Genomic DNA, 286,970 nt, shown 5'->3' with positions numbered 1-286,970 from the left:
TTGGATGTGTGGGGTGAATGAGAGAGTGGAGGCAAGGATGACACTGAAGTTGTGGGCTTGTGAGATGGGAAGGATGGTAGTGCCGTCCACAGTGACAGGAAAGTCAGGGAGAGGACAGGGTTTGGGAGGGAAGATAAAGACTTCAGTCTTGGACATGTTGAGTTTTAGATGGCGGGCAGACATCCAGGTGGAGATGTCTTGAAGGTAGGAGGAGACGCGAGCCTGAAGGGAGGGAGAGAGAGCAGGGGCAGAGATGTAGATTTGGGTGTCATCAGCACAGAGATGATAGTTGAAGCCATGGGAGCAAATGAGTTCAACAAGGGAGTGAGTATAGATGGAGAACAGAAGGGGGCCAAGAACTGACCCTTGAGGAACCCCTACAGTAAGGGGATGGGAGGGGGGGAGGAACAAGCGAAGGAGACTGAGAATGAAAGGCAAGAGAGATAAGAGGAGAACCAGGAGAGGACAGTCTGTGAAGCCAAGTTTGGATAGCTTGTTGAGGAGAAGGGGATGGTCCACAGTGTTGAAGGCAGCTGAGAGGTCGAGGAGGATTAGGATAGAGTAGGAGCCATTTGATTTGGCAAGAAGAAGGTCATTGGTGACCTTTGAGAGGGCAGTTTCGGTGCAGTGTAGGGGACGGAAGCCAGATTGGAGGGGGTCTAGGAGAGAGTTGGAGTTGACTTAGGGAAGGCCTCTTGGAGGCTTTGAATAAGGCTTTGAACGGGGAGAGGGTAATTTTCTGTTGGATTTGAGGAGGGAGGGCTTTCCAGGAAGGAGGCAGAATGTAGGCAAGGGGTCGGTGGCGAGATAGACGAGATCGAGGTACAGTGAGAAGGCTGGCATTAGAGAAGAGAAGTGTGAGGACTAGTTGTAGTAAGAGAATAGGCAGGTGAGGCAATGGTGGTGGGGACAAGGTGATTGAGTGCTTTAAAGCCAATGGTGAGGAGTTTTTGTTTGTTATGGAGGTGGGTGGGCAATCACTGGAGTTTCTTGAGGAATGGGGAAACGTATCCTGAAGGTTTTTGTAGAAAAATGATGCAGGCAGCAGAATGAAGTACGGACTGGACAGGGGAGAGACAGGAGGCTGGGAGTTCAGCAAGGAGGCTGATACAGTAATCAAGATGGGATAGGATAAGAGATTGTATTAACGTGGTAGCAGTTTGGATGGAGAGGAAATGGCAGATTTTAATAATAATAATAATAATAATGATGGCATTTGTTAAGCACTTACTATGTGCCAAGCACCGTTCTAAGCGCTGGGGGAGATAGAAGGTAATCAGGTTGTCCCACGTGGGGCTCACGGTCTTAATCCCCATTTTACAGATGAAGGAACTGAGGCACGGAGAAGTTAAGTGACTTACCCAAATTCACACAGCTGGCAAGTGACAGAGCCGGGATTAGAACCCACGATCTCTGACTTCCAAGCCCGTGCTCTTTCCACTGAGCCACACTGCTTCTCTGAGGGTGGAACCATCAGGATTTAGTGATGGATTGAATATGTGGGTTGAATGAGAGAGAGGAATCAAGGATAACGCCAAGGTTAAAGGCTTTTGAGACAGGTAGGATGGTGGTGCCATCTACAGTGATGGGAAAGTGAGGGGGAGGCCAGGGTTTGGGTGGGAAGTTCCGCCAACACCTCAAACGTAATATGTCTGAACTAGAACTCCTCATCTTCACAACCAAACCCTATCCTCTCCCAGTCTTTCCCACCAATGTAGACAATACCACTATCCGCCCATCTCACAAGCCCTTAACTGCAGCATTATCCTCAACTCATCTCTTTCATTCAACCCACATATTCATCTGTTATGAAATCCTGTCTTTTTCTATCTTCACAACATCGCTAAAATCCGTCTGTTCTATCTTCACAACATTGCTAAAATCCGCCCTTCCCTCTCCATCTAAAACTGCTACTACACTGATCCAAGCACTTACCATATCCTGCCTTGATTACTGCATCAGCTGCCTTACTGATCACTCTGTCTCCTGACTCTCCCCACTCCAATCCAAAATTAACTTTGCCATCCAGACATTTTTCTAAAAAAACATTCTGCTCACAAATTCCCATTCCTCAAGAACCTCCAGTGGTTACCCATCCACCTCTGCACCAAACAGAAACTCCTCACCATTGGCTTTAAAGCTCTTAATCACCTTGTCCCCTCCTATCTCACCTCCCTGATTTCTTACTGCAGCCCAGCCCACACACTTCACTCCTCTAATGCCAACTTACTCACTGAACCACCCTCTCGTCTATCTCACCCCTGACCCCTCGCCCACCTCCTGCCCCCAGCCTAGGACTCCTTTCCCCTTCATATCCGACAGACCATCACTTTCCCCATCTTCAGAGCTTTATTAAAATCATATCTCCCCAAAGAGGTCTATTACTAAGCCCTCATGTCTTCTACTCCCTCTCCCTTCTGTGTCATCATTACACATGGATTTGTACCCTTTATTTGCCCCACTCTCAGCCCCAAAACAGTTATGAGAAGCAGCGTGGCTCAGTGGAAAGAGCCCGGGCTTTGGAGTCAGAGGTCATGGGTTCAAATCCCGGCTCCGCCACTTGTCAGCTGTGTGACTTTGGGCAAGCCACTTCACTTCTCTGTGCCTCAGTTCCCTCATCTGTTAAATGGGGATTAAGACTGTGAGCCCCCCATGGGACAACCTGAACACCTTGTAACCTCCCCAGTGCTTTGTACATAGTAAGCGCTTAATAAATGCCATCATTATTATTATTATGATATGTAATGTATCCATTTATATCCATGTCTGTTTCCCCCTCTTGACTGTAAGCTCTTCTGGGCAGGGAACGTGTCTACGAGTTCTATTGTATTGTACTTTCCTAAGAGCTTAGTACAGTGCTCTGCACACAGTAAGTCCTCAATAAATATGACTGATTGATGCAGAAGGGAGGGCGGATAGGGGAAATAAAGGGCTTAGTCTGGGAATGATGGCCCAGTTTCCTCATCTGTTAAAAATGGGAATAAGATAATGGTAATGATAATAAAATAATTGAGGCTTTTGTGAAGCACTTACTATGTGCCAAACACCATGCAAAGCACCAGAGTAGATAGGAGATACGCAGATTTGGCCCAGATGGTGGATTCCTGCTGGGCACAGAGCAAGGCAAGTAGGGAGGTGCGCATGGGGCAACATCAGGAGGCCGGCATCTTTACCAAGGCCCTGGTGGGAACTAATCTACGTGGAGATCATGAAGCCCACGGTACTTCTAGACTGAGTGAGGCTGCTCACACACTTCGTCAAAGAAAGGGGTAAAAGTCTAAACGGGATCAATCCATGAAGAGATGGCATTTCACAAGCAGGCTGAAATTCATTACAAAAAACTGGGTGGGGCCAATTCCAGAAGAACAAGACCTCACCTCAGTACACTCCTACTACAATCCAGCCCCCACACTTCGCTCCTCTAATACCAACCTATTCACTGAACCTCCATGTCATCTATCTCATCGTCGACCTCTCGCCCACATTCTGTTTCTGTCCTGAAACACCCTCCCTTTTCTTCTCCAACAATGACTCTCCCGACCTTCAAAGCCTTATTGAAAGGCACATCTCCTCCGAGAGGCCTTCCCTGACTAAGCCCTCATTTCCTCTTTTCCCACTCCCTTCTGTGTCACCCCGACTTACTCCTTTAATTCACCATCCCTTCCCCCAGCCCCACAGCACTTATGTACATATCCTTAATTAATTAATTTATTTATTAATGTCTGTCTCCCCCTCTAGACTATAAGCCTGCTGTGGGCAGGAAATGTGTCTGTTATATTGTGTTGTACTCTTCCAAGTGCTTGGTAGAGTGCCCTGCACACAGTAAGCACTCAATAAATATGACTGATTGATGGATTGATTGAGGACCAGAGTAGACCACAAGTGGGATGGGTGTCTTCTGGAAAAGGACAACAAAACTCTCGAGGTATTAGAAAAAATTTTTCTCACAGATATCAGCCCACTCTGTTCAGCCTCTGAACTCCTCTGAGTATAATAATAACAATAATAATAATAATAATAATAATAATAATAATAATTGTGGCATTTTTAAGCACTTACTATGTGTTATGCACTGTATTAAGTGCTAGGATAGATACAAGTCTATGACTACCATCCCCCTATCTGAGTCTGCTAGGGTCTCTGACCCTAGATTCCCCTACAATCAATCAGTTACTAACATTTACTGAGAGGCTGCTGTGGGCTGAGAGCACTGTACTAAGCACGGAGAGAATACAGTAAGAGGTAGGAAACAAGGGCTCTGTCTTCAATGGGCTTACGGTCTAATGGAGAATCTATTGCTCCATTACTGAGTATGTACTGAGCATCTGCTGTATGCAGAGAGCATTGTACTGAGTCCTGGAGAGAACAGGATGGTTGGTTGGAGGACATGATCTCTGCCTTCAAGGGGCTTCCAGTCCTTATCCATCCAGTCTTGGGGTGTCCCAGTCCCACTTGGGACCTCAAGACCCCACTCAGACCCCTACCCCCACCCCAAAATAAGATTTTGAAAAGGGGAGTCTGCTCTCTGCCCTTGGACCCAAAGCATCGGCTGGCTGGAGAGTCTCCCCACCGGCCCCCCTTCACCAGATCCCCTATGGGCAGCCCCCCACTTTCGCCCCCCACCCCCACCCGGGGTCTTCGGAGGGCTGAACCGTCTGGAGAGTCTCCCTCCAAACCAGATCCGCCCCCCCACTCTGTGGTCCTGGGAGATCAACAGGTTCTGTGGTGGTCAATACCCTCCTACCCTCTGTTCTGGGGCTCCCGATTGTGGGGTGCGGGGGTCGCCCTGGGTGGGGACCGGCTGGGGGGTGGGGGGTAAGGTGGGGTTCCCGATCCTCCCGGGGAACGTGGGGGCAATCAATCAATCAATCGTATTTATTGAGCGCTTACTGGGTGCAGAGCACTGGACTAAGCGCTTGGGAAGTACAAGCTGGCAACATAGAGAGACAGTCCCTCCCCAACGGTGGGCTCCCGGTGTGGAAGGCTCGGAGGAGGCCCAGCCCCGCCTCTCCGGCCACCCGGCCTCCCCTCCGGGGCCCCCTCCCCGCCCTCCCGCTCGGTACCTGCCCTCGGTGATGCTACGGCAACAGCTGCCGCTCCGCCGCCGCCCGGTCCTGCGGGGTCCCCAAGGCTCAGGGCGGCCGGACTCCCGGGACCGACCCGGCCTGAAGAAATCGGTCAACTTCCCAAACGCGGCCATCGCGGCCCGGTGGGGAGGAGGGGGCGGGGGGAGGCCGGGCTCGGGGGGCACCTGGACCGACCCTGGCACGGCTCGTTCCCTGCCACGGTCGGCCGGAGCCTCCGCGGGGGGCCCCGGGCCGGGGGCCTGGAGGGGGAGACCACCGCCCCACCGCCAGGGAAAGAGCAAAGCAGAAGGGGGTTTCACTGGGGCGTCCTCTCTCTCTCTCTCTCTCTCTCTCTCTCTCTCTCTCTCTCTCTTTCTCTCTCTTTCTCTCTCTGTCTCTCTCTCTCTCCACCACCAGGCTAGTGGCTGGGGGTTAAGGACTCGGGTGCTGGTGGCCGGGAGGGAGGAGAGGCCTGGGGCTGGGGGCTAGTGGCTGGGGGCTGGGGGCTAGTGGCTGGGGGTTAAGGACTCGGGTGCTGGTGGCTGGGAGGGAGGAGAGGCCTGGGGCTGGGGGCTAGTGGCTGGGGGCTGCGGGCTAGTAGCTGGGGGTTAAGGACTCGGGTGCTGGTGGCTGGGAGGGAGGAGAGGCCTGGGGCTGGGGGCTAGTGGCTGGGGGCTGCGGGCTAGTAGCTGGGGGTTAAGGACTCGGGTGCTGGTGGCCGGGAGGGAGGAGAGGCCTGGGGCTGGGGGCTGGGGGCTAGTGGCTGGGGGTTAAGGACTCGGGTGCTGGTGGCCGGGAGGGAGGAGAGGCCTGGGACTGGGGGCTAGTGGCTGGGGGCTGAGGGCTAGTGGCTGGGGGTTAAGGACTCGGGTGCTGGTGGCCGGGAGGGAGGAGAGGCCTGGGGCTGGGGGCTGGGGGCTGGGGGCTAAGGATTCGGGGTGCTGGTGGCCGGGGCCGGGGGATGGGAGCTGGAAGGTGGGGGGAGGCCAGGGGCCTGGGGGCCTGAGGATCCCGGCGGGGTCATTTTTTTCCTGTTGATCAGTGAAGAGGTCGGCACCTGAGGACAGGGGACAGTCCCTGGATTGCTGCTGCTGCTGCTGCTGCTCTGGGGTCCGGGGGCGGGGCAGGAGCCCCCAGGCAGGGCTGCAGCCGGGCAGGCCCGGGGGTCAGCAGATTTGGGCAAGGGGAGAGCCGGCAGGGCCCCCGGATGGAGGCATCCGGGAGGGTCACTGCTCGGGAGGTTAGGAGGAAGGGGGAGCGGCTGGGGACCCCCAGCCCCAGCCCCGCCCCCCGCTCCCAGCCGGCTCAGCTGACAGCTGCCGAACCCTGCCCGGCCCCCGCTTCTTCCTGCAGGCGGTGACCCCCCGCGCCCTCCCCACTCTCCCACGACCTCGGGGTCGTCCCCCTCTCCGCCCTCCGGCCCCTCCCCCAAAGCCCTCCCAAACCAGCCCGGGACCCCAGGGGACACGCACACACACACACAGACACACACAGAGTAGCACGGCTATAATAATAATAATAATAATAATGATAGCATTTATTAAGCGCTTACTACGTGCAAAGCAGTGTTCTAAGCGCTGGGGAGGTTACAAGGTGATCAGGTTGTCCCACGGGCGGGGGGGCTCACAGTCTTAATCCCCATTTTACAGATGAGGTCATTGAGGCACAGAGAAGTGAAGTGATTTGCCCAAAGTCACACAGCTGACAGTTGGCAGAGTCGGGATTTGAACTCATGGCCCCAGACACGAAAGCCCGGGCTCTTTCCACTGAGCCACGCTGCTTTTCATAGCCACTATGCTTCTCATAAAAGGTGATTGGGTTGTCCCACTGGGGGCTCACAGTCTTAATCCCCATTTTGCAGATGAGGTAACTGAGGCACAGAGAAGTGAAGTGACTTGCCCAAAGTCACACAGATGACAATTGGCGGAGCCGGGATTTGAACCCATGACCACTGACTCCAAAGCCCGTGCTCTTTCCACTGAGCAACGCTACTTCTCTATATACACGCTGCTTGGCTATATACACAATGACACACATACACATTCCACATCACGTACCATTCCATTTATTTTGTTAAGGATGTGCATCTAGCTTTAATTCTATTTGTTCTGACGATTTTGACAGCTGTATCCATGTTTGGTTTTGTTGTCCGTCTCCCCCTTCTAGACTGTGAGCACGCTGTTGGGTAGGGGCCGTCTCTGTTGCCGACTTGGACTTCCCAGGCGCTTAGTACAGTGCTCTGCACACAGTAAGCGCTCAATGAATACGATTGAATGAATGAATGAATCACTGGCCCTATTTACTATTCCTTGTGCATATTTACTGTTCTATTTATTTTATCTCGTACATATTTACTATTTACTATTCTATTTATTTTATTTTGTTAATATGTTTTGTTTTGTTGTCTGTCTCCCCCTTCTAGACTGTGGGCCCGCTGTTGGGTTGGGACCGTCTCTATATGTTGCCAACTTGTACTTCCCAGGCGCTCAGTACAATGCTCTGCACACAGTAAGCGCTCAATGAATACGATTGAATGAATGAATGAATCACTGGCCCTATTTACTATTCCTTGTGCATATTTACTGTTCTATTTATTTTATCTCGTACATATTTACTATTTACTATTCTATTTATTTTATTTTGTTAATATGTTTTGTTTTGTTGTCTGTCTCCCCCTTCTAGACTGTGAGCCCGCTGTTGGGTTGGGACCGTCTCTATATGTTGCCAACTTGTACTTCCCAGGCGCTTAGTACAGTGCTCTGCACACAGTAAGCGCTCTATAAATATGATTGAATGAATGAATGCCCCCCCCCAGATCAAAGGACTCGCCCCCGCCCCCTCACCCTCACCCCCCTTCCCCCTCCCCAGGCAGGTGAGGGGTTTTCCGAATTAATTCTCCCCAGACTGAGCCCCCTCCTTCCTCTCCCCCTACTCCCCCTCCCCATCCCCCCCCACCTTACCTCCTTCCCCTCCCCACCGCACCTGTATATATGTATATATGTTTGTACATATTTATTACTCTATTTATTTTACTTGTACATATTTATTCTATTTATTTTATTTGGTTTATATGTTTAGTTTTGTTGTCTGCCTCCCCCTTCTAGACTGTGAGCCCACTGTTGGGTAGGGACCATCTCTAGATGTTGCCAACTTGTACTTCCCAAGCACTTAGTCCACTGCTCTGCACACAGTAAGCGCTCAATAAATACGATTGAATGAATGAATTTGGTTCCCGGAAGCCGGGTGGAGCCTGTCACTGTGCCCCTCTCCTTCCCTCCCCCATTTCGCTGTCACCAAGTCTTATCAATGCAATGGGCCTGAGCACAGGCCAGCGCAATCTCTGACCTCCGTGTGTCTGTGACCTGTATCTAACTCTGGGTGTGTGTGTGTGTGTGTGTGACACACACACAGTCTCTGACCTCCGTGTGTCTGTGACCTGTATCTAACTCTTGGTGGGGGGGGGGGGGGTGACACACACACAGTCTCTGACCTCTGTGTGTCTGTGACCTGTATCTAACTCTGGGCGTGTGTGTGTGTGACTCACACACAGTCTCTGACCTCCATGTGTCTGTGACCAGTATCTAACTCTGGGTGGATGTGTGTGTGACACACACACAGTCTCTGACCTCCGTGTGTCTGTGACCTGTATCTAACTCTGGGTGTGTGTGTGACCCACACACAGTCTCTGACCTCCGTGTGTCTGTGACCTGTATCTAACTCTGGGTGGATGTGTGTGTGACCCACACACAGTCTCTGACCTTCGTGTGTCTGTGACCTGTATCTAACTCTGGGTGGGTGTGTGTGACACACACACAGTCTCTGACCTCCGCGTGTCTGTGACCTGTATCTAACTCTGGGCGGGTGTGTGTGTGACACACACACAGTCTCTGACCTCTGTGTGTCTGTGACCTGTATCTAACTCTGGGCGGTGTGTGTGTGACACACACACAGTCTCTGACCTCCGTGTGTCTGTGACCTGTATCTAACTCTGGGCGGGTGTGTGTGTGACACACACACAGTCTCTGACCTCCGTGTGTCTGTGACCTGTATCTAGCTCTGGGCAGGTGTGTGTGTGACACACACACAGTCTCTGACCTCCGTGTATCTGTGACCTGTATCTAAGTCTGGGTTGGGGGGGTGGGGTGTCCACAGCACTTGTATATGTCTGTACAGATTTATTACTCTATTTATCTTACTTGTACACATTTACTATTCCATTTATTTTGTCAGTGATGTGCATAGAGCTATAATTCATTCATTCAATCGTATTTATTGAGCGCTTACTGTGTGCAGAGCACTGTACTAAGCACTTGGGAAGTACAAGTCGGCAACATATAGAGACGGTCCCTACCCAACAGCGGGCTCACAGTCTAGAAGGGGGAGACAGACAACAGAACAAAACATATTAACAAAATAAAATAAATAGAATAAATATGTCCAAATAAAATAGAGTAATAAATACATACAAACATATATACATATATACAGGTGCTGTGGGGAGGGGAAGGAGGTAAGATGGGATGGAGGGGGGAGGAGGGGGAGAGGAAGGAAGGGGCTCAGTCTGGGAAGGCCTATCCTATTTGTTCTGTTGATTTGGACACCCGTCTACATGTTTTGTTGTCTGTCTCCCCCTTCTAGACTGTGAGCCCGTTGTTGGGTACAGACTGTCTCTATGGGTTGCTGACTTGTACTTCCCAAGTGCTTAATACAGTGCTCTGCACACAGTAAGTGCTCAATAAATACGATTGAATGAATGAATGAATGAATGTGTGGGGGGGTCTATTTTCGTGTGGGGTTCTGTGTGCTCGTGTTTGTGCATATGCTTGTAGTCCAATACTCTACACACGGTAAGCACTCAATAAATATCATTGATGATAATGATGATGATGAAGCAGCATGGCTCAGTAGAAAGAGCACGGGCTTCGGAGTCAGAGGTCATGGGTTCAAATCCCAGCCAATTAGCTGTGTGACCTTGGGCAAGTCACTTAACTTCTCTGGGCCTCAGTTAACTCATCTGTAAAATGGGGATGAAGACTGTGAGCCCCCATGGGACAACCTGATCACCTTGTAACCTCCCCAGCGCTTAGAACAGTGCTTTGCACATACTAAGCGCTTAATAAATACCATTATTATTATTATTATTATTATTATGAACTATCTCTCCATTGCTTCCAAATCACTTTACCTTGGGTACTCCCCTTTCCCCCGCCCCCACCTTGGACGAATGTCCATAAACTTTATTCTCTATGGCTTCCTCCTGCACTTAACGTATTTCACTGTCTGTCTCCCCCATTAGATTGTAAGCTCCCTAAGGGCAGGGATCATGTCTGTTTGCTCTCTTGCACTCCCCCAAGTAATAATAATAATAATAATGGCATTTGTTAAGCACTTGCTATGTGTCAGGTACTGTACTAAGCACCGGGGTGGATGCAAGCAAATCAGCTAGACACAGTCCCTGTCCCACATAGGGCTCACACTCTGCACCCCCATTTTGCAGATGAGGTAACTGGGCCACAGAGAAGTGCCCAAGGCCATGCAGCAGACAAGGGGTGGAGCCAGAATTAGAACCCAAGACCTTCCGACTCCCAGGCCCAGGCTCTATCCACTTCGCCATGCTACTCCTCATGTACAGTATTCTACCCACAGTAAGTGCTCAATTAATACCAACTATTGATCGGCTGATTGACTGATTGACCAGATCAGTGATCTACCGGAGGTTGTGTCCTGTGGAGCCCTATTGACTAATTTCCTTCTTGGCCCTGACTCCTGCCCCTCCTCCATCCACTGCACTCCCCTTTCACCTCTCCCCGTCCAAGACCCAGCCCCCACCACTGGGCTCCCCTTCCGAGGCCCCAGGCCCCACCATTCATTCAACCATTTTTATTGGGCACTTACTGTGTCCAAAGCACTGTACTTGGTGCTTGGGACAGGACAATATAACAATAAACAGACACATTCCCTGCCCACAGTGAGCGGGACTCCCCTACAAGGCCCCAGCCCCCAACACTGATTCATTTATTCAATCGTATTTATTGAGCGCTTACTGTGTGCAGAGCACTGTACTAAGCGCTTGGGAAGTACAAGTTGGCAACATAGAGAGACGGTCGCTATCCAACAACAGGCTCACAATCTTCCCTTCCAAGGCCCCAGCTTCCACCATTGGACCCCCCCCTCAAAGACTCCAGCCCCCCCACCAACACTGGACTCCCCTTCCAAGACCCCAGCTCCCCCCACCACTGGACTCCCCTTCCAAGACCCCAACCCCTTTCCCAGAAAACCTAACACCATTCCCAGCCCTCATCCCTTTGGCTAAAGCTCAGGGAAAGCTTCCCTCTGCCCGAGTGAGTGCATGGTGCCCGAGTTCCCAGGGACCGGGGGAGAGGATTCAGTGGCCCTGGAGTGAGGAGGGGGTCAGAGATTTCCTGGGATTCGGATTCTAGATTCGGGAGTCTAAATGGACCAAATGGCACCACGGGACATAATGACATCAGACAGAAAGGGACAGAGGACAGGGCAGTGATGAGAGGATTGAGAAGCAGCGTGACTCAGTGGAAAGAGCCCGGGCTTGGGAGTCAGAGGTCATGGGTTCTAATCCCGGCTCCGCCACTTGTCAGCTGCGTGACTTTGGGCAAGTCATTTCATTTCTCTGGGCCTCAGTTACCTCATCTGGAAAATGGGGATTAAGACTGTGAGCCCCCTGTGGGACAACCTGATTACCTTGTATCCTCCCAGCGCTTAGAACAGTGCTTGGCACATAGTAAGGGCTTAACAGATGCCATTATTATTATCATTATCCTGTTGGGAGCCTGTGTCTGAAGGGCTTGCTTGGTCCAGGTCAGATCCCAGACCTGGGTATGGACTGGCTCAGGCCATGGCTCTGGACAGCTCCAGACCCCACCGTGCTCCTTTCATTCATTCGTTCGTTCAATCGTATTTATTGAGCGCTTACTGTGTGCAGAGCACTGTACTAAGCGTTTGGGAAGTACAAGTTGACAACATATAGAGACGGTCCCTACCCAACAGCGGGCTCACAGTCTAGAAGGGGGAGACAGACAACAAAACAAAACATATTAACAAGATAAAATAGAGTAAATTTGTACAAATAAAATAGAGTAATAAATACGTACAAACATATATACATATATACAGGTGCTGTGGGGAGGGGAAGGAGGTAAGGCGGGGGGATGGGGAGGGGGAGGAGAGGTAGAGGAAGGAGGGGGCTCAGCCTGGGAAGGCCTCCTGGAAGAGGTGAGCTCTCAGTAGGGTTTTATAGGGAGGAAGAGAGCTAGCTTGGCGGATCAATCAATCAATCAATCGTATTTATTGAGCGCTTACTATGTGCAGAGCACTGTACTAAGCGCTTGGGAAGTACAAATTGGCAACACATAGAGACAGTCCCTATCCAACAGTGGGCTCACAGTCTAAAAGGGGGAGACAGAGAACAAAACCAAACATACCAACAAAATAAAATAAATAGGATAGAAACGTACAAGTAGAGGAAGGGCATTCCAGGCCAGGGGGAGGACGTGGGCCGGGGGTCGACGGCGGGACGGGCGAGAACGAGGCACAGTGAGGAGGTTAGCGGTAGAGGAGTGGAGGGTGTGGGCTGGGTTGGAGAGGGAGAGAAGGGAGGTGAGGTAGGGGGAGGCAAGGTGATGGACAGCCTTGAAGCCGAGGGTGAGGAGTTTCTGCCTGATGCGTAGGTTGATTGGCAGCCACTGGAGATTTTTGAGGAGGGGAGTAACATGCCCAGAGCGTTTCTGCACAGAGACGATCCGGGCAGCGGCGTGAAGTATGGATTGAAGTGGGGAGAGACAGGAGGATGGGAGATGGGAGAGGGGGCTGATGCAGTCATCCAGGGGGCGCGCCTTGCACCAGCAGGGGGCGGAAAGAGAACTGAGCCTGCGATGCACCTGCGGACAGCTACGGGGCCGGCTCCCCACCGGGCTCCCCCGCCAGCACAGGGAAGAAAAACACTGGAGCCCATGACGGACTGTACTGTCTCCCCCTTCTAGACTGTGAGCCCACTGTTGGGTAGGGCCCGTCTCTCTATGTTGCCAACTTGGACTTCCCAAGCGCTTAGTACAGTGCTCTGCACACAGTAAGCGCTCAATAAATACGATTGATTGATTGATTGATGTACTGCGGACAACTGCCAGGCCAGACTCCACTGTGTTTCCCACCCAGCAAGAGGTGGAAAGAGACCAAAGCCCATGATGCACCTGTGGACACTTACTGGGCCAGACCCCCACCGTGCGTGCCTCCACCCCCCAAGAAGAGGGCAGAAAGAGACCAGAGCCCATAATGCACTACAGACAGTGCATTTCCACTCAGCAAGGGGTGGAAAGAAACCAGACCCCCCAAACCATGTTCTCCTAGACTGTGAGCCCGTTGCTGGGTAGGGACCGTCTCTATATGTTGCCAACTTGTACTTCCTAAGCGCTTAGTACAGTGCTCTGCACACAGTAAGCGCTCAATAAATATGAATGAATGAATGAATGAATGATGCACCTGTGGACAGCTATGGGGTCAGACCCCCATCTGTTCTGGAATCACTCTCAGACCACAAACATACAATAATAATAATGATGATGATGATGATGGCATTTGTTAAGCGCTTACTATGCCAAGCACTGCTCTGAACCCATCCACCCACCATACCCGTATACCCATTCAGACATTCACAAACCCATGCCCTCCCACAAACACACATATACCCACACACACCCCCACACAGGGACACATACACATAGTCACTCTCTGGCTGTTAAAGCAGAGACAAGGCAGTCGGATGGGTCTCCCTCCAAATTCCCGGCACCCCATCCTAAGGAAACAACTGGGCTGGGGGCAGGCTCACAGCTGCTCCTCCACCCTCCCTTCGAAGATGGGGACCAAAAGAGACAGAGACCGCGATAGAGAAGGATATACATAAACACACACACCCCGACGGAGTCAGAGAGCCAGGAAGACAGAGAGACAGTGAGAGACCAAGGGCAGAAGGAGAGGGAGACAGAGGGGTACTAAATCAATCAATCAATCAATCGTATTTATTGAGCGCTTACTGTGTGTACTAAGCGCTTGGGAAGTACAAGATGGCAACATATAGAGACAGTCCCTACCCAACAGTGGGCTCACAGTCTAAAAGCGGTGGGCTCACAGTCTAAAAGGGCTCACAGTCTAAAGAAGAGGTTGCTTGGGATCCAGGACTCATCTTCCAGCTAGAAAAAGAGACAGGACTCTTGGCGCCAGAGCAACCATCTCGTTTGCATACATTTGCATACATTTGCGTCCTGCATTAGAGGAGCCTGGGTTCTGGGAATATTCATTCATTCAATCGTATTTATTGAGCGCTTACTGCGTGCAGAGCACCGTACTAAGCGCTTGGGAAGTACAGGTTGGCAACATATAGAGACGGTCCCTACCCAACAGTGGGCTCACAGTCTAGAATGGGGAGACAGACAACAAAACAAAACATATTAACAAAATAAAATGAATAGAATAGGTATGTACAAGTAAAATAAATAAATAGAGTAATAAATACGTACAAACATATATGCATATATACAGGTGCTGTGGGGAAGGGAAGGAGGTAAGGCGGGAGGGATGGAGAGGGGGAGGAGGGGAATATGAGATGGATCGGATGGAGCCTGCTTCAGGGTGAGCCGAGGTCCAGTGTCTCTCTCCCTCCTCTCTTGTCCAGCTCGGGCCCTCTGGACAAGAGGCATTTCTGAGATCCTGGCACAGCCAACATTGGGGGCTCCCAACACCCTCTGACCCCCACACTGTGCACCACCCCCCTTCCCAAATACATATCTTCCCTGCCATTCCCCCTCTAGACTGTAAATTCCTTGTGATGATGCTGATGCTGGTATTTGTTAAGCGCTTACTATGTGCAAAGCACTGTTCTAAACACTGGGGATGTTACAAGGTGATCAGGTTGTCCCACGGGAGGCTCACAGTCTTAATCCCCATTTAATCCCCAGATGCGGTAACTGAGGCCCAGAGAAGTGAAGTGACTTGCCCAAAATCGCACAGCTGACAGTTGGCGGAGCTGGGATTTGAACCCATGACCTCTGACTCTAAAGCCCATGCTCTTTCCACTGAGCCACGCTGCAGGGAATGTGTTTGTTTTTTGTTGTATTGTATTCTCCCAAGTGCTTTGTACAGCGCTCTGCACACAGTAAGCGCTGAATAAATATGATTGACTGATTCCAGCTTCTCAACCAGGCCCCCAACCCCCACAGGCTCCCGCACTTCTTCCCATTAACCCCCTCCCAGATTCCCACAGATGTCCCCTTCCTGGGGCTCAGGGGGTGTGGTTGGGGGATCCTCCCTACGGAGCCAAGTCCAGGAGAGCAGGACAGTGGGCTGGGAGGGTCACTGCGCCTTGCCCCCCACCCCACCCCACTGGGAGAAACTGAGCTCAGGGTGAACCAGGAGGAGTCCTGGCAAACCACCTCCCTGGGGGGCAACTTCCCCCACAGGGCCAACAGCCTCCCCACCGACACGGGGAATTGAGGAACAGATATGTGACTTCCTCCTTCCCCAATGCCACCTCAAAATTCCACCTGTTATTGGGGGATCCAGGGAGAGTCACAACTTGGTCACTCCTCCAGCATTCCTCCAGCCCTCTCTGTCTCAATTCCCCCACCGAGGTCCTCTCCCAGCTCCTGTCCCTCTCTCCACGGGCACAGGGGCTCGGGGTGGCAGCCCCCCCCCCCCCCCACCTCCTCTGGGAATGATGGAAGTTGTCACCCCAGGAAGGAGGCAGGGACTAGAGCTGGGGAACAAGGGATCCATCCCAAACGCCTAGCACAGTGCTTCTGATGGGGATGACCTGTCTCTCCAGATCCTGAACACCCCTCATTCACTTGCTGCACTAACAGCTCCTCAAGGGCACGGAAAGTGTCTTCAAACTCGAACTCTCCCAAGTGCTCAGAACATTGCTGTGCCCACAGTAGGTGCTTAATCCATATCACTGATGGATTGATTGATGGGTTGAGTGATTGAGGCTCTCCGCATGTCTCTGGGAAAGGCTTAGTTGGGTCCTGTTGCCCAGAAATTCCTTCCTACTCGCCGGGAACCTGGTCAAGGCCAGGATTGGGGTGAGGCCCAGGGTCAGCGTCAAGATCTGGGGTTTGGGAGCCCCCCAGGGATGAAGATCAGGAATGGAAGTTGGGTTGTGGGGGAATTCAGGGATGGGGGAGGGGCCTTAAGAGGTGGAGCAGGGTCACCGGAGCAGATGTTGCCAAGTAAATAAATAAGCCAGATTGCTTCTCCTTAAAGGGAAATGAGGTGGAAGGGTGTGAGTTTAAAGCTAAAAAAGGAGTAAAGGCCTCCCCCGATCTGAGCCTCCCCCACGCGAGCTTCTCCCGATCCGAGCCTCCCCCACGCCAAGCCTCTCCCACCGGGACCTTTCCCCATCATCATCAATCGTATTTATTGAGGGCTTACTGTCTGCAGAGCACTGTACTAAGCGCTTGGGCAGTACAAGTTGGCAACATATAGAGACAGTCCCTACCCAACAGTGGTCACAGTCCATCTGAGCCTTCCCCCACGCGGAGCCTTCCCCGATCTAAATATCTACCCCAGCGCTTACCACAGTGTTTGGCACATAGTAAGCGCTTAACAAGTACCATCATTATTATTATCCTCCCATCCGGGCCTCTCCCGATCCGAGCGTCCCCGGCCCGTGGCGTCCACCATCCGAACCTCTCCCACTTGGAGCCGCCCCCGGTCCCGGCCCTCCAATGCATCCCCTGGGTCGGGGCGATGCCAGCCTCCTCTGTGGCCGGGCCTCCTCCCGAGCTCGTGGCCCCCGTGGCCTTCCCCTCCCGCCCCCCGGACCGGGGCCGCCTGGTCCTCTCTCCCGGGGGAGCCCAGAGGGGGAAGTTACCTGGGGGCGAGGGGGGGTCCGGGCGCGACCTCCGGGCCTGTCTTCCGCACGGACGGGGCTGGGGGACCCGCAGGGGCCCCAGGGCAGGTGCGCTGACCCTGGGCACCGCCACCCCGGACGCTCCCCTCGTCCCCCCGCCGGCTCGGTCCCGTTCCTCCTCTGCCTTCTTCCCTCCTCCTCCTCCTCCTCGCCCTCCTCCTCGCCCTCCTCGCCCTCCTCCTCCTGGTCCTGCTCCTCCTCCTCGTCCCTCCTCGCAGCCGTCCATCCGTCCTGGCACCGGGGCGCCCTTCCTTCCCCGCCCGGGGCTGGACGGGTCCAAATGGGGGTCCCCCGGCCCCCCCTCCCGCCCCCCACCCGCCCTGTCCGGGCGCGGGGGGGCTGGAGGCTGGGGGCTAAGGCTGGGGGCTGGAGCCCACTGTTGGGTAGGGACCGTCTCTATATGTTGCCAACTTGTACTTCCCAAGCGCTTAGTGCAGTGCTCTGCACACCGTAAGCGCTCAATAAATGCGATTGATTGATTGATTGATTGATTGGAGGCTGGGGGCTGGGGGCTGGATCTGGGGGCTACGGCTGGGGGCTACGGCTGGGGCTGGAGGCTGGGTGTTGGGGGCTGGGGCTGGAGACAGACGGGGCGGAGGCTTGGAGGCTGCGGGGTGAGGGCTGGAGGCTGGGGAGCTGAGGGCTGGGGGGCTGAGGGCTGGAGGCTGGAGGCTGGGGGCGGGAGGTTGGGGGCTGGAGGCAGGGAGGCTGGGGGCTGGGGGCTGGGGGCTGGGGGCTGGAGACTGGGAGCTGGAGGCTGGGGGCTGGGGGGCTGAGGGCTGGAGGCTGGAGACTGGGGGCTGAGGGCGGGAGGGTGGGGGCTGGAGGCTGGGGGGCTGAGGACTGGGGGCTGGAGAAAGACTGTGGGCGGGAGGTTGGGAGCTGGAAGATGGGGGGCTGAGGGCTGAGGATTGGGGGCTGGAGACTGGGAGTGGAGGCTGGGGGCTGGGGGGCTGAGGGCTGGAGGCTGGGGACTGGGGGCTGGAGACTAGGGGCTAGGGGGCTGGGGGTTGGGGGCTGGAGGCTGGGGCTAGGGGGCTGGATCTGGGGGCTACGGCCGGGGGCTGGAGGCTGGGTGTTGGGGCTGGAGAAAGACTGGGGGCGGGGGCTTGGAGGCTGGGGGGCTGAGGGCGGGAGGCTGAGGGCTGGGGGGCTGAAGGCTGGAGGCTGGGGGGCTGGGGGCAGGAGGTTGGGGGGCTGGAGGCTGGGGGGCTGAGGGCTGGGGGCTGGGGGCTGGAGACTAGGGGCTAGGGGGCTGGGGGGCTGGGAGCTAGGGACTGGGGGATGGAGACTGGGGGCTAGGGGCGGGAGGCTGGGGCCCGCCGCCCCAAAGGTCCAGGGACAGAACCCGTTGTTGGGTAGGGATTGTCTCTATCTGTTGACGAATTGTATTTTCCAAGCGCTCAGTCCAGTGCTCTGCACACAGTAAGCGCTCATTAAATTGAGCAATTGAATGAATGAGGATCCACAGGACAGGTCATACGCTCACACACACACACTACCTCTCTCTCTCACACACACATACAGGTCCTCGTCATAGCTCAAGCGTGGCTTAGTGGAAAGAACCCGGGTTTGGGAGTCAGAGGACGTGGGTTCTAATCCCGGCTCTGCCACTTCGCTCCTCTGGGCCTCAGTTACCTCAACTGGAGAATGGGGATTAAAACAGTGAGCCCCACGTGGGACAACCTGATTACCCTGTATCTACTCCAGCGCTTAGAACAGTGCTTGGCACATAATAAAAGCTTAACAAGTACCAAAATAATGATAATAATAATGATAATAATAATAATAATCAACATACCTACACACACACACCGAGGTCCTCACACCAGATTTCTCTCTCTTTCTCTCTCTTTTTCTCTCTCTCTTTTGCTCTCTCACACCCCCCCCCCACAAACACACCCACACCCACACTCACGGAGAAAAGGTCATCAGCATAGCTCACACATACCCATAGCACCTGTATAGATGTATATATGTTTGTACGTATTTATTACTCTATTTATTTATGTATTTATTTTATTCGGACATATTTATTCTATTTATTTTATTTTCTTAGTATGTTTTGTCTTGTTGCCTGTCTCCCCCCTTCTAGACTGTGAGCCCTCTGTTGGGTAGGGACCGTCTCTAGATGTTGCCAACTTGGACTTCCCAAGCGCTTAGTCCAGTGCTCGGCACACAGTAAGCGCTCAATAAATACGATTGAATGAATGAATACCCCTGGAACAGCACACACACGCGCGCGCGCACACACACACACACACACACACACACTCACAGCAACAGCTGGCCTGTCCCTCCAGAGGCCTCAGGCATCCAGTGGGGTCAGAGGGTCGGAGATTCTTGCAGCAGGGGCGGGGCAGAAAAGTGTTGGGGTTCAGTGGGGGCACCCCCTGCTTGGTCGTCACGCCCTCCCGCCTTGGCCACGATTGTGCCAGCCCGGGTAGTGAGTTGGGCAGCTGGACAGGGACCGGACGGAAACCCCTCAGCTTCCCTGGACGCAGGCGGCAGCCTCTTCGGGCCTGTACCTTCCCCACTGACCCCTGCATACGGGATGCTCAGAAGCAGGGTGGCTCAGTGGAAAGAGCCCGGGCTTGGGAGTCAGAGGTCAGGGGTTCTAATCCCGGCTCCACCACATGTCTGCTGTGTGACCTCGGGCAAGTCAGTTCACTTCTCTGTGCCTCAGTGACCTCACCTGTAAAATGGGGATTAAGACTGTGAGCCCCACTTGGGACAACCTGATGGCCTTGTATCCTCCCCAGCGCTTAGAACAGTGCCTTGCACATAGTAAGCACTTAATAAATTCCATTATTATTATTATTATTATTATTATTATTATTATTATTATTGTGCTCGCCAGACCGCCTCCTTCCATCCATCCATCTCCATCCCTGCAGCCCGGAGCCCCAGGTGACCCTGGGGTGCTGACCCTGAGGCCAGGAGGGGAAAGACCAGGAAGCAGCCGCAGGGGCAGGGTTCCCTCAGGGACGTGGGGGTGGGGAAGGGGAAAGGAGGAGGAGGAGGAGGAGGAAAAGGAGAGGACAGCCAAGGGAGGGAATCAGAGGTAGGAGCCGAGATTGGGATTAGGGGGAGGGGCGACCACCCCCTTCTCCTCAACACGCTATCCAACCTTGGCTTCACAGACTCTGTCCTCTCCTGGTTCTCCGCTTATCTCTCCGGCCGTTCATTCTCAGTCTCTTTTGCGAGCTCCTCCTCCCCCTCCCATCCCCTTACTGTAGGGGTTCCTCAAGGGTCAGTTCTTGGTCCCCTTCTGTTCTCTTATCTACACTCATTCACTCCCACGGCTTCAACTACCATCTCTATGCTGATGACACCCAAATCTACATCTCTGCCCCTGCTCTCTCTCCATCCCATCAGGCTCGTGTCTCCTCCTGCCTTCAAGACATCTCCATCTGGATGTCTGCCCGCCATCTAAAACTCAGTATGTCCAAGACTGAACTCCTTATCTTCCCTCCCAAACCCTGCCCTCTCCCTGACTTTCCCATTACTGTTGACTGTTCCCCATCACTGCTGTTCCTCCCCCTTTTAGACTGTGAGCCCACTGTTGGGTAGGGACTGTCTCTATATGTTGCCAACTTGTACTTCCCAAGCGCTTAGTACAGTGCTCTGCACACAGTAAGTGCTCAATAAGTACGATTGATTGATTGATTGATTGTTGACAGCACTACCATCCTTCCCGTCTCACAAACCCGCAACCTTGGTGTCATCCTCGACTCCGCTCTCTCATTCACCCCTCACATCCAATCTGTCACCAAAAACTGCCAGTCTCACCTCCGCAACATCGCCAAGATCCGCCCTTTCCTCTCCATCCAAATCGCTACCCTGCTGGTTCAATCTCTCATCCTATCCCGACTGGATGACTGCATCAGCCTCCTCTCTGATCTCCCATCCTCCTGTCTCTCCCCACTTCAATCTATACTTCATGCTGCTGCCCGGATCATCTTTGTGCAGAAACGCTCTGGGCATTTTGCTCCCCTCCTCAAAAATCTCCAGTGGCTACCAGTCAACCTATGCATCAGGCAAAAACTCCTCACTCTCAGCTTCAACGCTCTCCATCACCTCGCCCCCTAATAATAATAATGGTATTTATTCAGCCCTTACTATGTGCAAAGCACTGTTCTAAGCGCTGGGGAGTTTACAAGGTGATCAAGTTGTCCCACGTGGGGTTCACAGTTTTAATCCCCATTTTCCAGATGAGGTAACTGAGGCACAGAGAAGTTAATTGACTTGCCCGAGGTCACACAGCTGACAAGGGACAGAGCTGGGATCTGAACCGATGGCCTCTGACTCCAAAGTCCGTGCTCTTTCCACTGAGCCACGCTGCTTCCCCTCCTACCTCACCTCCTTTCTCTCCTTCTCCAGCCCAGCCCACACCTTCCACTCCTCTGCTGCTAACCTCCTCATTGTGCCTCGTTCTCGCCTGTCCCACCGTCGACCCCTGGCCCACGTCCTCCCCATGGCCTGGACTGCCCTCCCTCCGCACATCCGCCAAACTAGCTCTCTTCCTCCCTTCAAGGCCCTACTGAGAGCTCACCTCCTCCAGGCGGCCTTCCCAGACTGAGCCCCCTCCTTCCTCTCCCCATCCCCATCCCCCCTGCCCTACCTCCTTCCCCTCTCCACAGCACCTGTATATATGTTTGTACAGATTTATTACTCTATTTTACTTGTACATATTTACTATTCTATTTATTTTATTTTGTTAATATATTTTGTTTTGTTGTCTGTCTCCCCCTTCTAGACTGTGAGCCTGCTGTTGGATAGGGACCGTCTATATATGTTGCCAACTTGTACTTCCCAAGTGCTTAATACAGTGCTCTGCATACAGTAAGTGCTCAATAAATACGATTGAATGAATGAATTAATGAATACAGCTAGAAAGTGGGACAGGTGGAGTCGGGAGTTGGGAGTGGGATAGAGAGGGGAGGAAAGGGGAGAAGGAGACAGGGAGGAAGGGAAAAGGGGAAATGGAGAGTGGCAGGAGCAACGTGTACTATTGGAAAGAGCTGGGGTTTGGGAGTCCGGGGATCTGAGTTCTAATCCCAGCGCCACCATTTGTCTGTTGTGTGACCTTGGACAAGTCACTTAACTTCTCTGTGCCTCAATTCACTCATCTATAAAAAGGGGATTTAATTCTTGTTCCCCTCCCGCTGCAACTGCAAGTCCCATGTGGGCCAGGGAGTGTCTGATCTGATTACCTTGCCTCTCCCCGAGCACTTAGTACAACAGTGTCTGGCACATATCAATCAGTCAATGGTATTTACTGAGCAGTTACCATGTAGAGAGCACAGAGTTGATAGCCACGTTCCCTGCCCACAGTGAGTTTATGATCTACAGGGTGAGACACACCAAAAAGGGAAAGGGCAGGTTGTAAAGTTATAATAATAATAATAACTGTGGAATTTGTTAAGCACTTACTATATGTCGGGCACTGTACTAAGCACTGGAGTACTAAGTACTGGAGTGGATATAAGCAAATCTAGTTGGACACAATCCCTGTCCCTAATGGGGCTCACAGTCTTCATCCCCATTTTAGAGATAAGGGAACTGAGGTACGAAGAAGTGAAGTGACTTGTCCAAGGTCACACGGCAGACAAGTGGCGGAGTCAGGACTAGAACCCAGGTCCTTCTGACTCTCAGGCTCATGCTGTATCCTCTAGGCCATGCTGGACTGCTGTGGAACTGAGGGTGGGGTGAATATGTAGTGCTTAAGCGGTACCCATTCATTCATTCATTCATTCATTCATTCATTCTCAATCATATTTATGGAGCACATACGGTATGCACAGCACTGTACTAAATGCTTGGGAGAGTACAATATAACAATAAACAGACACATTTGCTGCTCACAACGAGCTTACAGTCTAGAGGGGAAGACAGACATTAATAAAAATAAATATATTACAGATTTGCACTATAAGTGGGGCTGGGAGGTTGGGATGAATGAAAGGAGCAAAGCAAGTCTGAGTGCATACACAACACAGAAGATAGGGCTTGGTAAGGGCACATCTTTTGGAAGAGATGTGATTTTATGAGGGTTTGGAAAGCAGGTAGAGTGGTGGTTTGTCGGATATAAAGGGGGAAGCAGTTCCAGGATAAAGGGAAGATGCAAGTGAGGGGTTGGCAGAGAGACAGATGAGATGGAAGTACAGTGAGCAGGTTAGTTAGAGGAGCAAAGTGTTACATATGCTGGGTTGTAGTAGGAGATAACAGGTAAGGCAGGAGGGGGTGAGCTGGTTGAGTGCCAGAGTAAGTGCCGTTTTTTAATAGTATTTGTTAAGCACTTACTACAGCAGTGTCCTCTAGACTGTAAGCTCATTGTGGGCGGGGGATGTGTCTGTTTCTTGTTATATTGTATAATAATAATGATGGCATTTATTAAGCGCTTACTATGTGCAAAGCACTGTTCTAAGCGCTGGGGAGGTTACAAGGTGATCAGGTTGTCCCGCGGGGGGCTGTCAGTCTTCATCTCCATATTACAGATGAGGTAACTGAGGTACAGAGAAGTGAAGTGACTTGCCCAAAGTCACACAGATGACAATTGGCAGAGCTGGCGTTTGAACCCATGACCTCTGACTCCAAAGCCCGGGCTCTTTCCACTGAGCCACGCTGCTTCCCTGTATTGTATTCTCCCAAGCGCTTAGTACAGTGCTCTGCACACAGTAAGCACTCAATAAATATGATTGAATAAATGAAACGCTGGGGAAGAGACAGGTTTATCAGGTTGGATGAAGTCCCTGCCGCACCCGGAGGTCATAGTCTAAGCAGGAGGGGGCTCAGGCATTGAATCTCCATTTTACACAGAGAAGGCAGAGAGAAGTTAAGTAGTAACAATATCTATTAAGTGCTTACTGTGGGCAGAACACTATAATAAATGCTAGGAAGGAATATCCAGGTGGGAATTAGACATGGTAGTGGTCCAGGTCCCTTGGGTGGCTCACAGTCTACCAGTGCCACAAGTACCACAAAACAACACACAAAGAAACAAACAATCTAAAAGGTCACCCAGCAGACAGTGACAGAGCCTGGGTTTGAATCCAGGTCCTGTAACTTAATTAATTTATTTATATCAATGTCTGTTTTGTGGGCAGGGAATGTCTCTGTTTATTGTTCTACTGTTCTCTCCCAACCGCTTCCTACATTGCTTTACACGCAGTAAGGGCTCAATAAATACGACTGAATGAAAGAATGACTCCCAGGAGGGTGCTCTTTTTTTTTAATGGTACAGTGCCAGTCACTGTATTATGTCCTGGAAGATATGCAAGAAAAGCTGGCCACAGTTGCTGTCCCACCTGGGGCTTTGGGCCCACACTATTTCCAGTAAGCCTCGCAGCTCCTTTGCAGCCTGGTCCTGGAGACAGAATCGTTTTCAGACCGAAGTGCTGCAATCGGGGCCTGTGCTCGGGCCCCAAGGGTATCCGTGCCCATCCCGATTGCCTCCCGGTCACAGGGGGCAGGGGACAGGGGGTGTCCCTTGCAGGCCTCCCCCTTGCCCAAGCCTCCCACCCCTGGCAGTGACCCGGAGCGGCCCCTCCTCGCCCTCCCGCCTTGCTCTGGGAACACAGCAGGCTGACTGTTTCTGAAAGGACCCAAGGCGACTGGAGGCAGATGGTTCGGCAACCCTTCCGCCAACTCGCAGGTTTTCCAGCTCCCTGAGCCCCTGGGGTCTCCCCATCCAGTCCCCAGCTCCTCCCCGCATCCGGCCTCAGCTGACTCACCCTTCTTCTCCAACAAAGCGCCTTCTCTCTCCCTCTCTCTCTCTCTCTCTCTGTGTGATTCTGTGTCTCTGTCTCTCTGTCTGTCCTTCGCCCTGTCCTCCCCGCCCCGAGAATTTTCCCACCCACGTCTGGGGCCTCCTGGGGCCTCCAGGGACCCCAAGGCCAGGCCAGGCTGGTCAATCAATCAATCTATCAATCAATCATATTTATTGAGAGCTTACTGTGTGCGGAGCACTGTACTAAGCGCTTGGGAAGTACAAGCTGGCAACATATAGAGACAGTCCCTACCCAACAGTAGGCTCACAGTCCCACAGTCCCATCCCTCTCCCCACGTCTAAACCCTTCAGGTCCCTCGGAGCCATGGAGGGGGAAGGTCGCTGCCACCCTGGGGTCAGTGGGGACCATCGGGGCCCCGAGGCGCCTAGCATAGCCGCAGCCGGACCCCCACCCTCCGGAGACACGACGCCCCCAACCCGCCGAGCTCCTCCCCGGCCTTTCCGCGGGGACCGGACGAAGGAAGGAAGGAAGGGAGGAGGGAAGGAAGGAAGAGAAGGAAGGAAGGGAAGGAGGGAGAAGGGAAAGGAGGAAGGAGGAAGGAGAGAAAGGAGGAAGGAGGAAGGAGAGAAGGAGGGAGGAAGGAAGGAGGGGAGGGAGGAAGGAAGGGAAGAAGGAAGGAGGAGAGGGAGGAAAGGAAAGAAGGAAGAGAGGGAGGAAGAAAGGAAGGGTTGGACACAGTCCCTGTCCCGTATGGGGCTCACAATTTAATTGCCTTCCCAGACTGAGCCCCATTTTTATAATAATAATAATAATGGCATTTATTAAGCGCTTACTATGCGCAAAGCACTGTTCTAAGCGCTGGGGAGGTTACAAGGTGATCAGGTTGTCCCACGTGGGGCTCACAATCTTCATCCCCATTTTACAGATGAGGTAACTGAGGCACAGAGAAGTGAAGTGACTTGCCCAAAGTCACACAGCTGACAACTGGCAGAGCCGGGATTCAAACCCATGAACTCTGACTCCAAAGCCCGTGCTCTTTCCACTGAGCCACGCTGCTTCCCCCATCCTCTCTTCCCCCATCCCCACCCTTTTCTTCTCCTCCTCCCCATTCCCCACGCCCTACCTCCTTCCCCTCCCCACAGCACTCGTATATATATTTGTACAGATTTATTACTCTGTTTTACTTGTACATATTTACTATTCTATTTATTTTATGATGTGCATATAACTTTAATTCTATTTGTTCTGACGACTTTGACACCTGTCTCCATGTTTTGTTTTGTTGCCCGTCTCCCCCTTCTAGACTGTGAGCCCGCTGTTGGGTAGGGACCGTTTTCTATATGTTGCCGATTTGTACTTCCCAAGCGCTTAGTACAGTGCTCTGCACACAGTAAGCGCTCAATAAATACGATTGAATGAATGTGAGCCCGTTATTGGGTAGGGACCATCTCTATATGTTGCCGACTTGTACTTCCCAAGCGCTTAGTACAGTGCTCTGCACACAGTAAGCGCTCAATAAATGCGATTGAATGAATGAATGAATGGAAGGGAGGGAGGAAGGAAAGGAAGGAAGGAAGGAGGGAAGAGAGAAAGGAGGGAGGGAGGAAGGAAGGGAGGGAGGGAGGAAGGCAGTCTCCCTCAGGGGAAGCGGGAGCGGGGCAGGGTTCGGATCCTGAACCACAGAGGCTTCTTAGGGCTGCGGGCCACTCCTCCTCCTGCTCCTCCTCCTGCTCCTCCTCCTGCTCCTCCTCCTGCTCCTCCTCCTCCATCATTCAGTTGTATTTATTGAGCGCTTACTGTGTGCAGAACACTGTACTAAGCGCTTGGAAAGTACAATTCGGCAACAGAGGCAATCCCTACCCAACAACTAGCTCACAGTCCTCCTCCTCCCCCTTTCTCCTCCTCCGCTTTTTAAAGCTCCGCCCAGGGCAGACAGTCCACCCCCCGTGCCCAGTCCCTGCGATAATAATAATAATAATAATGGCATTTGTTAAGCGCTTACTATGTGCAAAGCTCTGTTCTAAGCGCTGAGGGGATACAATGGGATCAAGTTATCATCATCATCAATCGTATTTATTGAGCGCTTACTGTGTGCAGAGCACTGTACTAAGCGCTTGGGAAGTACAAGTTGGCAACATATAGAGACAGTCCCTACCCAACAGTGGGCTCACAGTCTAAAAGGGGGAGACAGAGAACAAAACCAAACATATTAACAAAATAAAATAAATAGAATAGATAGGTACAAGTAAAATAAATAAATAAATAAATAGAATAACAGATATGTACAAACATATATACATATATACAGGTGCTGTGGGGAAGGGAAGGAGGTAAGACGGGAGGATGGAGAGGGGGACGAGGGGGAGAGGAAGGAAGGGGCTCAGTCTGGGAAGGCCTCCTGGAGGAGGTGAGCTCTCAGTAGGGCCTTGAAGGGAGGAAGAGAGCTAGCTTGGCGGATGGGCAGAGGGATTGGGGGCATTCCAGGCCCGGGGGATGACGTGGGCCGGGGGTCGATGGCGGGACGGGCGAGAACGAGGTACCGTGAGGAGGTTAGCGGCAGAGGAGCGGAGGGTGCGGGCTGGGCTGGAGAAGGACAGAAGGGAGGTGAGGTAGGAGGGGGCGAGGGGATGGATGGACAGCCTGGAAGCCCAGGGAGAGGAGTTTCTGCCTGATGCGCAGATTGATTGGTAGCCACTGGAGATTGTTGTCCCACATGGGGCTTACAGTCTTAATCCTCATTTTACAGATGAGGTAACTGAGGCTCAGAGAAGTTAAGCGACTTGCCCCAGGTCACACAGCAGGCATGTGGCGGAGCTGGGATTCGAACCCATGACCTCGGACTCCAAAGCCCGGGCTCTTTCCCCTGAGCCACAATGCTTCCTCCCGTGTCCAGCTCCAACTTCTGCCCCCACCTCCAACCCCGTCGGAGGGAACGGAGAGGATGGGACACGGGTCGAATGAGGATAGTTTTACCTCTGAGGTTTGTTCATTCATTCATTCAATCAATCGTATTTATTGAGCGCTTACTGTGTGCAGAGCACTGTACTAAGCGCTTGGGAAGTACAAGTTGGCAACACCTAGAGACGGTCCCTACCCAACAACGGGCTCACAGTCTAGAAGGGGGAGGGAGGCCACAAAACATGTGGACAGGTGTCAAGTCATCAGAATAAATAGAAATAAAGCTAGATGCACGTCATTAAGAGCCCACTGTTGGGTAAGGACCGTCTCTATATGTTGCCAACTTGTACTTCCCAAGCGCTTAGTACAGTGCTCTGCACGCAGTAAGTGCTCAATAAATACCTGCATATATGTGTATATGTTTGTACATATTTATTACTCTATTTATTTATTTATTTATTTTACTTGTACATATCTATTCTATTTATTTTATTTTGTTAGTATGTTTGGTTTTGTTCTCTGTCTCCCCCCTTTTAGACTGTAAGCCCACTGTTGGGTAGGGACTGTCTCTATATGTTGCCAATTTGTACTTCCCAAGCGCTTAGTACAGTGCACTGCACATAGTAAGCGCTCAATAAATACGATTGATGATGATGATGATGATGATGATGAAGTGCTCAATAAATACGATTGAATGAATGAATCATTAACAAAATAAATAGAATAGTTTAATGAGAAGCAGCATGGCATGGTGTTTAGAGCGCTGATCTGGGATTCAGAAGGACCTGGGTCCTAATCCAGGCTCTGCAATTTGTCTGCTGTGTGACCTTGGGCAAGTCACGTCACTTCTCCAGCGCTTAAGAGCAGTCCCTGACATGTAGTAAGCGATTGACAAATACCATTGTTATCATTATTATTATTCTCTGTGCCTCAGTTACCTCATCTGTAAAATGGGGATTGAGACTGTGAGCCCCCCGTGGGTCAGGGACTGTCAGTCAGTCAATCGTATTTATTGAGCACTTACTGTGTGCTCACTGTACTACACTAAGCACTTGCAAGAGGGCAATATAACAGACACGTTCCCTGACCACAACGAGCTTACAGTCTAGAGGGGGTGGACAGACATTAATATAAATAAATAAATTAATTAAAGATTCATTCATTCTCTCTTTCTCCAGCCCAGCCCACACCCTCCGCTCCTCTGCCGCTAACCTCCTCACTGTACCTCTTTCTCGCCTGTCCCGCTGTCGACCCCCGGCCCACGTCCTTCTCCTGGCCTGGAATACCCTCCCTCCACACATCCCCCAAGCTCGCTCTCTTCCTCCCTTCAAAGCCCTACTGAGAGCTCACCTCCTCCAGGAGGCCTTCCCAGACTGAGCCCCCTTTTTCCTCTCCTCCTCCCCATCCCGCCCGCCCTACCTCCTTCCCTTCCCCACAGCACTTGTATATATTTGTACAGATTTTATTACTCTATTTGATTTGTACATATTTACTATTCAATTTTTTTTGTTAATGATGTGTATATAGCTTTAATTCTATTTGTTTTGACGATTTTGACACCTGACTCCATGTTTTGTTTTGTTGTCTGTCTCCCCTTCCCAGACTGTGAGCCCGTGGTTAGGTAGGGACCGTCTCTATTTGTTGCCGACTTGTACTTCCCAAGCACTTAGTGCAGTGCTCTGCACACAGTAAGCGCTCAATAAATACGATTGAATGAATGAATTAATTAATTAATTCAATCGTATTTATTGAGCGCTTACTGTGTGCAAATCCCTTTAGGAAGCACTTGGGAGAGTACGATATAACAACAAACAGATACATTCCTGCCCACAACAAGCTTACATAATTGCTGGGGTCTGGCGGGGGGCGGGGTGAGTAAAGGGAGCAAGTAGGGCTTCCGTTCCCTTCACTCCACAGAAACCGCCCTCTCAAAGGTCACCAGTGACCTCTTTCTTGCCAACTCCAACAGCCTCTACTCCATCCTAATCCTCCTCGACCTCTCAGCTGCCTTTGACTATCCCCTTCTACTGGAAACGTTATCCAATCTTGGCTTCACTGACTCTGTCCTCTCCTGGTTCTCCTCTTATCTCTCTGGCCGTTCATTCTCAGTCTCCTTCACGGGCTCCTCCTCTGCCTCTCACCCCCTAACTGTGGGGATCCCTCAAGGGTCAGTTCTGGGTCCCCTTCTATTCTCCATCTACACCCACTCCCTTAGAGAACTCATTCGCTCCCATGGCTTCAACTACCACCTTTATGCAGCTGATGATACCCAAATCTACATCTCCAGCCCTGATCTCTCTCCCTCTCTCCAGTCTTGCATCTCCTCCTGCCTTCAAGACATCTCTATTGGGATGTCCTCCCATCACCTCAAACATAACATGTCCAAAACAGAGCTTCTTATCTTTCCATCCAAACAACGTCCTCCCTCTGACTTTCGCATCATTATAGACGGCACCACCATCCTTCCTGCCTCACAAGCCTGTAAACTTGCCGTTATTCTTGACTCCTCTTTCGCATTCAACCTACATATTCAATCCGTCACCAAATCCTGTTTGTCCCACCTTATTATTATTATTATGGTATTTGTTAATAAGATAATGATGGTATTTGTTAAGCGCTTACTATGTGCCATGCACTGTTCTAAGCACTGGGGGGGATACAAGGTAATCAGGTTGTCCCACATGGGGTTCACAGTCTTAATCCCCATTTTACAGATGAGGTAACTAAGGCACAGAGAAGTTAAATGACGTGCCCAAAGTCACACAGCTGATAAGTGGCAGAGGCAGGATTAGAACCCATGATCTCTGACTCCCAAGCCCATGCTCTTTCCACTGAGCCATGCTGTTTCTCTAGTGCTGTGTTAAGTGCTTACTGTATGCCAGGCACTGTACTAAACACTGGGGTGGGTACAAGCAAATCAGCTCAGACACAGTCCCTGTCCTGCACAGGGTTCACAGCCTTATTCCCCATTTTACAGATGAGGTCACGAAGGCCTAGAGAAGTGAAGTGACTTGCCTAAATTCACACAGCAGACAAGTGGTGGAGCTGGGATTGGAACCCATGACCTTCTGATTCCCAGGCCCGTGCTCTACCCGCCATGCCATGCTGCTTCCCAACATCGCTAAAATCCACCCTTTCCTCTCCATCCAAACTGCTACCACGTTAATACAATCACTCATCCTGTCCCTCCTGGATTACTGCATTAGCCTCCTTGCTGATCTCCCAGCCTCCTTTCTCTCCCCACTCCAGTCCATACTTCACTTGGCTGCCCAGATCATTTTTCTATAAAAACGTTCAGGACATGTCACCTTCCTCCTCCAAAAACTCCAGTGGTTGACCATCCACCTCCATAGCAAACAAAAACTCCTCACCATTGGCTTCAAAGCAGTCCCTCACCTTGGCCCCTCCTATCTCACCTCGCTTCTCTCCTTCTACAACCCAGCCTGCACACTTCGCTCCTCTAATGTTAACCTTCTCACTGGGCCTCGATCTTGCCTGTCTGGCCACCAAACCCTGCCTAAATCCTGCCTCTGGCCTGGAACACCCTCCCTCCAGACAATTATTCTCCACCGCTTCAAAGCCTTATTGAAGGCACATCTCCTCCAAGAGGCCTTCACTTTTCCTCACCTCCCACTCCCTTCTGTATCGCCCTGACTTGCCTCCTTTGCTCTTCCCCCCTCCCAGTCCCATAGCACTTATATATATATATATCCGTAATTTTATTTATTTGTATTGATGTCTGTCTCCCCCCACCCTTAGACTGTAAGCTTGTTGTGGGCAGGGAATGTCACTGTTTATTGTTGTATTGTACTTTCCCATGTGCTTTATACACTGCTCTGCACAGAGTAAGAGCTCAATAACTACGACTGACTGAATGAATGAATAAGGCTATTTAAGGAGGAAGAGTAATTGCCTATTGGACTGTGTCCAACCTAATTTACTTCTTTTATCCACCCCAGTGCTTAAAACAGTGCCTGGTAGACTAAAGCACCCTGACATAGTGGTTAAAACACGGGCCTGGGGGGTCACAAGGTCATGGGTTCTAAAACCGGCTCTGCCTCTTGCCTGCTTTGTGATCTTGGGCAAGTCACTTCACTTCTCTATGCCTCAGTTTTCTCATCTGTAAAATGGGGATTGAGACTGTGAACCCAGCAAGGGACAGGGATTGCGCTTATACCAACCCAGTGCTCAGCACAGTGCCTGGCACATAGTGCTCAACAAATACCATAATAATTTTTTACTGTTGTTGCATAGTAAGCACTTAAGCGAATACCCCAGTGGTGCTTGGCACAAGGTAAGTGCTTAACAAAACCCATTAAAAAATAAAAATCCCTCCTTAGGGACAGGTCACTGAGGCACTTTTTTTCCTTCTCAGGGTTCAATGCCCTAATTTTCTGCACCCAGGCTGTGGTCCCCCGTTATTATTTTTATTATGGTATGTGCTAAGCGCTTACTATGTGCCTAGCACTGGGGTAGATACAGGGTAATCAGGTTGTCCCACGTGGGGCTCACAGTTTTAATCCCCTTTTTACAGATGAGGTAATAATAATAATAATAATGGCATTTATTAAGCACTTACTATGTGCACAGCACTGTTCTAAGTGCTGGGGAGGTTACAAGGTGATCAGGTTGTCCCACGGGGGGCTCACAGTCTTAATCCCCATTTTACAGATGAGGGAACTGAGGCCCAGAGAAGTGAAGTAGTTTGCCCAAGGTCACAGAGCAGACAAGTGGCGGGGACGGGATTAGAACCCTCGTCCCCTGACTCTCGAACCCCGGCTCTTGCCACGCTGCTTCTCTATGGGGCCATTATCCGGCCGAGAACCGAGAGCGACAAGGTAATAATAATAATAATGATGATGATGGTATTTGTTAAGTGCCTGACCCCCACAACTACCCACTTCCTGCACCCACTCAGACCCCTCAGCAGCCCTCCCCGGCTCCAGCTCCCCAGCACTTACTGTGTGCAGAGCACTGTACTAAGCGCTTGGGAAGTACAAGTTGGCAACATATAGAGACGGTCCCTACCCAACAGCAGGCTCACAGTCAAGAAAGGGGAGACAGAGAACAAAACAAAACATATTAACAAAATAAAATAAATAGAATAAATATGTACAAATAAATAGAGTAATAAATACGTACAAACATATATACAGGTGCTGTGGGGAGGGGAAGGAGGTAAGGCAGGGGATGGGGAGGAGGGGGAGAGGAAGGAGGGGGCTCAGTGTGGGAAGGCCTCCTGGAGGAGGTGAGCTCTCAGTAGGGCCTTGAAGGGAGGAAGAGAGCGAGCTTGGCGGATGTGCGGAGGGAGGGCTTATCAGTCTTCATCCCCATTTTACAGATGAGGTAACTGAGGCCCAGAGAAGTTAAGTGACTGTGATTAAGTGATTAAGACTGTGAGCCCCACGTGGGACAACCTGATCACCTTGTACTTACTCTTACTCAATCGTATTTATTGAGCGCTTACTGTGTGCAGAGCACTGTACTAAGCACTTGGGAAGTACAAGTTGGCAACACATAGAGACAGTCCCTACCCAACAGTGGGCTCACAGTCTAGCCTTGTATCCCCCCTAGCGCTTAGAACAGTGCTTGGCACATAGCGCTTAACAAATGTTGTTGTTGTTGTTATTATTATTATTATTATTATTATTATTATTATTATTATTATTATCTAAGTGCTGAGCCCTATCTTCTAGACTGTGAGCCCACTGTTGGGTAGGGACTGTCTCTATAAGTTGCCAACTTGTACTTCCCAAGCGCTTAGTACAGTGCTCTGCACACAGTAAGCGCTCAATAAATACAATTGATTGACAACCCCTGTATATATGCTTATGTTTGTACAGATTTATTACTCTATTTTACTTGTACATATTTACTATTCTATTTATTTTGTTAATGGTGTGCGTTTAGCTTTAATTCTATTTGTTATGACGACTTGACACCCATCCACATGTTTTGTTTTCTTGTCTGTCTCCCCCTTCTAGATTGTGAGCCAGTTGTTGGGTAGGGACCGTTTCTCTATGTTGCCAACTTGTACTTCCCAAGCGCTTAGTACAGTGCTCTGTACACAGTAAGCGCTCAATAAATACAATAAGCGCTTAGTACAGTGCTCTGTACACAGTAAGCGCTCAATAAATACAATTGAATGAATGACTCAATCAATCAATTGTATTTATTGAGCGCTTACTGTGTACAGAGCACTGTACTAAGCTCTTGGGAAGTACAAGTTGGCAACATATATCAATCAATCAATCGTATTTATTGAGCGCTTACTGTGTGCAGAGCACTGTACTAAGCGCTTGGGAAGTACAAGTTGGGCAACATATAGAGACAGTCCCTACCCGACAGTGGGCTCACAGTCTAAAAGGGGGAGACAGAGAACAAAACCAAACATACTAACAAAATAAAATAAATAGAATAGATATGTACAAGTAAAATAAATAAATAAATAAAGAGTAATAAATATGTACAAACATAAATACATATATACAGGTGCTGTGGGGAAGGGAAGGAGGTAAGATGAATGAAGAAGCAGTGTGGCTCAGTGGACAGAGCCCGGGCTTTGGAGTCAGAGGTCACGGGTTCAAATTCTGGCTCCGCCAATTGCCTGCTGTGTGACCTTGGGCAAGTCACTTAACTTCTCTGTGCCTCAGTGACCTCATCTGTAAAATGGGGATTAAGACTGTGAGCCCCCCGTGGGACAACCTGATCACCTTGTAACCTCTCCAGTGCTTAGAACCGTGCTTTGCACATAGTAAGCGCTTAATAAATGCCATTATTATTATTATTATTGTCTGTGCCTCAGTTCCTTCATCTGTAAAATGGGGGTTAAGACTGTGAGCCCCCCGTGGGATAACCTGATCACCTTGTAACCACCCCAGCGCTTAGAACAGTGCTTTGCACATAGCAAGCGCTTAATAAATGCCATTATTATTATTATTATTATTATTATTATTATTATTATTATTATTATTATTATTGTCTGTGCCTCAATTCCTTCATCTGTAAAATAGGGGTTAAGACTGTGAGCCCCCCGTGGGATAACCTGATCACCTTGTAACCACCCCAGCGCTTAGAACAGTGCTTTGCACATAGTAAGCGCTTAATAAATGCCATTGTTATTATTATTATTATTATTATTATTATTGATTGTTAGCGCCGTGCGGGTCCCAGGCTTGGCCCCGGATGGCGGGCTCGGCGGCTCCCCCGCGTGGCCGCTCCTTGAACGCCCCGCCGGCGTCTTCCGCCTAGCAACAGTCGCTAGGGGGGCAGGTCCTGGCCGCGGAGCAGCATCACCGTCTGGAAAACCGGGAGCCGCCGGGCCGCCCCCCGCATCCCTGCCCCGACTCCTAGTCTAAACGTTTCTCCTGATCTGGGCGGAGGGTCCGGGCTCGGAAGAGAGGGGCGACGGGGGGGTCCTGAGGGGCAGCGGGAAGGGGGTCTGACAGGACCCGGCGCGGGGCGGGGCGCGGGCTTCCGGGCGCGCGTGCGCACCGCCTCCCGCGCTCGCGCCCGCGCCTGCGCCATGCTGCCCCTCGCCTCGTCCCGCAGGTAAAGCGCCCCCCGGCGGGTCCTCCCTGTTGGGCCCGGCCTGGCCGCGTGCCCTCTCCTGCCTTCCTTCATTCATAAAGAAGCAGTGTGGCTCAGTGGAAAGAGCAAGGGTTTGGGAGGCAGAGGTCATGGGTTCAAATCCCGCCTCCGCCACTTCATTCATTCATTCATTCAATCAATCGTGTTTATTGAACGCTTACTGTGTGCACAGCACTGTACTAAGCGCTTGGGAAGTACAAGTTGGCAACATATACAACGGGCTCACAGTCTAGAAGCAGCGTGGCTCAGTGGAAAGAGCGCGGGTTTTGGAGTCAGAGGTCATGGGTTCAAATCCCGCCTCCGCCACTTCATTCATTCAATCGTGTTTATTGAGCGCTTACTGTGTGCACAGCACTGGACTAAGCGCTTGGGAAGTCCAAGTTGGCAACATAGGCGGTCCCTACCCAACAACGGGCTCACAGTCTAGAAGCAGCGTGGCTCAGTGGAAAGAGTGCGGGTTTTGGAGGCAGAGGTCATGGGTTCAAATCCTGCCACTTCATTCAATCGTGTTTACTGAGCGCTTACTGTGTGCACAGCACTGGACTAAGCACTTGGGAAGTCCAAGTTGGCAACATAGAGAGACAGTCCCTACCCAACAATGGGCTCACAGTCTAGAAGCAGCATGGCTCAGTGGAAAGAGTGCAGGTTTTGGAGACAGAGGTCATGGGTTCAAATCCCGCCTCCACCACTTCATTCATTCATTCAATCGTGTTCATTGAGCGCTTACTGTGTGCACAGCACTGGACTAAGCGCTTGGGAAGTCCAAGTTGGCAACATAGAGAGACGGTCCCTACCCAACAACGGGCTCACAGTCTAGAAGCAGCATGGCTCAGTGGAAAGAGTGTGGGTTTTGGAGACAGAGGTCATGGGTTCAAATTTATTTATTTATTTATTTATTTATTTTCCTTGTACATATCTATTCTATTTATTTTATTTTGTTAGTATGTTTGATTTTGTTCTCAGTCTCCCCCTTCTAGACTGTGAGCCCACTGTTGGGTAGGGACTGTCTCTATATGTTGTCAACTTGTACTTCCCAAGTGCTTAGTACAGTGCTCTGACACAGTAAGCGCTCAATAAATTCAATTGATTGATTGATTCAAATCCCGCCTCCACCACTTCATTCATTCATTCAAACGTGTTCATTGAGCGCTTACTGTGTGCAGAGCACTGTACTAAACACTTGGGAAATACAAGTTGGCCACATATACAGACGGTCCCTACCCAACAACAGGCTCACAGTCTAGAAGCAGCGTGGCTCAGTGGAAAGAGCATGGGTTTTGGAGTCAGAGATCATGGGTTCAAATCCCGCCTCCGCCACTTCATTCATTCATTCATTCAATTGTGTTTATTGAGCGCTTACTGTGTGCACAGCACTGGGCTAAGCGCTTGGGAAGTCCAAGTTGGCAACATAGAGAGACGGTCCCTACCCAACAACGGGCTCACAGTCTAGAAGCAGCGTGGCTCAGTGGAAAGAGCGCGGGTTTTGGAGTCAGAGGTCAGGGGTTCAACTCCCGGCTCCGCTACTTGTCACTTTATCTTTCTCTCCAGCTTCTTCCTCCTCTGGCCTGTTCAGAATGTCCGTGCCTGTTGCTCTCGCTGCACTGTATCGTTCTTTCCAGCCTCTTCCAGTTGTCAGTCCCCATGCCTTCCAAGGGCTGGGAGCCTGCTTCTAACGGGTGTCTTTTTTAAAATTAGTATTGGTATTTGTTAAGCAGTTACTGTGTGCCAGGCAGTGTGCTAAGTGCTGGCGTAGACACAAGGAAACCAGGTTGGGCACAGTCCATGTCCCACATGGGGCTCAGAGCCTTAATCCTCATTTTACAGATGAGGTGACGGAGGCACAGAGTAGTTAAGTGATTTGCCCAGGTCACCCAGGAGACAAGCGGTAGAGCCGGGATTAGAACCCAGGTCCTTTGGACTCCTTGGCTCCTGCTGTATCCACTAGGCCACACTGCTTCTCTAGGAGACGCATCGTCCAGAGGTAGTTTGGCCTAGTGGGAAGAGCACAGGGCTGAGAGTCAGGAGCTGGGTTCTAATGTCGACTCTGCAACTTGTTTGCTGTGTAGCCATAGGCGAGTCACTTTGCTTTCTCCTCGTCCCCCTTGTCCCCCTCTCCATCCCCCCATCTTACCTCCTTCCCTTCCCCACAGCACCTGTATATATGTATATATGTTTGTACATATTTATTACTCTATTTATTTATTTATTTATTTATTTTACTTGAACATATCTATTCTATTTATTTTATTTTCTTAGTATGTTTGGTTTTGTTCTCTGTCTCCCCCTTTTAGACTGTGAGCCCACTGTTGGGTAGGGACTGTCTCTATATGTTGATAACTTGTACTTCCCAAGCGCTTAGTACAGTGCTCTGCACACAGTAAGCGCTCAATAAATATGATTGATTGATTGATTGATTGATTTCTCTGAGCCTCCATTTTCCCATCTGTAAAATGGGGAGTCAATCCTTGTTCCCCCTCCTCCTTAGACTGTGAGCCCCAGGGCCGGACGGGGACTCGGTCGACTGGATTATCTTGGATCTACCTAGTCAGTACTTAACACATGCCACAGTTAACGTTCTACCTGTCCGGCACAGTCCCATTCATTCAGTCATATTTATTGAGCGCTTACTGTGTGCCGAGCACTGTACTAAGCGCTTGGGAAGTACAAGTTGGCAACATATAGGGACGGTCCCTACCCAACAGTGGGCTCACAGTCTAGAACGGGGAGACAGAGAACAAAACAAAACATAGTAACAAAGTAAAATAAATAGAATAAATATGTACAAATAAAATAGAGTAATAAATACATACAAACATATATACATATATACAGGTGCTGTGGGGAGGGGAAGGAGGTAAGGCGGGAGGGATGGAGAGGGGGAGGAGGGGGAGAAGGAGGAGGCTCAGTGTGGGAAGGCCTCCTGGAGGAGGTGAGCTCTCAGTAGGGCCTTGAAGGGAGGAAGAGAGCCATCTTGACGGATGTGCAGAGGGAGGGCATTCCAGGCCAGGGGGAGGACGTGGGCCGGGGGTCGACGGCGGGACAGGCGAGAATGAGGCCTAACGGTGAGGAGATTAGCGGTAGAGGAGCGGAGGGTGTGGGCTGGGCTGGAGAAGGAGAGAAGGGAGGTGAGGTAGGAGTGGGCGACGTGATGGACAGCCTTGAAGCCCAGGGTGAGGAGGAGTTTCTGCCTGATGCGTAGGTTGATTGATAGCCACTGGAGATTTTTGAGGAGGGGAGCAACATGCCCAGAGCGTTTCTGGACAAAGACAATCCGGGCAGCGGCGTGAAGTATGGATTGAAGTGGGGAGAGACAAGAGGATGGGAGATCAGAGAGGAGGCTGATACAGTAGTCCAGACGGGATAGGATGAGAGCTTGAATGAGCAGCGTAGCTGTTTGGATGGAGAGGAAAGGGCGGAACTTGGCAATGTTGTGGAGCTGAGACCGACAGGTTTTGGTGACGGCTTGGATGTGAGGGGTGAATGAGAGAGCGGAGTCGAGGATGACACCAAGGCTGCGGGCCTGTGAGATGGGAAGGATGGTAGTGCCGTCAACAGTGATGGGAAAGTCAGGGAGAGGGCAGGGTTTGGGAGGGAAGACAAGGAGTTCAGTCCTGGACATGTTGAGTTTAAGGTGGCGGGCCGACATCCAGATGGAGATGTCCTGAAGGCAGGAGGAGATGCGAGCCTAGAGGGAGGGGGAGAGAGCAGGGGCAGAGATGTAGATTTGGGTGTCATCAGTGTAGAGATGATAGTTGAAGCCGTGGGAGTGAATGAGGTCACCAAGGGAGTGAGTGTAGATGGAGAACAGAAGGGGACCAAGAACTGAACCTTGAGGAACTCCCGCAGTAAGGGGATGGGAGGGGGAGGAGGAGCCTGCAAAAGAGACTGAGAATGAACGACCGGAGAGATAAGAGGAGAACCAGGAGAGGACGGAGTCTGTGAAGCCAAGGTCGGATAGCGTGTTGAGGAGAAAGGGGTGGTCCACAGTGTCGAAGGCAGCTGAGAGGTCGAGGAGGATTAGGATAGAGTAGGAGCCGTTGTATTTGGCAAGCAGGAGGTCATTGGTGACCCTTGTGAGGGCAGTTTCCGTGGAATGTAGGGGACGGAAGCCAGACTGGAGGGGGTAGGGGAGAGAGTTGGTGTTGAGGAATTTGAGGCAGCGCGAGTACACGACTCGTTCAAGGAGTTTGGAAAGGAATGGTAGGAGGGAGATGGGGCGATAACTAGAAGGTGAGGTGGGGTCAAGAGAGGGTTTTTTTAGGATGGGAGAGACATGGGCATGTTTGAAGGCAGAGGGGAAGGAACCAGTGGAGAGTGAGCGGTTGAAGACGGAAGTTAAGGAGGGGAGAAGGGACGGAGCGAGAGATTTCATGAGATGAGAGGGAATGGGGTCAGAAACACAGGTGGCCGGAGTAGCACTTGAGAGGAGGGAGGAGAGCTCCTCTGAGGGTACTGCTGGGCCAGGCCAGGGGGATGACGTGGGCCGGGGGTCGACGGTGGGACAGGCGAGAACGAGGCACGGTGAGGAGATTAGCGGCAGAGGAGCGGAGGGTGCGGGCTGGGCTGGAGAAGGAGAGAAGGGAGGTGAGGTAGGAGGGGGCGAGGTGATGGACAGCCTTGAAGCCCAGGGTGAGGAGTTTCTGCCTGATGCGTAGGTTGATTGGTAGCCACTGGAGATTTTTGAGGAGGGGAATAACATGCCCAGAGCGTTTCTGGACAAAGATGATCCGGGCAGTGGCGTGAAGTATGGACTGAAGAGGGGAGAGACAGGAGGATGGGTCCCAAGAGCTGAGTGCAAGCACTGTACACATTGGGGCCGTTCAGTAGGTGCCAGGGATGGGGGGTGGGGGACGGGCTGGGGGCGACGGCTGGGTGGGCACGTGAGGCTGTCGGGGGTCTTATTGCCAGGATGGTGGCCCTGCTTAACCGGATGCTTCAGGACTGCGCAGAGCAGGAGGAGAAGCTAGAGCGGAACCTGGCCCGATGCCGGACTCTCCTTCAGACCTGGTGAGTTAATTAATTGAATTAAATTACAGAGAGTACAGAGTACTGTTTATTTCCCCTTTCCCTAATCTATTTTAATCTCTGTCTCTCCCTGTACACTGTAAACTTTTTTTTTAATGGTATTTCTTAAGTGCCTTCTGTGTGTCAAACACTGTTCTAAGCGCTGGGGTAGATACAGATTAATTAGGTTGGACATAGTCCCTGTCCTACATGGGACTCTAAGTCTAAGTAGACTGTGTAAGCTCTTGAGGGTGGGGATCATGTCTACCAACCCTGTTGTACTCTCTTATTAATTCATTCAGTCGTATTTATTGAGCGCTTACTGTGTGCAGAGCACTGTGCTAAGCGCTTGGGAAGTACGAGTTGGCAACATATAGAGACGGTCCCTACCCAACAGTGGGCTCACAGTCTAGAAGGGGGAGACAGAGAACAAAACAAAACATATTAACAAAATAAAATAAATAGAATAAATTTGTACAAGCTTAGTGCAGTGTTTTGAGCACAGTAAGACTTGATAAACACCTTTAATTGTTGGGTTGATAATAATAACGGTATTTGTTAAACACTTACCATGTGCCCAGCACTGTACTAAGTGCTGGGGTGGATACAAGCAAATCCCCATTGTACAAGTGAGGTAACTGAGGCCCAGAGAAGTGACTTGCCCAGGGTGACACAACAGACAAGTGGCGGAGCTGGGATTAGAGCCCATGGCCTTCTGACTCCGAGGCCCATGTTCTATCCCCTACGCCATGCTGCTTCTCTGTGTGAAGATATGTACACAGGGGCGGTGGGGGTGGGATGAGTACCTAATCAATCAATCAATCAATCGTATTTATTGAGCGCTTACTGTGTGCAAAGCACTGTACTAAGCGCTTGGGAAGTACAAGTTGGCAAAATATAGAGACAGTCCCTACCCAACAGTGGGCTCACAGTCTAGAAGGGGGAGAGTAAAGTACAAGTAAAATAAATAAATAGGTAAAAAATATGTACAAACATATATACACATATACAATTGACTGTGGGGATTGACCGTGAGCCCCACGTGGGACAAACTGATCACCTTGTATCCTCCCCAGCGCTCAGAACAGTGCTTTGCACATAGTAAGCACTTAACACATGCCATCATTCATTCATTCATTCCATCCCAATTTTCCAAATGAGGGAACTGAGGCCCAAAGGAGTGAGGTGACCTGCCCAGGGTCACACAGCAGACAAGCGGTAGACAAGCGGTACCTAACTATTTTGGGAGGGAGGGCTCAAGTGCGTGGGTGATGTATTAGGGAGAGACCTTCATAATAAGGCCTACTTTGATGGTTCATAATGGTTCATGATGGCTCATAATATGCTGAGCCATTATGCCAGGGCTCAGCATAATGTTTGGCTCACAGTATCTGGTGAGTCATTCATTCATTCAGTCAGTCAGTCAGTCATTCAGTCATATTTATTGAGCGCTTACGGTGTGCAGAGCACTGTACTAAGTGCTTGGGAAGTCCAAGTTGGCAACATATAGAGACAGTCCCTACCCAACAGTGAGCCCCTTCTGGAGTCTAGAGCCCCTTCTAGACTGTGAGCCCACTGTTGGGTAGGGACCGTCTCTATATGTTGCCAACTTGGACTACCCAAGCGCTCAGTACAGTGCTCTGCACACAGTAAGCGCTCAGTAAATACGACTGATTGATAGAAGGGGGAGTCGGTACCATCACTGTTAAGGTCTGTCTCCCCCTCTAGACTGTAAGCTCGTGGTGGGCAGGGAATCTGTTATATCGTTCTGTTGAGTTCTCCCGAGTGCAGTGCACACCGTAAGCACTCAATCGGTAGGATCGGCCGACTGCCTGACTGACTGCTTGTTGTTGTTTCTGCCCGCTGTCACGGGTCTCCTTCCGCTCACAGGGAGGCGTCCAGTTGCGACCGCCAGCATCTCATCAGCAGCGCAGAGCGGTGTCCTGGTGAGCCAGCCCACCTCCACCCCCCTCATCCCTGACTCATTCATTCAGTCATATTTATTGAATGCTTACTGGGTGCAGAGCACTGTAGTAATAATAATAATAATAATAACGGTATTTGTGAAGCGCTCACTATGTGCAAAGCACCGTTCTAAGCGCTGGGGGGATACAAGGTGATCAGGTTGTCCGACGTGGGGCTCACAGTCGTAATCCCCATTTTACAGATGAGGGAACTGAGGCACAGAGAAGTGAAGTGACTTGCCCAGCGTCACACAGCTGACAACTGGCGGAGTGGGGATTTGAACCCATGGCCTCTGACTCCAAAGCCTGTGCTCTTTCCCCTGAGCCACGCTGCTTCTCTGTAGTAGGCGCTTGGGAGAGTACAATATAACAATAAACAGACACATTCAATTGATCAGTTGTATTTATTGAGCGCTTACTGTGTGCAGAGCACTGTACTAAACGCTTGGGAAATACAAGTTGGCAACACATAGAGATGGTCCCTACCCAACAGTGGGCTCACAGTCTAGAACGGGCTCATATTCCCTGCCCACAACAAGCTTACACTCCAGAGGGACAAGCTAAGTCACTGAGGACCCCCAATCCCTCCTTTCTTGGCTCCGTTCCCTCCCAGCCGAGCCCCTCCGGCCTTTCTGGGAATGGGTTGGTGCCGGACGGGAGCAGACCAGTCCCCTGGCATCGTCAGACCCACCCAGGAATGCCGCAGGCTTTGCCGTACATCCTGGCCCCAGGGGGAGGTCCCCGGGGATGGGCAGCCCCGATACAGGCTTCCCGGAAGGTGGCTGCAAACTGCTGGGGGACGGCTTCGGGGATGTATTTATTTATTTTACTTGTTATTTATTTACTTATTTTACATGTACATATCTATTCTATTTATTTTATTTTGTTAGTATGTTTGGTTTTGTTCTCCGTCTCCCCCTTTTAGACTGTGAGCCCACTGTTGGGTAGGGACTGTCTCTATATGTTGCCAATTTGTAGTTCCCAAGCGCTTAGTACGGTGCTCTGCACATAGTAAGCGCTCAATAAATACGATTGATGATGATGAGGATGATGATGTAAGGCCACGGCGATGTTCCAGACCAACCCGCTGCCGTGCCAGAGTCGGGTCCTTCGCCCGAGGAGCTCCGGGAGCTGGATCTGCTGACCCGAGCCCTGGAAAAGGCCGCCCGAGTCCGACAGATCGCCACAGAGGCCAAGAAACAAGAGCAGGGGGCGGCGCCCCAAAAGACCGCCCCGCCAAGCCTTCCTCCGGGGCCGCAGCGGGCGGCGGGCCGGAAGGCTGCCTCGCCGGCCCCTCCCTTAGCACTGCAGGAGCCCACGCCTCTGCCCCAGGGGGGCCACCCCAAGTCCGTCTCCTACCGGCCCAAAGCCCCCTACAGAACGGACCCAAACAAGAAACGGGTTCGAAGGAGGGTCCCGGCTCCCCGTCTCGGGGGCCTGGCTCCCAGGGACGCCTCCGGGCCACGAAGGGGGCCCGGGTCAGGACAGCCCACCCAATCGCCGCCCTCCCTCCTGCCTGGCGAGGGCAAGGGAACCAGGGCCCCCCAGGGGGATGCTGCAGGGAGGGGGCCCACGGCCCCCAGTTCTCAGCAGAGGGTGGGAGGTCTTCCCGGCTCCGTCCCAGGCTTTGGCAGGACAAGCGGATGCCGGATGCCAGAATCTGCCGAGGAGAGGACGGTTCCGGGGGCCTTCACATTCCAGGAGAATGGGTAGGGTCCCTGGCCCTTGGCATCGGCAGGAGAAAGTAGGGAAACCACCTCAGTGCCCCTTTCCCCCTGCCCTGACTGGTTCAGCACACACTGGGGTACAGCGCAACCTCTGGAGCAGCATGTGCGGGCCTTGTCCTCCCGTCCCCGACTGGCTCGGCACTCTGGGGGGTGCAGGGGATCCCCCAGAGCTGTGGGTGCGGGCCTGGTTCCTTAACTCCCCGGTCCCTTAGAGCCTGGGGGTATGTTTAGCCGGGCCCCGGAGGTGCTTCTGTGGGGAGGTTCCCTGAGAAAGGCCTACCCCTGTTCATTCATTCAATTGTATTTATTGTTGCAGAACTCTGCTGAAGCTGCCCCAGTCCTACAAGAAACTCTACGCCCAAAACGCCAGGTGAGACTTGTCTGGGCCTGGGTCCCCAACCCCCGCCGCTCTGACCACCGGGTCCGGAGGGAAAGCAGAGTCGGAGAGGGGACCTGGGACAGGTTTGGATGGGTGAATCCAATGTGGGCGGGCTGGGGATGGAGAAGCGGCTCGGTGAGCGGGAGCTGTGTCGGAGCTTAGTTCTGCAGGCCTGGCAGAGTACCCTCTGGGTGCTCAGCACTGAACTGGGCACCTGGGGGGCTGCAACACAAGCAGGAACCAATTCACCACCTGTTGGGGCTTATGGTCTCATGAGAAGCCTCAGGCTCTAACCACCATGCCGGTATTTGTCAAGTGCTCGGGGAGCAGAGAGCACTGTGCTGGGCGCCCAGGGGACAGGAGCCCTATACTCGGCACTTCGGGTATTCGTCTGAGTTTCCCAGAGTGCAATGTGCAGCACCCCCCAATTGCCCACACTGCCGGGGCCCCCGGGCATTATCTGCTGATGAGGCTATGTCCTCAGCTACCCACTTCCTACGGCCTCCAGACTCCTAGACCGAGCTAGGCCCGTCCCTCACGGGCCGGCCACTTCTGTGCTTATGCTGGGGTGGGGGGAGGCTGTGTGGGTATGCATGGGTCATATGTACATATCATGGTGTGTTGGCACGTGGGTGCCCGCTCGGTATCCTCCCCAGCGCTTAGAAAGGTGCTTGACCCATAGTAAGCGCTTAACAAATGCCGTCATTATTATTATTACTATCCGGAGACCATCTTACCCCACGAGGACGGCCAGGCTGGGGCAGGGAGGGTGATTTGTTTTGTTATCCTTCAGAATAAATACTGCCACACATCGTCGGAAACAGGGCAAGATGTTTTCAGGTTCATTTTTGTAACTGTCATTGTATAGTTATATGTGCATATAGCTATAATTCTGTTTATTCTGACGGTTTTGACACCTGTCTACATGTTTTGTCGTCTGTTTCCCCTTCTAGACTGTGAGCCCGTTGTTGGGTAGGGACTGTCTCTTTATGTTGCCGCCTTGTACTTCCCAAGCGCTTAGTCCAGTGCTCTGCACACAGTAAGCGCTCAATAAATACGATTGAATGGATGAATGAATGTCTCCCACAGCCTGTGGGCACAGAGCCAAGCCTGCCGGACCGAACCCGCTGCAGAGGAGGCGAGGGGGTGCTTCGTCGCCAAGATCCAAGCGACCGTATCCTTTTCCACGGCTTCCGCGGACCTGCCGAGGGGCAGCGGCGGGGCAGTCTGCACATTTCGGGGGCCCGAGGCCAAAGGAGAGCCAGGTGCCCCTGTCTCCCGGGCTCAGCAAGCCTAAAGTCCGGGATAGGAAGTCCGCCCCGGGGAGCTTACCCTCCCCGCCGAGCAGCAGTGGCAGTGGAGTGGCGGACTAGGGGTCCTGGGGGCTCTGAGCCTGCCGGTGGGGAGGGGGGTTTCCAAGGACCCGGTTCCTAGACTCCCGATCCAGGCTAGGGAGGTGGGGTAGGGGGACAGCCAGGCCTAAAGGCGACTTACCTTGACCCCGGCTCAGTTTGCGGCGCCGGGCTCGGTCCTCAGCCCCGGCCAGATCTGGGAAGAAGTGCAGCTCCTGAGCGAGGCGTGCCGCCTGCTGGGCCGGCGTATGGACCAGGTTGAGGCGTGTGCCGGTGAGGGGGCCTGGCCAGCTGCTGGGGGGGGTCCAGTCCCGAGTGGGCCTTAGCCCCCGGGTTGGGGAGGTCAGGTGGGCCTCCCCACCCCGCCGAGCCTTGATCACCACCCCACAAGACCGGGACGTGGTCATGAGATGAGTTGGGGAACTTCCAGGTTGGGGGCTGGGGCAGGGATTAATAATAATAATAATAATAATAATGATGGCATTTATTAAGCGCTTACTATGTGCAAAGCACTGTTCTAAGAGCTGGGGAGTTTGCAAGGTGATCAGGTTGTCCCACTTGGGGCTCACAGGCTTAATCGCCATTTGACAGATGAGGTTACTGAGGCCCAGAGAAGTGAAGTGACTTGCCCAAAATCACACAGCTGACAAGTGGCGGAGCCGGGATTTGAACCCGTGACCTCTGACTCCAAAGCCTGGGCTCTTTCCACTGAGCCATACTGCTTCTCTAATAATAATGAGGGCATTTGTTACTCTTACTATGTGCAAAGCACTATTCTATGCGCTGGAGAGGTTACAAGGTGATCAGGTTGTCCCACGGGGGGCTCACAGTCTTCATCCCCGTTTTACAGGTGAGGTAGCTGAGGCCCAGAGAAGTTAAGTGACTTGCCCAAAGTCACACAGCTGACAAGTGGCAGAGCCGGGTTTTGAACCCATGACCTCTGACTCCAAAGCCCGGGCTTTTTCCACTGAGCCACGCTGCTTCTCATAATGTTGGTATTTGTTAAGCACTTACTATGTGCCAAGTACTGTTCTAAGCGCTGGGGGAGATACAAGGCAATCAGGTTGTCCCACGTGGGGCTCACAGTCTTCATCCCCGTTTTCCAGATGAGGGAACTGAGGCCCAGAGAAGTAAAGTGACTTGCCCGATGTCACACTGCTGACAAGGGGCGGAGGCGGGATTAGAACCCACGACCTCTGACTCCCAAGCCCAGGATCTTTCCACTGAGCCATGCTGCTTCTCTAACAGCAACAGCACAGTGCTCCCCCAGGCTTCTCCCCGTAACTTTGGGGCTCTAGTAGTAGTGGTGGCACAGTCCTTCTAGACTGTGAGCCCACTGTTGGGTAGGGACCGTCTCTATAAGTTGCCAACTTGTACTTCCCAAGCATTTAGTACAGTGCTCTGCACACAGTAGGCGCTCAATAAATACGATTGATTGATTGATTGGTGGCACCCACTGGTCTGCTGAACAACACCCCCTGGCTGCATTCATTCATTCGATCGTATTTACTGAGCACTTGCTGTGTGCAAAGCACTGTACTAAAAAAAGATGGCATTTGTTAAGCGCTTACTATGTGCAAAGCACTGTTCTAAGCACTGGGGGGGATACAAGGTAATCAAGTTGTCCCACGTGGGTCTCCCAGTCTTAATCCCCATTTTTACAGATGAGGTAACTGAGGCTCAGAGAAGTTAAGTGACTTGCCCAAGGTCACACAGCAGACTTGTAGTGGAGCCGGGATTCGAACCCATGACCTCTGACTCCAAAGCCCGGGCTCTTTCCACTGAGCCACGCTGCTATAACAATATACAGACATTCCCTGCCCACAGCGAGCTTTCAGTGAACTGGTCCTGGTTGACACCCACTGGCTGCAGTGCACAGTGCTTAGCACGCATTGAGGGCAGGGCACTGTGCTGAGTGTTTGGGAAAATGTAACGGAAACCCGAGCCACATTCCCTGCCCACGAGGAGCTTCCAGTCCGACAGGGAGAGGTCTGTGCTGCCTCAGCTGGGCTCGGCTCTGCTTCCTGCGCAGAGGGCTGGGGCCCTTCCATCACACCCTCCGCCTGGCTGGGGAGTCCCAAGAAGGGGGCACAGGGGAGGGCGGCCCACTCGGGGTCAGGGTTCACCGGTTGTTCCCATCCCATTCCGGCAGCACCCGGTGAGGAGCTGGAGCCCGTCAGCCTCCAGGCCCTGGAGCGGCTGGGAGCAGCGGTGGGCGGCTGTCTGCGTCGGCTGGAGGAGCTGCGTCGAGGTACGGGAGGGCATTCGGGGAGGGGGCCCAGGGGGACAAGTTGGGGTGGGGCCCGTCCGGGATCGGGGAATCGGAGGGCAGGGGTGGAGCCGGAGCTTCTGGGAATTGGGCCCGGGCGGGCGAGGGGGCGGCAGCCCAGGGAAACGGAGAGCATCCGGGGGGCAGGAAGTGAGCTTAGCACAGCTCGGGTTCCAAAGGGCTGCAGACGTCAGGAATGCTGCGTACGCACAAACGTACACCCACCCAAGGCCCTTGTTGGAACTCATACACAATATAAATCCACATCCCGGTACCCACAGCACAGAGAGAGAGAGAGAGTGAATGCACGTGGACACTCCCCCCCACCACACACAAGTGCACTGTTCTGGATTTATAGCTTTTCCCGGACTTGCCCTCTGTACTGACTCCAGACGGTCTGTGAAAACCCCCTGCCCATGGCAAACTCCCAGCTGTAATAATAATAATTATTATGGTATTTAGTAATACTAGCATTTATTAAGTGCTTACTGTGTTCTAAGCGCTGGGGAGGTTGCAAGGTGATCAGGTTGTCCCACTGGGGGCTCACAGTCTTAATCCTCATTTTACAGAGAAGCAGCGTGGCTCAGTGGAAAGAGCCCGGGCTTGGGAGTCAGAGGTCATGGGTTCTAATGCCGGCTCCACCACGTGTCTGCTGTGTGACCTTGGGCAAGTCACTTAACTTCTCTGTGCCTGTTACCTCATCTGGAAAATGGGGATTGACTGTGAGCCCCATGTGGGATAACTTGATCACCTTGTATCCCCCCCCAGCGCTTACAACAGTGCTTCGCACGCAGTAAGTGCTTAACAAATACCATCATTATTATTATTATTACGGATGAGGTAACTAAGGCCCAGAGAAGTGAAGTGACTTGCCCAAAGTCACACAGCTGAAGCAGCGTGGCTCAGTGCAAAGAGCCCGGGCTTTGGAGTCAGAGGTCGTGGGTTCAAATCCCGGCCCTGCCACTTGTCAGCTGTGTGACTTTGGGCAAGTCACTTAACTTCTCTGGGCCTCAGTTACCTCATCTGTAAAATGGGGATTGAGACTGTGAGCCCCTTGGGACAACCTAATCACCTTGTAACCTCCCCAGCGCTTAGAACAGTGCTTTGCACATAGTAAGTGCTTAATAAATGCCATTATTATTATTAATTGGCAGAGCCGGGATTTTAACCATGACCTCTGACTCCAAAGCCCGTGCTCTTTTCCACTGAGCCACGCTGCTTCTCATTTGTTAGGCGCTTACTATGTGCCAGTCACCGTTCTAAGTGCTGGGGTACTTACAAGATAATCGGGTTGGACACCGTCCCTGACCCACCTACGGCTCCCGGTCTTAATCTCCATTTTACAGATGAGGGAACCGAGGCACAGAGAAGCGAAGTGACTTGCCTCAGGTCACACAGCGGAAAAGTGGTGAGGCTGGGATTAGAACCCATGACCTTCTGACTCTCAGGCCCGAGCTCTACCCACTAGGTCTTGCTGCTTCTCCAGCTGGGGCTGGGGCCCTCCAGCTCCTACGGCCCTGCCGCGGGCAAAAGGGTTGGCCCAATCTCGCCCTCGCACCCTTGATCCCTCCTCTTTCACCCCCTCAGGGACAGGGCTGGCACAGGGTCATGGGGGCCAGGAGGAGGGCTTTGGGAAAGGACAGGCCCCGTCTACCTCCCCCGTTGGAAGAAAAGGTCACGGGCGTCTCTGAGAGTCCCCCGGACTCCTTTTACTGCATCAGCCTCCTCTCTGATCTCCCATCCTCGTGTCTCTCCCCACTTCAATCCATACTTCACGCCGCTGCCCGGATCGTCTTTGTGCAGAAACGCTCTGGGCATGTTACTCCCCTCCTCAGAAATCTCCAGTGGCTAACAATCAACCTACGCATCAGGCAGAAACTCCTCACCCTGGGCTTCCAGGCTGTCCATCCCCTCGCCCCCTCCTACCTCACCTCCCTTCTCTCCTTCTCCAGCCCAGCCCGCACCCTCCGCTCCTCTGCCGCTAATCTCCTCACCGTGCCTCGTTTTCGCCTGTCCCGCCGGCGACCCCCGGCCCACGTCCTCCCCCTGACCTGAAATGCCGTCCCTCCGCCCATCCGCCAAGCTAGCTCTCTTCCTCCCTTCAAGGCCCTCCTGAGAACTCACCTCCTCCAGGAGGCCTTCCCAGACTGAGCCCCCTCCTTCCTCTCCATCCTTCCCGCCTTACCTCCTTCCCCTCCCCACAGCACCTGTATATACGTTTGTACGTATTTATTACTCTATTTTATTTGTACATATTCTATTTATTGTACTTTGCTAATTTGTTTTGCTGTCTGTGTCCCCCTTCTAGACTATAAGCCCGCTGTTGAGTAGGGACCGTCTCTGTTGCCAACTTGTACTTCCCAAGCGCTTAGTGCAGTGCTCTGCACACAGTAAGCGCTCAATAAATACGACTGATTGATTGGTAGCCTGAGGGCCGGCGAGTCAGGACAGCAAAAGCGTGGAGTAGCCGGGAGCTGTGGGGGCTGCCGGGACCTGGTGAGAGGCGACTGACTGGGGCCTACTGTTTGCCCCCCTGCAGGCGTGGACCGTGGCCAGGGCCCACTGGTGGCCAGCGACCTCTGCAGCTGTGCCCGCGTGGGAGCCGTGGGCTGCCCCGCCGGCCGGGCCCCGGCTGTCCCGCTGCTGACGTACTCCAGCGCCCAGGAGCTGCAGGAACTGGCGGCGCTGAGACTGCGGGTGGCAACCCTGACCCGACAGATCCACCTCGAGAAGGTGAGTGCCGAGACCACCTGGCGCCCGGTGGCACCGGGCCCTCCCCGGGGGCCCTGGTCGGGCCCTGACTCTTCCTGCCCCGGGGCCGCGGAGGGCACCGGGGCAGCCGATAGCCCTCTGATGGTCCAGTGTGGCACACCGGATAGGGCCCGGGCCTGGGATTCAGAAGGTCACGGGTTCTAATCCTGACTCTGCTACATAGCTGCTCTGACCTTGGGCAAGTCACGTCACTTCTCTGGGCCTCGGTTATCTCACCTATAAAATGGGGATTGAGACTGTGAGTCCCTAGGGGGACACAAACTGTCCAACCCGATTTGCAGCTATCCACCCCAGTGCTTCTTATGGTACCCGGAACATAGTGAGCACTTAACAAATACCAAAGTTATTATTATTACTACTAACGATTATTATTACTAACGATTACTAAAATTTTTCCCCTCCTCCCCGCCTTACCTCCTTCCCTTCCCCTCAGCACCTGTATATATATATATACATACATCATCATCATCATCAATCGTATTTATTGAGCGCTTACTATGTGCAGAGCACTGTACTAAGCGCTTGGGAAGTACAAATTGGCAACATACAGAGACAGTCCCTACCCAACAGTGGGCTCACAGTCTAAAAGGGGGAGGCAGGCAACAAAACAATAAATATATATATACAGCATATATATATGAGAAGCAGCGTGGCTCGGTGAAAGAGCCCGAGCTTTGGAGTCAGAGGTCATGGGTTCGAATGCCGGCTCCGCCACATGTCTGCTGTGTGACCTTGGGCAAGTCACTTAACTTCTCGGAGCCTCAGTTACCTCATCTGTAAAATGGGGATGATGACTGTGAGCCCCACGCGGGACAACCCGATCACCTTGTATCCCCCCCAGCGCTTAGAACAGTGCTTTGCACATAGTAAGCGCTTAGCAAATGCCATTATTATTATATATGTATATATGTTTGTACGTATTTATTACTCTATTTTACTTGTACATATTTATTCTATTTATTTTATTTTGTTAATATGTTTTGTTTTGTTCTCTGTCTCCCCCTTCTAGACTGTGAGCCCACTGTTGGGTAGGGACCGTCTCTATATGTTGCCAGCTTGTACTTCCCAAGCGCTTAGTACAGTGCTCTGCACACAGTAAGCGCTCAATAAATACGATTGAATGAATGAATGAATGAATAACGATAGAGCACCCACAGTATGCAGGGCACTGGACCGAGCGCTTGGGAGGCGGCAAGAGAGAGGCAGTGTGGCCTAGTCAAGTCAGTCAGCCGTATTTACTGAGCACTTACTGGGTGCAGAGCACTATACTAAACGCTTAGGCGGGTACAAGCAGAGAAGCAGCGTGGCTCAGTGGAAAGAGCACGGACTTTGGAGTCAGAAGTCATGGGTTCGAATCCTGGCTCTGCCACTTGTCAGCTGTGTGACTTTGGGCAAGTCACTTAACTTCTCTGGGCCTCAGTTACCTCATCTGTAAAATGGGGATGAAGACTGTGAGCCCCCTGTGGGACAACCTGATCACCTTGTATACCCCCAGCGCTTAGAACAGTGCCGTGCACATAGTAAGCGCTTAATAAATGCCATTATTATTGTTATTATTACAATAAAGCAAACCCATTTCTTGCCCACAACGAGCTTACAGTCTAGTGGACTGGATCATGGACCTGGGTGTTAAAAGACCTGGGTCCTCATCCCGGCTCTGCAGCTTGCCTGCTGTGTGACCTTGGGCAAGTCACTTCACTTCCCTGTACCTCAGTTCCCTCATCTGTAATATGGGGATTAAGACTGGGAGCCCCATGTTGGGCATGGACTGTGTCCAAACTAATTATCTTGTATCTACCCCAGTGCTGAGGAGAGTGCCTGGCACCTAGTAAGCGCTTAGCACATAACACACGCACCCTTCTGTCCATATGAAGCAGCATGGCTTAGTGGAAGGAGCACAGGCTTGGGAGTCAGAGGTCGTGAGTTCTAATCCCGACTATGCCACTTGTCAGCTGTGTGACTTTGGCCAAGTCCCTTAACTTCTCTGTGCCTCAGCTACCTCATCTGTAAAATGGGGATTAAGACTGTGAGCCCTACAGGGGACAATCTGATGACCTTGTACCTACTACAGTGCTTGGCACATAGTAAGCGCTTAACAAATGCCATTATTATTATTATTTATTTAGACTTCCAACCTCGATGACTAAAAGCCTTGCTCCCATACACATCTCCCCTTTGTCTTCTTTCCCCATCTTGTGGTTTATTATAGTGTCTGTCTTCCTCCCCTGGAGGGCAGGGATAGGTCAGTCATATTTATTGAGCGTTCACTGTGGGCAGAGAGTCGCGCTTGGGAGAGTACGATATAATAGACACATTCCCTGCCCACAACGAGCTTACAGTCTAGAGGGGGGACAGACATTAATTCCCTGCCTACGAAGTCTCCCGAATGCTCCCAAGCACTTTGTGCAGCGCTCCGTCCGAGATTGCGATACAAGACAAAATTGCTGCACTCCGGGAACTTACGGTCCAGGTGTAGCGGACGGAGGGAATGAATGCCCCGTGAGCCCTCGGAACAGAAGGAATTTTCCACTGTGGACACACATGCCTTCAATCAGGGTCTCTTCTACGACCAGACACAAGTAAAACATGTAGTGTGCACAGGGTCTTTGTGGATTGGACATGGGAGTTTGTGGGTTTTTAAAGGCCAAACACTGCGCTAACTGCTGAGTCTCATACAAGAGAATCAGATTTGATCTCGCCTTGTCCTGGTCCAAGAAGGGGAGGGAGGGCACGTGGCCTGGCAGAAGGAGAATGGGTTTGGGAGAATGAGGACCTGGGTTCTAATCCCGGCTCTCCCCCTTGTCTGCCATGTGACCTTGCGAGAGTTACTTCATTTCTCTGTGCTTCATTTCCCCTCATCTGCAAAATGGGGATTCACTGCCTATTCTCCCTCCTGCACTGGCCCATACAGGACCTGATTCCCTTGTGTCTACCCCAGTGCATAGTAGAGTGCTTGACACCTCCTCCAGGAGGCCTTCCCAGACTGAGCCCCTTCCTTCCTCTCCCCCTCGTCCCCCTCTCCATCCCCCCATCTTACCTCCTTCCCTTCCCCACAGCACCTGTATATATGTATATATGGTTGTACATATTTATTACTCTATTTATTTATTTTACTTGTACATTTCTATCCTATTTATTTTATTTTGTTGGTATGTTTGGTTTTGTTCTCTGTCTCCCCCTTTTAGACTGTGAGCCCACTGTTGGGTAGGGACTGTCTCTATGTGTTGCCAATTTGTACTTCCCAAGCGCTTAGTACAGTGCTCTGCACATAGTAAGCGCTCAATAAATACGATTGATTGATTGATTGATTGAACAAGTACCACAATTATTATTATTATTATCTTTTCCTTGTTTTATAGGTGGAAAAACCAATCAATCATGCTCAGCACACATTAAGTCTTCTAGACTGTGAGCCCACTGTTGGGTAGGGACTGTCTCTATATGTTGCCAGCTTGTACTTCCCAAGCGCTTAGTACAGTGCTCTGCACACAGTAAGCGCTCAATAAATAAGATTGATTGATTAAGCGCTCAATAAATACGATTGATTGAATTCAATCAAAGGTGTTTATTGGATTTTTAATGTGTGCAGGGCATTGTAATAAGTGCTTTGGAGAGTATAACGGGTTTTTTGTAATGGCATTTGTTAAGTACTCACTATGTGCCAGGCACTGTACTAAGTGCTGGGGTAGATTCAAGTTACTCTGTTGGACCCATTCCCTGTCCCACAGAGGGCTCAGTCTAAATCCCCATTTTACAGCTGAGGTAACTGAGGCACCGAGAAGTAAAGTGACTTGCCCGAGGTCACACAGATGAGAAGCAGCGTGGCTTAGTGGAAAGAGCCCGGGCTTGGGAGTCAGAGGCTGTGGGTTCTAATCCCGGCTCCGCCACTTGTCAGCTAAGTGACTTTGGGCAAGTCACTTCACTTCTCTGTGCCTCAGTTACCTCATCTGTAAAATGGGGATTAAGACTGTGAGCCCCACCTGGGACAACCTGATAACCTTGTATCTCCCCCAGCGCTTAGAACAGTGCTTGGCACATAGGAAGTGCTTAACAAATACCGTCATCATTATTATTTTCTAGACTGTGGGCAGGGATTGTCTCTATTTGTTGCTGAATTGTACTTCCCTAGCGCTTAGTACAGTGCTGTGCAATCAATCAATCAATCAATCGTATTGAGCGCTTACTGTGTGCAGAGCACTAGACTAAGCACTTGGGAAGTACAAGTTGGCAACATATAGAGACAGTCCCTACCCAACAGTGGGCTCACAGTCTAAAAGGGGGAGGCTTAACTGTGTGCACACAGTAAGCGCTCAAGAAATACGATCGAGTGAAGGAGTGAAAGGGGAGCCAGGCCCGTGCCCTACCCATTAGGCCGTGAGTTGCCGAATATATTCCCCGATCACAAGGAGCTTACAGTCCAGAGGGGGAGAAACTGAGGAAACTGGCCGCGTGGGCCCCGGCACTGAGGCCCTCCCCTGAAACTGTGTTGCCTGTCCTCCAGGTGCTGATGGCAGAGCTACTTCCTCTGCTGGAGTCCCGCTGGCCCCAGGAGCCCGGGCTGTACCGGGCAGTGCACACACAGCTCTGTGACGGGGGCCGGCGCTTCCCCGTGCTGCTCTGGGACGACCCGCCCGACTGACCCCTCGACCGGACGCCGCCCTCCCTCCCAACCCGTGGGCCGAGCTGCCGCCGGCAGCCACCCCTGAAAAGACCTCACCCCCCACCCCAGAAAAAAAAGCGAACGTTCACTTTCCTCGCTGTCTCTGCCTTCCTTTGTCTCTGCCAGGGCCCTCGCCCAGAACCCCCGCCACCCATGCCAACCTCCCCCCGCCCCCCGCCTGGCAGTGGGCCCAGACCCTAGGTTGGGTGGGAGTGGAGACACTGCCGCAGGGGGAGGGTCTCTTCTGCAGGTGCCAGTTTGGAGCAAGACCCCTTCATTCGTTGGTGGTAGAGCATTTGACTGCAGATCAAGAGGTCCCCGGTTCAAATCCGGGTGCCCCCTCGTTTCTCCTTAGAGAAGCAGCGTGGCTCGGTGGAAAGAGCCCGCGCTTTGGAGTCAGAGGTTGTGGGTTCATATCCCGGCTCCGCCAGTTGTCAGCTGTGTGACTTTGGGCAAGTCATTTCACTTCTCTGGGCCTCAGTTCCCTCATCTGTAAAATGGGGATTAAGACTGTGAGCCCCCCCGTGGGACAACGTGATCAACCTCCCCAGCGCTTAGAACAGTGCTTTGCACATAGTAAGGGCTTAATAAATGCCATCATTATTATTATTATTATTCTCTGGGCCTCAGTTCCCTCATCTGTAAAATGGGGATTAAGACTGCAAGCCCCCCGTGGGACAACCTGATCACCATGTATCTCCCCAGCGCTTAGAACAGTGCTTTGCAGATAGTAAGCGCTTAACAAATACCATCATCATTATTATTATTATTATTATCAGAGATGTGCAGCCTAGGGGCTCCTTGCCAGGCTTTCCTCCGCTTCTCTTCTTCAGACAGGGGGCACGGGGCCGGAGTGGGGTGGCGGGGGGTGGTGTGTGTGGCCCTATGCCCTACTGAACTCTTGGGAGAGTACAGTCGAGTTAATAGACTCCTCCCCCTCCCCCTCGTCCCCCTCTCCATCCCCCCCATCTTACCTCCTTCCCTTCCCCACAGCACCAGTATATATGTATATATGTTTGTACATATTTATTACTCTATTTATTTATTTATTTATTTATTTTACTTGTACATATCTATTCTATTTTGTAGTATGTTTGGTTTTGTCTCCCCCTTTTAGACTGTGAGCCCACTGTTGGGTAGGGACTGTCTCTCTACGTTGCCAATTTGTACTTCCCAAGCACTTAGTACAGTGCTCTGCACACAGTAAGCGCTCAATAAATACGATTGATGATGATGATGATGAATAGACAGGATCCCTGTCCTCCCAGAGCTTACAAGCTAACAGGGGGAGGCAGATGGTAGAGTAGATCGTGTGCACATGGCACAACATATACACACCACAAAGGGATGGACGGATGGACTGAGAGCGGCCAAAGGGCTCTGACTCTGCCTTCGGCAGTGGGCCGGTCGTGAGGACACCCCCAGGCTGAGGAGGAGGATGGAGAGGGGGTCAGGAGTCCTGTATTGATGTGTCTGGGGTGGCCAATAGGTCTAGAACCCCAGTCCCCGGCCCTCACCACCAAACAGCCCGTTCCTCTCTCCTGGTTCCCTGCTCGGGGTCTTGGTGCTCTTTGCTCCCGCGGGTCCGGAGAGGTCGGCAGGGGAGGGTGAGTTACGGGCCTCGGATGACCACTCTGGGCACGTGGTGGCCTCCGGCCACACGAGCAGGGCAGGAGGGGGACTCTCCCAAGTGCTAACTACAGTGCTGTGCACACAGTAAGCACTCAGTAAATACAACCAACGGACTGATGTCCACTGGCAATGCAGTGGGCCGGGGCTCGGTCACCACTGGCTCCCAGCAGACAGTAGCCACTAGATGGCGGCCATGTGGCCGGGCTGATGCTGTGGTGGCCGCCTGATAATAATAATAATAATAATAATAATGGTATTTGTTAAGCGTTTACTATGTGCAAAGCACTGTTCTAAGCGCTGGGGAGGTTACAAGGTGATCGGGTTGTCCCTTGGGGGGGCTCGCAGTTCTAATCCCCATTTTCCAGACGAGGTAGCTGAGGCCCAGAGAAGTGAAGTGACTTGCCCAAAGTCACACAGCTGACAGTTGGCGGAGCCGGGATTTGAACCCATGACCTCTGACTCCAAAGCCCGGGCTCTTTCCACTGGGCCACAAACGCTTGGTCACAGTGCCCTGCAGCCAGTGGATATGCTCAGCATTGTGCAGCGTAGTTAGTGGGCACTCAGCCCAGTGCACTACAGCCAGTGGGTGCTCAGTCCCAGGGACAGGGAAGCAGCACGGCCTAGTGGATGGAGCACGGGCTGGCGAGTCCGAAGGCCCTGGGATCTACTCTCAGCTCCACCACTTGTCTACTGGGTGACTTTAGGCAAGTCACTTAACTTGTCTGTGCCTCAGTTCTCCCTGAAATGGGCATTAAGATTTGTGAGCCCTGTGTGGGACAGGGACACTGTGTCCAAACAGATTATCTTGTATTTACCCCAGTGCTTAGTACGGTGCCTGGCCCATACTGAGAGCTTAACATTCATTCAATCATATTTATTGAGCGCTTACTGTGTGCAGAGCACTGTACTAAGCGCTTGGGAAGTACAAGTTGGCAACATATAGTATGTTTGGTTTTGTTCTCTGTCTCCCCCTTTTAGACTGTGAGCCCACTGTTGGGTAGGGACTGTCTCTATATGTTGCCAATTTGTACTTCCCAAGCGCTTAGTACAGTGCTCTGCACATAGTAAGCGCTCAATAAATACGATTGATGATGATGATGATGATATAGAGACGGTCCCTACCCAACAGTGGGCTCACAGTCTAGAAGGGGATTAACAAATACCATTAACAACAACAAACAACAGTGGAGTTAGTGGGCCCCCAGCATGATGCGCTACAGCTAGTAATAATAATAATGATAATGATGGCATTTATTAAGCGCTGGGGAGGTTACAAGGTGATCAGGTTGTCCCACGGGGGGCTCACACTCTTCATCCCCATTTTACAGATGAGGTAACTGAGGCCCAGAGAAGTTAAGTGACTTGCCCAAGTCACCCAGCTGACAATTGGCAGAGCCGGGATTTGAACCCATGACCTCGGACTCCAAAGCCCGGGCTCTTTCCACTGAGCCATGCAGTGCTGGGCAGTGTAGTTAGTGGTCATGCAGTACACTGCATGGCAGCAGGCTCTTGGTGCGGTGCTGCGTCGACGCTCTGTACGGTGCCCTTCAGTACGATTGATTGATTGATTGATTGCCCTGCAGTCAGTGGACGGTCAGTATATCCCATCCCCACTAGTAGTTTCCCCAGGCTCCCCGTCTCCTCAGCTTTGACCCTGGGAGGGGCTGGGTTGTTTTTCGATAGAGGAGGAGGAGGGGGGAACAGGGCAGGGCTCCATCCCTGCTGCTGCTTACCTCGGTCTTCGCCCAGCCCCTCCCTCCCACCTCCATCATCATCATCATCATCAATCGTATTTATTGAGCGCTTACTATGTGCAGAGCACTGTACTAAGCGCTTGGGAAGTACAAATTGGCAACATATAGAGACAGTCCCTACCCAACAGTGGGCTCACAGTCTAAAAGGGGGAGACAGAGAACAAAACTAAACATACTAACAAAATAAATAGAATAGATATGTACAAGTAAAATAAATAAATAAATAAATAGAGTAATAAATATGTACAAACATATATACATATATACAGGTGCTGTGGGGAAGGGAAGGAGGTAAGATGGGGGGATGGAGAGGGGGACGAGGGGGAGAGGAAGGAAGGGGCTCAGTCTGGGAAGGCCTCCTGGAGGAGGTGAGCTCACAGCACGGCCTTGAAGGGAGGAAGAGAGCTAGCTTGGCGGATGGGCAGAGGGAGGGCATTCCAGGCCCGGGGAATTCCATCCTCAAATGCAGCCAGCTCTGGGGCAGTGCGTCGATTCCACACCACCCTGAGAGACAGAGACAGAGAGAGACAGAGACAGACAGAGACACAGAGAGAGAGAGAGAGAGAGAAAGAGCATATACTGGGAAGGAGGGATGAGCCTTAAGTTGGGAGCCAGAACTCCAGGTTTCCTCCCTGACTCGGGGGCAAAAACTGAAACTGAACGGGGCTTGACACAAGCCGATATTGAAGAAGGAAGGTGGGAGAAATCCCCTGGCCCTGGTGGCGTGAAATCCAAATCCTTCGAAAGCTCTGTGAAGGAACTCAAGGACAAGTGGGTGATATTTTTGTTCTTAGACCATGTTAGATCTTAAAGAGACTTCGGAGTCAGATCACCTTTCCTCAAATCGTGTGCCCAGGTTTTCCCACAGGGATTTATGTCTGGGGTTCAAATAGACACTTTATGCCATTCATTTATTCACTGATTCATTTATTTATTTATTTGTTTTACTTGTACATATCTATTCTATTTATTTAATTTTGTTAATATGTTTGGTTTTGTTCTCTGTCTCCCCCTTCTAGACCGTGAGCCCACTGTTGGGTAGGGACTGTCTCTATATGTTGCCAGCTTGTACTTCCCAAGCGCTTAGTACAGTGCTCTGCACACAGTAAGCGCTCAATAAATACGATTGATTGATTGATTGATTGATTGATTGTCTCCCCCTCTAGACTGTGAGCCTATTGTTGGGTAGGGACCGTCTCTATATGTTGCCAACTTGTACTTCTCAAGCACTTAGTACAGTGCTCTGCACACAGTAAGCACTCAATAAATACAACTGAATGAATGAATGAATGAATGAATGAATGAATGAAGACTTTGGAGCCTCTGTTTCCCCACGTGAGAGAGGATGAGGAGTGGATGGGAACAGCCCACATGAGCCTCCTCCATCCCTGCCCACTGGCGGGCCCAGATGAGCCCCTCAAACCAAAGACTTGGTGGGCCTGGTGGAGAAGGCCAGGGAGGGGGACGGTGGCGGGGAGAGGGGTGGGCCCTACCTCTCCGCCCCCCTCCTAGTCTCGGAGGGGTTAACGGACCCCGCTCCCTCCCAGCCTGTGATCTCACAGCCCTGTCCGCCAATCCTCACGCAGCAACCTAGCAAAAGCAGAGCCCAGGAAGAAGGGGAGCCGAAGAGCTCAAGTCTGAGTGCCAACGGGAGACCTTGCTGCTGCTGGAGGAGCCAGTGGTGTTGCTGTCACCGCCGGTAGTGGCGGTGCTGGTGGTGGCGGCGGCTCACACCCTCGTGCCCCGTCGCCCCAGTGCCCTCCACGCCCTGACGCCCGGCCCGGCCCTGCCCTGCCATGTAGGACCCGCTTTCCGTCCAGCCGGCTCAGCCTCCGCCGCCCGGTCCGAGTTTGCCCTCCGCCTGCCCCCCAGCCAGGATGATGGGCTGCAAGACCAACTCCCTGACCTGCCTCCAGGGAGCCAAGCCGGGCCCCGCGCTGACCACAGCCACGGACTCCACAGCTACCCTGCACAAGTTGGCGCTGGCCACGGGTGGCACGGAGCGCTCTTGGCATCGCTGCATCTTCCCCTTTGGCATCGTCTCCCTGGTCATCGGGCTGGCCGCCACCTGGATCACCTTCACCATCAACGGGCCGCGCATGGGCATCGCCAAGCTGGTCTCTGTGGCCGCGCTGCTCTTCGGCCTGGGCCTGCTGGTGGCCGCCCTGGCGTGCTGGAGAGCACGACGATGCCGGAGGCGGAGGGACGAACCGCCGCCCGGGGGCCCGGACCCGGCACCCCTATGACCCGGACGGACAGACGGACAGGCAGCCGTGGGACCCGGACCGGACCTCCCGACACCCACCGGGGACCGGGGGTGCTGGATGTCCCCGTCACCTGGGTCCCTCTGGCTGGGCCAGGCTCTAAGCTGGGGATGGGGGGAGAGGGATCCCACCCCGGGCTGACCCCTGGGGAGCTACAGGGAAACAGTGGGGGGCTGCTGGGGATGAGGAGCCACAATCCCACCCAGGGGGTGACCTTCTCAGGGTCCCGACTTTTCTGGGTTGGCCGCGGTGCCGTGGAGGTATCTGAGGTGCGGGGGACGATGTGGGGCAAGGGTCCTCCCTGGGCCTCTCCGCCTCCTGCCTGGTTTCTGTCCATAAGGCCAAGAGTGAACCGTTTTTGTCAACTCGACAAGTTGAGGGGCCCTTCCCACTCCTGGCAGAGCTCCTGGGTGGGCAGAGGTGAGCGACCGGGGGCTCAGGAGAGGCGAGAGGATGTCTGGGGGTGGGCAGAGCCACCAGGGTGGGCCGGGGCGACAGCAGCTGGAGACTAGGAGGCCCGAGAGATGGGTGGGCTGAGTTTGAACAACACTGGGCTGGGGAGCTGGACCCGGGGAGGGCTGCCGAGGGGTCTGAGTGGGTGCAGGAAGTGGGAGTTGTGGGGGTCAGGCCTAGGACCTGCTAGAGGGGGTCTGAGTGCCGTGCCCTTGCTCCAGGGGAGAGGGCAGGTGGGGGCTAGTGGTAGGGACCCGGGCCTAGGGAGGACCCCATCCAACTGAAGGGGATCCCTAGGAAGGGGACCCTTTGGGAGCAGGTCTGGGTGGGAAGGAGTCGAGATGGAGGGAGCGTTATGTCCACTCCGAGACGGACTGGGGTGGAGGGTGTGCTCCTTGACCCCAGGCCCTTCCCCATCTCACTGCCACAACCACCCTGGCACCAGGGGTGTGTGTGTGTGTGTGTGTGTGTGTGCTTGTGTATGTCAGGGGAGATGCGTTGTGCAGTGGGGGCCTGCCGGTGTGGGCTTGGGGGTAGCAGGGTTGGAGCCCCATTTGCCGCTCTCAGACTTGAGAGGGTGGACATGCGCTCTGGTAGAAGGTGACCCCCAGACCCTAGCATTCAGATGAGCAAAGCTTCCCCTGGCTGCTGACCAACACAGCAAGACTGTGTCCCAGTCCTCTCCCTGCCTGGGAGCTGATACCCCTCAACACCAAATCCTGCCCCGGCCACTTCCCCGGCCAGCTGATTTTGGCCGCAACTGATCCCCTGGGTTCCCAGCCCCTCCCTCTGCTAGGGGACCCCCTGCCCCCCAGGGAGTCACTGGATGGAGAGAGGGCAAGGCAAGACCCACGGCTTCTCCCAGGCCCGCCCAGTGGCTGACCACCTGGGCAGGCCCCAGCCTTTCTCTGCCCTGCCGGTGCGTCCCGGTCCCGCCCCAGGCCCCCACAGCCTTCCTGGTCTCCAAGACCCCCGTCCGGTTGTCTATTTCAGTATAAAACACAAAAAACCCCTCGGTGTCCAGCCTGTTTGTCCTGGGGTCTGGGGGGAGGGCACGGTCAGGTGGGACTGGCAGGCAGGCAGGCCGGGGGCCCGATTCTGCTGCCCCCCGGTACCCCAGGCTTGTCCCGCCAGGGTTGGGCTCAGCAGGAGTGACCGCCGATGGCCAAGGCAAGGAGCTCTGTCTGGCTTCTGAAACACCGGAGCCCTCAATTCAGAAATGACATAATGGGGATGTGTGTGTTATTTACTGATAAACGGCAAGATCTAGATGAAATGTCAGTATGTCCTCCCCCTGGGGCCTCAGCCCCCCCCCCTCAATGATATAGTCCCTTTCCCTCTCCCCCAGTGCCCCAGCCTCTTCCCCTCTCCCCCAGTGCCCTCCTCCCCTAGGAACTCTTGTTGCAGTTTTCACACCCCACCGACACCCCTGGCCTGCAGCCATCTCTGGGGTGAAGCAACTCCATCCTAGCATGGACAGGGCAGATAATAATAATAATAATAATAGCATTTATTAAGCGCTTACTATGTGCAAAGCACTGTTCTAAGCGCTGGGGAGGTTACAACGTGGCTCAGTGGAAAGAGCACGGGCTTTGGAGTCAGAGTTCATGGGTTCAAATCCCGACTCCGCCAATTGTCAGCTGTGTGACTTTGGGCAAGTCACTTAACTTCTCTGTGCCTCAGTTATCTCATCTGTAAAATGGGGACTAAAACTGTGAGCCCCCCATAGGACAACCCGATCACCTTATAATCTCCCCAGCGCTTAGAACAGTGCTTTGCACATAGTGCTTAATAAACGCCATCATTATTATTATTACAAGGTGATCAGGTTGTCCCACGGGGGGCTCAGAGTCAATCCCCATTTTAGAGATGAGGGAACTGAGGCACAGAGAAGCGAAGTGACGTGCCCAAAGTCACACAGCTGACAACTGGCAGAGCCGGGATTTGAACCCATGACCTCTGACTCCACAGACTGTGCTCTTGCCACTGAGCTCTATTCTATTTTATTTTGTTAGTATGTTTGGTGTTGTTCTCTGTCTCCCCCTTTTAGACTGTGAGCCCACTGTTGGGTAGGGACTGCCTCTATATGTTGCCAATTTGTACTTCCCAAGCGCTTAGTACAGTGCTCTGCACACAGTAAGCGCTCAATAAATACGATTGATGATGATGATGATGATGAGCTACGCTGCTTAGGCTGTAGCCCAAGGGCAGCCCCAGCCCCACTGTGGAGAACAGCTCCTCAGGGCCAGGGTGGAAGGAGGAGGAGGTAGAGGAGGAGGAGAAGGTGAAGGGAATGGACAGTTACAATTCAGACCCTGTTATCGCTAATTGAAGAGCGGGCAAATATATGCAGGGGAAATATGCTAATCTGCCGATTACATCTTAGCCAGCAAGCCCAGGCCAGCCCTCCGACTGGCCGGCCCACTGGTCCCCACCCAGCCGGCTTGGGTGGAAGGGTTCTGGAGAGCGTTGGTTGTGGGGCTGGCCCTCAGCCCAGTGGGTTAACGGCCCGTGCCAGCCTCGGCCGGGCCCCCAGTGGAAGCAGCCAGCCCCCCAAAGGAAGGGATGGGCCGGGCCGGGCCACACCAGACAGTGGGTGCCGGTCGGAAGCTACCAGATCCCTGCCACTGCAGGACCCCCAAGGGCCCAGCCCCAACCTGCAGCTTGGCCCTGGGAACGAGGGAGGGGGCGCGGGGACTCCCCCTTTCTGGACTCTCGTTCGCTTTCCGTTCAGGAAGGCTTTTCTCCGTGGTATTTGTTAAGTACGTACTATGTATCACGCACGGTTCTGATCCCCGGGGGGAGGTACGAGTTAATAAAGTTTCACGTGGAGTTGGCAGTCCGACCAGGAGGGAGAACAGGTATTGAATCCCCATTTTACAGTGAGGGAACCGAGACCCGGGGAAGTGACTTGCCCACCGTCACACGGCAGACAAGTGGAACTGGGATTAGAGCCCAGGTCCCCTGACTCCCATGCCTGGGCTCTCTCCATGCCTGGGTCTAACTTCGCTCCTTCCTGCTGCATCCTCGGCCTGTTCCCTCTCGTTCAAACCCCACAGGACCTAGAGAACAGTGGTCATTATGGTCCGGGTGGGCACCATTCATTCATTCATTCATTCAATCGTATTTATCAAACGCTTACTGTGTGATGAGGATGATGATGGCATTTGTTAAGCGCTTACTAAGTGCAAAGCACTGTTCTAAGCATGGAGAGCACTGTACTAAGCGCTTGGGAAGTACAAGTCGGCAGCATATAGAAACGGTCCCTACCCAACAATGGGGCACATGGGGCCGGGCTGAACCAGCCAGATGCCTTCTAGGGACCCCCTTCCTCCCCTCCCTTCCCCGACCCCGGGAACCAGAGTCTCTGCCTGCCTGCCTCCCTGCCTTCGATCCCAACAGGATTAGGAGAGGGGGTCGGGGGACCAGGTCCCCGAGCTCTTACGTCTGCAGGAACTGTGGAAAAGTACCACGGGGCCTGAAGCGGCTGAGGAAGCCGGGGAGGGAGAGGAGCCTTGGAGACCCGTTGCCATGGAAGCAGCCGAGGGAGCAGCTCCCCCAAAGCCGCCGTCTCGCTCCCCGGCCCAGTCACCCACTTCCCGCTCACTGTCCCGGTCATCTGCCCGCCAGGCCCCACTCCTTGGCGTTGAGGTGGGGCAGGGGCCTGAGGGGAATCCGAGCCAGCGAGCAGGGGTGGGTGTGCCCAGTCCAGTTCTCCTCACGCACCAGTGCTCAGTAGATGCCATAGACACGTGGACAGACGGCCAGAAAGGCGGGTGGATGTCCAAGCAGTCTCTCACCGCCCTCAGCATTGACATCTTCCCACCTCAAGGCAGGGCTCCACCCCGACCAGGCCTGGGACCAGTCCGCGCTTCCCAGTGTCGGGTGGAATGGGGTGGCGCATGACTACCTTCATTCATTCTTTCATTCAATCGTATTTATTGAGCGCTTACTGTGGGCACAGCACTGTACTAAGCACTTGGGAAGTACAAGTCGGCCACATAGAGAGATGGTCCCTACCCAACAACTGGCTCACAGGCTAGAAGGGGGAGACAGACAACAAAACAAAACGTGTGGACGGGTGTCAAGTCGTCATAGCAAATAGAATTAAAGCTAAATGCGCATCATTAACAAAATAAATACACTAGTAAATATGTACAAGTAAAATAAATAGAGTGATAAATCTGTACAAACATATATACAGGGGTTGTGGGGAGGGGAAGGAGGAAGGGCTGGGGGGATCATCATCATCATCATCAATCGTATTTATTGAGCGCTTACTGTGTGCAGAGCACTGTACTAAGCGCTTGGGAAGTACAAGTTGGCAACATATAGAGACAGTCCCTACCCAACAGTGGGCTCACAGTCTAAAAGGGGGAGACAGAGAACAAAACCAAACATACTAACAAAATAAAATAAATAGAATAGATATGTACAAGTAAAATAAATAAATAAATAAATAGAGTAACAAATATGTACAAACTTATATACATATATACAGGTGCTGTGGGGAAGGGAAGGAGGTAAGATGGGGGGGATGGAGAGGGGGATGAGGGGGAGAGGAAGGAAAGGGCTCAGTCTGGGAAGGCCTCCTGGAGCGGGATGGGGAGGAGGAGAAGAGGAGACTACAGGAGACTACGCGGTGACCCCGATGATGTCAGGCATGCAGCATCTCACTGTTCAGGAGGTGCTCAGTACAGAGAACTGCACCCAACATGTTCGTGCTCAATCAGTACCAGCCCTGTGGGAGCCCCCGCTGACCACTGGCCCACTCTCTGATGGCCTCAGGTGGGGGTGTGGGGCAGCTTCTAGGCCCCGCTCCAGCCCCCTGATGCTGCTGTGGGGAGGGGCACCCGGGACAGGGCCCGGGGCCGCAGCAGGGAGCAAATGGATTAACTCTGCACTCGGCCTGCAGCTCCTGAGGTGGGGAGGGATGTCGGGGTGGGGGGCAGTGGGCCTTCTGGAGCCACTGAAGGCCCTTATACATAGTCACCCACCTCCCTGCTGTGCCTCACTCTCATCTCTCTCAACATTCATGTCCTCCCTATGGCCTGGAACCCCTCAGGCCCTTCACATCCGAAAGAAGAGATCAGGACTCTCTCCATCTTCAAAGCTCTCCTAAAATCACATCTCCTCCAAGAAGCCTTCCCTTTTAGACTGTGAGCCCACTGTTGGGTAGGGACTGTCTCTATATGTTGCCATCTTGTACTTCCCAAGTGCTTAGTACAGTGCTCTGCACACAGTAAGCGCTCAATATGATTGATTGATTGATTGATTGATTGATTCCCTGACTAGTCTCTCATCTCCCCACCCAGTTCTCCCTCTCTTCTGCACTGCCTCTGTATTTGAGTCCACACCCCTTAAGTACTTGATACTCAGCTAAGGCTCAGAGCACGACTGCCCATGTATACTATGCCATATCGTACTCTCCCAAGTGCTTAGTCAAGTTCTCTGCACACAGTAAGTGCTCAGTGAATATCATTGATTGATTGATAGAGAAGCAGCGTGGCTCAGTGGAAAGAGCCCGGGCTTTGGAGTCAGAGGTCATGGGTTCAAATCCCAGCTCTTCCAATTGTCAGCTGCGTGACCTTGGGCAAGTCACTTAGCTTCTCTGTGCTTCAGTGACCTCATCTGTAAAATGGGGATTAAGACTGTGAGCCCCACACGGGACAATCTGATCACCTTATATCTTCCCCAGCGCTTAGAACAGTGCTTTGCACATAGTAAGCGCTTACCAAATGTCATTATTATTGATATCCTTATACGCTGCTGCTTCCCCTCTCTGCCATTTATTTTGAAGTCTGTCTCCCCCTCTAGACTGTAAACTCGTGGTGGGCATGGAATGTGTCTTCCACATAATAATAATAATAATAATGATGGCATTGATTAAGCGCTTACTATGTGCAAAGCACTGTACTAAGCGCTGGGGAGGTTACAAGGTGATCAGGTTGTCCCATTGGGGGGCTCACAGTCTTAATCCCCATTTTACAGATGCGGTAACTGAGGCTCAGAGAAGTGAAGTGACTTGCCCAAAGTCACACAGCTGACAATTAGTGGAGCCGGGATTTGAACCCATGACCTCTGACTCCAAAGCCTGAGCTCTTTCCACTGTGTCACGCTGCTTCTCTTCATCTATTGCATTTTCCTTTTCCAAGCGCTCAGTATAGTGCTTTGTACCCAATAAGCACTCAATAAATACCATTGATTGACACATTCTGCACCAGCCTCTGTCATGCCCATTACATACCCCTGACCCCCGAGCTCGCTCTAGAGTCATTGCCCTGTCCCCCCGGGCCTGTGAAGTTGGATGCCAAGGGGATGCCACAGTGATGCCATGACCTCTCTTCTCACACTTACAATAACAATCACAGTTTTCAGGAATAACAACAACACTATTTGGGGCCATAAACACCATTCATAATAATAATAATGGTATTTGTTAAGCCTTTACTATGTGCCAAGCACTGTTCTAAGCGCTGGGGAAGATACAAGGTAATCAGGTTGCCCCAGGTAGGGCTCACAATCTTAACCCCCATTTTACAGATGAGGTAACTGAGGCACCGAGAAGTGAAGTGACTTGCCCAAAGTCACACAGCTGACAAGTGGTGGAGGTGGAATTAATAATAATAATAATAATGACAATAATAATAAGGGCACCCTGCAGCCAGCTCCTCTAGTCCTCGGGTCATTGATCGGGGTCGGGGGAGCTGCTGTCGGAATAATTACAGTAATCCACCTTGCTTCTGTGCCAAAATGACGGAACCAAGGTTGCCCAACAGGTCAGGGGCAGAGCTGGAACCAGAACGGCCTCCTGCCTGCCGGCCCCGTGCTCTCTCCACTAAGTCGTGCTCCCTACTTTCTCCATTTTATAGATGTAAGCTAGTTGTGGGCAGGGAATGTGTCAGTTTATTGTTCTATTGTACATTCCCAAGCTCTTAGGACAGTGCTCTGCACACAGTAAGAGCCCAATAAATAATGACTGAATGAATGTGGAAACTGTTGCACCGCTTTGTCATGCCTCAGGTGTCTATTTTCCAGTCCTTCCTCCCACCTTATAGTCTTCGACTGTGAACCTGAGCCCCCTTTTTCCTCTCCTCCTCCCCTCCCCATCGCCCCCCTGCACTACCTCCTTCCCCTCTCCGCAACACTTGTATATATGTTTGTACAGACTGATTACTCTATTTATTTTACTTGTACATATTTACTACTCTATTTTATTAATGATGTGCATACACCTATAATTCTATTTATTCTGATGGCTTTGACACCTGTCTACATGTTTTGTTTTGCTGTCTGTCTCCCCTTCTACACTGCGAGCCCGTTGTTGGGTAGGGACCGTCTCTGTATGTTGCCGACTTGTACTTCCCAAGCGCTTAGTACAGTGCTCTGCACACAGTAAGTGCTCAATAAGTACGATTGAATGAATGAACCTCTCCAGGGACAGGGACAGGGGTGAATTCCCTTCTGGGCAGTCTTTCCAATCGCTTAGTACAGTGCTCTGCAAATAGTAGTTGCTTAGTCAGTGTTGTCACTATTACACTGGAGATTTGTGAGGAGTGGGGAGCCATGTGTGGAATGATTTTTTTAGAAAGATGATATGAGCAGCAGTGTGAAGTATGGATTGGATAGGAGAGAGGGGATAGTAGGGAGGTCAGTGAGGAGGAGGAGGAGGAGGAGGAGGAAGACGAAGAGTCCGATGCGGAAGTTGAGTAGGAATAGGACAAGGGCCTGCCTGGCCCAGAATGGTGGCAGTTTGGGTGGAGAGAAAGGGACAGATTCTGGACATGCTGGGGAGATAGAACTGGCAAGATGTGGTGACTGACTGAATATGGGGGCTGAAAGAGAGAGAAGAGCCAAGGATAATGCCAAGGTGGTGGGCTTGACAGATGGAGAAGACGCTGGTGTTGATGGGAAAGTTGTGGGAGGGAAGATGAGGAGTTTAGTTTGGGGCATGTTAAACTTGAGGATTCAACAGGACACCCAGGAAGAGAAGTCCTGGGGTAGCGGCAGATGTGAAATTGCAGAAGAGAGAAGTCGGGGCTAGAGAGGTAGATTTGGGACTTGGACTCAACTGTGTAGCCATGGGAGAGTATGAGATTCACCAGCGAAGTGAGTGTAAAGTGAGTTAATCAGGCCAGAGCCTGGAGGGATCCTCATAGTTAGGGGATGGGAGGCAGAGGAGGAACAAGTGAAAGGGCACGAGGAGCAGGTGGAGAGGTAGGGAGGAGAACCAGGAGAAGACAATCAATCAATCAATCGTATTTATTGAGCGCTTACTATGTGCAGAGCACTGTACTGTACTGCACACAGTAAGCGCTCAATAAATACGATTGAATGAATGAATGAATCACCAAAGGATCAGTCAGATCACCATATAGTTTTAATTCTATTTGTTCTGACGACTTTGACACCTGTCCACATGTTTTGTTTTGTTGTCTCCCCATTCTAGACAGTGAGCCCAGTGTTGGGTAGGGACAGCCTCTATACGTTGCCAACTTTTACTTTCCAAGCGCTTAGTACAGTGCTCTGCACACAGTAAGCGCTCAGTAAATACGACTGAATGAATGAATCAATGAATGAATCACCAGGGGATCACCAGAGGAAGACCACAGGATCACTGTTGGACCATTACTGGATCACAGTGGGATCACCAGGGGACTACCGTGGGCTCTTCATGAGGTCAATCAATCACTGGTATCTACTGAGTGCTTACTCTGTGCAGAGCACTGTGCTCAGTGGTTGGGAAAGTAAAATACAATACATGATTATCTGTATCTACCCCAGCGCTTAGTACAGTGCCCGACACACTGTAAAGAGCTTAACAAATACCACAATTATTACTACTATGATTATTATTATACCAGAGAACAGGTAGATACGTTCCCTGCCCACAACGAGCTTATAGTCTAGAGGACGTGAGAAAGCAACCAACATGTTTAGATCACCGAGGACCACTGTGGGATCGATCACCAGGGAAGGACCATGCAATTCCTACTGGATCACCGCTGGATCACCAGAGGATCCCCGGGAGATGACCAGAGGCCCATCATGGGATCACAACCAATGAAGGGTCACGCTACTCGGGGAGGGTGGCCACTCCCACTGGTCACAGTGTCCTGGACTCCCGGTGTGGGGGTACTCTGACTCTGACTACAATTATTATTCCAAAAGGTATCATCTGGCACTTTAATAAGTCCTTTCCTTTGAGACGTCCAGATCCCGGTGGGAGCCTCCGGTAACTAGCAGGAATTCTTAGTTCTCCTGGGCGGGGCAGAATGAGATGAGGGCAAAAATGAGGGTCACAACAGCGGTGATCACCTCATCACAGTTACTAATAACGACAGCCTAGGTCCCCCACCCATCTATAAGAAGTGGTGGGCAGAGGAGAGACAGATGGCTGGAGCTCACAGGTGGCTTGGGGCTAGCTTGGAACCATCGAGGCTAGATGGTTAGTGGATAGAGCACGTGCCTGGGACTCAGGAGTACCTGGGTTCTAATCCTGGCTCTACAACTTTTCTCTTCTGTGACCTTGGGCAAATTGCTTAACATCTCTGGGCCTCAGTTAAAATGGGGATTAAGAGTGTGAGCCCCACATGGGACAGGGACTGTGTCCATCCTGAGTAACATGTATGTATCCCATTGCTTAGAACAGTGCTTGGCACAGAGTAAGCGCTTAGCAAGTATGGTAATTATTATTATTATTATTAGAAATATGCAGAAGTCCAGTGTTGCGGCAACTGGTTTCCTTAGCTGGCAGTGACCGCCATAAAGGGCCATCCAGATATGGGGCCGTCAGTGGCGGAGGGGGAGAGCCGGGGGGCGGGGGGGAGGCAGAGGGCAGGAGGAGGAAGGGGTGTCAGTAGCAATGGCCATAGGGTCAGTAGGTCAGTGAATCATATTTATTGAAGGCATACTGTGTGCAGGGCACTGTACTAAGCACATGGGAGAGTCCAATATAACAACAGAACAGACACATTCCCTGCCCACAAAGAGCTTACTGTCTAGAGGCAAGGCAGACATTCATGCATTCATTCATTCAATCGTATTTATTGAGCGCTGAGTGCAGAGCACTGTACTAAGCATTATAAGCATGTACTAAGCAGACTTTAATATAAATAAATGATAGATATGGACATAAGAGCTGTGGGGTTAGCTGGGGGCGATGAAGAAGGGAGTAAGTCAGGGTGACACAGAAGGAGTGGGAGAAGAGGAAAGCGGGGTTAGTCAGGGAAGGCGTCTTGGAGAAAATGGGCCTTCAATAAGGCTTTGGAGTGGGGAGGGAGGTAGAGAGTCGTTGTCTGTCGGATTTGTTGTTGTCTGTCTGTCTCTCATCCTATCCCGTCTCGACTACTGCACCAGCCTTCTCTCTGATCTCCCATCCTCGTGTCTCTCTCCACTTCAATCCATACTTCATGCTGCTGCCCGGATTATCTTTGTCCAGAAGCGCTCTGGGCGTGTTACTCCCCTCCTCAAAAATCTCCAGTGGCTACCAATCAATCTGCGCATCAGGCAGAAACTCCTCACCCTGGGCTTCAAGGCTGTCCATCACCTCGCCCCCTCCTACCTCACCTCCCTTCTCTCCTTCTCCTGCCCAGCCTGCAACCTCCGCTCCTCTGCCGCTAATCTCCTCACTGTACCTCGTTCTCGCCTGTCCCGCCGTTGACCCCCGGCCCACCTCATCCCCCGGGCCTGGAATGCACTCCCTCTGCCCCTCCACCAAGCCAGCTCTCTTCCTCCCTTCAAGGCCCTGCTGAGAGCCCACCTCCTCCAGGAGGCCTTCCCAGACTGAGCCCCTTCCTTCCTCTCCCCCTCGTCCCCCTCTCCATCCCCCCATCTTACCTCCTTCCCTTCCCCACAGCACCTGTATATATGTATATATGGTTGTACATATTTATTACTCTATTTATTTATTTATTTATTTATTTTACTTGTACATTTCTATCCTATTTATTTTATTCTGTTGGTATGTTTGGTTCTGTTCTCTGTCTCCCCCTTTTAGACCATGAGCCCACTGTTGGGTAGGGACTGTCTCTATGTGTTGCCAATTTGTACTTCCCAAGCGCTTAGTACAGTGCTCTGCACATAGTAAGCGCTCAATAAATACGATTGATTGATTGATTGATTGATTGATTTGAGGAGGGAGGAGGGCATTCCAGGCCAGAGGGTCCCCAGCAGGCCAGGGGAAAAGCAGGCTCAGAACCTGAGCCCCCTGGGTGCCCTGACTCCCAGGACCTACCTAGCTTCTCTCTCCTCCAGACCCTCGTAATCTTCCACATTGGATCAGCACCTCTGACTGCCTCTTGGACCCACCTACCCTCTCCCTGGCGGATCAACTGGATTCTCTCAGCCTTGCTGCCTCCTCCACTGGTCCCAGCCCTGGGAGCATTCTACACCCCCACAAGTCTATTTTTCATGAATTGCGGCACTCTAATTACTCCCTGTGAGAGGCCCCTCCTGGACAGCACAGCGTGGAATGAGTCACAGTGGGCCTGACTGAAAATCCTCCCTCACTTCCTGTTTCCCGAGACAGATGCTAATGGATTTTGTCCGTTGTGAAGAACTGGACTTCCTGAGGGCTGGAGACCCCCGGCTGTGGGAAGCCAGAGCCCCTGCTGAGCTGGGAGAGCAGTGATAATAATGAAAATAATGGTATTTGTTAAGCACTTACTGTATGCCAGGCACTGTACTAAGAGATGGGTTGGAAACAAGCAAATCAGATTGGACACAGTCCCTGTCTCACATGGAGCTCACGGCCTCATTCCCTATTTTACAGATGAGGTAACTGAGGTGCAGAGAAGTGAAGCGACTTGTCCAAGGTCACCCAGCAGGCAAGTGGCAGAGCCGGGATTAGAAGCCATGGCCTTCTGAATCCAAGGCCCAGGCTCTAAGTCACTATGCCATGCGGCTTCACTGGCACTTTACTCAGGCCACATGGTGGGCACACAGGGAGCCCCCTCAAGGTACACGGGGAGCCCGCTTGGGACACATGGGGTGCCCACTCGGGGCAAACGGGGAGCCCTGGTCAAGGCACAGCCAGCCCCACCTCCAAGGGGCCCCCGAACCAGAGCGTGGCAGGGACTTGTGGGCCTGAGCCCCCTCCTTCCTCTCCCCCTCCTCCCCCTCTCCATCCCCCCCACCTTACCTCCTTCCCCTCCCCACAGCACCTGTGTACATGTATATATGTTTGTACATATTTATTACTCTATTTATTTATTTATTTTATTTGGACATATTTATTCTATTTATTTTATTTTGTTAATATGCTTCATTTTGTTGTCTGTTTCCCCCTTCTAGACTGTGAGCCCGCTGTTGCGTAGGGACCGTCTCTAGATGTTGCCAACTTGTACTTCCCAAGCGCTTACTACAGTGCTCTGCACACAGTAAGCACTCAAAAAATATGACTGAATGAATGAATGAATGCACTGGGACTTGCCCCCTTTATTTATATGAGAAGCAGTGTGGCTCAGTGGAAAGAGCCCAGGCTTTGGAGTCAGTGGTCATGGGTTCAAATCCTGGCTCTGCCATTTGTCAGCTGTGTGACTTTGGGCAAGTCACTTCATTTCTCTTGGCCTCAGTTACCTCATCTGTAAAAATGGGGATTGACTGTGAGCCCCCCGTGGGCCAACCTGATCACCTCGTAACCTCCCCAGCGCTTAGAACAGTGCTCTGCACATAGTAAGTGCTTAATAAATGCCATCATTATTATTATTTATTCACCTTCCCTCAGCCCCAGCACACATTCCCTGCCCACAGCGAGCTTACAGTATAAAGGGCGAGACACATATTAATAGAAATCAATAAATGACAGATATTCATTCATTCATTCATTCATTCATTCAATCGTATTTATTGAGCGCTTACTGTGTGCAGAGCACTGTACTAAGCGCTTGGGAAGTACAAGTTGGCAATATATAGAGACAGTCCCTATCCAACAGTGGGCTCACAGTCTAGATATGGACATAAGTGCTGAGGGGCTGGGAAGGGGGATGAATAAAGGGAGCAAACCAGAGTGACGCAGAAGGGAGTGGGAAAAGACAAGAGGAGGGCTTAGTCAAGCAAGGCCTCTTAGAGGAGATGTGCCTCAGTAAGGCTTTGAAGCAGGGGGAGAGTAATTATAATAATGATAATAATAATAATGTTGGTATTTGTTAAGCGCTTACTATGTGCAAAGCACTGTTCTAAGCACTGGGGTAGATACAAGGTAATCAGGTTGTCCCACGAGGGGCTCACAGTCTTCATCCCCATTTACAGATGAGGGAACTGAGGCCCAGAGAAGTGAAGTGACTGCCCAAAGTCACACAGCTGACAAGTGGCGGAGCCGGGGTTTGAACCCACGACCCCTGACTCCAAAGCCCGGGCTCTTTCCACTGTAACACGTGGCTTCTCCAAGCAATTATCTGTGGGGCGGGGAGGGGAGCCCAGCCGGCCTCGCCCCCTGGCCCTGGGCACCGCTGAGTTCCGCTCCCGCCGGAGCATTAGCGTTTGAAGGAAACCACTCCTGGTGCCAACCAAGGCTGCTAAACAACCCAGCCTGGGTGGGCAGGCATTCCGCTCCAAAGCTTGTCCTTCCCTTGAGCACTTGGAGCGAGCGGACCAGGACTGCTGCCACCTCAGAGACCACCTGAGACCGCCCGCCAGGCCACGGGTCAGCCCCTTGACCAGCCGGCCACTGGTATTTACTGAACGCCTTGGTGTGGCCTTGTGCTGTGGAGAAGCGGTGTGGTTTAGAGGATAGAACACAGGCCCGGGAGTCTGAAGATCGTGGGTTCTAATCTCAGCTCTGCCACAAGTCTCCCCCTCGTCCCCCTCTCCATCCCCCCCATCTTACCTCCTTCCCTTCCCCACAGCACCTGTATATATGTATATATGTTTGTACATATTTTTTTTACTCTATTTATTTATTTATTTATTTTATTTGTACATATCTATTCTATTTATTTTATTTTGTTAGTATGTTTTGTTTTGTTCTCTGTCTCCCCCTTTTAGACTGTGACCCCACTGTTGGGTAGGGACTGTCTCTGTATGTTGCCAATTTGTACTTCCCAAGCGCTTAGTACAGTGCTCTGCACATAGTAAGCGCTCAATAAATACAATTGATGATGATGAAGTCTGCTGTGCGACCTTCGGCAAGTCGCTTCACTTCTCTGGGCCTCATCTGGGAAATGGGGATTAAGACTGTGAGTCCTATGTGGGACAGAGACTGTGTCCAGCCCAATTATCTTGTATTTATCCCAGTGCTTAGTACAGTGCCTGGCAATAGTAAGCGCTTAACAAATACCACAATTATCATTATTATTACTACTTGTGGAGAGAGCCCGGGCCTGGGGATCCCAGGTTCTAAACCAGCTCCATCGCTGGCCTCTGCTACGGGACCTCCGGTGAGTCACTTAACCTCTCTGGGCCTCAGTTTTCTCACTTGTGAAAAGGGAACAAGACCACGGTTCATTCATTCATTCAATCATATTTACTGAGCGCTTACTGTGTGCAGAGCACTGTACTAAGCGCTTGGGAAGTACAAGTTGGCGACATATAGAGACGGTCCCTACCCAACAACGGGTTCACTGTCTAGAAGGGGAAGACAGACAACAAAACACGTGGACAGGTATCAAGTCATCAGAATAAACAGAAGTACTTTTGGCACCAGGTCTAATTCCCACTGGGCATCTTTCCCAGCACTTAATAATAATTGTAATAACTGTGGGATTTGTTAAGTGCTTACTATGCGCCAAGCACTGGGGTAGATACAAGGTAATTGGGTTGGACACAGTCCCGTTCCCACATGAGGCTCACAGTCTTAATCTCCATTTCACAGATGAGGGAACAGAGGCCCAGAGAAGTGAAGTGACTTGTCCAAGGTCAAACAGCAGACAAGTGGAGGAGCTGGGATTAGAATCCAAGTCCTTCTGAATCCCAGGCCACAGGCCATTTCCACTAAACCTCCCTGCTTCTCTAACACGGTACTCAATATAGTGCTCTGGCCACAGTGAGTACTTAATGCATACTATTACCTACTAAATGCTTAATAAATATCCCAGGTGAATCAAATTCATTCATTCATTCAATCACATTTATTGAGCGCTTACTGTGTGCAGAGCACTGTACTAAGCACTTGGGAAATACAAGTTGGCAACATATAGAGACACTCCCTACCCAACAACGGGCTCACAGTCTAGAAGGGGGAGACAGACAACAAAACAAAACAGGTGTCAAATCATCGGAATAAATAGAAATCAAGCTAGGGGCACATCATTAACAAAATAAATAGAATAGTAAATATGTTCAAGTAAAATAAATAGAGTAATAAATCTGTACAAATATATACAGGTGCTGTGGGGAGGGGAAGGAGGTAGGGCGGGGGGATGGGGAGGAGGAGAGGAAAAAGAGGGCTCAGTCTGGGAAGGCCTCCTGGAGGAGGTGAGCTCTCAGTAGGGTTTTGAAGGGATGAAGAGAGCTAGCTTGGCGGATGTGCGGAGAGAGGGAATTCCAGGCCAGGGGGAGGATGTGGGCCAGGGGTCGATGGCGGGACAGGTGAGAACGAGGCACAGTGAGGAGGTTAGCGGCAGAGAAGCGGAGGGTGCGGGCTGGGCTGGAGAAGGAGAGAAGGGAGGTGAGGTAGGAGGGGGCGAGAGGATGGACAGCCTTGAAGCCGAGAGTGAGGAGCTTTTGCTTGATGCGTAGGTTGACTGGTAGCCACTGGAGATAATTGAGGAGGGGAGTAACACGCCCAGAGCATTTCTGCACAAAGGTGATCCGGGCAGCAGCGTGAAGTATAGACTGAAGTGGGGAGAGACAGGAGGATGGGAGATCAGAGAGGAGACTGATGCAGTAATCCAGTCAGGATAGGATGAGAGATTGAACCAGCAAGGTGGAGGTTTGGGTGGAGAGGAAAGGGCAGATCTTGGCGATGATGCGGAGGTGAGACCGGCAGGTTTTGGTGACGGATTGGATATGAGGGGTGAACGAGAGAGTGGAGTCGAGGATGACACCAAGGTTGCGGGCTTGTGAGATGGGAAGGATGGTAGTGCCGTCTACAGGGACGGGAAAGTCAGGGAGAGCGCTGGGTTTGAGAGGGAAGATACGGAGTTCAGTCTTGGACACACTGAGTTTTAGAGGGCGGGCAGACATCCAGATGGAGATGTCCTGAAGGCAAAAGGAGACCCGAGCCTGAAGGGAGGGGGAGAGAGCAGGGGCAGAGATGTAGATTTGGGTGTCATCAGCGTAGAGGTGATAGTTGAAGCCATGGGAGTGAATGAGGTCACCAAGGGAGTGAGTGTAGTTAGAGAACAGAAGGGGACCAAGAACTGACCCTTGAGAAACCCCTACGGTAAGGGGATGGGAGGGGGAGGAGGAGCCCGCAAAGGAGACTGAGAATGAACGGCCCGAGAGATAACAGGAGAACCAGGAGAGGACGGAGTCTGTGAAGCCAAGGTTGGATAGAGTGTTGAGGAGAAGGGGGTGGTCCACAGTGTCAAAGGCAGCTGAGAGGTCGAGGAGGATTAGGATAGAGTAGGAGCCGTTGGATTTGGCAAGAAGGAGGTCATTGGTGACCTTTGAGAGGGCAGTTTTGGTGGAGTGTAGGGGACGGAAGCCAGATTGGAGGGGGTCGAGGAGAGAGTTGGCGTTGAGGAATTTGAGGCAGCACGTGTAGACGACTTGTTCAAGGAGTTTGGAAAAAAAGGTAGGAGGGAGGTAGGACGATAACTAGAAGGGGAGGTGGGGTCAAGAGAGGGTTTTTTTAGGATGGGGGAGACGTGGGCATGTTTGAAGGCAGAGGGGAGGAACCAGTGGAGAGTGAGCGGTTGAAGATGGAAGTCAAGGAGGGGAGGAGGGAAGGGGCGAGAGATTTCATAAGATGAGAGGGAATGGGGTCAGAAGCACAGGTGGCTGGAGTAGCACTTGAGAGGAGGGAGGAGATCTCATCAACTTCATTACTATCATTATTATTACCATTTATATTATCAGCCTCTTCCCTGCCTCTGGGCTTCCCTTCAGATGATCTTACATCCAGCTGCCCAAACCGTGTTCCTAAGGGGCTACTCACGACAAACCACTCTCCTCTTCCAAACTGTTTAATGACCAAACTGTCAAGAGCCATTTACACTCTTTCCGTCAAGACCGCGTGCTGTTTACTTGCTTTCCACTTGGGTTTTCTCGCCGCCAGCAGATCGTTCCGACTAAGCCTCTTTCCCCACTTCTCGGGCCAATTGGGTTCTGGACTCTTTGACGTGGGCCCTGCCTCCTGGAGGATGTGGTTCGTTCTTAGACCCTTAGAGCCATCTAATTCTGTCTGGAGGCGGCTCTTGCCTAATTATTCCAAATACCCAGAGCCGCTGGTCAACAGGGATCAGCCAGGGAACAACAGTAATTGCCAAGGGACACAGTACTACTTGCTCATTACTCAAGAAGCAGCGTGGCCTAGTGAGATTATTATTATTAATATTAATAATAATAATGTGTTTTTATACTTCTGGAAAAGATGTTAAATAACTTTTAACTGACATGGAGAGAAGAAGAGAGACCATTGCTTCCTCCCTGTCCTGATCTGCGTGTCCAACACCACCAATCAATCAATCATCAATCAATCAATCGTCAATCAATCAATCAATCGCTTCAGATACAGGGTCCCCCCAGGATGGATGGGGAATCCGGCTCTGTCCTGCCAACCCAGGGACCTCAGCCTCGGCAGCTGAGCCGGACATGGCCAGGCCCAAGAGGGTGCTCGAAAACCACCCGGCCTCGCATTAGTGGCTCAGGGCCTTCACTTTTATTCATTCATTCATTAGAATTTATTAAGCACTTACGCTGTGCAGAGTGAGCACATGGGAAAGTACAGTACAACGATAAACCCTGCCCACAAGGAGCTCACAGTCTTGGGAGGGAGGGAGGGCGGGGACAGGGGAGACCAACATCCAGACAAATGAGCAGACATCAATGCAATTAAATAACATTACAGAAATATACATAAGTGCTGTGGGACGTCGGGGGGGGGATGTAGTCTGGGAAGGCCTCTTGGAGGAGATGTGCCTTCAGTAAAGCTTTGAAGGGGGGAGAGTAATTGTGCGGAGGATTTGAGGAGGGAGGGCGTTCCAGGCCAGAGGTAGGACATGAGCCAGGGGTTATTGGTGAGACGGACGAGATGGAGGCACAGTGAAAAGGTGAGAACCAGAGGAGCGAAGTGTGCAGGTTGGGTTGTAGGAGAGAAGCGAGGTGAGGTAGGAGCGGGCAGGGTGATGGATTGCTTTAACACTAATGGTGAGGAGGGGTTTTTTATATGGAAATGGATAGGCACCCATTAGAGATTTTTGAGGAGAGGGTTCACACGTCCTGATTGTTTCTGTAGAAAGATGATCTGGTTAATGGAGTGAAGTGTGGACTGGAGTGGGGAGAGGCAGGAGGTTGGTAGGTCACCAAGGAGTCTGATGCAGTAATCTAGGCGGGAGAGGATGAGTGCTTGTATTAACATGGTAGCAGTTTGGATAGAGAGGAAAGGGTAGATTTTAGCGATGTTGTGAAGGTGGGACCGACAGGATTTGGTGATGGATTGAATATGTGGGTTGAATGAGCATCCTCTGCTCCTCTGCGCTAACCTCTTCACTGTGCCTCGTTCTCGCCTGTCCTGCCGTCGACCCCCGGCCCACGTCCTCCCCTTGGCCTGGAATGCCCTCCCTCCGCACATCCGCCAAGCTCACTCTCTTCCTCCCTTCAAAGCCCTACTGAGAGCTCACCTCCTCCAGGAGGCCTTCCCAGACTGAGCCCCCTTCTTCCTCTCCCCCTCCCCGCCGCCCTCCCTCCTTCCCCTCCCCACAGCACCTGTATATATGTTTGTACAGATTTTTTACCTCATTTATTCTACTTGTACATATTTACTATTCTATTTATTTTGTCAGTGATGTGCATTTAGCTTTACTTCTATTTATTCTGATGACTTGACACCTGACCACATGTTTCGTTTTGTTGTCTTTCTCCCCCTTCTAGACTGTGAGCCCGTTGCTGGGTAGGGACCGCCTCTATATGTTGCTGACTTGTACTTCCCAAGCGCTTAGTACAGGGCTCTGCACACAGTAAGCGCTCAATAAATACGACTGAATGAATGAATGAATGAATGAATAATATTTACTGAGTGCCAGGCACCATACTGAGTGCATGGGAGAGGGCAACAGAAGCCAAACACATGCGCCTGGCACATAAGTACAGTGCTCTGCGCAAAGTAAAGAGAAGCAGCATGGTCTAGTGGATAGAACATAAGACAGGGTTCAAATCCCAGCTCCATCACTTGTCTGCAGTGTGACCTTGAGCAAGTCACTTAACTTCTCTGTGCCTGAAAAGTGGGGATGGATGAAGACTGTGAGCCTCTTGTGGGACAGGGACTGTGTCCAACCTGATTCCCTTGTATCTACCCCAACGCTTAGTACAATGCCTGGCACAGGGTAAACACGGAATAAATACTGCTGTTAGTAGTAGTAGTAATAGTAGTAAGCACTTAATAAATTCAGTTGATCGATTGATCAGTGTGGGCAGGAAATGTGTCCACCAACTCTGTTACACTGCACTCTTCCAAGTGCTTAATGTAGTGGTCTACATAGAGAAAGCACTCAATGAATATCACTGATTGACTGAAGGAGCTTATGAGCTAATACATAGCCATCATCCATTCCTAATATCGTAGGGAAGCAGTGTGGCCTAGTTTTAAAAGCGTGGGGCTGGGAGACGCAGGACCTGGCTTCTAATCCCGGCTCCACGACTTGCCTGCTGTGTGATTTGGGGACAAGTCACTTCACTTCTCTGGGCCTCGGTTACCTCAGCTGTAATTATCATCACCATCATCATCGATCGTATTTATTGAGCGCTTACTATGTGCAGAGCACTGTACTAAGCGCTTGGGAAGTACAAATTGGCAACATATAGAGACAGTCCCTACCCAACAGTGGGCTCACAGTCTAAAAGGGGAAGACAGAGAACAAAACCAAACATACTAACAAAATAAAATAAATAGAATAGATATGTACAAGTAAAATAAATAAATAAATAGAGTAATAAATATGTACAAACATATATACATATATACAGGTGCTGTGGGGAAGGGAAGGAGGTAAGAAGGGGGGGATGGAGAGGGGGGCGAGGGGGAGGGGAAGGAATGTGTACAAATCCTCTGTTCAACCTGATTATCTTGTACCTCCCCCAGCCCTTAGTACAGGGTTTGAAACTTAGTAAGTGCTTAACTGGGTAGGGACTGTCTCTATATGTTGCCAACTTGTACTTCCCCAGCGCTTAGTACAGTGCTCTGCACACAGTAAGCGCTCAATAAATATGATTGATTGATTAACAAATACCACAATTATTATATCTAGCGTAACTGGTCAGCGATGATTGTCAGGATACGTAGTACAATGTGGGGTACAGTGCTGGGCACCTAGCAAGCGCTTAACAAATCATATTATTATAAAAGTAGTAGAAGTGACGGTATTAATTTGAGTCCCTAGTGGTTGCAGTGTATTGTACTGAGCACTGGGGAGATAAAACAGAACCCCAAGACACATTCCCTGTCCATAAGGGGCTTCCACTCTAAAACACATGTTTCACCTACCTGGTCACCGTCCGGAGGCATCAGCATCATCCAAGGATGGGAAGCATTATGTCCTAGTGGATAGCCACAGGGCTGGGATACAGCAGGACCTGGATTCTAGTCCCGGCTCTGCCACTTGTCTGCTGTGTGCCCTTGCACAAGTCACTTCACTTCTCTGGGCGCCTCAGTTACCACATCTGTAAAATGGGGATTAAGACTGTGAGCCTGACTGGCTTACATCCACTCCAGCGCTTAGAACAGTGCCTGGCACATAGTAAGCGCTTAACAAACACCGAAATTATTATTACTTAACTTTTCTGTGCCTCATCTATAATTTGGGGACTAAGACCATGAGTCCTAAGTGGGACATGTACTGAGTCCCCCAACCTCAGAAACCTCCAGCGGTTGCCCATCCACCTTCTTATCAAACAGAAACTCCTCACCGTTAGCTTTAAAGCACTCCATCATCTTGCCCCCTTCTATCTCACCTCACTTCTCTCCTACAACCCAGCCTGCCTACTTCGCTCCTCTAGTGCCAATCAATCAATCAATCAATCAATCAATCATATTTATTGAGCGCTTACTATGTGCAGAGCACTGTACTAAGCGCTTGGGAAGTACAAATTGGCAACACATAGAGACAGTCCCTACCCAACAGTGGGCTCACAGTCTAAAAGACTGTGCCAATCTTCTCACTGTGTCTCCATCTCGCCTGTCTTGCTGCTGATCCCTAGCCCATGTCCTGGAATGCCCGCCCTCCCTCCTCAAATCCGACAATAACTCTCCCTCCCACTTCAAAGCCTTACTGAAGGTACATCTATTCCAAGGGACCTTCCCAGACTAAGCCCCAATTTTTCTCATCTCCCACCCCCCTCTACATCTCCCTTTGCTCTTCCCCTCTCCCAGCCCCACAGCACTTATGTACATATCTGTCATTTCTTTTATTTGTATTGATGTCTGTCTCCCCTCCTCTAGACCGTAAGCTTGTTGTGGGCAGGGAATGTCACTGGGTATTGTTGTATTATACTTTCCCAAGCGCTTAGTACAATGTTCTGCACACAATAAGCGCTCAATAAATACGACTGAATGAACGAATGTGTCCAACCTGACTAGAAAAGCAGCGTGGCTTAGAGGAAAGCGCATGGATTTGAGAGTCAGGAGAACTGGGCTCTAATCCCATTGGGATCTTGGGCAAGTCACTTAACTTCTCCGTGCCTCAGTTACCTCATCTGCAAAACGGAGATTAATCAATCAATCAATCATATTTATTGAGTGCTTACTGTGTGCAGGGCACTGTACAAAGCGCTTGGGAAGTACAAGTTGGCAACATATGGAGACGGTCCCTACCCAACAGTGGGATTAAGACTCTGAGCTCCCCGTGGGACAACCTGATTACCTTGTATCTACCCCAGTGCTTAGAACAGTGCTTGGCACAGAGTAAGCACTCAACAAATACCCTAATTATTATCACCAACCCAACTGCTTAGTACAGGGCCTGACATCTAGTAAGTGCTTAACAAATACCAGGAAAAGGGGGATGCCAGGCTAGGCCTCACATTCCAACTCTACCACCCGCAGTTTTCACCCACTCCCCACCTGCAGAAAAGGGGTACACCTGGCTATGTGGCACCCGATACCCCACTTCTTGTGCTCCTGTTTTACCGTTGGATGCTGAGATGGCAGGCGGGTGGTGCTGGTGGCCCCATAGCATAACACCATAATCATCATCATAATCAATCGTATTTATTGAGTGCTTTCTATGTGCAGGGCACTGTACTAAGCGCTTGGGAAGTACAAATTGGCAACATATAGAGACAATCCCTACCCAACATAATAATAATTATTATAAAACGATTATTTTATGTTTATATAAAATATATTATATTTATAAAATATTATAAAATAATAATTATTACTGAAAGAGGGGCGGGAAGACTGAGGTCGGCCACGTGCCCGGCGGGCGCGACCTTCGGGCGCCCCCTTCCGGCCTCCGGCTTTATCTCCCGCGCGGACGTCACGCCCCTGGGGTGACGTCATCGCGCTCCGCCGCTTGCCCGCCTTCCCGCAGGTAACTTCACGTGCGCGTGCCTGCCCGGCGTCTGGCACGTGGCTTCAGGTGCGCGGGCGTGCCCGGCGTCTGGCACGTGGCTTCAAGTGCGCATGCGTGCCCGGCGTCTGGCACGTGGCTTCAGGTGCGCGGGCGAGCCCGGCGTCTGGCACGTGGCTTCAAGTGCGCATGCGTGCCCGGCGTCTGGCACGTGGCTTCAGGTGCGCGGGCGTGCGCGGCGTCTGGCACGTGGCTTCAAGTGCGCATGCGTGCCCTATCCAGGTGCCAGACGGGGAGGGCGGTAGGGCCTCGTCAATCAATCAATCAGTCGTATTTATTGAGCGCTTACTATGTGCAGAGCACTGTACTAAGCGCTTGGGAAGTACAAGTTGGCAACACATAGAGACAGTCCCTACCCAACAGTGGGTACATATACCTGTATATATGTATATAACTGTATATAATAATAATAATAATAATAATAATGGCATTTATTAAGCACTTACTACATGCAAATCACTGTTCTAAGCGCTGGGGAGGTTACAAGGAGATCAAGGTTGTCCACAGGGGGTTCACAGTCTTCATCCCCATTTTACAGATGAGGGAACTGAGGCACTGAGAAGTGAAGTGACTTGCCCAAAGTCACACAGCTGACAATTGGCAGAGGCGGGATTCAAACCCATGACCCCCGACTCCAAAGCCCGGGCTCTTTCCACTGAGCCACGTTGCTTCTCATATATATGTATATATGTTTGTACAAATTTATTACTCTATTTATTTTACTTGTACATATCTATTCTATTTATTTTATTTTGTTAATATGTTTGGTTTTGTTCTCTGTCTCCCCCTTCTAGACTGTGAGCCTACTGTTGGGTAGGGACCTTCTCTATATGTTGCCAACTTGTACTTCCCAAGCGCTTAGTACAGTGCTCTGCACACAGTAAGCGCTCAATAAGTACGATTGATGGATTGATTGATTGGGCTCATCATCAGTTTGCACCTGAATTTTCTCCCTTTATTCACCCTTCCCTCGCCCCCACAGAACTTATGTACATATTTGTAATTCATTTATTTATATGAACGTCTGCCTCCCCCCTCTAGACTATGCTCGTTCATTCATTTATTCAATTGTATTTATTGAGTGCTTACTGTGTGCAGAGCGCTGGACTAGGCGCTTGGGAAGTACAAATTTATTAAGCACTTACTATGTGCAAGGCACTGTTCTAAGCGCTGGGGAGGTTACAAGGCGATCAGGTTGTCCCTTGGGGGGCTCACAGTCTCAATCCCCATTTTACAGATAATCCCCATTTTACAGATCGGCAACAGAGATGGTCTCTACCCAACAATGGGCTCGCAGCTAGAAGGGGGAGACAGACTATTACTCTATTTTATTTGTACATATCTATTCTATTTATTTTATTTTGTTAATATGTTTTGTTTTGTTCTCTGTCTCCCCCTTCTAGACTGTGAGCCCACTGTTGGGTAGGGACCTTCTCTCTATGTTGCCAACTTGGACTTCCCAAGCATCTAGTATTTATTTTACTTGTACATATCTATTCTATTTTATTTTGTTAGCATGTTTGGTTTTGTTCTCTGTCTCCCCCTTTTAGACTGTGAGCCCACTGTTGGGTAGGGACTGTCTCTATATGTTGCCAATTTGTACTTCCCAAGCGCTTAGTACAGTGCTCTGCACATAGTAAGCGCTCAATAAATACGATTGATGATGATGATGATGAGGGAGGGCGTTTCCAGGCCAGAGGTAGGATGTGGGCGAGAGGTCGGCAGTGAGATAGACAAGATCGAGGAACAGTGAGAAGGTTAGTATTAGAGGAACAAAATGTGTGGGATGGGTGGTAGTAGGAGAGTAGCGAGATGAGGTCGGAGGGGGCAAGGTGATGGACTGCTTCGAAGCCAACAGTGAGGAGAGGAGTTTTTGTTGGATATGGACGTGGATGGGCAACCACTGGAGTTTCTGGTGCGGTCTTACCTCCGCAACATTGCCAAGATCCGCCCTTTCCTCTCCATCCAAACCTCTACCTTGCTGGTTCAATCTCTCATCCTATCCCGACTGGTTTACTGCATCAGCCCCCTCTCTAATCTCCCATCTTCCTGTCTCTCCGCACTTCAGTCTATACTTCACGCCGCTGCCCGGATCATCTTTGTGCAGAAACACTCTGGGCATGTAACTCCCCTCCTCAAAAATCTCCAGTGGCTACCAGTCAACCTTCGCATTAAGCAAAAACTCCTCACTCTCGGCTTCAAGGCTGTCCATCACCTTGCCCCCTCCTATCTCACCTCCCTTCTCTCCTTCTACAGCCCAGCCTGTACCCTCCACTCCTCTGCCACCGCTAACCTCTTCACTGTACCTTGTTCTCGCCTGTCCCGCCGTCGAGCCCCGGCCCACATCCTCCCCCTGGCCTGGAATGCCCTCCCTCCGCACATCCACCAAGCTAGCTCTCTTCCTCCCTTCAAAGCCCTACTGAGAGCTCCCCTCCTCCAGGAGGCCTTCCCAGACTGAGCCCCCTTTTTCCTCTCCTCCTCCCCATCCCCCCACCTTACCTCCTTCCCCTCCCCACAGCACCTGTATATATGTTTGTACAGATTTATTACTCTATTTATTTTACTTGTACATATTTACTATTCTATTTATTTTCTTAATGATGTGCATTAGCTTTACCTCTATTTATTCTGATGACTTGACACCTGTCCACATGTTTGTTTTGTTGTCTGTCTCCCCCTTTTAGACTGTGAGCCTGTTGTTGGGTAGGGAGCGTCTCTATATGTTGCCAACTTGCACTTCCCAAGCGCTTAGTACAGTGCTCTGCACACAGTAAGTGCTCAATAAGTACGATTGAATGAATGAATGAATGAATTAGGGCAGCAGATTGGTGTATGGATTAGAGTGGGGACAGACAGGAGGCAGGGAGGTCAGCAAGGAGGCCGATGCAGTAATCAAGGTGGGATAGGATAAGTGCTTGTATTAATATGGTAGCCATTTAGAGGGAGAGGAAGAGGTGGGTTTTGGCCATGTTGTGAAGGTGGAACCAACAGGATTTAGTGATGGCTTGAAAATGTGGGTGGAACGAGAGAGAGGAGTCAAAGATAACGCCAAGTTTATGGACTTGGGAGACAGGAAGGATGGTGGGCCATCAGTAGTGATGGGAAAGTGAACAGGAGGTCAGGGTTTGGGTGGGAAGATAAGAATTTCAGTTTTAGCCATATTCAGTTTCAGGTCCAAATAGAGATGTCTTGAAGGCAGGAGGAAATGTGAGATTGCCGAGAGGGAGAGAGATCAGGGCTGGAGGTGTACATTTGGGTGTCATCGGCATAGAGGTGATTGTTGAAGCCTTGTGAGCGAATGAGTTTTCCAAGGGAGTGAGTGTAGATGGAGAAAAAAGGGGGAACTGAACCTTGAGGCACACCCACAGTTAGGGGATGGGAGGAAGAGGAGGAGCCCGCGAAAGAGACTGAGAATGAGCAGAGAGATGGGAGGAGAACGAGGAGAGGACAGAGTCGGTGAAGCCAAGGTTGGATAGTGTTTCCAGGAGAAAGGAGTGGTCAACACTGAGAGGTCACGGAAGATTAGGATGGAGTAGAGGCTTTTGGATTTGCCGAGAAGGAGATCATCGGTAACTTTTGAGAGGGTGGTTTCTGTGGAGTGAAGGGGACGGAAGCCAGTTTGGAGGGGTGTCAAGGAGAGACTTGGAGGAGAGGAACTTGAGGCAGAGGGTGTAGACAGCTCACTCAAGGAGTTTGGAGAGGAATGGTAGGAGGGAGAAGGGGTGATAACTGGAGGGAGCTGTGGGGTCTCGGGAGGGTTTTTTTAGAATAAGGGCATGTTTAAAAGCTGTGGAGAAGTCATTGGAGAGTGAACAGTTGAAGATGGCAGTTAAGGAGGGAAGAAGGAGGGGGCAAGAGCTTTGATGAGGTGCAGAGGAATGGGGTCAGATGCACAGGTGGAGGGGGTGGAATTTGAGAGAAGGCAGGAGATTTTCTCTGGAGATAGTGCTGGGAAAGATGGGAGAGTTGAAGAAGGGCTAGGATAGGTAAGGGACTGGAGAGGGGTAGGATAGATTTTCGGGAGATTAAGCCTGATAGTGTCAAATTTGTTGATGAAGTAAGTGGCCAGGTCATTGGGGGCAAGGGATGGGGGAGGTGGGGCGACAGGAGACCTGAGGAGGGAGTTGCCCAAGATGGCCCAGTATGTGAGAACTGGGGCTACAATATGGCTCTCTCGACTCCCAACCCAATGTGCTCTCCACCGGCCCACGCTACCTCAATTGCTCCCTGTCAACTCCAAGCTTTCTGGGCCTTCCCCCTTTTTTTTTAATGGTATTTGTTAAGTGCTTATTATGTGCCAGGTAGTGTACTAGCGCTGGGGTAGATACAAGCTAATCAAGTTGGACACAGTCCACGTTCAACATGGGGCTTGTGGTCTTAATCCCCATTTTACAGTCTTTTAGACTGTGAGCCCACTGTTGGGTAGGGACTGTCTCTATATGTTGCCAGCTTGTACTTCCCAAGCGCTTAGTACAGTGCTCTGCATACAGTAAGCGCTCAATAAATACGATTGATGATTTTACAAATGAGATAACTGAAGCACAAAGAAGTTAAGTGACTTACCCAAGGTCACATAGCAGACAAGTGACAGAATCAGGGTTAGAACCTAGGTCTTTTCCTGGCATGGACTCCTTAAGACTCCCTGGGCTGCCCCTCTGGACACCCCCAGGGTTTCACAGGGGCCTTTCTGGGGGCTCAGTAACCAGGGTGGGACCCCCTCAATGTTAATTCATCTTTCCACACAAAGGGCTGTCTCTGTGCACATGCGCACACACATACACAAGCCCTCCTGGTACTGTTTGTGGGGCCGTGTGTATGTGTCTTTGTCTCCTACAACAGGTTGTTTTTGCCCACCCAGGAAAACCCACTGCGAAATGCTTTGTGAGTCTCCTGGGCCATATTGTTAATGAAAGCTGCAGCAGACAACACCGTAAAAACAGTTTTTATTATTTTATATTTCGATAATGATAATTCCCATTTCTCTGGTTGATGCGCTTCTCCTGGAATATTGATGCGCATGACTCGTCTTGTTTTAGAGCCTAAGAACCTAAGGCCATAAGCAATGCCATGGATCCACTCAGTCCATCCAGATCGGGTCCGATCGGATTATCTTGTACCTCCCCCGTACTTAGCTTCTAGGAAGCACTTCATTAATGCCAGTGTTATTATCCAGCCCAGCATTCTGTCTCTGCAATCAGCCTCAAAGGATGCTTGGGAGTACAATTGGGCAGTTCTCTCCTTGGCACCAGGGCCGATAGATGTATCTCTATGGCCTGGAATGCCCTTTCCCTACCCCATATTTGCCAGAAGCCAGCTCTCCCCACCTTCACAACCCCCCTGAGATCCCACCTCCTCCAACAGGTCTTCCTTGATTAACTCCCTGCACACCAGTCATGCAGACCAACCCCTTTAAGCACTTGATATTTACCCCACCCTCTGCCCCACAGCATTTACGTCCATATCCGTGATTGATTGATTGATTTATATTAATGTCTGTTAACCCCTCTGGACTGTAAGCTCCTTGTGGGAAGGGAATGTGTCTATCAACTCTTTTGTATGGTAATAATAATAATCATAATAATAATGGCATATGTTAAGCGCTTACTATGTGCAAAGCACTGTTCTAAGCGCTGGGGTGGATACAATGTGATCAAGTTGTCCCACGTGGGGCTCACAGTTTTAATCCTCATTTTTACAGATGAGGTAACTGAGGCTCAGAGAAGTTAAGTAACTTGCCCCAGGTCACACAGCAGACTTGTGGTGGAGCTGGGATTCGAACCCATGGCCTCTGACTCCAAAGCCCGGGCTCTTTCCACTGAGCCACGTCCCAGGCACTTAGTTCAGTGCTGTGCACACAGTAAGCGCTCAAAAAATACCACTGGTCGATTGAACCATTCAAGCATTCAGCCCTTCATTTATCTGCATGTTCATGTGGGCCTTCAATTTCTGTATTTGGCTATTTTGTTCCCATCTCTTTAGGCCACTTCCTGCCACATCCTCATTCTCCCTTCTGTCCCCTCCAATTGGAAATGTTTTGCCACCTGTCTCCCATTCAATCATAAGCTCCTTGAGGGCAGGGGACTTGGGTCTTGCTTCTGCCACTTTATTCCAAGCACTCAGTTCAGTGCTTTGTACCCTATGATTTAAGCATCCTGTTCATTCAGTCAATCACATTTATTGAACACTTACTGTGTACAGAGCACTGTATTAAGCGCTTGGGAAGTACAAGTTGGCAACATATAGGGACGGTCCCTACCCAACAACGGGCTCACAGTCTAGAAGGGGGAGACAGACAACAAAAAAAAACCATGTGGTCAGGTGTCATCAGAATAAATAGAAGTAAAGCTGGATGCATATCACTGACAAAATAAACAGAATAGTAAATATGTACAAGGTGTAAGTACACTTGCCCCCTTTTCCTTCTTCCTCCGGTATACAAATTATTCTGTGTCTGTCTCCACCTCCCCTCCACCCACACACCCCACTCAACTGTCAGCTCCTTGAGGGCAGGGTTTGGGTTTACTGACTCCATCATATTTTCCCAAGGTGCTCAGGATAGTGCTCCACACACAGTAGGTGCTCAGTAAAAGTTATTGATTGATTGTTGAGCATTCAAAAGGTGTTCTGCAAGTCCCATGGACTGGCTGATTGAATGATCTTCTCCTCCCCTTCCCCCTGACCAAGGTCATTTATTCATTCATTAATTCAATCGTATTTATTGAGCGCTTACTGTGTGCAGAGCACTACAGTAAGTGCTGCCTCAGGCCTGCCTCCCACCTTCAAGGCGTCTCCATCTGGATGTCTCACCACCATCTAAAACTCAACATGTCCAAGACTGAGCTCCTTATCTTCCCTCCCAAACCCTGTCTTTCATTCATTCATTCATTCATTCAATCATATTTATTGAGCGCTTACCGTGTGCAGAGCACTGGACTAAGCACTTGGGAAGTACAAGTCGGCAACGTATAGAGACGGTCCCTACCCAAAAACGGGCTCACAGTCTAGAAGATGGAGAAGCAGTGTGGCCTAATGGAAAGGGCACAGACCTGGGAGTAAGAGGACTTGAGTTCTAATCCCGGCTCTGGCTCTACTGTGTGACCTCGAGCACGTCACAACTTCTCTGGGTCTCAGGTGCCTCATCTGTACAATGGGGATCAAGACTGAGCCCCATGTGGGACATGGACTGTGTCCAACTTGATTATCTCATATCTACCCCAGTGCTTAGTACAGTGCCTGGCACATAATAAAGGATCAACAAATACCATAAAAAATAGCTGAGGCAGCATAGGAGATGGTATGCACATCACCTCTACAATCACTCAGTCAATCATAACGATCAAGTGCTTACTGTATGCACAGCACTGAACTAAGCTCATGAGTGAGTATGATATAACAGAGATGGTAGACACCCACGTTTCTTTTTAAAATCTGACTAATTGTGAGAATTTTGGCCCCAGACATATCGGCAGCAACCGCTCCCTTCACAAACCACAAATAGAGCAACTTGCAATTTCTCTTTAGGAGCCAACCAGCCCGAGCTTCCTGTCTTAATAATAATAATAATAATAATAATGGTATTTGTTCAGTGCTTACTATGTGCCAAGCGCTGTTCTAAATGCTGGGATAGATACTAGTCAATCAGGTTGGACACAGTCCCTGTCCCTCGCGGGGTTCACACTCTTAATCCCCTTTCTACAGATGAGGTAACTGAGGCCCAGAGAAGTTATGTGACTTGCCCTAAGTCACGCAGCAGACATGTGGCGGAGCCAAGATTAGAACCCAGGTCCCTTTTAATTCCCAGGGCCTTGCTCTATCCACCAGACCAGGCTGCTTCCTTGTCTTGTTCCGAAGCAGCCCACCGAAGGCAGCTGGGACTCACCTGTCCCGTCGATTGAAGGTTGTAGCAGACCACGTCCTTGTTGGCTGATAGCGTTCCATACAGAAGAGCCCTGGTGAGCCAGCACATTCCTAGCAGTAGGTCTGAGAGGTTCAGGTAAAAGAGGGGCCTCACCTCTGGCCTTCTCCCTGACTTTCCCGTCACTGAAGACGGCACTACCATCCTTCCCGTCTCACAAGCCCGCAACCTTGGTGTCATCCTCGACTCCGCTCTCTCATTCTGATTGACTGATTGATTCACCCCACACATCCAATCCGTCACCAAAACCTGCTGGTTTCACCTCCACATCATCGCCAAGATCCGCCCTTTCCTCTCCATCCAAACCGCCACCTTGCTGGTTCAATCTCTCATCCTACCCCGACTGGATTACTGCATCAGCCCCCTCTCTGATCTTCCATCCTCCTGTCTCTCCCCACTTCAGTCTGTACTTCACTCTGCTGCCCGGATTATCTTTGTACAGAAACAGTCTGGGCATGTCACTCCTCTCCCCCAAAATCTCCAGTGGTTGCCTGTCTACCTTCGAATCAAGCAAAAACTCCTCCCTGTCGGCTTCAAGGCTGTCCATCCCCTGGCCCCCTCCTACCTCACCTCCCTTCTCTCCTTCTCCAGCCCAGCCTGCACCCTCCGCTCCTCTGCCACTAACCTCCTCACCGTGCTTCATTCTTGCCTGTCCCGCCGTCGACCCCCGGCCCACGTCCTTCCCCTGGCCTGGAATACCCTCCCTCCACACATCCCCCAAGCTCGCTCTCTTCCTCCCTTCAAAGCCCTACTGAGAGCTCACCTCCTCCAGGAGGCCTTCCCAGACTGAGCCCCCCTTTTTCCTCTCCTCCTCCCCATCACCCCCTCCCTCCCTCTGCCCTATCCCCTTCCCCTCCCCACAGCACTTGTATATATTTGTACCAATTTATTACTCTACTTTGTACATATTCATTACTCTATTTTATTAATGATGTGTATATAGCTATAATTCTATTAATTCTGATGGTACTGACACCTGTCTACTTGTTTGGTTTTGTTGTCTGTCTCCCCCTTCTCGACTGTGAGCCCGTTGTTGGGTAGGGACTGTCTCTATATGTTGCCGATTTGTACTTCCCAAGCGCTTAGCACAGTGCTCTGCATACATTAAGCGCTCAATAAATACGATTGAATGAATGAATGCTTGGGAGAGGACAAAGCAACAATAGACACATTCCCTGCCCACACCGAGCTTACAGTCTCAATACGCTCTGGCCTTCTACCCCAACCTGCCGTGGGAAAGTCGTGTCAAGAAGAAACCCAACCCACAGCCCTCCAGGAGAGTCCAAGCGGCGGGAAGCAGGCACCCAGCGCCAATCCTTCCCTTCCTGGACAAAGAACAAGAACTCTATTCTCTCCCCGAAGGTGGGTGTGAGAGACGGAGCGAGCCAGCCTTGCCAGCTCCGAAAACGAGATCATGTAGGAATCTTGCCAAACCGCGGTGCGTCTTACAGCCTAGAATAGAGCGAGTCATCTATAGGATTCTCGTTTCCCGTTGGAGCATAGAAATAGGATCGGCCGATGCAAACGAGACGCATTTAGAAACAGATGAGCCCAGAGGAAATTGGCTTGTAAATAAATATAACTTTCCCAAAGCCTCTTACGCAGTTGGTCCAGGCTCCCGGGGTGGAGATTATACACGGTAGAGCGCACGGGCCCGGATCCGAATCCCAAGAAGCCGCCTTTTGGGGTGACGGCGTGACGCAGGCTGAGTGGGAAGTGGCACGGCACTCCCTCGTAGGGGTGAGGGAAACCGCCTGCCCCAGAACACAAAGACACAATCAATCAATCAATCAAACCATCCATTCATTCATTCACTCGATCATTCAATCATTCATTCAGCTGTATTTATTGAGAGCTTACCAGGTGCAGGCTACTGTACTAAGCACTTGGGAGAGTACAACACGACAATAAACAGACACATGCCCTGCCCACAGTGACTGAGAGCCCCCTTTTAGACTGTGAGCCCACTGTTGGGTAGGGACCGTCTCTATATGTTGCCAACTTGTACTTCCCAAGCGCTTAGTACAGTGCTCTGCACACAGTAAGCGCTCAATAAATACGATTGATTGATTGATTGACTGACTGAGAAGCAGCATGGCTCCATGGAAAGGGCCCGGGCTTGGGAGTCGGAGGTCTTGGGTTCTAATCCCGACTCCGCCACTGTTCATTCATTCAGTCGTACTTATTGAGCGCTTACTGTGTGCAGGGCACTGTACTAAGTGCTTGGGAAGTACAAGTCGGCAACATATAGAGACAGTCCCTACACAGCAGTGGGCTCACAGTCTCACAGCTGGCACTTGTCAGCTGTGTGGCTTTGGGCAAGTCACTTCACTTCTCTGGGCCTCAGTTACCTCATCTGTAAAATGGGGATGAAGGCTTTGGGCAAGTCACTTCACTTCTCTGGGCCTCAGTTACCTCATTTGTAAAATGGGGATGAAGGCTTTGGGCAAGTCACTTCACTTCTCTGGGCCTCAGTTACCTCATCTGTAAAATGGGGATGAAGACTGAGCCCCAAGTGGGGACAACCTTATGACCTTGTATCTACCCCAGCCCTTAGAACAGTGCTTCGCACATAGTAAGCGCTTAACAAATGCCATTATTATTATTAATCATATTTACTGAGCGCTTTCTGTAATATTCATTCATTCATTCAATGTATTTATTGAGCGCTTACTGTGTGCAGAGCACTGTACTAAGCGCTTGGGAAGTACAAGTTGGCAACATACAGAGACGGTCCCTACCCAACATTGGGCTCAGAGTCTAGAAGGGGGAGACAGACAACAATACAAAACATATTAACAAAATAAAATAAATAGAATAAATATGTACAAGTAAAATAAATAGAGTAATAAATATGTACAAACATATATACAGGTGCTGTGGGGAGGGGAAGGAGGTAAGGCGGGGGGGATGGGGAGGGGGACGAGGGGGAAAGGAAGGACGGGGATCAGTCTGGGAAGGCCTATTTGTTTGGGAAGGTATTTCAATCAATCGTATTTATTGAGCGCTTACTGTATGCAGAGCATTTGTTAAAGGCTTACTATTTGTAACACACTGTTTTAAGTGCTGGGGTAGACACAAGCTAATAGGTTGGGCGCAGACCCTGTCCCACCTGGGGCTCACAGTATTAATCCCCGTTTTACAGATGAGGTAACTGAGGCACAGGGAAGTGAAGTAGCTCACCCAAGGTCACACAGCAGACAAGTGGCGGAGCCAGGATTAGAACCTCTCATTTTCTTCTCCCACGTCCTTCTGCGCCGCCTTTACACTTGGGTTTTCTCCTTTTGTTCACCTCATCCTCATCCCCACAGCACTTATGTACATCACTGGGATTTATTTATGTATATTGATGTTCATCTCCCCCTCTGGACTGTAAGCACATCGTGGGCAGGTGTAATTCAGAGTCCACCACAGTGACGATGCTGCAGCCACTAGTTTTGTCGAGGTTGTCCAAGGCCTTGGGCCGCTGGGGCCGTCCTCGTTCCCATCGGGACTAATAATAATAACAATAATAATAATAATGGCATTTATTAAGCGCTTACTATGTGCAAAGCACTGTTTTAAGCGTTGGAAAGCAAGGCAGGATGGGGTCCCCTTGATGGTGCGGAGGGGAGCTGGTGTCGGAACATGCCACTTCTTTATCCTGTACGTTATCCAGTGATAATAACAATTGTGGTATTTTTTAAATGGCATTTATTAAGCGCTTACTATGTGCAAAGCACTGTTCTAATTGCTGGGGAGGTTACAAGGTGATCAGGTTGTCCCCCATGGGGCTCACAGTCTTAATCCCCATTTTACAGATGAGGTCACTGAGGCAAAGAGAAGTTAAGTGGCTTGCCCAAAGTCACACAGCTGACAAGTGGCGGAGCCGGGATTTGAACCCACGACCTCTGACTCCAAAGCCCGGGCTCTTTCCACTGAGCCGCACTGCTTCTTATTTGTTAAGCGCTTACTATGTGACAGGCACTGTACACAGCACTGGGGTGGATACAAGCAAATCAGATTGGACACAGTCCCTGTCCCATGTGGGGCTCACAGTCTCAATCCCCATTTTACAGATGAGGTAACTGAGGAATGGAGAAATTCATTCATTCATTCGATTGTATTTATTGAGAGCTTACTGTGTGCAGCGCGCAGTACTAAGCGCTTGGGAGAGTTCAATACAGTACAATTTTCATCTGGAAAATGGCGATTAAGACTGTGAGCCCCACGTGGGACAACCTGATCACCTTGTATCCCACCCCAGCGCTTAGAACAGTGCTTTGCACATAGTAAGCGCTTAATAAATGCCATTATTATTATTATTATTATTATTATTATTATTATATAACAATAAATAGACATGTACCCTGCCCACAGCAAGCTTAGAGTCTGGGGCTGGGGGAGGGACACAGACATTAATAGAAATAAATAAATTACAGATATGTACATAAGTTGCCAATTTGTACTTCCCAAGCGCTTAGTACAGTGCTCTGCACATAGTAAGCGCTCAATAAATACGATTGATGATGATAAGTAGTGTGGGGCTGGAAGGTGAGGATGAAAAAAGTGAGCAAGTCAGGGTGATGCAGGAGGGAATGGGAGAAGAGGAAAGGGGGGCTTAGTCAGGGAAGGCTCCTTCTCAGCTCACTAAGAGCCCGGACTTGGGAGTCAGAGGTCATGGGTTCGAATCCAGGCTCCGCCACTTGTCAGCTGTGTGACCTTGGACAAGTCACTTAACTTCTCTGAGCCTCAGTTCCCTCATCTGTGAAATGGGGATTAAGACTGTGAGCCCCACGTGGGACAACCTGATCACATCGTATTCCCCCCAGCGCTTAGAACAGTGCTTTGCACATAGTAAGCGCTCGACAAATGCCATCATTATTATTATTATTATCACTGGGCGCTCTCAAAGCACCCCGGCTCATGGCCACCCCTGCCTGAGAGCCACCTCCTCTTTGAATCTGCCAGACGTCCTTCCCAAGTGCTTAGTACAGTGCTCTGCACACAGTAAGCGCTCAATAAATACAATTGAATGAATGAATGAATGAATCCCTCCCTGCCTTTACTTCTTTCCTGAAAGCCCACCTCCTCCAGGAAGTCTTCCCCCCCCTTCCCCTTTATACTCTCCCCATAGCCACCATGACCACGGACTTACCAATTGGTTGATTCGTTCCATTAGTTTGGTGATTTAGGTCTTTGTTCACTCATCTCTCTGTCCCTTTGCTGATCTCAAACCTAGCAGCAATTTCTCTGGAAGAGAGGGGTGATTCCCCCTGTGGGATTGACAGTGAGGGTGGGAAGTTAGTTGTGAGTGGCACTTACTGAGCACTCACTTGGGGCAGTGAACTGTACTAGGTACTTAGACATTCATTCGTTCAGTCAGTCATATTTATTGAGCACTTACTGTGTGCTCACCCACCCTTGCCCAAAACCCATGGAGGTCAGGAGTCATCCACACTTCATCATCATCATCATCAATCGTATTTATTGAGCGCTTACTATGTGCAGAGCACTGTACTAAGCGCTTGGGAAGTACAAATTGGCAACATATAGAGACAGTCCCTACCCAACAGTGGGCTCACAGTCTAAAAGAGTGGGCTCACAGTCACACTTCATCCCGGTGACCACGGGCAGTGGCAATGCCCTTCCGTTCCTCTTCCTCCACTTCTTCCTTCCTCCATCGTGGATCCCTCTAAAGTCCCTTGGGGTCTCAAGGGGAGATGGGGGCGGGCGGTGCGTCCCCCCTACCCTGTCCAAAAGGCTACCAGGGTGGAGCCCCAATTTGCCAAAGCAGTTGGTGTTTTTGCCCCTCAGTTTCTCCCAGGGGAGTGGATGCCCAGGGGAGTGTTCACAGGTGTGGGGAGTTGGATGTGGGTATCATCTCTGATTATAATGATAATAATGATGGTATTTATTAAACACTTACTACATGTGAAGCTTAAGAAGTCGTCTCCTTGCCTCTCCTGCTTCTGTCTCCCTGTGGATCTTGCTGGCCGCCCCTTGTAATCTTCAGCTCTTCCCTTCTCTCCTGTGAAGCACTGGTCTTTCTACTAGTAGCACTATAATTACATAACAGGATTATTTCCATTTAAATGGTTGCAAAAGCCTTGGAAATGTAGTTCCCTAGGGGAGAATGTTCACAATGTGGAAATACTATGGGGAGAAAATGGTTTCCTTTTCCCTCATCAAGAACCCACAAGGCTCCAACTTACTTGCTTCGGAACGAGAGGCTCCATCCTGAGTCAGGTGAATTTTGCTCATCTTCGCTCTCTAATCTGGAGGAGAAAAAGAACAACACCATACCCAAAAAAGCTCTACAAAGAGGGAGTGGGGTCCACATTTTGGAAACCAAACTAAAAAATACCAGACTACTTTTTCGCTTTTTTTCGTCTCTTTTCTCATTACAATTACTTAATATCTTTTCTCTGGTAATGTGGAATGGTCCCGGTCGGCTCTAGCCATTTCAGAATCACTGCTTGCAAAAGTAGCAACAGCAGTAGCGACTACCGAGTAGCGTTTACTGAAGCCATGATTCTGTCCGCTGAGCAACCATTGGGTGCAATGCACTGTACTGAACATTTGGGAAAGTACAACGGTCGCCTGAAAATTGTTCCCTGCCCTCGAGAAGCTTCCTCTCTAGGTGTGTGGTGTCATTTTGTTAGGATGTGTGTGCATGAACCATAAAATAATGGTGGTCCCAATAGTAGCAGTAGTATTTCATTCATTCAGTCATATTTATTGAGCACGCACTTACTCATATTTATTGAGCACTTACTGTATGCACAGCACTATACTAAGCGCTTGGGAAAGTACAATGGAGAAGCAGCGTGGCTTGGAGAAGCAGCGAGGCTCAGTGGAAAAAGAGCCCGGGCTTTGGAGTCAGAGGTCATGGGTTCAAACCCCGGCTCCGCCAATTGTCAGCTGTGTGACTTTGGGCAAGTCACTTAACTTCTCTGTGCCTCAGTTCCCTCATCTGTAAAACGGGGACTGAGACTGTGAGCCCCACGTGGGACAACCTGATCACCTTGTAACCTCCCCAGCGCTTAGAACAGTGCTTTGCACACAGTAAGCGCTTAATAAATGCCATTATTATTATTATTACAACAATAGAGTGACATTCCCTGCCCACAACGACCTCCCAGTCTAGAGGGGGGAGACAAACATCGATACAAATAAATAAAATTACAGAGGGAGGGAGGGAGGAAGAGCAAGGCAGGGCGACGCAGAAGGGAGTGGGAGATGAGGAAAAGTGGGGCTTAGTCTGGGAAGGCCTCTTGGAGGAGATGTGCGTTCAACAAGGCTTTGAAGTGTGGTTGTCATAGACTTCCCCAAGCTAGCTCTCTTCTCCAAGCTAGCTCTCTTCCTCCCTTCAAGGCCCTGCTGAGAGCTCACCTCCTCCAGGAGGCCTTCCCAGACTGAGCCCCTTCCTTCCTCTCCCCCTTGTCCCCCTCTCCATCCCCCCATCTTACCTCCTTCCCTTCCCCACAGCACCTGTATATATGTATATATGGTTGTACATATTTATTACTCTATTTATTTATTTATTTATCTTACTTGTACATTTCTATCCTATTTATTTTATTTTGTTGGTATGTTTGGTTCTGTTCTCTGTCTCCCCCTTTTAGACTGTGAGCCCACTGTTGGGTAGGGACTGTCTCTATGTGTTGCCAATTTGTACTTCCCAAGCGCTTAATAAATACGATTGATTGATTGATTGATTGATTAGAGGAGGGAGGATGTGGACTAGGGGCTGGTGGTGAGACAGGCAAGATGGAGGCACAGTGAGAAGGTTAGCACTAGAGGAGCAAAGTGGGTGGGCTGGGTTGTAGAAGGAGAGAAGGGAGGTGAGGTGGGAGAGGGTGAGGTGATGGACTGCTTTAAAGCCAATGGTGAGGAGTTTTTGTTGGATGCGGAGGTGGATGGGCAACCCCTCGAGTTTTTTGAAGAGGGGGGTGACATGTCCTGAACGTTTTTGTAGAAAAATGACTCGGACAGCGGAGTGAAGTATGGGTTGGAGTGGGGCGAGACAGGAGGCTGGGAGGTCAGCAAGGAGGCCGAAACAGTAATCCAGGTGGGCTAGGATGAGTGATTGTATTCGTATGGTAGCAGTTTGGTTGGAGAGGAAAGGACGGATTCGAGCCATGTTGTGGAGGTGGAATAGAGAGGACATACCTGCTGGGAGACCTTGGGTAAGTCATTCATTTAATCGTATTTATTGAGCGCTTACTGTCTCTATACGTTGCCAACTTGGACTTCCCAAGCGCTTAGTACAGTGCTCTGCACACAGTAAGCGCTCAATAAATACGATTGAATGAATGAATCATCATCAATCGTATTGAATCGAATTGAATCGAATGAATGAATGTACTGTTTGGACTTCCCAATCGCTTAGTACAGTGCTCTGCACACAGTAAGCGCTCAGTAAATACGATTGAATGAATGAATCATCATCATCATCAATCGTACTGAATCGAATTGAATCGAATGAATGAATGTACTGTTTGGGAAAGTACAATACAACAATAAACAGACATATTTCCGGCCCACAAACAGCTTACAGTCCGAAGGGGGGGAATGATGGACATTAATAAAAATAAATTACAGATATGTACAAAAGTGCTGTGGGGCTGGGAGGGGGGATGAACAAAGGGAATCAAGTCAGAGTGACGCAGACTGTGAGCCCACTGTTGGGTAGGGACTGTCTCTATATGTTGCCAATTTGTACTTCCCAAGCGCTTAGTACAGTGCTCTGCACATAGTAAGCGCTCAATAAATACGATTGATGATGATGATGATGGGAGAAGAGGAAAGGCCTCTTGGAGGAAATGTGCCCTCAAGAAAGCTTTGACTCTCCACGCCTCAGTTGACTTATCTGCAAAATAGGGATTCAACATCTGTTTCTCCCTCCGACTTATATCGTGAGCCCCATGTGGGACCCGATTATCTTAATACTTAATAATAATAATTGTGTTATTTGTTAAGCACTTAATGTACGAATGCCAGGCACTGTTCTAAGCACCTGGGTAGATACCAGACAATCGGATTGGACACAGTTGGAGCAGGGATTAGAACCCAGGGCCTTCTCTATCCCAGGTCCACGCTCTATCCGCTATGCAGCTCTGCGTCTCCTACAGTGCTTGGCACATAGTGAGTGCTTAATGATGTTGGTATTTGTTAAGTGCTTACTATTCAAGCACTGTTCTAAGCACTGGGGTACATTCAAGATAATGAGGTTGGACATAACCCCTGTCCTACATGGGGCTCACAGTATTAGTATTATTATTGTGGTATTTGTCAAGCGCTCACTGTGGGCCAAGCACCGGGGTAGCTACAAGGTAATCAGGTTGTCCCACGGCGGGCTCGCAGTCTTCATCCCCATTTTACAGAGGAGGTCACTGAGGCACAGAGATGCAAAGTGATTTGCCCAAGGTCACCCAGCAGACAAGTGGCGGAGCCGGGATTAGAACCCACGTCCTCTGACTCCCAATCGGGTGCCCTTTCCATTAAGCCATGGAAGCGGCGTGGCTCAGTGGGAAGAGCCCGGGCTTTGGAGTCAGAGGTCACGGGTTCAAGTCCCCGCTCTGCCAATTGTCAGCTGTGTGACTTTGGGCAAGTCACTTCAGTCAGTTACCTCATCTGTAAAATGGGGATTAAGATTGTGAGCCCCCTGTGGGACAACTTTGTCAACTTTTTTTTTAATGGCATTTATTCTATTTATTTTATTTTGTAAATATGTTTGGTTTTGTTCTCTGTCTCCCCCTTCTAGACTGTGAGCCCACTGTTGGGTAGGGACCGTCTCTAGATGTTGCCAACTTGTACTTCCCAAGCGCTTAGTACAGGGCTCTGCACACAGTAAGCGCTCAATAAATACGATTGAATGAATGAATGAAGCGCTTACTATGTGCAAAGCACCGTTCTAAGCGCTGGGGAGAGGTTACAAGGCAATCAGGTTGTCCCACCTTGTAATAATAATAATGATGATGGCATTTATTAAGCGCTTAATAAATGCCATTATTATTATACCCATTTTACAGATGAGGCCCAGAGAAGTGAAGTGACTTGCCCAAGGCCACCCAGCAGACAAGTGGAGAAGGGGGATTAGAAGCCACAGACCCGGGCTTTCAGAGCGTTCATTCATTCATTCATTCATTCATTCAATCGTATTTATTGAGCGCTTACTGTGTGCAGAGCACCGTACTAAGCGCTTGGGAAGTCCAAGTTGGCAACATATAGAGACGGTCCCTGCCCAACAGTGGGCTCACAGTCTAGAAGGGGGAGACAGAGAACAAAAGAGAACATATTAACAAAATAAAATAAATAGAATAAACATGTACAAATAAAATAGAGTAATAAATATGTACAAACATATATACATTCATCCGATCGTATTTATTGAGCGCTTACTGTGTGCACAGCACCGTACTAAGCGCTTGGGAAGTCCAAGTTGGCAACATATAGAGACGGTCCCTACCCAACAGCGGGCTCACAGTCTAGAAGGGGGAGACAGAGAACAAAAAAGAACATATTAACAAAATAAAATAAATAGAATAAACATGTACAAATAAAACAGAGTAATAAATATGTACAAACATATATACATTCTTTCGATCATATTTATTTAGCGCTTACTGTGTGCAGAGCATTGTTTCCCCCTTTTAGACTGTGAGCCCACTGTTGGGTAGGGACTGTCTCTATATGTTGCCAATTTGTACTTCCCAAGCGCTTAGTACAGTGCTCTGCACATACTAAGCGCTCAATAAATACGATTGATGATGATGTACTAATAGCTTGGGAAGTACAAGTTGGCAACATATAGAGACGGTCCCTACCCAACAGCGGGCTCACAGTCTAGAAGGGGGAGACAGACATCAAAACAAAACATATTAACAAAATAAAATAAATAGAATATGTACAAATAAAATAGAGTAATAAATACATACAAACATATCCCCCTTCTATTCATTCATTCAATCATATGGGGAGGAAGACAACAAAATAGAACATATTAACAAAATAAAATAAATAGAACAAACATGTACAAATAAGAGTAATAAATACGTACAAGCATATATACATTCATTCATTCAATTCATTCAGTCGTATTTCTTGAGGGCTTACGTGTGCACAGCACTATACTAAGCGCTTGGGAAGTCCAAGTTGGCAACATCTAGGAACGGTCCCTACCCAACAACGGGCTCAGGTCTAGAAGGGGGAGACAGACCACAAAACAGAACATATTAACAAAATAAAATAGAATAAATATGTACAAGTAAATAGAGTAATAAATCCGTACAAACATGTATACATAGATACAGGAGCTGTGGGGAGGGGAAGGAGGTAAGGCGGGGGGAATGGGGAGGGGGAGAGGAAGGAGAGAGGGAGAGAACGTTGCCCCTCACACTGCACAGTAGGCGCTCAGTAAATAGCACCGAACGGAGGCGGGTTTGGTGGGCTTTGTTTCGGGGGGGGGGTTGGGGCCGGGACCCCCTGAGCCATCTTACCTCCTTCCCTTCCCCACAGCACCTGTATATATGTATACATGTTTGTACATATTTATTACTCTATTTATTTATTTATTTATTTTTCTTGTACATATCTATTCTATTTATTTTATTTTGTTAGTATGTTTGGTTCTGTTCTCTGTCTCCCCGTTTTAGACTGTGAGCCCTCTGTTGGGTAGGGACTGTCTCTAGATGTTGCCAATTTGTACTTCCCAAGCGCTTAGGCCAGTGCTCTGCACACAGTAAGCGCTCAATAAATACGATTGATGATGATGATATGTATATACGTTTGTACATACTTATTACTCTATTTATTGATTGATTGATTGATTTTACTTGTATATATCTATTTATTTTATTTTGTTAGTATGTTTGGTTTTGTTCTCTGCCTCCCCCTTTTAGACTGTGAGCCCACTGGTGGGTAGGGACTGTCTCTATGTGTTGCCGACTTGGACTTCCCAAGCGCTTAATCCAGTGCTCTGCACACAGTAAGCGCTCAATAAATACGATTGATGATGATATGTATATATGTTTGTACATATTTATTACTCTATTTATTGATTTATTTATTTTACTTGTACACAGCTATTCTATTTATTTCGTTAGTATGTTTGGTTTTGTTCTCTGTCTCCCCCTTTTAGACTGTGAGTCCACTGTTGGGTAGGGACTGTCTCTATATGTTGCCGACTTGTACTTCCCAAGCGCTTAGTACAATGCTCTGCACGCAGTAAGCGCTCAATAAATACGATTGATGATGATGATGATATGTATATATGTTTGTACATATTTATTACTCTATTTATTTATTGATTTATTTATTTTACTTGTATATATCTATTTATTTTATTTTGTTAATATGTCTTGTTTTGTTCTCTGTCTCCCCCTTCTAGACTGTGAGCCACTGTTGGGTAGGGACTGTCTCTATTTGTTGCCGACTTGTACTTCTCAAGCGCTTAGTACAGTGCTCTGCACACAGTAAGCGCTCAATAAATGCGATTGATAATGATGATGATATGTATATATGTTTGTACATATTTATTACTCTATTTATTTATTGATTTATTTATTTTACTTGTACATAGCTATTCTATTTATTTTGTTAGTATGTTTGGTTTTGTTCTCCGTCTCCCCCTTCTAGACTGTGAGCCCACTGTTGGGTAGGGACTGTCTCTATATGTTGCCAATTTGTACTTCCCAAGCGCTTAGTCCAGTGCTGTGCACACAGTAAGCGCTCAATAAATACGATTGATGATGATGATATTTATTCATTTTACTTGTACATATCTACTTATTGTATTTTGTTAATGTGTCTTGTTTTGTTGTGTGTCTCCCCCTTCTAGACAGTGAGCCCCCTGTTGGGTAGGGACCGTCTCTATGTGTTGCCAACTTGTACTTCCCAAGCGCTTAGTACAGTGCTCTGCACACAGGAAGCTTTCAATAAATACGATTGATTGATTGATTGATTGATTGAGGCCGGGGCGAGCCTCCCGTCAACGGCCCCCGGTTCGAATTCGCATCCTGCCGCGCCCAATGGGAGCGCCGCGCGCCGGCCCGCGGCCACGTGACCGCCGACCGCTGCTCGGCCAATCAGCGCCGCGCGCCGGCGGAGGCGGGGGCGGGGCCGACAGCGAGGACACGTGACCCCGCCCACCGCGCACCGCCTCTCGGTCCCGGCCAATCAGCGCCGCGCGCCGGCTGAGAAGAGGGCGGGGCCGACGGCGCGGACACGTGACCTCCCTCCCCTCCCCGCGGGAGGGGAGCCGGCCCGCCTCTCGGCCCCGACCAATCAGCGCCGACGGAGGAGGGGGCGGGCCCCCCAACCGCGCACCGCCTCTCGGCCCCGGCCAATCAGCGCCGACGGTGGAAGGGGCGGGGCCGACAGCGAGGACACGTGATTCCCCAACCCGCCCGCCTCCCGGCTCCGGCCAATCAGCGCCGCGTGCCGCCGGTGGAGGGGGCGGGGCCGACAGCGAGGACACGTGACCCCCAACCGCGCACCGCCTCTCGGCCCCGGCCAATCAGCGCCGACGGAGGAAGGGGCGGGGCCGACAGCGAGGACACATGATTCCCCACCCCGCCCGCCTCTCGGCCCCGGCCAATCAGCGCCGCGCGCCGGCGGAGGAGAGGGCGGGGCCGACAGCGAGGACACGTGATCCCCCAACGGCGCACCGCCTCTCGGCCCCGGCCAATCAGCGCCGACGGAGTAGGGGGCGGGGCCGAAAGCGAGGACACGTGATTCCCCAACCCGCCCTCCTCTCGGCCCCAGCCAGTCAGCGCCGCGTGCCGGCGGTGGAGGGGGGCGGGGCCGACAGCGAGGGCACGTGACCCCCCCACCGCGCACCGCCTCTCGGCCCCGGCCAATCAGCGCCGACGGAGGAAGGGGCGGGGCCGACAGCGAGGACACGTGATTCCCCAGCCCGCCCGCCTTTCGGCCCCGGCCAATCAGCGCCGCGGGCCGGCGAAGGTGAGGGCGGGGCCAACAGCGAGGACACGTGATTCCCCAGCCCGCCCTCCTCTCGGCCCCGGCCAATCAGCGCCGCGCGCCGGCGGAGGGGGAGGCGGGGCCGAGGCGCGGGCGGGGGGCCTCGCGCGCGTGCGCACGCGCGCGAGGAGCCCGCCCGCGCCTCGGCCCCAGCCAATCAGCGCCGCTGCTGGGTTTGAAAAAAAGTGCGCGAGGCGGGGGGCGGGGCTTGGGGCGACTGAGGCGAGCGAGCGGGCGACTGAGGCGAGCAAACGGGCGACTGAGGCGATGAGGGGCGGCGGCACCGGCGGAGGCGGTGGCGGTGAGTGGCGCACCTCCGGACCCTGGGGGGCCTTCAATCAATCAATCAATCAATCAATCAACCAACCATACATACTTATTGAGCGCTTACTGGGCCTTCAATCAATCAATCAATCAATCGTACTTATTGAGCGCTCACTGTGTGCAGAGCACTGTACTAAGCGCTTGGGAAGCACAAGTTGGACTTTTTTGTTTAATAGCATTTATTAAGCGCTTACTATGTGCAGAGCACTGCTCTAAGCGCTGGGAGGTTACCAGGTGATCAGGTTGTCCCACAGGGGGCTCACAGTCTTAATACCCATTTTACAGATGAGGTCACTGAGGCCCAGAGAAGTGAAGTGACTCGCCCAAAGTCACCCAGCTGACCATTGGCAGAGCCGGGATTTGAACCCAGGACCTCCGACTCCAAAGCCCGGGCTCTTTCCACTGAGCCGCGCTGCTTCTCTGTCATCATCAATCGTATTTATTGGACGCCTACTATCATCATCATCATCATCAATCGTATTTATTGAGCGCTTACTGTGTGCAGAGCACTGTACTAAGCGCTTGGGAAGTGCAAATTGGCAACATAGAGAGACAGTCCCTACCCGACAGTGGGCTCACAGTCTAAAAGGGGGAGACAGAGAACAAAACCAAACATACTGACAAAATAAAATAAATAGAATAGATATGTACAAGCAAAATGAATAGAGTAATAAATATGTACAAACATATATACAGGTGCTGTGGGGAAGGGAAGGAGGTGAGATGGGGGGGATGGAGAGGGGGGCGAGGGGGAGAGGAAGGAAGGGGCGCAGTCTGGGAAGGCCTCCTGGAGGAGGTGAGCTCTCAGCAGGGCCTTGAAGGGAGGAAGAGAGCTAGCTTGGCGGATGGGCAGAGGGATTGGGGCCATTCCAGGCCCGGAATGCTTCTCTACTTGTACAGAGAAGCATTGTGGCTCAGTGGAAAGAGCACGGGCTTTGGAGTCAGTGGTCACGGCTTCAAATCCAGGCTCTGCCACTTAACAATATAATAATAATAATGGCATTTATTAAGCGCTTACTATGTGCAAAGCACTGTTTTAAGCGCTGGAGAGGCTACAAGGTGATCAGGTTCCTCTCCCCCTCGTGCCCCTCTCCATCCCCCCATCTTACCTCCTTGCCATCCCTATATACATCAATCAATCAATCAATCGTATTTATTGAGCGCTTACTATGTGCAGAGCACTGTACTAAGCGCTTGGGAAGTCCAAATTGGCAACATATAGAGACAGTCCCTACCCAACAGTGGGCTCACAGTCTATACATAACACCTGTACATATGTTTGTACATATTTATTACTCTATTTATTTTACTTGTACATATCTATTCTATTTATTTTATTTTGTTAGTATGTTTGGTTTTGTTCTCCGTCTCCCCCTTTTAGACTGTGAGCCCACTGTTGGGTAGGGACTGTCTCTATATGTTGCCGACTTGGACTTCCCAAGCGCTTAGTACAGTGCTCTGCACATAGTAAGCGCTCAATAAATACGATTGATTGATTGATTGATCAGGTTGCCCCACAGAGGGCTCACAGTCGTAATCCCCATTTTACCGATGAGGTCACTGAGGCCCAGAGAAGTGAAGTGACTTGCCCAAAGTCACCCAGCTGACAGTTGCGGAGCCGGGATTTGAACCTGTGACTCCCAAGCCCGGGCTCTTTCTACTGAACCACGCTACATTTGTCAGCTGTGTGGCTTTGGGCGAGTCCCTTAACTTCTCTGTGCCTCAGTTACCTCATCTGTAAAATGGGGATTGACCTGTGAGCCCCCCGTGGGACAACCTGATCCCCTTGTACCCTCCCCAGTGCTTAGAACAGTGCTTTGCACATAATAAGCGCTTAATAAGTGCCATTATTATTGTTATTACAGAGTGATCAGGTTGTCCCGCGGAGGGCTCACAGTCTTAACCCCCATTTTACAGATGAGGGAACGGAGGCACAGAGAAGTTAAGTGACTTGCCCAAAGTCACACAGCAGACAGGTGGCGGAGCCGGGACAAAATGGACTTGGCGGGGCGCGCGGGCCCTCATCATCATCATCATCATCATCATCATCAATCATATTTATTGAGCGCTTAGTGTGTGCAGAGCACTGTACTAAGCGCTTGGGAAGTACAAATTGGCAACATATAGAGACAGTCCCTACCCAACAGTGGGCTCTAGTCTAAAAGGGGAGACAAAACCAAACATACTAACAAAATAAAACAGAATAGATATGTACAAGTAAATAAATAAATAAATAGAGTAATAAATATGTACAAACATATATACAGGTGCTGTGGGGAAGGGAAGGAGGTAAGATGTGGGGGGTAAGATGGGGGATGGGCTCTCCGCTGCACACTGGCCTCGACACTGTGCCCGCTCCCTCCAAGGAAAACCGGCCTCTTCCCAGCGCTTCGTCCCTCCTGGGCAGGAAAACTGGCCTCTGCACAGTCCTCAATCCCTGCCGGCACTTGGTGTCTCTCCAGTCAATCAATCAATCGTATTTATTGAGCGCTTACTGTGTGCAGAGCACTGTACTAAGTGCTTGGGAAGTGCAAATTGGCAACATATAGAGACAGTCCCTACCCAACAGTGGGCTTACAGTCTAAAAGGGAGGAGACAGAGAACAAAACCAAACATACTAACAAAATAAAATAAATAGAACAGATATGTACAAGTAAAATAAATAAATAAATAGAGTAAAAAATATGTACAGACATATACATATGTGCAGGTGCTGTGGGGAAGGGAAGGAGGTAAGGTGGGGGGATGGAGAGGAGGGCGAGGGGGAGAGGAAGGGAGGGGCTCAGTCTGGGAAGGCCTCCTGGAGGAGGTGAGCTCTCAGTAGGGCCTTGAAGGGAGGAAGAGAGCTAGCTTGGCGGATGGCGCTCGAGCCTTCCCGTGCAAACTCAGCGCTTAGAACAGTGCTGGGCACATAATAATAGTAACAATAATGGCATTTGTTAAGCGCTTACTATGTGCAAAGCACTGTTCTAAGCGCTGGGGAGGATACAAGGTGATCAGGTTGTCCCATGAGGGGCTCACAGTCTTAATCCCCATTTTACAGATGTGGTAACTGAGGCATAGAGAATAATAATAATAATGATGGTATTTGTTAAGCGCTTACTACGTGCAGAGCACTGTTCTAAGCGCTGGGGAGGATACAAGGTGATCAGGTTGTCCCAAGGGGGGCTCACAGTCTTAATCCCCATTTTACAGAGGAGGTCACTGAGGCACAGAGAAGTGAAGTGACTTGCCCAAAGTCACACAGCTGACAATTGGCAGAGCTGGGATTTGAACCCATGACCTCGGACTCCAAAGCCCGGGCTCTTTCCACTGAGCCACGCTGCTTCATAATAAATGCTTCATTCAATCATATTTATTGAGCTCTTACTGTGTATATGTTTATATACACATATGTATATAAATATACATATAAATATATGGTATATATGTAATAATATATATAATATATGTAATAAATATACATATTATGTACGTATATATGTTTGTACATATTTGTTACTCTATTTTACTTGTACATATCTATTCTATTTATTTTATTTTGTTAGTATGTTTGGTTTTGTTCTCTGTCTCCCCATTTTAGACTGTGAGCCCACTGTTGGGTAGGGACTATCTCTATATGTTGCCAACTTGTACTTCCCAAGGGCTTAGTACAGTGCTCTGCGCACAGTAAGCACTCAATAAATATGATTGATTGATTGTGCAGAGCACTGTACTGAGCGCTTAAGTACAACTTGTATCTACTTGATATCTACTTAAATACAAGCTTAGATACGAGTAGATACAATCTCATCTTTTAGATACAATTGTATCTACCCCAATGCTTCGAACAGCGGTTGGCACAAAGTAAGCGCTTAACAAGGACCATAATTATTGTTGTTATTATTACTCTGCACACAAGTGCTTAATAAATACAATTGAATGAATGGATGGGAGAGGGGAGAGGCTGGAGGCAGCTCCCGAGGGAATCAAGGCACTTCAGGCCAGCAGGTTACCGGCTCAGTGGCTTGGGAGTCAAAGGTCATGGGTTCTAATCCCGGATCCGCCACTTGTCGGCTGTGTGACTTTGGGCAAGTCACTTAACTTCTCCGTGCCTCAGTTACCTCATCTGTAAAATGGAGACTAAGACTGTGAGCCCCCCATGGGACAACCTGGTCATCTTGTACCTCCCTAGCGCTTAGAACAGTGCTTTGCACATAGTAAGCACTTAACAAATGCCATTATTGCTATTATTATTATTAAACGCTTAACAAATTCCATCATTAAGCTGGCCTCCACACAGCTCCCGACCCCTTCTGTGCAAACCGGGCTGTCCGTGGCACTTGATCTCACCCCTGCAAACTGGCCTCTCCGTGGTGCTCAATCCCTCCCCTGCAAACTCAGTGCTTAGCACAGTGCTAGGCCCATAGTAAACGCTTAACAAGTACCATCATTATTAAACTGGCCTCCACACAGCTCCCAGCCCCTCCTGTACAAACTGGCCTTCCTGGGGCGCTCAGTCCATCCTGGCCAAACTGGCCCGTCCACGTCACCCATTCCACGCTTTTAGGGTCCACCGTAAAGGGACTCGGGTGGGATGGGTAGACTCAGTTGTGTAGTCGGGATAACTGCACTTTCAAAGTCCCTCCAGAAAACTCCGCGACAAACGTCTTCACCCCATATATGTATCCACCTGTATATACGTATACACCTGTATATATGTATATATGGTTGTACATATTTATCACTCTATTTATTTATTTATTTATTTATTTTACTTGTACATTTCTATCCTATTTATTTTATTTTGTTGGTATGTTTGGTTCTGTTCTCTGTCTCCCCCTTTTAGACTGTGAGCCCACTGTTGGGTAGGGACTGTCTCTATGTGTTGCCAATTTGTACTTCCCAAGCGCTTAGTACAGTGCTGTGCACATAGCGCTCAATAAATATGATTGATTGATTGATTGACCCCATTCAGTCTCCACTTCAGCTCCATCTCACATTTCCGACCTGCTGGCGAAGCCAATATGATGAGCCGCAACCGTATATCCATATTGAAGAGGGATTCACGCTTATTCTAGGTCTCCTACCTCCAGTTGCTTCATTTGCCGAGGAATCGCAGGCCTTTAAAAGCTTCGCCGACCTCACCCAAATGGAAAACCAAATTAATTTGCAGTGTATTTGTTTCTTGAGCAGACTGGGATGTGGTCAGTGCAATTTCAAAGTCAAATCTTGAAACCAACCCTCTACAAAAGCACAGTACTGAATTTATTTATTTTATTTGTACATATCTATTCTATTTATTTTATTTTGTTAGTATGTTTGGTTTTGTTCTCTGTCTCCCCCTTTTAGACTGTGAGCCCACTGTTGGGTAGGGACTGTCTCTAGATGTAGCCAATTTGTACTTCCCAAGCGCTTAGTACAGTGCTCTGCACATAGTAAGCGCTCAATAAATACGATTGGTGATGATGATGATGATGAAGCGGGCCTTGGTTCATGGAACCCAAGGAATAAAGTTCAAGAGACACGTTGACTAAGATTGGAAGATTGAGCAGCGGTGTGGCCTAATGGCTAGAGCGTGGGCCTGGGAGGAAGAAGGACCTGGTTTCTAATCCTGGCTCTACCACTTGTCTGCTGTGTGACCTTGGGCAAGTTATTTCACTTCACTGTGCCTCAGTTACCTCATCTGTAAAATAGGTATTAAAACTGTGAGCCCCATGCCAGATAGGGACAGTGTCTAACCTGGCAACCTTGTATCTACCCCAGCGCTTAGAACAATGTTGGACACATAGTAAGCACTTAACAAATAATAATAATAATGGCATTTGTTAAGCGCTTACTATGTGCAAAGCACCGTTCTAAGCGCTGGGGGATACAAGGTGATCACGCTGTCTCATGTGGGGCTCACAGCCTTAATCCCCGTATTACAGATGAGGTAACTGAGGTTTAGAGAAATTGTGACTTGCCCAAGGTCACACAGCAGAAGCAGCGTAGCTCAATGGAAAGAGCCCTGGCTTTGGAGTCAGGGGTCATGGGTTCAAATCCCGGGTCCACCAACTGTCAGCTGTGTGACTTTGGGCAAGTCACTTGACTTGTCTGTGACTCAGTTACCTCATCTGTAAAATGGGGATTAAGACTGTGAGCCCCCTGGGGGACAACCTAATCACCTTGTAATCTCCCCAGTGCTTAGAACAGTGCTTTGCACATAGTAAGCACTTAATAAATGCTATCATTATTATTATGTGGCGGAGCAGGGATTCGAACCCATCACCTCTAACTCCCAAGCCCAGGCTCTTTCCACTGAGCCACGCTGCTTCTCCCAAATACTACGAAAATAGTATTTGGTAATAGTAATACAAATACTATTAAAAAGCAGCAATTTAAAAATCCTATGGAACAGTCACTTTCAATACAAAAGGGAGCCATTCTTCAACCTCTGGTGGTTGAAGTGCGAGGTCTTACAACGTACAGCACTGCATTAAGAGCGAGATTGACAGACAATGACAATAGTAGTAATAATAATAATAATAATTAGTAATAGTAGTTACAGACTGTGCCAGTTTTTCCCCTAGGGGCTTATTTATTCCTGTCCTCAGCGCTTCTCTGGCTGTGTTCACTCCATTGTTTAATTGCTTATGGTCACGACTGTGGTCACTGGTACAGTGCTATGCACACAGTAAGCGCTCAATAAATACGATTGATTGATTGATTGGTGTTCCTTAAGTCTGCCTCCCCCAGAGTGGAAATGGCTGGTAGGCAGGAAACTCCCCCAACGCGTAAAAGAGAAGCAGTGTGGCCAAGTGGCTAGAGCACAGGCGTAGAAGTCAGACGGACTTGGTTTCTCATCCCTACCCTGCCACTGGTCTGCTCTGTGACCTTGGGCAAGTTACTTCACTTCTCTCTGCCTCAGTCGCCTCATCTGGAAAATGGGGATAAAGACTGTGAGCCCCATGGGGGACAGGGACTGTGTCCAACATGATCTGCTTGTATACATCCCAGCGCTTAGTACAGTGCCCAGCACATAGCAAATGCTTAACAAATGCCGTTATCGTTATTATTGCCTCCAGTAGGGACTCGACATATTCCGTGACTACTGCTATTCATACGGCTCTTAAAATGTTCCTTTGCAGTGGCCAGGAGGAGAGGCTCCTTGTGGGCAGGGAATGTGTCTGTTATATTGTACTCTCCCAAGCGCTTAATACAGTGCTCTGCACACAGTAGGCACTCAATAAATATAGTTTGTTAACTGCATTTAAAATGGGGAAAACTAAGTTTCCCACCTCCTTTTGGGTCAGACTTGGCTTCCTGGAAGTCATTTAAAAGTTGCAGTCCTGTGGACTGTAAGCTCGTTGTGGACTGGGAATATGTCTGCCGCCCTTATTATATTTTTACTCTCAATCAGTTGATTGTATTGAGCCCTTATCGTGGGGAGAGCACTGTATTAAGCGCTTGGGAGGGTACAGTATAACAGAGTTGGTAGGCTCGTTCCCTGCCCACAGCAACCTTATAGTCTAGAGGAGGATGTGGGGTTGAAAGGAGTCAGGAAGTGGGGGCACAGATGCATCTGGCCATTATCTTCTTCGGAAATGGGGTTTTATTCGGTCCTTCTTTAGACCTTTCTTTGGGTTCGTTGACACCCGGCTTTGTGGAAAGAGCCCAGGGCTGGGAGTCGGAAGACCAGGGTTCTAGTTCCAGCTCTGCCCTTGGCCCGCTGTGTGACCTTGGTCCAGTCACTTACCCTCTCAGGGCCTCAGATTTCTCCTCTGTAAAATGGAGAGAAGGTCCTTGCTCTCCCTCGCTCTTTTTTTTTTTTTTGATGGCATTTATTAAGCGCTTACTATGTGCAAATCGCTGTTCTAAGCTCTTAAACTGCAAGTCCCCTTGGTGGGGACAGGGACCAGGTCTGGGCTTCATGTGGGTAGGGATGGTGCCAACCAACTCTACTGGAGTGGACTCTCCCAAGGTCTTATTAAAGTGCTTTGCACACAGCAAGAATCCAGTAAGGCAGTTTGACCCAATGGATAAAAAGCACGGGCCTAGGAGCCAGAAGACCTGGGTTCTAATCCGGCTCCACCACTGGCCTACCTGGTGACCTTGGGCAAGTCATTTAACTTCTCTTTGTCTCAGTTTCCTCAGCTGCAGAATGGGGATTCAGTGCCTGTTCTCCCTCCTACTTGACTGTGAGATCCCATGTGGAACAGGACTGTATCTGGCCTGATTAACTTGTCTACCCCAGTGCTTAGAACAGTGCTTGTTACGTAGTAAGTGCTTAAAAAAAATGCCATTGATTGATCGATAGATCTTGTTATCTGTATCTTTCCCCGGTGCTTAGCACGTAGTAGGTGCTTAATACCACAATTACATAATAGAGTGCCTAGCCTGCGCCAAGCACTGTAACCAAACTGGTTTGGGGATAATAATAATTAATTGTGGTATTAAGTACTTATTGTGTGCCAGGTACTGTACTGAGTGCTGGGGTAGATACAAGATAATTGGGTTGGACACAGTCCCTTTTCCACATAAGGCTTATAGTCTTAATCCCCATTTTACAGGTGAAAAAACTGAGGCCCAGAGAGGTGAAGTGACTTGCTCAAGGTCACAAGCGGACAAGTGATGGAGCTGGGATTAGATGAAAGTGAACTTGTCGGTTCTCACCGTCTTTACAGTGCGGCCGGTGACCGCGGTGGGGTGTGTTTTCCTCCTCTGTCCCGCCCTTTGCCGCTCACTGACATCTTCTCTAATTTCAGTGATCCACTGCCGGTGTTCCAAGTGTTTCTGTCTCCCTTCAAAGCGAAGGATTCGCAAGAGACCCCGAGTCTTGACGCTGTTGAGCCTCCCTGAAGATGTCCTCTTCCATATCCTGAAGTGGCTCCCTGCTGAGGACATCCTGGCCATCGGGGCGGTGAGTGGCGGGGTCCCTCGGAGGATCCTCGGGGTTGGGGGTCAGCGGGGCCGAAGTGGGAAGCCTCATGACGGAGGAGCTCCGCTCCGAGCCGGCTGCGGCCCCCATGCCTTCCGCGGGATGACCCGTCCCTCTGTCGGGGTCATCATCAATTGTATTTATTGAGCGCTTACTATGTGCAGAGCACTGTACTAAGCGCTTACTTAGTACAAGCTCTTATGGGGTCGAAGAGAGAGTGGCCACCCATGGCCCCGACTTGGAATCACAAATCTGCAGGCTCAATAAATACGATTGATGATGATGATGCAGGCTGCCCGCAGGGATCATCCGTTCCACCTCAGGGCAGGTGGAAGCCTCAATTTGGCGAGGCGAGGTTGCTGACCCTTCTGGACTCCCACTTGGGAGGAGGATTCCTCAGCCTCTGCCTGTCTTTTTGTCGGATGGGGCTCCCTTTTGCAACTTCCACCCATCGCTCCTGCGTGTGCTCCCTGAGATGTTGGGGAGGAGGGAGGGAATGGGCCCCTCCGTTTGGAAGAGTCCACCCATCTCCCGCCCAGGCAGTCCATGGATGGAGGGATGGATGGATGATGTATTCTGAGCTCCTCCCAAGGGCAGAACACTTGACTGAACGCCTGGGGGAGGACCGCTGAATTAGAAGACCCCCATCCCTGCACCTCGAGGGGCCTGCAGTGTAGGGAAGACAGATGCTAAGTTTATGGGATCTCAACCGGGTCAAACAAGCGGTAGTCTTTGGGTTGGCTTTGAAGCAATTTTGGGCAATCATCCTGGAGGGAGTCCTGGTTCTGAACCCCCCGGCCTTGGATTCGTTTCCAGGTGCACCCCCACCTCAAGTATCTGGTAGACAATCACGCCAGCGTCTGGGTCAGTGCCAGTTTTCAGGACGCGTGGCCGTCTCCGGACAACTTGAAGCTGTTTGAGAGGTAACCTTTGGGGACGCGGGGCGGGCTGCGTGTGCTCGCGGGGCCCCGGGCATTCCTCCTCGGGGGCCGGCCTCCGCCCGGGGCCACCGTGGCGGGAAAGGGCGCCAGCCGGGTGTCTGAGAGTGTCCCGTCCCGAGCCCGGCTATGGGTCTGCCCCCGCTGAGTGGTGTGGCGGACATTGGGCTGGGACGGTTCGATCAATCCATCAGCGGTATTTAGGGAGCACTTACTCTGGGCAGAGCACTATACTAAGTGCTTGGGAGAGTACGTTATAACAGAGTTAGAGAAGCAGCGTGGCTCAGTGGAAAGAGCACGGGCTTTGGAGTCAGAGGTTGTGGGTTCAAATCCCGGCTCTGCCAATTGTCAGCTGTGTGACTTTGGGCAAGTCAACTTCTCTGTGCCTCAGTTACCTCATCTGTAAAATGGGGATGAAGATTGTGAGCCCCCCGAGGGACAACCTGATCACCCTGTAACCTCCCCAGTGCTTAGAACAGTGCTTTGCTCATAGTAAGCGCTTAATAATTGCCATTATTATTATTAAGGAGGTGGGTTCCAATCCCGGCTCCACTGCTTGTCTGCCGTACGACCTTGGGCAGGTAACGTCACTTTCCTGGGCCTCAGTTACCTCATCTGTAAAATGGTGAGAAGACTGTGAGCCCCAGGCGGGGCAGGGACCGTGTCCAACTGGACAAACTTGTATCTATCCCAGTGCTGAGCGCGTAGTAAGCGCTTAACAAATACCATAAATACTAGTTGGTAGACATATTCCCTGCCCACAGTGAGGTTACAGTTTAGAGAGCTTAAGGCCTGCTCACTCTCCTCACGAGCGTGGGCGGGCTCCTCCGGTCTCTGACGGCCAGGTGGGACGTAGACTCCACCGGGAAGGGAGCGGGCCCCTCCAAGATGAGTAACTGGCATTCGCCGTTCGATCCCGACTGCCCCACCATCTCGGTGGTGGGACGTCTCCACTTTGTCGAGCACGGACTCTCTGGGTGTTTTAGGTCCCCCGGCCAGTCTGGACCTTGAGTTGGGCTCGTGGCTACCGCCAACCCGGTTGGGGACGGGGGCTGGTCCCTCTTTGGCTCTGGCTTTCTTATTTATCTCTCTGGTTCGGCCTCGCCTAGGGAACAGATCGGTCCGGCTGATCCGCTTTTCCACGGAACCGGCAGTTGTTTGCGTCTCCTAATAGTAATAATAATAATTATGGCATTTGTTAATAGGTTGCTATGTGCCAGGCAATGGACTGAGAGCTGGGGTACTTCCCAAGCGCTTAGTACAGTGTGCTGCACACAGTAAGTGCTCAATAAATACGATTGAAGGAATGAATACAAGCTACCTGGGTTGGACACGGTCCCCGTCCCGTATAGGGCTCACGGTTATAACCCCCATTTTCCGGATGAGCTAACTGGGGCCCAGAGAAGTGAAGTGACTTGCCCAAGGTCACTCAGCAGACAGGTGGCAGAGCTGGGATTAGAACTCAGGTCCTTCTGACGCCCGTGCTGTCTCGACAAAGCCACGCCACTTGTCCTGTAGTAAACCCGTCAGATTTCCCAATTAATGCCTGCTGAGAATATAGCGATTCTTACTGAGAAGAGCTCGTGATTAGCCCTCAGTAAAGTTTCATTACTGATATTCCTACCAGAGGTGGGATATGGGTTCTAATTCCGGCTCCGCCACTTGTCTGCTGTGTGATCTTGGGCGAGTCACTTCACTTCTCTGTGCTTCAGTGACCTCGTCTGTAAAATGGGGATTGAGACTGTGAGCCCCACGTGTGATTTGCTTGTGTCCACCCTAGCTCTTAGTACAGTGCCTGGCACATAGAAAGTGCTTAAGAAATACCACAATTGTTTTATGGTGGGATTTAAGGCACTTGAGATTTTTCTGTCCATTCAATCGTATTTATTGAGCGCTTACTGTGTGCAGAGCACTGTACTAAGCGCTTGGGAAGTACAAGTTGGCGACCTATGGAGACAGTCCCTACCTAACAACAGGCTCACAGTCTAGAATGGGGAGACAGACAACAAAACAAAACAAGTGGACAGGTGTCAAGTCGCCAGAATAAATAGAATTAAAGCTAAATCTGTTGACTGGAGCCCAGCCCAGCGTGGAGCTCAGAGTGGCACATCGGGAATTGAAGGTGCTGCCGCCTCTCCTTCCTGCCTCTGATCCCGCAGATTAGCCTTCCCTATTTTCTATTTATTCCCCAAACCGAGAAACTGTGGGGATTGTTGTCTGTCGGGCCCTCAGAGTCCTTCCACTCAAACCTGCCCTCCAGGTGGCAAACGAGGGAGTGTAGAGGAAGCTTGGCTTGTAGAGGACGGAGCCCAGGCCCGGGAGTCCGAAGGGCCTGTGTTCTAATCCTGGCTCCTCAACTCGTCTGCCGTGTGACCTTGGCCAAGTCACTTCACTTCTCTGAGCCTCAGTCACCTCATGCGTAAAATGGGGATTAAGACGGTGAGCATGTGGAACGGAGACTGTGTCCAACCTGACGCAGTCCTCCCTTGGCGCTTAGTACAGTGCCTGACACATAGTAAGCACTTCACGAATACCATTTAAAAAGGTGGTGGAGGGGGTGGTTCGTGGACTTTATTTCTGGGGCGCCTTCGGGTGCCTGTGCGGGGCTCAGACTGGTTTGGTCAGATTCGAACTCCCTGCCCCGGCTGGAAATCGCAGCCGAGTGCACACGTTGGGCTCGGGTCCTGCGTTCCAGCGGGGCGCTGACGGCCGTCCGAGGAGGCGTTAGCCCACTGGGCCGGGGAATGTCGTTCCGGGGTGAAGCTGATTCTAGAGCCGGGAGGGAGTGGGAACTTGCTCTCTGGGAGAGACGGCTCGGCCCCCCGGGCAGGCGGCCGTCTCCTTGTCCTTAAATTTCAACTCTCTAAATGAGCATCCGGCCAGGTTGGATCCAATACCTGTGAAAGAATTCCTCCGTGTCCAGTCGATCTCCAGAAAATAACCCCTCGCCAAACTGAGCGCCTCAGTTTTTTAAGGGCCCTCTGGGGTTGGGGAGAAGGGAGAGAGAGAGAGGGTTCTTTAAATGCCCTGGCAAGTAGCCCCAACTCATGAAAATCCCAGGAGGGGAGACTGTCTTATAACGGTTTAGACTCAGAGAAGGTTCATTCATTCAATTGCATTTATTGAGCGCTTACTGTGTGCAGAGCACTGTACTAAGCGCTTGGGAAGTACAAGTTGGCAGCACATCTCCTCCAAGAGGCCTTTCGTGACTAAGCCTTCGTTTCCTCTTCTCCCAATCCCTTCTGCATCGCCCTGACTTGTTCCCTTTATTCACTGCCCCTCCCAGCCCCACACCGCTTATGTCCGTATCTGTCATTTATTTACATTAATGTCCGTCTCCCCCTCTAGGCTTTAAGCTCGCTCTGGGTAGGGAATGTGTCTGTTATATTTTATTTTCCCAAACAGTATAGTGCCCTGCACATAGCACACAGCACCCAACTAGTATGCCGGATTGATTACGTGGACCAAGCCAGGAATCATCATCATCATCAATCGTATTTATTGAGCGCTTACTATGTGCAGAGCACTGTACTAAGCGCTTGGGAAGTACAAATTGGCAACACATGGAGACAGTCCCTACCCAACCGTGGGCTCACAGTCTAAAAGGGGGAGACAGAGAATAAAACCAAACATACCAACAAAATGAAATAAATAGGATAGATATGTACAAGTAAAATAAATAAATAGAGTAATAAATATGTACAACCATATATACATATATACAGGTGCTGTGGGGAAGGGAAGGAGGTAAGATGGGGGAATGGAGGGGGGACGAGGGGGAGAGGAAGGAAGGGGCTCAGTCTGGGAAGGCCTCCAGGCATGTCCCCGGGCCGCTTCCTGGCCAATCAATCAATCAATCGTATTTATTGAGCGCTTACTTTGTGCAGAGCACTGTACTAAGCGCTTGGGAAGTACAAGATGGCAACATATCGAGACAGTTCCTACCCAATAGTGGGCTCACAGTCTGAAAAGGGGAGACAGAGAACAAAACCAAACATACTCACGAAATAAAATAAATAGAATAGATGTGTACAAGTAAAATAGATATGGCCAGCTGAAATGGGAGTTACTAGTCGAGGCTCGGGGCCACTGGGAGCAGCGGCCATGCACCTCAGGGGGGATGGGGAAGCCCAGCTCCGGTGATCCCAGAGGGCTGAGCCTAAAGCTCCGTATGGGGTGTGGGCGAGGCGGAGGTCCCACGAGGAAACGATCGTCACCTTGGGCCTTGGGGCTGAGGGTCCTCGGGAGAAGAAGCCACCTCCTCCCTGCCCGCATTCTCGCCACAGGCCGGCACCCCACCCCACCCAGACGTGTGAATGACCGACGGGAAACGCTCCCCCCCACCATCGCTCTCTTCTCTCCCTCAGGGCGGCCGAGAGCGGGAACTTTGAAGCCGCTGTGAAGCTGGGGATAGCCTACCTCTACAACGAAGGCCGTGAGTGGGCATTTCCGCGGCGGGCCGGGGGCGTTCTGGGCTGGGGGCACCAATGGGATCGGGGCGGAAGCCTCGCTTCCTGCCACGTCGGGGCCCGGGCAGCACTTTGAGCCAGGCTAGCGCTCTCTGGCCAGTGTCCGGACTGAGGGCCGCTCTCTCGTGGGTCTCGCAGTGTCCATCTCGGACGAGGGCCGGGCCGAGGTGAACGGGCTGAAGGCCTCGCGCTTCTTCAGCCTGGCGGAGCGCCTCAACACCTGGGCCCCGTTCATCTGGCTGTTCATCCGCCCGCCCTGGGCCGTCTCAGGGAGCTGCTGCAAGGCCGTGGTCTACGAGAGCCTCAAAGCCGAGTGCCGGTTCCAGAAAGTGAGTGTGCCCAGGTGCTCCGGGCCGAGGTCTGACCCCTCAGAGAAAGAGAGAGAGAGATATCATGGGGGACACTCTTCCCCCCCGCCCCTTCCCTCCCGGGAAATGGATTCAAGGTGACGGCTCCACTTATGCCCCCCGGCTTGGGGGCTGGCGGGGGTTCAACCAGGGTGCCTGGCAATGTTCTTGGGTTCCCACATTGGCCACTGTCTCTGCAGCTTTGCCCGACTCCTGCCGCAGGAGCGTAGAGCAGTTGGTGGAGTTCCCCCACAAAAGAGCAACCCTTCCCCCCAGGACTCGGGGAGGGGAGGCAGAACCTCCGATACCAGCGCGAGGCTAGGGCAGAGTGAGAGAGGGGCCGGTGGCCGGGAGGCCTCCCTCGTCTTGCCGCCCACCCAGCCAGTGACACCTGGAAAATTGGGCTGTGGTGGTCTGGAAAGTCGTCACTGCTCCTTTCTGTCTGCTTTAAGGCCCACAAAGGATCGATTCTGCACTGCCTGGCTAAAGTCCTGAGCCTTTTTGAGGTAAGTCGCCGATCGCCCAGCCCCCTGCTGGGATCCGGGATCCCTCAGAGAAGGGCTTTAGAGCAGCGGTTTGGCTCGCGTGACCGAGATCGAAGCTCCAGTCGAGACGAGACACCCGTTCAGTCCCACGCTCCCCACTGGCTTCCTGCTCCAGCAGCCGTCCACCACGGCTCTGCCTCCACACCGTCACCTCTCCGCATCCAGGGGACCCAAAAGCTACATGAATTCAGGGCAGCGTGTCTTCGTGGAAAGAGCATGGGCCTACGAGTCAGAGGACGTGTGTTCTAATCTTAGTTCGTCACATGTCTGCTGAGTGACCTTGGGCAAGTCACTCACTTCACTTCTCTGGGCCTCAGTTACCTCATCTGTAAAACGGGGATAAGAGTGTGAGCCCAATGTGACTGAGCCCCCTCTTTCCTCTCCCCCTCCCCATCCCCCCACCATACCTCCTTCCCCTCCCCACAGCACCTGTATATATGTTTGTACAGATTTATTACTCTATTTTACTTGTACATATTTACTATTCTATTTATTTTGTTCATGATGTGCATCTAGCTTTACTTCTATTTATTCTGATGACATGACACCTGTCCATGTTTTGTTTTAATAATAATAATAATAATAATGGCATTTATTAAGCACTTACTATGTGCAAAGCACCGTTCTAAGCGCTGGGGAGGTTACAAGGTGATCAGGTTGTCCCCCCGGGGGGCTCACAGTCTTCATCCCCATTTTCCAGATGAGGGAACTGAGGCCCAGAGAAGTGAAGTGACTTGCCCAAAGTCACACAGCTGACAAGTGGCGGAGCTGGGATTTGAACCTGTGAACTCTGACTCCAAAGCCCGGGCTCTTCCCACTGAGCCACGCCGTCTGTCTCCCCCTTCTAGACTGTGAGCCCGTTGTTGGGTAGGGACCGTCTCTATCTGTTGCCAACTTGTACTTCCCAAGCGCTTAGTCCAGTGCTCTGCACACAGTAAGCGCTCAATAAATATGATTGAATGAATGAATGAATGTGGGACAGGGACTGTGTCAAACCTGGTTAACTTGTCTTTAGAACAGCGTTTGGCACATAGTGCTTAACAAGTACCATAATTATAATTATTATTAGGGCAGGGCCCAGGTTCCGTGAGGCGTACAATCTGTGGGGCTGGCTGACCGTGGCAAGGGTCTTAGGGCGCTGTGGGGCCAAGGCTTCCTTGCTACATCCTTGCCAGTCGGCGGGGGAGGGCTGGTGTCCTTCTGGGAGGGCCGACCACGCTCTCATCATCAATCGTATTTATTGAGCGCTTACTGTGTGCAGAGCACTGTACTAAGCGCTTGGGAAGTACAAGTTGGCAACATATACGGTCCCTACCCAACAGTGGGCTCACAGTCTAAAAGGAGATCTCTCGCCACCCACCTTCCAAAAAGCCGGCGGGCCTGGCCTCGGGAGATGGGATTTTTTTTTTTAAATGGCATTTATTAAGCACTTACTATGTGCAAAGCACTGTTCTAAGCGCTGGGGAGGTTACAAGGTGATCAGGTTGTCCCACGGGGGGCTCACCGTCTTCATCCCCATTTTACGGGTGAGGTAACTGAGGCCCAGAGAAGTGAAGTGGCTTGCCCAAAGTCACACAGCTGACAAGTGGCGGAGCCGGGATTTGAACCCCTGACCTCTGACTCCATCATCATCATCAATCGTATTTATTGAGCGCTTACTGTGTGCAGAGCACTGTACTAAGCGCTTGGGAAGTACAAGTTGGCAACATATAGAGACAGTCCCTACCCAGCAGTGGGCTCACCGTCTAAAAGACTCCAAAGCCCGGGCTCTTTCCGCTGAGCCACGGGATTTGAATTCTCCTCCCTGCTCTTCTCCGTGGTGATAACTATTTTTGGTGGGGATTTTCCCAACTGACGAACGCAAGCCTGCCCAGCCCCCGGCCCCTCATCCCCCACGCCCGGGGGAGGATGTGAGGATGACTGCGAAGGAAGGCACTGGGCAATCGGTGGTCCTGGGCCCCGGCGACCCCATCGGACATAGGGCTGGGGGCTGCCCTGCTCTCCCCGACCCCCGGGAGGGCAAATGACGTTTCTGCTTCACGTTTACAGGACGAGGAGAAGAGGAAGGAGGCGCTTGAGATGTTCGAAGAGTCAGCCCAGCGGGGCTGCTTGGATAGCTCCTACCTGCTTTGGGAGAGTAACAGGAGGGCTGCCGTAAGTCCCGCGTCCTGCCTCACCGGCCGTGTGGGAAAGGCCCCCGTACCCCCCCTCCAGAGAGCCCAGTGGGTGAGGCCTCCGTGTCCCCTCCCTCCCCTGACAGATGGCGGATCCCGGCCGGTACCTGCAGAGCCTGCGGATGCTGCGGGACTACGCGGCCAAAGGCTGTTGGGAAGCCCAGGTGAGGGGCCTCCTTCCCCCATCCCCCAGCATGGCCCCACTGGCGGGACCCGGCACGCTTCCGCCCAAGCCTTGATCGGCCCCCTTCTCGCTCGGGAGTCAGGAGGTCGTGGGTTCTAATTCATTCATTCATTCAGTCGTATTTATTGAGCGCTTACTGTGTGCAGAGCACTGGACTAAGCGCTTGGGAACTCCAAGTTGGCAACGTGTAGAGACGGTCCCTACCCAACAGTGGGCTCACAGTCTAGAAGGGGGGGACAGAGAACAAAACATGTTAACAAAATAAAATAAAGAGAATAAATATGTACAAATAAAATAGAGTAATAAGTACGTACAAACATATATACTTATATACAGGTGCTGTGGGGAGGGGAAGGAGGTGGGGAGGGGGAGGAGGGGAACTTATTATTATTATAATAACCATTATTATTATTATTTGGAACAGGCACATGTCCAACCTGTCAAGCCTGTATTTACCTCAGTGCTTAGTACAGTGCCTGGCCGTAGTAAGTCTCGGCTAATCTCGGCTCTGCTACTTGCCTGACGTAATAATAGTAATTGTGGTATTTGTTAAGCGCTTTCTCTGTGCCAAGCACTGTTCTAAGCACTGGGAGAGATACAAGATAATCAAGTGGGACACAGTCCCTGTCCCACAGTGGGCTCACAGTCTCAATTCCCATTTTACAGATTAGGCAGCTGAGGCACAGAGAGGTTAAGTGACTTGTCCAAGGTCCCGCAGCTGACAGGTGGCAGAACGGGGTTGAAGGCCCACGACTTCCGACTCCCACGGCTCTTGCCACTAAGCCACGCTGCTTCTCATTCTGTGTGACCTTGGGCAAGTCACTTCACTTCCCTGGGCCTCGGCGACCCCATCTATAGAATGGGGATTGAGACTGTGAGCCCAACTTGTGACAGGGACGGCGTCCAACCCAATTTGCCTGCAGTTCGTACAGCACGTGGTATAAAGTAAGCGCTTTACAAATAGCACAATTATCATTCTTATCGTTCAGATGGCCCTGGCCAAGGCTTGCGGCGCCGGCAGCCGGCTGGGATTGGAGGCGAAGGCATCGAGCGAGATGGTGTCCCAGATCTTTCAGGCTTCCCGTCCCGTCAGCAAGCAGAGCATCTTCACCGTGCAAAAGGGAATGAACGAAACCATGAGGTGAACATCTGGTTCGAGCCAGCGAGGCCCGGGGGGCCTTGGGGGAGAAAGCAGCCCCGTGGGGAGGGGGCGTAGCCCGGGTTCTGGTGGCCCCGTGGCTTTCAAGCTACATGCCAGGATCCCTTCCAGAGTCCCTGGAAAACCGTCGGCTGCTTTCTGTTACGTTCAACATCGCTAACTTCGTGTTTAAGTTCCGTCGAGGCAATGGGGAGCATGCTCCCGCAGACGGCAGCATGAAATGCTTTAGTCAAAACCTTCGCTTTCTAGTTAATAACGATGGTATTTGTTAAGCGCTTACTAAGTGCTAAGCACTGAGGTAGATACAAGGTAATCAGGTTGTCCCCACAGGGGGCTCACGGTCTTAATCCCCATTTTCCGGATGAGGTGACTGAGGCACAGAGAAGTGAAGTGACTTGCCCGCAGTTACGCAGCTGCTAAGTGACGGGGCAGGAACCGCTCCTTTCTGGTTCTTTGGCTTCCCCGGGTACCGCCACACGCCAGCCCTTACAGATCGGCGTGGCTCAGTGGAAAGAGCCCGGGCTTGGGAGTCGGAGGGCGTGGGTTCAAATCCCGCTTCCGCCACGTGTCTGCTGTATGACTTTGGGCGAGTCACTTCACTTCTCTGAGCCTCAGTTCCCTCATCTGTCAAATGGGGATGAAGCCTGTGAGCCCCACGTGGGACAACTTGATCACCTTGTAAACTCCCCAGTGCTTAGAACAGTGCTTTGCACATAGTAAGCACTTAATAAGTGCCATTATTATTATTATTATTATTATTGGGTTACTGGTGGTGTTCTCCAGACCTGCTTGGGGCTCTCAGTGTGTGCTCTAAATGAAGCACCCTAAACCACCCCGATGTTCTGAGGGCCTGTCGGCTAGGGTCCCTGCCCACTAGGGTGGGGATCGTGACCTTTACTTATTAATTACTATAATAATGGCGGTATTATTAGAGAATCAGCTTGGCTCAGTGGAAAGAGTGTAGGCATGGGAGTCAGAAAGACCTAGGTTGTAATCCCGGCCCTGCCACTTGACTGCTCTGTGACCTTGGGCAAGTCAAGAGAAGCAGTGTGGCTCAGTGGAAAGAGCCCGGGCTTTGGAGTCAGAGGTTGTGGGTTCAAATCCCAGCTCCGCCAGTTGTCAGCTGGGTGACTTCAGGGAAGTCACTTCACTTCTCTGGGCCTCAGTTCCCTCATCTGTAAAATGGAGATGAAGACTGTGAGCCCCCTTTGGGACAACCTGATTAACTTGTACTATGTGCTTTGCACCTAGTAAGTGCTTAATAAATGCCATTAGTACAGTGCTCTGCACATAGTAAGTGCTCAATAAATACGATTGATGATGATGATGATGATGATTATCATTATTATTATTTCACTTCTCTGGGCCTCGGTGACCTCATCTGTAAAATGGGGGTTAAGACTATGAGCCCCATGTGGGACAAGCTCACCTTAGAACTGTGCTTGACACAGAATAAGCGTGTAACAAGTACCACCGTCATCATCGTCAGCTTGTATCTACTCCAGCGCTCAATGTGGTTTATGGCATGCAGTAAGGGCTTAACAAGTACCACTTGGAAAAAAAAAAAAATCCACTGCTGAGTGTCGGAGTCATTCGTAATCAGATGGGATGCATGTGGGGCTCACAGTCTGAGAGGGAGAAAGTCTGTTGTTGCGGGGGGGAGGGCTGATTGTCATTTTACTGATGAGGAAACAGGCCCGGAGAGGGGTCGGTGCTTGCCCAACGTGATGCAGCAGGCCAAATCGATCTATCAATCATATTTATTGAGCGCTTACTGTGTGCAGAGCACTATACTAAACACTTGGTAAGTACAAGTTGGCAACATATAGAGACACTCCCTACCCAACAGTGGGCTCTCAGTCTAAAAGGGAGAGACAGAGAACAAAACCAAACATACTAACAAAATAAAATAAATAGAATAGATATGTACAAGTAAAATAAATAAATAAATAGAGTAATAAATATGTACAAACATATACACATATAAACAGGTGCTGTGGGGAAGGGAAGGAGGTAAGACGGCGGGGGATGGAGAGGGGGAGAGGAAGGAAGGGGCTCAGTGTGGGAAGGCCTCCTGGAGGAGGTGAGCTCTCAGTAGGGCCTTGAAGGGAGGAAGAGAGCTAGTTTGGCGGAGGGGCAGAGGGATTGGGGGCATTCCGGGCCCGGGGGATGACGTGGGCCAGGGGTCGATGGCGGGACAGGCGAGAACGAGGCACGGTGAGGAGATTAGCGGCGGAGGAGCGGAGGGTGCGGGCTGGGCTGGAGAAGGAGAGAAGGGAGGTGAGGTAGGAGGGGGCGAGGGGATGGACAGCCTGGAAGCCAAGGACTGCCAGCTCAGCCAGATGAACCGATGTGTGTGGGCCGGGGGCGGCCGTGAGTGGAGGAAAGGAGGGCGTTGGTGTTTTTGAGCGGGGTCCCGTGGTCCTGATGCATGCGTGCGGTGGGCCCCGGGCGGGGCTGCAGGTACATTCTGATGGACTGGCTGGTGGAAGTGGCCACCATGAAGGAGTTCTCCAGCCTCTGCCTGCACATGACGGTGGACTGCGTGGACCGCTACCTGAAGCGCAGGGCCGTGTCGCGGGCCAAGCTGCAGCTCCTGGGCATCGCCTGCATGGTCATCTGTACCCGGTGAGAGCCCGCCACTTCCCGCCGGCCGGTTGGTTCCGACTCCGGGTTGGGGCCCGGCCCCCGTGGCTCCTGCGGGAGCCCCGCCCCGGACGGCGTTGGGGGTCGGGGCGCGTCCCCACTGGCCCCCGGGGCCTCATGGGAGTTTCCGCGTCAGCTTCATCAGCAAGGAGATCCTGACGATCCGGGAAGCGGTGTGGCTGACCGACAACACGTACAAATACGAGGACCTGGTGCGGATGATGGGGGAGATCATCTCGGCCCTGGAGGGGAAGATCAGGGTGAGTCAGCCACACGGTGAAGGACGCCTGGGTTCTTGGGTGCCACCTGCTATCCGGCCCGGGGATGTCTCTCTGGGAGTGACCGCCAGCCGGTCCTGCTTTGGAAGAGGAAGGAGCGTTGTGGGACCCCAGGCTGGCTCGGGCCGTCCCCACACCCTCCACCTCCCATCTCGGGCTCCAGCCCAACCACTGCCCCTTTAAGTGCCACAACTGGCTTGCCCCACCCCACGAGGCTAAGTGTTGTGGCACAGGCTGAGAACCAGGCAGCGTCGGTACCAGGGCGACAGTGGGCAGGGGTGGTCCCGAGGCAGAGAGCGGGCCGGGGGCTGCCGTGCTCCTCCCCGGGCCCCAGGCTTCCGCTCGATCGCCGGGGTCAGGGTTTGGACGGCCCACCCACCCCCCCCAGGCTGTCGTCCCCGCGGCCTCCAATCCACCTCCCCCTCCCCACGCCGTGCAGATCCCCACCGTGGTGGACTACAAGGACGTGCTGCTGACTCTGGCCCCGCTGGAGCGGAGGACGGGACATCTGTATGGCTTCATCTGCGAGCTGTCCCTGCTCTACACCAGCCTGTCCAGCTACTCCCCCGCCCGCCTGGCGGCCTCCGCCCTCCTACTTGCAAAACTGTTGCACAGGCAAGGTATGGGATGGCAGCGCTGGGGGCTCGGGTTGGAGGGGGGGCACGGCGGGCGGGTCCCTGTGGTCTCGGTGGGTTTCTTCGTGTTTGAAACATTGGGTCTCCTCCCAAGGATGAGCCTATCTACCGGGCCAGAGGTGGGCTGGATCGGTCCCTTCGTTTGTCCTGGATGGCTGTGTGCCCGCCACGCCCCCCGCTCCCCCAACACCATGCCAACCACACCACACTTTGCAGTTGCTGCTTTGTGTGTGGCCTGGGGATTCAGTGTTTGTGCCAGGGCCCGGGGGAGCAAAATGCAACGGGCCTCGTTACTCCTTACGTTGGCGGGGCAATGGATGGGATGGAGAAGGGGGTCAGGAGGTAATTGTCAAATAGCTCATTCGGAGCGCTCTGGCAGACGCTGCCCCCAGTCCTCTACTTGTTCGGCAGTCACGGTCCCTGGCATCCGAGCAGTCCGGCAGGTGTTCTGCATGTCCAGTGGTTAAGATCTGTGATGTTCTGTGTGTCTTTCGGTCGGTGTCCCCAGTGTCCAAGCAGTCCACCGGTCAGGGTCCCCAGCGCTCTGCGTGTCTGGCTGTCAGGGTCCCCCATGTTCTGCGTGTCTGGCGGTCGTGGTCCCTGGTGTTGTGCATGTCCAGCACACAGAGTCCCCGGGCATACTTGTGTCTAGCAGGCTGGGTGCCCGGTGTTCTGTGTGTCCGGCAGACAGGGTCCCTGGGCAACCAACTCAGATCGGATCCTGGCTCTGTAGGAGGGCTCCCCCCCACCCACCCCCTGCCGTCATGAGTGAGTGGTGAGGGTGGCCTGTCAGGGTGCGGGGCTGGGTTTGGGGGGCACCTTCTATCTCGGGCATCTGTTTGCTGCATCTCCATCTGGCCCAGGGGCACCGTGCTGAGGGACGTGGGCATGGGAAGCCCCGAGGCAGGGCCGAGACGAGGACGCAGGTGTCCTGACTCCCAGCCCCACCCTCTGCTCTTGAGGCCGGGCGGCTTCATATCCCCATTTCCAGATGGGAAGACTGCGGCCCAGAGAGGGCTAGTGGCTTGCCTGCGGTCACCCAGCTGACTAACGGCCGAACCCGAATCTCCAGACTCGCAGCCCCTCCCTCCGTGCTCTGTCCCCTAGGTCACACTGCCTTCCGTGGAGGTGGGGAGTGCTCTGAGGGGGTGCTCCTCCCCTCTACCCGCCCACACTTGACCTTGGCGGCTGGACCTGGCAGGCTTGTTGTTAAGCAGACAGCTGGGCCCCCGGAGAGGGCACGGTGTTCCCAGCAGAGACGGTGCCGGGAAAATCTGAGAGATGTGACGGGAGCTGCCAGTGAGCGGCCGAGCGGCTCTTTGATCTTTGGCTCGGTTCCCCAGGCTGGATTTAGCTCCTTCTGGCTTCCCCCCACCCCGCTTCCCTTCTCTCCCCTGTGCCAGCTTTCCCATCTCCAAAATGGGTCTTTGGAAGTGATGCTCCCCGGGGAATGTGTCCCTACATTGCATCCAAATGTTTGCCCCCCTCTTTCCCTCCCCCCCGACCAAGGTGGCTGCGGCACTGGGTCAGCATCTGGTCCGGCCCAGCATGGGGGGTGTCAGCCGTGGGGTGTAGCCCGGCTTTGGCAGGAGAGGCCCTGGGGTTGTGTGGACACGCCCAGCATCCCTGTTGGGTCATGGCTCGCATGACCCCAGGCTGGGCCCACCTCCTTCAGGTTGCCGATGGGCTCTGGTTGCCCTCGTCCCGCCTGGGAGTTGAAAGAGGAGTGCGGTTGGGGTGTGGCTCGCTGACCCGCCGCAGTTTGGGGCAGCATTCATTCATTCAGTCGTATTTATTGAGCGCTTACTGCGTGCAGAGCACTGGACTAAGCGCTTGGGAAGTCCAAGTTGGCAACGTATAGAGACGGTCCCTACCCAACAGCGGGCTCACGGTCTAAAAGGAGGAGACAGAGAACAAAACCAAACCTACTGACAAAATAAAATAAGTAGAATAGATACGTACAAGTAAAATAAATAAATAGAGTAATAAATATGTACAAATATGTACACATGTCTAGAAGGGGGAGACAGACAGCAAAACAAAACATATGAACAAAATAAATAGAATAAATATGTACAAATAAAATAGAGTAATAAATACGTGCAAACATATATACAGGTGCTGTGGGGAGGGGAAGGAGGTAAGGCAGGGGTGATGGGGAAGGAGGGGGCTCTGTCTGGGAAGGCCTCCTGGAGGAGGTGAGCTGTCAGTCGGGCTTTGAAGGGAGGAAGAGAGCGAGCTTGGTGGATGTGCAGAGGGATTGGGGGCATTCCAGGCCCGGGGGAGGACGTGGGCCGGGGGTCGACGGCGGGACGGGTGAGAACGAGGTACGGTGAGGAGATTAGCGGCGGAGGAGCGGAGGGTGCGGGCTGGGCTGGAGAAGGACAGAAGGGAGGCGAGGTAGGAGGGGGCGAGGGGATGGACAGCGTTGAAGCCAAGGGTGACACATTGTTGGGGCAGGGCTGTCAAGCCAGCCGCGCCCGGCAGAGACCTTAGGGCTTCAGCTGGGCCCTGCCTCCGCCAGCATGGATTTCCTTGGGGGGAACCGCTCCGCCAGGCTCCGGGTCCCCCCCACGGGACCCCCAGAACCGTAGTCCTGCGGCCGGAGCAGTGACCCGGTGGCTCAGTCCCGCTACGTCTTCCTCCTCAGCCCACCCGTGGACCAGCCAGCTGGGCGAGTGCACGGGCTTCTCTTTCGAGGACCTCATCCCCTGCGTGCTCAGTCTCCACAAGAAATGGTAGGCCGCCCCCGGGGCCCGGGGAGCGGGGAGGAAGGGCCCCAACCTCACACGGGCAGCGGAGGGAAGAGAACCACCCCTCGGGTCTCCAACACCTGCTGCATCCCACTTCCATGGCTATTGGACTCTTGGGCTTCCGGGCTCCGGGACTCCCGGACCAGCTTCCCGTTCCAGGTGGCGGCCAGACAGTAGGGTAGGCTGAGGCACCGGGCTCTCCAGCCGCAAACATCCTCCCCGTTCCTCAGGACCTCAGTCTGGAGTGTGGAAGGGACTGGCTAATAGGCCCCTTTGTGTGCCCGACTCCCAGATCCAATCAGAGAAGCAGCGTGGCTCAGTGGAAAGAGCCCGGTCTTTGGAGTCAGAGGTCATGGGTTCATATCCCGGCTCCGCCAGTTGTCACACAGTTGTCAGCTGTGTGACTTTGGACGAGTCACTTCACTTCTCTGGGCCTCAGTTACCTCACCTGGAAAATGGGGATGAAGACTGTGAGCCCCCCGTGGGACAACCTGATCACCTTGTAACCTCCCCAGCGCTTAGAACAGTGCTTTGCATGTAGTAAGTGCTTAACAAATACCATCATCATCATCAATCAGTGGTATTTACTGGACACCTAGGGTATGCAGAGCACTGTACTAAGCACCAAAGAGAGGACAGTGCAGTTGGAAGGGATGATCCCTGCCCTGGGGGGGACTGACAGTAAATTGAGTGGCACAGGTTGGCATGCCCTGGCCATATGTGTGTGGGTGTGTGTGTGGGTGTGTGTGCGCGCGCGCATGCCCTGGCCATCTGGGTGTGTGTGTGTGCGTGCCCTGGCCATCTGGGTGTGTGTGTGTGTGTGTGTGTGTGTGTGTGTATTCGTTAAGTGCTCGCTGTACAAACTAATCAGGTTGTACACAGTCCGTGTTCCTCTTGGGGCTCACAGTCTTAATCCCCATTTTCCAGATGAGGTAACTGAGGAACTGAGGTCCAGAGAAGTGAAATGACTTGCCCAAGGTTACACAGCAGACACATGGAGGAGCCGGGATTAGAACCCAGGTCCTTCTGACTTCCAAGCCCGGGCTCTCTCCACTAGTCCACACTCCTCGAGCTCGCCCACTTTCTCCCTGCGCCCCGAACCTTGGGGCCCGCAGTGGCCAGAGACGGTTGGGGCAGGGGGACGGTAGACCAGCACAGTGGTGGTCCCGCGGGGAACGTCCCCTTCCACCACATCCACCTCCCCGGCGCCTTCGACAAAGCGCCCTGCCCTTGATTTCCTCAGTTTCCATGACGACGCCCCAAAGGACTACCGACAGGTTTCCCTGACGGCAGTGAAGCAGCGATTCGAGGATGAGCGCTACGAGGAAATCGCTCAAGAAAAGGTGCCTCGATTTCTCCCTCCCCGTCCCCCCCACCGGGTTAACCCCGGACGACGGTGCGGCGGGATGGGGAGGAGCGGCAGCGAGGTCGGCAACGCGGACCGGGGGTGGGCCGGAGGCACGTGGCGAGGCCGGACCTGAGGGCCTGTGTCGGACCCGCCCCGTTGTGTGTGTTGCAGGTGATGGGCTACAATCAACTGTGCGCGCTACTGGGCCTCAAGCCAGGGGACCCCGAGACGGTCCAGGCCACCGCCCCCGCCGCCTCGCTCAGCGGCTCCGGGGAGATCCCCGCCTTCCTCACCTCCCCCTCCGGAAAGAGGACCAAGAGGTCAGTTCATTCGTTCATATTTATTGAGCGCTTACTGTGTGCAGAGCACTGGACTGAGCGCTTGGGAAGTCCAAGTTGGCAACATAGAGAGACGGTCCCTACCCAACAGCGGGCTCACAGTCTAGAAGCGGGGAGACAGACAACAGAGAAGCAGCGTGGCGCGGTGGAAAGAGCACAGGCTTTGGAGTCGGAGGTCATGGGTTCAAATCCCGGCTCCGTCAGCTGTGGGACTTTGGGCAAGTCACTTCACTTCTCTGGGCCTCAGTTTCCTTATCTGTAAAACGGGCCCCCCCTTTTAGACTGTGAACCCACTGTTGGGTAGGGACCGTCTCTATATGTTGCCAACTTGGACTTCCCCAGCGCTTAGTACAGTGCTCTGCACACAGTAAGCGCTCAATAAATACGATTGATTGACTGTGAGCCCCACGTGGGACAACCTGATCACCTTGTGACCTCCCCAGCGCTTGGAACAGTGCTCTGCACATAGTAAGCGCTTAATAAATGCCATCATCATTATTATTATTATTATTAACAAAACACGTGGACAGGTGTCATCAGAATAAATAGAAATAAAGCTCGGATGCGCATCATTAGCAAAATAAATAGAATAGTAGATATGTACAAGTAAAATAGAGTAATAAATCTGTACAAACATATATACAGGTGCTGTGGGGAGGGGAAGGAGGTGGGGAGGGGGGAGAGGAAAGAGGGGGCTCAGTTGGCCGCAGATCCTCCCTCCTGGCATCGTTTCTCTCGTGGGGGTGTCCTCACCATTGGCCTCGGGCACGGAGCCTCCGGAGGTGCCCGGAGACCCGGCCCTGCTCCCGATTCTGACGTTGGGTGGCACCACCCTGTCCCCTTTTTAGTCATCATCATCATCATCAATCGTATTTATTGAGCGCTTACTATGTGCAGAGCACTGGACTAAGCGGTTGGGAAGTACAAATTGGCAACATCTAGAGACAGTCCCTACCCAACAGTGGGCTCACAGTCTAAAAGGGGGAGACGGAGAACAAAACCAAACATACTAACAAAATAAAATAAATAGAATAGATATGTACAAATAAAATAGAGTAAAAAATATGTACAAACATACATACATATATACAGGTGCTGTGGGGAAGGGAAGGAGGTAAGATGGGGGGATGGAGAGGGGGACGAGGGGGAGAGGAAGGAAGGGGCTCAGTCTGGGACGTAGTCAATCAATCAATCGTATTTATTGAGCGCTTACTATGTGCAAAGCACTGTACTAAGCGCTTGGGAAGTACAAATTGGCAACACATAGAGACAGTCCCTACCCAACAGCGGGCTGTAGTCCTGACTTCTACGGGGCCAAGGGGTCTGGCAGGATGTGTAGGGGGGCTTTGAAGGGATTGGTCCCTTGGCCATCAACTGCACCCCCGCGGTGGCCCCGAAGCCAGGCTGGGCGGGCACCTAGGGCTGGCCGGGCCCGGGACCGGACCGGTTCCCGGCAGGGCCCGGGCTGAGCCGGGCCGGGGCTCCCTCCCTTCCCCAGGAGGCGGGAAAACAGCGTCCAGGAGGACCGAGGCAGCTTTGTCACCACGCCCACGGCCGAGCTGTCCAGCCAGGAAGAGACGCTCCTGGGCAACTTCCTGGACTGGAGCCTGGACTACTGCTCGGGCTACGAGGGCGACCAGGAAAGCGAAGGGGAGAAGGAGGGAGACGGTGAGTCGGGCGCGGGGGGCGCGGGTTCCCGGTCTTCTTCCTCCGGTCCGGTCGGGGGAGGCCACGTTGGTAGGTGTGGCTCCTCCCCACAGTCCCCGAGCCCGCTTCTGTGGTGCTGACGGTGCTACCGGGCTGGGGGTGGAGATACTTGCGGATCCACGGCCCCCGCTGCCGGGGCCACTGGGCGCCCGCGTCCCGTACGGCGTCAGGGATGTGCCTGTCTTTTGCCCCTTCGACCCGGCCCACGGGGGCACCCGGCCTCCAGTGGGCTGCCCGCGGCTAACGGGGTGTGACAATCTTGGTGCAGTGACCACCCCCAGCGGAGTCCTGGATGTGACGGTAGTGTACCTGGCCCCGGAACAGCACTGCTGCCAGGGGTCCAGCGACGAAGAGAGCCCGGCCGAGGAACGCCGGAGCCCGGGGGGGGCCCCGGCAGCAGGCCGCCCGGCCGGACCCCGAAAAGCACTGGCTTCTGTTCCACGACCGCCGGGAGCCGAGAACGGAGGCCACCTCGGGCTACTCGTCCGTCCACAGCGCCAGCCCCGCCTCATCGGTGGACCGTGGCCGCGAGGCGTCTCCGCCGCCTACCTCAGCGCCGTCCCCCGCTGTGGCACGCAGCCCCCGGGGTCCCCCGCCGCGCCTGCAGCCCCGGCACCCCTTCCCCCTCAGGCCACGTGCCCGGGCTCCCCGGCGGCAGGGGAAGCGCAAAAACGTGGCTGAGCACAGTGAGGAAGGGGAGGCCGCGGGGGGCGAGGAGGAAGAGGAGGAGGAGGAGCAAGAGCGGGAGATGAACCTGGGCTTCTTGAGCCTGTGAGTCCAGGGAGTCTGCGCCTTCGGAGCGGTGACCGGCGGTTGCTTGCGTTTCCGAATCACCTTCTCGAGAGGCAAGTCCCGGAGTGAGGGCGAGAATTACCCCGAGGGGCCCCGCGAGGCCAGCGGCTGCTCGCGTGGCCATGGCCGGCCCCTTGGCCTTGCCCCGGCTGAGGAAGCCTGACCTCCGCCAGCCGTCCTCGGGCTTCCCCGCGGTCCAGGCCCGGCTCAGCATCCCCTTCCTGCCCCGCCGGCTGTCGTTATCGACGAGCTCCGCGCGCTGGACCACGGTCTGTCCCAGTCCTCGGGATTGGGGGGGATGTTTTGCCAGCCGCTTCCGCCCTCTGAGAGTCGGAGGGCCGTGGTCCTAGCGGAGAAAGCCTCTGCCCCAGATGGGGCTCTGGCCACTCGGCCTCTCCCCTCCACGGCCTCCCTGGGGAAATCTCTGTCTGGGGCGGGTGTGAGGGTAGCTCATCCGAAGGGGGATGGAGGGAGAGTCCTGCGGAGCCCTGTGCCCCCCTCAGGGGCAGCTGCTGACACCTTCCTCTTCCAGCCGGCCGGAAAACCCCGGCTCTACGGCTTTCCCGGTTGAGGGACGGTGGCTCGAAAGCTTTCCCCGGGGAGGGCCCCTCGCCCGATTTTCAAAGAACCATCTGTGCCTCTGCATCCCCCACCCGTCACCTTGCTGCTGTTAGGGCCGGGCTGTTCCCTCCCCTCCCACACTCTCGCTCCTTCCCTCAAAAACGAAGGCGAAACCCGCTTCGAAACAAATTTGTTAGAGCTAGGGGAAGAGTTATTTTTTATATGTGTATTATATACGTGTATATATATGGCGTGTTTTTTTTTTTTTAAAAAAAAGGTGTATTTAAAAATCCCAGGTCCAGACTGTCCCTGTCTCAGTTCGAACTCAGGAGTGCTGGTCCTGAGAGGTGGTTTTCCCGCCCCCGCTCCGGGTTGGGAGCGTCCGTAGTTGTTTACACAACCGAGGAGGAGCCGGCCGGCTGCGGCCCGTGGATCTGCCGCTGTGTGACTGCCGCCCGGACCGTCTACCTTCCTCTCGTTCTTCACTGTGGGAGAAAAAGGCCGGGCCGTCGATACTGTGTGTGTATAGCAGTTTATTAAAAAAAAAAAAAACCCACAAAAATACTAAAAAGGCCCAGTTTCTGCGCAGCTGGAGGGAAGAGCTGGGTGGGGAGGAGGGGGCAGAGTCCCCAGCTGCCCCGGGTGACCCCAGCACAGCCTCCCCTAAAGTATCCCCCAAACCGACCCGTCTCCCCGAGTACCCCCCGCCCCGTCCCCCGCGGCCGTGGGGCCGACGGACTTCCCTGCTTCCCCGCCAGAGCTTCGGGCGGTAGCGGTGGCGTCTTTAAAACACCTTTAAAAAGACATTTAACCCTGAAACACTCATCGGAGTCCCCTGCAGTCTCATTTATGGGTGGACCGGAGCAGGGCGGTCCGTGCTTGGGGATGATGATTTCACATTTTTTTCCAGCGGAGGAGCCTGACAGAGGAGGAGGAGGAGGAGGAGGAAAGAGCCGTGGGTGAGGGGAACTGTAGTAGTCTGTTGGTCCCCCCCTCCTCCCTCTACGTCCTAGTGACCAGCTACGGGACCATGTGCAGGTCCAAAGGGTCGTAGGCCGACGCTCTGAGCTTCTTGAGGGGTGTCCCCAGAGTCTCTCTCAGCAGCGAGTAGTCCGGTTTCTCCTCATACTGCAGCCCCATCACGCTCTCCAGGAACATCAGCAGGCTGCCTGATAAGAAGAAGAAGTATGGTATTTTTTGAGCGCTACGTGCCAGCCATTGTACTAAGCATTGGTGGGTGTCTTTTAGACTGTGAGCCCACTGTTGGGTAGGGACTGTCTCTATATGTTGCCAACTTGTACTTCCCAAGCGCTTAGTACAGTGCTCTGCACACAGTAAGCGCTCAGTAAATACGATTGGTGATGATGATGATCCACGCCAATGGGGTTGGACACGGTCCCCGTCCCATATGGGGCTCACGGTGTCAAGCCCCATTGTGCAGGCGAGGCAACTGAGGCCCAGAGAATAATAATGATGGCATTTATTAAGCGCTTGAACGGTGCTTTGCACATAGCTAAGCGCTGGGGAGGTTACAAGGTGATCAGGTTGTCCCACAGAAGGGCTCACAGTCTTAATCCCCATTTTACAGATGAGGGGACTGAGGCCCAGAGAATAATAATAATTGGCATTTATTAAGCTGGGGAGGTTACAAGGTGATCAGGTTGTCCCACAGAAGGGCTCACAGTCTTAATCCCCATTTTACAGATGAGGGGACTGAGGCCCAGAGAATAATAATAATTGGCATTTATTAAGCGTTTACTATGTGCAAAGCACCGTTCTAAGCGCTGGGGAGGTTACAAGGTGATCAGGTTGTCCCACGAAGGGCTCACAGTCTTCATCCCCATTTTACAGATGAGGGGACTGAGGCCCAGAGAAGTGAAGTGACCAGCCCAAAGTCACACGGCTGACAGTTGGTGGAGCCGGGATTCGAACCCAAGTCCTCTGACTCTCAAATTACAATAATAATGATGGCATTTATTAAGTGCTTACTATGTGCAAAGCACCGTTCTAAGCGCTGGGGAAGTTACAAGGTGATCAGTTGTCCCACAGGGGGGCTCTCAGTCTTAATCCCCATTTTACAGATGAGGGGACTGAGGCCCAGAGAAGTGAAGCCCCCTTTTAGACTGTGAGCCCACTGTTGGGTAGGGGCTGTCTCTATATGTTGCCAATTTGTACTTCCCAAGCGCTTAGTACAGTGCTCTGCACATAGTAAGTGCTCAATAAATACGATTGATGATGATGAAGCGACCTGCCCAAAGTCACACAGCTGACAACTGGTGGAGCCGGGATTTGAACCCATGACCAGAGAAGTGGATAGACTTACCCAAGGTCACACGGCAGACAAGGGGCGAAGCTGGGATTAGAAAGTGTGACCCAATTCCGAGGCCCGTGCTCTATCCACTAGGCCGTGCTGCTTCAAATCCTTGTCCACTCACCAGCCCATCGATCCGTGGCAGCGACTGAGCGCCTACTGTGTGCGGACCACTGGGCCGATACCCCTCCCACCTTTTTATGGTATTTTTTCCAAGGGAATTGGGCGCTTACTACGTGTCAGACACTGCTCTAAACTGCTGGGGAAGGTAGAAGTCGATCATGTTGAACGCGGTCCCTTGCCCCGCTTGGGGCTTACAGGAGGGAGGGAGAATGGGTATTTAATCCCCATTTTACAGGCAAGGTGAAGTAAAGTGACTTTCCCGAGGTCACAAAGTAATTGGCAGAGCCGGGATTAGTCCTTGACTTCTAGACTGTGAGCCCACGGCTGGGTAGGGACCGTCTCCATATGTTGCCAACTTGTACTTCCCAAGCGCTTAGTACAGCGCTCCGCACGCAGTAAGTGCTCAATAAATACGACTGAATGAATGAATGACTTCCAAACCTGGGTTTTTTCCATTAGGCCACGCTGCTTCTCCGGGCTCGGCCCTCTGCTAAGCACTGACGTACATGCGAGCTAGTCGGGTTGGACCCTGCCTATCCCCCATAGGGCTTATCGTCTCGATCCCCGTTTCACAGATGAGGTAACTGAGGCCCAGAGAAGTGAAGTGGCTCCTGCCCAAAGTCACACAGCAGCTGGTGGGACCGGGCTTAGAACTCAAGTCGATCAAAATTTCTGGAGCACTTACCGTGTGCAGGACGCTGTACCAAGCCCTTGGGAGGGTACGATATAACAGGTCCTCGGACTCCCATGCCAAGGCTCTTTCCAATCAATTGATCGTATTTATTGAGCGCTTACTGTGTGCAGAGCGCTGGACTGAGCGCTTGGGAAGTCCAAGTTGGCAACATAGAGACGGTCCCTACCCAACAGTGGGCTCACAGTCTAGCCTTGGGAGAGTGTAATGGAGGTGGTAGGCCTGCCCTTGAGTGTCCCCTTAGCGTGGGTAGATCATCATCAATCGTATTTATTGAGCGCTTACTATGTGCGGAGCACTGTACTGTAGATGCGATCCCTGTCGCTAATAAGAGCTGATTATCATCCGTTGTATGCAGAGTGTGGTATGAAGTGCTTGTGAGAATAAAGTTGATAGAGCCAATCCCTGTACTCAAGGAGCTTTCAGTCTTGCAGTGCTTACTATGTGCAAAGCACTGTTCTAAGCAGTGGGGAGGTTACAAGGTGATCAGGTTGTCCCATGTGGGGCTCACAGTCTTCATCCCCATCTTACAGATGAGGGAACCGAGGCCCAGTGAAGTGACTGGCCCAAAGTCACACAGCTGACAAGTGGTGGAGCTGGGATTTGAACCCATGACCTCTGCCTAAGAGGAGAAGGAGCGTGGCTCAGTGGAAAGAGCCCGGGCTTTGGAGTCGGAGGTCGTGGGTTCGAATCCCGGCTCCGCCACAAGTCTGCTGCCAGACTTGCTAAAATAAAGGACACGCCGACCCCCCGCTGCCCCTCCCCGCTCCCCCGCAACTGGTGGGTGTGAGGCAAACTGAGCTTGGTGGGGGGGTGGGGGGTAGGGTTTTCTGCAGAAACAATCGTATTTATTGAGCGCTTACTGTGTGCAGAGCACTGTACTAAGCGCTTGGGAAGTCCAAGTTGGCAACATAGAGAGACGGTCCCTACCCAACAGTGGGCTCACAGGCTAGAAACCCCTCGAATTCCCTGCAGTAGTTGTAGCCGTTCATAGCCGCAGCGAGCTGGATTCCCCTACAAGGCCCCAGCCCCCAACACTGATTCATTCATTCAATCGTATTAATTGAGCGCTTACTGTGTGCAGAGCACTGTGCTAAGCGCTTGGAAAGTCCAAGTCGGCAACAAACACCATTCCCTTCCCCCGCCGGGAGACTCCTCCTGGTAAAATCATCATCATCATCATCAATCGTATTTATTGAGCGCTTACTGTGTGCAGAGCACTGTACTAAGCGCTTGGGAAGTCCAAGTCGGCAACAAACACCATTCCCTTCCCCCGCCGGGAGACTCCTCCTGGTAAAATCATCATCATCATCATCATCAATCGTATTTACTGAGCGCTTACTGTGTGCAGAGCACTGTACCAAGCGCTTGGGAAGTCCAAGTCGGCAACAAACACCATTCCCTTCCCCCGCCGGGAGACTCCTCCTGGTAAAATCATCATCATCATCATCAATCGTATTTATTGAGCGCTTACTGTGTGCAGAGCACTGTACTAAGTGCTTGGGAAGTCCAAGTCGGCAACAAACACCATTCCCTTCCCCTGCCAGGAGACTCCTCCTGGTAAAATCATCATCATCATCATCAATCGTATTTATTGAGCGCTTACTGTGTGCTGAGCACTGGACTGAGCGCTTGGGAAGTAGAAGTTGGCAACATAGAGAGACAGTCCCTACCCAGCAGTGGGCTCACAGTCTAAAAGGGGGAGACAGAGAACAAAACCAAACATACTAACAAAATAAAATAAATAGAATAGCTATGTACAAGTAAAATAAATAAATAGAGTAATAAATATGTACAAACATATATACAGGTGCTGTGGGGAAGGGAAGGAGGTAAGATGGGGGGGATGGAGATGGGGACGAGGGGGAGAGGAAGGAAGGGGCTCAGTGTGGGAAGGCCTCCTGGAGGAGGTGAGCTCTCAGCAGGGCCTTGAAGGGAGGAAGAGAGCGAGCTTGGCGGATGGGCAGAGGGATTGGGGGCATTCCAGGCCCGGGGGAGGACGTGGGCCAGGGGTCGATGGCGGGACAGGCGAAAACGAGGCACGGTGAGGAGATTAGCGGCAGAGGAGCGGAGGGTGCGGGCTGGGCTGGAGAAGGACAGAAGGGAGGGGAGGTAGGAGGGGGCGAGGGGATGGACAGCCTGGAAGCCCAGGGTGAGGAGGAGTTTCTGCCTGATGCGCACAAACTACGTGACTTGGCCGGGCCTCTCCCCTCCCGCACTGTGACACGCTGTCCTGGGACCCCCCTCCCCTACTGTGCGACTCAGCGGGGCCTCCCCACCCCATCCAACTCACCGGAGAAGGCCTTCTGGCGGAAACAACCCTCCAGGAGACCGGGCACGTTGGTTCTGAACCTGTTTGCGGCAGGGCAGACGCAGGGGTCGGCGGCACGGGCAAATCCCAGGCCTCCCGTGCCCCCTAAGCTCTGTCCCCCGGGACACAGGGCTACTCTTTACGCCAGGTCACTCGGAAGCGCAGGACTGCTGGGGGAGGAGGGCTGGGGTCGGGGTTTGGCTCCTGGCGAGGCCTAGCCTAGGCTGGAGTCACCGAACTAATAATAATAATAATAATAATGATGGCATTTATTAAGCGCTTACTATGTGCAAAGCACTGTTCTAAGAGCTGGGGAGGTTACAAGGTGATCAGGTTGTCCCACGGGGGGCTCACAGTCTTCATCCCCATTTTACGGAGGAGGGAACTGAGGCCCAGAGAAGTGAAGTGACTGGCCCAGAGTCACACAGCTGACAAGTGGTGGAGCTGGGATTGGAACCCGTGACCTCTGCCTAAGAGGAGGAGGAGCGTGGCTCAGTGGAAAGAGCCCGGGCTTTGGAGTCAGAGGTCGTGGGTTCGGATTCCGGCTCCGCCACAGGTCTGCTGCGTGACCTTGGGCAAGTCACTTCACTGCTCTGAGCCTCAGTGACCTCATCTGTAAAATGGGCATTACGACTGTGAGCCCCACGTGGGACAACTTGATCACCTTGTATCTCCCCCCCAGCGCTTAGAACAGTGCTCTGCACATAGTAAGTGCTTGACAAATGCCATTATTATTATTATTCTCTGAGCCTCAGTTACCTCATTTGTAAAATGGGGATTACGGCTGTGAGCCCCACATGGGACAACTTGATCACCTTGCATCTCCCCCCTAGCACTTAGAACAGTGCTCTGCACATAGTAAGCGCTTGACAAATGCCATCATTATTATTATTATTATTATTATTATTATTCTCTGAGCCTCTGACCTCATCTGTAAAATGGGGATTACGACTGTTAGCCCCACGTGGGACAACTTGATCACCTTGTATCTCCCCCCCAGTGCTTAGAACAGTGCTCTGCACATAGTAAGTGCTTGACAAATGCCATTATTATTATTTTTATTATTGACAAATGCCATTATTATTATTATTATTCTCTGAGCCTCAGTGACCTCATATGTAAAATGGGGATTACAGCTGTGAGCCCCACGTGGGACAACTTGATCACCTTGTATCTTCCACCCCCAGCGCTTAGAACAGTGCTCTGCACATAGTAAGCGCTTGACAAATGCCATTATTATTATTATTCTCTGAGCCTCAGTGACCTCATATGTAAAATGGGGATTACAGCTGTGAGCCCCACGTGGGACAACTTGATCACCTTGTATCTTCCACCCCCAGCGCTTAGAACAGTGCTCTGCACATAGTAAGCGCTTGACAAATGCCATTATTATTATTATTATTATTCCCTGAGCCTCAGTGACCTCATCTGTAAAAATGGGGATTACGGCTGTGAGCCCCACGTGGGACAACTTGATCACCTTGTATCTCCCCCCCCCCAGCGCTTAGAACAGTGCTCTGCACATAGTAAGCGCTTGACAAATGCCATAATTATTATTATTATTATTATTATTATTGACAAATGCCATTATTATTATTATTCTCTGAGCCTCAGTTACCTCATCTGTAAAAATGGGGATTACGGCTGTGAGCCCCACATGGGACAACTTGATCACCTTGCATCTCCCCCCTCCCAGCGCTTAGAACAGTGCTCTGCACATAGTAAGCACTTGACAAATGCCATTATTATTATTATTATTATTATTATTATTCTCTGAGCCTCAGTGACCTCATATGTAAAAATGGGGATTCCAACTGTGAGCCCCCCATGGGACAACTTGATAATAATAATAACAATAATTGGCATTTGTTAAGCGCTTACTATGTGCAAAGCACTGTTCTAAGCGCTGGGGAGGATACAAGGTGATCAGGTTGTCCCACGGGGGGCTCGCAGTCTTAATCCCCATTTTACAGATGAGGGAACTGAGGCCCAGAGAAGTTAAGTGACTTGCCCAAGATCACACAGCAGACACGTGGTGAAGTCGGGATCACACTGTATCCCCCCCCCAGTGCTTAGAACAGTGCTTTGCACATAGTAAGCGCTTAACAAATGCCATCATTATTATTATTATTATTAAGTGCTTACTGTGTGCGAAGCACTGTACTAAGCACTGGGAACGAATACCCTGACCCTCAGGAGGCTCGGGGAAGGGGAGCAAGGGGGAGCTGGCTGGACGAGCGGGGTTCCTCCTTGTCTTCCACGTGGGCTCCACATTGTCTTCCACAATGTCCCGCGACTGCGGCCCAGACCCGGGGGGAGAGCGCGGTGAGTTTCTCACACCGGGGTGGGCGGGGAATGCGTCTCCACACTTCTCCTGTACTTTTTTTTTTTGTTTGGACGGCATTTATTAAGCGCTTACTATGTGCAAAGCACTGTTCTAAGCACTGGGGAGGTTACCAGGCGATCAGGCGGTCCCACGGGGGGCTCCCAGTCTTCCTCCCCGTTTTCCAGATGAGGGAACTGAGGCCCAGAGAAGTTGAGGAGCAGCGTGGCCCAGTGGAAAGAGCCCGGGCTTTGGAGTCAGAGGTCGTGGGTTCGAATCCCGGCTCCGCCACATGTCTATTTATCTATTTGTACATATCCTATTTGTTTTATTTTGTTAGCATGTTTGGTTTTGTTCTCTGTCTCCCCCTTTTAGACTGCGAGCCCACTGTTGGGTAGGGACTGTCTCTCTATGTTGCCAAATTGTACTTCCCAAGCGCTTAGTACAGTGCTCTGCACACAGTGAGCGCTCAATAAATACGATTGATGATGATGATGATGTCTGCTGTGTGACCTCGGGCAAGTCACTTCTCGGAGCCTCAGTTGCCTCGTCTGTAAAATGGGGATGATGACTGTGAGCCCCACGCGGGACAACCTGATCACCTTGTATCCCCCCAGTGCTTGGAACGGTGCTTTGCACATAGTAAGCGCTTAATAAATGCCATCATTATTATTATTTTTTTATAATGGCATTTATTAAGCGCTTACTATGTGCAAAGCACCGTTCTAAGTGCGGGGGAGGTTACAAGGTGATCAGGTTGTCCCACGGGGGGCTCACACTCTTAATCCCCATTTTCCAGATGAGGTAACTGAGGCCCAGAGAAGTGTGAGCCCACTGTTGGGTAGGGACTGTCTCTAGATGTTGCCAATTTGTACTTCCCAAGCGCTTAGTACAGTGCTCTGCACATAGTAAGCACTCAATAAATAAATACGATTGATGATGAAGTGACTTGCCCAAAGTCACCCAGCTGACAACTGGCGGAGCCGGGATTTGCCCCCATGAACTCTGACTCCAAAGCCCGGGCTCTTTCCTACTGAGTCACGCCGCTTCTGCTCGGTACAGCGTGGGGCACCGAACGGCGCTCAGTACACACCATCGAAGCTGCCCCGGAGACCGTTCCCTTGTCTCCACCATCTTGCTCACCAGGAGGTCGGGGGGCAGGGTGGGCCCGAGTCCCGACTGGTCCCCCCCGCCCCCCGCCCGGAGCGGGACCCCCTTGGGGGCTAACCTTTCTTTCTGTGCCATGACCACGGCGGCGTCTTCCAGTCGGCTGCTCCAGGGCAGCGAGCCGCTCAACCACTTGAGCAGGCAGTAGCCCAGGTTCTCCAGGTCACTGCGGCGGGAGGGACCTTGGGGGGCGGCAGGGACGGGGGGATTGAGGAGCAAACTCGGGTGGGGCACCGGGCCCGGGCGGGCCCCTCCCTGGACTCGCTGAGCGCCCCATTTCCAGCCTAGCCCTCCCCATCCCGTTCTGACGGCGGCCAAAAAGGAGGTGGGGGGCCCTGGGGAAGGCGGATCTGACCCTCCCTCCCACCCCGTGCTACTGTGGTCCCCACTGTTGGGTACGGACCGTCTCTCTATGTTGCCAACTTGGACTTCCCCAGCGCTCTGCACACAGGAAGCGCTCAATAAATACGACTGAGTGAATGAATGGTCCCCAAGTCGTCATCATCATCAATCGTATTTACTGAGCGCTTACTATGTGCAGAGCACTGGACTAAGCGCTTGGGAAGTACAAGTTGGCAACATAGAGAGACGGTCCCTACCCAACAGTGGGCTCACGGTCTAAAAGGGGGAGACGGAGAACAAAACCAAACATACTAACAAAATAAAATAAATTGATATGTACAAGTAAAATAAATAGAGTAATAAATACGTATAAACATATGTACAGGTGCTGTGGGGAAGGGAAGGAGGTAAGATGGGGGGGATGGAGAGGGGGACGAGGGGGAGAGGAAGGAAGGGGCTCAGTGTGGGAAGGCCTCCTGGAGGAGGTGAGCTCTCAGTAGGGCCTTGAAGGGAGGAAGAGAGCGAGCTTGGCGGATGGGCAGAGGGATTGGGGGCATTCCGGGCCCAGGGGATGAAGTCACTCTGATGCTTGGCGGGGGGCACCGGGGGAGACCCCGGGCAGGCTGGGCTTTGGCCTGTAGCAGGAGGCCGGCCCACGGAGGGGTCGCCAGCCGGGGCCGGGCCGGGCCGGGGGCTCACCCACTCCCTTATGGGCGTCCAGGCTGATGAACTCCACGGTGCCCTCGTGGGGGGTCCGGCCGCCTTCCTGGTATCTCACGTGCTTCCCGCCGGGGCAGTAGCGGAAGGCGTAGTAGTAGCCGCCCAGGGTGACCTGCGTGGCGTTTGGGTGGGGGGCAGAGGCCTTCCGTTGGACGGCGCGGGAGCCGCGGGAAGCCAGCGGCGACCCTCCCGCGCCGGCTCGGGGGTTCCCCACGCCACGCTTAGTTAGAGGGGCCGCGGGGCTCAGGGGAAAGAGCCCGGGCTTTGCGGGTTCGGATCCCGGCTCCGCCACTTGTCAGCTGGGTGACTTTGGGCAGGTCACTTCACTTCTCCGGGCCTCAGTTCCCTCCTCTGGAAAATGGGGATGAAGTCTGTGAGCCCCACGTGGGACAACCTGATTACCTTGTGTCTACCCCAGCGCTTAGAACGGTGCTTTGCACATAGTGAGCGCTTAATAAAGCGCTCAAGAAGCAGCGTGGCTAAGAAGCAGCGCGGCTCAGTGGAAAGAGCCCGGGCTTTGGAGTCAGAGGTCATGGGTTCGAATCCATGTCTGCTGTGTGACCTTGGGCAAGTCACTTTTAGCTTCTCTGAGCCTCCGTTACCTCATCTGTAAAATGGGGATTAAGACTGTGAGCCCCCGGTGGGACAACTTGATCACCTTGTATCCCCTCCCAGCGCTTAGCGCAGTGCTCTGCACATAGTAAGCGCTTAACCAATGCCATCATTATTTATTATTTATTTCTAAATGCCATCATTATTATTATTATTATTATGCGGGCTGCAAGGCTGGTTCATTCCCGGGGGGTCCGGCTTCGGGAATGGAGACGTCTCCCCCCACCGCACCCCCACTTGGGGTTTGAGGGGTTCGGAGGGGGGCCGGGCGGCACCTGGGTGGGGTCGGCGGGGCTCACGAACACGTTGTCGGCGGAGATGTCCCCGTGTACGTACTCGTTCTCGTGGACGAATTCCAGGGCGTCCAGCTGGAGGGGGCGAACGGCGGCCCCGCTGAGTCGGGCACAGGGGGTCTCGGCTCTCCCCTCACCCCGCCGACCCTGCCCCACCTCCACCCCCGCGTACCAGTCTGCAGGACACCTGGAAAGCCGTTTTCTCCGTGAGCACGGGGCTCCCGAGGTCTTCCATGGCCGACTGCAGGCTTCGCCCCAAGCTGGGGAACACCAGGAACCTAGGACGAGAAGGATGGAGGGATGGACAGAGGGAGGGAGGCAGGGAGGGACGGAGGGCGGGCGTCGGTGTTCGGCAGCCCCGCGGTACCGGACGGGTGGCTGGGGTTGGATCCCGGAGAGGGGCTGGACCCCGAGAAGCAGTGGGGCCTAGTGGCCTGCAAATCAGAAGGCCCGGGGCTCTGATCGCTGATCCGCCGCGTGTCTGTTGTGCGAGGTCGGGCCCGGCGCTCACATCTCTAGGCCTCAGTCGTCTGGTTTATAAAACAGGGGCATGGACCGGGTCCCCCCCCCCCGATTATCTTACATCCTCCCTAATGCTTAGTGAGGTGCCTGGCACATCATCATCATCATCAATCGTATTTATTGAGCGCTTACTGTGTGCAGAGCGCTGTACTAAGCGCTTGGGAAGTACAAGTTGGCAACATCTAGAGCCAGTCCCTACCCAATAGTGGGCTCACAGTCTAAAAGGGGACACGGTCAGCGCTTAACAAAAGCCACCTGGAAAATAAGAAGGGTGTGGGGGGGCGGGATCCGAGGGGAGAAGGGGATGGTGAGCCTTGCCCCTGAATGGTAGCTCAGGGCAGAACTGGGGGTCCGGGGCCCCGGGCCGGTCCTTGCTCACCTGTACTTTCCCGCGTGGAGCCCCAGGCCGACGCAGTGCGGGATGCCCAGCAAGGGCACCGCGTGGAGCTTCTTCCACTTGGCCACTGTGGGGGCGGCAGGGGCCCGGTGAGGGCGGCAGGGGCCCGGGTGCCCCGAGACCCCGGCCCCACAAACACCAGAGGGGATGGAGGGAGCGGGGGGAACGTGCCCAGCCCCCCGCCCCCCTCCGCCAGCCGCCCCAGGGCTCCCTGAATGAATGAGGGGACCCACAGCCTCACCCTAGGGGGCTGGGGCCGCTCCCCGGGGATCCCCATATGCCGGGGGGGTGGGGTATGGTGGGGGTCCCGGTCCCCCGGGCCTGGAATGCCCTCCCTCTGCCCATCCGCCAAGCTAGCCCTCTTCCTCCCTTCAAGGCCCTACTGAGAGCTCACCTCCTCCAGGAGGCCTTCCCAGACTGAGCCCCTTCCTTCCTCTCCCCCTCGGCCCCCTCTCCACCCCCCCCGCTTTACCTCCTTCCCTTCCCCACAGCACCTGTATATGTGTATATATGGTTGTACATATTTATTACTCTATTTATTTATTTATTTTACTTGTACATATCTATTCTATTTATTTTATTTTGTTAGTATGTTTGGTTTTGTTGTCTGTCTTCCCCTTCTAGACTGTGAGCCCACTGTTGGGTAGGGACTGTCTCTATATGCTGCCAGCTTGTACTTCCCAGGCGCTTAGTACAGTGCTCTGCACACAGTAAGAGCTCAATAAATACGATTGATTGATTGATCCGCCAAGCTAGCTCTCTTCCTCCCTTCAAAGCCCTACTGGGAGCTCACCTCCTCCAGGAGGCCTTCCCACACTGAGCCCCCTTTTTCCTCTCCTCCTCCCAATCCCCCTCCCCCCCCGCCTTACCTCCTTCCCCTCCCCACAGCATCTGTATTATATGTATTTATGTTTGTGCATATTTATTACTCTATTTATTTATTTTACTTGTACATATTTATTCTATTTATTTTATTTTCTTCATATGTTTTGTTTTGTTGTCGGTCTCCCCCTTCTAGACTGTGAGCCCGCTGTTGGGTAGGGACCGTCTCTATATCTTCCCAAGCGCTTAGTACAGTGCTCTGCACACAGTAAGTGCTCAATAAATACAACTGAATGAATGAATGAATCCCCCCGCCCTACCTCCTTCCCCTCCAAACAGCACCTGTGTATATGTTTGTACAGATCTATTACTCTATTTATTTTACATGTACATATTTACTATTGTATTGATTTTAATGATGTACATTTAGCTTTAAGTCTATTTGTTAAGTCTATTGTTAAGTCTATTTGTTTAAGATTTGTTTGTCTACTGCCAACTTGTACTTCCCAAGCGCTTAGTACAGTGCTCTGCACATAGTAAGTGCTCAATAAATATGATTGATTGATTGATTGATTGATTGTTCTGATGACTTGAGACCTGTCCACATGTTTTGTTTTGTCTGTCTCCCCCTTCTATTCATTCATTCATTCATTCAATCATATTTATTGAGCGCTTACTGTGTGCAGAGCACTGTACTAAGCACTTGGGAAGTCCAAGTTGGCAACATATAGAGACGGTCCCTACCCAACAGCGGGCTCACAGCCTAGAAGGGGGAGACAGACATCAAAACAAAACATATTAACAAAATAAAATAAATAGAATATGTACAAATAAAATAGAGTAATAAATACGTACAAACATATCCCCCTTCTATTCATTCATTCAATCATGTTTATTGAGTGCTTACTGTGTGCAGAGCACTGTACTAAGCGCTTGGGAAGTCCAAGTTGGCAACATATAGAGATGGTCCCAACCCACCAGCGGGCTCACAGACTAGAAGGGGGAGACAGACATCAAAACAAAACATATTAACAAAATAAAATAAACAGAATATGTACAAATAAAATAGAGTAGTAAATACGTACAAACATATCCCCCTTCTATTCATTCATTCAATCATATTTATTGAGTGCTTACTGTGTGCAGAGCACTGTACTAAGCGCTTGGGAAGGGCAAGTCGGCAACATAGAGAGACGGTCCCTACCCAACAGCGGGCTCACAGTCTAGAAGGGGGAGACAGAAAACAAATCAAAACATATTAACGAAGTAAAATAAATAGAATAAATATGTACGAATAAAATAGAGTAATAAACATGTACAAGCATATATACAGGTGCTGTGGGGAGAGGAAGGAGGTAGGGTGGAGGGGATGGGGAGGGGGAGGAGAGGGAGAGAAAGGAGGGGGCTCACAGTGTGGGAAGGCCTCCTGGAGGAGGTGAGCTCTCGGTAGGGCTTTGAAGGGAGGAAGAGATAGCGGATGTGCTGGGGGAGGGCACTCCAGGCCAGGGGGAGGATATGGGCCGGGGGTCAATCAATCAATCGTATTTACTGAGCACTTACTGTGTGCAGAGCACTGTACTAAGCGCTCGGGAAGTACAAGTTGGCAACATCTAGAGACCCAACAGTGGGCTCACAGTCTAGAAGGCCAATGGCGGGACAGGCGAGAACGAGGCCCGGTGAGGAGGTGAGCGGCGGCAGAGGAGCGGAGGGTGCGGGCTGGGCTGGACAAGGACAGAAGGGAGCTGAGGGAGGAGGGGGCGAGGGGATGGGCAGCCTGGAAGCCTTCTAGCCTGTGAGTAGGAACCGTCTCTATCTGTGGCCAACTTGTACTTCCCCAGCGCTCAGTACAGTGCTCTGCACACAGAAAGTGCTCAATAAGTCTGACTGAATGAATGAATTGGGGGGGAAGGGTCTCTCCAGAGGAGGGGAGAGGGCGTCCCCGGGAGGCGGCGGGCGGGTGGGCGGGGGGCACACCTGCGGCTTTCTGGGCAGCTCGCTGCAGGAAGTTCTGCTCGTTGTACAGCCGGCTGTCCTTGCCGTCCTGCGGGGAGGGGAAGGGAGGGCCCCGCTCAGCCCCTGCCCCGTCCCGGAGACCCGGGGGGCCGAGCCCACCCGACAGAATCTGCCCCCTCCCCACCCACACTGACACCCACACGGGCTCAGTGGGGACGAGCCCGGGCTTTGGAGTCAGAGGTCATGGGTTCGAATCCCCGCTCCACCACATGTCTGCTGTGTGACCTTGGGCAAGTCACTTCACTTCTCTGAGCCTCAGTTCCCTCATCTGTAAAATGGAGATTGACTGTGAGCCCCCCGTGGGACAACCTGATCACCTTGTATCCCCCCCCAGCGCTTAGAACAGTGCTTTGCACATAGTAAGCGCTTAACAAATGCCATTATTATTATTATTATGTCCTGGAGCAGGGGCTTGGAGCACGATATGTGTAACAATAAGAATAATAATTACGCTATTCGTTAAGCGCTTACTATGTGCCAAGTACTGTTCTTAAGTGCCGGGGTAGATACAACTTGATCAGGTTGGACACGGTCCCTGTCCCACATGGGGCTCACACTCTTCACTCCATTTTACAGGTGAGGTCACTGAGGTCCAGAGAAGTGAAGCGGCTGGCCCGAGGTCACAGGGGAGACAACTGGAGCAGCGTGGCTCAGTGGAAAGAGCCTGGGCTTTGGCGTCAGAGGTCATGGGTTCGTATCTTTTAGACTGTGAGCCCACTGTTGGGTAGGGACTGTCTCTATATGTTGCCAATCTGTACTTCCCAAGCGCTTAGTACAGTGCTCTGCACATAGTAAGCGCTCAATAAATACGATTGATGATGATGACGATGATCCCAGCTCCGCCCCATGTCTGCTGTGTGACCTTGGGCAAGTCACTTCACTTCTCTGAGCCTCAGTTACCTCATCTGTGAAATGGGGATTGACCGTGAGCCCCATGTGGGGCGAGTTGATCACCTTGTATCCCCACCAGAGCTTAGAACAGTGCTTTGCACATAGTAGGTGCTTAACAAATGCCATCCAAAAAAAAAAAAGTGGCAGAGCTGGGGCTTCTGCCTCGCAGGCCTGTGCCTTCTTCTGTCAGTAAAAGGGGCCTGGACGTCAAAAACTTCCGCCGGCCCCTGCCCTCCTGCGCCCACCCGTCGTGGCCCCCCCAGCCCAGCTCGAATCCGCCGGGCAGGACAGGACAGGAGAGCCCCAAGCGACTCTGTGCGAGTCAGGGGAACTGCCACCCATCCCTCCGGCCCGGGATCGGCAACATCTATAATCGTAGTAATAATATTGATGGCATTTTTAAGCTCTTACTATGTGCGAAGCACTGTTCTAAGCGCTGGATGCCTCACTGGACCGCAGCTCCCTCGTCCGCCGTTCCCAAAGGGAGACTCCATCCCCCCGCGGGCCTCTGCCCGGCACACGGCCCGCACACACCGCGGCCTGCGTACCCGGGCCCAGGGCCCGCAGACGCCTGGCCCCAGCATGGCCCCAGCGTGCCACCCGCTCGACACACAGCCATTTGGCCCTGCTCAGCCCACGGCCCGTACCCGCCCAGCCCTGCCTGGAAAACAAAGGCCAACTCACGAGCTTCAGGGAGAACTGCTCCTTCTGCGAGTACGCTCCGGACACTGCCTGGGCTGTGGGAGGAGGAATACATGAGGTCCTGAGGTATTCCAGGCCCGGGTGGTGGGCTGGACACCAATTCCAGTTCTGCCCACCCCACCAGCTCACCCTGGGCTTCAAGGCTGTCCATCACCTCGCCCCCTCCTATCTCACCTCCCTTCTCTCCTTCTACAGCCCACCCCACCCCCTCCGCTCCTCTGCCACCGCTAATCTCCTCACCGTACCTCGTTCTCGCCTGTCCCGCCATCGACCCCCGGCCCACGTCATCCCCCGGGCCTGGAATACCCCCAATCCCTCTGCCCACCTGCCAAGCTCGCTCTCTTCCTCCCTTCAAGGCCCTACTGAGAGCTCACCTCCTCCAGGAGGCCTTCCCAGACTGAGCCCCTTCCTTCCTCTCCCCCTCTCCATCCCCCCATCTTACCTCCTTCCCTTCCCCACAGCACCTGTATATACATATATATGTTTGTACATATTTATTACTCTGTTTATTTATTTATTTATTTTACTTGTACATATCTATTCTATTTATTTTATTTTGTTAGTATGTTTGGTTTTGTTCTCCGTCTCCCCCTTTTAGACTGTGAGCCCACTGTTGGCTAGGGACTGTCTCTAGATGTTGCCAACTTGTACTTCCCAAGCGCTTAGTCCAGTGCTCTGCACACAGTAAGCGCTCAATAAATACGATTGATGATGATGATGATGATAGACCGTAAGCTCCTAGAGGAAGCAGCACGGCCCAATGACGACAGTCCGGGCCTGGGATTCGGAGGATCTACGGGCTAAAACCGGCTCCGTCGCTGGCCTTCTGGGTGACCACGGGAAAGTCACTCCAAAAATAATGATGGCATTTATTAAGCGCTTACTATGTGCAAAGCAATGTTCTAAGTGCTGGGGAGGTTACAGGGCGATCAGGTTGTCCCACGGGGGGCTCACAGTCTTCATCCCCATTTTCCAGATGAGGGAACTGAGGCCCAGAGAAGTGAAGTGACTTGCCTAAAGTCACACAGCTGACAACTGGCAGAGCTGGGATTTGAACCCATGACCTCTGACTCCAAAGCCCGGGCTCTTTCCGCTGAGCCACGCTGCTCCAATCAATCAATCAATCAATCAATCATATTTATTGAGCGCTTACTGTGTGCAGAGCACTGCACTAAGCGCTTGGGAAGTACAAGTTGGCAACACATAGAGACAGTCCCTACCCAACAGCGGGCTCACTTCTCTGGGCCTCACTTTCCTCGTCTGCAAAATGGGGATTCAGTTCCGATCCTCCCTCCCCCTTAGGCCGTGAGCCCTGTGTGGGCGAGGACTGTGTCTAACCCGATCATCTTCTATCTCCCGCAGTGCTTGGCACAATGTATGCACTTAGCAAATACCCCAATTATCATTATTGCTGTCAGAGGGCAATGAGTGCTCACTGTGTGCAGAGCACTGGACTAGGCGCTTGGGAAGTCCAAGTTGGCAACATATAGAGACAGCCCCTACCCAACAGTGGGCTCACAGTCTAGAACACATAGTAAGCACTTAACAAATACCATCATCATCATCAGAGCACTGTACTAAGCGCTTGGAAAGTACAGTTCGGCAACAGAGACAATCCCTACCCAATAACGGACTCACAGTCTAGAAGGGGGAGACAGACAACAAAACAGAACAAGTAGACAGGCGTCAATATCATCAAAATAGATCAATCAATCGTATTTATTGAGTGCTTACTGTGTGCAGAGCACTGTACTAAGCGCTTGGAAAGTACAGTTCGGCAACAGAGACAATCCCTACCCAATAACGGGCTCACAGTCTAGAAGGGGGAGACAGACAACAAAACAGAACAAGTAGACAGGCGTCAATATCATCAAAATAGATCAATCAATCGTATTTATTGAGCGCTTACTGTGTGCAGAGCACTGTACTAAGCGCTTGGGAAGTACAAATTGGCAACATATAGAGACAGTACCTACCCAAATAGAATTATAGATATATGTATACAACATTAATAAAATAAATAGAATAATAAACGTACAAATATACACAAGAGCTGGGGGAGAGAAAGGGGGTAGGGCAGGGACCGTCTCTATACGTTGCCAACCTGCACTTCCCAAGCGCTTAGCACAGTGCTCTGCACACAGTAAGCGCTCAACAAATACAATTGCACGAATGAATGAATGAATGAATGGGTGGGGGCGATGGGGAGGGGAGGAGGAGCAGAGGCACTGTCATAAGCGCTGGCATCTGTTAAGCGTGGCTCAGTGGAAAGAGCCCGGGCTTTGGAGTCAGAGGTCAAGGGTTCAAATCCCGGCCCCGCCAATTGTCAGCCGTGTGACTTTGGGTAAGTCACTTCACTTCCCTGTGCTTCAGTTCCCTCATCTGGAAAATGGGGATGAAGACTGTGAGCCAAGCCCGCTGTTGGGTAGGGACCGTCTCTATATGCTGCCAACTTGTACTTCCCAAGCGCTTAGTACAGTGCTCTGCGCACAGTAAGCGCTCAATAAATACGATTGAATGAATGAATGAATGATGAGGTGTACCCAGTGCTCAGTAAAGTGCTCTGCACATGCTCAGCTACTGATTGATTGAACCAGGCAACTAGCATGTACTGAACCTACTGTGTGCAGAGCACTGTACTGAGCGCTTGCGAAAGCACAGTAGAGGAAGACTTGATCCCTGCCTTCCAGGAGCTTCCAGTCTAGCTGTCCATCATTATGGTGAGCGCTTGGGAAAGCACAGTAGAGGGAGACTTGATCCCTGCCTTCAAGGAGCTTCCAGTCTAGCTGTCCATCGCTACGGCGAGGTTTCTCCCAGGGAAGACTGAGCATCGGGTCTGAGGTCTCTCTTGACTGACGTCGCCAACGGATATAGGACCCTGGGGGGAGGGAGTCCAGGGGTGCCCCCGGATGGGGCTGCACAACGATACCGCCGGCGCCATTCTGGGCGCCTCCCTGGGTGAGGGGAAATGGCCTGCTTTCCCAGGGCAGTGCCCACCTACAGCCTCAGCTCTACTCGGGGCAAGAGCAGGAGAAGCAGCGTGGCTCAGTGGAAAGAGCCCGGGCTTTGGAGTCAGAGGTCACGGGTTCAAATCCCGGCTCTGCCAACTGTCAGCTGGGTGACTTTGGGAAAGTCACTTCACTTTTCCGTGCCTCAGTTCCCTCATCTGTCAAATGGGGATTAAAACTGTGAGCCCTGCCTTGGGACAACCTGATCACCTCATCTCATCGTATCCCGTCTGGACTACTGTATCAGCCTCCTCTCCGATCTCCCATCCTCTTGTCTCTCCCCACTTCAATCCATACTTCATGCCGCTGCCCGGATTGTCTTTGTCCAGAAACGCTCTGGGCATGTTACTCCCCTCCTCAGAAATCTCCAGTGGCTGCCAATCAACCTACGCATCAGGCAGAAACTCCTCCTCACCCTGGGCTTCCAGGCTGGCCATCCATCCCCTCGCCCCCTCCTCCCTCACCTCCCTTCTGTCCTTCTCCAGCCCAGCCCGCACCCTCCGCTCCTCCGCCGCTGATCTCCTCACCGTACCTCATTCTCGCCTGTCCCGCCATCGACCCCCGGCCCACGTCCTCCCCCGGGCCTGGAATGCCCCCAATCCCTCTGCCCCTCCGCCAAGCTCGCTCTCTTCCTCCCTTCAAGGCCCTACTGAGAGCTCACCTCCTCCAGAAGGCCTTCCCAGACTGAGCCCCCTCCTTCCTCTCCCCCTCCTCCTTACCTCCTTCCCTTCCCTACAGCACCTGTATATATGTATATATGTTTGTTCGTATTTATTACTCTATTTATTTATTCTACTTGTACATATATATTCTATTTATTTTATTTTGTTAATATGCTTTGTTTTGTTCTCTGTCTCCCCCTTCTAGACTGTGAGCCCACTGTTGGGTAGGGACCGTCTCTATATGTTGCCAACTTGGACTTCCCAAACACTTAGTACAGTGCTCTGCACACAGTAGGCACTCAATAAATACGATTGATTGACTGTAACCTCCCCAGCGCTTAGAACAGTGCTTTGCACATAGTAAGCGCTTAACAAATATCATAATTATTATTACTAAGAGCAAAATCCTATTCCCAGCAGAGAAGCTCCAACTAGCCCCCAGCGGAGTCTGGGCTGCCAACTGTCTCCCTCCGCGGGAAAGCCAGAATGGAAGCCCCTTGTCGGCAGGGAATGGATCTCTCATTCATTCATTCAATCGTATTTATTGAGCGCTTACTGTGTGCAGAGCACTGTACTAAGCGCTTGGGAAGTTCAAGTTGGCAACATATAGAGGCAGAGTGTGGTACTGGCCGGTCTGAGCCCTCGGTCCAGTTTGTCGCGCTCAGTCTGCCCCGTCACCGGACAGCTGTCCGACCCCGACCCGGATCGGGCCTAAGCCCTCGCCTCCCTCTCCAAAAAACCATCTCCACCTTCCGCCCCCACTCCGGGTCGAGAGGGAAATCCCCTGCAGGGTGAGGAGCAGGGATCCTGCTTCTGAGGGGCTTCCCCAGGCGCTCAGTACAGCACCTAGCCCTCGAGAGGCTCTCAGGAAATACCAGGGATGGATTGACCAGGATCGGGGGGTTTTCAGCCATAGGCTCTGCCCCTCTGTAGCCCCCCTGCCCTCAGCAGAAGGTGCCCAAGGGCACCTATGAGAATCGGCCCCCTCGCCGTGCCCCCCGCCGCTGGCCGCACCTTCGTAAAACATGCCGTTGTTCCCCTGAGACACCAGCTTCAGCAGCTTCCAGCGGTGGTCGTTCTTGTCCACTACGACGTCCAATATGGACAAGGGCGGCGGGCAGGCGGCTTTCCTTCGCTGGCTGGCCCCTGGGCTGCTCTTTGACACTGCAGAGGGGAAACCGGCAGTGGCGGGGGTCAAACAGTGGCCCTCCGCCCCACGTCCGGCTGGTCCGCTCCCCCCGCCGCCACCACCACGGTGCCCAGAGCGTCTGTCTCTGGCGGCCAGCCTCCTAATAATAATAATTATGGCGTTTGTTAAGCGCTTACTATGTGGCAGACAATACGCTCAGCACTGGGGCGGATACAAGCAAATTAGACTGGACAAAGTCCCCGTCCCCCATGGGGCGCAAAGTCTTGATCCCCGATGTACAGACGGGGTTAAATGAGGCCCAGAGGAGTGAAGTGACTTGCCCATGGTCACGCAGCAGACACGTGACGGAGCTGGGATTGGAACCCATGGCCTTCTGACGCCACGCTGCTCCTCCGGCGGACCCGGCCCCAGAGGTCCCGGGGTCGGAGAGGACGGCGCCACGGCCTTAGAGGGGGGCAGTCGGGGGACCTTGAAAACATGTGAAATCAATCAATCGTATTCACTGAGCGCTTACTGGGTGCAGGGCACTGTACTAAGCGCTTGAAAGGTTCAGGGTGACATCATCCCGCTACGTCACGTGCCCCAGGCATCCACTATTTGCAGGCTGGAAAAGGGCATCCGGGGTCTGTGCGCTGGCCGCCCTCCCAGCGCAGGCAGAGGACAAGAAGCGCTCGATAAATACGATTGATTGATTGATTGATTGACAAGGGCTATGCCGCCTCAGTCGAGGGGCAGGGCGGCACGGAATGAGCTGGGCTCTTCCAACGGCGGTGTCTGCTATCGACAGGCCACCACCCCACACATCTTGGAGCACTGTTCAGGAGCTGAGCTCCCCGCAGCCTCCGCAAGGCTGGCTCACCCGACCGGGCCCCACTTGAGACCCGAGGACAAGGCAGATAAAGGGGAGGGCCCCCCGCCCCACTAGCCTCTCCTCCTCTCCGCTCGCCGCTGCGTCCGTGTGTCCGCTCACCCCTGGACTTGGCCGAGGGGCTTGGCGAGCTCTTGGGTGCTGGGCTCTGTCGGGAGGGGCTGGAAGTCATCCCCTTGGGGGGTGACTGTTTTGTCTTCCCACAGCTCGCCTCCTGCTTTGCCCCTAAAATGACAGGAAGCAGAAGAGGAGGGATTGAGCATGGCCGAGTCTTGAGTTGGAGCACTGGGCCTTTCCTTTCCAAGCCTGGGCACCCCGGGATGGGGGCGGCGGGTGGGTGGATAATAATAATAATAATGATGATGGTTATGTGCTAAGCGCTATGTGCAAAGCACTGTTCTAAGCGCTGGGGGGGGGGATACAAGGTGATCAGGTTGTCCCACGGGGGGCTCACAGTTTTAATCCCAGAGAAGTGAAGTGGCTCACAGTTTTAATCCCCATTTTGCAGAGGAGGGAACGGAAGTGACTTGCCCAAAGTCACCCAGCTGACAATTGGAGGAGCCAGGATTTGAACCCCTGACCTCTGACTCCAAAGCCCGGGCTCTCTCCACTGAGTCACGCTGCTTCTCAACAGCTGGGAGGGGGGCCCGACAGAAAGCCCAAGGCCCAGGGAGGTGGGGGTGGCTCCTGCAGAGGGTGGGACGGGGACCAGGCACAAGTGGCGGGACCGAGTCAGCCGGGCCTCAAGTCTCACAGTGGCCCAGGGGTCCGGTCCAAGGAGGAGACGCTCAAGAGATCAAGGTGACGGTCCGTCCCCAGTCGTAGGGCGACCCCGCGTCTGGTCTGACACCACGGGGCCCGTCTGCCGTCCAGCTGGCCCGCCCCGGCCTGGGGGCTGTGGATCTGGTTTTTATTTAAGCCCGTCGGGGCTTCTGTCACGAGTTCTGGACAAGGGAAACCCTCAGGGGGGTTGCTTGGGGGGATTACCTGTAGCATGTGGCACAGGCCCTTTGGCAGGGGACCCACTCTGGCTCCCCTCTTCGACTGGTAACTGGTTTCCACAGTACGGGCAGAAGTGAAAAGCCGGCTCAACCTTACAGCCGCACTGGGGACAAAAACTGATCATCCTGGAAAGCCGGCAACTGGAAGTGGAGAAAGCGGAGGCGGGGGGAGAAGGGTCAAGATGCGACTCTGAAAGCTTCTGTCGGCTGGCTCACCCGACACAGCCGGGAAAAGAACGGGCAAGGCCGGCCTTTGGGGCGGGCTGGACTTTAATCTGCCCAGTGGCAGTAGGCAGCACAGTTGGGGGGTGACCTGGGGTGCGGCGGGAGGGGAGAGTGGACAAGGAAGGAGAGGGACCTGCCGGCCCAGTTCTGCCTGACTGGGCACCCCTGTGCTAGATGCTGTTGCGGGGCAACACGAAGGACCGGCCCACACGAGTCCGGCAGGACGAGCCGGAGACAAATACTCTAAAACAGCTGGGTGGACGCGGCCCCGTCTCAGGGTCTTCTTCAATCAATCAATCAATCAATCATATTTATTGAGCGCTTACTATGTGCAGAGCACTGTACTAAGCGCTTGGGAAGTACAAATTGGCAACATATAGAGACAGTCCCTACCCAACACTGGGCTCACAGTCTAAAAAGGGGAGACAGAGGAAAAAAAAAAAAAAAAACCAAACATACTAACAAAATAAAATAAATAGAATAGATATGTACAAGTAAAATAAATAAATAAATAGAGTAATAAATATGTACAAACATATATACAGGTGCTGTGGGGAAGGGAAGGAGGTAAGATTGGGGGGATGGCAGTGTAGGAACCTTACTGTCACCTGGGGGTGGGGAGGGGGGCGGCTAGATCAGGACCTGAGACCTGACTCTGGCTTGAATCAATCAATCATATTTATTGAGCGCTTACTGTGTGCGCAGCACTGGACTAAGCGCTTGGGAAGTCCAAGTTGGCAACACAAAGAGACAGTCATCATCATCATCATCATCAATCGTATTTATTGAGCGCTTAAGTGTGCACAGCACTGTACTAAGCGCTTGGGAAGTACAAGTTGGCAACATCTAGAGACAGTCCCTACCCAACAGTGGGCTCACAGTCTAAAAGGGGGAGACAGAGAACAAAACCAAACATACTAACAAAATAAGATAAATACAATGGATATGCACAAGTAAAATAGAGTAATAAATCATCATCATCATCATCATCAATCGTATTTATTGAGCACTTACTGTGTGCAGAGCACTGTACTAAGCGCTTGGGAAGTCCAAGTTGGCAACATCTAGAGACAGTCCCTACCCAACAGTGGGCTCACAGTCTAAAAGGGGGAGACTGAGAACAAAACCAAACATACTAACAAAATAAAATAAATAGAATAGATATGTACAAGTAAAACAGAGTAATAAATGTGTACAAACATATATACATATATACAGGTGCTGTGGGGAAGGGAAGGATGAAAGTCTTTAATGGCACCAGAGACATTAGCATTAATAATAATAATAATAATAACAATGGCATTTATTAAGTGCTTACTAAGTGCAAAGCACTGTTCTACGTGCCGGGGAGGTTACAGCGTGATCAGGTTGTCCCACGGGGGGCTCACAGTCTTCATCCCCATTTTCCAGATGAGGGAACTGAGGCCCGGAGAAGTGAAGTGACTTGCCCAAAGTCACGCAGCTAAGTGGTGGAGCTGGGATTTGAACCCATGACCTCTGACTCCAAAGCCCGTGACCTCTGAGCCGCGCTGCTTCTCTACCATTGAGACCCCAAGCTGTCACTCTTGTTTACTGAGCACCTGAAAGACACGGTGCACCAGTACTGAGCGCCTGCGAGACGACACCAGAGGCAAAGACACGGCCTTTGCCCTTTATGGGCTTACAATCTAATGGCAGAGACGGACGGAAAAATCACTGTCAAATAATGGGCGCAGGAGAAAGATCAGGGATGGAAGAGTAGCACAAACGTGGAAGGATGACAATCGATAATTGAATGTACAACTGAACATAAACAAATACACAAATGCTGAGAACAATGTACAAACATGGAAGGATGACGGTCAATAATTGCATGTACAACTGAACGTACACGAATACACAAATGCTGAGAACAACGTACAAACATGGAAGGATGACAATCGATAACTGAAGGTACAACTGAACGTAAATGAATACACAAATGCAGAGAACAATGTACAAACATGGAAGGATGACAATAATTGCATGTACAACTGAACGTACCTGAATACACAAATGCTGAGAACAATGTACAAACACGGAAGGATGACAATCGATAACTGAACGTACAACTGAACGTAAATGAATACACAAATGCTGAGAACAATGTACAGACATGGAAGGATGACAATAATTGAATGTACAACTGAATGTAAATGAATACACAAATGCTGAGAACAATGTACAAACATGGAAGGATGACAATCGATAATTGAAGGTACAACTGAATGTAAACGAATACACAAATGCTGAGAACAATGTACAAACGTGGAAGGATGACAATAATTGAATGTACAACTGAATGTAAACGAATGCACAAATGCTGAGAACAATGTACAAACATGGAAGGATGACAATAACTGAATGTACAACTGGATGTAAACGAATACACAAATGCTAAGAACAATGTACAAACATGGAAGGATGACAATAACTGAATGTACAACTGGATGTAAACGAATACACAAATGCTGAGAACAACGTACAAACATGGAAGGATGACAATCGATAATTGAAGGTACAACTGAATGTAAACGAATACACAAATGGTGAGAACAATGTACAAACGTGGAAGGATGACAATAATTGAATGTACAACTGAATGTAAACAAATGCACAAATGCTGAGAACAATGTACAAACATGGAAGGATGACAATCGATAATTGAATGTACAACTGAATGTACACGAATACACAAATGCTGAGAACAATGTACAAACACGGAAGGATGACAATAACTGAATGTACAACTGGATGTTAACGAATACACAAATGCTGAGAACAGTGTACCAACATGGAAGGATGACAATAACTGAATGTACAACTGAATGTAAACGAATACACAAATGCTGAGAGCAATGTACAAACATGGAAGGATGACAATCAATAATTGAATGTACAACTGAACGTAAACAAGTACACAAATGCTGAGAACAATGTACAAACATGGAAAGATGACAATAATTGAGTGCACAACTGAATGTAATACAACTGAACGTAAACGAATACACAAATGCTGAGAACAATGTACAAACATGGAAGGATGACAATCAATAATTGAACGTACAGCTGAACATAAAGGAATACACAAATGCTGAGAACAATGTACAAACATGGAAGGATGACAATCGATAATTGAATGTACAACTGAACGTAAACGAATACACAAATGCTGAGAACAACCTAGGGGCCTTTGCTTCCACACCAGGAAGTGGACACTAGAAGTCGGGTTTGTGGGAGTCCCAGAGCAGGCGCAAAATGAAACAGGGAAGTTTATACAAGTGGGAGAAACAGGATCAACATCGAGCAGTGAGGAACGCGGACCGGCTCACTGAGGAAAGCAGAGAGGAGCAGATGGAGCTGGAATTGGTCGGGGGACACCTTGATCTGTCCGGTGGTGGTATTTCTTGAACACCAGGCACGTATTCGGACTATATACGTTTGTACATATTTATTGCTCTATTTTACTTGTACATATCAATCAATCAATCGTATTTATTGAGCGCTTACTGTGGGCAGAGCACTGTACTAAGCGCTTGGGAAGTACAACAGCGCTTGAGAAGTACATATTTATTCTATTTATTGTATTTTGTTAATATGTTTTGTTGTCCGTCTCCCCCTCCTAGGCGGTGAGCCCGCTGTTGGGTAGGGCCTGTCTCTACGTGTTGCTAACTTGTACTTCCCAAGCGCTTAGTACCGCGCTCTGCACACAGTAAGCGCTCAATACAATTGATTGATTGATTGTCTCGATGTGTTGCTAACTTGTACTTCCCAAGCGCTTAGTACAGTGCTCTGCACACAGTAAGCACTCAATAAATATGATTGATTGATTGACTGTCTCTATGTGTTGCTAACTTGTACTTCCCAAGTGCTTAGTACAGTACTCTGCACACAGTAAGCGCTCAATAAATACGATTGAATGAATGAATGGATGAATGACAGGAGGATCTGTTAAACACTGCTATGTGCCAGGCCCTGGGGTAGATAGATACAACATAACCAGCTCAAACACGAACCCTGGCCCCCCATGGGACTCAATCAGTCACGCTGTACTAAGCGCTTAGGAGAGTACAATACAACCGAGTTGGTAGACAATGGTCCAAGGGGGAGGGAGAGCGGGAATTTAGTCTCCACTCTACAGATGACAGCACACGGAAGTCAGTGAGCTGCCCATGATCGCCCAGGGGACAAGAGGCAGGTCAAGATTAGAACTCAGGTCTCCAAACTTCCAGCTCAGGCAGCGAGCAATAATAATAATAATAATAATAATAATAATAATAATAATAATAATAATGGCATTTGTTAAGCTCTTACTATGTGCAAAGCATTGTTCTAAGCGCTGGAGGGGCTACAAAGTGATCAGGTTGTTCCACGGGGGGGGAGGGGCTCACAGTCTTCATCCCCATTTTACAGATGAGGTAACTGAGGCTCAGAGAAGTTAAGTGATTTGCCCAAGGTCACACAGCAGACATGTGGCGGAGCCGGGATTCGAACCCATGACCTCTGACTCCAAAGCCCAGGCTCTTTCCACTGAGCCACACTGCTTCTCTATAAACCCTGTGAAGAGAAGCACAGTTCTCGACTGTGAGCCCACAGTTGGGTAGGGACCGTCCCTATATGTTGCCAACTTGTACTTCCCAAGCGCTTAGTACAGTGCTCTGCACACAGTAAGCGCTCAATAAATACGATTGATTGACTGATTGATTGACAGCTGCACGTCCCAAAGCCCCCGCCCTCTAGGAGTGAACAATCTCAGGCTGGGGACCCAGTAGAATCAAGCGTATTTATTGGGCGCTTACTGCGTGCAGAGCACTGGACTAAGCGCTTGGGAAGTACAAGTCGGCAATATATAGAGACAGTCCCTACACAACAGCGGGCTCACAGTCTAAAAGGGGGAGACAGAGAACAAAACCAAACAAACTAACAAAATAAAATAAATAGACTAGATATGTACAAGTAAAATAAATAGAGTAATCAATATGTACAAACATATATACAGGTGCTGTGGGGAAGTGAGCCCACTGTTGGGTAGGGACTGTCTCTATATGTTGCCAACTTGGACTTCCCAATCAATCAATCAATCAGTAATAACAATAATAATAATAATAATAATAATTGGCATTTGTTAAGCGCTTACTATGTGCAAAGCACTGTTCTAAGCGCTGGGGAGGATACAGGGTGATCAGGTTGTCCCACGTGGGGCTCACAGTCTTCATCCCCATTTTACAGATGAGGGAACTGAGGCCCAGAGAAGTTAAGTGACTTGCCCAAGATCACACAGCAGACATGTGGTGGACTCAGGATTCGAACCCATGGCCTCTGACTCCAAAGCCCGGGCTCTTTCCACTGAGCCAAGCTGCTTCTCAATCAATCAATCAATCGTATTTATTGAGCGCTTACTATGTGCAGAGCACTGGACTAAGCGCTTGGGAAGTACAAATTGGCAACACCTAGAGACAGTCCCTACCCAACAAGCGCTTAGTCCAGTGCTCTGCACACAGTATGCGTTCGATAAATCGATTGATTGATTGACAACCTGATCACCCTGTAGCCTCCCCAGCGCTTAGAACAGCGCTTGGCGCATAGTAAGCGCTGAATAAATGGCATTATTATTATTAGAGAAGCAGCGTGGCTCAATGGAAAAGAGCCCGGGCTTTGGAGTCAGAGGTCATGGGTTCAAATCCAAGCTCCGCCAATTAGCTGTGTGACTTTGGGCGAGTCACTTCACTTCTCGGTGCCTCAGTTCCCTCATCTGTAAAATGGGGATTAAGACTGTGAGCCCCCCGTGGGACAACCTGATTACCTTGCAACCTCCCCAGCGCTTAGAACAGTGCTTTGCACATAGTAAGCGCTCAATAAATGTCATTATTATTATTACCCAGAAGCCCCCGCGGGCGGGCAGCCCCCTGCCCTAACTGGACGAGCCCAAGATGACGCGGGGGGGGGGGAGGGAGGGAGGACCGTACCATTAGACACATCAACGGTTAAACCTGCGCTCCCCTCCCCCCCCCGTCCTCCCCTCAGAGTTGGGCCGTCCCACCGGGCTCCGAGCCCTTCTCCTCTCCCCCCCCCCGCAGTATTTGAAGGTGGGCCCGCCCCGGGGAGATTCATTCATTCACTCATTCATTCATTCAATCGTATTTATTGAGCGCTTACTGTACTAAGCGCTTGGGAAGTCCAACTTGGCAACGTAGAGAGACGGCCCCTACCCAGCGGCGGGCTCACAGTTTAGAAGGGGGAGACGGAGAACAATTTTAACCAAATAAAAGAAATAGAATAGATATGGACAAATGAAATAAATAAATAGGGTAATAAATCCGTACAAACATCTATACAGGTGCTGTGGGGAGGGGAAGGTGGTAAGGCGAGGGGGAAGGACACACCTCTGCCCGTCGACGACAACAACGAGGACGATGCCCTGCTCGGCCCCTCAGTTTCCCCTGACGAACGAACCGGCCCCCCTCCCCCCTCGGCCCGCGGGAGCCAATCACGGCTCCCCAGACCCGTAGCTCCGCCCACCAGGCGGCCACGCCCCCTATTACGTCACACGCAGTTTCCCCTGACGAGCGAACCCGCCCCCCGGCCCGCCGGAGCCAATCACGGCTCGCTCCGCCCACCAGACGGCCCCACCTCTTTCCCTTCCCCGCAGTCAATCAATCGATCAATCAATCGTATTTATTGAGCGCTTACTGTGTGCAGAGCCCTGTACTAAGCGCTTGGGAAGTACAAACTGGCAACACATAGAGACAGTCCCTACCCAACAGTGGGCTCACAGTCTAAAAGGGGGAGACAACAGCACCCACAGCACCTGTATATATGTTTGTACATATTTAGTGCTCTATTTATTTATTTATTTTACTTGTACGTATCTATTCTATTCTTTTTATTCTATTTATTTTATTTCGTTACTATGTTTGGCTTTGTTCTCTGTCTCCCCCTTTTAGACTGTGAGCCCACTGTTGGGTAGGGACTGTCTCTATATGTTGCCAATTTGTACTTTCCAAGCGCTTAGTCCAGTGCTCTGCACACAGTAAGCGCTCAATAAATACGATTGATGATGATATGTTTGTACATATTTATTACTCTATTTATTCATCTTACTTGTACATATCTGTACATATATCTGTGCTTGTACATATACCTGTATGTATGTATATATGTTTGTACATATTTATTGCTCTATTTATGTATTTATTTTACTTGTACATATCTGTTCTATTTATTTTATTTTGTTAGTATGTTTGGTTTTGTTCTCTGTCTCCCCCTTTTAGACTGTGAGCCCACTGTTGGGTAGGGACCGTCTCTCTATGTTGCCAACTTGGACTTCCCAAGCGCTTAGTCCAGTGCTCTGCACACTTAAGCGCTCAATAAATATGATTGATGATGATGATGATGTCTCTAGATGTTGCCAACTTGGACTTCCCAAGCGCTTAGTACAGTGCTCTGCACACAGTAAGCGCTCAATAAATACAATTGATTGATATCTATTCTATTTATTTTATTTTGTTAGTACGTTTGGTTTTGTTCTCTGTCTCCCCTCCCTAGACTGTGAGCCCACTGTTGGGTAGAGACTGTCTCTATGTGTTGCCCACTTGTACTTCCCAAGCGCTTAGTACAGTGCTCTGCACACAATAAGCGCTCAATAAATACGGATTGATTGATTGATTGATTGATTACGTCACACACAGTTCCCTAGACGAACGAACCCACCCCCCGCCCCCCCTGCCCGCGGGAGCCAATCACGGCTCCCAGACCCGTAGCTCCGCCCCACCCGGCGGCACCGCCCCTATACGTCACACGCAGTTCCCCCTGACGAACGAACCCGCCCCCCGGCCCGCCGGAGCCAATCACGGCTCCCCAGACTTGGAGCTCCGCCCACCTGAGGGCCCCACCTCCTTCCCTTCCCCACAGCACCTGTATATATGTATATATGTTTGTACATATTTATTTATTTATTTATCTTGCTTGTACATATCTATTCTATTTATTTTATTTTGTTAGTATGTTTGGTTTTGTTCTCTGTCTCGTTGTGGGCAGGGAATGTGTCTGTTTATTGTGATAGTGTACTCTCCCAAGTGCTTAGCATAGTGCTTTGCATAGTCAGCGCTCAGTAAATACGATTGAATGAATTTAAAGTTTACTGTGTGCCAAACACTGTGCTAAGCCTTGGAGTAGGAGGCATAGATCAGACGCAGTCCCTGACCAACAGCTTTAGGGGAGGGAGAGCTACAATTTAAACAGGTTGAAACTTGGAAGCCGCTGCCTCATCCTTATGGACTATAAGCTTGTTGGGGGCAGGGACTGTGTCTACCACCTGTTATATTGTATTCACAAATGCTTAGTACGGTGCTCTGCATACAGTAGTAAGTGCTCAATAAATACCGTTGATTTTTTTATTGCTTGGTCAGGAAAGATCATTCCGCTGGCAACAAATGGGTTTTTAACTCGGACCCAGTGGGTTTTTAACTCGGACCCGGGCCACACTTTCTGTTTATTTATTTATTTATTTACTCTGCGTGTGCATATCTATTCTATTTATTTTATTTTGTTAGTATGTTTGGTTTTGTTCTCTGTCTCCCCCTTTTAGACTGTGAGCCCACTGTTGGGTAGGGACTGTCTCTATATGTTGCCAATTTGTACTTCCCAAGCGCTTAGTACAGTGCTCTGCACATAGTAAGTGCTCAATAAATACAATTGATGATGATGTCTCCCCCTTTTAGACTGTGAGCCCACTGTTGGGTAGGGACTGTCTCTATATGTTGCCAATTTGTACTTCCCAAGCGCTTAGTACAGTGCTCTGCATATAGTAAGCGCTCAATAAATACGATTGATGATGCTGATGATGATGAACCCGCCCTCCGGCCCCTCCCGGCCCGCGGGAGCCAATCACAGCTCCGCAGACCCGGAGCTCCGCCCACCCGGCGGCCCCGCCCCGGATTACGTCACACGCAGTTTTCCCTGACGAACGAACCCGCCCCCCGGCCCGCAGGAGCCAATCACGGCTCGAGTCTTCTAGACTGTGAGCCCACTGTTGGGTAGGGACCATCTCTCTATGTTGCCAACTTGTACTTCCCAAGCGCTTAGTACAGTGCTCTGCACACAGTAAGCGCTCAATAAATACGATTGATTGATTCCTTCCTTCCTCTTCCCCTCGTCCGCCTCTCCATCCCCCCATCTTACCTCCTTCCCTTCCCCACAGCACCTGTATATATGTATCTATGTTTGTACATATTTATTACTCTATTTATTTTACTCGTACCTATCTATCCTATTTATTTTATTTTGTTAGTACGTTTGGTTTTGTTCTCCGTCTCCCCCCTTTTAGACTGTGAGCCCACTGTTGGGTAGGGACTGTCTCTGTGTGTTGCCAATTTGTGCTTCCCAAGCGCTTAGTACAGTGCTCTGCACATAGTAAGCACTCAATAAATACGATTGATGATGATGATGATCTTACCTGCTTCCCTTCTCCACAGCACCTGTATATATGTTTGTACATATTTATTACTCTATTTATTTATCATACTTGTACATATCTATTCTATTTATTTTATTTTGTTAGTATGTTTGGTTTTGTTCTCTGTCTCCCCCTTTTAGACTGTGAGCCCACTGTTGGGTAGGGACTGTCTCTCTATGTTGCCAACTTGGACTTCCCAAGCGCTTAGTACAGGGCTGTGCACACAGTAAGCGCTCAATAAATACGATTGATGATGAGGATCAGTTTGCCCCATGGGGGACTCACAGTCCTAGTCCCCATTTTACAGATGAGATAACTGAGGCACAGAGAAGTTGTGACTTGCTCAAAGTCACACAGCTGACAATTGGCAGAGCCGGGATTTGAACCCATGATCTCTGACTCCAAAGCCCGTGCTCTTTCTACTGAGCCTCGCTGTTTCTCTATCGGTTGCACACCGTCTCTGTCCCATGTGGGGCTCACAGTCTCAATCCCCGTTTTTACAGTGAGGTCGCTGAGGCACAGAGAAGTGAAGTCACTTGCTCAAGGTCTCACAGCAAACAAGTGGCGGAGTCGGAATTAGAACCCAAGACTTTCTGAATCCCGGGCCCGTACCCTACCCACGGGTGTGGAGAACGTCTGTTTGGTATTCCAGGGAAGTTGGGGTATGGAGGCTAAATGCGGCACGATGACTTGGGAAAATTGGATGGTGTCAAAAGATCGGAGGTCTCTGGGTGAACAGCCCAGATTTGTAGGGAGGATGTGTGTGGGAGAGAAGGCAGGTGAGGAGGTTGTGGTCCATCCCCCCCATCTTACCTCCTTCCCTTCCCCACAGCACCTGTATATATATATATATATATGTTTGTACATATTTTTACTCTATTTATTTATTTATTTTACTTGTACATATCTATTCTATTTATTTTATTTTGTTAGTATGTTTGGTTTTGTTCTCTGTCTCCCCCTTTTAGACTGTGAGCCCACTGTTGGGTAGGGACTGTCTCTATATGTTGCCAATTTGTACTTCCCAAGCGCTTAGTACAGTGCCCTGCACATAGTAAGCGCTCAATAAATACAATTGATTGATTGATTGATTGGAGGGATTTCAGAATTGGTGAGGGTAAAGATTGTGCAGTGGCTAGAGATGACGAGATCGAGTGGGTGAGTGGGCGAGCTGGCATGGAGCAGAAGGTCAGTCGAGTCGAGGAGTGGTAGAAAGCGGGCGGTGGAAGGGTCATCAGGAACATCTTTGTGGATATTGAAGTTCCCAAGGATCAATGTAGGGATGGAGAAAGGGCGAAGGAATGTGAAGTTGAAGGTGGGGCCTGAGAGGTGGCAGATGACTGTTACTAGAATCTGGAGCGGATGGTAGAGGTGGATGATGTGAGCTTCAGAGGAAGGAAAGAAAGGGTTGGGGGAGCTGGAATGGTGCGAAAGTTCATTCAATCGTATTTATTGACTGTGAGCCCACTGTTGGGTAGGGACCGTCTCTATATGTTGCCAACTTGGACTTCCCAAGCGCTTGGTACAGTGCTCTGCACACAGTAAGCGCTCAATAAATACGATTGATTGATTGATTGATTGATTGACTATTGAGCGTTTACTGTGTGCACAGCATTGGCACTGGGGTGCGAGAAGGAAGCCAACACCTCCCCCTTTCCCAGGGAGTCTGGGGGAGTGGGTAAAGATGAGGCCCCCACTAAAGAGAGCAGCAGGGGAGACCGTGTCAACTGGGGAGAGTCAGGTTTTTCAGTGATGGCGAGGAGGAGCAGTAACTGGGTCAGAAACATGTCAAGGATGAAGGGAAGGCTCTCCATGATGGAGCCGAGGTGCCACAGGCCACACTTGGCTGAGGCTGTGGGAGGGTTCTAGGGGAGCGGTTGGATGGATGGGCTGGCATGGGGTGGTGGGGACCTTGAGCTTGTGACAGGCAGGGAATGTGTCTGTTGTTGTATTGTACGCTCCCAAGCGCTTAGTACAGTGCTTTGCACAGAGTAAGCACTCAATAAATATGATTGCGTGAATGAATGGGGTGAGGGGTGACCTGAACAAGAGAGATGAGAAAAAGGCAAAGGGAGTATGCACTCAAATCTTGAAGCCCATATTTTTTGACTTGCCCTTTTTTTTCCCATCAATCAATCATACTTATTGAACACTTACTATGTGCAGAGCTCTGTACTAAGCACTTGGGAGAGTACAATACAGCAGAATTAGTGGACACCTTCCCTGCACATAATGAGCTCAATCAATCAACCATATTTAACAGTAATAATAATAATGATGGCACTTGTTAAATACTTACTATGTGCAAAGCACTGTTCTAAGCGCTGGGGGGATACAAGGTGATCAGATTGTCCCACGTGGGGCTCGCATTCTTCATCCCCATTTTGTTTATTTATTTTACTTGTACATATTTATTCCATTTATTTTATTCTGTTAATGTGTTTTGTTTTGTTCTCTGTCTCCCCCTTCTAGACTGTGAGCCCACTGTTGGATAGGGACCGTCTCTCTATGTTGCCAACTTGTACTTCCCAAGTGCTTAGTACAGTGCTCTGCACACAGTAAGCGCTCAATAAATACAATTGAATGAATGAATGAAATGAGGTAACTGAAGCTCAGAGAAGTTAAGTGACTTGCCCAAGATAATAATAATAATAATGATGATGGCACTTGTTAAGCACTTACTATGTACAAAGCACTGTTCTAAGCACTGGGGGGATATAACATGATCAGGTTGTCCCACGTCGGGCTCACAGTCAATCCCCATTTACAGATGAGGTAACTGAGGCTCAGAGAAGTTAAGTGACTTGCCCAAGGTCACACAGCAGACATGTGGGGGAGCCAGGATTCGAACCCATGACCTCTGACTCCAAAGCCCGGGCTCTTTCCACTGAGCCACGCTGCTTCTCTATCACACAGCAGACATGTGGGGGAGCCGGAATTAGAACCCATGACCTCTGACTCCCAAGCCCGGGCTCTTTCCACCGAGCCACGCTGCTTCTCGTGATTTAATGAGTGTTTTGGGGGTATAGAGCACTGTAACTAAGAGCTTGGGTGAGTACAGTACGTGGAGTTGGTAGCAGAATCTCTGCCTATAAAGGTCTTACAGTTTGATGAGAGAGACAGACACTAAAATAAATTACAGATAGGGGAAATGGGAGAGTATAAGGTGAGGGTGGGGTGAATTTCAAGTGCTTAAAGGGGACAGATCCAAGTGCAGAGGTGAAGCAGAAGGGAGAGGGAGTTGAGGAAATGAGGATTTCATTTCAGAGAAGGCCGCTTGGAAGAGAAATGATTCTAGGAAGGCTTTGTAGGTGGGGAGGGAGGTTGACTGCCATATATGAAGGGGAGTTCCAGGCCAGAGGTAGGGCGTGGGAAAGGGGTTGGCAGTAAAACAGGCAAGATGAGTAGGGTACAGTGAGTCGGGTAATGTTAGAGGAGAGAAGTATGTGGGTTGGGTTGTAGTAGGACATCAGTGAGATTACACTGAAATGGGAGAACTGATTAAATGTCTTAAACTGAGGACGTTTTCACGTCACTCTAGCACTGAAAAATGGCCATTTCTTGACCAGCCCCAGGGCCCTGATATCCCTGGCCTCGGGGTTCAGCTTTTCTTAACCCCGGACCCATCAGACTGCAACGTTCCCCACCTTCAAAGCCTCCTAAAATCCCACCTCCTCCAATCAATCATTCAATCAATCGTATTTATTGAGCGCTTACTGTGTGCAGAGCACTGTACTAAGCGCTTGGGAAGTACAAGTCGGCAACATATAGAGACGGTCCCTACGCAACAGCGGGCTCACAGTCTAGAAGGGGGAGACAGACAACAAAACACATTAACAAAATAAAATAAATAGAATAAATATGTACAAATAGAGTAATAAATACGTACAAACATATATGCATATATACAGGTGCTGTGGGGACGGGAAGGAGGTAAGGTGGGGGGGGGATGGGGATGGGGAGGGGGAGGAGGGGGAGAGGAAGGAGGGGGTTCAGTCTGGCTCAGTCTCAGTCTATATGTTGCCAACATGCACTTCCCAAGTGCTTAGTACAGCGCTCTGCACACAGAGTAAGTGCTCAATAAGTAGGATTGAATGCATATTTATTCTATTTATTTTATTTTGTTAATATGTTTTGTTTTCTTCTCTGTCTCCCCCTTCCAGACTGTGAGCCCACTGTTGGGTAGGGACCGTCTCTCCATGTTGCCAACTTGTACTTTCCAAGCGCTTAGTACAGTGCTCTGCACACAGTAAGCACTCAATAAGTACGATTGAGTGAATGAATCACTCAATCCTCAAAAATCTCCAGTGGCTACCAATCATCAATCTGCGCATCAGGCAGAAACTCCTCACCCTGGGCTTCAAGGCTGTCCATCCCCTCGCCCCCTCCTACCTCACCTCCCTTCCCTCCTTCTACTGCCCAGCCCGCACCCTCCGCTCCTCCACCGCTGATCTCCTCACCGTTAGGCCTCGTTCTCACCCGTCCCGCCATCGACCCCCGGCCCACATCATCCCCCGGGCCTGGAATGCCCCCAATCCCTCTGCCCATCCGCCAAGCTAGCTCTCTTCCTCCCTTCAAGGCCCTGCTGAGAGCTCACCTCCTCCAGGAGGCCTTCCCAGATTGAGCCCCTTCTTTCCTCTCCCCCTCGTCCCCCCCTCCATCCCCCCATCTTACCTCCTTCCCTTCCCCACAGCACCTGTATATATGTGTATATGTTTGTACATATTTATTACTCTATTATTTATTTATTTATTTATTTTATTTGTACATATCTATTCTATTTATTTTATTTTGTTAGTATGTTTGGTTTGTTCCCTGTCTCCCCCTTTTAGACTGTGAGCCCACTGTTGGGTACGGACTGTCTCTCTATGTTGCCAATTTGTACTTCCCAAGCGCTTAGTACAGTGCTCTGCACACAGTAAGCGCTCAATAAATACGATTGATGATTGATGATGATGATGATGATGAATGAATGAATGAATGAATGAATGAATGAATGAGGGACGGGAGGCGGATTGGGGCGTGGCCAGAAGACGGGGGGGGGGGGGGGGGAAAGATGCTTGGGGCGTGGCCGGGAGAGGGCGGGACGGGAGGAAGATTGGGGGCGTGGCCGGGAGAGGGAGGAGCGGGAGGAGGATTGGGGCGTGGCCATGGAATTGGAGGCGTGGCCAGGAGTGGCAGGGTGAGGAGGGGGCGTGGCCAGGAAGATTGGGGGCGTGGTCAGGGAGAGGGCGGGGCGGGAGGAAGATGGGGTGCGGCCAGGAAGATTGAGGGCGTGGCCAGGAGAGGGCGGGGCGAGAGGCAACGTGGGGGCGTGGCCAGGAAGATTGGGGCGTGGCCATGAAGGTCGGGGGCGTGGCCAGGAGAGGGCGGGGCCGGGCGGGAGGACGATCGGAGGCGGGGCCAGCAGGATTAGGGGCGTGGCCAGGAGAGGGCGGGGGCGGGGCGAGCGGAGATTTTGAGGCGGGACATGAAGGTTGGGGGGCGGTGCCAGGAGAGGGCGGGGCCGGGCGGGAGGACGATCGGGGGCGGGGCCAACCGGATTGGGGGCGTGGCCAGGAGAGGGCGGGGCGGGGTGGGCGGAGACTTTGAGGCGGGGCCATGCAGGTTGGGGGCGGGGCCGGGAGAGGGCGTGGGCGGGGCCGGGAGAGGGCGGGGCCGGGGCGGGGCGGGATCTTGTTGAGGCGCCTCTCCCGGGCCTCAGGCGGGAGCGTCGCTCCCTCAGCATGGCGAGGCCGGAGCCGGGGCCGGGACCGGGGCCGCGGAGCGCGCCAACGGGCGGGACCAAACAGCCTGAGCCGCCGCGCGGGGAGGCGGGAGGGGAGGCCAGGACCCTCCTGTCCCTCACCGTCACCGTCTCCCTCACCGTCCCCGCCACCGCCGAGCGTCCTGGGCCGGACGCAGGGCCCGGTGAGTGCCGCCCGGCCCCCGCCTCGGCCCTCCTCCCCTCCCCCCTCCTCTCCTCTCCTCTCCTCACGCTCAGCGCCCCCCACCCCGCCGCCGCTTTCAATCAATCAGTCAATCAATCAATCGTATTTATGGAGCGCTTACTATGTGCAGAGCACTGGACTAAGCGCTTGGGAAGTACAGATTGGCAACACATAGAGACGGTCCCTACCCAACAGTGGGCTCACAGTCTAAAAGGGGGAGACAGAGAACAGAACCAAACATACCAACAAAATAAAATAAATAGGATAGAAATGTACAAGTAAAATAAATAAATAAATAAATAGAGTAATAAATATGTACAACGCTTTCCTTGACATTGCCTCACCCGTCCTTCTTCTCCCTCTCTCCTTCCTCCTTCTTTCCTTCTTCACCCTTTCTCCTTCTTTCCTCTTCATCTTCACCCCTTCCTCCATCCCTCTTCTCCTCCCTCCTCCCTCTCCCTCCCCTCCCTCCCCCTTCTCCAGCCCCTTCCTCAATCAATCAATCAATCAATCGTATTTATTGAGCGCTTACTGTGTGCGGAGCACTGGACTAAGCGCTTGGGAAGTCCAAGTTGGCAACATCTAGAGACGGTCCCTACCCACCAGTGGGCTCACAGTCTAAAAGGGGGAGACAGAGAATAAAACCAAACATACTAACAAAATAAAATAAATAGAATAGATATGTACAATAAAATAAATAGAGTAATAAATATGTACAAGCATATATACATATATACAGGTGCTGTGGGGAAGGGAAGGAGGTAAGATGGGGGGATGGAGAGGGGGACGAGGGGGAGAGGAAGGAAGGGGCTCAGTCTGGGAAGGCCTCCTGGTTCCCCCCTCTCCATCCCCTCCTTCCTCCCTCTCCATTCCCTCCCGTCCCTTCCCTCCATCCCCTCCCTTCCCCCGTCCATCTCCTCCCTCCTCCCTCTCCATCCCCTCCCTTCCCTCCCTCTCCCTCTCCATGCCCTCCCTCTCCCTATCCATCCCCTCCCTCCTCCCTGTCTTCCTTCCTCCCCTTTCTCTCTCCCTCCTCTTTCTCCCCTCCCTCTTTCCCCTCCTCCCACGCTCCCCCCTTCCTTTCTTCCCCTCTCTCCCTTCATTCATTCAATCGTATTTATTGAGCGCTTACTGTGTGCAGAGCACTGTACTAAGCGCTTGGGAAGTACAAGTTGGCAACATCTAGAGACGGTCCCTACCCAACAGTGGGCTCACAGTCTAGAAGGGGGAGACGGGGAACAAAACAAAATATATTAACAAAGTAAAATAAATAGAATAAATATGTACAAGTAAAATAGAGTAATAAATATGTACAAACATATACATACATATGTATATACATGCATATGTATATACATATATATGCATGATATACATATATACAGGAAGGAGAGAGGGTGGGAGGGGGGAAGAGGGAGAGCGAGGGAGAGATATATATATATATGCATATGTATGTGCATATGCGTATATGCATGTGTATATCAATCAATCAATCAATCGTATTTATTGAGCGCTTACTGTGTGCAGAGCACTGTACTAAGCACTTGGGAAGTAGGAGTTGGCAACATATAGAGACGGTCCCTACCCAACAGTGGGCTCACAGTCTAGAAGGGGGAGACAGAGAACAAAACCAAACGTATTAACCAAATAAAATAAATAGAATAGATATGTGCAAGTAAAATAAATAAGTAAATAGTGTAATAAATATATACAAACATATATACACGTATACAGGTGCTGTGTGGAAGGGAAGGAGGTAAGACTGTGGGGATGGAGAGGGTGACAAAGGGGAGAGAGATGCATATACATACGCATATACGTATATACATATGGACGCGCACGTACATATATATGCATGTGCATGTACACATGCACGTACGCATACACATGTATGTATGCACATATAGACATATATGCACACGCACATACACATATGTATATGCATATGCATATATATATAGTGTGACATATGCATGTACACATGCATATATATGTGTGCATGTGCATGTGTGTGCACATATGCATGCACACATATGTATGTACATATATATGTATGTACATATGCATGTGTGCACATATGCATATGCACATGTATATATATGTGTATGTGTGTGTGTGTGTGTGTGTGTGTGTGTGTGTATATATATATATATATATATATATATATCTATCTATCTATCTCCCTCGCTCTCCCTCTTCCCCCCCCACCCTCTCTCCCTCCTGCCGCCCTCCCTCTCCCCATGTCTCCCTCCCTTCCTCTCCATGAATCAAAGGCATTTAATAACGCTTACTGTGTGCAGGGCACTGTACCAAACTCTTGGGAAATGACAGTTCATCCGAGTTGGCAGACGCGGCCCTGTCCAGAAGGACCTCACAGTCCCTCCCCCTCACTTCTTCCTTCTCCATTTCGGAAATCCCCGAGGTCCCCTAGAGCTCCATCCCCACCCTGCCCCTTCCAACATCCCTCTTTTCCTCCCTACTCCCTCTCCCTTCTTCGTCGTTGCCATTGCACTTGGATTTTCCCCCTAAATCACCCAGCCCTCAGCGCCCCCACAGCACTGTGATCTCGTTGTCTCCCAGTCGTTGTACCGTCCTTCCCCCAATGCTTCGCACAGTGCCGTGCACACAGTAAGCTCTCAGTATGATTGATTGACGGATTGATCGAGGCCTCCCGGGGCCGGTCCTGGCAGAGAGAGAAAAAGAGGAGCTAATCAATCAATCAATCAATCATATTTATTGAGCGCTTACTATGTGCAGAGCACTGTACTAAGCGCTTGGGAAGTACAAATTGGCAACATCTAGAGACAGTCCCTACCCAACATTGGGCTCACAGTCTAAAAGGGGAGGACAGAGAAAGAAAAAAAAACCAAACATACTAACAAAATAAAATGAATAGAATAGATATGTACAAGTAAAATAAATAAATAAATAGAGTAATAAATATGTACAAACATATATACATATATACAGCTAATCATCATCAATCGTATTTACTGAGCGCTTACTGTGTGCAGAGCACTGTACTAAGCGCTTGGGAAGTACAGTAATCACACCAAGAACTGATGCTGATGAACTAATCCGTTTTAGGAATTTTACTTTCATTAGGTCTGGATCCAAGTTATGTCACAGCAGCTACAAATTGCATTTTGTAGCTTCTATGACATAAGTAGCGTGGCTCCGTGGACAAGAGCCCGGGCTTTGGAGTCAGAGGTCATGGGTTCAAATCCCGGCCCTGCCAATTGTCAGCTGTGTGACTTTGGGCAAGTCACTTCACTTCTCTTAGAGAAGCAGTGTGGCTCAGTGGAAAGAGCCCGGGCTTTGGAGTCAGAGGTCATGGGCTCAAATCCCGGCCCCTCCAACTGTCAGCTGTGTGACTTTGGGCAAGTCACTTCATTTCTCTGGGCCTCAGTTACCTCATCTGTAAAATGGGGATTAGGACTGTAAGCCCCACATGGGACACCCTGATCACCTTATATCCCCCCAGGGCTTAGAACAGTGCTTTGCACATAGTAAGCGCTTAACAAATACCATCATTATTATTATTATTCTCTGGGCCTGTCTCCCCCTTTTAGACTGTGAGCCCACTGTTGGGTAGGGACTGTCTCTATATGTTGCCAACTTGTACTTCCCAAGCGCTTAGTACAGTGCTCTGCACACAGGAAGCGCTCAATAAATACGATTGATGATGATGATGATTAAGACTGCGAGCCCCACCGTGGGACAACCTGATCACCTTGTAACCTCCCCAGCGCTTAGAACAGTGCTTGGCACATAGTAAGCGCTTAATAAATGCCATTATTATCATTATTTATTCTGATGGTATTGACACCTGTCTACTTGCTCCGTTGTCTGTCTCCCCCTTTCTAGAATGTGAGCCTGTCGTTGAGTAGGGACTGTCTCTATATGTTGCAGACTTGTTCATTCATTCATTCAGTCGTATTTATTGAACGCTGTACTAAGCGCTTGGGAAGTCCAAGTTGGCAACATATAGAGACGGTCCCTACCCAACAGCGGGCTCACAGTCTAGAAGGGGTCACAGTCACAGTCTAGACTTGTACTTTCCAAGTACAAGTACTTTTTAGACTGTGAGCCCGCTGTTGGGTAGGGACCGTCTCTATATGTTGCCAACTTGTACTTCCCAAGCGCTTAGTACAGTGCTCTGCACACAGCGCTCAATAAATACGATTGATTGATGGATTTCCAAGTGCTTAGTCCAGTGCTCTGCACACAGTGAGCACTCAGTAAGTAAGATTGAATGAATGGAGAGTGCTCTGCACACAGTAAGTGCTCAATAAATACGATTGATGGATTTCCAAGCGCTTAGTACAGTGCTCTGCACACAGTAAGCGCTCAGTAAATACGATGATTGAATGAATGAATAGGAGAGTGCTCTGCACACAGTAAGCGCTCAGTAAATACGAATGAATGAATAGGAGAGTGCTCTGCACACAGTAAGCGCTCAATAAATACGATTGATTGATTGATTGATTTCCAAGCGCTTAGTACAGTGCTCTGCACACAGTAAGCGCTCAGTAAATACGATGATTGAATGAATGAATAGGAGAGTGCTCTGCACACTGTAAGCGCTCAGTAAATACGATGATTGAATGAATAGGAGAGGGCTCTGCACACAGTAAGCGCTCAGTAAATGCGATTGAATGAATGAATAGGAGAGGGCTCTGCACACAGTAAGCGCTCAGTAAATGCGATTGATGATTGATTTCTGAGCGCTTAGTACCGTGCTCCGCACACAGTAAGCGCTCAGTAAATACGATGATTGAATGAATGAATAGGAGAGTGCTCTGCACACAGTAAGCGCTCAGTAAATACGATGATTGAATGAATAGGAGAGGGCTCTGCACACAGTAAGCGCTCAGTAAATGCGATTGAATGAATGAATAGGAGAGGGCTCTGCACACAGTAAGCGCTCAGTAAATGCGATTGATGATTGATTTCTGAGCGCTTAGTACAGTGCTCCGCACACAGTAAGCGCTCAGTAAATACGATGATTGAATGAATGAATAGGAGAGTGCTCTGCACACAGTAAGCGCTCAGTAAATGCGATTGAATGAATGAATAGGAGAGGGCTCTGCACACAGTAAGCGCTCAGTAAGTACGATTGAATGAATGAATAGGAGAGTGCTCTGCACACAGTAAGCGCTCAGTAAGTACGATTGAATGAATGAATAGGAGAGTGCTCTGCACACAGTAAGCGCTCAGTAAGTACGATTGAATGAATGAATAGGAGAGTGCTCTGCACACAGTAAGCGCTCAGTAAGTACGATTGAATGAATGAATAGGAGAGGGCTCTGCACACAGTAAGCGCTCAGTAAGTACGATTGAATGAATGAATAGGAGGGCTCTGCACACAGTAAGCGCTCAGTAAATACGACAGTGCTCTGCACACAGTAAGCGCTCCATAAATACGATTGATGATGATGATGATGATTGAATGAATGAATAGGAGAGTGCCCTGCACACAGTAAGCGCTCAGTAAATACGATTGAATGAATGAATAGGAGAGGGCTCTGCACACAGTAAGCACTCAGTAAATACGATTGAATGAATGAATAGGAGAGGGCTCTGCACACAGTAAGCGCTCAGTAAATACGACAGTGCTCTGCACATAGTAAGCGCTCCATAAATACGATTGATGATGATGATGATTGAATGAATGAATAGGAGAGTGCTCTGCACACAGTAAGCGCTCAGTAAATACGATTGAATGAATGAGGGAGAGGGACCGAACCCAGCGGCCGCCGAAGAGGGAGCCGTTCGGGGAGCCAATCAGGGAGCCGATCGGGGAGCCGAAGAGGGAGCCGTTCGGGGAGCCAATCAGGGAGCCGATTGGGGAGCCATTCGGGGGGCCGAGGAGGGAGCCGATCGGGGAGCCGAAGAGGGAGCCGTTCGGGGAGCCAATCAGGGGGCCGAGGAGGGAGCCGATCGGGGAGCCGAAGAGGGAGACGTTCGGGGAGCCAATCAGGGGGCCGAGGAGGGAGCCGATCGAGGAGCCGAAGAGGGAGCCGTTCGGGGAGCCAATCAGGGGGCCGAAGAGGGAGCCGATCGGGGAGCCAATCAGGGAGCCGAGCGGCGGGCGGGGGAGGGCGCCGCCTGCCGGGGCTGCGGCGCGCTTGCGGCCCGGACCCTCCATCCTTCGGAGCCGCAGGCGTCCTGCAGGTAGCCCGCAGGCGTCCTGCAGGTAGCCGCCGCCCAGCGGGTCAGCGGAGGAGGAGGAGGAGGAGGAGCCCGCCCGAGGACCGCAGTGGCCCAGCGTGAGTGCCCCTCGGCCGGCCTGGGGGGTCGTTACAGGCGGGCTGTCTCCCCCCCTTTTAGACTGTGAGCCCACTGTTGGGTAGGGACCGTCCCTAGATGCTGCCAACTTGGACTTCCCAAGCGCTTAGTACAGTGCTGCGCACTCAGTAAGCGCTCAATAAATACGATTGATGATGATGATGATGACAGGGCGTTGGGCGCATCTGCCCGGTGGGATCCGACCTTTCCCTCTGCTCCTCCCCCCTTCCCTCCTGCCCTCCCCGCAGCACTTGTCTATGTTTGTACATATTTACAAACGTACGGTAAATATTGTATTTGCAAAATGCACAAAAATATTTTGTATTTACAAACGTATTTACATATTTATGTGTTTGTACAGACACAGCACTGGTGTATGTTTGTACATATTTATGACTCTATTTTATTATTAATAATAAAAAACTCCGTCGACCTCCGGCCCACGCCCTCCCCCTGGCCTGGAATGCCCTCCCTCAGCACATCCGCCAAGCTAGCTCACTTCCTCCTTTCAAAGCCCTACTGAGAGCTCACCTCCTCCAGGAGGCCTTCCCAGATTCAGCCCCCTCTCCCCATCCTCCCCCTCCCCATCCCCCCCCTCCCCGCCTTACCTCCTTCCCCTCCCCCCAGCACCTGTATATATGTATACAGTGAATAAATGGGGTAGGTGTTCGGTCTGTGCCACGGACTGATTGCCTGATTATCATCATCATCATCAATGGCATTTATTGAGCGCTTACTGAGTACGGAGCACTGTACTAAGCCTTTGGGAGGGTCATTCATTCATTCAATCGCATTTACTGAGCGCTTACTGTACGTATTTATTACTCTATTTTATTTGTACATATTTATTCTATTTTATTTTATTAATATGTTTTGCTTTGTTGTCTGTCTCCCCCTTCTAGACTGTGAACCCGCTGTTGGGTAGGGACTGTCTCTGTATGTTGCCGACTTGTACTTCCCAAGCGCTTAGTACAGTGCTCTGCACACAGTAAGTGCTCAATAAATATGATTGAATGAATGAATAATAATAATGATGATGATGGTATTAAGCACTTACTATGTGCAAAGCACTGTTCTAAGCGCTGGGGAGGATACAAGGTGATCAGGTTGTCCCACGGGGGGCTCACAGTCTTAATCCCCATTTTACGGATGATGGAACTGAGGCCCAGAGAAGTGAAGTGATGTGCACAAAGTCACACAGCCAAGTGGCGGAGCCAGGACTTGAACCCATGACCTCTGACTCCCAAGCCCAGGCTCTTTCCACTGAGCCATGCTGCTTTTCTAATTAATGATGTGTGTATAGCTATAATTCCGTTTATTCTGATGGTATCGACAACTGTCTACTTGTTTTGGTTTTTTGTCTGTCCCCCCCCCTTCTAGACTGTGAGCCCGTTGTTGCGTAGGGACCGTCTCTATAGGTTCCTGATTTGTACTTCCCAAGAGCTTAGAACAGTGCTCTGCACACAGTAAGCGCTCAGTAAATACGATTGAATGAATGAATGACCCTCCCAAAGGCTTAGTACAGCGCTCCGCACTCAGTAAGCGCTCAATAAATGCCATTGATGATGATGATGATGATAATCAGGCAATCAGTCCGTGGTATAGACCGAGCACCTACCCCGTGCAGAGCACTGCACTAAGCGCTTGGGCAAGCCAGTACAGGAAAAGGATGGCTTCCCCGCTAAAGGGGTAGAACTGGCAGACACATTCTTTTCGATCAATCATATTTATTGAGCACTTGCTATGTGTAGAGCACTGTACTAAGCGCTTGGGAGAGTATAATACAGCAGAATTAAGTCACACTCCCTGCCCATAACCAACTTGCAGTCTAGAGGGGAAGACAGACATTTTCAGATAATGGGAGGAGAAGAAAGGGCAAGGACAGAAACAGAGAGACTAGCACGGATGACGGGATGAAATAGCTGACTCAATAATTGAATATAATCAATCAATAGTATTTTCGAGGTCCTACTGCAGGCAGAGCACTTTACCAAGGGCTTGGGAGAGTACGGTAGAGGTGGGAGACACCGTGGCTCTGCCTGTGAGGGGCTTTTGGTCAAAGGGAGAGGTTGTCGCTAAATAACATACAAAATGGATGGAAGAAAATAATTGCAGTAATAGCGGGTGCATTCATGAGCGTCCTCTTGGTGAGGGGCTCTGTACTAAGTGCGTGGGTCGTACAGAATAACAAAATCCTCGAGGACCTCTCACTCTAATAAGGAAGACAAACATAAAAATATTGGCAATTAGAGAGGTCATCATCATCATCATCAATCGTATTTATTGAGCGCTTACTATGTGCAGAGCACTGTACTAAGCGCTTGGGAAGTACAAATTGGCAACATATAGAGACAGTCCCAACCCAACAGTGGGCTCACAGTGTAAAAGGGGGGAGACAGAGAACAAAACCAAACATACTAACAAAATAAAATAAATAGAATAGATATGTACAAGTAAAATAAATAAATAAATAGAGTAATTAATATGTACAAACATATATACATATATACAGGTCCAGAATAAAGTTGGACACATATCCAGAAGGGCTGAGGAGGCAGGGGTTGGTTGAAGGGATGATAGGCCCACTGTTGGGTAGGGACTGTCTCTATATGTTGCCAATTTGTACTTCCCAAGCGCTTAGTACAGTGCTCGGCACATAGTAAGCGCTCAATAAATACGATTGATGATGATGATGATAGGGTCCAGTGTGCCCGGAGATACTGCTACTACTGATATAGTAATAATAATGGTATTTGTGAAGCATTTACTATATGCCAGACACTGTTCTAAGCACTGGGGTAGATACAAGTAATCGGGTTGGACACCGTCCCTGTCCCACATAGGGCTCACAGTCTTAATCCCTATTTTACAGATGAGGTAACTGAGGCACAGAGGGGTGAAACGACTTGCCCAAGGTCACACAGCAGATAAGTGGCGGAGCTGGGGTTAGAGCCCAGGTCCTTCTGGTCCTTCTGACTCCCAGGGCCGGGCTCTTTCTACTAGGCTAAGGAGATGATATAAATACGATTATGAAATCGTATTTAATCATAAATACGATTGATGATGAGATGAATCGGAAAAGGCTTATTGGAGGAGGTGGGATTTCTGGAAAGCTGGGTGGGTGGGGCGAGCCGGGGTCCGTCTGTGGGGAGGGAAGGAGGCCGGGGGAGCGGTGGGAGCGAGGGGACAATCGATCAATCAATCAATCAATCAATCAATCGTATTTATTGAGCGCTTACTGTGTGCAGAGCACTGTACTAAGCGCTTGGGAAGTCCAAATTGGCAACATATAGAGACAGTCCCTACCCAACAGTGGGCTCACAGTCTAAAAGGGGGAGACAGAGAACGAAACCAAACATGCTAACAAAATAAAATAAATAGAATAGATATGTACAGGCAAAATAAATAAATAAATAAACAAATAAACAAACAAATAAATAAAAATAAATAAATAAATAAATAAAGGGACAGAGGTGGGTGAATTAAGCGCTTACTCTGGGCCAGGCACTGTACATTTATTATTATCAAGTGCCGTCGAGGCGTTTCTGATTCATAGCGACTCCATGGATATATTTTCTGCAGAAAGTCCTGGCCTCTGCCATCATCCTTCTAGACTGTGAGCCCGCTGTCGGGTAGGGACCGTCCCTATATGTTGCCGACTTGTTCTTCCCAAGCGCTTAGTACAGTGCTCTGCACACAGTAAGCACTCAATAAATACGATTGAACGAGTGAATGAATGAATCTAGCTTTACTTCTCTTTATTCTGATGACTTGACACCTGTCCACATGTTTTGTTTTGTTGTCTGTCTCCCCGTTCTGGACCGTGAGCCCGCTGTTGGGTGGGGACTGTCTCTATATGTTGCCGACTTGTACTTCCCAAGCACTTAGTACATTGCTCTGCATACAGGAAGCGCTCAATAAATACGATTGAATGAATGAATGAATAAATCTAGCTTTACTTCTCTTTATTCTGATGACTTGACCCCTGTCCACATGTTTTGTTTTGTTGTCTGTCTCCCTCTTCTAGACTGTGAGCCTGCTGTTGGGTGGAGACCGTCTCTATATATTGCCGACTTGTACTTCCCAAGCGCTTAGTACAGTGCTCTGCACACAGTAAGCGCTCAATAAATACGATTGAATGAATGAATGAATGAGAAACGAGACCCACACCCAGTTGGAAGTTTGGCTCCGTAGGAATGGGGAGGTCGGTTGAGGAAGGCGAGGGAAGGGAGCTGATGGGTCCGGTGGGGACAGGTGGCAGAGAGCCTGGAACCTGACAGGGAGAGAGTTTCGGGTTGACGTGAAGGGACCCGAGAAGCCGGCGGACAGTCTTGATGAGAGGAGAGATCATCATCATCATCAACCGTATTTATTGAGCGCTTACTGTATGCAGAGCACTGTACTAAGCGCTTGGGAAGTACACGTTGGCAACATATAGAGACAGTCCCTACCCAACAGTGGGCTCACAGTCTAAAAGGGGGAGACAGAGAACAAAACCAAACATACTAACAAAATAAAATAAATAGATATGTACAAGTAAAATAAATAAATAAATAGAGTAACAAATATGTACAAACATATATACATATATACAGGTGCTGTGGGGAAGGGAAGGAGGTAAGATGGGATGGAGAGGGGCACGAGGTGAGAGGACAGAAGGGGCTCAGTGTGGGAAGGCCTCCTGGAGGAGGTGAGCTCTCAGTAGGGCCTTGAAGGGAGGAAGAGAGCGAGCTTGGCGGATGGGCAGAGGGATTGGGGGCATTCCAGGCCCGGGGGATGACGTGGGCCGGGGGTCGATGGCGGGACGGGCGAGAACGAGGTACGGTGAGGAGATCAGCGGCGGAGGAGCGGAGGGTGCAGGCTGGGCTGGAGAAGGAGAGAAGGGAGGTGAGGTAGGAGGGGGCGAGGGGATGGACAGCCTGGAAGCCCAGGGTGAGGAGGAGTTTCTGCCTGATGTGGTCCGGGCCGCGCTTCAGGCAGCTGCTGCGCGTGGCTTCACCTTTAGGCTTGGCCTCCTTATCCTCTTTGCTGTTTCTGGGGCACTGTCTCCGGGAGCCTTGCGGATGGATGGGTTTTGTCCCGCGGACCCGTCTTCGCTCTGTGGGGACTCCTTCATTTCACAGCAGCTCCCAGTTTGAATTCCTGGTGTGGCTTAGTGGGTACAGCCCAGGCCAGCCCAGACCCCCTTTTAGACTGTAAGCCCACTGGTGGGTAGGGACCGTCTCTATATGTTGCCAACTTGTACTTCCCAAGCGCTTAGTACAGTGCCCTGCCCACAGTAAGCGCTCAATAAATACGATTGATTGACTGGGAGTCTGGGCTAATCCCAGCTCCGCCCCATGTCTGCTTCATGACTTTAGGCAATTCACTTCACTTCTCTGGGACTCAGTTACCTCATCTGTAAGATGGGGATTAAGACTGTGAGCCTCATGTGGGACAGGGACTCTGTCCAACCTGATTGCCTGCTTGTACTTCCCAAGCGCTTAGTACAGTGCTGTGCACATAGTAAGCGCTCAATAAATACGATTGATGATGATTGATGATTTCTAGACTGTGAGCCCATTGTTGGGTAGGGACCGCCCCTATATGTTGCCGATTTGTACTTCCCAAGCGCTTAGTACAGTGTTCTGCATAAGGTAAGCGCTCAGTAAATACGATTGAATGAAATTACCTTGTATCTACCCCAGTGCTTAGAACACATCACTTAGAACTTGGCACATAGTAAATGCTTAACAAGTGCCATTGTTATTATTATCATCATCATTATCAATCAATCAATCGTATTTATTGAGCGCTAACTGTGTGGAGAGCACTGTACTAAGCGCTTGGGAAGTACAAGTCATTACCAAAAGACTGTCTTGGATATGGAACGTAAGAGGAAGAGAGTTCCTGACACTGTCCAATCTGTCAGAAGTTTAATTTGTTTTGCCTGGCATCAGTTTCTGTCAGTAATTATGGGGTTGTTTATACTTCTTTTAAATAGTAATTATGGTGGCATTTATTAAGCATTTATTATGAGTTAAGTGTGGGGCAGCTACAAGGTTATAAGTCCCTTTCCCCCAGGCGGCTCATAATCTAAATTTTAGGGAGAATGGGAACCTTATCACTGTTGGACAGAGGAGGAAACCAGGGCCCAGAGAGGGCAAGTGACCCACCCAGAGTCACTCAGCGGGCTGGGGCAGAGCCGGGAGTCAAACCCGGGCCCCCCGACTCCCAGCCTAGGACTTTCCACGAGACCATGCCGGATGTTCAATATGTTTGTATACATATGTGGGCGTTGGTTTCTAAATTAAATCCAAAAAAAAAGATCTGCATTCCTTTTTATGGATCCACCAGTTACTAAACCAGTTATAGAAGCAGCGTGTCTCGGTGGAAAGAGCACGGGTTTTGGAGTCAGGGGTCGTGGGTTCGAATCCCAGCTCCGCCACATGTCTGCTGGGTGACCTTGGGCAAGTCACTTCACTTCTCCGAGCCTCAGTGACCTCATCCGTAAAATGGGGATTACGACTGTGAGCCCCCCTTGGGACAACCTGATCGTCTTGTATCCCCCCCCCAGCGCTTAGAACAGTGCTTTGCACATAGTAAGCGCTTAACAAATGCCATTATTATTATTATTATTATTAAATCCCCAGCTCTTAACAGAACCGATGGGAATTTGATGTGTTTCTCAGATGGGTCATGAAAGCCCCCAGAGGGTCGGAGGCCCCCACCTAGGGAACATTTGACTGTGAGCCCACTGGTGGGTAGGGACTGTCTCTATATGTTGCCAACTTGTACTTCCTAAGCGCTTAGTACAGTGCTCTGCACACAGTAAGCGCTCAATAAATACAATTGATTGATTGATTTGACTGTTGGATCCTATTGTGTTCTCCGCATCCTCCTCACCTCCTTTTGATGGCAGGCTCCTAAAGGCAGGGCCCACTGCCTTGACTTGGACAGCGCCTCAGCGTTTAGTACAGTACCTGGCACTTAGTAGACACTTAACAGATGCCATCAAAAAAGCCCCCAAAAGCCAGCGTTCTCTGACATTCTTTCCCTGGTGATAATTTCCAATTCCCATCACCACTGCCATGAGAGCCGGATTCTCAGCCGGGCTGTCGTCCCCCCAGGTGGAGGAGGGGCAGGAAGTTCATCGATCGCATGGGAAATGAGGAAAATTGGATTTTTAAGCCGGCAGAGCCACAGCTCTGATCAGGAGAATTTGATTCCTGTTGGCCTGAAGAAGCCCCCGCGAGAAAGGGGAAGCAGGTCAGGGAGGAGGGACGGCGGGGAGGGAACTGGAAATTCCGAGATCCATCGGGCAAATGACTGAAGGGAAATGGAGCGGTGACCTCTGGCCTCAGGTAACCACGCCTGGTGCTGGGGACCGTCCAGCAGTGACAGGGCAGGAGACCGTTCCCAACACACTGAGGCGTGCCTCAATGGAAATAGCCCGGGCTTTGGAGTCAGAGGTCGTGGGTTCAAATCCCAGCTCTGCCAATTGTCAGCTGTGTGACTCTGGGCAAGTCACTTCACTTCTCTGGGCCTCAGCTACCTCATCGGTAAAATGGGGATGAAGACTGTAAGCCCCCCGTGGGACAACCTGATCACCTTGTAACCTCCCCAGGGCTTAGAACAGTGCTTTGCACATAGTAAGCGCTTAACAAATGCCATCATTCCGGCCCACATCATCCCCCGGGCCTGGAATGCCCCCAATCCCTCTGCCCATCCGCCAAGCTAGCTCTCTTCCTCCCTTCAAGGCCCTACTGAGAGCTCACCTCCTCCAGGAGGCCTTCCCACACTGAGCCCCTTCCTTCCTCTCCCCCTCATCCCCCTCTCCATCCCCCCATCCTACCTCCTTCCCTTCCCCACAGCAGCTGTATATATGTATATATTTTTGTACATATTTATTACTCTATTTTACTTGTACATATCTATTCTATTTATTTTATTTTGTTAGTATGTTTGGTTTTGTTCTCTGTCTCCCCCTTTTAGACTGTGAGCCCACTGTTGGGTAGGGACTGTCTCTATATGTTGCCAATTTGTACTTCCCAAGCGCTTAGTACAGTGCTCTGCACATAGTAAGCGCTCAATAAATACGATTGATGATGATGATGATGATGATGATGGTGGGTAGGGACTGTCTCTATATGTTGCCAATTTGTACTTCCCAAGCGCTTGGTACAGTGCTCTGCACATAGTAAGCGCTCAATAAATACAATTGATGATGATGATCATTATCATTACCCCCGAAGAGCTTCCTCCCCATCAAGAGAAGCGGGCCCAGAAATGCTGGGGGAGAAGTGTGAGGGGGGGAATTTGGCATTTGCAACCGCATCCATCAACTGGGGGGTCGCGAAATCATCATCATCATCAATCGTATTTATTGAGCGCTTACTATGTGCAGAGCACTGTACTAAGCGCTTGGGAAGTACAAATTGGCAACATATAGAGGCAGTCCCTACCCAACAGTGGGCTCACAGTCTAAAAGGGGGAGAGACAGACGTCCAAACAAGCAGTCAGGCATCTATAAATAAGTAGAATTATAGCTATAGACACAAGTAAACAGGCATCAATATAAATAAATAGCGTGGCTAGAGGAGCAGCGTGGCTCAGTGGAAAGAGCCCGGGCCTTGGAGTCAGAGGTCACGGGTTCAAATCCCGGCTCAGCCAACTGTCAGCTGTGTGACTTCGGGCAAGTCACCTCACCTCTCTGTGTCAGTGAGTACGATGCTTGGGCCGGGACAGGAGTGGTATAAGACTCACCCAGGCCCGGCCCGCTGAGGGCACGCTCTCCCGGCGGTGGGCGACGGCTGCATTTCCTGCCTTTCCTGAGGAAAGGACAGCCCCGGAAAACTGCGTGGGAAGAGCCAGCCCGAGGGGATGGGCAATAGAAGGTGGTGGGACTGGCAGGAATCGAATGGTGAAGCTGTAGCCCAGGCTAATAATAATAATAATAATAATAATAATGGCATTTGTTAAGCGCTTACTATGTGCAGAGCACTGTTCTAAGCGCTGGGGGTGGATACAAGGTGATCAAGTTGTCCCGCATGGGGCTCACAGTCTTAATCCCCATTTTACAGATGAGGTAACTGAGGCACAGAGAAGTTAAGTGACTTGCCCAAGGTCACACAGCAGACATGTGCCGGAGCCGGGATTCGAACCCATGACCTCTGACTCCAAAGCCCGGGCTCTTCTCCACTGAGCCACGCTGCTCCTCCTAATGTATCTGACCTCTCCTAGGTAGAATATTATTATTGTCTCAGTGCTTATCGGGGGGCTCGATATCGGAGCCGATACCAGTGGCTTTCTAGACTGTGAGCTCGTTGTTGACAAGGAGTGTGTCTGATGTTATATTGTACTCCCCCAAGCGCTTAATACAGTGCTTTGCCCACAGTAAGCGCTCAGTAAATATAATTGAATGAATGAATAATAATAATAATAATAATAATAATAATAATGGCATTTGTTAAGCGCTTACTATGTGCAGAGCACTGTTCTAAGCGCTGGGGGGGTTACAAGGTGATCAACTTGTCCCATGTGGGGCTCACAGTCTTAACCCCCATTTTACAGATGAGGGAACTGAGGCTCAGAGAAGTTAAGTGACTTGCCCAAGGTCACACAGCAGACGTGTGGGGGAGTCGGGATTCGAACCCATGACCACTGACTCCAAAGCCCGGGCTCTTTCCACTGAGCCACGCTGCTCCTCGAATGAATGAATGAAAGCAGACACTGTCCCACATGGAGTTTACAGTCCAAAAGGGAGTACTTTATCCCAACTCACGGTTTAGGAAACCGAAGCCCAGGGAAGATAGGGGACCTGTTCAGGGTGGCACGGCAGGCCGGAACCAGAGCTGGGACTAGAACCGGGGTCCCCCGGACTCACTGTCCCTCTTCATTCATTCATTCATTCAATCGTATTTATTGAGTGCTTACTGTGTGCAGAGCACTGTACTAAGCACTTGGGAAGTACAAGTTAGAAACATATAAAGATGGTCCCTACCCAACAGCGGGCTCACAGTCTAGAAGGAGGAGACAGACAACCAAACAAAACACGTAGACAGGTGTCAAAGTCATCAGAACAAACAGAATTAAAGCTATATGGACATCATTAACAAAATAAATAGAATAATAAGTATGTACAAGTAAAATAAATAGAGTAATAAATCTGTACATGTATATATACAAGTGCTGTGGGGAGGGGAAGGAGGTAGGGCGGGGGGAATGGAGAGGAGGAGAGGAAGACTATCTTACCTCCTTCCCTTCCCCACAGCACCTGTATATATGTATATATGTTTGTACATATTTATTATCTATTTTACCTGTACATATCTATTCTATTTATTTTATTTTGTTAGTATGTTTGGTTTTGTTCTCTGTCTCCCCCTTTTAGACTGTGAGCCCGCTGTTGGGTAGGGACTGTCTCTCTATGTTGCCAACTTATACTTCCCAAGTGCTTAGTACAGTGCTGTGCACACAGTAAGCGCTCAATAAATACGATTGATTGATTGATTGATTGAAAAAGGGGGCTCAGTCTGGGACGGCCTCCTGGAGGAGGTGAGCTCTCAGTAGGGCCTTGAAGGGAGGAAGAGAGCTAGCTTGGCAGATGGGCAGAGGGACTGGGGGCATTCCAGGCCCGGGGGATGACGTGGGCCGGGGGTCGATGGCGGGACAGGCGAGAGCGAGGTACGGTGAGGAGATCAGCGGTGGAGGAGCGGAGGGTGCGGGCTGGGCTGGAGAAGGAGAGAAGGGAGGTGAGGTAGGAGGGGGTGAGGGGATGGGCAGCCTTGAAGCTGAGAATGAGGAGGTTGTGCTTTTTCGTCCCCCTGCAGGTGACTCTCCTGTGGGCCACACTGCCTGCCCTCCTAAGGAGACACCACCGGCAGGCAAATGTGCCCACAGGTGCGCGTATAGGTGAGAAGGCCACTGCGGGACCCAGAGCCCCGGCAGGCTTACAAAAAGGCCATCATGTTGGACATTTACAGCTGTTTTCTCTTCAGCTTCCTTGTTTCTTGTTCCTCAGAAAGCTTTCTCTCAGAGAGGGCCGCTCTTTTCCTGAAGGCAGGGAGGCCCCGCAGATCTGCCCCTCTGCCAAGCTAGCTCTCTTCCTCCCTTCAAGGCCCTGCTGAGAGCTCACCTCCTCCAGGAGGCCTTCCCACACTCAGCCCCTTCTTTCCTCTCCCCCTCGTCCCCCTCTCCATCCCCCCCATCTTACCTCCTTCCCTTCCCCACAGCACCTGTGTATATGTATATATGTTTGTACATATTTATTACTCTATTTATTTTACTTGTACATATCTATTCTATTTATTTTATTTTGTTAGTATGTTTGGTTTTGTTCTCCGTCTCCTTTTAGACTGTGAGCCCACTGTTGGGTAGGGGCTGTCTCTATATGTTGCCAATTTGTACTTCCCAAGCGCTTAGTACAGTGCTCGGCACATAGTAAGCGCTCAATAAATACAATTGATGATGATGATGAGGATGTTCAGCTGGGGTGCAGCATTGGCTGAGGTGGGATTTTAGCAGGCCCTAAAAACACGCCTCCTCCATGGCCGAGCCCCTCCCCGCGCGCCTCCTGGGAATGTGCGGCAGAAGCACCTTGTGAAGAACACGGACTATGGAGTCGGAGGTCGTGGGTTCGAATCCCGGCCCTGCCACTTGTCAGCTGTGTGACTTAGAGAAGCAGCGTGGCTCAGTGGAAAGAGCCCGAGCTTTGAAATCAGAGGTCATGGGTTCAAACCCCGGCTCTGCCAATTGTCAGCTGGGTGACTCTGGGCAGGTCACTTCACTTCTCTGGGCCTCAGTTCCCTCATCTGTAAAATGGGGATTAAAACTGCGAGCCCCCCCGTGGGACAACCCGATCACCTTGTAACCTCCCCAGCGCTTAGAACAGTGCTTTGCCCACAGTAAGCGCTTTATAAATACCATCATTATTATTATGAGAAACAGCGTGGCTCATTGGAAAGAGCCCGGGCTTTGGAGTCGAAGGTCATGGGTTCAAATCCCGGCTCCGCCAGTTGTCAGCTGTGTGGCTTTGGGCAAGTCATTTCACTTCTCTGGGCCTCAGTTCCCTCATCTGTAAGATGGAGATTAAGACTGTGAGCCCCCCATGGGACAACCTGATCACCTTGTAGTCTCCCCAGCGCTTAGAACAGTGCTTTGCACATAGTAAGCGCTTAATAAGTGCTATCATTATTATTATTATTATTATTTGGGCAAGTCACTTCACTTCTCTGGGCCTCAGTTACCTCATCTGTAAAACGGGGGTGAAGACCGTAAGCCCCCTGTGGGACAACCTGATCACCTTGTATCCCCCCAGCGCTTAGAACAGTGCCTTGCACATCGTAAGCGCTTAATAAATGCCATTATTACTTCCCCCGTCCGGTATTTCCCAAGCGTTTAGTTCAGTGCCCTGCCCCCAGTGTGCACTTGGGCCATACTAAGGCTCTTCCTATATGTTGCCAGCTTGTACTTCCCAAGCGCTTAGTCCAGTGCTCTGCACACAGTAAGAGCTCAATAAATACGATTGATTGATTGATTGACACGCTAATGAGGCAGGCACACGGACACGCCCGGCTTCCTTGCAGCTAGTGCCGGCGGGAGGAAGACCAGGAGAGAAGTAGGAGAGGCATGGACAGAAATGACTGGGAGACACAGCCCAACCAAGCAATCGTGGTATTTATTGAGTGCTTACTGTGTGCAAAACACTGATTGCAGCATTTGGGAGACTGCCCTATGACAGAGTGGGTAGACTACCCTACCCACAAGGGGTTTACGCTCTAGAGGGTACCTCCTTCCCCTCCCCAAAGCACCTGTATATATGTATATATGTTTGTACGCATTTATTACTCTATTTTATTTGTACATATTTATTCTATGTATTTTATTTTGTTAATATGTTTGGTTTTGTTGTCCGTCTCCCCCTTCTAGACTGTGAGCCCACTGTTGGGCAGGGGCCGTCTCTATACGTTGCCAACTTGGACTTCCCAAGTGCTTCGTACAGTGCTCTGCACACATCGTCATCAATCGTATTTATTGAGCGCTTACTATGTGCAGAGCACTGGGCTAAGCGCTTGGGAAGTACAGATTGGCAACATATAGAGACAGTCCCTACCCAACAGTGGGTTCACAGTCTAAAAGGGGGAGACGGAGAACAAAACCAAACCTACTAACAAAATAGCACAGTAAGCGCTCAATAAATACGATCGAATAGAATAGAATGGCGGGTGGGGACTAGTAATTGCAAATACAGATATTCCGCTGAAGAAATATGGCCAAGAGGTGCTCCTGGCTCTTTTTTTTTAAAAAAAATATGGTTTTTGTTAAGCGCTTACTGTGTGCCAGGCACTTTACTAAGTGCTGGGGTAAATCAATCAATCGTATCTGTTGAGCGCTTACTGTGTGCAGAGCACTGTACTAAGCACTTGGGAAGTACAAGTCGGCAACACAATACAAGACAATCAGGTTGGACAAAGCCCTTGTCCCACATGGAGCGGACGATCTTAATCCCTATTTCACAGATGAGGCAACTGAGGTACAGAGAAGTTAAGTGACTCACCCAAGGTGACACAGAGGACAAGCAGAAGAACTGGGATTAGAACCCAGGTCCTTCTAACGCCCAGGCCCAAGTTCTATCCACTGGGGCACGCTGCTTCTCTTTGAATGCTAATCCCCAAACCCACCAGACTCCAACCCTGGTGAATCAGTCAATCAATCGTATTTATTGAGCGCTTACTCTGTGCAGAGCACTGTACTAAGCGCTTGGGAAGTACAAGTCGGCAACACAATACAAGACAATCAGGTTGGACAAAACCCTTGTGCCACATGGAGCTGACGATCTTAATCCCTATTTCACAGATGAGGCAACTGAGGTACAGAGAAGTTAAGTGACTTGTCCAGGGTGACACAGAGGACAAGCAGAAGAACTGGGATTAGAACCCAGGTCCTTCTAACTCCCAAGCCCAAGTTCTATCCACTGGGCCATGCTGCTTCTCTTCAATGCTAATCCCCAAACCCACCAGACTCCAGCCCTGGTGAATCAATCAGTCAATCGTATTTATTGAGCGCTTACTGTGTGCAGAGCACTGTACTAAGCGCTTGGGAAGTACAAGTGGGCAACATAGATGGTCCCTCCTCCAGGAGGCCTTCCCTGAGGATCTCCCTTCACCCCAAATGCCCTTCTGGTGTGAAGCAGCCATGGCGTAGTGGATATGTTGCCAATTTGTACTTCCCAAGCGCTTAGTACAGTGCTCTGCACATAGTAAGCGCTCAATAAATACGATTGATGATGATGATGATGATGATAGAGCAGAGGCCTGCGAGTCAGAAGGACCTGGGTTCTATTCCCGGCTCCGCCGCCTGTCTGCCTTGTGACCTTGGCAAGTCACTTCACTTCTCTGGGCCTCAGTTGCCTCATCTGGAAAATGGGGACGAAGAGAGCGTGAGCCCCGTGTGGGACAGGGACTCTGGCCAACCTGATTAACTTGCATGTACCCCAGTGCTTACAACCGTGCTTGGCACGTAGTAAGGGCTTAAGAAGTACCATTATTATAATTATTATTAAGATTGAGGCCCAGAGAATTGTTAAGCAGCGTGACTCAGTGGAAAGAGCCCGGGCTTTGGAGTCAGAGGTCATGGGTTTGAATCCTGACTCCGCCACATGTCAGCTGTGTGATCTTGGGCATGTCACAACTTCTCGGGGCCTCAGTTACCTCATTTGTAAAATGGGGATTAAGACTGTGAGCCCCACGTGGGACAACCTGATTACCTTGCATTCCCCGCCCCCCCCCAGTGCTTAGAACAGTGCTTTGCACATAGTAAGCGCTTAACAAATGCCAATTATTATATTTTTAGACTGTGAGCCCACTGTTGGGTAGGGACTGTCTCTCTATGTTGCCAATTTGTACTTCCCAAGCGCTTAGTACAGTGCTCTGCACATAGTAAGCGCTCAATAAATACGATCGATTGATTGATTGATTAAGATGATGGTTAGCCCTCCTCAGACCACGGGCATTGATGGGTATCCAGTTGGCAGCCAGTGTGTTTGGAAATCATCATCATCATCATCAATCGTATTTATTGAGCGCTTACTATGTGCAGAGCACTGTACTAAGCGCTTGGGAAGTACAAATCGGCAACATCTAGAGACAGTCCCTACCCAACAGTGGGCTCCCAGTCTAAAAGGACTTCTCTAGTCACTAGAGAAGCAGCATGGCTCATTGGAAAGGGCCCGGGCTTCGGAGTCAGAGGTCATGGGTTCAAATTCCGACTCTGCCAGTTGTCAGCCGTGTGACTTTGAGCAAGTCACTTCGCTTCTCTGGGCCTCAGTTACCTCATCTGTAAAATGGGGATGAAGACTGTGAGCCCCCCGTGGGACAACCTGATCACCCTGTAATCTCCCCAGCGCTTAGAACGGTGCTTTGCACATAGTAAGCGCTTAATAAATGCTATTAAAAAAAACCAACTTCTCTGTGCCTGTTACCTCAACTGTAAAAATGAGGATTGACTGTGAGCCCCCCCATGGGACAACCTGATCACCCTGTAACCTCCCCAGTGCTTAGAACAGTGCTCTGCACATAGTAAGCGCTTAATAAATGCCATTATTATTATTAAATCACTTCCCTTCTCTGGGCCTCGGTTCCCGCATCTGCAGAGTGGGGATTGAGAGCGTGAGCCCCGCAAGGAAGACTGACCGAGTCCAACCCGATGGGCGTATATTCACGCCAGCACTCAGTACAGTGCCTGGCACATAGTAAGTGCTTAACAAATGCCGTGGTTATTATTATTATTATTATTATTGCTGTTTTCTCCGCTCTCCCTCCCTCGCGGACAGGGTGCTCCGGTGGGACTGGGCCTGCATCCCACCCGCTGGGCTCAGTACCCAGCGCACCTGGCAGGCGCTTAATAGACGATCATTGCACCCAGTGGGTGCCAGGAAAATAGGGTGAGCACTTCCCTCTCTCCCTCTCTCCCTGCCCGGATTCATTCAATCGATCTTATTGAGCGCTTACTGTGTGCAGAGCACTGTACTAAGTGCTTGGGAAGTACAAGTCGGCCACATCTAGAGACGGTCCCTACCCAACAACGGGGCTCACAGTCTAGAAGGGGGAGACGGACAACAAAACGAAACATGGAGACAGGTGTCAAAATCTCCCCCCTTGGAGAAGGAAACGTAGCTCAACTTGAAATAGGGTTTTCCTCCCCGTATGTGTGAAAGTCATTTATAGTTGCATTCTCCGTGTAGTGTTTCTCAAAGTACAGGAATCAAGATGATTTAGTACACAAACTCAAAATATACTATAGTGTAGCCCAGTCTTCTTAATGGGCAATTAAGTTTAAGGAGTTACCCTTCAGGGCAGTGAATTTCAAACACAACCTCTTTCCTGAGGAGGTTCATAAAACCAGCCCTCTCCTCCCCATCTTGCCCTTCTCTAGTCCCCAGTATTTTTCATAAAAAAAAATTTTCATAATAATAATAATGGCATTTATTAAGCGCTTACTATGTGCAAAGCACTGTTCTAAGCACTGGGGAGGTTACAAGAAGATCAGGTTATCCCACGGGGGGCTCACAGTCTTAATCCCCATTTTACAGGTGAGGTAACTGAGGCACAGAGAAGTGAAGTGATTTGCCCAGAGTCACACAGCTGACAATTGGCGGAGCCGGGATTTGAACCCATGACCTCTGACTTCAAAGCCCGTGCTCTTTCCACTGAGCCACGCTGCTTCTCAGCTTCACAGAAGCTTCACAGCTTCTCTTTCTCATGGCTTTTTTCATAATGACTGTGGTATTTGTTAAGCACTTACTGTGCGTTAAGCACTGGAGTAGGGGCAAGATAATTAGGTTGGACGCAGTCCCTGTCCCACAAGGAGCTCACAGTCTAATCAATCAATCAATCAATCATATTGAGCGCTTACTATGTGCAGAGCACTGTACTAAGCGCTTGGGAAGTACAAATTGGCAACACATAGAGACAGTCCCTACCCAACAGTGGGCTCACAGTCTAAAAGGGGGAGTCTAAGATGGGGAAGAACAGAAATTGTTATTTCTCTAGGCCGTAAACTTCCGGAAGGCAGGAAAGTGTGTCCCAACTTTGTCATAGTCTACTCTTCCAAGTGCTTAGTTCTGTGCTCTTCACTCAGTAAGTGCTCAATAAATACCATCATCATCATCATCATCAATCGTATTTATTGAGCGCTTACTATGTGCAGAGCACTGTACTAAGCGCTTGGGAAGTACAAATTGGCAACATATAGAGACAGTCCCTACCCAACAGTGGGCTCACAGTCTAAAAGGGGGGAGACAGAGAACTAAAACCAAACATACTAACAAAATAAAATAAATAGAATAGATATGTACAAGTAAAATAAATAGAGTAATAAATATGTACAAACATATATACATATATACAGGTGCTGTGGGGAAGGGAAGGAGGTAAGATGGGGGGATGGAGAGGGGGACGAGGGGGAGAGGAAGGAAGGGGCTCAGTCTGGGAAGGCCTCTTGGAGGAGGTGAGCTCTCAGCAGGGCCTTGAAGGGAGGAAGAGAGCTAGCTTGGCGGATGGGCAGAGGGATTGGGGGCATTCCAGGCCCTCCCTGGAATACCACGGACTCATTGATTACGGATGAGGAAACTGAGGCACAGAAAAGTTATGATGCTTAGTCAGAAAACGGGAGTCCCCTAGCTCTAGCCGAGGATTGGGCAGCTCATGGCACTGGCCAACCGCGCATGGGGTTCAGCTATTTCCTTGTATCTGTGCCCCCCACCAGGCACTTGCCCAGTGGCCCCGCCAGCTCCCCCCTCCCCGTCCGGCTGTTGCCCAGACGGAAGTGGCTGGATGAATCAGTGTTTTCCCAGGAGAGTGCCAGGTGGTTGGAGAGGGAAAAGTCCCTTTCCGGCCCCTCCGGGCACAGAGCCAAGTAGCCTCTCGTTAGAAGGAGGGGCCCGGAGTGGCTCTTCTCTGGGAGCAGCTGTGTCCGCGCCCCGGAAATGGCCCCGTATCCCCGCCGGGTTTGGTCAAGGCCGGGGGATGGAGGGGTCGGGGGTTGCCGGCCAGGGCGGGGATGGGCAGAGCTGGCGTTGGCCTCCGTCCATCCTCGCCACTCCTGGGAACGCCGAGTTCCTTTCCTCAAGGAGCGTAAGGGATTTCAGCCTCCGCAGCCTCCGCGCTCTGGATCGTGGCAGTCTCGGCCAGCCGGTCAGAGTCCAGCAGCCGTCCGTGCGCATCCCTCTATTTATTCATTTATTTATTTTACTTGTACTTATCTATCCTATTTATTTTGTTAGTATGTTTGGTTTTGTTCTCTGTCTCCCCCTTTTAGACTGTGAGCCCACTGTTGGGTAGGGACTGTCTCTAGATGTTGCCAATTTGGACTTCCCAAGCGCTTAGTACAGTGCTCTGCACATAGTAAGCGCTCAATAAATACGATTGATGATGATGATGATGATGATCCCTTCACAGTCACCGGGTCACGGAAGGGCGGCCCCCGCACGGCCGCTTGGCCCGGCTCCCTTGCAGTCCTCCTGAGCCCCTGCTTGTGCTGGGGAACCCGCTCGAAGCAGCTGCGGGGGGCCGATCACTCCTGCCCTGCTCCCCCAAACTCCTTAGAGGAGCAGCGTTGCCTAGTGGATAGAGCCCAGGCCCGCGACTCAGAAGGTCATGGGTTCTAATCCCAGCTCTGCCACTTATCTGGGCGATCGTGGGCAAGTCACTTCGCTTCTCTGGGCCTCAATTATAATAATAATAATGATGGCATTTGTTAAGCACTTACTATGTGCAGAGCACTGTTCTAAGCGCTGGGGGGGGGATACAAGGTGAGCAAGCTGTCCCACGTGGGGCTCACAGTCTTAATCCCCATTTTACAGATGAGGGAACTGAGGCTCAGAGAAGTTAAGTGACTTGCCCAAGGTCACACAGCAGACGTGTGGCCGAATCTCATTTGTAAATTGAGGACTGAGGCTGTGAGCCCCATATGGGACGGGGACTCTGCCCAACCCGATTTGCTTGTATTCACCCCGTGTAGTAAGCGCCTAACAAATACCATAGTTATTATTATTGTTCTGAAGTCCAGGTAAATGATAGACCCAAGGCCCTGACTCCCCCGGCTCACCCTTCCCACCCCGTTCTCTCCCCGTGGGGCGGAAAGAAGCCTGGGGGGCCTGAACGGTTGGGATTTGTGGTCTCATGTCCCCCAGCCACCTTCGCCTTTGGGGGACTGCTAGATCTGGCAATTTTTTTTTGCTGGACACTTACTGTGTGCCAAGTACTATGCTAAGCGCTTGGGAGAGTACAGAATAACAGTAATAATAATGATGATGGCGTTTATTAAGCGCTTACTATGTGCCAAGCACTGTTCTAAAGCACTGGGGAGGTTACAAGGTGATCAAGGTGTCCCACGGGGGGCTCACAGTCTTCATCCCCATTTTACAGATGAGGTAACTGAGGCACAGAGAAGTGAAGTGACTTGCCCAGAGTCACATGGCTGTTAATTGGCGGAGCCGGGATTTAATCAATCAATCAATCAATCAATCAATCGTATTTATTGAGCGCTTACTATGTGCAGAGCACTGTACTAAGCGCTTGGGAAGTACAAATTGGCAACACATAGAGACAGTCCCTACCCAACAGTGGGCTCACAGTCTAAAAGGGGGAGACAGAGAACAGAACCAAACATACCAACAAAATAAAATAAATAGGATAGAAATGTACAAGTTAAATAAATAAATAAATAAATAAATAAATAAATAAATAAATAAATAGAGTAATAAATATGTACAACCATATATACATATATGCAGGTGCTGTGGGGAAGGGAAGGAGGTAAGATGGGGGGATGGAGAGGGGGATTTGAACCCATGACCTCTGACTCCAAAGCCCGGGCTCTTTCCACTGAGCCACGCTGCTTCTCTCAACACTCCTGGCCCACAGTGAGCTCATGGACATAGATACCACATGTGTAACTGTAGCCAGGGCCCCCAAATAATAATTTTGGTATTTGTTAAGCGCTTACTATGTGCCAAGCACAGTGCTCTGCACTTTAAGCGCTCAATAAATACAGCGTGGCTCAGTGGAAAGAGCCCGGGCTTGGGAGTCAGGGGTCGTGGGTTCTTATTTTATCTTGTTAATATGTTTTGTTCTGTTGTCTGTCTCCCCCTTCTAGACTGTGAGCCTGCTGTTGGGTAGGGACCACCTCTAGATGTTGCCAACTTGGACTTCCCAAGCGCTTAGTACAGTGCTCTGCACGCAGTAAGCGCTCAATAAATACGATTGAATGAGTGAATGAATGGAAGCTCCTGGAGGGCAAGGATCATGTCTACTAACTCTCCTGTACTCTCCCCAGCACTCACTATACAGTATCATTATTATCATTGTCGTCATATTTAAGTAAGTGCTTACTGTGTGTCAAGTATGTTGCCAATTTGTACTTCCCAAGCGCTTAGTACAGTGCTCTGCACATAGTAAGCGCTCAATAAATACGATTGATGATGATGATGAAGTACTGTTCTAAGCGCTGCAGGTCAGATACAGTCCCTGTCCTGTACAGTCTCAGTAGGAGGGACAGCGGGTAGTGGATCCTTATTTTTTTTTTTTACAGTTGTGGAAACTGAGGCCCAGAGAAGTTAAGTGACTTGCCCAGGGTCACACAGCAAGCAGTTGGCAGAACTGGGATTGGAACACAGGTCTTTGGACTCCCAAAGCCGTATTCTTTCCGCTAGGCTGTGCTGACTTGACACCCGTCCACGTGTTTTGTTTTGTCGTCCGCCTCCCCCTTCTAGACTGTGAGCCCATTGTTGGGTAGGGACCGTCTCTATATGTTGCCGACTTGTACTTCCCAAGCGCTTAGTACAGTGCTCTGCACACAGTAAGCGCTCAATAAATACGATTGAATGACTGAATGTTTCCCAGTACTGCGTACAGTAGACTGTCAGCTTCTTGAGGACAGGGACCATCATCATCATCATCAATTGTATTTATTGAGCGCTTACTATGTGCAGAGCACTGTACTAAGCGCTTGGGAAGTACAAATTGGCAACATATAGAGACAGTCCCTACCCAACAGTGGGCTCACAGTCTAAAAGGGGGAGACAGAGAACAAAACCAAACATACTAACAAAATAAAATAAATAGAATAGATATGTACAAGTAAAATAAATAGAGTAATATATATGTACAAACATATATACATATAAACAGGTGCTGTGGGGAAGGGAAGGAGGTAAGATGGGGGGGATGGAGAGGGGGATGAGGGGGAGAGGAAGGAAGGGGCTCAGTCTGGGAAGGCCTCCTGGAGGAGGTGACCATGTCTCCCAAGTGCTCAGAACAGTGCTATGCACCCAATAGACTGTAAGTTCCTTAAGGTTCAGGGTTGGGCCTGCTAACTTGTCCTCTCCCAAATGTGTGGGTCAGTGTCCTGCATTCAATAGGTGCTCAATAAATAGCATTGATTCCCCATCATAATAATGAATAATTATCATAATAATGGTATTTCATTCATTCATTCAATCGTATTGAGCGCTTACTGTGTGCAGAGCACTGTGCTAAGCGCTTGGGGAAAAACGCTTACAACATGCCGGGCATTGTACTAAGCGCTGGGGTGGGTACAAGCAAATGGGGCTGGGCAGAGTCCCTGTCCCACACGGGGCTCACAGTCTCAATCCCCATTTTGCAAATGGGGGAACCGAGGCGCGGAGAAGTGGCTTGCCCAAGGTCACACAGCAGACCAGTGGTAGAGCCAGGATTAGAACCCAGGTCTTTCTGACTCCCACTGGGGCACGCTGCTTCTCCCAGGTTAATTTCTCTCTAAGAGTGTTGCCTTCTTTAAAGACCAGGAATGACAAATTGGCTTATTTACTATTGAGTGCGGCCCTGTTAGGATGGAGAGGCTGGCGCCATTCTTTCATTCAGTCGTGTTCATTCATTCATTCATTCAGTCGTATTTATTGAGCGCTTACTGTGTGCAGAGCACTGTACTAAGCGCTTGGGAAGTACAAGTTGGCAACATATAGAGACAGCGGGCTCACAGTCTAGAAGAGACACTATCTATTTAGAGATATAAATATATATATATATCTCTATATATCTATAGAGTATATCGATATATCTATAGATATACCGATATATCTATAGAGAAGCAGCGTGGCTCAGCGGAAAGAGCACGGGCTTTGGAGTCAGAGGTCATGGGTTCAAATCCCAGCTCTGCCAATTGTCAGCTGTGTGACCTTGGGCACGTCACTTAACTTCTCTGCCTCAGTTATCTGTAAAATGGGGATTAAGACTGTGAGCCCCCCGTGGGACAACCTGATCACCTTGTCACCTCCCCAGCGCTTAGAACAGTGCTTTGCACATAGTAAGCGCTTAATAAATGCCATTATTATTATTATTATTATTATTATTATTATCTATTTCAGTTTTGGGGCTCCACTTTCCCCTCCCCAGCGCTCTCCTGCTCTGCAGCCAGGCAGAAGGCGGCCCAGGCCCTGGTGGAAAGCGGCCTCTGCTCTTTGAAAACTGAAAGTTGGAGATGGCCGGTCCTGTCTGGGTTTTGCCCGTTCCAGTTGGCTGGTTTTAATCATCATCATCATCAATCGTATTTATTGAGTGCTTACTATGTGCAGAGCACTGTACTAAGCGCTTGGGAAGTGCAAATTGGCAACATCTAGAGACAGTCCCTACCCAACAGTGGGCTCACAGTCTTAAAGGGGGAGACAGAGAACAAAACCAAACATACTGACAAAATAAAATAAATAGAATAGATATATACAAGTAAAATAAATAAAGAAATAGAGTAATAAATATGTACAAACATATATACATCTATACAGGTGCTGTGGGGAAGGGAAGGAGGTAAGATGGGGGGGATGGAGAGGGGGACGAGGGGGAGAGGAAGGAAGGGGCTCAGTCTGGGAAGGCCTCGTGGAGGAGGGGAGCTCTCAGTAGGGCCTTGAAGGGAGGAAGAGAGCTAGCTCTTTAATAAAGAGAGATAAAGCTGGTTTTAATAGAGAAGCAGCGTGGCTCAGTGGAAAAGAGCCCGGGCTTTGGAGTCAGAGGTCATGGGTTCTAATCCCGGCTCCACCAACTGTCAGCTGTGGGACTTTGGGCAAGTCACTTCACTTCTCTGTGCCTCAGTTCCCTCATCTGTAAAATGGGGATGAAGACTGTGAACCCCCCGTGGGGCGACTTGATCACCTTGTAACCTCCCCAGCACTTAGAACAGTGCTTTGCACATAGTAAGCGCTTAATAAATGCCATTAAAAAAAAAATAATAATAACAGTAATAGTGGTATTTGTTAAACACTTATTATCTGCCAAGCAAAGTACTCAATCCCTTCGCCCGCTCCTCCCTCACCTAACTCCTCTCCTGCTACAATGCAGCCCGCACACTGCGCTCCTCTAATGCCAAACTTCTCACTGGGCCTCCGTCTTGTCTGTCTCATCGCCAATGTCTCGCCCACATCCTGCCTCTGGCCTGTACATATTTATTACTCTATTTATTTATCTTACATGTACATATCATCATCATCAATTGTATTTATTGAGCGCTTACTGTGTGCAGAGCACTGTACTAAGCGCTTGGGAAGTCCAAGTTGGCAACATATAGAGACAGTCCCTACCCAACAGTGGGCTCACAGTCTAAAAGGGGGAGAGATACGTACATATCTATTCTATTTATTTTATTTTGTTAGTACGTTTGGTTTTGTTCCCTGTCTCCCCCTTCTAGACTGTGAGCCCACTGTTGGGTAGGGACTGTCTTTATGTGTTGCCGACTTGTACTTCCCAAGCGCTTAGTACAGTGCTCTGCACACAGTAAGCGCTCAATAAATCATCATCATCATCATCAATCGTATTTATTGAGCGCTTACTATGTGCAGAGCACTGTACTAAGCGCTTGGGAAGTACAAATTGGCAACATCTAGAGACAGTCCCTACCCAACAGTGGGCTCACAGTCTAAAAGGGGGAGACAGAGAACAAAACCAAACATACTAACAAAATAAAATAAATAGAATAGATATGTACAAATAAGATAAATAAATAAATAAATAGAGTAAAAAAAATGTACAAGCATATATACATATATATATATATACGTATATAAATACGACTGATTGATTGATTGGAATGCCCTCTCTTCATGTGCCCCTCTAGACTGTAAGCTCATCGTGGGCGGGGAATGTGCCTGTAATATTGTTATATTGTCCTCTCCAAAGTGCTTCATCATCATCATCATCATCAATCGTATTTATTGAGCGCTTACTATGTGCAGAGCACTGTACTAAGCGCTTGGGAAGTACAAATTGGCACCATATACAGTCCCTACCCGACCCTGGGACAGCTTAATTCACAGGAAGGACCCAATAAATATGGTTGACTGACTGGGGTAGAGAAAAGATAATCAGGTCTCCTCTAATGCCAAGCTTCTCCCTGGGCCTTCGTCTCATCTGTCTCATCGCCAGCGTCTCGCCCACATCCTGCCTCTGGCCTGGAATGCCCTTGGTCTTCATGTGCCCCTGTAGACTGTAAGCTCATCGTGGGCGGGGAATGTGTCTGTAATATTATTATATTGTCCTCTCCAGAGTGCTTAATACACAGTGAGGACCCAATAAATATGGTTGACTGACTGGGGTAGAGAAAAGATAATCAGGTCCCATACGGGACTCTCAATCTAAGTAGGAGGAACAACAGGTATTGAATCCCCGTCTTGCCGATGAGGCAACTGAGGCCCAGAGAAGCTAAGTAACCTGTCTGAAGTCACACAGCAGAGAAGTGGCAGAGGCAGGATTAGAACCCAGCCCGTGCTCTTTCCACACTACTTCCCTCCAGTTGTCACGAGTGGGAAAAATCCCTTTTTGTTTTCTTGCTGGAGTCCCCGTGTGACATTCCTTGCAGTATGGCCCAGAGGACCTAATCCCAGTGCTGCCACTTGCCTGCTGTGGGATCTTAGGCAAGTCACTTTACTACCCTGTGCCTCAGTTACCTCACCTGTAAAATGAGGATTAAGACTGTGAGCCCCACGTGAGACAAGTACTGTGTCCAACCTGATCAGCTTGTATATACCCCGGCATTTAGTACGACGCCTGCCACAAAACGAGCCCTTAACAAATGCCGTGCCCGTTCTCGGTGGTGTTTATCGAGCGCTTACCGTGTGCAGAGCGCTGTACTAAGTGCTTGGGGAGAGTTCAGTATAACAGACACATTCCCTGCCCGCACTCCCTCACTTGTTGGGCAGGGACTGATAGTTTGGGAGCTGTCCCAGGGTCGAGCACAATGTTTGGCACATAGTAAGTGCTTAACAAATACCATTGTATCATGTCTTGGATTTTCCCCAACCCTTTGTTTGCCCTCCGAGGCTTATAGGGTGGGGAGCTATGTGGTTCAGTGGGGCTCCTTCAGGGCGCCTTGCCTCTCCCGCCTTCTGTCCCCTCCAGTTTCCCGTCAGGCCTCTCCCACCTTGGGTGTTTACCCCCAGATTAATCATCAATCCCCTCCTCGGGGGGACACTGTAAGAGGCTCCTTGTCCCACTCGGCGCCTTTCCTTTCTGGTCCCTCCAGTTCCCGTTCCCTGCTCGAGTGGGTGGCCCTCGACCCGGCTTGGGTGACGGGAAAGGTGAAACTTGAGTCTCGTTGTCTTAAACGGAGGCAGCGTGGCCTAGTAGAGCAGAGCAGGGGCCTGGGAGTTGGAAGGACCTGGGTTCTAATCCCCCCTTTCTGCTGTGTGTGCCCTTGGACAAGTCACTCCGTTTATAATAATGTTAATTGCAATTTATTTCTGTCTGTCTCTCCCTCTATCATCATCATCAATCGTATTTATTGAGCGCTTACTGTGTGCAGAGCACTGTACTAAGCACTTGGGAAGTACAAGTCGGCAACATATAGAGACAGTCCCTACCTAACAGTGGGCTCACAGTCTAAAAGGGGGAGGCAGAGAACAAAACCAAACATACTAACAAAATAAATAGAATAGATATGTACAAGTAAAATAAATAGAGTAACAAATATGTACAAACATATATACATATATACAGGTGCTGTGGGGAAGGGAAGGAGGTAAGATGGGGGGGGTGGAGAGGGGGATGAGGGGGAGAGGAAGGAAGGGGCTCAGTCTGGGAAGGCCTCCTGGAGGAGGTGAGCTCTCAGTAGGGCCACCTACTAGGCTGTAAGCTTGTTGTGGGCAGGGAATGTGTCTGTTTACTGTTTTATCGTACTCCCCCAAGTACTTAGTACAGTGCTCTGCAATCAATCAATCAGTCGTATTTATTGAGCGCTTACTGCATGCAGAGCACTGTACTAATCAATCAATCGTATTGAGCGCTTACTGTGTGCAGGGCACTGTACTAAGCGCTTGGGAAGTACACACAGAAGCAGCATGGCACAGTTGACAGAGCACAGGCCTGGAAGTTAAAAGGCTATGGGTTCTAATCCTGCCTCTGCCACTTGTCTGCTGCGTGACCTTGGGCAAGCCACTTCACTTCTCTGTGCTTCAGTTCCCTCATCTGTAAAATGGGGATTATTATTATTAATAATAATAATAATGGTATTTGTTAAGCGCTTACCATGTGCCAAGCCCTGTTCTAAGCGCTGGGTTACAATGTAATCAGGTTGTCCCACATGGGGCTCACAGCCTTAATCCCCATTTTACAGATGAGGGAATTAAGACATGAGCCCCAGGTGGGACAGGGACTGTGCTCAACCTGATTTACTTCTATCCACCCCAGTGCTTCGAACAGTGCCTGGCACATAATAGGCACTTAACAAATACCACAGTTATTATTCGTAGTAGTAGTAGGCACTCAAATTCAACCGACTGACTGACAACTTCTCTCCGACTCGGTTACCTCATCTGTAAAATGGGGATTAAGACCGCAGGCCCTGTGTGGGACAGGGACTGTGTCCAATCCATTTGCTTCGTACATAGTAAGTGCATAACAAATGCCATTATTATTATTTTATTGCTGTTAATGATAATAACTGTTAATGAATCTGAGTTGACAGTGCTTAAGTGCCTCTGTACTTCCCGGGGCTCGCAGTTTGCACACCCTGCTGATGGTGACCAACAGCCCCTAGTCCTGGCACAGAGTCCAAGCAATGGGGAGCGGTGGGGAACTTGGGGGACACAGCTGAGGGTGGAAGCCAAGAGACCCCACTTCTAGTCCCAGCTCAGCCCCTGGCCCGCTGTGAGACCTTGGGCCGGTCCCTGAACTTTTCTGGGCCTCACATTCCTCATCTGTCAAATGGCCATCAGAGTCTTCCCCCCCCTCGCAATAATAACAATGATAATTACAAGTGCTTATTATATACTAAGCAGGTACAGTAGAATCAGTCCTGGTCCCATTTGAGGCTCACAGTCTACAGGAGAGGGAGAACGGGAATTTAGCCCCCATTTTATAGATGAGGAAACTGAGGCACAAAGAAGTGAAGTGAGTTGCCCAAGGTCAGCTGGCGCGAGAACCCAAACCTGGGCTCTTCCCACTGGGGCCGTGCTGCTTCTCACGTCCGACGTGATTGATTCATGTCTACCTCAGGGCTTAGCACAGAGTAAATGCTTCGTGAATTCTATAAGGATTTTATTTTTTAATTATGAGACCCAACGCGGAGGAGTGCATTCATTCATTCATTCATTCAATCGTATTTATTGAGCGCTTATTGTGTGCAGAGCACTGTACTAAGCGCTTGGGACTTTTAGACCGCGAGCCCACTGTTGGGTAGGGACCGTCTCTATATGTTGCCAACTTGTACTTCCCAAGGGCTTAGTACAGTGCTCTGCACAAAGTAAGCGCTCAATAAATACTATTGATTGATTGATTGATTGATTGATTGGGAAGTACAGTTGGCTGGCCCGGCATTCCTCACGCTCTCCCGCCCCACATGAGAGGGGGTGGTCCCTGCTGGGGTCCGGAGCCCAGCGAGGGAGCGAACGGGTGGGCCGTGGGCAGCGTTGGCACAGCGAGGGAGCGAACGGGTGGGCGGTGGGCAGCGTTGGCAGGGTGATCACATACGAGAAGCTCCGTTTCCCCCTCGGGAGCCGTTGACCTTGGGATGGGATGGGTCGGAGTAAGCGGGACAGGGGCTGACCGGGCGGCAGTTAGCCTTCACCGCCAGCCCTCCAGAAAGGCCAGCGAGCCAGAAGCTCCGACCCGTGGGCAGGGCTGGCCGAGAAGCCTTCAGTCCGTCCGTCTGCTTGGTGTTTCTTCCTAACGGTCTCATCTGTTTCTTTCCCCAGGAACGAGGCCTTCAGGCTGTTGATCTGAGCCCTTCCCCGAGAGGCTGACCACCGTTTCTTATCGGTCAGTATGATTCCACCACCCGTGGTTCCGGGGAAGCCCTGAGAAGGCTGCCTCCCCCTTAACCCACCCCAAGAGACTCCTGTAGGGAGACCCTCCAGAGAAGGTCCCCCTTTTGTCCCCACTCACCCTCTGAGGGAGCGGTCTCGACCACGAGGCCCTCAAGGGAAACCTGGCCCCACCTGAAGCCCAGATCTCTTTTGGAGAGGGTCACGTGACCTCGCCTGAGCCTTTCAAGTCGTGTGGCTCCAGCTCCCCGCCGCCGCGTCCTTCCTGAGGCAGACCGGGTTCTGGGGGCCATCACACTCGGCCATTGGACTCCCTCCAGGCTGAGTCCAAGTCACTCCCTTGACCTCAGCGTCTCCTACCACTGCACCATCTCCATCCTCACCAACTCTGAAATCCCTCTCTCTGATCATAACCTTCTCACCTGCCTCCTCACTCACTCTCCTCTCCCCTGTAAATCTGTATTACTACCTCACAGAGACTTCCGCTCTCTCGACCCCATCCATCTTTCTCAGCGCATCACACCCCACCTCACCTCCCTTTCCTCTTTACCCAATCTTGAACACCAGATTACTGCTCTCAACTCTACCCTGTCCACTCAACTCAACTTGTTCGCTCCCCTTTCCCTTCGCCACTCTCGTGCCACTAACCCACAGCCTTGGATCACTGCCACTGTCCGCCTCCTTCGCTCTTATGCTCGAGCTGCTGAACGCTTCTGGCGAAAGTCTATACACCAAGCCAACCATGTTCACTTCAAGTTTATCCTTTCCTGCCTTAACTCTGCCCTCTCCTCTGCCAGGCAAAACTATTTCTCCTCCCTTATTGACACTCATCCCCGTCAGCTGTTCCATACATTTAACTCCCTCCTCAGGCCCCCTGTTCCTCCCCCTCCTCCTTCCCTCACCCCCAACGATCTAGCCTCCTAATTCATTAGTAAAATCAACTCCATCAGGTCTGAGCTCCCCAAAGTCACTCCTCCCCCTTCTCCAACCCCCTGGCTCTCAACCCTCTCTGCTACTCTCCCTTCCTTCCCAGCAGTATCTTCAGATGAAATCTCCTCCCTCCTCTCAAGTGCTACTCCATCCACCTGTGCTTCAGACCCCATTCCCTCTCATCTTATCAAATCTCTCGCCCCTTCCCTCCTCCCCTCCTTAACTTCCATCTTCAACCGCTCACTCTCCACTGGTTCCTTCCCCTCTGCTTTCAAGCTTGCCCACGTCTCCCCCATCCTAAAAAACCCCTCTCTTGACCCCACCTCCCCTTCTAGTTATCGCCCTGTCTCCCTCCTACCATTCCTTTCCAAACTCCTAGAACGAGTTGTCTACACCCGCTGCCTTGAATTCCTCAACGCCAACTCTCTCCTAGACCCCTCCGATCTGGCTCCCGTCCCCTGCACTCCACCGAAACTGCCCTCTCAAAGGTCACCAATGACCTCCTTCTTGCCAAATCCAACGGCTCCTACTCTATCCTAATCCTCCTCAACCTCTCAGCTGTTTGTGACACTGTGAACCACCCCCTTCTCCTCAACACGCTATCCAACCTTGGCTTCACGGACTCCGTCCTCTCCTGGTTCTCCTCTTATCTCTCCGGCCGTTCATTCTCAGTCTCCTTTGCGGGCTCCTCCTCCCCCTCCCATCCCCTTACTGTGGGGGTTCCCCAAGGTTCAGTGCTTGGTCCCCTTCTGTTCTCGATCTACACTCACTCCCTTGGTGACTTCATTCGCTCCCACGGCTTCAGCTATCACCTCTACGCTGATGACACCCAAATCTACATCTCTGCCCCTGCTCTCTCTCCCTCCCTTCAGGCTCGGGTCTCCTCCTGCCTTCAGGACATCTCCATCTGGACGTCTCCCAGCCACCTAAAACTCAATAGGTCCAACACTGAACTCCTTGTCTTCCCTCCCAAACCCTGCCCTCTCCCTGACTTTCCCATCACTGTTCACGGCACTGCCATCCTCCCCGTCTCACAAGCCCGCAACCTTGGTGTCATCCTCGACTCTGCTGTCTCGTTCACCCCTCACATCCAATCCATCACCAAAACCTGCCATTCTCACCTCCGCAACATCGCCAAGATCCGCCCTTTCCTCTCCATCCAAACCGCTACCTTGCTGGTTCAATCTCTCATCCTATCCCGACTGGATTACTGCATCAGCCTTGTCTCTGATCTCCCATCCTCCTGTCTCTCCCCACTTCAGTCTGTACTTCATGCTGCTGCCCGGATCATCTTTGTGCAGAAACGCTTTGGGCATGTTACTCCCCTCCTCAAAAATCTCCAGTGGCTGCCTGTCAACCTACACATTCATGCATTCATTCAGTTGTATTTATTGAGCGCTTACTGTGTGCAGAGCACTGTACTAAGCGCTTGGGAAGTACTAGTTGGCAACATATAGAGATGATCCCTACCCAACAGCGGGCTCACAGTCTAGAAGGGGGAGACAGACAACAAAACAAAACATATTAACAAAATAAAATAAATAGAATAAATATGTATAAGTAAAATAAATAGAGTAATAAATATGTACAAGCATATTACATATATACAGGTGCTGTGGGGAGGGGAAGGAGGTAAGGCAAGGGGGAAGGGGAGGGGGAGGAGGGGGAGAGGAAGGAGGGGGCTCAGTGTGGGAAGGCCTCCTGGAGGAGGTGAGCTCTCAGTAGGGCTTTGAAGGGAGGAAGAGAGCTAGTTTGGCGGATGTGCGGAGGGATTGGGGGCATTCCAGGCCAGGGGGAGGATGTGGGCTGGGGGTCGACGGTGGGACAGGGGAGAACGAGGCCCAGTGAGGAGGTGAGCGGCAGAGGAGCGGAGGGTGTGGGCTGGGCTGTATAGGAGAGAAGGGAGGTGAAGTAGGAGGGGGCGAGGGGATGGACAGCCTTGAAGCCAAGAGTGAGGAGTTTTTGTCTGATGCGTAGGTTGATTAGTACCCACTGGAGATTTTTGAGGTGGGGAGTAACATGCCCAGAGCATTTCTGCACAAAGACTATCCGGGCAGCAGCGTGAAGTATAGATTGAAGTGGGGAAGCATCAACCAAAGACTCCTCACTCTCGGTTTCAAGGCTGTCCATCATCTCGCCCCCTCCTACCTCACCTCCCTTCTGTCCTTCTCCAGCCCTGCCCGCCCCCTCCGCTCCTCTGCCGCTAACCTCCTCACTGAGCCTCATTCTCGCCTGTCCCACCGTTGACCCCCGGCCCACGTCCTTCCCCTGGCCTGGAATTCCCTCCCTCTGACATCTGCCAGGATAGCGCTCTTCCTCCCTTCGAAGCCCTACTGAGAGCTCCCAGACTGAGGCTCCCAGAGGCCTTCCCAGACTGAGCCCTCTTTTTCCTCTCCTCCTCTCCATCCCCCCGGCCCTACCTCCTTCCCCTCCCCACAGCACCTGTATATATATTTGTACAGATTTATTACTCTTTTTATTTTACTTGTACATATTTACTATTCTATTTATTTCGTTAATGACGTGCATTTAGCTTTGTCTATTTGCTCTGAAGACTTGACACCTGTCCGATGTTTTGTTTTGTTGTCTGTCTCCCCCTTCTAGACTGTGAGCCCATTGTTGGGTAGGGACCGTCTCTGTATGTTGCCAACTTGTACTTCCCAAGCGCTTAGTATCAATCAATCAATCAATCAATCAATCGTATTTATTGAGCGCTTACTATGTGCAGAGCACTGTACTAAGCGCTTGGGAAGTACAAATTGGCATCACATAGAGACAGTCCCTACCCAACAGTGGGCTCACAGTCTAAAAGGGGGAGACAGAGAACAGAACCAAACATACCAACAAAATAAAATAAGTAGGATAGGAATGTACAAGTAAAATAAATAAATAAATAAATAAATAAATAATGGAGTAATAAATATGTACAACCATATATACATATATACAGGTGCTGTGGGGAAGGGAAGGAGGTAAGACGGGGGGATGGAGAGGGGGACGAGGGGGAGAGGAAAGAAGGGGCTCAGTCTGGGAAGGCCTCCTGGAGGAGGTGAGCTCTCAGCAGGGCCATGCTCCGCACACAGTAAGCGCTCAATAAATACGATTGAATGAATGAATGAGAAGGAGGGGAAAGGAGGGATCGGGGAGAAGGGAAGGGGAGAGGCTTTGCTCTCCAGCTGTCTGCAGGAAACGCCTTCTTCGGCCCCTTGGCTTAGCTGCTGGGTTTTCCCGGGGCCTTGTAGAGAGAGCCCGGAACAGGTGTCACAACATCCTCTTTCTAGTCCCGACTCTGCCACTGACCCGCTGAGGGACCTTGGGCAAGTCACTTTCCCTCTTGGGGCCTCTATTGTCTCACCTGTCAAATGGGGATAAAAAAGCCCTGCTCACCACCCCCCAGACTGTGAGCGAATGGGTACTACGTCCAATCTGATTATCTTGTGTCTAGGGTGCTGGGCTTAATAAAAAATTATGATGAGGTTATTTTGGTGTCCAGCCTCTGCCACGCTAAGGAGGCTGATTTCCTTTAGTGATGGTAATGTTAGTAGTAGTGATAGTATCATTTATGGAACGTCTTCTGGTGCAGTGCACTGTACTAAACTCTTGGTGTGGAGCCAGTCTTCTTCCTTTGTACGCCATCCTCTTGCTTAGCGTGATGTTCTGACTGCAGTAGTTACTCAGTAGACACTGTTGGTTGGCTACAAAAAAAAAGTGGCCCATTCCCTGCCCACAAGGAGTTTAACCTCTAGATGCCACAGCACTCAGGTGTGCTCTCTCCCTCTCTCTCTCTCTCTCTCTTTCTTTCTTTCTAATCCTCCTTCCCTAATCCCCATCCTATTGTGAAGCCCTGGGAAGGAGGAAGGAGGGTTTGGGGAAGAGGGATCAGGGAGGGGTGAGGCTGGAGCGGAGGAGGCGGGAGTTGGAGAGGAGCAGGGAGGGGGGAGGAGGAGGAAGTGGGAGGTTGAGGAGCAGTGGGGGACGACTCTGGGGAGCGAGTGCCGGAGGCCAAGGAGCCGCTCTCCATCTGTCCCAGGTTGAGGCCCCGGCTGGCCCCTCGATCGATCGTGTAGGTAAGCCGAACCCGGAGGTGACCGGCTCACCGTGCGTGTGGTGGCTCTGTCTCCTGCAGTGGTGACTTCCCTCCGGGCCCCGGCGAGCATGGCCCTCTTCAGACAGTTCTCGCTTCTCCTCTGGAAGAACTTCACGCTACAGGTGAGCGTGTGGGGGCCGGGGACAACCCGGGCCTCTCCTCCCCACCCGAGGAACCTGCGGCACGTTGGCCCGGGATGCCCCAACCCACAATGTCACGTAGTTGGAATCCCCACCCTTGGAGCAGGTCCCCAAGGGACACCCCCCCACCCCCAGCCCCTTGGCTCCAGGGCCCTGGTATCCCCCTTCCCGATCCCAGGAACAAAGGCACCACAGGCCACTCTCCTCTCACCCCCTCTATGCCGCACCCTGAGTTGCCCACTTCCCTTCCTGCACAGCCACTCCTGGCTAAACCTCTGGCTCCGCTCCCGGTCCCGCCCCCCATTCCGTCCCCACTCCCGGCCCTCTAAGTTGAAGGTGGCTCAGTCTGCCCCTCCTGCCCTTACCAGGCCCTGGCAGGGCAGGGCAGGGCAAGGCCGGGGGGAGGGGGAGCGCTCCCGTCCGGCCTCGGGCCCCATCGGGAAGCGGCCACGGGGACGTCGTCTGCATTCCAGAAGCGGCAGGTCCTGGTCTCCTTGGTGGAAGTCTCGCTGCCGCTGCTGTTTGCCGCCATCCTGATCGCGCTGCGCCTCAGGGTGCTCTCCGTGGGCCACCCCAACATCACCACCTACCCCAGCCTGGGCATCGACGAGCTGCCCCCGCTCTTCCAGCATCCGCGCTCGGGCGTCCAGTGGGAGCTGGCCTACGTGCCCTCAGGCAGCGTGGCCGTGCGGGAGGTGGCCGAGGCCGTGGAGAGGTCCCTGCGCGCCGGCCTCCGTGGTGAGGACGGGGCGAGGCACTCCGGGGGCCGGCGGCGGGAGGGGCATGGGGGAGCCCCGAGCGGAGCTGGGGTTGCCGACGCCGGCCCTGTCGTCCAGGCTCTGGGCCGCCCCATCGGAGCCAGGCATCGGAGCTGCCCCGGCGGAGTGGGGTCCCGGCAGTCTGGGCCCCACTGGCCACCCTAAGTCCAATCATCAGCGATGGTTGGCCGGGACTCAGACAGGGAGCTTGTGTGGGGGGACCGGGCGGGACTGACTCTGAAGGAACAGTTTCATCATCATCATCATCATCATCATCAATCGTATTTATTGAGTGCTTACTATGTGCAGAGCACTGTACTAAGCGCTTGGGAAGTACAAATTGGCAACATCTAGAGACAGTCCCTACCCAACAGTGGGCTCACAGTCTAAAAGACTGCCCCGGTTCAGCCCCCGAGTATAACTGTGACCATTTGGACCCACATCTGGACATTCGTTCATTCGATCAGATTTATTGAGCACGTACTATGTGCAGAGCACTGTAGTAAGCACTTGGGAGAGCGCGGTATAATAGTAAAAATAGTAAAAATCTGGAATAGTAATAGTAAAAATCTGGTCCCCTTCCCTGGGGCATTTGTCATCATCATCATCATCAATCGTATTTATTGAGTGCTTACTAGGTGCAGAGCACTGTACTAAGCGCTTGGGAAGTACAAATTGGCAACATCTAGAGACAGTCCCTACCCAACAGTGGGCTCACAGTCTAAAAGACTGCCCCGGTTCAGCCCCCACAGCCCCCGAGTATAACTGTGACCGTTTGGACCCACATCTGGACATTCGTCCATTCATTCAATCAGATTTATTGAGCACGTACTATGTGCAGGGCTCTGTAGTAAGCACTTGGGAGAGCGCGGTATAATAGTAAAAATAGTAAAAATCTGTAATAGTAATAGTAAAAATCTGGTCCCCTTCCCTGGGGCATTTGTCATCATCATCATCATCATCAATCGTATTTATTGAGCGCTTACTATGTGCAGAGCACTGTACTAAGCGCTTGGGAAGTACAAATTGGCAACATATAGAGACGGTCCCTACCCAACAGTGGGCTCACAGTGTCCCCATCTGCAGCCCTTTCTTGACCACCAAGCCCTCCTGGGACAACGGGCTCACCCAAACTTCTGCCCTAAACCCTCTAAGAAAGCTTCAGGGGTCTTAAGCTTCTCCTACAAGGGTCGGACCGCTAGACTGACAGCACCTTGATGTCTCCTCGATCAGAGAAGCAGCGTGGCTCATTGGAAAGAGCCCGGGCTTTGGAGTCAGAGGTCACGGGTTCAAATCCCAGCTCCGCCAGTTGTCAGCTGTGTGACTTTGGGCAAGTCGCTTCACTTCTCTGGGCCTCAGTTCCCTCATCTGTAAAATGGGGATGGAGACTGTGAGCCCCCCGTGGGACAACCTGATCACCTTGTAATCTCCCCAGCGCTTAGAACAGTGCTTGGCAGATAGTAAGCGCTTAATAAATGCTATCATTATTATTATTGTTATTATTGGTATTTACTGAGCTCCTACTGTATGCGGAGCATTGCACTAAATGCGTGGGAGAGTGTACAAAGATGTGATCCTGTCCTCAAGGAGCTGACAGTCTAGCAGGGGAGAAGGAGATTAGGACACTAAGGTAACTTCCAGGCAGGGCCATATCATTTTTGCTTAGTCCACTATGCTACCCCACCCTGGAGGGGCTGAATCAATCTTCTTTTCTTTTTAATGGAATTTGGTAAGCGCTTACTATGTGCCAGGAACTGTTCTAAGCGCTGGGATAGAAACCGGGTAATCAGGTTGGACACAGTCCATGTCCCACGTGGGACTCACAGTCTTAATATCCATTTTACAGATGAGGACTGTGAGCCCACTGTTGGGTAGGGACTGTCTCTATATGTTGCCAACTTGTACTTCCCAAGCGCTTAGTACAGTGCTCTGCACACAGTAAGCGCTCAATAAATACGATTGATGATGATAATATGAGGATGAAGACTGTGAGCCCTATGTGGTACAATCTAATTACCTTGCATCTACCCTAGTGCTTAGAACAGTGCTTGGCACATAGTGAGCGCTTAACACATACCAATATTATTATTATTTATGAGGGAACTGATGCCCAGAGAACTTGAGAGAAGCAGCGTGGCTCAGTGGAAAGAGCACGGGCTTTGGAGTCAGAGGTCATGGGTTCAAATCCCGGCTCTGCCACTTGTCAGCTGTGTGACCTTGGGCAAGTCACTTCACTTCTCTGTGCCTCAGTGACCTCTTCTGTAATATGAGGATGAAGACTGTGAGCCCTATGTGGTACAATCTAATCACCTTGCATCTACCCTAGTGCTTAGAACAGTGCTTGGCACATAGTAAGCGCTTAACACATACCAATATTATTATTCTTTATGAGGGAACTGATGCCCAGAGAACTTAAGTGACTTGACCATGGCCACAAAGCAGACAAGTGGCAGAGCCAGGATTAGAACCCAGGTCCTTCTAACTCCCCCCTTCCTTCCACCTCCCCGGGCAGTTCGAGGCTTCCCCACCGAGAGAGACTTCGAGGATTACGTCAAGTCCGACAACCGGTCCGGCAACGTCCTGGCGGCCGTGGTGTTCGAGCACTCCTTCAACCACAGCTGGGACCCCCTGCCGCTTCAGGTGGGCCGGGGTCCCCGCGGGGATGGGGTCTGCCCCTTGCCTTTGGGCCGGGCGGGAGGATGGGTGGGCGGGCTGTTTTCTCCTTAAAGATTCTCCCGAGCGGAGGCTGCCCCACGTCCCACGTGTCCGGACTCCCTCTCCCCGTCCCCACCGGCCAGACCGCTCCCCCTCAAGAACGACTCCCGTGAGTCAGGGGCCACCCCAAGCCAGTAAGGCAGAGGGGAGTGATATAGGGAATGTCGGCCCCTGACTCCCGGTTTCCTTCTCCCGGTCTCCTCCCCCTGCTGCCGCAGAGGGTTCATGGTGTGTCCGGACCCTTGGGCCCCTTCTTGGACATCCTGACACCTTTCCAGTGGGCCCACGAGGCTTTTCCCTCTCCGCTCCTCACACTCCTTCGACAGTCCCGTCCTCATCATCATCAGTCGTATTTATTGAGCACTTACTGTGTGCAGAGCACTGTACTAAGCGCTTGGGAAGGACAAGCTGGCAGCGTATAGAGACGGTCCCTACCCAACTCAGAGTTTAGACTGTGGGCTCACAGTCTAAATGGGGGAGACAGAGAACAAAACCAAACATACTAACAAAATAAAATCAATAGAATAGATATGTACAAGTTAAATAAATAAATAAATAAATAAATAGAGTAACAAATATGTACAAACATATATACATAAATACAGGTGCTGTGGGGAAGGGAAGGAGGTAAGACGGGGGGATGGAGAGGGGGACGACAGGGAGAGGAAGGAAGGGGCTCAGTCTGGGAAGGCCTCCTGTCTGGGAGGCCTCTAGTCCTCGCCCAGAGCTCAGGCTTCTCCCCGGTCCCGTCGAGCTGCCATGCCCAGGCCGTCCAGGGTCAATCAATCAATCAATCAATCGTATTTATTGAGCGCTTACTATGTGCAGAGCACTGTACTAAGCGCTTGGGAAGTACAAATTGGCAACATCTAGAGGCAGTCCCTACCCAACAGTGGGCTCACAGTCTAAAAGGGGGAGACGGAGAATAAAACCAAACATACTAACAAAATCAAATAAATAGGATAGATACGTACAAGTAAAATAAATAAGGGTCCGGTCCGGCCGAGCCGGCGTCCCAGGCCACCCCGGCTTCGGTCCCACCGAGCCACAGTCCCAGCCTGCCTTGGGACCACCGAGTGCCGTGTCGGGCCGCCCCGGGTCCACCCCTGTGGAGTCGCCGTCCGGGCCGCCCCGGACCCGGTCCCGTCCCCCTGAGGCACCTCCCAGGCCGCCCTGGATCCAGCCGCCGTCCGGGTCGCCGTCGGGGGGACCAGATTGGGTCCTCTTGAGCCGCTGCCCTGTGGCTCGCTCCCCCAGGTGACGTACAGGCTGCGCTTCAAGTCCAGCCCGCGGAACGCCCCCAGGAGCGAGCAGACCGGCCTCAGCCCTAACCTGGACCGTGACTGGCATACCGGCTACCTGTTCCCGCTCTTCCAGCTCCCTGGACCACGAGAGGCCTCCTTCCCCGACGGGGGGACCCCTGGTGAGGATGCCCCCAGAGCCCCTTCAGCTCTTCTTGCCTTGCTCTCGAAAGCGCAATAGTACCAGTCCACTCCCGCACCCCCACTGGGCTGCTTCTCCTCAGCCACGTGCACAGACAATAGTGGTAATAATAATTGTGGTATTTAAGTGCTTACTGTGTGCCGAGCACTGTATTAAACACCGGGGTAGATACCATCGAATTGGGTTGGACACGGTCCCTGTCATTTATTCATTCATCCATTCAGTCATATTTATTAATTGTAATAATGATGGTATTTGGTATTTCCCTCCCTCTGCCCCTCCGCCAAGCTAGCTCTCTTCCTCCCTTCAAGGCCCTGCTGAGAGTTCACCTCCTCCAGGAGGCCTTCCCAGACTGAGCCCCTTCCTTCCTCTCCCCCTCGTCCCCCTCTCCATCCCCCCATCTTACCTCCTTCCCTTCCCCACAGCACCTGTATATATGTATATATGGTTGTACATATTTATTACTCTATTTATTTATTTTACTTGTACATTTCTATCCTATTTATTTTATTTTGTTGGTATGTTTGGTTCTGTTCTCTGTCTCCCCCTTTTAGACTGTGAGCCCACTGTTGGGTAGGGACTGTCTCTATGTGTTGCCAATTTGTACTTCCCAAGCGCTTAGTACAGTGCTCTGCACATAGTAAGCGCTCAATAAATACGATTGATTGATTGATTTGGTAAGCGTTCTTCCTGTGTGCAGAGCACTGTACTAAGCGCTGGGGACAGTATCACAATAGACACATTCCCTGCCCACGATCCCATGCTTAGAACAGTGCCTAGCACGTAGTAAGCGCTTATCGAATACCATTAAGGTTATTGTTGTTATTGCAACGAGTTTAGAGTCTAGATGAGGGGAGGCGGACATTAGTATAAATAAATAAATGACAGATATGGACATAAGTGCTTAGTACAGTACAGTGCTAAGGGCTTAGTACAGTGCTGTGCACACAGTAAGCGCTCAATAAATACGATTGATGATGATAAGTGCTCGATTGATGATGGTAAGTGCTGTGGGGCTGGGAAGGGGAGAAGAATAAAGCAGTGGCTCAGTGGAAAGAGCACGGGCTTTGGAGTCAGAGATCATGGGTTCGAATCCCAGCTCCACCACATGTCTGCTGTGTGACTTTGGGCAAGTCATTGAACTTCTCTGAGTCTCAGTTCCCTCATCTGTAAAATGGGGATTAAGACTGTGAGCCCCAAGTGGGACAACTTGGTCACCTTGTTCCCTCCGCCCCCAGCACTTAAAACAGTGCTCTGCACATAGTAAGCACTTAACAAATGCCATCATTATTATTATTATGATTATTAAGAATAAAGGGAGCAAGTCAGGGCGATGCAGAAGGGAGCAGAAGAAAAGGAGGGTTTAGGGAAGACATCTTGAAGGAAATGTGCCTTCAGTAAGACTTTGAAGGAGGGGAGAGTAATTGTCTGTCGGATTTGAGGAGGAAGGGTATTCCAGGCCGGATGCAGGATTTGAGGTAGGGGTCAGGGGTAAGATAGTTGAGATGGAGGTACAACGAAAAGGTTAGCATAAGAGGAGTGAAGTGTGTGGGCTGGGTTGCAGTAGGAGAGTAGCGAGGTGAGGTAGAAGAGGGCAAGGGGATTGAGTGTCCCACATAGGGCTCGTAGTCGTAATCCCCATTTTTCAGATGAGGTAACCGAGGTCCAGAGAAGGGAAGTTACTTGCCCAAGGTCACACAGCAAGTGGCAGAGCTGGGATTAGAACCCAGGTCCCTTACTCCCAGGCCCACACTCTATCCACTAGGTCACGCTGCTTCACTCAGCCTTGGCAGCCCAGGGACGTGCGTGTCTATAATAATAATAATGGCATTTATTTAGCGCTCACTATGTGCAGAGCACTGTTCTAAGCGCTGGGGAATTTACAAGGTGATCAGGTGGGGCTCACAGTCTTCATCCCCATTTTCCAGACGAGGGAACTGAGGCCCAGAGAAGTGAAGTGACTTGCCCAAAGTCACACAGTTGACAAGTGGTGGGGCCGGGATTTGAACCCAGGACCTCTGACTCCAAAGCCCGGGCTTTTGCCACTGAGCCACGCTGCTTCTCACACCCACACACACACCCACACACACACACGCACGCACGCTCCCATTCAGACACAGACAGTCGCGCGTCCCCCCAAAAGAGAGACAAAGAGGTGAGGTTGGCAGCAGGTGAGAAGAGAGGGGTGAACAATGGGGAGGGACTTTGTTGCAGCAGGGGCTCATGCTTCCCCACTCTGGGGGAGCACTCTGTGTCTGTTTAGTGTATTGCCCTCTCTCAAGCGCTTAGTACAGTGCTCTGCACACAGTAAGCGCTCAATAAATACAATTGAATGAATGAATCAGGCCAGACACCATCTCTGCTCTATGTGGGGCTCACAGTCTAAGTAGGAAGAAGAGCAAGCATTGCCTCCGCATTTTTTTGATGAGGAAACTGAGGCAAAGAGAAATGACTTGCCCAAGGTGACACAGCAGGCCGGTGGGGGAGCGGAGATTAGACCCTAGGTCTCCCTACTCCCAGGTCTTGGCTCTTTCCACTGAGCCACCCAGCATCTGGGCCATTCACATTTAAAAGCAGCGTAGCTCAGTGGAAATATGTATATATATATACATATACACCTGTATATATGTGTATATGTTTGTACGTATTTATTACTCTATTTATTTTGTACATATCTATTCTATTTATTTTATTTTGTTAATATGTTTGATTTTGTTCTCTGTCTCCCCCTTCTAGACTGTGAGCCCGCTGTTAGGTAGGGACTGTCTCTATATGTTGCCAACTTGGACTTCCCAAGCGCTTAGTACAGTGCTCTGCACACAGTAAGCACTCAATAAATACGATTGATTGAAAGAGCACGAGCTTTGAAGTCAGAGGTCATGGGTTCAAATCCCAGCTCCGCCACTTGTCAGCTGTGTGACTTTGGGCAAGTCACTTCACTTCCCTGTGCCTCAGTTACCTCATCTGGAAAATGGGGATTAAGACTGTGAGCCCCACGTGGGACAACCTGATCACCTTGTAAACTCCCCGGCTCTTAGAACAGTGCTTTGCACATAGTAAGCGCTTAATAAATGCCATTATTATTATTATTATAAACTCTTCTCCTGAGGCAAGATGGTTCCTGTGGGTCATTCATTCATTCATTCAATCGTATTTATTGAGCGCTTACCGTGTGCAGAGCACTGTACCAAGTGCTTGGGAAGCACAAGTTGGCAACATATAGAGGCGGTCCCTACCCGACAACGGGCTCACAGTCTAGAAGGGGGAAACGGACAACAAAACAAAACATGTGGACAGGTGTCAAGTCATCAAAATGAATAGAAAGAAAGCTAGATGCACATCGTTAACAAAATAGATAGAATAGGAAATATGTTCAAGTAATATGGTGGTTCGGGAAAGGGAGGGCAGGGACTCACTTAGAAAAGAGTAAGCCAAGAGAAGCAGCGTGGCTCAGTGGAAAGAGCCCGGGCTTGGGAGTCAGAGGTCATGGGTTCTAATCCCGGCTTCGCCACATATCTGCTATGTGACCTTGGGCAAGTCACTTCACTGCTCTGGGCCTCAGTTCCCTCATCAGTAAAATGGGGATCAAGGCTGTGAGCCCCCCGTGGGACAACCTGATCACCTTGTAACCTCCCCAGCGCTTAGAACAGTGTTTTAAGCGCTTAGTACAGTGCTCTGCACATAGTAAGCGCTCAATAAACACGATTGATGATGAAAAGAGCCTGGCAGTCCCCACTCAATAAATGCACAGATCGTAATTCCTGGAAGCTGAGTATGGTTGATGCCCCAGTGCGAAAATGTATTTTCGCTTGCTTTCTCTCTCTCCCTCCGCCCCTCGACATCTTTCTCCATCTCTCCCTCCCTCCCTCCTTCCCTCTCTCTCTCTCTCTCTCTCTCTCTCTCGCTCCCTGTACCCATCTGTCTCTCATCTGTTCATCTTTCTTGGTTTCTCTGTCTCCTCTGTACATTTCTGTCTCTGTGACATCTGTCTTTGTAACCCTGTCTGACTCTCACGGCCCTCCTCCCCTTGATTCCGTGACTGGAAAAAGAAGCAAGGCCTAGGGGTAGAGCACGGGCCTGGGAATCAGGAGGTCATGGGTTCTAGTCAATCAATCAATCAATCAATCAATCGTATTTATTGAGCGCTTACTATGTGCAGAGCACTGTACTAAGCGCTTGGGAAGTACAAACTGGCAACACATAGAGACAGTCCCTACCCAACAGTGGGCTCACAGTCTAAAAGGGGGAGACAGAGAACAGAACCAAACGTACCAACAAAATAAAATAAATAGGATAGAAATGTACAAGTAAAATAAATAAATAAATAAATAGAGTAATAAATATGTACAACCATATATACATATATACAGGTGCTGTGGGGAAGGGAAGGAGGTAAGATGGGGGGATGGAGAGGGGGACGAGGGGGAGAGGAAGGAAGTCCTTCTAGTCCCGGCTCCGCCACTTTCTGCCATGTGACCTTGGGCTTTACTTTACTTCTTTACAGTAAACGCTCAATAAGTACGATTGATTTTACTTGTACATATCTATTCTATTTATTTTATTTTGTTAATGTTTGGTTTTGTTCTCTGTCTCCCCCTTCTAGACTGTGAGCCCACTGTTGGGTAGGGACTGTCTCTATATGTTGCCAACTTGGACTTCCCAAGCACTTAGTACAGTGCTCTGCACACAGTAAGCACTCAATAAATACGATTGATTGGTTGAAGTCACTTTGCTTCTCTGGGCCTCAGTTACCTCAACTGTAAAATGGGGATTGAGCGTATGAGCCCCAGGTGGGTTGGGGACTGTGTCCAACCCGATTTGCTTGTGTCCACCCCAGTGCTTAGTACAGTGCCTGGCACACGGTAAGGACTTAAATACCGCAATTTTTTCTTTTTGGTTCACCCCATCTTTTCCTGCTGTAAAAGTCTGCCCTTCCCCTCCGTACCCGCCTCCCCGCTGTCTGATGTGTCCTCGCTCCCTCTTCCACTGGAAAGGATTTACTACTGGCGCTACCAATGAGAATAATCATCATCATCATCAATCGTATTTATTGAGCGCTTACTGTGTGCAGAGCACTGTACTAAGCGCTTGGGAAGTACAAGTCGGCAACATCTAGAGACAGTCCCTACCCAACAGTGGGCTCACAGTCTAAAAGGGGGAGACAGAGAACAAAACCAAACATACTAACAAAATAAAATAAATAGAATAGATATGTACAAGTAAAATAGAGTAATAAATATATACAAATATATATACAGGTGCTGTGGGGAAGGGAAGGAGGTAAGATGGGGCGATGGAGAGGGGGATGAGGGGGAGAGGAAGGAAGGGGCTCAGTCTGGGAAGGCGTCCTGGAGAATACTGGTAGTAGAGATCACGATGGCACTTATCAAACACTTGCTGTGTGCCGAGCGCTGGGGTCATTGCAGGCGAATCAGATCGGACACAATAGTGAGGGAGGGAGGGCAGGGATCATCAATCGTATTTATTGAGCGCTTACCATGTGCAGAGCACTGTACTAAGTGCTTGGGAAGTACAAATTGGCAGCATATAGAGACAGTCCCTACCCAACAGTGGGCTCACAGTCTAAAAGACCTGATTCCCCTCGTATAGAGGAGGAAACTGAGGCCCGGAGAGATTCAGGGAGTGGCCCCCAGTCACCCAGCAGGGCTGCGGCCCCTCCCCAAACTACACTCTGTCCACAGGACCGCAGCACCCAGCAGAGGGGGGGGGTCCCGGAGCCTGCCACCCCGGGTGCCTCTCCGGAGCGAGTTGGGGGGGCCCTGACCCCACGGCCTCCGACCGGGTCGGTCTCCCGCAGGCTACCTGCGCGAGGGCTTCCTGGCGGTACAGCACGCCGTGGACCGAGCCGTGATGGTCCAGCACGCGGCCGCGCCGGCCGCCCGGCTGCTGGACCGCGTGGCCGTGGCCCTGAAGCGGTTCCCGCACCCGCCGTACTTCGACGACGTCTTCATCCTGGCCATCCAGAACCAGTTGCCGCTGCTGCTCATGCTCAGCTTCACCTACACCTCCCTCAACGTCGTCCGCGCCGTCGTGCACGAGAAGGAGAAGAAGCTGAAGGTGGGCCCCGCTGCCGACCTGGGGTTCCGTGGGACCCTCAGATCTCTGGGGGGTCGGGGAGGGTGACGGGGGGGAAACTCTGGAAGGAGAGAAGGACCACAGGGACCGCAGGCGGCCCGTCTCTCCGGGACTTGGCCTGCGATGTGCAAGAAACGGCGTGGCTCCGTGGAAAGAGCACGGGCTTGGGAGTTAGAGGTCATGAGTTCAATCAATCAATCAATCAATCGTATTTATTGAGCGCTTACTATGTGCAGAGCACTGTACTAAGCGCTTGGGAAGTACAAATTGGCAACACAAATCCTACCTCCTCTGCTTGTCAGCTGTGTGACTTCGGGCAAGTCACTTCTCTGTGCCTGTTCCCTCATCTGTAAAATGGGGATTAAGATTGTGAGCCCCACATGGGACAACCTGATCACCTTGTATCCTCCCCAGCACTTACAACAGTGCTTTGCACATAGTAAGTGCTTAACAGATACCAAAATTATTATTGTTGTTATTATTTAAGCGCTTCGTACAGTGCTCTGCACACAGTAAGCGCTCAATAAATACGATTGATGATGGTGATGATGATGTGTCCCCCCGAGCCCGGGGTTCTGAACGCCGTGGCTCAGGGAGCCGGAGAGACCCAGCGAGGCAGAGGGGAGCAGGGGGGCGGCTGCAGGGAGAGCGGGGCGCAGGCCAACTGGGCCTGGCCCACGGTGCCAGTGAAATCAGGGGAGATGCCATCTTGGGGAGAGGCGAGACCGTGTTTTCACCCCCAGGAAGCTCGGCAGGCGGGTGGGCAGCGGGGCAGGAGGAATTAAGGCCCTACTGAGAGCTCACCTCCTCCAGGAGGCCTTCCCAGACTGAGCCCCTTCCTTCCTCTCCCCTTCGTCCCCCTCTCCATCCCCCCCTTCTTACCTCCTTCCCTTCCCCGCAGCACCTGTATATATGTATATATGTTTGTACAGATTTATTACTCTATTTATTTTACTTGTACATATCTCTTCTATTTATTTTATTTTGTTAGTATGTTTGTTTTTGTCTCCCCCTTTTAGACTGTGAGCCCACTGTTGGGTAGGGACCGTCTCTATATGTTGCCAATTTGTACTTCCCAAGCGCTTAGGACAGTGCTCGGCACACAGTAAGCGCTCAATAAATACGATTGATGATGATGATGATGATGATCCAGACCTGCAGCTCCGAGGCTGCTCAGAGGCTGCTCTGTGGCTTTGGGTTATCAGGTTAGCAACCAACCGTATTTATTGTTATAATAATGGTAGTGGTTAAGTGGTTAAGTGGTTACTAATGTGCCAGGCACTGTATTAAGCGCCGAGATAGATACAAGCAAATCAGGTTGGACACCGTCCCTGCCCCACATGGGGCTCACAGTCTCAATCCCCATTTTACAGATGAGGTAACTGAGGCTCAGAGGAATGAAGTGACTTGCCTAAGATCACCAAGCAAACAACTGGCGAAGCCAGGATTAGAACCCGTGACCTTTTGACTCTCAGGCCCGTGCTCTATCAATCAGTCAATCAATCGTATTTATTGAGCGCTTACTGCGTGCAGAGCACTGTACTAAGCGCTTGGGAAGTCCAAGTACAACTATCCACTATGCCATGCTGCTTCTCATGAGCACTTATTGTGGGCGAAGCACTGTACTAAGCATTTGGGGGAGTTCAAAATAACATAGTTGGTAGACACATTGCCTGCCCCCAGGGAGCTTGCAGGCTAGAGGGGGACAGACAGACATTAATATAAATAAATTATGGATATGGACTGAAGTGCTGGAAGGCTGAGGGAGGTGTGAATAAAGTGTGAAAATCCAAGTGCAGTGGTGATGCAGAAGGGTGATGATGAAGCACGGGCCCGGGTGTGCTTTCCAGTCCAAGTGATGAAGCAGCTGTGGCTTAGTGGAAAGATCCTGGGCTTTGGAGCTAGAGGTCATGGGTTCGAATCCCAGCTCTGCCACTTGTCAGCTGTGTGACTTTGGGCAAGTCACTTCACTTCTCTGGGCCTCAGTTCCCTCATCTGGAAAATGGAGACTAAGACTGTGAGCCCCAAGTGGGACAACCTGATAACCTTGTATCTTCCCCAGCACTTAGAACAGTGCTTTGCACATAGTAAGCGCTTAACAAATACCATTATTATTATTATTATTATGAATCCACCACTTCATCATCAGTGCTGTTTATTGAGTGTTCATTGCGTGCAGAGCACTGTATCAAGCACCTGGGAAAGCACAACAGAGGTGGTAGACACGTTCCCTGCCCACAGTGAGTTTGCAGTCTAGCGGGGGGAGATAGACATTAATATAAGTAAATAATTTATAACATATAATTTAAAGACGTATGTAAGTGCTGTGGGGTTGGGATTGGAATGAATATCAAACGCCCAAAGGTCAAAGATCTGAGTGCAAAGGTGATACAGAAAGGAGAGGGAGCTAGGGAAGAGAGGGCTTTATCAGGGAAGGCCTCTTGTGATGATTGATGATGATGATGATGATGGCATTTGTTAAGCGCTTACTATGTGCAAAGCACTGTTCTAAGCACTGGGGGAGGTTACAAGGTGATCAAGTTGTCCCACAGGGGGCTCACAGTTTTAATCCCCATTTCACAGATAAGGTAACTGAGGCACAGAGCGGTGAAGTGACTTGCCCAAAGTCACACAGCTGACAGTTGGCAGAGCCGGGATTTGAACCCATGATCCCTGACTCCAAAGCCCGGGCTCTTTCCGCTGAGCCACGCTGCTTCTCTCTTCTTGTCTGCAGTGTGACCTTGGGCCACTCACTTCACTTCTCTGGGCCTCAGTTATGTGAGCCCCTTGTGGCACGTGAATTGTGTCCCACCTGATTAGCTTGTATTTACCCCAGTGCTTAGTACAATACCTGGCACGTAGTAAGCGCTTAGGAAATACCATAAAAAATAAAAAGAAATAATAATAGTAATGGTATTTGTTTAGCGCTATGTGCCAAGTTCTGTTCTAAGCACTGGGTAGGTACAAGATAATGCGGGTGTCCCACATGGGGCTCACAGTCATAATCCCCATCTTACAGATTTATTAATTCATTCAGTCGTATTTATTGAGCGCTTACTGTGTGCAGAGCACTGTACTAAGCGCTTGGGAAGTACAAGTTGGCAACATAGAGAGACGGTCCCTACCCAACAGCGGGCTCACAGTCTAGAATGGGGAGACAGACAACAAAACAAAACATGTGGACAGGTGTCATCAGAATAAATAGAAATAAAGCTAGATGCACATCATTAGGAAAACAAATGGAATAGTAAATATGTACAAGTAAAATAAATAGAGTAATAAATCTGTACAAACATATATACAGGTGCTGTGGGGAGGGGAAGGAGGTAGGGCCGGGGGGATGGGGAGGAGGAGAGGAAAAAGGGGGCTGAGTGTGGGAAGGCCTCCTGGAGGAGGTGAGCTCTCAGTAGGGCTTTGAAGGGAGGAAGAGAGCTAGCTTGGCCGAAGTGCGGAGGGAGGGCATTGCAGGCCCGGGGGAGGACATGGGCCGGGGGTCGATGGCGGGATGGGCGAGAACGAGGCCCGGTGAGGAGGTTAGCGGTAGAGGAGCGGAGGGTGCGGGCTGGGCTGGACAAGGAGAGAAGGGAGGTGAGGTAGGAGGGGGCGAGGGGATGGACGGCCTGGAAGCCCAGGGTGAGGAGTTTCTGCCTGATGTGCAGATTGATTGGTAGCCACTGGAGATTTTTGAGGAGGGGAGTAATATGCCCAGAGCGTTTCTGCACAAAGATGATCCGGGCAGCAGCATGAAGTATAGACTGAAGTGGGGAGAGACAGGAGGATGGGAGATCAGAGAGGAGGCTGATGCAGTCATCCAGTCGGGATAGGATGAAAGACTGAACCAGCAAGGTAGTGGTTTGGGTGGAGAGGAAAGGGCGGATCTTGGTTATGTTGCGGAGGTGAGACCGGCAGGTTTTGGTGACGGATTGGATGTGAGGGGTGAACGAGAGAGCGGAGTCGAGGATGACATCAAGGTTGCGGACTTGTGCAACGGGAAGGATGGTAGTGCCGTCTACAGGGATGGGAAATTCAGGGAGAGGGCAGGGTTTGGGAGGGAAGATAAGGAGCTCAGTCTTGGACATATAGAGTTTTAGATGGCGGGCAGACATCCAGATGGAGATGTCTGGAGGAGACCCGAGCCTGAAGGGAGGGAGAGAGAGCAGGGGCAGAGATGTAGATTTGGGTGTCATCAGCGTAGAGGTGATAGTTGAAGCCGTGGGACTGAATGAGTTCACCAAGGGAGTGAGTGTAGATAGAGAACAGAAGGGGACCAAGAATTGACCCTTGAGGAACCCCTACGGTAAGGGGATGGGAGGGGGAGGAGGAGCCCGCAAAGGAGACTGAGAATGAACGGCCGCAGAGATAAGAGGAGAACCAGGAGAGGACGGAGTCTGTGAATCCAAGGTTGGGTAGCGTGTTGAGGAGAAGGCGGTGGTCCACAGTGTCAAAGGCAGCTGAGAGGTCGAGGAGGATTAGGATAGAGTAGGAGCCGTTGGATTTGGCAAGAAGGAGGTCATTGGTGACCTTTGAGAGGGCAGTTTCGGTGGAGTGTAGGGGACGGGAGCTGGATTGGAGGGGGTCGAGGAGAGAGTTGGCGTTGAGGAATTCGAGGCAGCGGGTGTGGATGACTCGTTCTAGGAGTTTGGAAAGGCATGGTAGGAGGGAGACAGGGCGATAACTAGAAGGGGAGGTGGGGTCAAGAGAGGGATTTTTTAGGATGGGGGAGACGTGGGCATGTTTGAAGGCAGAGGGGAAGGAACCAGTGGAGAGTGAGCGGTTGCAGATGGAAGTTAAGGAGGGGAGGAGGGAAGGGGCGAGAGATTTGATAAGATGAGAGGGAATGGGGTCTGAAGCACAGGTGGCTGGAGTAGCACTTGAGAGGAGGGAGGAGATCTCATCTGAGGATACTGCTGGGAAGGATGGGAGAGTAGCGGAGAGGGTTGAGAGCCGGGGGGTTAGAGAATGGGGAGGAGTGACTTTGGGGAGCTCAGATCTGATGGAGTTAATTTTACTAATGAAGATGAGGTAACTGAGGCACAGAGAAATGAAGTGATTCGCCGAAAGTCACACAGCTGATAAGTGGCGGAGCCGGAATTAGAACCCATGACCTCTGACTCCCAAGCCTGGGCTCTTCATTCATTCATTCATTCAATCGTATTTATTGAGCGGTTACTGTGTGCAGAGCAGTGTACTAAGCGCTTGGGAAGAACAAGTTGGCTCTTGCCACTAAGCCACGCTGCTTCTCAAAACGAGGGCTTAGTCGGGGAAGGCCTCTCGGAAGAGATATGCTGTTAATAAGCTTTGAGCGAGGGGAGAACGATCGTTTGTCGGTTATGAAGGGGGAGGGAGTTCCCAGCCAGGGGAGGAACATGGGCGAGGTGGTGGCGGTGAGATAGATGAGATGGAGCTACAGTGAGCAGGCTGGACTTAAAAGAGTGAAATGTGTGGACTGGGTTGTAGTAGAGTCAGACTGCGGAGGCTGCGCCATGCCATGGTTGGTTAATTAGCGTATTTACTAAGCATCTGCCACACTGGGCACTGGGGCAGACACAGGAGAAACGGATCTGAGTCGGCCGCTTTCCCTCGTGGGACTCGCGCTCCGAGGGGGCGGAGGGATGGGATCCGATCCCCGTTTCACGGAGGAGGAAATGCCGCCTCTACGAGGAAGGGGACATTTAACTCCGTCCGCCTCCTGGGTCCAAAACTGGTGTGGGGCTTTGGCTCAGATGCCAAACGAGCGATGGATTATCGGTGTTGTTTCCACAGGCAACGGCCCTGGGGCTTGGGGACCAACCTAGCCTACAGGAAATAAGCCGGCACTGCCTCATATCCCAGGAGACTCGTATGCCCAGTTGTTTATAAGGGACACGGGAATTGGGAACAGGGAATTCCCCTGTTACACGGGACTTGGCTCAGTCTAGCCTTGAAACACTCACAAGTGCACTTTCACTCATACATATATACTCACACAAACACATACGAGCCCACGTACGCATATTTAATGCACCCACTTGCCCAGTACGTTTTAGCTGCTTCTTCAGAACTGAAAAACCCGCTCTAAGTTCCAAAGACTTAAACTGGAGGGGAGTTTGAGTAAATGAAATGGTTGCAAACCTCTCGAGGCTTTCCCCCGCCTGGTGGACGTGCTCTAGTTCTGCCAGTCCTGTGCTCGATTGAGTCTCTTCCTCGGTTTCCATTTTTTATTAATGACCACTTTGACTAAGTGCGCGCCGGGTGCCAAGGACTGTGCTGGGGATTATGATGCCCGTTTGTCAGAGGGGGAAACAGGCCCAGAAAAGTGGCCTGACTTGGCCAAGGTCTCACAGCAGGCGGGAAGCTGACCCTGCGCGCTCGGCCCCGGTCAGAAGTTGGGCTGATCCAGATGATCCCGGCTGGTCCCCGAGCAGTAAAACCCCAGCCCCTCCTGTGGTTTAGGGGCGGAAGGGGGCACGGGGGGGATGGCCGGGCTGCAGTGGTGGGTGCCGACGATGCCTTGGCCACCTTAATTGTCGAAACCCCAGTGTTGCTGCTCAATACCAAGGTCAGCTGGGGGACAGAGGGCAGTCAGCCCAGCCGTCAGCTGGTCCAAGCAGCAACTCTCCACACCCTAGGTCCTAGTGTGCCCGGGGTAGGCGGGAACCAGTACGGCATGGAAAGTCAGCCCGACTGCGGCTGCACCGGGATTTGGGTGTCTTCTGGAAGTCCAGCCACCATCCCAGGGGTCCTGGGCTTCTGGTGGCTGGAAGACTCTGGGGGGAGCAGGCAGGATCGGTCACTGACACATCCTCATCCCTGCCCGCCCCCCGGCCCCCACCCTGAAAGCCCCGGGGCCCCGTCCGCCTGCCTCGGCTGCCACAAACGGCGTTTACTGCCTTGGTGGCTTGGGCCCCGCGCTAGACTGAGGAGCTGCGAGAGTGCCAGCAAGTGAAATTCAGGGCTGGACCCCCCCCCCCACTCACCCGTCCCTGCCCCTGCCTGGGCTTAACCTGGGTGGAGGAGGGTAGGCTCTTGGCAAGGAGAGGTGGAGAAGGGACCTGGCGGTGAGGTCTCTCAGGATTCGGGAATCCACAGCCGAGGGAGCAGGAAATAGGAGGACGAGAGGTCACAGACCTTGTTCTTGGCTGCTGTAAGTCCGGTCCTGGCCGCAGACCGTTCCAACTTTCCCCGGGGCCCCGAGGGGTGACTTCCGTGGTGGCCAGTGGCCAAACGGGGACAGCAAGGGGCTCGCTGGGGCCTGAGGACCCCCCGTTCTAGCCTCATCCCCATCCCATCCTGCAGAGAGGGTGGGAGGGAAAAGCCCGAAGACCTCACCTTCACTCCCGCCAGCCAGTCCGGACCCTGCCGCCTCTGTGGTCATGTCTCCCCACTCCTCCACCTGTCTGCTCTGTGACCCTGGGCAAGTCACTTTGCTTCTCTGGGCCTCAGTTCCCTCATCTGTAAGGTGAGGATTAAGACCGTGAGCCCTGTGTGGGACCGGGACTGCGTCTAACCCTATTACCTTGTATCTACCCCCGTGCTTAGAACCCTGCCTGGCACATAGTAGGAGCTTAACAAATGCCGTATATTATGTTTTGTTATTATTTCTGTGTCCCCACCAGGAGTATATGCGCATGATGGGGCTCAGCAGCTGGCTGCACTGGACGGCCTGGTTCCTCATGTTCTTCCTCCTCCTGCTAGTGTCTGCCTTCTTCGTCACCGTGCTCCTGTGCATCAAGGCAAGCTTGCGGCGGCTGGCCCGCTGGTGGCCTAGGGAAGGAGGAAGGCAGGGAGGGAGGCTGTACCAAGTGGGCAAAGGCTGGGTGTACATGTGCGTTGGCATGGGGGTCTTTCCAGAAGGGCCTGGGACAGCCCTCGGTCAGTTGTGTGCCTGCCTATCCCGCAGGTAAGTGAGGAAGGGGCGGTTCTCCGAAACAGCGATCCCACCTTGGTGTTTGCCTTTCTGACCTGCTTCTCCGTGTCCACCATCTCCTTCAGCTTCATGGTCAGCACCTTCTTCTCCAAAGGTGAGCAAGGGCGGGGGCGATGGGGTCGTCGTTGGGCGCTTACTGTGTGCCAGGCACCGTATGAGGAATTGGGGTGGTTGCAAGCGGATCGGACTGGACCCACTCCCTGCCCCACCTGAGGCTCACGGTCTCAATCCCCGTTTTACAGGTGAGGGGAGTGAGGCGCGGAGAAGCGAAGTGACTCGCCCAAGGTCACGCAACAGAAAAGTGGTGGAGCTGGGATTAGAATTCATTAATTCATTGTCGTGTCTATTGAGCACTTACTGTGTGCAGAGCACTGTACTAAGCACTTGGAAAGTACAGTTCAGCAATAAAGTGAGACAGTCCCTGCCCACACCGGGTTTACAGCCTAGGAGGTGGGAGACAGACATCAAAACAAGTAAACAAGCTTCAATATAAATAAATAGAATTAAAGATATGTAGAGAAGCAGCGTGGCTTTGGAGGCAGAGGTCATGGGTTCAAATCCCAGCTCCACCAAATGTCAGCTGTGTGACTTTGGGCAAGTCACTTAACTCCTCTGTGCCTCAGTTACCTCATCTGTAAAATGGGGATGAAGACTGTGAGCCCCCTGTGGGGCAACCTGATCACCTTGTAACCTCCCCAGTACTTAGAACAGTGCTTTGCACATAGTAAGTGCTTAATAAATGCCATTATTATTATAGGTACACATCAAAACAAGTAAACAGACATTAATAAAAATAGAATTATAGATATGTACGTATATACACACGTCCTGTGGGCCAGGGAGGGGAGCGAGTTGGGGCAATGGTGAAGGGAGGAGGAGCTGAGGGAAAGGGGGGCTTAGTCTGGGAAGGCCTCTTGGAGGAGGTGAGCCTTCAATAGGGCTTTGAAGGGGGCAAGTGTGGTTGTTTGGAGGATTTGAGGAGGGAGGACGTGGGCATAGGGGTCGACGGGCGGGGGACAGGTGAGAACGAGTCACAATGAGAAGGTTAGCACCAGAGGAGCAGAGTATATAGGAGAGAAGGGAGGTGAAGTAAGGGGGGGCACGGTGATGGAGAGCTTTGAAGCCAATAGTGAGGAGTTTTTGCTTGATACAGAGTTTGATAGGCAATCACTGGAGATTTTTGAGGAGGGGAGGTGACATGCCCAGAATGTTTCCGTAGAAAGATAATCCAGGAAGCAGAGTGAAGTATGGAATGAAGTGGGGAGAGGCAGGAGGTTAGGAAGTCCGAAAGGAAGCTGAAGCAGTAATCCAGTCGGGAGAGGACGAGTGATTATACTAACATGGTAGCGGTTTGGATGGAGAGGAAAGGGCAGATCTTGGTGACGTTGTGAAGGTGAGACTGGTAGGCATTGCTGATGGATTGGATATGTGGGGTGAATGAGAGAGCAGAGTCAAAGTTTGACACCAAGGCTGTGAGCCTGTGAGACGGGAAGAATGGTTGTATCACCCACAGTGATGGGAATGTCAGGGAGAGGACAGGGTTTGGGAGAGAAGATAAGGAGCTCTCTCTTGGATGTATTGAGTTTTAGGTGGCAGGAGGACATCCAAGTAGAGATGTCCTGATGACAGGAGGAGATGCGAGCCTGGAGGCAGGGAGAGAGAACAGGGGAGGAGATGTAGATTCGGGTGTCATCCGCATAGAGATGATAGTTGAAGCCGTGGGATCCAGCGAGTTCACCGTTCACTGAGGGAGTGAGTTTAGATGGAGAATAGAAGAGGACCAAGAACTGACCCTTGAGGAACCCCTACAGTAAAGGGATGGGAGGGGGAGGAGGCGCCCACGAAGGAGACTGAGAATGAACGGCCGGAGAGATAAGGAGAACCAGGAGAGGATGGAGTCAGTGAAGCCAAGGTTGGATAACGTGTTGAGGAGAAGGGGGTGGTCGACAGTGTCAAAAGCAGCAGAGAGATCGAGGAGGGTCAGGATGGAGTAGGAGCCGTTGGATTTGGCAAGAAGGAGGTCATTGGTGACCTTTGAGGGCGGTTTCAATAGAGTGGAGGGGGCAGAAGCCAGATTGGGAGGGGTGCCAGAAGAGAACCCGTGACCTTCTGACTCTGCGGCCTGTGCTCTGTCCACTGTGCCATGCTGTCATCCCTGGAGCAGATCCAGCCAGACGTGGGGGTGGGGGTTCCTTCTGGCCACACGCAAGAGGAAGCGGGCAGAGCCCTCCAGGCTCATGGGTGGCTAGCAGCCGCTCTCCTCCCCGGCCGGGGCTGAAGGCCATCTCAACTTCTGCAAATAATCAGGCTAATTGCATCGAGCACTGTCCTAAATCAGATCCCTCGGAAGGGATCCCTTAGAGAAGCAGCTGTGGCTTAGTGGAAAGATCACGGGCTTTGGAGTCAGAGGTCACGGGTTCGAATCCCAGCTCTGCCACTTGTCAGCTGTGTGACTTTGGGGAAGTCACTTCACTTCTCTGGGCCTCAGTTCCCTCATCTGGAAAATGGGGACTGAGACTGTGAGCCCCATGTGGGACAACCTGATAACCTTGCATCTTCCCCAGTGCTTAGGATGGTGCTTTGCACATAGTAAGTGCTTAACAAATACCATCATTATCATTATTATTATTATTATTATTATTATTATCTGTCCTTGCAGCTTCAGGGCTTCCTCCAACCAGTGTGATCTCACCCTGAGTCCTCAGGCCTCAGCTGGAGAGAGGGACCGGGCATCCCCCGGGGGCAGAGCCCTGGACTGAGTGCACCGCCCCTTCTCCCCTTTCCCCCTCCTGGGGCAGACCTCCCTCTGTCAGCTCCTTGCATTGTCCTCTCTCAATCAATCAATCAATCAATCAATCGTATTTATTGAGCGCTTACTGTGTGCGGAGCACTGTACTAAGCACTTGGGAAGTCCAAGTTGGCAACGTATAGAGACGGTCCCTACCCAACAGTGGGCTCACAGTCTAGAAGGGGGAGACAGAGAACAAAACCAAACATATTAACAAAATAAAAGAAATAGAATAGATATGTACAAGTAAAATAAATAAATAGAGTAATAAATACATACAAACATATATACATATATACAGGTGCTTGGTACAGTGCACCACAGAACAGAAGTGATGTTGTGTCCTTCCCCTCCCCACAGCACCTGTAATATATGTATATATGTTTGTATGGATTTATTACTCTATTTTATTTGTACATATTTATTCTATTTATTTTATTTTGTCAATATGTTTTGTTTTGTTGTCTGTCTCCCCCTTCTAGACTGTGAGCCCACTGTTGGGTAGGGACCATCTCTATATGTTGCCAACTTGGACTTCCCAAGCGCTTAGTAGAGTGCTCTGCACACAGTAAGCGCTCAATAAATACGATTGAATGAATGAATGAATAAATACAATTGAATGAATGAATGAATGAATGAAGTGCTCAATAAATACCATCGATTGGCTGATTGATTGGTCTTATTCCCCTGCTGGACTGAGCCCCCTTTTTCCTCTCCTCCTCCCCATCCCCCCCGCCCTACCTCCTTCCCCTCCCCACAGCACCTGTATATATGTTTGTACGGATTTATTATTCTATTTATTTTACTTGTACATGTTTACTATTCTATTGATTTTGTTAATGATGTGCATCTAGCTTTATTTCTGTTTATTCTGATGACTTGACACCGGTCCACGTGTTTTGTTTTGTTGTCCATCTCCCCCTTCTAGACCGTGAGCCCATTGTTGGGTAGGGACCGTCTCTATAGGTTGCTGACTTGTACTTCCCAAGCGCTTAGTGCAGTGCTCTGCACACAGTAAGCGCTCAATAAATACGATTGAATGAATGGATGGATGGAGACCGAGCACTGTACTGAGTGCTTGGGAGAGGCCAGCAGACACAAGACTCAGACTCTGTGCTCTCAAAGAGCTTAATGGGGGAGAGAGGCAGACTAGCGGACTGTGAGCTTGTTGTGGACAGGATTGTGTCCGTTTGTCGTTATTCTGTACTCTCCCAAGCACCTAGTACAGTACTTTGCACACAGTAAACTCTCTATAAATTCAGTTGAATGAATGAATGGACAGATCATTGCACCAGGAAGTGTGTTCTTTTAGACAGTGAGCCCACTGTTGGGTAGGGACTGTCTCTATATGTTGCCAATTTGTACTTCCCAAGCGCTTAGTACAGTGCTCTGCACATAGTAAGCGCTCAATAAATACGATTGATGATGATGTTCTGAGACCCGGCTTACAATTCCTCCCACCATGGGCCACTGCAAACGGCAAGTAGTCGGGGCCCCGACGCTTACTCCTCTTTCATTTATTCAATCATGCTTATTGTGTGTTCATTGTGTGCGGAACACTGTACTAAGCACTCTTCTGGAATGGGCTCTGTCCTTCCTCTGTTCTTCCCAAACTAAGACCTTTATTTCCCCTCTGCGACAACTCTATGGACCCCTTAAGCCCTTCGATACTCACCCCAACTCTGCTCTTTCCCCTAGCCCTAATCTGTTTTAGTGTTCGTCTTCCCCTGTAGACGGTAAGGTCACTGTGGGCTGGGGATCGGTAAGCCCGCTGTGGGTAGGGGATCGTGTCTTTCAACTCTGTTCTGTTGCGTTTTCCCGAGCACTAAATAATAATAATCATAATAAGGATGGCATTTGTTAAGCGCTTACTATGTGCCAAGCACTGTTCTAAGCACTGGGGGGGATGCAAGGTAATCAGGTTGTCCCGTGTGGGGCTCACAGTCTTAATCCCCATTTTACAGATGAGGTCACTGGAGCACAGAGAAGTGAAGTGACTTGCCCACAGTCCCACAGCCGACAAGTGGCGGAGCCGGGATTTGAACCCATGACCTCTGACTCCCAAGCCCGGGCTCTTTCCACTGAGCCGCACTGCTTTCTCTGTGCAGTGCTCTGCCCACACAGTAAGCGTCAAATAAATACCATCGATTGGCCGACTGATGGATTCCTCCGCTTTTGCAGCCAACGTGGCCGCGGCCGCCGGAGGCTTCCTCTACTTTTTCTCCTACATCCCGTACTTCTTCATCGCCCCGCGCTACGACGTGATGTCGCACAGCCAGAAGCTGGCCTCCTGCCTCATTTCCAACGTTGCCATGGCCATGGGGGCCCAGCTGATCGGCATGTTTGAGGGCAAAGGTGAGTGTCCTCGCCGGCCCGAGACTGTCTCCCCCTTTTAGACTCTGTCTCCCCCTTTTAGGCTGTGAGCCCACTGTTGGGTAGGGACTGTCTCTATATGTTGCCAATTTGTACTTCCCAAGCGCTTAGTCCAGTGCTCTGCACACAGTAAGCGCTCAATAAATACGATTGATGATGATGATGATGATGAGGAGGCTAAGCCGGGGAGGGGCCGGCGGTGGTTTGGTTGGCCCCGGCCCGGCGTCTCCTCGTTCTGGCTCGTTTAGGGCCAACCGGGAGCTTGTCCAAAGTAAGCCTGAGGATTGGTAGGTGATGGGTGGAACTGGAACAGACCGTACTGAGCACCACCCCTTGGGAGATTTACATGGGTAGCGGAAGACACGGTCCTTGCCCACAAGAAGCTTCCGTTCTAACGGGGGAGGTGATCCAGCCGGGTGACGAGAATAAATGAATTCTACCAAAGAGCCTCAGCTGGGACCGCTGAGATTCCTGGGGATTTGGTGGCCCGGTGGCCAGGGCTCGGAACCGAGGCCCAGGGGACCGACGGGGTGGGGAGAGCCGGGCCGCGGAAATGTTGAGAGCCAGGGCCTGAGGCGGGAGGGTTGAGAGCCAGTCAGTTGGTCAGTCGGTCGTATTTATGGAGCACTTACTGTGTGCAGAGCGCTTGGGAAGATACAGTACGGCAATATGGCAGACACATTCCCAGTCCACCACGAGCTTATAGTCTAGAGGGGGAGACAATCAATCAATCAATCAATCGTATTTATTGAGCGCTTACTGTGTGCACAGCACTGTACTAAGTGCTTGCGTAGTCCAAGCTGGCAACATATAGAGACAGTCATCATCATCATCAATCGTATTTATTGAGCGCTTACTATGTGCAGAGCACTGTACTAAGCGCTTGGGAAGTACAAATTGGCAACATATAGAGACAGTCCCTACCCAACAGTGGGCTCACAGTCTAGAAGGGGGAGACAGAGAACGAAACCAAGCATACTAACCAAATAAAATAAATAGAATAGAAATGTACAAGTAAAATAGAGTAATAAATATGTGCAAACATATATACAGGTGCTGTGGGGAAGGGAAGGAGGTAAGACGGGGGGATGGAGAGGGGGACAACCTGATCACCTTGTAACCTCCCCAGCGCTTAGAACAGTGCTTCGCACATAGTAAGCGCTTAATACATCAATCAATCAACCAATCGTATTTATTGGTTGATTGAGACAGACATCAATAGAAACAAATAAAATTGCAGAGAGTTACGTAAGTGCCGTGAAGCTGGGAGGGGGGATGAATAAAGAGAGCACTTCAAGGCGGTGCAGAAGTGAGTGGGAGAAGAGGAAAGGAGGGCTTAGGGAAGGCTTTTTGGAGATGCGCCTTCAGTAAAGGTTTGAAAGAGGGGAGACTAATCGTCTGTTAGATACGAGAAAGGAAGGAGAGACAGAGACTCTCCAACTAGAGACAGGACATGGGCAACAGGTCAGCGGTGAGATAGACGAGACTGAGAATATTGGCATTGGAGGAGCCAAGTGTGCAGACTGGGTTGTATTAGGAGGGTAGCAAGTTGAAGTAGGAGTGGGCGAGGGAAGTGAGTGCTCTGAAGCCGATGGTAAGGAGAGCGAAGCCCCATGCTAAACTGATTCGGGTAAGAGATGGAGAAGAGAGCGGAGGGGCGAGGCCGGGAGAGCCGGCTGGCACGGGGAACCCGACCGGGGGCCACTGGGACCCAGAACCCGCGGGGACTCCCCAGTCCGGTCCAGCCTGGCCCGGCCCCGGGGTCACGGATCCCGCCGGGGGTTTCAGAGACCGGCGTCCAGTGGAGCGAGCTGATGAAGCCGGTCAGCGTGGACGACAACTTCACCCTGGCCCAGGTGCTGGGCATGCTGCTTCTGGACTCGGTTCTGTACGGCCTGGTCACCTGGTACATGGAGGCCGTCTTCCCCGGAGAGTTCGGACTGCCCCAGCCCTGGTACTTCTTCCTGACGGTGAGTCGGGCTCGCTCCCTCGGGGGCCTGGACCCCCGTGAGTGCCGAGACCTGGCTCGGGGAGCCCCGTGGGAGGGAGACCCCCCGCCCCAGGAGATGACTAGGTGTGTTCCCTCGACCACTCTCCGGGAGGTTTTGGGACCGGGCACCCCCACCGCCACCACCTTACTCCGTCTCCTCACGATCCCATCCCACACCTGAAGCGGGAGGGTGTTTCTTCTCCTCTGACCTTGTCTCAGCCCCGAGGCGGGGGCTTCTCCTCTGATCCAGGCTTGACCTTGAGAGGGGCTACTGTGGCTTCCAAAGCTGAGGAGTAGCCCCAGTGGAGCAGTCTGCTCCTCTTGGAGCCAAGCAGCCCCACTTGCCCCAGGGACCGGGCCTTCCGTGGGGCCTCGGGGTGGGGCAGGGTGGGGGAAGAACTGACCTGAGTGTTCAGGGGAGGTGGGGCTGGGAGGGGGGTGACATCCCAGAGGGAGACGTACAGACAATTTGGGGTCTTTCTGCCCCGGTTGGAAGCCCTCAGGTCTGATCTGAGGCAGGCCTGTCTCCACCCCCGTTGTTTCCCGGCTCCCCAGGCTCTCGGCTCCTTTTCCAGCTTCCTCCCTTGGTCTTGCCTGTGGGCGGGGTTCCCAGGAAGCCAGATAGGCCAGGCGGAGGGGTTGGCTCTCACGCCATTCCAGGCCGTGTCCATACCTGGCTCCGGCCTGGGGCCCAGAGGCCTACGCCCTTCTGTTAATGCTGCGGGCCCGGAGTCCCTGGGCCCACCCCTGGCCGCAGAAACCTGACCTTCCCGTGAACTACTGCGATAGAGTGGACTGACACCGGCAGCAGGGTGGACGGCCGGAGCTTGGGCCTCCCCTGGTGACCCCCTTCGCTGTTCGTCCTTTAGCCCTCCTACTGGAGTGGGCACCCAAGGACGGCCGTGGGCCGAGAAAAAGAAGAAGAAGAGGATCCCGAGAAAGCGCTGAAAAGCCAGTACATCGAAGAGGAGCCTGCGGGCCTGGTGTCGGGAATCAAGATCAAGCATCTGGCCAAGGTTACTGGCTCTCACTGCCTATCCGTCCGTCCCACCTGTCCATCTGCCCACCCGTCCACCCCGCATACAGGGCCTTCAGTATGTCCTCGTCTCGGCAGGCACAGGGCCGCGTTGGGAGGGCGGCAAGGCCGGGGCCGGGCTGTTTTGGTCAAGTTCCCCTTCCCTGCAGGTGTTCAAAGTGGGGAATAAGAGCAGAGAAGCGGTCCGAGACCTGACGGTGAACATGTTCGAAGGCCAGATCACGGTCCTTCTGGGACACAATGGAGCTGGGAAGACCACCACCTTGTCCATGCTTACAGGTGGGTCGGGACGGACGAACGGATGGAAGGACGGGCGGGCGGGCCGTGGTGGTGGCCCAAGAGAGCCATACAGGTGCTCGGGCCAAGGCACAAATAAACAACGGTAGTATCTGTAGAGTGTTCGGTACTTTTCCTGCCCTCCCTCCCTCCCCCGTGCCCCTGGTTGCACACTGTGCTTTACCAAGCGTTTGGAAAGAAATAATAGGCATAATAATAATGAAGTGCTTACTATGTGCCGAGCACTGCTCTAAGAACTAGGGTAGATGCAAGCTAATGGGGTTGGATCCGGTCCCCGGCGCAGAGGGGCCTCACAGTCCAAGCAGAAGGAAGAGCTGGTATGGAATCCCCATTTTATAGAGGAAATTGAGACGCGGAGAGGTGGAAGAAATTTGCTGACAAGTGGCAGAGCTGGGCTCAAACCCGGTCCTCCGATTCCCAGGCCCAAACCGTAGCGGCCTCCAGAACGGTGTGTTCTGAGCACCCCCGGGGTATGGCCCACTGTGGAGAATGCTTCGGAAGAAGCAGCGGTAACCGGAACTGTGTACTGAGCACCCCCCGAGCGTGTCGCTCTGTATTTGGAAGACCCCTGCGGGAGTTAGTCCAGCCCAATCACCCGGCTCCGGGTGAGCGCCTGAGTCCGATGGCCCTCCAGGTGTGAGGGTACGAGGATATGCCCCGTCTCGCCCTAGGCCTGTACCCCCCGACCCGCGGGCAGGCGTACATCAACGGGGCCGAGATCTCCCAGGACATGGTTCTGATCAGGAAGAGCCTGGGCCTGTGCCCCCAGCACGACGTCCTGTATGATAAGCTGACGGTGGCCGAGCACCTCTACTTCTACGCCGGGGTGAGCCGGGGGCTAGCGCGGGGTGGCCAGCCCAGGCTGCGGGAGAGGGGGCGAGGGCGGTACCTTGAGCCTCTAGGTCCCTGGGTACATAATGATAGTATTAATCAGTCAATCGATCGTATTTATTGAGCGCTTACTGTGTGCAGAGCACTGGACTAAGCGCTTGGGAAGTCCAAGTTGGCAACATATAGAGACGGTCCCTACCCAACAGTGGGCTCACAGTCTAGAAGGATCCGTTAAACACTTATCACGTGCCAAGTACTATACCAAGCTTCGGGGGAGATACAAGATAATCCGGCCGGACGCAATCCCTCTGAACCCACATGGGGTTCACGGCGTAAGTAGGAAGGAGAACCGATATGCGATGCCCGTTGTACAGATGGGGAAGTTGAGGGCCAGTGAAGTGACCTGCCCAGGGTCACACGGCAGGCATCCGGTAGAGCCGGGATCAGAGCCCAGGTTCATCATCATCAATCGTATTTATTGAGCGCTTGCTATGTGCAGAGCACTGGACTAAGTGCTTGGGAAGTACAAATTGGCAACATATAGAGACAGTCCCTACCCAACAGTGGGCTCACAGTCTAAAAGGTTCTCTGATTCCCGGTCCCTGGCTCTTGCCACTAGGCCACATCGGTTCTCCACCCCAATTTCTCAATCTTCAATCCCCTGACTTTAGCACTTGGGCGGGGACGACAGTAGTAACCGTAATGGTGTGTGCTGTGCTGAGCACCTGGGAAGGGACAGGAGTAGCTGGGGTTGAATGGGGTGGCCCCTCGGGCCCCCTCCCACCCGGGGCGAGCCCCGGGGTGGGCCTATTCCGTTTGTGGGTGGGGAGGATGGAGTCGGCCCCTTGGGCACCTTAGGCAAGGGGTACCCAGCAGCAGGGTCTGCCGCGTGGGCGCCTTAGGCGGGAGAGGGGCGGGGGGCGGCGTCTGTCCCAACTTGTACTTCCCAAGTGCTTAGTACAGTGCTCTGCACACAGTAAGCGCTCAATAAATACGATTGATTGAATGAATGAATGAATGTCACCTGCCCCCGGGTACGAATGGGCTGCCCACCCTTGTCTCTGGCCCCGCAGCTGAAAGGAGTGTCGCGGTGGAAGTGCCCCGAAGAGATGGAGCGCACCCTGGCCGTCCTGGGGCTGGAGGAGAAGCGCCACACGCAGTCCCGAGCCCTGAGCGGGGGCACGAAGCGCAAGCTGTCCATCGGCATCGCTCTCATCGGAGACTCCAAGGTGCGGCCGGGCTGGCGGGAGAGGGGGACGGAGCCCAAGCCGTCCATTGAAGCGGGCTGGGAGTCAATCAATCAGTCAATCAGTCGTATTTATTGAGCGCTTACTGTGTGCAGAGCACTGTACTAAGCGCTTGGGAAGCACAAGTTGGCAACGTGTAGAGATGGTCCCTCCCCAACAACGGGCTCACAGTCGGGAGCAGCAGGGCACTTGTCTGCTGTGTGACCCTGGGCTAGTCGCTTCACTTCTCTGGGTCTCAGTTACCTCATCTTAGAATAAATATGTACAAGTGAAATAGAGTAATAAATCCGTACAAACATATGTACATGTATACAGGTGCTGTGGGAAGGGGAAGGAGATAAGGCGGGGGGGATGGGGAGGGGGAGAGGAAGGAGGGGGCTCAGTGTGGGAAGGCCTCCTGGAGGAGGTGAGCTCTCAGTAGGGCTTTGAAGGGAGGAAGAGAGCTAGCTTGGCGGATGGGCAGAGGGACTGGGGGCATTCCAGGCCCGGGGGAGGACGTGGGCCGGGGGTCGACGGCGGGACAGGCGAGAACGAGGCCTAACGGGGAGGAGATTAGCGGCGGAGGAGCCGAGGGTGCGGGCTGGGCTGGAGAAGGGTCACTAGGGGCAGGGCCAGGACTGGGGGCGGGCCCGGGGCATCATGACAAAGGCTGTGCTGGGACGCCCAGCGTGGCTACTCGACTCGCCCCCATTCCGGGGACAGGGCCGGCCGGACCCTCAGGGACCATCCTTTCCCCAGGTCTGGTCAGCCCCGGCCTGGGGGCAGGAGGGTGCCGCCCCGTCCCTGCTGCCCCACCATTCATTCATTCAATCGTATTTATTGAGCGCTTACTGTGTGTAGAGCACTGTACTAAGCGCTTGGGAGGTACAAGTTGGCAACATCGGCCGAACTCGGGGGTCTCTGATGAGAGCAAAACTGATAATAATAATAGTAATTATGATGCTTGTTAAATGATTACTGTGTGCCAAGCACTATTCATTCATTCATTCAATTCATTCTATCATATTTTTTGAGCGCTTACTGTGTGCAGAGCACTGTACTAAGCGCTTGGGAAGTACAAGTTGGCAACATATAGAGACAGTCCCTACCCAACAGTGGGCTCACAGTCGAGAAGGGGGGAGACAGAGAACAAAACCAAACGTATTAACAAAATAAAATAAATAGAATAGATATGTACAAGTAAAATAAATAAATAAATAGAGTAATAAATAAATAAATAGAGTAATAGACTGTGAGCCCGCTGTTGGGTAGGGACCGTCTCTATATGTTGCCAACTTGGACTTCCCAAGCGCTTAGTACAGTGCTCTGCACACAGTAAGCGCTCAATAAACACGATTAATGAATGAATGACCCCACAGCAAGGGCAGAGCCTGCTTGGGGTGAGTGACCATCTGTGGGGTTCGCCGAACTCGTCTCACTGGGTGGAGTCTGCCCAGCTGCTGCCGTCCAGGATCTGCCCTTAGGTGCGGGGCACTGTACCAGACGCTTGGGAAAGCATGGCAGAGGCCCAAGACCCGCTCCCTGCCCACAGGGAGCTTCCAGTCTAACGGGGGAGACGGACATAAGCACAGTGATGACTTGTTAAGCTCTTACTATGTGCTTTGTTGTCTGTCTCCCCCTTCTAGACTGTGAGCCCTCTGTTGGGTAGGGACCGTCTCTCTATGTTGCCAACTTGTACTTCCCAAGCGCTTAGTACAGTGCTCAATAAATGCGATTGAATGAATGAACGAATGAATGAATGTGCTAAGCACCATTCTAAGTACAGGGATAGGTACAAGTCGATCACATCCCTGTGCCACATCATCATCATCATCATCATCATCATCAATCGTATTTATTGAGCGCTCACTATGTGCAGAGCACTGTACTAAGCGCTTGGGAAGTACAAATTGGCAACACAGAGAGACAGTCCCTACCCAACAGTGGGCTCACAGTCTAAAAGGGGGAGACAGAGAACAAAACCAAACATACCAACAAAATAAAATAAATAGGATAGATATGTACTAGTAAAGTTGCAATCCCCATTTTACAGATGAGGTAACTCCGACCCAGTGAAGTGACTTGCCCAAGGCCACAAGGCAGACCTGTAGTGGAGCCGGGATTAGAACCCAGGCCTGCGCTCTATCCACTAAGCCACGTTGCCTCCCCTAAGGCGGGGAAACGGAGCTCGTCAGGGAACGGTCGGTACAGCCAGGTAGACCCGGAGCCAACCCAGAGGCGGGTGACGGCCGCTGCTCTGGGAACTGGAATCCCATCTGGGAGGGCCGGAGGAGGAGGAGGAGGAGGGAGATGGACCTAGTGGTCACTCGGCCGGGCGGCCGTTCCCGTCCCCGGCAGGTGCTGATGCTGGACGAGCCCACGTCCGGCATGGACCCGGCCTCCCGCCGAGCCACCTGGGATCTCCTGCGGCAGCAGAGGAGCGGCCGCACCGTCCTGCTGACCACCCACTTCATGGACGAGGCCGACCTGCTGGGAGACCGCATAGCCATCATGGCCAAGGGGGAGCTTCAGTGCTGCGGGTCTCCCCTCTTCCTCAAGCACAAATACGGTTGGCGTGGGGCTGGGCCCGGGCGGCACGGGGGGCAAGCGGGCCAGGCGGAGGGAAGGTCCCCGGGGCAGTGCCTCCCCCGGTACCTCGGCCTCGACCCACCTGGAGCTGGCCCAGATGGTCGCCCGGAGCCCGCCTTTCTACCAGCTCCGTGCCAGGCCCGGGTCTTCTGCTGGAGCCCAGGAGTCGCTCTCTCCTCCCTCCCGCGCCTCTGCCGGGCTCCCCGGTTCGCAAGCCCCTCCGCCGGCCCATCGGTCAGCCTGTCCCTCTGCCCATCCGTCTTTTCACCTCTCCACCCGCCGTCGGCCTCCCCGTACATCGTAATAATAACGATGGCGTTTATCAAGCGCTCGCTATGTGCAAAGCACTGTTCCAAGCGCTGGGGAGGTTACAAGGCGATCAGGTTGTCCCCCGGTGTGCTCACAGCCTTAATCCCCATTTTCCAGACGAGGAAACTGAGGCCCAGAGAAGTGAAGTGACTTGCCCAAAGTCACACAGCGGACAGTCGGCGGAGCCGGGATTTGAACCCATGACCTCTGCCTCCCCCGTCCGTCTGTTGGTCCATCCGGCCGCCCGTCGGTCGGTTGCACTGACTGAACCCCTGCCCTGTGCAGAGCACTGAGCTGGGCGCTGGGGCGAGGACGGTTGTAGGCTCTCCCGATCTCCCCCGTAACCTCCGAACTCCTCCGACACCGTCCCCTGCCGCTCCCTTCTGCCTTGGGCTCACCCCACCGTCCGGCTGCGGAGGAGTTGAGGTGGACAGAGAGCCACGAGGCCGCCCCGGAGCCGAAACAGGGCGGGTCACGGGAGGCCGAGACCCACCCCGACGGCCCCCTCTTTCCCGTTCCCTCCAGGAGCCGGGTACCACATGGTCATGGTGAAGGAGCCCCACTGCGACCTGGAGGGCATTTCCCACCTGATCCGCCGCTCCGTGCCCAACGCCACCCTGGAGAGCAATGCCGGGGCCGAGCTCTCCTTCATCCTGCCCAAGGAGAGTACTCACAGGTAGGGCCTGGAGCAAGCTGGGAATGCTTCCCGACTCCTCCTTCTTCCTGCCCCAGGAGAACTCCCACAGCTTGCTGGGAATGCCCAGGGCCATCCTTCATCCTGGTCAAGGAGAGCCCCCTCAGGCAGGGCCCTGGAGTGTGCTGGGAATGGTTCCCAGGCCATCCTTCAGAGCGCCCTCCTCCCCTACCCCCCATCCCACTTCTCCTCACCCTGGGCTTCAAGGCCGTCCATCCCCTCGCCCCCTCCTACCTCACCTCCCTTCTCTCCTTGTCCAGCCCAGCCCGCACCCTCCGCTCCTCCGCCGCTAATCTCCTCACCGTACCTCGTTCTCGCCTGTCCCGCCATCGACCCCCGGCCCATGTCCTCCCCCGGGCCTGGAATGCCCCCAATCCCTCTGCCCATCCGCCAAGCTAGCTCTCTTCCTCCCTTCAAGGCCCTACTGAGAGCTCACCTCCTCCAGGAGGCCTTCCCAGACTGAGCCCCTTCCTTCCTCTCCCCCTCATCCCCCCTCCATCCCCCCCATCTTACCTCCTTCCTTTCCCCACAGCACCTGTATATATGTATATATGTTTGTGCATATTTATTACTCTACTTATTTATTTATCTTGTGCATATCTATTCTATTTATTTTATTTTGTTAGTACGTTTGGTTTTGTCTCCCCCTTTTAGACTGTGAGCCCACTGTTGGGTAGGGACCGTCTCTATATATTGCCAATTTGTACTTCCCAAGTGCTTAGTCCAGTGCTCTGCACACAGTAAGCGCTCAATAAATACGATCGACGATGATGATCCCACTTCTGTCTCCCGACCCTCTGCTCAGGTTTGAAGCTCTGTTCACAGAGCTGGAACAGAAGCGGGCCGAGCTAGGCATCGCCAGCTACGGTGCGTCCGTCACCACCATGGAGGAAGTCTTCCTTCGGTGAGTCCCCGCCACTCTGAGCCCAGAGGCATCGGGGCCGGACAGAGCTCCCGTGGGAGAGCCCTACCCCCTGCCATCTTCCTCCTTGGCCGTCCTAAAGAAGGCATCTTTCCCCCCCACGCCCCGACTGGTCCGGTGTCCACCCGCTTCCAGAGTGTAGGGGTGGGGGGCCTGGAGCGGTGAGCTGCTGCCTCTCCCCTTGCCGGCGGCACGCCGAGACTCGTCCCCGTCCGGTGTCTCGCCGTGCCCGCTCCAGGGTGGGCAAGCTGGTGGACTCGAGCATGGACATCCAGGCCATCCAGCTGCCGGCGCTGCAGTACCAGCACGAGCGCCGCTCCAACGACTGGGCCCCGCTGGACGACTCCAGCAGCCTGAGCGGGGCCACGGACGGGACCGACGACGGCGCCGGCGCCCTCATCACCGAGGACTGCTCCAACGTCAAGCTCAACACCGGGGTGAGCGCCGGACCTCGAGCCCCCTCCCCTTTCCTCGGCGGCCCCCGAGTGCCCTCCCGTCTCGGCGGTGTCCTCCGAGCCCCTTCCCGTCTCCACCGTGGCCACTGAGTCCCGTCCCCGCTCCAGGGCGGCCGCTGATCGCCCTCCCTTGCGTCCGGCGGCAGGTGTCCCTGGGCTGCCAGCAGTTCTACGCCATGTTCACCAAGAGGGCCGTGTACACCTGGCGGAACTGGAAGATGGTGGTGGCGCAGTTCCTGGTGCCCCTCATCTTCACGGCCTTCGCTCTGGTGGTGGCCAGGACCTTCCCGGGCCCGCGGGACTCCCCGCTCCTGCGTCTGACCCTGGAGCCCTACGGGCACACGGCCGTGCCCTTCGCCGTCTCGGCCGGGGCGTCCGAGCTGGGCCGGCGGCTGGCGGAGCAGCTGGCGGAGACCCTGCGGGCCCGGCGCCAGGAGCCTCTGGAGGTGCAAGGTGAGGGGGCACGCGGAGGGGCCGGCCGGCCGCGGACGTCTCCCGACCGTGATGCCGCGTGGCCCGGGGGATAGAGCACGGTCCTGGAAGTCAGACGGTCCCGGGTTCTAATCCCGGCTCCGCCCCTGGTCTGTTGTGTCACCCTGGGCAAGTCACTTCACTTTTCTGTATCATCATCATCATCATCATCAGTCGTATTTATTGAGCGCTTACTATGTGCAGAGCACTGGACTAAGCGCTTGGGAAGTACAAGTTGGCAACATCTAGAGACAGTCCCTACCCAACAGTGGGCTCACAGTCTAAAAGGGGGAGACAGAGAACCAAACCAAATATACTAACAAAATAAAGTAAATAGAATAGATATGTGCAAGTGAAATAAATAAATAAATAGAGTGATAAATATGTACAAACATATATACACATATACAGGTGCTGTGGGGAAGGGAAGGAGGTAAGATGGGGGGATGGAGAGGGGGATGAGGGGGAGAGGAAGGAAGGGGCTCAGTTCTGTACCTCAGTTACTTCACCTGTAAGATGTAAGATCTCCCCCTTTTAGACTGTGAGCCCACTGTTGGGTAGGCACCGTCTCTATGTGTTGCCAACTTGGACTTCCCAAGCGTTTAGTCCAGTGCTCTGCACACAGTAAGCGCTCAATAAATACGATTGATGATGATGATGGTGGGGGTTAAGACTGTGAGCCCACTGTCGGGTAGGGACCGTCTCGCTATGTTGCCAACTTGTACTTCCCAAGCGCTTAGTCCAGTGCTCTGCACACAGTAAGCGCTCAATAAATACGATTGATAGGGCCTGTGTCCGACCTTATTGGATTGTCTATCCCAGCACCTAAAAGAGTGCTTGACACATAATAATAATAACGACGGCATTCATTAAGCGCTTACTATGTGCAAGGCACTGTTCTAAGCGCTGGGGAGGTTACGAGGTGATCAGGTTGTCCCACGGGGGGTTCACAGTCTTAATCCCCATTTTACAGATGAAGGAAGTGAAGCCCAGAGAAGGTAAGTGACTTTCCCAAAGTCACACAGCTGACAGTTGGCGGAGGCGGGATTTGAACCCATGACCTCTGACTCCAAAGCCCGGGCTCGTTCCACCGAGCCACAAGTGCTTAACAGATACCATCAACATCATAGCACGGATTCAGTGCTTAGTCTTGGCTAAGCACTGCACTGAGCGTTGCAGGAGAGCTAAAATAATTCGAGCAGACCTAGTAACCCATTCATTCAGTCGTATTTATTGAGCGCTTACTGTGTGCAGATCACTGTACTAAGCGCTCAGGAAGTACAAGTTGGCAACATATAGAGACAGGCCCTACCCAACAGTGGGCTCACAGTCTAGAAGGGGGAGACAGACAACAAAACATATTAACAAAATAAAATAAATAGAATAGATATGTACAAAGTAAATAAATACATAGAGTAATAAATACGTACAAACATAACAGCGGGCTCACCGATCTGAGCAGGGATGATGATGCACACTGCATGATGCTTACTGTACTAAGCGCTCAGGAAGTACAAGTTGGCAACATAGAGAGACGGTCCCTACCCAACAGTGGGCTCACAGGCTAGAAGGGGGAGACAGACAACAAAACAAAGTAACAAAATAAATAGAATAAATATGTACAAATAAATACATAGAGTAATAAATACGTACAAACATAACAGCGGGCTCACCGATCTGAGCAGGGATGATGATGCACACTGCATGATGCTTACTGTACTGAGCGCTCAGGAAGTACAAGTTGGCAACATATAGAGACGGTCCCTACCCAACAGTGGGCTCACAGTCTAGAAGGGGGAGACAGACAACAAAACCAAACATATTAACAAAATAAATAGAATAAATATGTACAAATAAAGTAAATAAATTCATAGAGTAATAAATACGCACAAACATAACAGCGGGCTCACCAATCTGAGCAGGGATGATGATGCCCACTGCATGATGCTTACTGCACACAGTAAGCGCTCAATAAATATGAGTGAATGAATGATGGCGTTTATTAAGCACTTACTAACGTGCAAAGCACCGGTCTTCTCCCCATTGTCCAGTGGCAGAAACTGAGGCCCAGAGAGGGTCAGTGGCTTGCTCGGGCCGAGGTAGAGCAGGGGTTGGACCCCGGGGTCTCCTGACTGGCAGCCCCAGGCCCCCCTCCCCGATTCCTGGAGCAGGGCTCCAGCTTTCGGGCCAACCGTGGAGCAGCCGAGGGTGAATCAATCAATCGATCGATCGTATTTATTGAGCGCTTCCTGTGTGCAGAGCACTGTACTAAGCGCTTGGGAAGTGCAGGTCGGCAGCACAAGTCGGGGTGAAGGAGGACGGCGGCCACATTGGCTTTTTGAACTCGCGACTCCGGGCTGATTATGAGCCAGGACCCGGAGGGTGGGAGGGGCAGTAGCGGTATGAACTGAGCGCTCCCTGGGGGGGGGGACGGTTTGCCCCCACTGAGCGCTCGGGGGAGGGCCGCGGAAACAGTAATAATAATAATGATGGCATTTGTTAAGCGCTTACTATGTGCAGAGCACTGTTCTAAGCGCTGGGGGTGGATACAAGGTGATCGAGTTGTCCCACATGGGGCTCACACTCTTAATCCCCATTTTACAGATGAGGTAACTGAGGCTCAGAGAAGTTAAGTGACTTGCCCAAGGTCACACAGCAGACATGTGGCGGAGCCGGGATTCGAACCCATGACCTCTGACTCCAAAGCCCGGGCTCTTCTCCACTGAGCCACGGCTGCTTGTACTGAGTGCCCACTGAGCGCAACGCGCCGGTACTGAGTGCGGTGCCAGTAGGTGCTGGTAGTTAGAGAAGCAGCGTGGCTCAGTGGAAAGAGCCCGGGCTCTGGAGTCAGAGGTCATGGGTTCGAATTCTGACTCCGCCACAGGTCTGCTGTGTGATCTTGGGCAAGTCACTTAACTTCTCTGGGCCTCAGTGACCTCATCTGTAAAATGGGGATTACGACTTTGAGCCCCACGTGGGACAACCTGATCACCCTATATCCTCCCCAGCGCTTAGAACAGTGCTTTGCACATAGTAAGCGCTGAACAAATGCCAATTAGTATTAGTAGTAGTAGTAGTAACGGTCTGTACCGAGTGCCGACTGGGAAGGAGGCACTGTACTAAGCGCTTGGGAGAGAACCAGTAGTCGTGGTATCTGCTCTCAAGAAAGAAGTGGCTCTTGGTGAGCATAAACTTTGCAAGGAACAAGAGACAAGGAGGTGAAAGAGAAAACAGCGTCAGGCATGCAGGAAACGTTGGTAACAGCAGAAGTTAGAAGGACCTGGGTTCGAATCCCAGCTCCACCACTTGTCTGCTGTGAGACCTTGGGCAAGTCACTCAACTTCTCCTTGCCTCCGTTACCCCAGCTGTAAAATGGGGAGTAAGATGGTGAACCCCACATGGTTCAGGGCCTGTGTCCAACCTGATGTGCATGTAGCGAGAAGCAGCGTGGCTCAGTGGAAAGGGCACGGGCTTTGGAGTCAGAGGTCCTGGGTTCAAATCCCGACTCCGCCACTTGTCATCATCATCATCATCAATCGTATTTATTGAGCGCTTACTATGTGCAGAGCACTGTACTAAGCGCTTGGGAAGTACAAATTGGCAACATCTAGAGACAGTCCCTACCCAACAGTGGGCTCACAGTCTAAAAGGGGGAGACAGAGAACAAAACCAAACGTACTAACAAAATAAAATAAATAGAACAGATATGTACAAATAAAATAAATAAATAAATAAATAGAGTAATAAATAAATAAATAGAGTAATATTTGTTGGCTGTGTGACTTTGGGCAAGTCACTTCACTTCTCTGTGCCTCAGTTCCCTCATCTGTAAAATGGGGGTGAAGACTGTGAGCCCCCCGTGAGACAACCTGATCACCTTGTAACCTCCCCAGTGCTTAGAACAGTGCTTTGCACAGAGTAAGCGCTTAATAAATGCCATTATTATTATTATTATTATTATTATCTATCCCAGCACTTAGTACAGCACCTGGCACATAGCGCTCAACAAATACAATTATAGTAATAATAATATACTATACGTATTATCACAGTGTGTATTATTATTATCATAGTATAGAACACAGGTGTGGGAATCGGAAGGACCTGGCTTCTAATCCCGCCCGCTCCACTTGTCTGCTGTGTGGCCTTGCCTGCGAGTCACTTCATTTTCCTGGGCCTCGGTTCCCTCGTCTGTAAAATGGGGATTAAGAGCGTGAGCCCCGCGTGGGACGGGGACTGTGTCCAACCCGACTAGCTTGTGTCCACCGCCGTGCATAGAACAGTGTTTGGCAAGTGCTCAAGTCATCATCATCATCAATCGTATTTATTGAGTGCTTACTATGTGCAGAGCACTGTACTAAGCGCTTGGGAAGTACAAATTGGCAACATATAGAGACAGTCCCTACCCAACAGTGGGCTCACAGTCTAAAAGGGGGAGACAGAGAACAAAACCACACATACTAACAAAATAAAATAAATAGAATAGATATGTACAAATAAAATAAATAAATAAATAGAGTAATAAATGTGTACAAACATATATACAGGTGCTGTGGGGAAGGGAAGGAGGTAAGATTGGGGGGATGGAGAGGGGGACGAGGGGGAGATTATTATCATAGTGTAGAACACAGGTGTGGGAATCGAAAGGACCTGGCTTCTAATCCCGCCCGCTCCACTTGTCTGCTGTGTGGCCTTGCCTGCGAGTCACTTCATTTTCCTGGGCCTCGGTTCCCTCGTCTGTAAAATGGGGATTAAGAGCGTGAGCCCCGCGTGGGACGGGGACGGTGTCCAACCCGACTAGCTTGTGTCCACCGCCGTGCACAGAACAGTGTTTGGCAAGTGCTCAAGTCATCATCATCATCAATCGTATTTATTGAGTGCTTACTATGTGCAGAGCACTGTACTAAGCGCTTGGGAAGTACAAATTGGCAACATATAGAGACAGTCCCTACCCAACAGTGGGCTCACAGTCTAAAAGGGGGAGACAGAGAACAAAACCACACATACTAACAAAATAAAATAAATAGAATAGATATGTACAAATAAAATAAATAAATAAATAGAGTAATAAATGTGTACAAACATATATACAGGTGCTGTGGGGAAGGGAAGGAGGTAAGATTGGGGGGATGGAGAGGGGGACGAGGGGGAGATTATTATCATAGTGTAGAACACAGGTGTGGGAATCGAAAGGACCTGGCTTCTAATCCCGCCCGCTCCACTTGTCTGCTGTGTGGCCTTGCCTGCGAGTCACTTCATTTTCCTGGGCCTCGGTTCCCTCGTCTGTAAAATGGGGATTAAGAGCGTGAGCCCCGCGTGGGACGGGGACGGTGTCCAACCCGACTAGCTTGTGTCCACCGCCGTGCACAGAACAGGGTTTGGCAAGTGCTCAAGTCCCGTAATCAATGAATTAATTAGCGTGTCTGCCCGCCCCAGGCGACCTGGAGGAGTTCCTGGTCTTCAGGGCGTCGGAGGAGGGCGGGGCTTTCCGAGAGCACTGCATCGTGGCCGCCGCCTTTGACGGCATCGACAACCGCACGCTGGTCACCGCCCTGTTCAACAACCAGGCCTACCATTCCCCCGCTGCGGCCCTCGCCCTGGTGGACAACGTCCTCTTCAAGCTGCTGGCGGGGCCCAACGCCTCCATCACCGTCAGCAACTTCCCTCAGCCCCGCAACATCGCTGAGACGGCCAAGGACCAGCTCATGGAGTGAGTCTTCCTTCCCTCCCGCCGCCCCTCTATTCCCTCACCCCTCCTCTCTCGCTGCTCCTAGGTCTTCTACCAGAAGATAGATCGTGTGCCTCTTCGGAGCAACAGTAATCCCATAGCTCTCTCAATTGTTTCTTTTTTTACTTCGCGCACAGCACGGTACTAAGAGCTAGGGTTAGAGGACCAGAGTTAGTAGGCACGTTCCCCGCCCTCGAGGAGCTTTCGGCCTAGACGGGCATTAAAAGAAATCACAGATATGGTCATAGGGGTTGTGGGGTTGAGTGAATAGCGAATGAGCAGATCCGAGTGTGTAGGTGACACAGAAGGAAGAGGGAGTAAGGGAGGTGAGGGCTTAGTCGGGGAGGGCTTTCTTGGAAGAGATCGATTTTAGTTAGGCTGTGAAGGTGAGGAGAGTGGGGTCTGTAGGATATGAAGCGGGGAGGGAGTTCCAGGCCAGAAGGATGGGAGTAAGGGGTTGGCAGTGAGATAGATAAGACGGCGGGACAGTGAGTAGGTTGGCATCGCTAGGTTGGTGGTGCTGACTACAGTGACGGGGAGGACAGAGTTTGGGCGGAAAGATGAGGAGTTCCGTTTCAGACGGGTTCAGTTTGAAGTACGGGTGCGACATCCAAGTAGAAATGTCACGAAGGCAGGAGGAAATAGAGAAGCAGCATGGCTCAGTGGAAAGAGCCCGGGCTTGGGAGCCAGAAACCCAGCTTCGCCACTTGTCAGCTGTGCGTGGGCAAGTTACTTGACTTCTCTGTGCCTCAGTTCCCTCATCTGTAAAATGAGGATTAAGACTGTGAGCCCCACGTGGGACAACCTGATTACCCTGTTCCCCCCCGCCCCCGGCGCTTAGAACAGTGCTTGGCACATTGTGAGCGCTTAAAAAATGCCGCCGTTATTATTATTATTAAGTGTGAGACTGCAGAGAAGTGAAGAGGTCAAGGCTGCAGAGGGAGATTCGGGAATCAACCACATAAAGGTGGGAATTGAAGCTGCTGTAGGAGCAAATGAGTTCACCAAGGGAGTGGGTGTAGACGGAGAATAAAAAGGGATCCAGAACTGAGCCTTGAAGGACTCCCACAGAGACAAAGGAGGAGCCCGTGAAAGAGACTGAGAATGAGCTGCCAGAGAGACAGGAGGAGAACCAGGAGAGGACAGTGCCAGGAATGCCAAGGTTGGGTAAAGTTTCCAGGAGAAGGGAGCGGTCGACAGTGTCAAAGGCAGCTGAGAGATTGAGGATTAGGATAGAGTAGAGGCCATTGGAATTGGCAAGGAGGTCATCATCAGTTAGAGAATGGAAGGAGGAAGCGGAGGCAGTGGCTGTAGACGGCTCAAAGAGTTTGGAGAGGAGTGGGAGGAGGAAGATGGGGTGATAAGTGGAGGGAGCCGTGAGGTCAAGGGAGGGGTTTTTTTAGGATAGGAGAGACATGAGCGTGTTTGAAAACAGTGGGGAAGAAGCTGTTGGAGAGTGAACAGTTGAAGATGGCAGTCAGAGAGGGAAGAAGGGAGGGGGCAAGGGTTATGGTAAGGTGCGAAGGGGTGGGATCGGAAGTGCAGGTGGAGGGGGTAGATTTGGAGAGGAGATGGGAGATCTCCTCTTGAGGTTCGTCTGGGAAAGATGGGAGCGTCGAAGAAGGGGCAGGGGGACGGAGGGACTGGAGAGGAGCTGGGGAGATTTTATGGGGAGCATACCTGGTGGTTTTAACTTCTTGGATGAAATTAGGTAGCCAGGTCATTCGGGGCAAGAGATGGGGCGGGGGGAGGGGAGACAGGGTGCTTTTCTTTCCCGACACTTTCCACGTTACTTTGAGGGGACGAGGAGGAGGGAAGCCGGAAGGAGGGGCCTCATCACATGCGGTCTGTCTATCTGCCAGGGGCCAGACGGGCTTCGCCATTTCCATCAACCTGCTGTACGGCATGGCCTCCCTGGCGAGCACTTTCTCCCTGCTGCTGGTCAGCGAGCGGGCCAGCAAGGCCAAGCACGTCCAGTTTGTCAGCGGGGTCTACGCCGTCAACTTCTGGCTCTCCGCCCTGCTGTGGGACCTCATCAACTTCCTCGTGCCCTGCCTGCTGATCCTGGTAAGGCCGGGGCCTCTCCTTCCGTCCATTCATCCGTCCGCCTCCCCCCGGGCCCGCGGCCTGCCGGGACTGGAACCCAGGTCTCCTGCCTCGCAGCCCTGCCCGCTCTGCCCTGCTCTCTGCACCGCACCCTGTGGTCCCTGCTCAGGGTGGGTGATCATCAGGGAAACAGCCTGGCCAAGTGGATAGAGCACATGCCTGGGAGTCGGAAAGACCTGAGTTCTAATCCTGGCTCCGCCACATGTCTGCAGTGTAACCTTGGGCAAGTCATTTAACTTCTCTGGGCCTCAGGTACCTCATCTGTAAATTGCGAATTCAGACAGTGAGCACCAGGTGGGACAGGGTCTGTGTCCAGCCTGATTAGCTGGTATCTATGTCCGCACTTAGAACAGAGATTGACACATAATAATAATAATAATAATAATAATAATAATAATGACATTTATTAAGCACTTACTATGTGCAAAGCACTGTTCTAAGCGCTGAAGTGCTTTACAAATACCATTGTTGTTATTATTATTCACACTTTGGCCCCTGCTCCCCTCAACTTTAACCCCAACACACACACACACATCTGTCACCCGTCGTCCGGGGACGGGTTCGTTCAGTGATCGGCGAGGCGAGAGAGAGAGAGAGGCCGGGAACGGAAAGCCTAAGTTTTATATAAAATTTATTCCGCGAGGCGAATTGAATTTATGTAATTGTTTAGGCGCAGTGGATTGAGCTTCCCTTTCGGGAAGAATATAATCAATTAGCAATATTAGAGCTTCCCTACACGGGAGGAACACAATCATCCGTTAATCGCGCATGGGTGAGTTGGTTAACTCTCACCCATGTGCACTTCCCACTCGGGAAGAATCCACTTACTTTCCCACATGGGAAGAATTCATTACATTACCCACGCACGTGGTGGGCGACTAGCTCTCACAGTGTGCTCTCCCTACATGGGAGGAATCCACTCCTAATTCCCATCAGCGGCGGGGTACCTGGGTCCCACCCACGAGCCACTCGCCCATCCCGCGGCCCTTGCCTCAGTGTGTTGGTTCTGGTTGTAGAGCGGGCATCTGGCCTTCTGGGCAGGGAGAGACACGTGGGCTGCTGCTCCTGCTGCTGAGTGTCTTGGTGTTCTGACCCCGAAGGTCAGAGGCGACAGGTATTTATTGCCTGTGCCCCTAGGCCATTCCAGCTTCCGGCCTCAGTCTATCCAATCTCTGCCCTCCCCGCCTCCTCCATACCTAATTTGATTGGCACGGGGGCGAGGGACACCTTCTGTATTCCCAGCTTGGGCTGTCAATCTAGCAGATTTGGTCGTGGGGGCAGTATCCCACCCTCACTTCCGAGTTCCGCCTGCTGGCTCCGGTGGTCACGAGATAGCTTTTGACCTTGAGATGGCCGGTACCCAAGGGTCACCTCGGGACAACATCCCACCCCATGTGATGACACCTGTCGCTCGAAGTCAGCCACATTGACGTCACCCGGTGTCTTATTCCCACCCTCTCGTGACATCACCCAAGAAGCCCCCAATCACTAGAGGTCCACCACAGGGCAATCTGCCCAGCAGCCTGGCCCGCTGGGAATTGGTGGAAAACCGGGATGGCCCGATGCCAAACCCAAACCTTCCCCTTGTCCTGGCTGAGAGCGGACCGACCGGCCCCTTATCTGGTCCCAGTGCCCGTCTAGTTGTTTGGACTGGGCCGGGCCCATCCTGACTGCCGTGAGGTGAGGGGGTGTCAGGGACTCCCAGGAGGTTCAGTCAATCAGTCAATCGCATTTATTGAGCACTTTCCATGTGCAGAGCACTGTACTAACCTCTTGGGAGGGGACAGTAGAACAATAGAACAGACACATTCCCTGTCCACAGTGAATTTACAGTCTAGAGGGGGAAGACAGACATTAATATAAATAAATAAATTAGAAATGTGGACCTAAGTGCTGTGGCTCGGACGGGAGTTAGGCAGGGAGCAGGGTCCTGGTTACGGCGGTCCCGGGGCTGGAATCTCGGGGGCCGTGCCTAGGCCGCCCTTCCCCGTGCTCAGCTCACCCTCGATTGTCAGCCCTGCCGCTCCTGGCGTGAGCCGGCCCCACCCCCTCATGGGTCCGACGCCATGGCCCCCCTATAATTCGGGGGGACCGTGAGCAGAGAGCTGGAGCCAGAAGAGGCGGCTGAAGGCTGTGGTCCAGCCTGGGCCTCCTCAGGGACGAGCCGGGAGCCGGAGGAAAGGGGCCAGAGAGAGGGAGGGAGGTAAGGCGATGGACGGCGGCGGCAAGTGGCCAGCTGAACTGGGCCGGATGCCTCCTTTCCTCCGGTTCTGTGGGATATTCGCTCAACTCTGTGCACCTCTACCCCCACCCCCGTCTCCCCTCCCCGGCCCCCTGTCTCCTTCCCCCACCCCCAGGTGGTCTTCCAGGCCTTCGACGTGGAAGCGTTCACCCACGACAGGCACCTGGCGGACGTGATGCTGGTCTTCTTGCTGTACGGCTGGGCCGTCATCCCCCTCATGTACCTGCTCAGCTTCTGCTTCTCTGTGGCCGCCACGGCCTACACCCGCCTCACCGTCTTCAACATCCTCACGGGCACCGCCGCCTTCCTCGCCATCACCATCATGTCCATCCCAGGTGAGGGACCCCCACCCCCACCCCTCCCTACCCACCCCCTACGCTCTCCCCGAATCCTTTCCTTAGAGAGCAGAAGGGTGAGCCAGTAAGGAAGGGCATACAGTAGGTGTTCATTACAGTGCTGTGCACATGGTAGGCGCCCTGCAGAGCGCTCTGCGTATAGTAGGCGCCCAGTATAGCACTCTGTACCCAGCAGGTGCCCAGTATTCGGGGTTTGGGTGAGTTCAGGGCAAGCAAGGTACCCACGCACTCCTGCCTTGATGGTGATTTCAATCTCCTGGGGAAGAGAGAGAGAGAGAGAGAGTGTTCTAGATGGTTTCCAGGCTGGGAAAGCCTGGAAAAGGACAAGGATGAAGCAGGAAGCAGCGCGGACACATCCGGACCAAACAGCTGGGCTAGTTATCACCAGGTGCGGCCAGGTGTCAAGAAATAGGACACTGCGAATCCGCACACGCACATGTGCCACAGACGGGATAAAGTGGTGGGGACTTCAGGGCGGTTACTGGGTTGACGTGGCTATGTTAGACTCTCCCAGGCGCTTAGAACAGTGCTCTGCCATGGTAAGCACTCAATCAGTACTATCGATTGATGGATGGATCGGGGAACTGGAGGTGAATCAGGGGAGGCTTCCCAGAGGCGGAAGGCTGGGGTCTGGAGCCAGTGGGCTGTGGTGGTCCCTGCAGAGCTCGGACTACTGGACCTCTCGCGGACTCTGGACAAGGTGTTCCTGGTGCTGCCCAACTACTGCCTGGGCCAGTGCGTCAGCCTCTTCTACCAGAACTACGAGTTCATCCAGTTCTGCACCTCCTCCGTGGAGGCTGTTTTCATCTGCAAGGCCTTCAGTGAGTGACCTGCCCCCGCCCCCCGCAACCGCCCTGCCTCCCCCAGTCCTGTCCTCCCCACTATCCCGCCTCCCTCCGAATCCCGACCTCCCGCTCTGTCTTCCTGCTCCCTGCCTTCCGCCCTCCCACCCAGTCCCAGCCTCCTGCTTGGGCAGGGAATCATCATCAGTCGTATTTATTGAGCGCTTACTAAGCGCTTGGGAAGTACAAATTGGCAACATATAGAGACAGTCCCTACCCAACAGTGGGCTCACAGTCTAAAAGAATATGTCTGTTGTTGTATGTACTCTCCCAAGCGCTTAGTACAGTGCTTTGCACACAGTAAGCGCTCAGTAAATAGGAATGAATGAATGAATACATTCCCGCTCTCCACCTCCCGCCCTCCCACCCAGTCCTGGCCTCCCCTTCTGCCCTCCCACCTACCCAACCACACCGTCCACTGTTTTCCCTCTCTCCCTCCCCAGGGAGGGGTCAGTCCATTGTCCCCCTGTCCCCGAAAAGGATGGGATGGTCCGCTGTTTTCTCCCTCTTCAGCCCCCCACGCAGGGAGGAGTTAGGTGCATTGGCCTGAGAGCTCACCTCCTCCAGGAGGCCTTCCCAGACTGAGCCCCTTCCTTCCTCTCCGCCTCGTCCCCCTCTCCATCCACCCCATCTTACCTCCTTCCCTTCCCCACAGCACCTGTATATATGTATATATGCTTGTACATATTTTTTTACTCTATTTTATTTGTACGTATCTATTGTATTTATTTTATTTTGTTAGTATGTTTGGTTTTGTTCTCTGTCTCCCCCTTTTAGACTGTGAGCCCACTGTTGGGTAGGGACTGTCTCTATATGTTGCCAATTTGTACTTCCCAAGCGCTTAGTACAGTGCTCTGCACATAGTAAGCGCTCAATAAATACGATTGATGATGATGATGATGATTGGCCCCTTCCACCACCCCGGGGTGACGAGCTTTTCCAAATTTCAACCTGCAGCCTCTCCCTCCCCTCCCCGATGCCAGCGGCAGCCCCTCTCTCGAACTGCCCGACGCGGGCACCGACTGCGGGCGGGCTGGGGGCAGTGCCCCGGGGTACAGCGCTTCACCAGATCTGGCTGCAGACGGGAGGGAGGACCCTTCCCACCCCTCCCCTGCCCCCCGGGCTTCCCTCGGCTCCATCAAATCTCCCGGTTCTGGCCGCAGGCGAGCGGAGGGGACCGGCCCCCCAGGCTCCCCTCCGAGCTGCCGCTGACAGCGGGCTCCGTTCCGATTCCCCCCCATCCAGACATTAGCTACCAGCTGGATTTCTTCGCGTGGGAGACTCCGGGGATCGGGACGTACCTGACCTCCATGGCCGTCCAGGGCGTCTGCTTCCTCCTGCTGCTGTTCCTCGTCGAGGCCGACCTCCTCTGGAGGCTGCGGAGGCTGGTGTGGGGCACGTGCAGGAGGCGCAAGTGGGTGAGTGGGCCGGGGCCAGGCGGCCCGTGACCGTGAGCCCGCTGTTGGGTAGGGACCGTCTCTATATGTTACCAACTTGTCCTTCCCAAGCGCTTAGTACAGTGCTCTGCACACAGTAAGCGCTCAATAAATACAATTGATTGATTGGGCGCCGGCTACCTGGGCCCGGGCGACCGGAGCCCCGGCTTCCAGCCCTCCCCCGGCCTGCTGTGTTACTCTGGACAAGCCTCTCCATCCCTCTGCCTCAGTTTCCTCCTCTTTTCAGTGGGGCGAGAGGCAGCGTAACCCAGTGGAGAGAACCCGGGGCCAGAAAGCCGGATCCCCAGCTTCTAGTCCAGCCCCGCCCCGGCCCACTGGGCGACCTCGGGGAAGTCTCTCAACCTCTCTGGGCCTCGGTCTCTTCCTCTGTCAAATGGGGATAATAGCGTGGCCCAGTGGAGAGAACCTGGGCCGGGAGACTAGGACAGCTCTGCCCCCGCCTGTCCTCGGGACAGCCACTTGGCCTCTCTGGGCCTCAATTTTCTCCTCTGTAAAATGGGGATAAGAGCTCTGCCTCTCACTCCATTTTGGATGGCGAGCCCCATGTTCAATCGTATTTGTTGAGCGCTTACTGTGTGCAGAGCACTGTACTAAGCGCTTGGGAAGTACAAGTCGGCAACATGTAGAGACGGTCCGTACCCGACGACGGGACCGTGGGACATGAGGGACAGGGCAGGGACTGGGTCCAATCTGATCCCCCTCTGCCTTCCCCCACTGTGCCTGACACCAAGTCAGCACTCAATAAATACCATGAAAAATGAACACTCCCCACCCCAGGCCCCTTCTCCAACTTCAGCCCAATACCTGACACCCATTCCCTCCCCACACCCTCTACTGAGATGATAATAATAATAATAATTACGGTTCTTGTTAGGCTCTTACTGCGTGCAAGGCACTGCACTAAGCACTGGACTGGATACAAGACAAATCGGGTTGGACACAGTCCCTGTCCTGCGTGGGGCTCCTGGTCTTAATCCCCATTTTACAGATGAGATAACTGAGGCACAGAGAAGTAAAACGATCTGCCCAAGGTCACACAACAGACAAGTGGAGGAGCCGGGATTAGAACCCATGACCTTCTGACCCCCGGGCCCATGCTCTATCCACTACGCCGTGCTGTTTCTGTAGAGTTGGTAAGATTCCTGCCCACGAGGAACTTAAAGCCTACAGGGAATAGATGTGAGGGCAGTCAGGGAAGGCCTGGAGGAGGTGAGTAAATCAGTCAATCAATCAATCAATCAGTTGTATTTATTGAGCGCTTACTGTGTACAGAGCACTGTACTAAGCGCTTGGGAAGTACAAGTTGGCAACATATAGAGACGGTCCCTACCCAACAGTGGGCTCGCAGTCTAAAAGGGGGAGACTGTGGTATTTATTGAGCGCTTACTGCGCGCTCATAAGGGCTTTGGAGAGCGGTGTTCTGCCGGATCTGAAGGGGAAGGGAGTTCCGGGCAAGCGGTAGGACGTGAGTAAGGTGTCAGCGGCAGGTATCGGGAGAGAGGGGGTCACTTCGGAGGGAAGGGACACTTGGATCAGGTTGCTGATGGTTGAGCTGGGAACGTGGTTGCAGATTATTGGCAGATTATTGGAAGTGCCTGACTGGAGATTTTTGAGGAGGGGAAGTGACATGCCCAGAGCGTTTCCTTACGAAGATAATCCGGGCAGCAGAGTGAAGTATAGACTGAAGCGGGGAGAGACAGGAGGATGGGAGATCAGAGAGGAGGCTGATGCAGTCATCCAGTCGGGATAGGATGAGAGACTGAACCAGCAAGGTAGCGGTTTGGGTGGAGAGGAAAGGGCGGATCCTGGCGATGTTCCGGAGGTGAGACTGGCAGGTTTTGGTGGCGGATTGGATGTGAGGGGTGAATGAGAGAGCGGAGTCGAGGATGACACCAAGGTTGCGGGCTTGTGAGACGGGAAGGATGGTAGTGCCGTCCACAGTGACGGGAAATTCAGGGAGAGGACAGGGTTTGGGAGGGAGGATAAGGAGCTCACTCTTGAACAGGTTGAGTTTTAGATGGCGGGCAGACATCCAGATGGAGATGTCCTGAAGGCAGGAGGAGAAAGGAGCCTGGAGGGAGGGAGAGAGAGCAGGGGCGGAGATGTAGATTTGGGTGTCATCAGCGTAGAGATGATAGTTGGAGCCGTGGGAGCAAATGAGTTCACCAAGGGAGTGAGTGTAGATGGAGAACAGAAGGGGACCAAGAACTGGCCCTTGAGGAACCCCTACGGTAATGGGATGGGAGGGGAAGGAGGAGCCCGCAAAGGAGACTGAGAATGAACGGCCGGAGAGATAAGAGGAGAACCAAGAGAGGACGGAGTCTGTGAAGCCAAGGTTGGATAGCGTGTTGAGGAGAAGGGGGTGGTCTGCAGTGTCGAAGGCAGCTGAGAGGTCGAGGACGATTAGGCTAGAGTAGGAGCCGTTGGATTTGGCAAGCAGGAGGTCATTGGTGACCTTTGAGAGGGCAGTTTCGGTGGAGTGTAGCGGACGGAAACCAGATTATAGGGGGTCTAGGAGAGAGTTGGAGTTGAGGAATCTGAGACAGTGAGTGTAAATAATAAATAAATAATAATGATGGCATTTATTAAGCGCTAACTATGTGCAAAGCACGGTTCTAAGCGCTGGGGAGGTTACAAGGTGATCAGGTTGTCCCACGGGGGGGCTCACAGTCTTAATCCCCATTTTACAGATGAGGGAACTGAGGCCCAGAGAAGTGAAGTGACTTGCCCAAAGTCACACAGCTGACAAGTGGCGGAGCCGGGGTTTGAACCCATGACCTCTGGCTCCAAAGCCCGGGCTCTTTCCACTGAGCCACGCTGCTTCTCCATAGGATTAAGACTGTGAGAATGGACTGGGGAATGGGGGCAGCATCCAACCTGATTATCAATCAACCATATTTATTGAGCGCTTATTATGTGCAGAGCACTGTACTAAGCGCTTGGGAAGTACAAATTGGCAACATAGACAGTCCCTACCCAACACTGGGCTCACAGTCTAAAAGATTATCCAGCACTTAGTACAATGCCTGGAACATAGTAAGCGCTTAACAAATACCACTAGAAAAAGCCTACACGTGCGTGTGCACGGATGCCCTGAGACCAGGGTGAGTGTGGGTTGCATGTCGTGGCGCAGGCGCAGCTGCTAGAACGGGCGGCCCCATTGCCTGAAGACCGGGACGTGGCTGATGAGCGTAAGAAAGTCCTGGAGTCCCCTCCCGAGCTGCCGTCCGCTCCGAGCAGCCCCCTGGTCATCAAGGAGCTCACCAAGGTAGACTGTTGGACGGCAGGGCTGGAGGGCAGGGGGTCCCCGCTGCCGCCCGCGGGCCCCGTGGCCCTCACCGAGCCCACCCCTCGGCCCTCCCTCCCCAGGTGTACGGGGGCAGCGGCTGCCTCCTGGCCGTGGACCGGATCTCCCTGGCCGTCGGCAAGGGCGAGTGTTTCGGCCTGCTGGGCTTCAACGGGGCTGGCAAGACCACCACCTTCAAGATGCTCACGGGCGACGAGAGCGTCACGGCGGGGGACGCCTACGTGGACGGCCACAGCATCCTGGCCGACATCAAGAAGGTAGCCCGCCCGCCACCTCCTCCTCCTCCTCCTCCTCCTCCTCCTCATCATCATCATCGTCAATCGTATATATTGAGCTTTTAGACTGTGAGCTTTTAGACTGTAAGCCCACTGTTGGGTAGGGACTGTCCCTATGTGATGCCAATTTGTACTTCCCAAGCGCTTAGTACAGTGCTCTGCACATAGTAAGCGCTCAATAAATACGATTGATTGATTGATTGATTGATTGAGCGCTTACTGTGTGCAGAGCACTGTACTACGCGCTTGGGAAGTCCAAGTCGGCAACATCTAGAGACAGTCCCTACCCACCAGTGGGCTCACAGTCTAAAAGGGGGAGACAGAGATCAAAACCGAACATACTAACAAAATAAAACAAATAGAATAGATATGTACGAGTATATTCACATTCAATCGTATTTATTGAGCACTCACTGTGTGGAGAGCACCGTACTAAGCGCTTGGGAGAGTACAGTTCAAGAATAAATAGGCACATTCCCTGTCCACAACGAGCTTATACAGACGTACGCCCTCACAGCGAAGTTTCATCATCATCATCATCAATCGTATTTATTGAGCGCTTACTGTGTGCAGAGCACTGTACTAAGCGCTTGGGAAGTACAAATTGGCAACATCTAGAGACAGTCCCTACCCAACAGTGGGCTCACAGTCTAAAAGGGGGAGACAGAGAACAAAATCAAACATACTAGCAAAATAAAATAAATAGAATAGATATGTACAAGTATATTCACATTCAGTCGTATTTATTGAGCACTCACTGTGTGCAGATATATGTATATGTGTTTGTACATATTTATTACTCTATTTTACTTGTACATATCTATTCTATTTATTTTATTTTGTTAGTATGTTTGGTTTTGTTCTCTGTCTCCCCTTTTAGACTGTGAGCCCACTGTTGGGTAGGGACTGTCTCTATATATTGCCAATTTGTACTTCCCAAGCACTTAGTACAGTGCTCTGCACATAGTAAGCGCTCAATAAATACGATCGATGATGATGATGATGATGCAGAGCACCGTACTAAGCGCTTGGGAGAGTACAGTTCAAGAATAAATAGACACATTCCCTGTCCACAACGAGCTTATACAGAATATACAAGTGTATTCACATTCAGTCGTATTTATTGAGCACTCACTGTGTGCAGCTTTATGTATATGTATATATGTTTGTACATATTTATTACTCTATGTATTTTACTTGTACATATCTATTCTATTTATTTTATTTTGTTAGTATGTTTGGTTTTGTTCTCTGTCTCCCCTTTTAGACTGTGAGCCCACTGTTGGGTAGGGACTGTCTCTATATATTGCCAATTTGTACTTCCCAAGCACTTAGTACAGTGCTCTGCACATAGTAAGCGCTCAGTAAATACGATCGATGATGATGATGATGATGATGCAGAGCACCGTACTAAGCGCTTGGGAGAGTACAGTTCAAGAATAAATAGACACATTCCCTGTCCACAACGAGCTTATATAGAATATACAAGTATATTCACATTCAGTCATATTTATTGAGCACTCACTGTGTGCAGCTTTATGTATATGTATATATGTTTGTACATATTTACGACTATTTATTTATTTATTTTACTTGCACATATCTATTCTATTTATTTTATTTTGTTGGTATGTTTGGTTTTGTTCTCTGTCTCCCCCTTTCAGACTGTGAGCCCACTGTTGGGTAGGGACTGTCTCTATATATTGCCAATTTGTACTTCCCAAGCGCTTAGTACGGTGCTCTGCACATAGTAAGCGCTCAATAAATACGATCGATGATGATGATGCAGAGCACCGTACTAAGCGCTTGGGAGAGTACAGTTCAAGAATAAATAGACACATTCCCTGTCCACAACGAGCTTATACAGACGTACGCCCTCACAGCGAAGTTTGAATAGTTGTCACTTGTAAAATGGAAAACAAAAAATCTGGAGCACTCACAGGTAGACAACAGAGAGTAATAGCCTAAAGTGGCTATTTTGCTGAAAGAAAGTTTGACCATTTCCTATTTTCATGGGAGCTGAAAAGTCAATTACTGTACAAAAATTATGCATCCATTTATTACTCATTTATATTACTCATTATACTCCTCCTCCAGGAGGCCTTCCCAGACTGAGCCCCTTCTTTCCTCTCCACCTCGTCCCCCTCTCCATCCCCCCGTCTTACCTCCTTCCCTTCCCCACAGCACCTGTATATATGTATATATGGTTGTACATATTTATTACTCTATTTATTTATTTATTTATTTATTTATTTTACTTGTACACTTCTATCCTACTTATTTTATTTTGTTGTATGTTTGGTTCTGTTCTCTGTCTCCCCCTTTTAGACTGTGAGCCCACTGTTGGGTAGGGACTGTCTCTATGTGATGCCAATTTGTACTTCCCAAGCGCTTAGTACAGTGCTCTGCACATAGTAAGCGCTCAATAAATACGATTGATTGATTGATTGATTGATTGATTATTTTACTTGTACCCATCTATTCTATTTATTTTATTTTGTTAGTACGTTTGGTTTTGTCTCCCCCTTTTAGACTGTGAGCCCACTGTTGGGTAGGGACTGTCTCTCTATGTTGCCAATTTGCACTTCCCAAGCGCTTCGTACAGTGCTCTGCACACAGTAAGCGCTCAATAAATACGATCGATGATGATGATAAAAATCAAAATTATACAGCTGCTACTTACTCCCCTTCCCCCTGCGCCCACCTTGCCCCCGCCGCGGGCCCTCTGACCGGGACCTCCTTGGCGTTGCAGGCGCAGCAGCGCATCGGCTACTGCCCGCAGTTCGACGCCCTGCTGCCCCACATGAGCGGGCGGGAGACGCTCAGCATGTACGCGCGGCTGCGGGGGGTCCCCGAGCGGTACGTGGGCAGCTGTGTGGAGAACATGCTGCGTGGCCTCCTCCTCGAACCCCACGCCGACCGGCTGGTCAGAGTATACAGGTTAGCGCCGCCGCCGTCTCCCGTCCCTCACCTCCTCCAGCCCAAAAACCGACCCCCGGCTGCTGAGGGTTGTGTGAGTGACCCGCCCGTCTCCTCCAGGAAGCCTTCCCCGACTAAGCCCTCATTTCCCCTTCTCCCACCCCCTTCTGCTTCACCCTGCACTTGCTCCTTTTATTTCCCACTCCCTCCGCCTCACAGCGCTTAATAATAATAATTATGATACCTGTTAAGCGCTTACTACGTGCCAGGCACTGTGCTGAGTGCTGGGGCGGCTACAAGCAAATCAGGTCAGACACAGTCCCTGTCCCACATGGGGCTCGCAGTTAATCAATCAATCGTATTTACTGAGCGCTTACTGTGTGCAGAGCACTGTACTAAGCGCTTGGGAAGTACAAGTTGGCAACATATAGAGACGGTCCCTACCCAACAGTGGGCTCACAGTTAATCAATCAATCGTATTTATTGAGCGCTTACTGTGTGCAGAGCACTGGACTAAGCACTTGGGAAGTACAAGTTGGCAACATAGAGAGACGGTCCCTACCCAACAGTGGGCTCACAGTCTCAATCCCCAAGGGAATTTCCCCCTTTTAAACTGTGAGCCCACTGTTGGGTAGGGACCATCTCTCTATGTTGCCAATTTGTACTTCCCAAGCGCTTAGCACAGTGCTCTGCACATAGTAAGCGCTCAATAAATACGATTGATGATGATGATGAAGGGAAGCAGCGTGGCTCAGTGGAAAGAGCCCGGGCTATGGAGTCAGAGGTCATCGGTTCAAATCCCGGCTCCGCCGCTTGTCAGCTGTGTGGCTTTGGGCGAGTCACTCCACTTCTCTGGGCCTCAGTTACCTCATCTGTAAAACGGGGATTAAGACTGTGAGCCCCACGTGGGGCAACCTGATCACCTTGTAAACTCCCCAGCGCTGAGAACAGTGCTGTGCGCATAGTAAGCGCTTAATAAATGCCATTATTATTATTATTTTACAGAGGAGGAAACTGAGGCACGGGGAAGCGAAGTGACTTGCGCAAGGGCACACAGCTGACAAGCGGGGGAGCCGGGATTAGAACCCATGACCTTCTGACTCTCAGGCCCGGGCTCTGGCCACTACGCCACGCTGCTTATATCCATAATTTATTTATATTAATGCCCATCTCCCCCTCTAGACTGTAAGTTCTCGTTGTGAGCAGGGCATCATCATCATCAATCGTATTTATTGAGCGCTTACTGTGTGCAGAGCACTGTACTAAGCACTTGGGAAGTACAAGCTGGTCTGTGTCAGCTGGGGAAGCTGTACGGCCTAGCAGAAAAAGTCGGAGGACGTGGGTTCTAATCCCAACTCCTCCACGTGTTGGCCGTGTGACCTCGGGCAAGTCACTGACCTTCTCTGGGCCCCAGTGACCTCATCTGTAAAATGGGGGTTAAAGCTGTGAGCCCCACGTGGGGCGACCTGATCACCTTGTAACCTCCCCAGCGCTTAGAGCAGTGCTTGGCACGTAGGAAGCGCTTAGTGACCACACTTCTTATTACTCTCCCCGTGCTTAGAACAGCGCTCTGCACACATTTAAGCGCTCAGTAGATAGGATCGGTTGAGGGCCGCGGTTACCGGTTGTCGCAACTCCCTCCCGACTCCTCCTCAAGCCCCGCGCCGACCGCCGCCGGCCGCCGGCCACGGCTCACGGCGGCCTCCCCGTCCTTTCCCCGAGGGCAGCGGCGGGAACAAGCGGAAACTGAGCGCCGGCGTGGCCCTGATTGGCGGGCCCCCGGTCATCTTCCTGGACGAGCCGTCCACCGGCATGGACCCGGTGGCCAGGCGCCTGCTCTGGGACGCCGTGACGCGGGCCCGCGAGGGGGGCAAGGCCATCGTCATCACCTCCCACAGGTGGGCGGCCGCCGGAAGGGCCGGCGTCGGGCACGGGGGGCCCGTCCGGCCTGCGGTTCGAGGTGCCCGGCCGAGGTCCGGGGACGGTGCGGAGGCGGGAGGCAGGTCTCGGGAGGCTCCGGGCCCCTCGCCCTCTCCGGGCCACCCGGCTGGGGCGGGGGATGCCCTGATACCCCGCGTGTGCCCCGCCCAGCATGGAGGAGTGCGAGGCCCTGTGTACGCGGCTGGCCATCATGGTGAACGGGCAGTTCAAGTGCCTGGGCAGCCCGCAGCACCTGAAGAGCAAGTTCGGCAGCGGCTACACCCTCCTCGCCAAGACCCGGGCGGAGGACCAGCTGCCGGCTTTCAAGGCGTTCGTGGAGAAGACCTTCCCAGGTGCCCGCCTCGCCCCCCCGCGCCCGGCCTGGGAGGGAGGGAGAGCCCCGGCCCCTCGTTTTCAGCCCTCTCCCCTGCGACTCCCCACCTCCCCGTCCCGACCCCCGGCACGGCGGACCGCCCCCGCCAGCGGCTCTCTCTCCCCGTCCTCGGTTCCAGGCAGCGTCCTGAAGCACAGGCATCAAGGGCTGGTCCACTACCACCTGACCAACAAGAACCTCAGCTGGGCCCAGGTAAGGGCGAGGATGGGAGCCCCAGTCCGGGTTGAGCCACCCCGGGCCCAGGCTGACGTCCCCGGTGACGGGGCCAGCCCGGGGGGAGGCCCGGCTGGCATTGGTGGCTATGGGGGGGACCAGGAGGGAGCGGATCGGGACCCCGGATTGGCAGAGGGCCGACGGGTCTGGTCGGGGCCCGGCGGGAGTGAGCCGGACGGGGGGCTCAGGACGCTGCCAGGGGCGCCGTCCCCTCACCCTGGGGCGGGGACCCCAGTGGAGGCGGTGCCAATCGGGGAGTTGTCCCCCCGAGCCCCGCTCTCCTCCCGGGGAGCTGGGGCGGCCCAGGAAACGGTCCTAGCATCTCCCTCCCCGGAGACGGCCGCGTGAGCCAGGCCCCCGGGCCCCGGCCGGACCCGAGCCGAGGGCGGCCGTCCGGTCCGCCTGCCCTCCGAAGGCCGCCCGCCCCCGCCCTCGGCCCGCCGGGGCTCGTTAGCGGGGAACGATGGCGGTGCTGTGCCCGCAGGTGTTCGGCACCCTGGAGAAAGCCAAAGAGAAGTTGGGGCTGGAAGACTATTCCGTCAGCCAGATCTCGCTGGAGCAAGTCTTCCTGAGTTTCACCCACTTTCAGCACTACACTGAGGACCGGGGGAAGTGAAGGAGGACACCCGGGCCCTCCCCGCAGCCTCCGGCCCGGCACCCACCCACCCCCAGCCCCCCTTAGACGCCCCAGGCCAACACTTAGTATATAGAGAGAGAGAGAGAAAGAGAGAGAGAGGGGGCGGCACAGTAATTTATATTCCCAACGTGTCTTAATGTATAATTGTAAGGGAGCTGAGGGGACCAAGGGCAGCCAGCCTGGGAGGGCAGGGATGCGGTGAGGGCTGCGACGGTTGCCGTATGTGGCGGGACTGGGGAGGGGCTCGGCACCCCATCTGCCTCGGCCGCAGACCCCACGGGCGGGTAGGGGCCGAGCGGGACATCCCGCACCCATCCCCACCCGTCCCGGACACCGTGGAGGAGTCCGGTTCAGCAGGTTGTGGGGATGGGGTGTGTTTTTCTGGTCCTCCCACCCCTGGCTGTCGTCCGGCTGGAGCTGCCCCCTGCGAGGGACGGTGGGGAGAGTCACCGGCGCACTGTCCAGGGAACATTACCTGCCTCAGAGCCCTGCACGGGTGTGCGTGTGCGTGTGTGTGTGTGTCTGTGCAATGCATGGGCTTCTGGGGTGTGTGTTTGTGTGTGTGTGTGTCCGTCCACGCACGGTGCGTGGGCCTCTGCGGTTTGTGTGTGCGTGCGTTTGTCCGGTAGTCTGTATGTACCGTGTGTGTAGCTATGCATACGTAGATGTGTCAGTGTCTGCTGTGTCCGTGAGAAGCGGCGAGGCCTAGTGGAAAGAGCACCGGGACCTGAGTTCTAATCCGGACTCTGCCACGTGCCTTCAGGGTGACCTTGGGCAAGTCCCTCAACTTCTCTGTGCCTCAGCGTCCTCACCTGTAAAACGGGGAGTTCAACCCCCCTTCTCCGTCCCGCTCGGACCGGGAGCCCCACGAGGGACGAGGACCGTGCCCGACCCGAAGACCTGCTGCTCGAGCCCGTGCCCGGCACGTAGTAAGCGCTTAATAATCACGATTTGATTAGCGTCCTTTTTGTTCTGTGGGTGCGTAGGTAGGTGCCTCTGGTGTGCATGCTTGTCGGTGGGCGTTGGTGGGTATCTGCGTGTTTGGGGATCTGGTGGATCTGAAAAGCGTGTGTGCGTGCATGCGTGCCATGTGTAGCGCCCGCAGGTCGTGGGGCCTGTAGACACTGAAGCAGGGGCCGTCGCGTGGGCCAGGACCTTTGTGGGCACCGGCTCCCTTCCCTCCCCCCTCCAGCCGGAGGGGTCCCTCGGGGCCCGGCAGCCCCTTGCAACCACGCTGACCCTTCCTCCGCCCTGGCTGCCCCCCGCCTCTCTCCGTCTTCCCGGCACGCCGGAGACCAGAACCGGGGTCCCGGTGAGGCCTCTGGTGGCCCACCCATTCCGGCCCCGGCCCACCCTGCTGCGGGCCACCGCTGCGGTCCCGTCCCCCCGGCCGACGGCGGGTCCGGAATCGGCGCGGCGCGCCGAGGGACGCGGCCGGAGCGACCCAGATCCCCCGCTCCAGGGCCGGGCGGGCGCGGGGGGCGGCAGCCCCGGGCTTCTCCATCCTCCGTGGTGTCTCCCCGTTTCCGTGGTGACCAGACTCTTGTCAGTAAAAGAGCCTTCCCGAGCCACCTCAGGACCTGTTTCTGTTGGGATTGGGGGCTCTGGGGGCTGCGTGGATGCCACACGGCGTTGTGCGGGCACCGCCGCACGGGCCTGAGCTTCCCTGGAGCAGGCTGCAGGCACGTGCTCGAGGACCTGCCCCATCGGCGGCTGGGCCTACTGTGCCCACCCGTCCCTGCCCGCCGGGCACGCTGAGAGCAGGGTCAGGCAGCCGGCCAGTGGCCCAGGTGCCAGTCGCAAGTGAACGGATCGGGCAGCGTGGAGCACGTTGGCCTCCTCAAGGGACCGACCTCAGGGGTCGGCTACCCTGTTCATTCATTCAATTGTATTTATTGAGCACTTCCTGTGTGCAGAGCACTGCACTAAGCGCTTGGGAAGTACAAGTCGGCAACATATAGAGACGGTCCCTACCCAACAGTGGGCTCCCAGTCAGGGAATCCTTACCGCGGGTCTTTCAAAGCCCATTTTCCTCCGCACTGCTCCTATCTATAATAATAATAATAATTTTGGTATTTGTTAAGCGCTTACTATGTGCAAAGCACTGCTCTAAGCGCTGGGGAGGATACAAGGTGATCAGGTTGTGAGTCCCACGTGGGGCTCACAATCTTAATCCCCATTTTGCAGATGAGGTAACTGAGGCCCAGAGAAGTGACTTGCCCAAAGTCACACAGCTGACAAGCGGCGGAGCCGGGATTTGAACCCATGACCTTTGACTCCAAAGCCCGGGCTCTTTCCACTGAGCCACGCTGCTTCTCTATATCTGTATCAGTTTATCTCATCATAAAGTCCCTCTATTTGGGGTTTCTTAGAGATCACCTGGAGTTTTCGCAGTGATCTTTTGAAAGTTAATAAGAAGCCAAAACTCTAAGCCTAAAATCACACTACTGTAGTCAGCACCACCGTTAGCAGTGTTGATAGAGTCTGTCTACACAGCAAGTTGGGGCTGGGGGAGACGTCCTCCGTCGGAGCTGCAGCCGGGGCTTCCTTACGTCATTAAACTTGCTCAGCCCTCTGGCCTCGGGGTGGGAAGCCGGTCAGTCGATTGTAATTATTGAGCGCTTACTATGTGCAGAGCGCTGTAGTAAGTGCTTTGGAGAGTACAGGGGAACAGTAGACACATTCCCTGCCCACAGTGAGTTTAGAGTCTAGATGGGGGCGACAGGCAGACAGACATAAATACGATTGAATTAATTAATTAATATAAATAAATTACAGAGATGTACCTAAGCGCTTTGGGGCTGCTGGAGGGAGTGAATAATATTAATCACGGCATTTGTTAAGCGCTTACTATGTGCCAAGCACCGTATTAAGCGCTGGGGTGCGTACAAGCAAGTTGGGTCACTGTCCCTGTCCCATGTGGGGCTCACGGTCTCTGTCCCCGTTTTACAGATGAGGTCACTGAGGCCCAGAGAAGTGAAGGGACTTGCCCGAGGCCACAGGGCGGACAGTTGGCGGTGTTGGGGATTAGAACCCGCGACCTTCCGATTCCCAGGCTCCGGCTCTGTCCGGGAGCGAGGCGAGGCGATGCGGAGGGGAGTGGGAAGAGAAAAGGAGGGAGATGTTGCCAACTTGGACTTCCCAAGCGCTTAGTCCAGTGCTCTGCACACAGTAAGCGCTCAATAAATACGATTGATGATTGAATGATTGAGATGAGGAGACCATCCCTTTCTCCGGTCTCATCATCCGTGTCCCTCCTTTTTCTGGACCTCAGGTGGGGCCGCCCTGCGCTGCCCATCCCTGAGGTGGGTCGGAGGGGTCAGTTTCCTTGCTCACAGGCTGGACGGCGGGCCCTTGGCACTGGCTGTTCACAATCAATCAATCAATCGTGTTTATTGAGCGCTTACTGTGTGCAGAGCACTGGACTAAGCGCTTGGGAAGTACAAGTTGGCAACACGTAGAGACACAGTGGCTGCCCCGACCCCGCTCCCCTGCGGTCCAGGCCGGGGCCACGAAGCCGACCGTTGGGGCGGGCGGGCTCTCGTCCCGAGTCACGGGCTGGGGCCGGGGGCCTGGAAAGAAAGAGAGCGGAGGGCAAGAGGGCTGCGCGGTGCTCGCTTTATACGGAGACGTCCAGGCGGTCGCCCGCGTCCGCTGCTCCGGCCCAGTGACCCTCCCTGTGGACGGGGCCGCCGGCCGGGCCCCAGCCGGTCACAGGAGCTCCATCTTGAACTGGCTGAAGCCGGGCAGCGTGGAGGCGGGGGGGTCCCCGGTCACCCCGGCCGAGGCCCCCGCGGTCAGGGCCCCACTGAGCTGTTGCAGGGTGGCCAGGGTCTCCCGCTGGCAGCGCCGCTGCTGCTCCTGCTGCCGCTCCAGCCGGCCCTGCCGCTCGCTCAGCCCCTGCAGCCCCTGCAGCAGGGCCTGCACGTCCCGATGCAGCGTCTCCAGTTTCTGCCACAGGCCCCGGGCGCTGCCCGCCGCCGGAGCCCCTTCGCCGCCCCGCCGGCCGGCCCAGGGCGGGAGAGGGCCAGGGCCTGTCTGGGTGCCCACGTCCTTCACCTGGGGACGGAAGGGGAGAGAAGCGGGATGGGGTCCGACCGGGCCCGGGCCCCCAACCCACCCCTCCCTGCCGGCTTTCGGCTTTTCCGAGCCCAGAGTCCTGCTCCTATCCACGTGGCCTCCTCCCTCCTTCCCTTTCCCACCCTTCTCGACCTCCCCCTTTAGCGAGGACCTGCCCGCCCCCCTCCACCTCCCGTCCCCAACGGAGGGGACTGAGCGGGGCGAAGCAGACGAGAGAAAAGGGGTAGGGAGCCTCGCTCCCTGAGAGAAGCAGCGTGGCTCAGTGGAAAAGAGCCTGGGCTTTGGAGTCAGAGGTCATGGGTTCGAATCCCGGCTCCGCCCCATGTCTGCTGTGTGACCTTAGGCAAGTCACTTCACTTCTCTGAGCCTCAGTTACCTCATCTGGAAAATGGGGATAAGACTGCGAGCCCTACGTGGGACGACTTAATCACCTTGTATCCCCCCAGCGCTTAGAACAGTGCTCTGCACATAGTAAGCGCTTAACAAATGCCATCATTATTATTACCCACTGACCTGCGGGCTGGGCCCCAAGGGGCGAGGCAGGGCCGTCAGGCTCCCGCAGGGCCCGGTGGGCTGCGACCCCACGAGCAGAGGCGGGAGCGGGGAGGGGCTCGAGCCCCCCTGATGGTTGTGGACGCCGGCCTGGGGAGGAAGAGGGAGGTTCAGTGCCGCCCCGCCACATATAATAATAAGAATAATAATGGCATTTATCAATCATCAATCGTATTTATTGAGCGCTTACTGTGTGCAGAGCACTGTACTAAACGCTTGGGAAGTACAAGCTGGCAACATATACAGTCCCTACCCATCAGTGGGCTCACAGTCTAGAAGGGGGAGACAGTGAACAAAACCAAACATAGTAACAAAATAAAATAAATAGAATAGATAGGTACAAGTAAAATAAATAAATGAAGAGAGTAATAAATACGTACAGACATATATCCATATATACAGGTGCTGTGGGGAAGGGAAGGAGGTAAGATGGGGGGATGAAGAGGGGGACAAGGGGGAGAGGAAGGAAGGGGCGATTTATTAAGCGCTTACTATGTGCAAAGCACTGTTCTAAGCGCCAGGGAGGTTACAAGGTGATGAGGTTGTCCCACGGGGGGCTCACAGTCTTCATCCCCATTTTACAGATGAGGGAACTCAGGCCCAGGGAAGTGAAGTGACTTGGCCAAAGTCACCCAGCTGACAATTGGCGGAGCCGGGATTTGAACCCATGACCTCTGACTCCAAAGCCCGGGCTCTTTCCACTGAGCCACGCTGCTTCTCACGTATCACTGCGGCGTTCCCCCCCTCACCACATCCTCTGCGCCTACCTCTCCCCAGCCCGGTGGGAGGGACGGGGGTGCTGGATGACCGCAACCACCCCCAGGCCCCAAGACCCCCCGACCCCCGTACTTTCTTCTGGAGGAGGAGGGCTCGGTCCACGATCTTCTTCCGGACGATGAGCGCGGGGCTCCTGGGGGTCAGCAGCGGTCCGCGTCCCCGGCTCGCGGGGGTGGCAGGGCCCGGCCGGATAGCGGTCAGCCTGTCCCCCTGGCCGATGGCGGCGGGGCAGGGGTCGCCTGGAAGTGGAGCAGAGGTGGGTGGCTGGATCAGGGTGAGGATGAGGATCTGCCCTAGGGGTCTAGGAATCGGCCTCCCAGGGCCTGGGAGAAGGAAACTGTTGGGTAGGGACCGTCTCTATATGTCGCCAACTTGGACTTCCCAAGCGCTTAGCACAGTAAGCGCTCAATAAATACGATTGATTGAAACCAGCTGCCTCTCCCAGAGCCAAGCCGGAAGGGCGAGGCTCGGGGGCACCGACCATCCACTCGGGACAGCAGGGCGGTCACTAATCCGCCCTCTGCCCGTCCACCTGCTTGGACCCCCTTCCGTGTGCTCGCCAGCCCGCCCCTGTCCATCCTCCGGCCCGTCTCCCCAGCTGTCTGTTCACCAGCCCACTCAACCAATCAATCAATCGTATTTATTGAGCACTTACTGTGTGCACAGCACTGTACTAAGCGCTTAGGAAGTCCAAGTTGGCAACATATAGAGACAGTCATCATCATCATCAATCGTATTTATTGAGCGCTTACTATGTGCAGAGCACTGTACTAAGCGCTTGGGAAGTACAAATTGGCAACATATAGAGACAGTCCCTACCCAACAGTGGGCTCACAGTCTAAAAGGGGGAGACAGAGAACAAAACCAAACATACTAACAAAATAAAATAAATAGAATAGATCTGTCCAAGTAAAAAAAATAGAGTAATAAATATGTACAAACATATATACAGGTGCTGTGGGGACAGGAAGGAGGTAAGATGGTGGGGATGGAGAGGGGGACGAAGGGGAGAGGAAGGAAGGGGTTCAGTCTGGGAAGGCCTCCTGGAGGAGGTGGGCTCTCAGTAGGGCCTTGAAGGGAGGAAGAGAGCTAGCTTGGTGGACGGGCAGAGGGATTGGGGGCATTTCAGGCCTGGGGGAGGACGTGGGCCGGGGGTCGATGGCGGGACAGGCGAGAACGAGGCCTAACGGTGAGGAGATTAGCGGCGGAGGAGCGGAGGGTGCGGGCTGGGCTGGAGAAGGAGAGAAGGGAGGTGAGGTAGGAGGGGGCGAGGGGATGGATGGACAGCCTGGAAGCCCAGGGTGAGGAGTTTTTGCCTGATGCGTAGGTTGACAGGCAGCCACTGGAGATTTTTGAGAAGGGGAGTAACATGCCCAGAGCGTTTCTGGACAAAGACAATCCGGGCAGCAGCATGAAGTATGGATTGAAGTGGGGAGAGACACGAGGATGGGAGATCAGAGAGAAGGCTGATGCAGTAGTCCAGACGGGATAGGATGAGCGCTTGAACGAGAAGGGTAGCGGTATGGATGGAGAGGAAAGGGCGGATCTTGGCACTCCATCCACCCGTCCACCTCCCCGTACCCCCGTCTGCCCACCGGCTCGCTGCCTTAGTCTACCCGCCCGTCCCCCCCAGCCTGTCCGCCCACCAGCCCGCCCCGTCTGTCGTCTGCACAGCGGCCTGCTCCCCGTCCCCTCCTCCATCCCCTGGAAGCCCCCCGCGGGGAGTCTGTTCCCAAGGTTGGCTGCTTCCCCCGTCCCCGCTAGGCCAGAGGGAAGAGTGGGCAGGACGGAGGGACAGATCTCTCCCTTCTGGACGAACCCGGGGCTTACTATTGGCGGGGGTCGGGTCAGGGCATCCCTTGGGCGGGCCGGGGTCGTCGCCGAGGGCGTCCCCGCCCCGACTCAGTGAGGTGACGCTGACGATCCGGATGCCCTCCTCGCCGCCCGGGCCCTCGCCCTCCGGCTCACGCTCGTCCCCGGGCCCGGCCCTCCGGCCGCCCCGGCCTCCGTGGACGTGCGGGAACTGCAGGGGCTGCGCGGGGCGGGGGTTCAGGTTCTTGCGCTTCAGGAAGAGGTAGACAGCCTGGGGCGTCACCCGGATGTTGTCCAGCTCCAGCACCTTCTGGATCCTGCGGAAGCTCAGCCCGGCCTTGCGCAGCTCCACGATCCTCCGCTTGGCCGGGTCGTCCAGGCGGCCCATGGCCACGTGCCAAGAGGGCCGCGGTCCGGCCCGGGCCGGCGCTGCGGGGGGCGTCGGGATAAGGGGGACGGAGAGCAGGAGGAGCCGGGCGGCTGGGCCTCGGGCCTGCGGGCAGCCGCGGGGACGGTCCCGAGGAGCCACGAGGGACAGAGACCGTGAGACACTGAGCCCGCTGTCGGGCAGGGACCGTCTCTATATGTTGCCGACTTGTACTTCCCAAGCGCTTAGTACAGCGCTCTGCACACAGGAAGCGCTCGATAAATACGATTGAGGATGATGAGAGGGAAGGAGGGATTGGGCCGGAGCCCGGTGAGCCCTGGACCACCCCGGATCCGCGGCCCCCCAAGTCAGGCCGCTGCCCCGGGCCCCGCGGGGAGAATGTGCCGCCTACGCCACCGCCGCTCGGGTCTCCTTCGTTCAAGTCGGTGCCAGCCTCGGCCTGCAAAACATCAATCAATCGTATTTATTGAGCGCTTACTGTGTGCAGAGCACTGCACTAGGCGCTTGGGAAGTCCAAGTTGGCAACATATAGAGACGGTCCCTACCCAACAGTGGGCTCACCGTCTAAAAGGGGGAGAACCACTGCAGTCAGTGCCAACTCTGGGCTAATGAAGCCCAGAGAAGCAGCGTGCCTCAGTGGAACCAGTGGAAAGAGCCCGGGCTTTGGAGTCAGAGGTCATGGGTTACTTCTATTTATTCTGATGACCCCTGTCCACATGTTTCGTTATGTTGCCTTGTCTCCTCCTTCTAGACTGTGAGCCCGCTGTTGGGTAGGGACCGTCTCTAGATGTTGCCGACTTGGACTTCCCGAGCGCTTAGTACAGTGCTCTGCACACAGGAAGCGCTCACTAAATACGATTGATTGATTGATTGATGAGCCCCCTGTTGGGTAGGGACCGTCCCTATATGTTGCCAACTTGTACTTCCCCAGCGCTTAGTCCAGTGCTCTGCACACAGTAAGCGCTCAATAAATACGATTGATTGATTGATTGATTGATGAGCCCACTGTTGGGTAGGGACCGTCCCTATATGTTGTCAACTTGTACTTCCCCAGCACTTAGTCCAGTGCTCTGCACACAGTAAGCGCTCAATAAATATGATTGATGATGATGATGATGATGTACTTCCCCAGCGCTTAGTCCAGTGCTCTGCACACAGTAAGCGCTCAATAAATACGATTGAATGAATGGATGAATGAATGAATCCCGGCTCCACCACTTATCAGCTGTGTGACTGTGGGCAAGTCACTTCACTTCTCTGGGCCTCAGTTACCTCGTCTGTAAAATGGGGATGAAGACTGTGAGCCCCCCGTGGGACAACCTGATCACCTTGTTAACCTCCCCAGTGCTTAGTACAGTGCTCTGCACACAGTAAGCGCTCAATAAATACAATTGATTGATTGATTGATGAGCCCACTGTTGGGTAGGGACCGTCCCTATATGTTGCCAACTTGTATTTCCCCAGCGCTTAGTCCAGTGCTCTGCACACAGTAAGCGCTCAATAAATACGATTGATTAATTGATTGATGAGCCCACTGTTGGGTAGGGACTGCCCCTATATGTTGCCAACTTGTACTTCCCAAGCGCTTAGTACAGTGCTCTGCACACAGTAAGCGCTCAATAAATACGATTGAGTGAATGAATCCCGGCTCCACCACTTATCAGCTGTGTGACTGTGGGCAAGTCACTTCACTTCCCTGGGCCTCAGTTACCTCATCTGTAAAATGGGGATGAAGACTGTGAGCCCCCCGTGGGACAACCTGATCACCTTGTTAACCTCCCCAGTGCTTAGAACAGTGCTTGGCACATAGTAAGCGCTTAATAAATGCCATCATTATTATTATTATTATTCATGCTGCTCTGACCCTGCTCAGACAACCTTTGCTCAGCAAGGGGGTGTTCCCAGCTACCGCGCGCACACACAAACACACCCTTTAGACTGTAAGCTCGTTGTGGGCAGGGAATGTGTCTGTTTTAAATTTTACTCTCCCAAGCACTCAGTAATAATAATAATAATGATGGCATTTATTAAGCGCATGCTATGTGCAAAGCACTGTTCTGAGCGCCGGGGAGGTTACAAGGCGTTCAGGTTGTCCCACGGGGGGCTCACAGTCTTTATCCCCATTTTACAGATGAGGGAACTGAGGCCCAGAGAAGTGACTTGCCCACAAGAAGCTGACAATCAATCAATCAATCGTATTTATTGAGCGCTTACTGTGTGCAGAGCACCGTACTAAGCGCTTGGGAAGTACAAGGTGGCAACATCTAGAGACGGTCCCTACCCAACAGTGGTCTCACAGTCTAGAAGGGGGAGACAGAGAACAAAACCAAACATACTAACAAAATAAAATAAATAGAATAGATAACAAGTAAAATAAATAAGTAAATAGAGTAATAAATATGTACAAACATACATACATATATACAGGTGCTGTGGGGAAGGGAAGGAGGTAAGATGGGGGGGATGGAGAGGGGGGCGAGGGGGAGAGGAAGGAAGGGGCTCAGTGTGGGAAGGCCTCCTGGAGGAGGTGAGCTCTTCTTGAAGGGAGGGACAATTGGCAGAGTCGGGATTTGAACCCAGGACCTCTGACTCTAAAGCCCGTGCTCTTTCCATTAAGCCACGCTGCTTCTAGTACAGTCCTCTTCGCACAGTAAGTGCTCAATAAATACAATTCTCACACACACATACACCCCAAAGCCCTCACGGGGGGGGTGCTGATTTCCTCAGGAATGCGGTGTCCCCCCGTCCTCAGCTCGGGGACTCAGGGGGTCCGGGAACTGTGGCCACGGGCTCGGAGAGGCCGGGAGGGGGGAATATCAGCCTCTGCCAATCATCATCATCATCAATCGTATTTATTGAGCGCTTACTGTGTGCAGAGCACTGTACTAAGCGCTTGGGAAGTACAAGTTGGCAACATAGAGAGACGGTCCCTACCCAACAGTGGGCTCGCAGTCTAAAAGGGGGAGACAGAAAACAAAACCAAACATACTAACAAAATAAAATAAATAGAATAGATAGCGCAGGCCCCGGTCCCATCCCACACGGAGCGGGATTTTCTTGACTTTCCCTGGTCAGATGGCCCAGGATGGTGGCATCGGCCGGCAGGGAGAGGGGAATGGGTTGAGTTCATCATCATCAATCGTATTTATTGAGCGCTTACTATGTGCAGAGAGCACTGTACTAAGCGCTTGGGAAGTACAAATTGGCAATTGAGTTGAGGTTAAACGGTGAGGTTAAAAGATTACGGCCCCAGAAGCGCTCTGCCGACACAGCTGCCCCAACCAGAGGATGAGTTCGATCTCCGCGTCAACCAGAAGTTCCTCACCGTCAGCGTGCCTCAGTGGAAAGGGCCCGGGCTTTGGAATTAGTCGTCATGGGTTCGAATCCCGGCTCCACCACATGTCTGCTGTGTGACCTTGGGCAAGTCACTCAACTTCTCTGAGCCTCAGTGACCTCCTCTGTAAAATGGAGATTAAGACTGTGAGCCCCACGTGGGACAACCTGATCACTTTGTAGCCCCCCCAGCACTTAGAACAGTGCTTTGCACATAGTAAGCGCTTAACAAATGCCAACATTATTATTATTATTATTATTATTATTATTATTTAAAGCCCTCAATCCCCTTGCCCCCTCCTACCTCACCTCACTACTCTCCTATTCCAACCTAGCGTGCACACTTTGCCCCTCTTGTACTACCCAAGCACTTGGTACAGTGCCCTGCACATAGTAAGCGCTCAATAAATACGATTGAATGAATGAATGAATGAATGAATGAACCTTCTCACTGTACATCGATCTCATCTATCGAAGCAGCGTGGCTCAGTGGAAAGAGCCCGGGCTTTGGAGTCAGAGGTCATGGGTTCGAATGCCGGCTCTGCCAATTGTCAGCTGTGTGACTGTGGGCAAGTCACTTCACTTCTCTGGGCCTCAGTTCCCTCATCTGTAAAATGGGGATGAAGACTGTGAGCCCCTCATGGGACAACCAGATTACCTTGTATCTACCCCAGCGCTTAGAACAGTGCTTTGCACATAGTAAGCGCTTAACAAATACCAACATTATTATCTATCTAGAGATGAGATCTATCTCATCTATCTCATCTATCTATCTATCCCATCTATCTTCTCATCTAGAGAAGCAGCGTGGCTCAGTGGAAAGAGCCCGGGCTTTGGAGTCAGAGGTCATGGGTTCAAATCCTGGCTCCGCCAATTGCCAGCTGTGTGACTTTGGGCAAGTCACTTCACTTCTCTGGGCCTCAGTTCCCTCATCTGTAAAATGGGGATGAAGACTGTGAGCCCCACGTGGGACAACCTGATCACCTTGTAACCTCCCCAGCGCTTAGAACAGTGCCTTGCACATAGTAAGCGCTTAATAAATGCTATCATTATCATTATTATTATCTATCTAACCCACGTCCTGCCTCCGGCCTGGAACGCCCTCCCTCCTCATAGCCGACAGACGACGACTCTCCCCTCTTTCAACACTTTACTGAAAGCACACCTCCGAGAGGCCTTCCCTGATGAAGCCCTCCTTTCAATCAATCAATCAATCAATCAATCGTATTTATTGAGCACTTACTGTGTGCAGAGCACTGCAGAGCACAAACCTCCTTTCCTCTTCTCCCACTCCCTTCTGCATCGCCCTGATTTGCTCCCTTGATTCATCCCCCGGCCCAGTCCCACAGCACTTACTTACGTACCTGTCATTTCTTTACTTATACTAATGTCTGTCTCCACCTCTAGTCTGTAAGCTCGGTGAAGGGAGGAAACACTTAGTATTCATTCATTCATTCAATCGTATTTATTGAGCGCTTACCGTGTGCAGAACACTGTACTAAGCGCTTGGGAAGTACACGTTGGCAGCATATAGAGACGGTCCCTACCCAACAACGGGCTCACAGTCTAGAAGGGGGACAGACAAAACAACACAAAACATGTGGACGCGTGTCAAGTCATCAGAATAAATGGAAGTAAAGCTAGATGCACATCATAAAATAAATAGAATAGTAAATATGTACAAGTAAAATAAGTAGAGTAATAAATCTGTACAAACATATATACAGGTGCTGTAAATACGATTGATTGACAGTGCTCTGCACATAATAAGCGCTCAATAGTCAGAGGTCGTGGGTTCTAATCCCGGCTCCGCCACTGATCAGCTGTGTGGCTTTGGGCAAGTCACTTGACTTCTCTGTGCCTCAGTTCCCTCATCTGTCAAATGGGGATTAAGACCGTTTGACCTTGGGCAAGTCACTTAACTTCTCTGGGCCTCAGTTCCTTCATCTGTAAAATGGGGATTGACTGTGAGCCCCACGTGGGACAACCTGATGACCTTGTATCTACCCCAGCGCTTAGGACAGTGCTCGGCACATAGTAAGCGCTTAACAAATGCCATCATTATTATTATTATTATCATCAATAAATCCGATGAATGAATGAATGAATGACCGCTTAACAAATGCCATCATTGTTATTATTATTATCAATAAATCCGATGAATGAATGAATGAATGAATGAGCGCTTAACTGATCACCTTGTAACCTCCCCAGCGCTTAGAACAGTGCTTTGCACATAGTGAGCGCTTAATAAATGCCATTGTTATTATTATCATTAACAAATGCCATCATTATTATTATTATCAATAAATCCGATGAATGTGTGAATGAGCGCTTAGCAAATGGCATCATTATTATTATTATTATCAATAAATCCGATGGATGGATGAATGAATGAATGAGCGCTTAGCAAATGCCATCATTATTATTATTATTATCAATAAATCCGATGAATGAATGAATGAATGAATGCTTAACAAATGCCATCATCATTATTATTATCAATAAATCCGATGCATGAATGAATGAATGAGAGCTTAACAAATGCCATCATCATTATTATTATTATCAATAAATCCGATGAATGAGTGAGCGCTTAACAAATGCCATCATCATTATTATTATTATCAATAAATCCGATGCATGAATGAATGAATGAGCGCTTAACAAATGTCACCATCATTATTATTATTATCAATAAATCCGATGCATGAATGAATGAATGAGCGCTTAACAAATGCCATCATCATTATTTTATTATCAATAAATCCGATGAATGAATGAATGAATGGACGGGTGGATGGATGAATGGATGAATGACTGGGAAGCAGCACCACCTAGTGGAGGGAGACGGGAAACCCAGCTTCCATCCCCAGCTCTGCCCCTGGTCTGGCGGCGACTCACCCTCTCTGCTCATTCAATCGGTGATAATAATAATAATATTAATAATAATGGCATTTATTAAGCGCTTACTATGTGCAAAGCACTGTTCTAAGCGCTGGTGATATCTATTGACTGCTTATTGTGTGCCCGGACCCCTGCTAACTGCATGGGAAAGTTGATAGGCACGTTTCCTGCCCACTAGGAGCTTATGGATCAACCAATCAATCAATGAATCGTATTTATTGAGCGCTTACTGTGTGCAGAGCACTGTACTAAGCGCTTGGGAAGTACAAGTTGGCAACATATAGAGACAGTCCCTACCCAACAGTGTAAATGTAACAGTGTAACAGTGTAACAGTGTAACAGTGTAAATGTGAATGTAAATTTCACAGTCTAAAAGGGGGAGACAGAGAATAAAACCAAACATACAAACAAAATAAAATAAATAGAATAGATATGTACAAGTAAAATAAATAAATAAATAAATAGAGTAATAGATATGTACAAACATATATACAGGTGCTGTGGGGAAGGGAAGGAGGTAAGATGGGGGGATGGAGAGGGGGACGAGGGGGAGAGGAAGGAAGGGGCTCAGATATGTGCTAAAGTACTATGGGGCTGAAGGGGAGATGAAAATCAAGCAATCGTATTTATAATAATAATAATGATGGTATTTGTTAAGCGTTTACTATGTGCCAGGCCCTGAACTAAGCACTGAGGTAGATAAAAGCAAATCAGATTGGACACAGTCCCTGTCCCATGTGGGGCTCAGTACCTATTCATTCATTCCATCGTATTTATTGAGCGCTTACTGTGTGCAGAGCACTGTACTAAGCGCTGGGGAAGTCCAAGTTGGCAACATATAGAGACGGTCCCTACCCAACAACGGGCTCACAGGCTAGAAGGGGGAGACAGAGAACACAACAAAACATATTAACAAAATAAAATAAATGAAATAGATATGTACAATCAGTCGTATTTATTCAGCAATTACTGTGTGCAGAGCACTGTACTAAGCGCTAGGGAAGTCCAAGTTGGCAACATATAGAGACGGTCCCTATCCAACAGCGGGCTCACAGTCTAGAAGGGGGAGACAGGGAACAAAACAAAACAAGCTCGGGGGGGGGGGGGGGGGGTCGTGTAACTATTCATTTTTGTTCTAATTCTTGGTCTTACCATCTGTAAATCATTTCTGTCTCCCTGATAAGAGTATGAGCCTCCAATCGGTCAATTAATATTTGATTGAGCGCTTACTGTGTGCACTGTACTAAGCGCTTGGGCAAGTACCGAACGATAGAGTTGGTACCACCTCCTCCAGGAGGCCTTCCCAGACTGAGCCCCCTTTTTCCACTCCTCCTCCCCATTCCCCCCAGCCCTACCTCCTTCCCCTCCCCAAAGCACTTGCGTATATTTGTACAGATTTACTACTCTATTTATTTTACTTGAACATATTTACTATTCTATTTGTTTTGTTGATGTGCATGCA

At 51.8% G+C, this 286,970-nt stretch overlaps 5 protein-coding genes across 9 annotated transcripts; 3 read left to right on the top strand and 2 right to left on the bottom strand.

Moving 5' to 3' along the window:
* The first annotated feature begins 35,150 nt into the window (after positions 1-35,150).
* TEDC2 (tubulin epsilon and delta complex 2) lies at positions 35,151-55,489 on the top strand. Its single transcript, XM_038762254.1, has 10 exons — positions 35,151-35,183; positions 40,131-40,229; positions 42,117-42,172; positions 43,269-43,899; positions 44,234-44,287; positions 45,386-45,470; positions 45,807-45,921; positions 47,801-47,899; positions 50,457-50,650; positions 55,191-55,489. The coding sequence occupies exons 1-10, from the start codon at positions 35,158-35,160 to the stop codon at positions 55,326-55,328; spliced, it is 1,497 nt and encodes a 498-aa protein (XP_038618182.1). The 5' UTR covers positions 35,151-35,157; the 3' UTR covers positions 55,329-55,489.
* A 50,780-nt stretch (positions 55,490-106,269) lies between these two features.
* CCNF (cyclin F) lies at positions 106,270-136,346 on the top strand. The gene is given in 18 exon segments (XM_038762247.1): positions 106,270-106,303; positions 115,053-115,207; positions 116,042-116,148; positions 120,531-120,598; positions 120,771-120,961; positions 121,432-121,485; positions 123,574-123,678; positions 123,785-123,862; positions 124,872-125,023; positions 127,505-127,669; positions 127,824-127,947; positions 128,405-128,585; positions 131,251-131,338; positions 132,597-132,696; positions 132,873-133,021; positions 134,538-134,707; positions 135,015-135,127; positions 135,129-136,346. Coding segments are annotated over 18 exon segments (2,427 nt in total). The 3' UTR covers positions 135,522-136,346.
* A 269-nt stretch (positions 136,347-136,615) lies between these two features.
* VRK3 (VRK serine/threonine kinase 3) lies at positions 136,616-165,663 on the bottom strand. Of its 4 annotated transcripts, none has more exons than XM_038762255.1 (13): positions 165,655-165,663; positions 159,015-159,169; positions 158,130-158,252; positions 157,024-157,173; positions 152,322-152,374; positions 150,708-150,774; positions 147,894-147,978; positions 147,165-147,270; positions 146,975-147,067; positions 146,067-146,199; positions 145,087-145,207; positions 141,518-141,576; positions 136,616-137,268 (listed from the first exon to the last, which is right to left on the bottom strand). In XM_038762255.1, exons 2-13 carry the CDS (start codon positions 159,151-159,153, stop codon positions 137,120-137,122), a joined length of 1,278 nt encoding a protein of 425 aa, XP_038618183.1. In that variant the 5' UTR covers positions 159,154-159,169; positions 165,655-165,663; the 3' UTR covers positions 136,616-137,119. The 4 variants fall into 4 exon arrangements, with proteins under 4 accessions (XP_038618183.1, XP_038618184.1, XP_038618186.1 ...); XM_038762257.1 differs by having other exon boundaries at positions 137,178-137,264; XM_038762256.1 differs by lacking the exon at positions 158,130-158,252.
* A 15,158-nt stretch (positions 165,664-180,821) lies between these two features.
* Positions 180,822-272,429, top strand: ABCA3 (ATP binding cassette subfamily A member 3). 2 transcript variants are annotated; one of them, XM_038762230.1, is made up of 32 exons: positions 180,822-180,927; positions 209,139-209,202; positions 214,264-214,346; positions 214,838-215,102; positions 217,635-217,762; positions 219,095-219,260; positions 225,099-225,358; positions 232,972-233,088; positions 233,256-233,376; positions 238,252-238,425; positions 240,232-240,413; positions 241,303-241,449; positions 241,619-241,748; positions 242,438-242,592; positions 243,671-243,826; positions 246,182-246,392; positions 247,247-247,397; positions 248,221-248,319; positions 248,576-248,774; positions 248,939-249,245; positions 254,700-254,973; positions 256,854-257,058; positions 259,455-259,674; positions 260,358-260,516; positions 261,783-261,955; positions 265,128-265,262; positions 265,364-265,558; positions 268,329-268,516; positions 270,223-270,393; positions 270,587-270,768; positions 270,928-271,001; positions 271,507-272,429. In XM_038762230.1, exons 3-32 carry the CDS (start codon positions 214,293-214,295, stop codon positions 271,636-271,638), a joined length of 5,130 nt encoding a protein of 1,709 aa, XP_038618158.1. In that variant the 5' UTR covers positions 180,822-180,927; positions 209,139-209,202; positions 214,264-214,292; the 3' UTR covers positions 271,639-272,429. The 2 variants fall into 2 exon arrangements, with proteins under 2 accessions (XP_038618158.1, XP_038618157.1); XM_038762229.1 differs by having other exon boundaries at positions 214,168-214,346.
* A 2,433-nt stretch (positions 272,430-274,862) lies between these two features.
* Positions 274,863-279,441, bottom strand: LOC119941773 (translation initiation factor IF-2-like). Its single transcript, XM_038762262.1, has 4 exons — positions 278,899-279,441; positions 277,141-277,307; positions 276,253-276,381; positions 274,863-275,718 (listed from the first exon to the last, which is right to left on the bottom strand). The coding sequence occupies exons 1-4, from the start codon at positions 279,266-279,268 to the stop codon at positions 275,371-275,373; spliced, it is 1,014 nt and encodes a 337-aa protein (XP_038618190.1). The 5' UTR covers positions 279,269-279,441; the 3' UTR covers positions 274,863-275,370.
* Between the last annotated feature and the right edge of the window lie 7,529 nt (positions 279,442-286,970).

The sequence above is a fragment of the Tachyglossus aculeatus genome, chromosome 21 (genome assembly GCF_015852505.1).
Source record: "Tachyglossus aculeatus isolate mTacAcu1 chromosome 21, mTacAcu1.pri, whole genome shotgun sequence".
Lineage (NCBI taxonomy): Eukaryota > Metazoa > Chordata > Mammalia > Monotremata > Tachyglossidae > Tachyglossus > Tachyglossus aculeatus.
Note: the sequence above shows the minus strand (reverse complement) of the source record. Positions and strands in the feature narration are given on the sequence as shown.

Bases quoted from the DNA above. Each gene is read 5' to 3' on its own strand.
- ABCA3 (XM_038762230.1), top strand. From the start codon at position 214,293: ATGGCCCTCTTCAGACAGTTCTCGCTTCTCCTCTGGAAGAACTTCACG. The intron at 238,426-240,231 runs GTGAGTGTCCTC...CGGGGGTTTCAG, and splicing joins CGGCATGTTTGAGGGCAAAG to AGACCGGCGTCCAGTGGAGC. The intron at 259,675-260,357 runs GTGAGGGACCCC...TGGTCCCTGCAG, and splicing joins CACCATCATGTCCATCCCAG to AGCTCGGACTACTGGACCTC.
- VRK3 (XM_038762255.1), bottom strand. From the start codon at position 159,153: ATGATCAGTTTTTGTCCCCAGTGCGGCTGTAAGGTTGAGCCGGCTTTT. The intron at 157,174-158,129 runs GTGAGCGGACAC...TCCCCTCTGCAG, and splicing joins CCCCTCGGCCAAGTCCAGGG to TGTCAAAGAGCAGCCCAGGG. The intron at 146,200-146,974 runs GTGCCGCCCGGC...AACGCCACGCAG, and splicing joins GCCCCGCCGACCCCACCCAG to GTCACCCTGGGCGGCTACTA.
- TEDC2 (XM_038762254.1), top strand. From the start codon at position 35,158: ATGCTGCCCCTCGCCTCGTCCCGCAG. The intron at 40,230-42,116 runs GTGAGTTAATTA...TTCCGCTCACAG, and splicing joins CGGACTCTCCTTCAGACCTG to GGAGGCGTCCAGTTGCGACC. The intron at 42,173-43,268 runs GTGAGCCAGCCC...GCGATGTTCCAG, and splicing joins CAGCGCAGAGCGGTGTCCTG to ACCAACCCGCTGCCGTGCCA.
- LOC119941773 (XM_038762262.1), bottom strand. From the start codon at position 279,268: ATGGGCCGCCTGGACGACCCGGCCAAGCGGAGGATCGTGGAGCTGCGC. The intron at 276,382-277,140 runs GTACGGGGGTCG...CTTCCTCCCCAG, and splicing joins CCCTCCTCCTCCAGAAGAAA to GCCGGCGTCCACAACCATCA. The intron at 275,719-276,252 runs GTCAGTGGGTAA...TTCCGTCCCCAG, and splicing joins CCTTGGGGCCCAGCCCGCAG to GTGAAGGACGTGGGCACCCA.